General features: G+C 35.6%; 8 protein-coding genes and 1 non-coding gene across 10 annotated transcripts in view; 6 read left to right on the top strand and 3 right to left on the bottom strand.

The window, feature by feature from the left end:
* Positions 1 to 17448: 17448 nt before the first annotated feature.
* cacna1fb (calcium channel, voltage-dependent, L type, alpha 1F subunit) lies at positions 17449 to 80129 on the top strand. Its single transcript, XM_056463689.1, is given in 47 exon segments — positions 17449 to 17645; positions 21026 to 21131; positions 34216 to 34355; positions 36801 to 36946; positions 39251 to 39403; positions 39492 to 39688; positions 40009 to 40112; positions 41900 to 42051; positions 44405 to 44479; positions 44753 to 44834; positions 45183 to 45209; positions 47447 to 47607; positions 47808 to 48033; positions 49820 to 50027; positions 51123 to 51243; positions 52043 to 52118; positions 53618 to 53672; positions 53750 to 53807; positions 54050 to 54152; positions 55623 to 55752; positions 56260 to 56319; positions 56596 to 56702; positions 57542 to 57629; positions 58346 to 58453; positions 58536 to 58588; positions 58755 to 58901; positions 58994 to 59195; positions 61152 to 61310; positions 62287 to 62397; positions 62515 to 62598; positions 63182 to 63391; positions 63475 to 63540; positions 64447 to 64538; positions 64671 to 64830; positions 65419 to 65546; positions 65623 to 65719; positions 65805 to 65907; positions 66174 to 66275; positions 66732 to 66862; positions 69374 to 69493; positions 70560 to 70816; positions 70905 to 70928; positions 71019 to 71141; positions 72918 to 73075; positions 73160 to 73272; positions 76558 to 76905; positions 79626 to 80129. Coding segments are annotated over 47 exon segments (6120 nt in total). The 5' UTR covers positions 17449 to 17463; the 3' UTR covers positions 79893 to 80129.
* trnaw-cca (transfer RNA tryptophan (anticodon CCA)) lies at positions 70254 to 70326 on the bottom strand. The gene has a single exon. It is a non-coding gene; the product is annotated as a tRNA-Trp (tRNA).
* Positions 80130 to 83494: 3365 nt separating the features above from the next.
* sypa (synaptophysin a) lies at positions 83495 to 106820 on the top strand. Its single transcript, XM_056463686.1, has 7 exons — positions 83495 to 83604; positions 85723 to 85788; positions 97609 to 97733; positions 99621 to 99819; positions 101674 to 101865; positions 101955 to 102273; positions 106714 to 106820. Exons 1-6 carry the CDS (start codon positions 83587 to 83589, stop codon positions 102237 to 102239), a joined length of 885 nt encoding a protein of 294 aa, XP_056319661.1. The 5' UTR covers positions 83495 to 83586; the 3' UTR covers positions 102240 to 102273; positions 106714 to 106820.
* A 5749-nt stretch (positions 106821 to 112569) lies between these two features.
* Positions 112570 to 115806, top strand: plp2a (proteolipid protein 2a). Its single transcript, XM_056464518.1, has 6 exons — positions 112570 to 112632; positions 112935 to 113020; positions 114679 to 114825; positions 114966 to 115070; positions 115209 to 115293; positions 115579 to 115806. The coding sequence occupies exons 2-6, from the start codon at positions 112952 to 112954 to the stop codon at positions 115593 to 115595; spliced, it is 423 nt and encodes a 140-aa protein (XP_056320493.1). The 5' UTR covers positions 112570 to 112632; positions 112935 to 112951; the 3' UTR covers positions 115596 to 115806.
* A 1198-nt stretch (positions 115807 to 117004) lies between these two features.
* Positions 117005 to 121102, bottom strand: emilin3a (elastin microfibril interfacer 3a). The gene is made up of 4 exons (XM_056464388.1): positions 120833 to 121102; positions 120146 to 120259; positions 119255 to 120063; positions 117005 to 119128 (listed from the first exon to the last, which is right to left on the bottom strand). The coding sequence occupies exons 1-4, from the start codon at positions 120979 to 120981 to the stop codon at positions 117189 to 117191; spliced, it is 3012 nt and encodes a 1003-aa protein (XP_056320363.1). The 5' UTR covers positions 120982 to 121102; the 3' UTR covers positions 117005 to 117188.
* Positions 121103 to 131485: 10383 nt separating this feature from the next.
* On the top strand, positions 131486 to 166169 carry samd10a (sterile alpha motif domain containing 10a). The gene is made up of 5 exons (XM_056463685.1): positions 131486 to 131673; positions 142128 to 142309; positions 153986 to 154154; positions 158499 to 158639; positions 162854 to 166169. Exons 1-5 carry the CDS (start codon positions 131661 to 131663, stop codon positions 162874 to 162876), a joined length of 528 nt encoding a protein of 175 aa, XP_056319660.1. The 5' UTR covers positions 131486 to 131660; the 3' UTR covers positions 162877 to 166169.
* Positions 166170 to 169586: 3417 nt separating this feature from the next.
* Positions 169587 to 183435, top strand: uckl1a (uridine-cytidine kinase 1-like 1a). Its single transcript, XM_056464345.1, has 15 exons — positions 169587 to 169687; positions 172391 to 172575; positions 172907 to 173013; positions 173487 to 173657; positions 173811 to 173882; positions 176034 to 176223; positions 176316 to 176377; positions 176655 to 176671; positions 178190 to 178288; positions 178492 to 178585; positions 180413 to 180475; positions 180582 to 180704; positions 181388 to 181495; positions 181827 to 181983; positions 183145 to 183435. The coding sequence occupies exons 1-15, from the start codon at positions 169587 to 169589 to the stop codon at positions 183237 to 183239; spliced, it is 1644 nt and encodes a 547-aa protein (XP_056320320.1). The 3' UTR covers positions 183240 to 183435.
* Positions 183436 to 186627: 3192 nt separating this feature from the next.
* nkain5 (sodium/potassium transporting ATPase interacting 5) overlaps positions 186628 to 228824 on the top strand; it is a 61339-nt gene continuing 19142 nt past the window's right edge. The window contains exons 1-2 of the mRNA XM_056463683.1: positions 186628 to 186700; positions 190135 to 190189. Coding sequence (XP_056319658.1) covers positions 186639 to 186700; positions 190135 to 190189 — 117 coding nt within the window. The 5' untranslated portion in view covers positions 186628 to 186638. The remainder of the gene's footprint in view (positions 186701 to 190134; positions 190190 to 228824) is intronic.
* The window catches only part of si:dkey-70p6.1 (uncharacterized protein LOC570575 homolog), a 41722-nt gene continuing 6967 nt past the window's right edge, over positions 194070 to 228824 (bottom strand). Inside the window, exons 2-7 of one of the 2 annotated variants that reach the window (XM_056463681.1) lie at positions 212133 to 212372; positions 204496 to 204553; positions 200445 to 200532; positions 199574 to 200154; positions 197254 to 197388; positions 194070 to 196963 (exon numbers count right to left, since the gene is read on the bottom strand). In XM_056463681.1, coding sequence (XP_056319656.1) covers positions 196409 to 196963; positions 197254 to 197388; positions 199574 to 200154; positions 200445 to 200532; positions 204496 to 204553; positions 212133 to 212266 — 1551 coding nt within the window. In that variant the 5' untranslated portion in view covers positions 212267 to 212372 and the 3' untranslated portion in view covers positions 194070 to 196408. The remainder of the gene's footprint in view (positions 196964 to 197253; positions 197389 to 199573; positions 200155 to 200444; positions 200533 to 204495; positions 204554 to 212132; positions 212373 to 228824) is intronic. The other variant, XM_056463682.1, reaches the window with a different exon arrangement.

Below are 228824 nucleotides of genomic sequence, written 5' to 3'. Positions count from 1 at the left end.
GTCAACAAGTGCACATGAGATGAATGGTCTTCATTCTTACTAATAGTGCATTTTGTCATTCTTAAAATACATGGATTGCTTGAGTTTATTCCTTTTTCACTGACAAATGTGGCAAGTTTAAAACATACATTTATCAAGGTTTATATATAACCCTTACTATTGTATGATTTTAAGTGACACCTTAAATGAATGCTATAAGCATAAAATAAAGATAATACAACAAAATATAACTGATACTAACAGGGGAATGAAGAACTATTTTTTTAATAATCCAAACAATTTAATAGTTCCCAGAGAAAATGCACGTTATCTTTGCCATATATATATTTTCTTTTGTATGTATGTATGTATGTATGTATGTATGTATGTATGTATGTATGTATGTTTGTTTGTTTGTTTGTTTTAATTATTTATTAATGTATGTTTTATTTAAATCATTTATTTTCATTTTTGCACAGTGTTTATTTTATTAATTGGAATTTATAATGTAGGCCCACCTGATTGATAAGGTTTCTTGTTTTATAGTTTTGTAAAAAAGGGAGTTTTTTTAACATATCTTTGAAGCTTTGGGTTAACAGAAGGGCATTCTTTGGTTAATAACAAATAAACTTTTTACATTATCAACATATTTAAAACTTTTTTGCAGTCTACATAATTATTTTTAACAGTGTAGTGTTCAGTTTACATTCTTCATAAAAAATTACTGGTGAAAGACCGATGTAACACTATATATCGATTAATAGGCTAAACAAATTAATATAATTTTATCTCAGGCCCGTAGCCAGCCTTGGGAAAAGGGTGGTTCTTTTTTCTCAAAAAGTGTACCTTTTTGCAATTATTCGCCTTATTTCCTGTTTAATTATAAGGTTTAAATGCTGCATTTTAGTGACATTTTAAGCACTTTTTTTAGCTGGATTAGCTTGTCAAATGGTCATCATAACCACACTTTTTGAGGTGATATATTACATCAGATATCATTAGAAAAAAATCTGAATCAGAATCAGAATCAGAAAGAGCTTTATTGCCAGGTATGTTCACACATACGAGGAATTTGTTTTCGTGACAGAGCTTCTACAGTGCAACAGGATTACAGAGACAGGACAAAAAAGAGTTAAAGTTAAAGTTTTGAATGGAGAAAACAAACTGTAGCCGATTGTCGTTTATTGGGCAAATAACAAACTGGCCTGCACATTCATCTTTCCTCAGTCAGAATTTGGCCATCTGAATAATAAAAATGAAATTAAAACATAATAATATTAATAATGTAGAGCTTGACGATTTTTCTAGTCTCTTTTGTAAAAAAAAAAAAAAAAAAGTATTTTTTGAAAGTTCATGTATAACAATAATAATAGCTTAGTTTGTATTAAAATTTACTTTAACATGGGCCGGTTTTGAAGCTTCAAACCTTTTAGTTGGAATTTTTTGTTCTGTCAAGAATAGGGTCCAAGATTTAGAGTAAAAGTTAGGCTATTTGTAGTGAAAGATGACTTCACTTTTGTATGTTTTCTTGCACAGCTGCATGTTGAAAATAATTTTTTGCTTTCATTGGAAGCCTTCTTTAATGGGTTATTTTCACAATTTATGATGGCATAGCAGTCAAACTAAGACAAATGAGCTCATGTAGGGCCCCCACCCTGGGGCTTCACACCAAATCAGCACTATTTCATTCTGGACTAACACAGTTATTTTCCTTAATATGCAAATATACTGTATTAAATATCCATAATATTATTATAAGTTATGTATTGCTAACTAAATTTGTCTGATTTTTTTCTCCCACAATACAGTCTCTGGTCTTAAAGGAGGGTGACGCTCTCGGTGGTCTGCGTGCTGCAGCAGCGTCTCCTTCATCTAATGGTCTGTTTCAGCTGACATCAGCGAAATGCGTCCACTGTTTACGGCTCGCGATGACGTCGACCCGAACTCTTTAAAGACAATCGCAACTCCAGATCCATGTGTGATGACGTGTGTTTTAACATACCGCAATACACAGTTGCCCGATGCAATCCTCAAAGCTTCGTCCGCCATTACCATACTAGTGTTTTAGACGGAAAAAACCAAGAAGTGTCGTATAAGCGTCATTAACTAATGCGCACACTTTATCCATGTGCTCCCTCCGGTTGCCAGGGAAACTGCGTGGGTATCTTAGATACAGTGCCAGCAGCAGCGCATGCAACCCGCGAGCATCAGTCACCCAAAGCAAGACATCATCCCTGGCCAGATTATTTTTCGATACAACTGCCTCATGAAATACGTTATGAGAAATTAAGCAGAGTTAACAGGCACAAGTGCATCGAGCTGCTCTCCAAAGAACAACAAGAGAATTTCTTCAATAATGCATACAGCCCCATGGCATCATAAATAACGCTGGGCAATTAACGAGACTTTCTCTTCATTACAGAGCAGATGATGGAATGCCTGTTGCAGTGCCACAGTTGTGTGCAAGTGTGGATGTGTTTGGCTGCGGGTTAAAGTCGATTAGGTACCTGAGAAAGTGCTGACTATGACTCAGTTTTAGTACAGAAGTGCCTGCTTACTGCAATCCCAGAGCAGCCCTGAGTTAAGACTGTACATGGGAACAAGCAAACACACACAGCATAGGCATAATGTATTTTAAATAGTAAAAAAACACGTATTATATCTACAGTACCCCAACTCTACCTCTAAACCTTCAAAGGTAAGTGGCAAAATTTCAACGTCAAAAGATCCCTTAAGTATGTGATTTTTATGCATTTTGATTTATGAGGATATGGTTTGCACTCAAAATATAATCTTTGCTGTTTGTTCGAACTACTCATTTAAAATGAGCTGAAACAACACAATTTTTCAGTTTTTGTGGGACAACTTGATTGTTTTATGTTCAATCCACTTACATTAGTAAAAACAAATCGATTAACTTAATTCCTTCATGCTTTCCCAACACCAAAGGCGTAGATTCACTCTTGACATTGGTGAAGGCATACATCTCTAGAGCGCATGCATTGTGCAAATTTTTTTGTGCTTTTAAAAACATTGAATAAAACACTTAATAATATGAAATAAACACTTAATTACACAGATAACAATCACGTCCCATGATGCAAAAGTCAATTTACACGATTTTACTGCAATCGGGCTTGGAGGAGGTATGACTGTAGAGAAATTTAGAGAAGTGTGTGACGGAATTCAATTGTTTTGTCCCAATTTTTCATAATCATGAAGGTCAAAATCGAAACTGAATTTCGATTTACTGAATTAATTGCACTGCCTTGGTTAATAGTATTACAGTGAACTCATAGTGAACTTGACTTTGTGCACGTGTAGGTTACTAAGGGTTGACAGAGCATTATTTTCTTTTGAAATTGATTAAATTATTGGTAGAGACATTTTAGTAATTGGTGGATATTAGTGGAGACATGTCCCATCCGTCCATACTAATTCTACACCCTTGCCCATCACAAATCAATTGTGTGGAACCCAGCACTTTTTTACAGTGCACACAATTTATTCATGTTGTCCCAACACAAATTGATTAAGTTAATGTAACAATTTTAAGTGGATTAAACATAAAACAGTTGTCCCCCCCCCCAAAAAATGTGTTGTTTCAGCTCATTTTAATTAAGTAATTTAATCCATTTTTTTACATCTGTCATTATACAACCTACACAGAGATCACTGCAGATTTAGACAAGTTTGTTCATGTTGCATTGATCCTTGAATTCAGGGTGTTATACTGCAGTGAAAGTACAGCTACTGAGGGAAACTTTTACACAAGATAAAATATCATAGCAAAAACTTACTTTACCAACTTTCAAGTTGGTTTATAAAGCAGATGCAGAAGTAACACTGCAAGAGAACGAAAAACAAGGAGATAAGTTGATTATTGCAAAACATACATATGAATTAATTTTAATGTTTGTAAGATGGGGAAAAAAGAGCACCTCTCAATTTTAAATAAAATTGTGAGTAAAAGTACAAATATAGTCAGGTTAAATTGTATGTGAGTAAAAATAATACTTAGGAAGAGCATTCAAGTAGAATTGCATTCAAAGCAAAAATTAGAAATAAAAAACAATTGGTAAGCACAGAAAAGAAAAAGTGTGTGTAAAAAATGACTTTAAGGCATTTTACCATGATTTGCAAAAGACACTCACTGAAATGTAATTCACCGTAACAATAGTTTATATTCAAATAAGGCATATTTACAACTAAATACTTTTAAGACTAATTAGGGATCACAGAGTAACCCCAAAACAACAATTAATTGTCATTTCACCACTTTTTTCTTTGTCACTATTCTTCAAACTCATTGGCGTTACCCATTTATGGACAATTAGTTTTGGTTATTAGTAACAATTCCCACTATTAACTACTGGCTTATTACCTGCCTATTATAAGATATCTGCCTGTTTATTAGTACTTATAATCTTATTCTACATCGCCATTAATAAACACAATTACTAAGTATCAATTTAGTAGTTTATTGATCTCCTGTTTGTAGTTAATAGTTTGTTAATAGTGAGGATTGTACCTCCGAAGATTATAATTATTTAAAATATAATCACATTGACCATGATAACTTATTCTTTATATAACAGACCAAAATAATGTTAACGCTTATGATGCATGGTGACACAACATTACTTTGATGTTTTATTTTCACAGTAATTAAATGAAACATTTTTTTTAATATGTGCGTGTAATTATATCTGTGTAAAATCTAATTTAATTAGATGCAGACTCTAAAATGGGACGTCTGGTTATTGACCCAAATGTAAATGTACACACTCTCAGAGGATTTTATTTCAGGTCTATGCAGCTGCCTTTAACAATGAAATATGTCTACCAAAGTGAAAATAAAAATACAAAAAATAAATATCCATACAAAAAAGACACTTATCAGGCATGTTCATTAGAAAAGCTGACAAAATGTAAAAAAAAAGATCTATAGATCCTTTTCAAGTATAGCCATGATCCCAAAAATCAAAGCAGAAATATAGTGCTTTTGAGGCTGCAATTCTCAAAACTATATCTGTGGATGTATCAAAACTGCAGCCAATATCATAGGATTTGGAATGAAAGAACATGTTAAAAATAGCAGATGAAATCACTGCTATTAAGAAGCAAAACCGTACTCTCTTGGTTTTGTAGCAGTGTAACACATTCATCTCAACTGAGCTCTAATCTAACAAAGCACACTGTGGCACTCACTGAAGAGAGAGAGAGAGAGAGAGAGAGAGAGAGAGAGAGAGAGAGAGAGAGAGAGAGAGAGAGAGAACTCAAAGTAATTCATCTTTTCAGAACAAGATAACAGGTACATTGACTAGAACACGTGAAAGAGGCCTTCAAATGAGCAAAATAAAGACAATTTTTTTCTCAAGTGTTCTTATGACACACTTGATATCTATGGAGTAATCTAGGGCCATATATACTTGCAAAATAAAATATCCAGTCAATTACAGTGCTCATTTTGATTTGCTTTTTAGTCAAATGTGAGTTTGAGATGCTGTTTTCACGTTACACTTCACATTTCTGCACGTTTCACTTTGTGGCCCTGTTTTCACAAAGGGGTGGAGTCAAGGGAACTGGACCTATTGGGCTCTAAGGCCACCTTAGTGATACTGTGTCTCCAGGTGATGACGTCGCTTAAATGGAGGCAGGTCTGGGCCATTGACGGGTTTTGTTAAGGCAATGCTATAAAATGTTTTGCAAATATATATAGTTTTTTTTTTTTAATTGCAAATATTTTACTTTTTCTTTTGCACTGCTGAATTTTTTTTTTTTTTTGCAGTTCTTATTTTATTTGATTTGTTAGATTTGCATTTATTTATTTATTTATTTATTTATTTATTTATTTATTTATTTATTTATTTATTTATTTATTTATTTATTTATTTATTTATTTTTTGCTCAATACTTTATTTTTTGCTCAATACTTTGTTTTTTGTTAGCAAACCTTTCTTTTATTTTGCAAGTATATATGGCCCTAGAATAGATTGACTCCATATTAAAATAAAATTTATTCAAAATATTACAAAACACAGAGATGTTTTGTTTTGATTTGTTTTGTTTTTTATTAACAAGAACCAGCATGTGAAGTTTCATTATACCTGTACAACAAAATTACTTCACCTTCCTTAACAAGAAGGATTAAATGAGAAAAGAAGAACAAACAAACAAAAAGAGCACACAAGGTGATTTGAGAGATTAACTGAATACATGATTATAATTATAAGAATCTTTAAGATCAGACAGTCCAAGACAGATGTTTTTTTAATTATAAAATCCCTCTTGACAAAATTGTAATTTTGCATTTTGTGGCATAAAACAAAATGCCACGTGCATTTTGTTTTATTAACATTTATTATGACGTAATTTTGTTGTGAGCTGAGAATGTAACCACTAGAGGGCAATAAGTCTCCGTTTTTACGTGTCCAATTTAACAAGCGTTTGTTTAATGGATTTGCTACAGCAGTCAATAGTAAACCAGTTATACCTCTGGGCGGGATAGTATATATAACTATAGTATAATTATAGTATAATAATGAGACATCTCATTTTGATGTAATGTCAAATTAATAAATCAGCTAAAGTAATTTTTTACACATAGAAAGCAAAATAATTCCAAGTGGGAGGAGTAACTCATTATTATTTATGATTTATGTAAAAATTAAAACAAGTATTATTTTATAAAATGCATCTACTACAAATACTGTATTTTGAAAAATGTCATAACCACACATAGTTTTTATATATTTTACAATGTTTTTGTTTGTTTGTTTTATTGTTGGCTGAACAGCTCAATGTATATACAGTATGGTCTTATTATACTATTATTTGTTTTTATTATTATTGTTAGTCCAAAATGTAACATCCATTAGTCCATGGTGTCCACATCAAATTAAATTGACAAAAGTAATTTTTTTATAGAAAACATATTAAACACAACTAAAGCAACTGCTTTAGTGTTTTACATATCATCCTTCACTGTAAAAGATATATTTATGTAAAAATGAAAGAACATATTCAATCTGACTTGCTTAAAAATATTTTAGTTGAATTCTATAAATGTATTTTTCACTTATTACGTTTTGAAACACGTGGAAACCCCTCTTCATCTCTGAGATATAAATAAATAAAAAGTTTAGATTATTCCTAAAATGCAATCCAATGGGAGAAACACATGATCAGATATAACGAAATATTCATACTTTTTTAACTCTTGGATGATTCGAAAATATATTGTTAATATTATTAAAGTGTGAACCTTGAGTTGAATACACATAACACTTGTGAAATAAAATAATTTGCACTAGGACTTTAATAGAAGTAAAGCCAAAAGGGCATCATGGGCGTTTTCAAATGGGAGCATTGGCTTTGAGCAGGGCACTTAACCCACTGTTTCTCCAGGGAGAGACATGTCTCTGCAATTACTCTAGTGTACATCAGAGGTTAACACTGGTTAATAATGGATAGCACTGTCTGAAAATAATACCATCCTAAAATGTGATGAAATATAATAAAAATACATTCCCTTTGTTAATCATTTAGATCATTTAGGACATACAAATAACTATCCATCTCAATGGGAAAATATATAATGGTGGTGAAAGATGCAGCTCTATATTTCAACATGTAGGGATTTATCCAAAATTACTGTTTATGTCTGAAGTTATAAGCAGCTCCAGCGGTTTTGAGTTTATTTTGAATGTATATGATTTTAAAGGTGCTTGAGCATCAAACCAAACACGATCAAATTGGTACATGAATGCATGCAGGGATTACAGCGACTTACTGCTTAGGTTTATAGTATATGCCATTGGAATGTTGGGAGGAATTTGTTTACAGACAAAACCTTCAAGCAGATTTTAATTTAAGTCAAGTGCAGGCAACATCTTCCCTGGAACACTTGATAAGGGCTTGATAAGCTGACCTTCAAAATAGTGCATTCATTCCCATTCTTATATTTACATTTATATTTACTTTGTTTTATTAGGCATTTTGTGCTATTTAATACATTTTCATTGCAAAATAATGGATTAGCTTGGATAGGTTGCTGTAATATTGTCATTTATTGACATGTTTCACAGACAAAAATGGGTTTATCTTCAGGCATAAATATATATATTTCATGATTAATATTAATTTTTAATCTTTATGTTTGACAAACTACTAGGTTTTATCAATTTGTCAGCAAGTAAATTCTAAAATCCTAATCCTAAATCCTAAAAATTCTAATTTTGTGTGATTACTCTTTTTTTGGTATGGGTCAGATTAATATATTGTTATATTGTTTCATTTTACATAAATGGATCTGTTACATAAAATGATGATGGAAACATTTTTCACCCATATATTTAGATATTTTTTTCCACACAAAGGTTATTTAAAACATTACGCACTTTACTTTTATTCAATGTAAGTTTTTTGTTTTGTTTTTCTAAAAAGAAAGTCTTGTCTTTGATACAGACTTACATTGAACTGTGAATATGTGCAAATCAAATGCTATCCATTACACTTGTTTCATCACTGTATTTTTGTCAAATGTAAATATTCTTTCAATGTATTTCAGTCTTATTGATTGCAGCTGAAAGTTGGATGTTTTTCCTTTGCTGTTGATCCCTTTTGCTCGTTCGTGCTCTTCGTAAATTGTTACATTGACATAAAGATGAAATGTTGAACAACTGATGCTCACACATTCTACCAGAGCACGAGGACGCGCGTAGTGGCAGCGCGAGTGCGCTCGCGCGCGCCCGTGTTTGTTCATGTGTAGACTGATCCACTGCGTTGGAAAATGAGCAAAGACTCGTCCGCATTTTCTGTCGACGCTCCATAAAATCGTTTGCCCAACATCCTTGCCTTTAATAAGTTTCTAGGCTGCCTGTCCCTTTAAACGAGTCGTTTTTCTTTAATCCTGAATTGATGGCTTAAATGCGGAGATAGAGAATAGAGAGTGAGCAATATTTATCAGCGGTTTTATATCGTTATTTTTTGTACCAAAAGCCCTGAAAGTTTATTTCCTTTGAAGACCGGAACTAAATGACGCTTTTCATTTTTTAAGTTACCTGAATGCAACTCCACTGATTCAGAATGACAAGCTTTTAGGAGGAGACAGACAGCATCTTTGGATTTTATTCCAGGATCGTACAACTTCCAAAAAAACAACAACACATTTTGGAAATATGGGTCATAAATTTGAGTGAAGAAACTGTCGTGAGGATCATGTGTTTGGCTCCAATGAGGTCAAAGTGACAATCTCCGTCATGTATGAGGAGAACCGAAAAAGTAAGTTTTATTTTGTCATGTTTTTCGTAGTATATTTAGTCTGGTTTTATGTATATTTCGTTGTTTAAGCTGTCAAACGACAACTTATTGTTATAAGTTGCCTTATTAACTTGTGTCAGTGATATATGAATTATGCATTAATTTGAATAAGTTTTGTTTACATACTGACTAACTATACTCGTCAACTGTATTTGGTGTAGGCAGCTATATAGGTCAGTTTTTCCCCACAAAAATATTTACCATGACATGACAGAAAGAAAAAACTAATTCTGTAAACGTGAACAACAGAAAGAAATGTAAAACAACCAAAGAGCAATTTAAAAAAACCAAACAAGTGTGATGGTTTATGCAGGGATTTTTGGTCATTTTGCTTTTGGTTGGGTTTCTTAAAAATAATTTTTTAGCAATAATGTAATGTTAATGTGTGATTTACATTGTTAAATATATTTTCCTAAAGACTTTTATTTTTATTGAGCATGATAAAGTAACTCACATTTAACATATTAACAGGTTTTTACTCTAGCGTGTTTGCTTTCATGTTTAAATGACTGGAAATGGCTAACCACGCCTCATTTGTCAGGATAATTGACAGTTATTCTAATTAAAAAAACACAAAATATATTACATGTTAATTATAATGCAAGATGAAGGTTTTCAGCCTTGAGCTCTGTTACGATCAAGTTATGAATTTATTTTTCCAATTTATTTTTCCTGTTCAAGGCACCAGATGTTTCACTGCCACAGGGTCATTTTCAGAGCATAACCTGCACATGCGCTTTATGATGACTTTCTGATTACAGGCAACCTGCAATTACAGATATCATTTGACTTCCATCATAGCCAAGTAACCCCAGCTCTGCAGGTTAATGCACACAGCAGAGCATAATACAGGGCCTCTGGAGACAGCAAATGAATATTCTGCTGGTAGTACGTTTAATTAAATGGGCCTCTAATCTTTGATCCCTAACTAGCTCAAGAACCAAATCCTACTTCTTTAGAAACAAGCCCGCACATGAGAGATGTTGTACATGTCTCTTTGCACAGGCTTTTAGACCGCTTTAGGACACTGTTGTGGTAAACTAAAGGCAGGTGTTTTTGCCTTCAACTAAAAAAATACTGACATATTTCAAAAACTACTAAATTAATTTATTATTTACATGGTGTTTATATTTAGTAGTTTGAAAATGTGCCCTTTTGAGTGCATTGTGATTAACTTATAGGTCATAGAGTACAGCTACTGGCTTCTGCAAGTAAAAACGAATATTTCTGTTGTAATATTAATCGCAGATTGGTTTGGTTCATGGCTTGCAATTTTTTATTTCTACTAGAAGAATGAAAAATACTAGCAAAACCAGCACTGCTCAAACAGTTGATGGGCACTAATGCTATTTATTGAATTCACATCACATGTTTAACTTAATGCCTATGACCGGCAACACTTCAAAACACACTGTAAATAGAATCTTTGGGATGCACTATTCATGCAAATACACACAAGGGAATGCTGAAATGCAGTGGGGAGCAAATTAACCAGGTACTCGTCCTGACTGGAACTGCTGAAAGGCTGGTACCACTTTTTTATTATTATTGAGCAATTCCATCGTTATGGATGTGTCATTTGCAGTAAAAATTCATAACATAAACTAACAGAGAAAGTATATGTTAACATTATATTGAAACATCTGTTTATATTTTCCAGATCTACGTGTTATGTGTACGAGTTATGGGATCATAAAAATATCAATCTGTGAACATATTTAAGCTTTTATATAAGGGAAATAAACATGCGTTATGGATGTGACCATAAAAAGTCTGTGAGTTTACTTACTTTATAGAAATTCTGTGAATAAAACTGCACAACCCAAAAGAAACAATGCTAATCAAAAGGATAAGAGTTGACTCACTATCGAACAAACATGACTGATTTTATTTTTTGACATTTTCGCATTTATGAGAAAAAAACTTCGTTATGGACATGACAGATGTGAAATTGCCACTTGTGTAACTTTGGTAAATCAAATATAATAGTTTGAAAGCATTAACACAATTTTTTTTGAGTATTTTAAAAGTATTGTAAAATACTTGCTTACACAAAAAACGTAAAAACAGTTTCGCTACTTTGTTGAAAGCTTAATTTTTTTTTCATGACAAGGTTGACATTTGCATGGAATTGCTCTATTATTATTTAAAGGGCACCTATGGTGAAAAATCTACTTTTCAAACTGTCTGGACAGACATATGTGCAGGTATGGTGTATAGACCGTCATATTGGGTGATACATCACACCCAGTCCTTTTTTTTCAATTTAACAACATAAAAACGGTGGACCAATTGGAGCGGTTTTCAGACCGACCGCAACTTTACGAAGGAGTGCGGTCCCCCCGCCCACCGAATTGATTGACAGCTGCGCGTGTTAACATGTCTCGGTAGTCACGTGTATAATCATATAAACAAGAGAGGACGAGCGCAAAGCAACCGGGAATAAAAGATCTGTTCAGTTTGCTAGGATCATCAATCATCATCAAATGTGATCAAGAGTGAGTTTTACAAGTTTAAAATGTTTTAAAACAGAGCATGTGTGTAATGAATTACAGCGATTTACTTCAGTATTACTTGATCTGCACAGCTGCGTGTCAGAACAGTTATAAAGGAAGACGCTTCAATCCCGGATTGTGGATGTTAAATCAGGTTTATTTTGTTCTTTGACATAACAGATATCCATACAGCAGTGGATATTAACCTGTATCCTGTCACATTTGCGGACAAAAAGATTGCAAAGCTAAACAGGCGCTCTGTCTGTCTGTGTGTGTGTCTGTGTGTGTCTGCTGCGGTGTGTTTGTGCGCGCGTGAACTTTGTGTGACTCATCGTTGCAACTGCACAACAAATATTCATTGGTAAAGTTCTTACTGTAGTATTTCTCACAAACGCTACGTGAGATCTGCTTTCTTTAAGTCTGTCTGTTGTCTGACGCAGCCGAGGGAGGAGATTATGGCACGCAGAAAGGCACGTAGAAATGGTGGGCGGGGAGGACTAGCCTTAAAGGCGCAGTACGACAAAACAGCCCCCCAGTGCAAAAATGTATAAAATAGAATCTTGCAAAAGGTATAATGAAAAATCTGATAGGTGTTTTGAGCTAAAACTTAACAGACACATTCTGGAGACGCAAAACACTTATATTAAATCTGAAAAAAGGGCTAACCTAGGTGCCCTTTAAGTACAGACTTGGTATCATAGTACTGATACTTTTAAAACTTGCTAAACATACTGCAGCTACAGTCCCAATTAATAGTAATGATATTTTTGTTTTAATCCTAAAAATGTATTTAAAATTTGCATACTATTTTCATATTCTGTGTCCATTCACAGCACAAGAACCATACGTTTGTAAAACACTCATAACTTAATGAATTAATGAATGAATCAGTAAAATTAAAGCTTTGAATGTTACCATGTTTTAATCATCATGTTATTGCATTTAGCCCTATTATTAATAAAAACATTTAGATTATAAAGATTAAATTAAAATTTAGATTAGAATTGTTCAAATCACCTGTATACCTCAAATAAAATTGAGATGAGAAAGTTTATTCAAATCATCTGATTATTAACTGCAATGTTAATAAACGTATGATCTATTTATTGTTATCAAAATAACATTGAAACAACATTAATATTACTTTTAAAGGGCACCTATTTTACCCCTTTCAAGATTCAAGGTATGTATTTTGTGTGTTCATAATGTGTCTGTAAAGTTTAAACTCAAAACACCCATAAGATTATTCAGAATAATTTCCGAATCTGAATAATTGAAGCTGTTAAGACGTTGTAGCTGTTTTTGTTGTCTGTGCCTTTAATGCAATTAAGTTGGTTCTCCCCACCCACCGTTCCCACGTGCATGTCAGAGCAATAGAGATTGCTCTGATGGTTGTAACCTTCACCTTCTGCATCTCACGTAAGCATCATAGTGTCAGACAAGAATGAAGCAGATCTCTCTTACTACAGTAAGAACTTTCCCAATGGTTATGTAATGCATTTGTTGTGGAGTTACGATTTTCTTTATTACAAACATGCACTGATTTAAAATAGTTGTAAACTTATAAACCTCATACTTGAGATGCAGATGATCACAGAGAGCTAAACAAATCTTTTAATCCCGGTTGCTTTGCGCACGTCTTGTATTGTTGATATGATTATACACGTTACTATAGAGTCATGTTAATATGTGGCTAGCCTCAGAATGGCAGCGATTTGGATCCTATTTTAATGTCAGGAAATTTAAAAAAGATTCTATCACTCCAATATGACTGTGGACACACTATATCTACACAGTTCTGTCCAAACAGCTGACAAAAGATGATTTTCATTATAGGTGCCCTTTAAAAGTTTTCAAACTAAAGAAATGTATATCAGTTTTTTACTTCAGTTTCAGTTGAACAATGTTTAATGCCTCAGTGGTTTGCCAGTACATACAAATGTTTAGCATCAAAATTCTTTACATGTAAATTTGTATTTAATTTTACACAAAAAGAGTGTCTGATGACTTATTGTACTCTATACATTCCCACATTTGGTTATGTCTATGAAAAAACAGATTTGTTTTTGTTTTGTGTTGTTCCTTTACTAAAATCTTAGCATTTTTGTCTATCTTGGAGTTCAAAATAGACTAAAAGTGTAAGTTTAATATTTGTCTGTGAGTGAGAATCCTTCAGCAACCCATGAGTTTTCAGATCACGCCAGTATTTTGGTGGTTACTCATTATATTCAGAAACAAGCAATGGAAATGAAATAACTTTAAATTTTAATTTCCCTTATTTGAAATTAAAGACAGGCCCAAAAACCATGATACCATGAATGAAACCAATTTGTCTTCAAATGGAAAACTGAGTTTGTTGCGTTGTGTTTGCCATGACAATGAGCGCCACACAGAGCTAACGCAGCCTAAACAAAAACTCATCTTCCATAATACCTTATTTTAATGACATGCTAAATTGGTCCCTCGATTTCCATTTGGAGCGTGTCTTTATCAGCACAGCGCAGCAGTCATGATAGCTCACTTTACAAACGTCACACAGGAGTTTATTTCTCCCTCCCGCCTGCCCGTTTTAAATGTTCAATGAAAGTACTGATTGTCCTTATCTCCGCCTGATAGGATTCCCTTTCGGTCTCACTGAGGTCTTAAAAAGTTATAATTTGCTATCAGCACAGCGTCCTCTCAATCTCCCCCCACTCTCTCTCTCTCTCTCCTCCACCTACCCATGAGTCTCTCTGTTAGCTGTCGGCTAGCCGTGTGCTAGCGGCTGACATCATGAATCCACAGGTACTCACATATGAAACCGCTGGCCCAGAATCCCGCTCTGCACCCCCTCTCGCAGTGGGAAGTAGGTCACAGCTGTTACTGTGTGGTTCTCCTCACCTAAAGCAGAGCCTTCTTTTCATCACACACTATATTGAGGCAGATTAGAAAGATTTGCCTTTATCTCACTCACCCTCTTTGGTTTGACTAAAGATTTTCGTAGTATTTCGTTACTTCGGTCTTTAGGGCTCCAACTTCCTGCTGTCCAGATGATGAGGATAAAACATAGCAAAATAGGCTGAACTATTATTATACTCTGTACCAGGTTATATCAAGCTGATGTGACGTAAATCAATGGCTCAACAATAAGAATGAGCCTCTGGCGTCAAGTGTGAGTGCATTTAGGGACAGTTGACAGAACTGTTAGTTGATCTATTAGACCAGTTCTGTACTTATGTTAATGTGTTAATACATTTAATGACAAAACTTCACATTTCTGACTTTATTCTTTCACGTACACTGACAAAAATGGTTCATTGGATTTACTTTTTTTTAAGGTAAATGGTTACAAACAATTTATGTGAGCTGAATTTCAACAAACAAATTAAGTTCATTCATTCATTTTCCTTCGACTTAGTCCCTTCATTCATCAGGGGTCGCCACAGCGGAAAGAACTGCCCAAATTAAGTTGAACATTACTAAATTTAACTAAAAAATATTTTAAATAAAGTGATTAAATCCAATAAATCATTTTTTTTAGTGTTCGAGTGTTTGCAGCCTCTGGAACATAATTCTTGACTTTTGGTGTCATTCACTTATATTGACTTTTAACTGTAAAAACAGCTTGTTATTCTGATAAATGTTGCAAACTGGTATTTTTAAATATTATTTTATTTTTATGTGTAGTCATAAATAGGCATGGGCCGGTATAAGATTCTGAAGGTATGATAACCTTGATAAAAATATCACAGTTTCATGGTATTGTGATTACTGCTCTAATATATGCTCTTTTTAAATGTCTGGGTAAAAAAACAAAAAAAATTCCCATTCGGACACAATATATTTTATTTTAAGAAACATTTCAAATATTTTGGAGCAGTAAACATGTCAGGCTCATTCAAATCAATCATTGACTTCTGCTGTCTTCATTAGTTTCAAAAACACAGATTTCTTTACAATTTAAAACGGCATATTTGGATATTTTTTCTGCTTGAGATACTGTTGTCCTAAATAACAAACTAAAAAAAGGTAAATAAAAAATGTTACACATACCTTAGGAACGGTATAGCAGAACATTTTGGTGGTTTTAAAACCTTGACTTGTCCAAACCGCGGTATACCTTGAAAATGGTTATCGTCCCAAGTCATAAACACACTGATTAGTAGAGCAAGTACTGTCGTTTGACCATTAACTGCTGTTTGTTACTACGAGTCATTTTTTCCCATATAGGCAAATCAATTGGAAGTCTTGAAGCAATCTCAGAAAAGGACTGCATTGTAAAATATGGTCATTATACATGAGTAATGGAATTAGCAGGATAATTAGCAGTATGATGCAATATAATGTCATGGAATTTGACAAATTTAAGGCCTGTACACCCAATCAAATTGCAATGTTTACTAGTGGCAGTCCAAATAAATAGATATGAAGATAAACCTGGAAAATGTCAGCAGGTGGGAGAGAAGGTAACTATAAAAAATGAAAGGGTGCTTAAATTAATGTAACAGAAAAGCTTCATTTGATGCAGTTTTGGAAAAAGCAGAAAAAGGTGAATTGGGTAAGCCTGAATTGTCTGTAGTGTATGTTTGTGAATGAGTGTGTATGGATGTTTTCCAGTGATAGGCATCCGCTGCGTAAAACGTATGCTGGATAAGTTGCCGGTTCACTCTGCTGTGGCGACCCCAGATTAATAAAGGGACTAAGCTGAACAGAAAATGAATGATTGATGAATGTTATAATATTGTGGGCAGCACGGTGGCACAGTGGGTAGCGCTCTCGCCTCACAGCAAAGAAAGTCGCTGGTTCGAGCCTCGGCTGGGCCTGTTGGCATTTCTGTGTGGAGTTTGCATGTTCTTCCTGTGTTTGCGTGGGTTTTCTTCAGATGCTCCTGTTTCCACCACAAGTCCAAAGACATGCAGTATAGGTAAACTGGGTAGGCTTAATTGTCCGTAGTGTATGTGTGTGAATGGAAGTTTATGGGTGTTTCCCAGTGATGGGTTGCAGGGGTAAAGGCATCTGTTGCATAAAACATATGCTGAATAAGTTGGTGGTTCATACCGCTGAGGCAGCCCCAAATTAATAAGGGGGACTAAGCCGAAAAGAAAATGAATGAATGAATGTTATAATATTTGTTAAAATAGAACTAAAATGTAATTAATTCCTGTCCTGGCGAAGCTGAATTTTCAGCATCATTACTCCAGTCAAGTTCTTTCAGACTTCAATATAATCTTTATATTAATGATCAATGATCAATGATTATTTTCAGGTTTCTGTGATGAATAGATTATAAAAAAATAATTCATTTAAAATGCTAAAATATTTTAAACAATGATTAAAATGTCTAGCATGCTTTCTGAATTAACACGTTTTCTTTTTTTAAAAATAATAAACGAACGAAATGATTTAAAGCTGGTGTCACAACCTTTCAAGAAGAGTGGCTGTGTCACCCACTGAGCATGCATTTGTTAATTTTAGCTCTGTGGCTGGTTGTTTGCTGTGTCATCCACATATGACCCTTCATTAAGTGACTAAAGCTCTGTCTTTAGGGAATGGGTACTCCAACGAGGAAGAGGAGGGTGGTGGTGAAGCGGAAGAGGAGGAGGAGGAGGGTGGTGGAGGAGGAGGAGGAGGTGACGAGGGCGATGAGGAAGAGAAGGACGAATGGGACGAGGAGGATCGACCGAGGATGAACCGCACAGAAACGCTCATGTCCACCACCAGCTCCACTGCAACACAGAAGAAGAGGAGTCAGCATGTGAAGAAGCAGGTTCAGGGGTCCAACCAGGTCCAGCGCGCACCAAGAGCTCTTTACTGCCTTAAACTGAACAACCCCATCCGCAGGGCCGCCCTCCACCTGGTGGAATGGAAGTATCCATTTACAACTCTGTCAGTGCGCAAAAACAAAGCTTAAACTACTACTAATAGAGTGGTGCAGGAATGATAAACAGAACCAGGAAGATAAATTCACTCTGGGCTCCTTTGATATTTTGTTATTGGGTTTTGTAACAGATTCTATTGAAGGGATAACTCATGCAAAAATAGAAATTTCCTCATCATTTACTCACACTCAAGTGGTTCTAAACATCTTCTTTTGAACACAAAGAAGGCATTCTGAAGAATGTTGGAAAAATGCAGCCATTGAAAATCAGTGGTTGTTATTTAAATATATCTTTTTTGTGTGTTCAACAGAAAAAGAAAAGGCAAAGAAACTCAAACATGTTTGGAACAAATGAAGGACGAGTAAATGATGCCAGAAGTTTCATTTTGGGTTGAACTTTGCCTTTAATAAGAAAAATAAATCCTGTGCTAAACCAACACAACCTCACGGCAATTCGTAACTTTTTGATTTAGTGGCTAATTCTTACGAATTCGTACGATCTAATTTGTACAATTTAGTACAATTTGCTCACCCCCCAATGACGGTTGGGTTTAGGGGTGGGGTTAGGTGCCACGCCTCTTTTTTAAAATCGTACAATTTCGTACGACTGAACTCGTACAAATTCGTACGAATTAGCCACTAAACTGACAAAATGTAAAAAACTTATGTTTTCTCGTGAGATCAGGCTGGCTAAACACACCTTGAAAAGGATTTCACGACAACCACTCACACCCAAACATTCTTATCTAGTCATTTAATAGACATTTAGGTTTCATTTATGTTGCTGAGCAAAATGTTAAAGTACTGTCAAGTATCATCTTTTTCTCTTAGCAGCAAATAATGACAATTGGAAACTTGGATTTAAACAACTAACTGTTTACTGAAGTTGTTTGTTGTACACTGAAAACAGAAGCGAACTCTGATCACACACTTATTTAGTTACCATAGTTACACATACTGCTCTCAGTAGTGCTAAGCATCATAGGAATTTTGTTCTTAAAGCTGAACAGTATATTTAAATGTCAACCTAATTATTTTACATTGACTTTAAAAGCAAAAATGAAACATGAACTAATGATTCTTATTGTCATACATCAACTTTAAGGGGTGGTCCAGAGTGTATATTTAAGGCTTGGTTGTGTTTATAAGATATAATAATGCTTATAAGCAATGTGTGCTTATACTTCACTTGTAGAAAATCACGTTATTTTTTCAAATACCTTACTTTGATTATATACAGCTACTCAGCTAGCATGAAAACTTGACTTGACCAGTGTTGCCAACTATTTCCAATGAAAAGTTGCTAAAGCCTGCCCGAAAAGTAGCTAAATGTTGCCAGATGACATCATGCACTAATTTTGTAATATCTAACAAGCGTAAGCCCGTCATGTCTTTATTCTCTGAGGCGCCGTGTATTATATTATATTAAAACATTACATCCAGATGCACAATAAATAGGTTCTTATTAACATATTACTTTGGGTGATGACGTCAGCTCAAAACTACATCTTTATGTAGTATACAAAATAATACATGTTTTCTCAAAATGACTGGCCATCTCAGCAACAACATTATTTGAAATATGTCTATTTAGATTTGTATGATAAATATAGTTGACTATTTGTAAAATACAAACACTTTTTGATAAGAATGTTTAATTTTTATGTATATATAACACTGATAAAGAACAGTTACATTCTTTTAAACAATCACAGCTTGTGTGCTTACTCTTTTTAACTTGTGAAATTAACACATTTGTGAAAGTTACAACAATTATAGCACTATTGGAATTTATTGCTACCTAAATTACCAACAATTATACATGTTAACAAATATCAGTAAATTAACAGTAAAGAAAAACAATCTGAGCTTGCAATTTAACTTGAATGTGATTTGTTCTTTTGAGTCACTTTTGAAAATTGCTTAAAGTTGCCAAATTAATGTTAAAAATGGCTAAATTTGTTGCTAGGTGCTTTTTAGAAAAAAAAGGTTGCTAGGGTAGTATAAGAAGTTGCTATATCTAGCAACAAAATTGCTAAGTTGGCAACACTGGACTTGACTGTCCTATTTATTAGTTCCTCCAAAAGGACTGCCCTTAAGAGGCTCTGATTGGTCAGCTGACATAATGTGCTGTATTTTGTGGATCAGCTCCACATCACCATGTCACTCCCCTACAAGCAAGCACTTTTGCACTGTGTAGACAGAGAAGCTGTTAGCAGTGTTAGCTGCCCGAATCAGACAGAAAATTAAAAAGCACACAGCTGAACGTCACACCTGCTAAAATAATATCTGACAAGTGTCTTTCACATATATTTAGGTTATAAGCATGTGTAAGTAATATGAAACGTTCACATATCTTTTGTGAGTTTGTTATTTGAGATGTAAAATGCAGGGAAAGCGGCTGCATAGAGAGACACTGCACGCGCTGCTGAAGATTGTGGCTGTTTACAGCAGTTTGACTGATAAATATGAATGTGTAGCTAAATTGTTAGCAGTGCCAAACAGCATTTCTTACTGTTTACGTCCTCGCTACAACATATCGTTAATGCTATAAACTGTGCTTGTAGTGGATCAATTTTAACAAATAAAAATACTTACAGGTTGTGGCTCACAATCCACAGCTTTGTTGGTTGGAGGAGTATTAGCCGAATCCAGCGCCGGACTAAGAGAGATTCTAAAAGCTGTCCTTTGTCAAATGCTAGCTATATATTTTTTATAATTCTCTGGAACATAATTAAAATTAAACTGTAAGCACTTCTCTCTTTGTGCCGTGTATTTTGGAAGCCCAAATACAGAAACAGAAGAGGCTCTGTGGAAATAGCAGCGTTTGGACGGCATTTTAGCTTTCTCTGCTATAACAACCTCTGGCCACGCCCCTTCACTGCGCGGGGTGTGTAAGTGTGGTGAATGTGCTTAACCTAAAGTGTTTCTGATCTCACTTGCCCGGATGTATTTTTATGTAGTCCCCAAACTTTGTATGCTGTAGCTAACTTGCTAAGCTAACTCTGTTAATGCCAAGGTCTTCGTTTGCGTTGATCTTTGAGCGTAATACATTCAGAGATGTTGTTTAGGTTCACACAGCTACATTACACATCAACTAAAGTTTAAAATATGATATCATGGTGGACCACCCCTTTAAGTCACAAAAAGTGTTGTTTAGAGCAAATGTTACTTTTTCTAACATTAGAAAATCTCAAGGGAGCCCACAGAAATTTATTCTTACAAGTTCCGACGTTATTCCTGAACCACTATATTATGTAAATTGTAAAGCCTTTTAATTTGCCATTTTTTATTTTAAACTCAGTAAATGATGCCTGTTGAATGTAGTGCACACTAATAAGATCATGCTTCCCTTAACATGTGACCCCAGACCATTTGATATCTTTATTCTCCTGGCCATCTTCGCTAACTGTGTAGCTTTGGGTGTCTCCAAGCCTTTTCCAGAAGATGACTCCAATGCCACCAACCATGACCTCGTAAGTACTGAAAGAGAGAGTGGAATTGAATAGAATGCTTTGGTCGCAAACATTAATGGTCAGTTCCTGTAGGATGTCGGATGTCTTAAAGTTGTTCTTGTACATTGATTTAAAGTGGCTGTATTTGTGTATTTTCCAGTCTGATTCTTTTTTGTAAACAAGTTATTTTGGATAGTTTGTGTCATTGAAATGATTCAGTAGTTTATTCAGGTAATGCACATTAATAAGTTTATTGACAGAAAAGAGAAGTATTAATGTTTTTTAGATGCATTTGAAAAATACATATAGTACTGTATATAGGGCATATAGATATGGTATATAGGGTGTATTTTTATTTTTGTGTTGCTCAAGTAATAAAATGTTGCATCTTATTTTTACTCAACTGCTGCTAAATGATTGATTTTGACTGATGTTGATCTTCTGCAGTGTTGGTTTTTTTGTCACGCTGTGATGTCATATTTAAAACAAATGTGAAACAAGCTATTTTGGCATTGTGGTTTCAACAAAAGCTGATTTGGCAATACCAAGCTCTGAAAGTTGAATGTTTTTATAGTACATAGGCCTCTACAGTATTACCTGAAGACTGCACTACCTGATAAAAAAGCCTTGTCGTCGTTCCCAGTTGTAAGAGCAACAAATAATAACTTGACTTCTAGTTGATCATTTAGAAAAGTGACAGAAGGTAGATTTTTCTGATGAATCATCTGTTGAACTGCCTCCCAATCATCACAAATACTGCAGAAGACCCATTGGAACCCACATGGACCCAAGATTCTCACATAAATCAGTCAAGATTGGTAAAGGAAAAATCATGGTTTGGGGTTACATTCAGCATGGGGGCATGTGAGAGATCTGCAGAGTGGATGGCAACATCAACAGCCTGAGGTATCAAGACATTTGTGCCACAGAAGAAAATTCTTTAGCAGGATAGCGCTCCTTTTCATACTTCAGCTTCCACATCAAAGTTCCTGTAAGCAAAGAAGGTCAAGGTGCTGCAGGATTGGCCAGCCCAGTCTTCAGATATGAACATTATTGAGCATGTCTGGGGTAAGATGAAAATGGCAATGAATCCAAAGAATCTTGATGAATTCTGGGAGTCCTGCAAGAACACCTTCTTTTTCATTCCAGATGACTTTATTAATAAGTTATTTGAGTCATTGCAGAGATGAATGGATGACCCAAGCTCATGGGAGTCAGACCCAATGTTAATTCTTTTTCCACTGCAACATGACTTTATATTCTATACTGTACATTATTTCTGTTAAGTAACAAGACTTTTGTCTAAGCAAAGACAGACCTTACTGTCCTAATTACATAATTAAAAATCAAGGCATGATCATATTTTATTTTGGTAAAATAAGTATAATCTAGAGTTCTTTGGCTTTCATATAAGCCACTTCTGAGACCAAATAATCAACTAGAGGTCAAGATATTATTTGTTGCTCCTAAATAGGCGACAAGACTTTTGTCAGATAGTGTAAACAGTATCCCAAAAGATCAAGAGAAATTTGCTAAAACAATAACTATGAGAAACATTCTATTTCACCCTCTTATTCAAGTCAGCTGCTGGGTTAATGCATGCAATGTACAGTCGCCACCAGAGAGATCCAGAAGGTGTTTCCCTTCCCAGGTGTTGTTTCATAATCAGATGTATTGGGATGGTGCCCAGAACAGAGTGTTGACCGAATTCCTGCTGACCCATTTGGGTGGTTTGTTATGGATGGCAGGTGCAGTCAGTATGCACACCAAGCTAAAGTTAGTGGAATTCACCTGTCACCTTTGTTTGCATCTTTATGGTGTTTTTTTCTCAGCTTTGATTCATGATTTCTCAGCATTTCTTATTTTAGCTCTCGGTTTTGCTCTTTCAATCACATACCTTTTATATCTCAGTCTCAATCTATTTATAAAGCACAATTAAAAACAATTTACAGTTAAAAACGTTAAAAAAAAAAAATTAGACCATGCAAACAACACACAACAAATGACATACTTGTTTTTAACTGTGCATGTCTACATTCTTTCGCTGTTGTCACAAAATATGTTAATTTATTTTATAATAATCTCACTGACCCCCAACTTTTCAATGGTACAGTAGGATACAAAACGTCACCTCTCTGAATATACACAGAAATGCTCATTGGCGACATTGGCCTGAAGCAAGAGTATTATCATGTGACTCACTTCAGCGACACTATTTTGAATCCTACTTTTGTCCTGATGTCAGATATTCTGGAAGCTTTGTACTTTGAATATTACAATTTGTAAAATCAGGTGCCATTTTGAGGTGAAAATCCTTTTTGATGTTTGATAATGCGGTTTTACTCTGTAATCCCCCTCATCTCCTACAACCCTTCATGTTAGTAACCCATCAGAGAGCGTCACATCTGATCCACTCAACAGTCATTCTTAAAGGCAAAGTTCACCCAGAATGAATATTCGGACATTATTTCATGTCATTAGTATGTAAATTACTATAGTAATTTTTTAATGTAGGTAGCTTTACCGCTTCAACGGCAGGCAGATTTTTAAGTTCAGTAAAAAAACCACTCTTTTTCATAATATTGTATATGGATCATGTCCAACATATGTGGTTATTTTCTATTTTGCATCTCCTTTGATATATGATATAAATCGCAAAAATACAGACAATTCTCCTGGTTTTCCATTCAGTATTTTACTTCCTGCCTATAGACCTATTGAATCTATAGAAATCTTATAAATATATATATATATATATATATATATATATATATATATATATATATATATATATATATATATATATATATATATATATATATATATATGCAAGTTCATATTTGGATTGTCATATATGCAACAACATATATTTACGTATTTTTTTTCAACCATTGATATTACTAATTTACACACGTTACACATTTACAATATTGCACACACACACACACACACACACAGACACACACACACACACACACACACACACACACACACACACACACACACACACACACACACACACACACACTTAGGGAGAGGGGGGGGGGTGATGTGTGTTGCAGAAACTGAAGAATGGGGGGAGTGGTGTTGCGGCCAAAAATGAGGAGCGAGTGGGTGGTTTGGAGGATATGTTGGGGGTAATGGAAGTAAGAGCGTGGTGAGGGGGGGGTTGGGGGGTGAATTGTAGGCAAAAATGTAGTTGTTTAGATTGCAACTATGCAGTTTATTTATAGGGGTGGTGCTTATTTTCAGTATTTATAATTCCGGATATTGGTGACCATCAGCCTGTCATACTAAGCAGAGCAAAGACTGTTGAGCCACAAGATGGCGATAGAGACTGTATAATAATCCCTTAGAGGAGAAAAACTCAGCGTTTTTTGTATTTCAAGCTACAGCTGAACAATTCATTATAAACAAGTAAGTGGCAAGGGGCAAGTCGATCTCTCTATTTTGGATGTTGTAGTGCTGTATTTATACCATATAATCTGTTAGTGTTTAGTTTTTCAGGATTAATTGTTGTGATCTCTGAGTTTCAACAGAAAAATAATGGGAAATCTTAATAGACTGATAGTGTTTCATGCCGTTCAGCTTTATAACCTTAAAATGTGAGCAAAATCCCCCGTTTTGTCATCACTTTAGACAGTACGCTAGAGAATCATTGAAATACTAGCTCTAAAATGATGTGTTTTTATGCAACTGTTTCTGCTGTTTTGACCGTCAACAGAAGAAAGTAGTTCCTCGTACAAAAGAATTTTTGACACTCTCCGTGTTAGATCTTTTTTAATATATACAAGACTATGCAGTCGAACTGTCGAAATCGAAGCAGTGCGATATAGCTGACACACATGCCTCCCACCAGTGCCAATATACATACAGCCATATCACACTGCTACGAGTGAGATAGTGCTCATATATATATAATGTACATATATGTCATTCCAATGGTTGTAAAAAAATATACAGGTACAGTTGAAGTCAGAATTATTAGCCCCCCTCTGAATTTTTTTTTCTTTTTTAAATATTTCCCAAATGATGTTTAACAGAGCAGGGACATTTTCACAGTATGTTTGATAATATTTTTTCTTCTGGAAAAAGTCTTATTTGTTTTATTTCGGCTAGAATAAAAGCAGTTTTTAATTTTTTAAACACCATTTTTCAGTCAAAATTATTAGCCCCTTTAAACTATATATATATTTTTTGATAGTCTCCAGAACAAACCATCGTTATACAATAACTTGCCTAATTACCCTCTTCTGTCTATTTAACCTAATTAACCTAGTTAAGCCTTTAAATGTCAATTTAAGCTGTATAGAAGTGTCTTGGAAAAAATATCTAGTAAAATATTATTTACTGTCATCATGGCAAAGATAAAATAAATCAGTTATTAGAAATGAATTATTAAAACTATTATGTTTAGAAATGTCTTGAAATAAAAATCTTCTCTCCGTTAAGCAGAAATTGGGGAAAAAATAAGCAGGGGTGCTAAAAATTTTGCGGGGCTAATAATTCTGACTTTAACTGTATGTATGTAATCGTACGTAAAAATATACATAATGCAAAAATACATAAAAAATGTTAAATATTTTGACATTCATATTGCATATACAATCTGACATAAATTTTATATATGTAAAATCCAAACATAAACTTAAAATTTATTACAGAATATTGCCATATATCAAATTTCTATATGGGACAGGCAAAAAGTTTCTGTAAAATGCTGACATAATTACAAATTTTGAACCCTTACAATTTTTGAACCCTTATACTTTAAGCATTTCTTCTTATCACCTGTGTCTGAGACTACAGGGCTTTAATTTGCTTGCACATTAGTGACATTGAGGAAACAAACTGCCGTTTTTCTCCACTGCTGCAGTGAGGCATGCAGCAATGCGAGGTTTGCATGAGCTTGTGCGCACCACAGCTTCACCTCCGCATGCAAAGGTCACTCAGACGAGAGAGAAATTGTAAGCGAAAGACAAATGCCCCGAGCTATTGTTTCTCAGTAGGGGTCGGACCAAATGAAACACCTTTCGCTTAAGTCCAGAAATCCTTTAACTACACTAGCACTTTCACCGAATCATCCATGTGAGCCTCAGAGTTTGTCCCGCTGTCATCTCGAGTGTACAGGCGCGTGTGACTGCGCCCCATTCGTACTGAAATGCTTGACGTTTTGTGAAGTTCTGTGGTGGAGGGGATCTCCCCTAAGGCTTGTGTGAGAGGAACGGGAAGAGAAAGAGTGGAAATGAGGGAGAGGAGACGATCGCATCGAGTTGTACGCGATCAGGACCCTGGACATGACCCCCCTCAGGCATTGCCTCATGCCTGTCCCATCAGAGCATCATTTACTTCCCTTTAATAGGAGAGGAATATGCATTCACATGTAAGAGAAACGACACTGCAGAATGTGCAACCCAGAGATCACTGTAGCATGGGCTAATGAACAAATGACTACTGATTTTCTACTAGAGTCAGCTTATTTGTTGTTGTTGTTGTTGTTGTTATATTCGCTTGCTGAATTGCAGACTGAGATTTGCATTTACAGGGAAAACTATGCTTTTTAGGCAGCGAAATAAGTGTTGATGTTTAGTGTAAGCTTGTACTTTGTCATGACACTGAATTTGAGGCTCTCTTTGAAAGTTAAGCTACAAAAATTATCCTCAAAAACAAAACCTTAAATGTAGTCAAATAGCTTTAGGGATCTTTGAAGTTTACTCAGTTGTCAGGGCAAATTACTTAAAATAAATGTTGGCATGTGCTTTCAAGGGAAATTATATAATAATGTAAAAGGTATGTTTTTAAAGTTGTTTTTTATGCTTGCAAACCTTTTCTTTAGATCATTGGTTACTAAAATTGTTCCTTCCTGCAGATTTCAGTTGCAACGCTGACCAAACACACCTGTCTGTAATTATCAAGTGCTGTTTCAGGTTCTAATTAATTGGTTCAGTTGTGTTTGATCAGGGTTGGAGCTGAAGGAAGAGGGTTGGTGACCCCTGCTTTAGACTTTCTGGAAGTTTCTTTTAGTTTAAAAACAAGATATTAAGAAGTAAAAGTAACATTTTATCAAATGATATAGCGCTGGTCACCATAATGATGACTTATTGTTACAAAACATCATAAAAATGACAAAGAGAGCTAAAATTATTTTATTCTGAAGAGCCTGTCTTCATTAGTTCCCAAGCTTTAACCAAACAAACATAATGAAATTATTCAAGTGCAATGCCTTATGGGTATTCTGCCAGAGCAGTGTTTTTCATTGGGCACGATCAGTAGCAGTTCTTGTCATTGCATGCATATTTGTAGTTCCATTGTTGGAAATAATGACTTAAAAGGAAAGGGATTGGCCCCCACCTCTTTTTGCTTTGTAATGCACAACAGAAAACAAAATATTTTGAAGAATGTGTCCTAAGAAACTGTAGAGCCCACTGATTTCTACTGTACATACTAAAAACACATCTCTCAAAATATCTGTGTGCACAACTTGTAATCAAAAAAAAAAGTCTAATAGCTTGTTGACTGATGTGTATGTGAATGACAATGAAGAATAAAACAGACGCATTTTTAGAACCTTTCTTCCATTGTGCAATGAATGCTTATAATGTTCAGGATAATACCTATAAAGCTATTCTTCAATGTCTCATGCAAAAAAAAGTTAAATCAAAACTATATTCTCACACATAAGCAGATCTATATAGCCTGTAATTTTTATAGTTTATAATGTATAATGATAAAATTATCATAAGAGTTATGTCTGTCGACATAATGCCAGAGAAATGCAGAGCTGGTGCAAACATATCCTCATCTCTAATCAGATGCTTTCTTTACTGCCATTTTCTCACTTCTGGCATTTTCCTTCTGTTTTGTATTGCCTTGAGATAAAAGCTGGCCCTCAACTTACATATTTATTTCAGTGTGAACAGCAGCAGGATGATTGTTATCAATATATCCTCGGGCGTAGCGGACATTTTAAAATTGGTGGTGGGGGGGGGGGGGGGGGGTGGGCAGCTGTATGAGATCATACGTTCATATAATTATTAATCACCTGTTTCTAAATGATCTGTCTCTAAAAGTGAGGGGGACGTATCACCCCCCCAACATATACATATATATATCCAAACCTAGGTATTTTCATTTCTTTTAATTAAAAAAAAAAAAATTTATGTCAGATTATTATTTATTTTTATTATTTATTTTTTATTTTTATTATTTATTTAAGTTGGAGAAAGAGAAGGGATGGGATTGGCAAGAGTCTGCAAACCAGGACTTGAACTCGAGATACCCAATGAACAACCGCCCATAAGGGTATTGTTGCTCACAACTTATTTTTTAACTCTAATAAAGGACAAATAGAACTTAGCTGTGAGTATATTGAGTCACTGAATCATGTTCAGTCACGTGTGCTTGAGTGAAGCACATGCAATCAGTTTTAGTCTGCAATTCACTTAATGGCTAGCGCTATTGCTAATAGGTTGTTTTCAAGGGACGTTATTGATAACCCGCGAAATTCAGATGGAGGGCAGCAAGTGGTTCTTCTATCGAACTACTTGAATTGCTATCCAAACATCAAAATATTTCTGTTTTATGTTGTTTAGAATTGTTTAAATCAGCCAAAATATGAAATGCCGAACCGATTTTATAGAACTCCAAAAGTTTTTGCGTATAAAGGGAAGAAAGTTCAAGAAACTGACAGAAAAACAGAGGAAAAGGCGGCATGTAAGAAACATTTTTTTAATACATCCATGTGTACAAACTTTATAAAACGCAATAATTCGTTTGACAGCACCAATAAAGATTATATACAGGCCTAGCTATGTGTATAAATATGTTAATGTCTTAAATAAAAATCAGATACAAACACCACCACACTTATACAAAATACAGGAGAAAATAAATAACGTACCGTGCCATGAAATCACTGCAATGATCCATCCTGTTTTGCAATAATACAATTATATAGTAAATATACAGTACATACCACATCAATGGCAGGCAAATATATCAACCCTCTTCATGACATAAGGATCATGCCCAACATATGTGCTTATTTTTTTATTTATATCTCTTTTGAAATATGGTATAAATCGCAAAAATATGGACTTTCCTCTGTGTCTCCTGTTAAGTTTTTTACTTCCTGCCCTCCATCTGAATTTCGCGCATCACCAGAACCATGTGATCGAAAACAACCTATAACAAGGGTTTCAGAATGGACCTTTTTCAGATTTTCGGGCTTCTCAGTGGAAGTTGTCATAGTTGGGTAAACTTATAGAACAGTGAATGGTTTGAGTGCCACAAATACATTTTGTGCATTTCTATTTGCTCAAATAATAAATGAAAAATGATTTTTTACAACTTTCAAAAAAACTATTAAAAATAGTGAGACTGATAACGGCAGTTAGAAGAGAGAACATTGTCAAATTTACTGTCCTGTCTCTAGATGCTGTATTAGAAACAACTCGCATAAGCAATAAATGTGTTTTTTTGTTTTGTTTTTTTTGTAATTTGATGCAAAGATGCTATAGTATATAAAGTATAGCTTTATAAATTTACATTTTATAAATTTACATTTGCTTAAAAAAATCTAGGGCGTCACGGTGGCGTAGTGGGTAGCACGATGGCCTCACAGCAAGAAGGTCGCTGGTTCGAGCCCCAGCTGGGTCAGTTGGCATTTCTGAGTGGAGTTTGCATGTTCTCCCTGTGTTCTCCTCCAGGTGCTCCGGTTTCCCCCAAAAGTCCAAAGACATGCGGTATAAGTGAATTCAATGAGCTAAATTGACCATAGTCTGTGAATGTGAGACTGTATGGGTGTTTCCCAGTGATGGGTTACAGCTGAAAGGGCATTCGCTGCATAAAACATATGCTGGATAAGTTGGCAGTTTATTCCATTGTAGTGACCCCTGATTAATAAAGGGACTAAAAATAATAAAGGGAATAAAGCCGAAAAGAAAATCAATTGAATGAATAAAAAAAAAAATCTAGTCAGCGCCAGTGGTAGTAGTGGTTAGTGCATTGACACATGCACTCTGGTGCTCAGGGTGACTTAAAGTTAACTTACATTATCTAATCATTAAAACTTTAAAGGATTTAAGATACTGATTACTAGGGGTGTGACTAGATATTGCAGCATGAGATCTCATGAGATCTGACTGGACTTGTCAGATTTGACTGGCCTTGTGAGAATGTCATGATCAACACCAAGGCTGATTCAGAGCCAAAACCTAGTTACAAATCAGTTCTTGTGTTTTCAACACCCAAGTGAAGTAATAACTAAAAAGTAAAAAGTGAATCTGTGGATATTTTTACCATTTTTACCTTTACCATTCAAACCTTAATATATGAAATAAAAAATAATACCTTTTATTTAATGTTTACAATGCAAATTCAATTAGATCCACTTTATATGGTAAACAAAGCAAATCTCTAATATAATTTATCTACTAAAATATAGAAAATATTACTTTACAAACTGTATTGTAAATAAATCATATGAATATTTTCATATTAGTCAATAATATTATTGTAATTAATTAAAAAACTAAATAAATATAAATTTACACACATTTACACAAGTAAATAAACAGAATCGACGATGGGCTAAAAATCTGTGGAAATCTGCAGAAAAGATATGCGCCTTGCCACACCACTACTGATGATGCTCGATAAATGTGTCATCATCCTCTTGTGAAAAGGGTCTATTCTACATGTAGAGCTTGTAAAGAATGTTCACAGCAGCAAAAGGGCCTACTGAAAACAAACATACTTTGTGAGCTTTATAAAGAAATAATGTCAAGTTAAAAAATAAGCCAAACATGTTACATTTGTGCTCACAATGCAATTTCATTTAAGTCCACCTGCATTCAAGATTTTGGAGAATAGCAAGAGCGATGTGAAATAGAAAGCGAGTGTGAGAGTTCTGAAGTCAGCGAGAGTAGAGACAGTGGTGGTCAGGGGAGAGATTGTCGCTGCCTGTTCGTTTTACTGCTCTAAATGCTCTTGGTCCTGATAAGCAGCTTTACTCTTCCTCCCCTGTCTCTCATCACCCTTCCCCCATCATCCCATCCCATCCCTCTCTCTCTCTCTCTCTCTCTCTCTCTCTCTCTGGCTCACTCACTCTCTTTCTCTTTCTCTCTCTATCTTTGTTCTGATGCTTAAAACCACATCCTGGATTCCAGGTGCAAAGGATGGGGCATATATTTAATGAGTGTGTGTGTGTTTGCTGTCAGTCTGTCTTTTCTTTCCCTCTGCCATATTGTTTGTTTTATTTTACTGTCCATGATCTTGGTTTCAGTTGTCTTCAGTTCGTTCCTCAAAGGGACTGAAGGTCTAATTAGTCGGGCTGTCAATTGATTGCGATTTGTAATTGAAATAATTGCCTGAGTTGTAATTAATTAATTGATTTAACTGCACGCAATGTAAGCTGAGAAAAGCCCCCAAATGAGGATAATTTAAAGATGTACACTATTGTGGCAGATAAGGATGAAAGTATGAATCAATGGAAAGTGACTTTAAGAGTCAAAATATGTTTTGTTTCCATAACATTGACCTAAATCCATTTACTGGCCTACAGGCAACAATCCAAAAACAAAAAACATTATTATTATTATTATTATTATTATTATTATTATTATTATTATTATTATTATTATTATTATTATTATTATTATTATTATTATTATTATTATTATTATTGAGTTTATGTTATATATATATATAATGAAAATATATAACTATGTTATTTTATAGAATTAAAAAATTATTATTATTATTATTATTATTTATTATTATTATTATTATTATTATTATTATTATTATTATTATTATTATTATTATTATTATTATTATTATTATTATTATTATTGAGTTTATGTTCACTGACCCACAGCAATCCAAACATACACATAAACACATGTGTCTATATATAATTTATGTAAACATATGTATTTTTTATTTATAGAATTAAATATTATCAGTATTATTATTATTATTATTATTATTATTATTATTATTATTATTCATTTTCTTTTCAGCTTAGTCCCTTTATTAACATCCATACACACTCACTCACACTCATATACTATGGACAATTTAGCCTTCCCAATTCACCTGTACAGCATGTTTTTGGACAGTGGGGGAAACCAAGGCTCGAACCAGCGACCTTCTTGCTGTGAGGCGATAGCACTACTTACTGCGCCACTGCGTTGCCATTATTATTATTATTATTATTATTATTATTATTATTATTATTATTATTATTATTATTATTATTATTATTATTATTATTACCCTATAACAATCAAAAAGTATTTTGTACTCCATTCATTTTCTAAATTTCATATTTATTTAGCTAATAACCTTCCCAGCCCTACTAATTTAATTTTTGTAAAAATTTATAATTAAAGTTCAATGAATAATGTTTTTTTTTGCCATCATCTCTCTGCTTGTTCAAACAAGGGAATATTCAGCTGGAGAGCTTTAGATATAGTTCATGATGAACATTCTGTTCCTGTCAGTGTGTAAAAGCCTCCTGCACACTTCAGACAGAGACATACGGTCCCGCAAATGAAAGTTTATGCTGAATGCCACTTTGCATCAAATCAAGTACAGCAGTGTGTGCGAGTGCGTTTGCTATTGTCCATATGGTATTGTCCTTCTACCTCAGTCACGGTCTTACGCAGATGGTGTGTAGATGTTTTGTGGATAGTTGGCTGTTTCTCTCTGGTATGTTTGTTTATATGGAGGCTGTATGTGTGTGCACTGGCTGTTGTCATACGCCAGCAGCGGTTAAACAGCGGGAGGAGGGACCAAAAAAAGAGGACGACAGATTAGTAATCCTTTGAAATGCTTACAGATTCCCCATTTTGAAGTCCAGTTCCAGCTCAAGACTGACCTTCTTTGTTGTGAACGGGTCATGGGGTCATTCCAGTTCACACCCTTACATATGTACAACCAAATATAGAGCCTTAGTTGTTTTTTGCAAACAAATCATTTGCAGTTATATTGCGTCTGCTGTAGAATATGAATTTTATATGATTTTTTATTGTTAATGTTTCTTGGTTTGTGACTGTATTACTACAGTTCAGACTTTAGATTATTATTTAGTTCATTTAACATATTTGCAGATATTTAGGTTTGTTTATGATTTTGGCTTTGTTAATCTAAACAGCATAACATTTGCCAAAAAAGTTCTGTAAAACAAACCTGTTTCACGCTTGTAAAATAGTACAAATTTTGCTTGAACTCAGGACCTTTAGGACAATCAAATTCCCAAACTGAAACCTATTAAAATGGCAAAATTTAATCACAGATTAATTTAAAGGTGGCATGTTCTGCATTGGTTCAATAGGTCAAATTGTTTTTTGATATTTGCAAAGTAGGTATATGCTTAGGTAAGTTAAAAAACCCTCAGAATCGGTTTTATATGCTAATTTATTACTCCATGAAATACCCCTACAATCAGAAGTTCCATTTGTGAATATTGTTCCATAAATGAAGTGAATATTAATGAGCTCTGCTCTGATGTGCAGTTCTGACAGACACACACACACACACACACACACACACACATTTATAATTTGTAAATACTGCATTTTGTGTCCTGACGAGTTTGAATATGTCTTGTGCAATCTTGTTGCTCAGTGATGTATAGTAAACAGTCTGCGGCTCCCATTTTAAAATTAAAAGTCTCACTTTGTCTGACTAGGAAACGTTGTGGCTTATCAAATACAGCCTGAGGTGTGCATTTAATGATCCTAGAGCAACATTTCAGTCTGTGTTCTCCTGATGACGTTGCTGCTCGTCAGGTCCGGATGAATGACCTAAAGTACATGCAAATGATGAGGGCGTGTCATGTGAGTCACGCAACAGTCTGCTTTGTGTTCTGATTGGCCTTTTGTCTGAGTTTTACACTGATTGGATTTATATGTAAATGAGGAAACAACGATGTCTGGTGTCTAAGGCTGGCAGGTCAAATACTGCTGCTTTCCAGCTTTCTTCAAAATAAGGAAGCTGGTGATTAAACGATGACAGAATATTCTTTATAGTTTTGGGTGAACAATCCCTTTATCTTTTCATGTTTTTGACCATTTCTCGTTTTTGTTTATCTTTTCAGGAACAAGTTGAATATGTTTTCTTGATTATCTTCACTATTGAGACATTTCTGAAGATCTTGGCATACGGCCTCGTCATGCATCCCAGCTCATACATCCGCAACGGCTGGAATTTACTGGACTTCGTCATCGTCATTGTGGGGTAAGACACCATCATCATCATCCATCCCATGTTATTTGTCTACCATCATTTTAAACTGACTCATAATAACCCAAAATGACATCACAGTCTCATCACCTATGATTCACTTGCATTTAAATGTCCATAGTTCATTTTTATTCAGGTTGTTTAATAGCCAACATCATTGCTCTAGTCACAATTCTGCTGCTGTCCTGCTGTTCTCTATACCCGGTTCATTTTCCCCATTTCGCTCGTGGATTATCTGGTCAGATCTGGCTGTCAATCCTCTCTCCAGCTCGATCGCTTGCTCTGCGTGCCTTAATCTGACCTACAGAGACTAGCTGCTATCCTTAATTTCACACACCAGAATGTGTGCGTATGTGAGAAGTGTAAATACGTGTTTCATCCACTAAAAATGAGTCAATCTTTCATCAGTGTTGTGCCACGGTTTTAAACTCATTTTTTTCCACCAATGAGTGTATTTAAAGAGTGAATGTCCCCAGAGCTCTGTCTGTCCTGTTGAAATGGGACTAAACAGCTGTTCTGAGGTCACTAATGGCCAGTTGGTCAAAGTGATGGTTAATTATCTGAAGGAAGATGGCTGTTCTTGGCATTTAGCATCTTTTTTGAGTATTTTGAGAGCTATTTGAAGTATTGATTAGAGATTTCGTGAAGCTCACACACAGACATGCTGGATATGTTCCCAACAGACAGCATTACGCATCTTATTCCTGATGCTTCTAATACAGAGTCCATCCTATGAGTATTCGTGAGTGCATGTGTGTGCATGAAATCACAAATGATAACTGGGATGAGTGCCATTAATATTAGGGACTGTCAGTTTCCAAAACACTTCATGCTATTTGTTTGCCAATTGAAATATGCTAGTCACACTGGATAATTTGGAATCACTGTAAAGAACTGGTTTGTTAGAGTCATTTTGGATGGGAATCAGATCAATTAAGCCTCACAATAGAACATGCTCATAAATTATTTTTTCGAATCCCTAAAAAGAATCGGCTCATAAAAGTTATTTGCTTGCGAATTGGACTACACTTGTCTTAATCTATTTATTTGATTCACTAAAAAGAACCAGCTCATGAGAGGCAGTCATTCAAGAATCAAACTATATGTTTTAGCAAAGATTCAGCTCATAAATGTCATTTGCACAACACTACTACAGTACTGTTTTTTTTGTTGTTTTTTGTTTTGCTTTGCTTTGCTTTGCTTTGCTTTGTTTCATTTTATAATGAAATGGCTAAAAAGAGTCATTCCTTTGCGAATCAAACGTCATTGACCATGCTATAAGTTTTTGAGTCAAATTGGACTATGATCCATGCTGTGTTTATTGATTTGCACAAAGGTCCTGCTTGATTCATTTGGGAATCATCCAGCTGTCTGTTTTTGATTCACTTAAAAGAACAGGCTCACACGAGTAATTCCCTGAAGAATGATGAATGCTTTTGATTATCTTACAAGAACCAATTACTTGAGTGTCAATTATTCAGGAATCAAACTACTATGCAGTCGCTGTTTGCACATTGACAGATTCAGCACTAAAATAGACACAAAACAATTACAATATCAGCATCCCGTCAGCTTATGTGCATTTACAGACATGTAATTTGTGTTGAAAAAGATGGATGAAAATCCACATGTGATAGCTGACATTTTCTGCTCAAAAAATACTGTTAATTACTGTTTTTTTTGCCTTAGTGTAATAAATACGGTAAAATAATGTTAAATTTTATCTGCATCATTTCATCAACTGTAAAAAAAAAACAGCAACATACTGCTTTTGAATATAACAGAATTATACAGTAAAAAATTTGGTTGTAAATTGACAGCAATTTTTAAGTGTACGCTGCTAACGCTTGATGTTTTCGACTCCCTAAAAATAACAGGCTCCATAGAGTAATTTGTTCAGACTGCACAAGCCATGCTGATTGTATTTGAAAAACTACTTGTAAGATTAATTTGTTCATGAATCTGACTTCAGTCTTTTTGCTATTTGTGTTTGATTCACAAATAAAACTTGATTCTGACTTCATATGCTCCACTAAAGTGCAACTGTTAAAGAGTTATTTGTTCAGGAGTCAGACTACTACATCGGCTATGCTGTTTGTGTATGATTTCCCACAAAAAGTCAACTTGTAATAGTCCTTTGATCATGAATCTGACTTCACAGGTTATGCTTTTGTGGTTGATTCACTAAAAAATCTTCTAATAGTCATTTATTCATTCATCGAACTTCACCTGTTACGTTTATTGTGTTTGATTCACACCAAAATGAATCAGAATCATTAACCTAGACCAGACTGGTTATGGCAACTCTATATTATTCACAAAAAACTGGTAAGAGTCATTTGTTCATGAATCTGACTTCACAAGTTATGGTTTTTGGGTTTGAGTAACTAAAAATAAAAGTCAGCAGTCAGACTATACTAATTTGTTTGTGTTTTGCAGGTTGTTCAGTGTGGTATTAGAGACTGTTACTCACAAATCTGGTGAAACAACTTCCCACACACCAGGAAAACCTGGAGGTCTGGATGTCAAAGCCCTTCGAGCCTTCAGAGTTTTACGACCCCTCCGACTGGTTTCAGGAGTGCCCAGTAAGTTTGTGTTTCTAATTGAAAGAAAAGCAAACTAATTCAGAAATATGTCTGGTTTAATCTGGTTAAGACTGCAATTCAGCAATGCTGTTTCATCTTGTGAATATGTGATGAGAGAGAGAAAACAATAATGGGAATTTTGTATAAAATAATGAGATTGTGTGTAAACAGTGTTGAAATATAATGATATTTCAGAAGAGGTGGTATATTCTTAACGTCATTGAGCATCTATGGACACATTAGCAGTAGTTTTACATTGTTTTTTACATTAGAGTAACATGCCTTTGAATCACTGACTGGTTAACTAGATGGCATTGATTGCTTGTGGCTTTACAATAGTACTATGTTTCTAACTTCACATGGTGCTGTCCATGGTGCTGAACACACAATTCCATTAACTACTGTACAACAGAGCTCAGTACAAAAAACTGGGAAAAGCTGGTAAAGGTGTTGTGTATCTTGTAAATGATGTGTGTCTTGTAAAATAAGGTAACCATTGACTTTATCGCAGTACTTTTTGAAGCTTTGGCGAGGCTCTTTTCTGCCCGTCAGCTTGTATGATGGTATCTCACCCTCATGTGCTTGCCTGGACGTTAATCCTGCCTGTTTTCCCAGTGAGACGAGATGACATTGAACGAGGACACGTTACATTTACTGGAAAACACACACCAAAATTCCTCACTCTTTGCCAATGCTCTGTTCAGTCTGTTCAAATGATGTTGTATTTATTACAGTAAATAGATAATAGTGTTAGTTAAGCAATTAGTCAGTGTGTTACAGTATGTGAATGGGTACGCTGACAACAGAAGTGCGGATCTAAACGCAGGCTTATTAAACAGAGATGATCAGTCAAGCAACGGTCAACACAGGAGCAAACTGATGTATACAAGCAATCCAAAGTCGTGGTCAGTATACTGGCAGATGGTCAAAGGCAGGTTGCAGGCAACATAAACAAACAAACAAGGCGAGGGTCAAAAACACTGCAAAGCAAGGCAAGGACAATGTGTCGTAATGTTCACAAAACTGTTTAACAAGACTCAGCACTGATGTGTGTGTGTGTGCTGTGTAAATAGGGTTCTGGGATCAGTCCATGAGCAGCTTCAGCTGTGAGTGTTTTTAATCAGACAGTATTAGAAACAGGTGTGTGTGTGTGCAGTGCATGACTGGACCCTGTAGTCCATATCATAACACAGTAAGTCTCATTTACGTGAAATGCTCAAAAAATTGATGATACTTATTTGATCCCACTGACCTGGAAAAAGCTAAAATAAAATTGTTGTTATGTAATCATAAAATAGTTGTTAATTTAAATTGTTAGTTTAAATTTTGTCCTGGAAAGATGCAAATATCTATCGACACTACCTGGCAAAAGTCCTGTAATCATTCGCAGTTGTAAGAGCAATAAATAAAAACTTGACTTCTAGTTGATCATTTAGAAAAGTGGCAGAAGGTAGATTTTTCTGATGAATCATCTGTTAAACTGCACCCAAATCATCACAAATACTGCAGAAAACCTATCGGAACCAGCATGGACCCAAGATGCTCATAGATATGTGTCAAGTTTGGTGAAGGAAAAATCCTGGTTTGGGGTTACATTCAGTATGGGGCCATGCTAGAGATCTGCAGAGTTGCAGATCTGCAACATCAACAGCCTGAGGTATCAAGACATTTGTGCTGCCCATTACATTACAAACCACAGGAGAGGGCAAATTCTTCAGCAGGATAGCGCCCCTCATACTTCAGCATCCACATCAAAAGTCCTCCAAGCTCATGGGAGTCAAACACAATATTAATTCTTTTTCAACTGCACCATGACTTTATATTCTATACTGTACATAATTTCTGTTAAGTGACGAGACTTTTGTCTAAGCAAAGACAGACCTTACTGTCGTAATTAAATAATTAAAAATCAAGGCATGATCATATTTTATTTTGGTAAAATAAGTGTAATGTACAGGACTTTGTCTTTCATATAAGCCACTTCTGATACCAAATAGTCAACTAGAAGTCAAGTTATTATTTTTTGTTTCTAAAACTTGGATAGGCGACAAGACGTCTGTCAGGTAGGGTATGTTTAAAAGAAACAAATACATTTATTCCACAAGTATGCGATGAATTGACTAAAATATCTTTATATCATATAAAAAAGTTTCTTAATTTCCAAAAAATGTAGGTTTTGTGTTATTGATTGTGCTGCAATATAAATCCATGATTTCTCTGCTTTCTCTCTCTCTCTCTCTCTCTCTCTCTCTCTCTCTCTCTCTCTCTCTCTCTCTGTGTGTGTGTGTGTGTGTATGTTTGCAGGCCTGCAGATTGTGTTAAACTCCATCATGAAGGCGATGGTTCCCCTGTTGCACATCTCTCTGCTTGTCCTCTTCGTTATCATCATCTATGCCATCATTGGACTGGAGCTCTTCATAGGACGTATGCATCGCACCTGCTTTTTTAAAGGCACAGGTAACCGCACACGCTCACATAAAAGATAAATGTGTGACTTCTGTCAATCTCTGTCATCCTCCATCTGTGTCTCTCTTCTGTTTCTCAGATAATTATGCGGACGATGATCCTCTGCCCTGTGCGTTTGCGGGTCATGGTCGCCAGTGTTATGTCAATGGCTCTGAGTGCAGGGGAAAGTGGGACGGGCCGAACGGCGGCATCACGAACTTTGACAACTTCTTCTTTGCCATGTTAACAGTATTCCAGTGCATCACAATGGAGGGCTGGACAGACGTCTTGTACTGGGTAACCTACTTCATGCAGTAATTTCATAGAGTGCAACTGTGAAAACCCGGTCCTTGGTTAGTCATAAAATGCAAGTCAACAGTGATCAGCATTTTAGGAGTCAAAAACAAACATATACAGTCAATATAAAATGAATATGTGGGTGAATTGATGTTATATATACAGTATATGTTTTTTTTACTGTAAGTGTGCTTGTAGCCATTGACTAGAACCCTGATTTCAGCTTAAAATAGTTTTCTTCTACAAAACAGAATCTATAGTTGAGTGAATTGTGTATAACACTGATGCAGTTATGTTTGTATTTGTGTTCGTTTGTGCAGATGAATGATGCAATTGGCTTTGAGCTACCATGGGTTTACTTTGTCAGTCTGGTCATCTTTGGATCCTTCTTCGTTCTCAATCTTGTGTTGGGTGTGTTGAGCGGGTGAGTTCAAATGAGCATGTTTCATATGTAAGTTCGTATTAGGGCTGCACAGGGTTGTCACTATACTGAAATTCGATACCAATCGGTACTGAAATTTTAAAAAACGTCCATTTACTGTGAACATTTAAGCGCTGTGGAGCACATTCTTGAAGACTGCTGATTTGCCGTTGTGTTCACATGCTCAACAGAAAAGACTGTGATTGGCCGTGAAGGTCATCCGTTCACCGAACTCACCACTGTTTCCTGTGTGTAACCACAAATACAGGGACACTGGATCATTTTAAAGCCGTGATTCATCAGCAGATCGCTCGTATGTCAGCTTGTAGACATACCAGCTGTTCAACGTGACTTTGAAACTCTCCAGTGTAACTTTATCTGTGGTTACACTTAGTAAACAGCCTTTACCTTCACAACCAATAACAGTTTTTTCTGTTGAGCACGTGACCGGTAACCGGCAGATTTGTAATTCATGTGATCGTGAGTGTTTACCAGCGATCTCTGGTTGTTAGATCGCTGGTGATCGTGACACATATAATACACAATATCAGATTTTTCCAATATCGTACAGCTCTAATTTATATGCGAATGTTTGTGGGAGTTATTTATACCGTACAGTATATTATATTTCCATTAATGACTTGATGAATTGTTGAATGAATTGAACTGTCCCTACCACTATATGAAATATTTAAAACAGCTTTTATTATATTCAGCATATAAATTCATCATTTTTTGTAAAATCAAAGCCACATTTTTGGCGTTGGTGTTGCTACAGAACTGTCAAGCTCCACTGTTTAATCTAAAGGATTTTGCCAATATATTGTATTTTATGATATTAGGAGTAAAGTACAACCAGGATTCTCTTGTACTTAAAATAAAAATGTACAGTTGACATGGAGTAGCATTAAACAGCTGTGGTCAGTAAGTTTTGTGGTCTTTTATCAGAGGCTGGATTTATTTGAACCAAAATATAGTAAAATGTTTTCTGTTTAATATATTTAAAACTTTGTTACATTTTGTAGCTGCCATCTTGTCTTATCACATTCAGTCAGAGATTATCTAAAGCATTCCAAATTTTCAATTAAAAACTGAAATTTGAGAAAAAAATATAGTTTGTTTCACTGGATATTATCATGAATCATTTGACAATTTAATTATGAAACAATTGTCATTTATTATTTGTCTTTTCAATCTCTTTTCAAAGTTGTTTGGAGCTGAAATTTGAACCTTGCTTCTGTGAATCGCAAACCCCACCTACTTTATTTTGATTGGTCCTCTGAGTAAATTGGACATTGAAAAGATCAATTAAACATCTAAGGCAGAGCAGCCTAAAACTGTAACTTTTAATTCTTTTTGTGATCATAACAACAGAGTACAGTGTAATGGAGTATCATTAAAATATTGGGGCCAGACAATTTGGTCATTTTTAATTAGGGACGTATTATGCTGATTCTGATCCTATCCAAATTAATATTCTGAAGCTAACCCTTTGTTCTTTCATAACATCGTAACCTGTGCATGTCTGTGAGGTTTTTTAACAGAAGACTGCCAGACATGAGTAGATATTAGATAGTTTTTAATATTTTTATACTCGCCTGACTGGATGTTGAGAGCAGCAGGTTTACAGAGTCTGATTTCCTAGACTTGAAAAAAGCAGACAGAATTCCCAAAAGATTTCTCTTTGTGTTGCTTTAGGCCTCTGTTAAACAGAGTGTGAAAGTGCGGAGTGTGTGTTTGTGCGCACGTGCGTTTGCTTTGCTCGTCTGACAGGCCGTGCTTGTGTGTAGAGAATTCTCCAAGGAGAGAGAGAAGGCGAAGGCGCGTGGAGATTTCCAGAAGCTCAGAGAGAAGCAGCAGATGGAGGAGGATCTGTGTGGATACATGGACTGGATCACTCAGGCTGAGGATATCGATGAGTTTGATGAGGATGGAAACAGACGTGAGAGATTTCTCCTCTATTCAACTGACACTTTGATGCTAGTTGTTCATTGTGGAAACCTGTTTGACATACAAATTCAAAGTCAATGGAACATGCACGTTTTATTGTTTGATTGATTTATTTATTTTTTACTAAAGAAAGTTAAGTAATACCTTTTTTACACTTTTGAATTAATAAAAAAATGTATAAAAGTTTTAAACATCATATTACAAAAACTAAGGCCTAAAAATTAAGAATATTATTACATAATATTTAGTGGTTAAATACATTTTTAACCACTATAAATGTTATTTTTTTTCTAACTATTTAAAACTATGGTTTTCATGAAATATAATGTGAATAATCCCATGGTCTTTTGAGGCCATTATGAATATTGTAGTTAAAACTACAATTTAATTAAATTTGTTTAAGTAAATTGACATCCTAACTCTGATGAAAGGTATACATTTATTCCCACAGAATAAACCATGTGTTCTATAAAAAAGCTTAAATAAAGTAAACATGACTATTAAAATTCATAAGTCAACAAACAGAAATATGCTTAAATAAATGACAACATTTCTTAAAAATTAAATTGATTATAATTGCTGTTTATTAAAGGGGTGGTCCACAGTGTATAGGCTTAGTTGTGTTTATGGGGTGCAAAGCAATGTGTGTTCATGCTTCATTTGTAAAAAAAAAAAAATCACATTATTTTTATATATATTTTATATTATTTTTCATATATCTTACTTTGATTATATACCGCTACTCAGCTAACATGAAAACGACTGTCCTATTTCCTATTCCTCTGAAAGGCCCGCCCTCAAGAGGCTCTGATTGTCAGCTAACATAATGTACTATGATCACAATGTACTATGACGTTGTGTAAATACTGTCAGTGAGTTTAGCTGTTAGCCATATCAGTTAGATTTTGAATCAGTCAGAAAATGAAGAGGATTCAGCTGAACCTCACGCCTGCTCTCTAAAATAAAATCTGACAAGTGTCTTTCACATATATTTGGAATAACTAAACTGAACTACACTGTTCCAATTTACTATGACCTTTTATGTGAAGCTGCTTTAACACAATCTACTTTGTATAAGCGCTATACAAATAAAGGTGAATTGAATTGAATTGAATTGAATTGAATTGAATTGAATTGAATTGAATAAGCATGTGTAAGTAGTATGAAACATTCACATATCCTTTGCGAGTTTGTTATTTGAGATTTTGAATACAGGAAAAGCGGCCGCATAGAGAGACACTGAAAGCGTCCGCATAAAGAGACACTGCACACGCTGCTGAAGTTTGTGGCTGTTTACAGGGGTTTGACTTATAAACATGAATTTGTAGCTAAATTGTTAACAGTGCCAAACAACAATTGAACAAATAAACAAATACAAATACTTACAGGTTGTGGCTCACAATCCACAGCTTCTTCTATCACGGTTGGAGCAGCGCCTTTTTTGAGGAGTTTTTAACCGAATCCAGCACTGAACTGGGAGAGATTCTGGAAGCTGTCCTTCGTCAAATGCTAGCTATATGTTTTTTATAATTCTCTGGAACATAATTAAAATTAAACTGTAAGCACTTCTCTCTTTGTGTCATGTCCGTTGGAAGCTCAAATACAGAAACAGAACAAGCTCTGTGGAAATAACAGAGTTTGGACAGCATTTTAGCTTTCTCTTCTATAACATTACAGTGCCTCTGGCCCGCCCATTCACTGCACAGGGTGAATACGCGTAACCTGAAGGGTTTCTGATCTTATTAGCCCTGATGTATTTTTTGTAGTCCCCAAACTTCGTTCACTGTAAGCTTTGCTAAACTAACTCTGTAAAAGCCAATGTCTCCTTTTGCGTTAAACTTTGAGCGTAACACATTCAGAGATGTTGTTTATGTTCGCACAGCTACATTACACATCAACTACAGTTTTAACTATGATATCGTAGTGGACCACCCCGTTAAAGCTGAACGGTGTTGCATTGTGCAGGAATGATGCAAAACACATCACACAATATCAATATTATGTGAATGTATTAATATGTTTGTGATTTAAATTAAATGCTGAGTTTCAACTAGAACTAAAGAGCTCAAAGAAATAAATAAACATTTAATCTAAACACATTATTAATGTCAAATCCAGATAACCAATAATAACTGAAGTAGTCTCTTTTATTGTATATTATTCCACACATAGAGGAGCTAAATGTCCTCCTCTTTTAACATTTTTGTGTAAGATGATGAACTATAACATCTTCAATTCTCGTCCTCCAACTAACCTGCTTTTCCATTTCTTTGCTTCTCATTTCACAGCATTCAATGTCTCTGACTCTTTTTTTTCCTCCCTCTGGATCTTTGATCTCCCCTCAGGTGTGACCTTGCGTGACCTTGCTGATAAGAAGAGGGGGAAATTCGGCTGGTTCAGCCACTCGAACGAAACCCATGGTACGGCCAAACAGAACGAGCTGCATGACCCCTTCACCCCCTCCACTGCTCTATATATAGACCCCTCAACATCGTCTGGTCTAATTGTATAATTTACATCTGGGGCTAGAAATCACATCTCTCCATTGGACCCATATTAAGTGCTTTGACCCTATTTCAGAAAAATTGCTTTTCTCCAAAACTGTGTCAAACTGTGTGGCCGACATTATTCTTTCTCTCTTCTCTTCTGTCTCTGTGTATCTGTCGCTGTTTTTTTTTTTATTTTTGCTATAGCAAGCCTTCCAGCAAGTGAAACAGCTTCGGAAAACACTGAAAACATAGATGAAGAACACACAGATTGTTGTGCTGCGTGCTGGTAAATCACACACACACACAAACACACACGAACACCCAGCAACTATAATTAGAAACAACAAAATGCGCTACATTTGTCATTGTGTTGTCCTGCTGGCTTACTAATGGAAGTTGTTATCAGCCGTAATGGAGTGTCATCCCTTAATTTCTCATTATGTGCTCTTTTTCTTTATTTCTTTGTGCTCTCGCTAGTCAGTTCATTACTCTGGGCTTCTTGGGCTGGCTTTGTTTCAGTATCTGAACTGGATCTTTGTTCATGAGGCATCAGAGTGCACAGTTTAGTGTTGTGCTTGTCTTTGAGCTTATTGTCATGTTTTGTTTTGTTTTGTTCAATGTTCTTTGACCTCAGCGCTCGCATTATGAAGATCCCATGCTGGTGAGTCTTTGTGAGGAGAAACACGTTGATCATTGTGAATTTATTACATGAATATAAGTTACTTTTTTAAAATACACTTGAATATACATTTTTATTTCTTAAATCATGCACAAATCTAGCTCAATTAAATGATTTTATAATAAAGAAAATAAATACCTGTGCTTGAAAATTAGCTTTATCTCATGGAGTTTTGTCTGTAAAACATTCCTGTTGTTTTAAAGGGGACCAATTATGGAAAATTATTTTATAGGGGGTTTAAACAGAATTATATGGCAACAGTGTGTATATATAGCCAGCCTCAAATGGTAAAAATGGTTTGAAAAGAGGGCCGGAAGCACAATCACATATGAATTTTAAAAAGTGATAGTCACCAAAGCAACACAATTTGGATTGTCTAAAAGGGGCTGTCATGAAACTGGTGCATGAAACAGGCTTGAGAGGTGCAGCAAATGTTTATTGAAAATAAGGCAGGAACAAAACAAGGGGCAAAGAAACAAAAGAGCAGAAAACTAAAACTCACACAAGAGACATTCAATAACAGACAAACACTCCCTGACGACTATTTATACAGGTGGCAACAATTAGATTACAAGGGGAGGAGGCAATGGCTGTTACTCAATTCTAAGAACGCAGAGAACAGACTTGCCAAGTTACCTCGAAAGAACAAACTCAGGAGACCGCAAGAACAGCTACTGTGAGAAATGAGATGCTGCGTTCTTCCCTGGTTCTTCCTGATGGAAATGTTTGTAATGGAAAATTATTTAAACATTACAGCATTCATACAATGAATTATTGTGTTTCCTTTTTTCACAATATACAGTATATAATGCATAAAAACCTTACAAATATACTTTGCACATTACAAATAAAACTAATTTTAATAAGAATTTCAGCAAATAAACACCATATCTGTGTGTTTATGCCTTAAATAAGATTTTCATGGTAATGTTTACTTTCATCTTCTCATTTAGGGAAACTCCTGAGATAAATAAGTTAAATCTCCGAACTTAATTAATAAATCTATATGAAATGCTATGCTTCCCACCTCCTTTTTAGCCGCAATGACCTCTAGGATTTCTCGAGCAAGAATGCATGCGGGAACTTCCACGCGTTCTGTTCTTGCGGTCTTGAGTATTGGAACTGAACTTTGGCAGTTGATGATAACATTACACGAGAACAAAAGGATGCAAGAACGCTGAAGAACGCACATTGAGAAACAGCCAATGACTCATCAGGGCAACCAACAGGGTTAGCCCTTACAATTGACTAACAGGTGTGGCACAAGAGAACACAACAGCAAGGAATAATAGACACACATAACAAAACAAGGTCAGACACATACAAAGAAAGGGCTGTGACTGTAACGGGCAGTTTTAAAGAGTTATAAAACATAACTTTTTGGTATTTTAAGTTGAGATTTCACATACACTTTTTAGAGACATCAGATATGTATTTTACATTTTGTAAAAAGAGGCATAATAGGTCCCCTTTAAAGATTACAAGATTCAATAATGATAATTTTTACTTTTAAAACCCCTTCAAAAAAAAAAAACATAGTCACACATAAACACACACACAAAAAAAGATTATGTGAATATTTAAATGAAAATTTAAAGAAATCGCAATGAATAAAGAAAATACAAGTGTCTTTTTAAGTGAAACGATATATACATATTTGGTAAATTTAATTTGGTATAATTTGGTAAATAATTATATAAGTAATAAGTAATAATATTTTTTATGATACATAATATTTTTAATATCATAAAGTCTATATTATAATATAATATAGTATAATATAATATAATATAGTATAGTATAATATATAGTATAATAATAATATAGTATAGTATAATATATAGAATAATATATAATAATATAATATAATATAATATAATATAATATAATATAATATAATATAATATAATATAATATAATATAATATAATAAATAAAATATAATATAATATAATATAATATAATATAATATAATATAATATAATATAATATAATAATAATACAATATAAAATTACATTGTTGGAAAGAAATATGGATTTTATTTTTCATATGTCTGCATGCTTTGTGCATATTTTGCTTTCTTGCTTTTATTTGAATATAAAAGCCACTATAAATAATATAATAATGTAACAATATAAAATATAAATAATATAACAATGTTACATACAGTGATTTGTACATTATTGGATTGTTTCTCTGTGTGTCTGTGTTTTATTTAGTCGTGCCCTGCGTCGCTGGAACCGCTGCATCCGAAGAAACTGTCGTACGGCAGTGAAATCTGTGACATTTTATTGGCTGGTGCTGATCCTGGTCTTCCTCAACACAGCTCTCAGTGCCTCAGAGCATTACAACCAACCAGAGTGGCTCACAGACGTTCAGGGTATAAAGCTGTTACCAAACATCACTTTACTGACACAACATGTGTACTGGCCCACAGCGTCAGCCACACTTTTATTTATAGATATCTGTTAGCTGATGTGTTCTCAAGGTGTCCATCAAGAAGACAAAAACATTGATCACAGGGGATCAATGGGAAAAACAGGGATCACATCTATTTCTCTCTTTCTCTGTTTCTCACAGACATCGCCAATAAGGTTCTCCTCTCGTTGTTCACAGTGGAGATGCTGTTGAAAATGTACAGTCTGGGGTTGCAAGTGTATTTTGTGGCGTTTTTCAACCGCTTTGACTGTTTCGTCGTGTGTGGTGGGATTCTGGAAACGGTTCTAGTGGAGATGGAGATCATGCCGCCTCTCGGCATCTCAGTGTTACGCTGTGTTCGCCTGCTTCGAATCTTCAAAGTCACACGGTACTCGGTCCACTTTAAATGATTTAAATGAGGTTTCTATTGTTTACAACACTCACTCTATTTAGGAATTTTCTTTTGAAGAAAACTTTAAGCATCAAAAAGTAAATAAAGAATGTAATTTAAATGTAAAAACAATAAGAGAGATTGGACAGTTTGTACATTTAACGTAATATAGCTTTTTATTTTGAATTCATTTTAATATGCATATTGTGTAACACTTGTGCATCATTGCTATTGCCTTTACCTGGATGGTTGACCCCCAAAGTTTTATTTACTCATTATTTACTTTGCCTCAAATGCTTCCAAACCTTTATGAGTTCCTATCTTTTATAGAACACTGAAGAAGCTATTTTGAAAGAAGTAAAGAAAGCAGAATTCCTGAAAATCTTGATTTACAGTTGAAGTCAGAATTATTAACCCCCTGAATTATCAGCTCCCCTGTTTATTTTTTCCCCCACTGTCTGTTTAACGGAGAGAAGATTTTTTCAACACATTTCTAAACAGTTTTAATAACTCATTTCTAATAACTGATTTATTTTATCTTTGCTATGATGACAGTAAATAATATTACACTAGATATTTTTCTAGACACTTCTATACAGCTTAAAGTGACATTTAAAGGCTTAACTAGCTTTATTAGGGTAACTAGACAGGTTAGGTTAATTAAGCAAGTTATTGTTTAATGATGGTTTGTTTTGTAGACCATCGAAAAAAATGTAGCTTAAAGGGGCTAATCATTTTGAACCCAAAATGTTTTTTAAAAAATTAAAAGCTGCTTTTATTCTAGCCGAAATAAAACAAATAAGACTTTCTCTAGATGAACAAATATTATCAGACATACTGTGAAAATTTCCTTGCTCTGTTAAACATCAATTGGGAAATATTTAGAAAAGAAGAAAAAAATTAAAGAGGGGCTAATAATTATGACTTCAACTGTATATAGTAGGAAAAACAACTACTATGGAAATCAATGATTAGCAGTTTTCAGCATCTTTCAAAATATCTTCTGATGAAAGGAACTCATAAAGAACAAGTGAAGGGTGAGTCAATGATGACAGCATTTTTAGTTTTGGGTTAACAATCCCATTACGTAGATACACAGAATTTTTTTAGATTCACTCAGATTACAGAATATTAATTGATTTTTTTGATCCAAAATAGATATTGTCTGGATTTGTGTTTATTAGTTCAGTCAACATTAGCCAGTTTGAATGTTGATTAGGTTAGAAAATAACCCTTAATTTTGTATTTTATTATTATAAGTATATAAGTATTTTTGCGGTAACACTTTACAATGCAGTGACACTTTGTCTATTAAATAATGCTTTACTTATTCACAGATAATCATGAGTTAATATATAACTCACGAAGAACAGCCGTTTATCAACAATGATGGCATCAGCAACAAATAATGAACTGTTAATAGTTAAATGTGTAGTAATTCCTTATTAACTAATAGTGCAAATAAATATATAAAATAATTAATAGTGTAAATTTATGTTTCGATGGTCTTTTCAGTCACCATAATGCGTGAAGACTTGCATTCTTAACAATAACAGAATATAACAGAGGTCCTGTTTTAATATGAAACAATCTGGAATTAGCTATATTTTTCTTGCAAAAAAGTGTGTATGCCTTTTATAGTACATGCACTAATGGGCATAGAAAACACATTTCCTTTCTTTAAATAATTTGTACTATCTGGAAGTTCGGCTCTGTGTTTATTATGTTGTTTCTGTCATCACTTCTCCGCTCTGCTAATTCTTGCTCCACTATTCTTCTTCAGGCACTGGACAGCTCTGTCCAATCTGGTGGCCTCGTTGCTCAACTCAATGAAGTCTATTGCCTCCCTGCTGCTTCTGCTCTTCCTCTTCCTCATCATCTTCGCTCTGCTTGGCATGCAGCTGTTTGGAGGGAAGTTCAACTTTGACGAGACTCAGACCAAGAGGAGCACATTTGATTCCTTTCCTCAGGCCCTGCTCACCTGCTTTCAGGTAATAAAATACCCCGTAACAGCACAACAGTAACAGTAATGCACTGTCTAAAAGTCTCTCTCTGTATTCAGCTTCATGTCAATACTGTAATACATGTCAATACAATCTATGCAAACAGTATATGTCAAATCAACTGAATTTACCACAGGTGAACTCCAATTAAGCTGCTAAAATATCTTAAGAATGATCAGTGGAAACAGAATGTACCTGAGCTCAATTTAGAGCTTCATGGCAAAGGCTGTGAGTACTTCTGTACATGTGATTTTTTAGCTTTTTTATTTGTAATAAATTTGCAAATAATAAATCTTTTTACACGTTGTCGTTATGGGCTATTGTGTGTAGAATTTTGAGGAAATCAATTAATTTAATCCATTTTGGAATAAGGCTGTAAAATAAAAAAAATGTGGAAAAAGTGAAATGCCATGCATACTTTCTGGATGCACTGTACATACATGGGAGTTCAGGAGGTCTGGAAAATTAAAAAAAATATATTGAAGTATTAATAGTAAGTGTAAAACAATCAATAAAATTAACTATGACATTCTTAAATAAATCATCTTGTCAGGATAGAAGCTATATCAAAATCAATATATGCCAGGAAAATAAAACCACTTTGCCTTTCCAATAATATTTATTTTCATAGATAATCGTAATAAAGAAGGAGTTGTCCAACACTTATGTACCTTTTTTATGTGAACAATTGTGTACCTTCATTTCAATTGTACCATAAATGGTACAGAACAGTATCAATAGAGGTCTTTTCTGTACCATATAGGGTACAACTTTTACAAAGGTACAAAACGGCTCCTTAAGGAACACTATATGTACCACCGTGTACCTTTTTTCCGAGAGTGTAAGAACAAAACATACTATGGAGGTCAATGGCTGTTGCTTTCCAACATTCTTTAAAATGTGTTTTTTTTGTTTGTTTTGGGAACACAAAGAACATATTTTAAGGTTAGAACAAGTGGAAGATGAATAAATTAAAAACATAGGTGGAAGATTAGTGCAAAATATTTAGTTTGGAACTAGTGGAATGTGAATAATAATGAGAAAATGAAGGTTTTGCTCTAAAGTTTGCTTTTCCCTCTGCAGATCCTAACAGGTGAAGACTGGAATGTAGTGATGTATGATGGCATCATGGCATACGGTGGACCGGTTTTCCCTGGAATGATCGTCTGTCTTTACTTTGTGATTTTGTTCATCTGTGGTAACTGTATCCTTTGCCTTTGAAACCAGCTCGCTTACTAATTTGGTGACCATTAGTTATGTTTATGTTGTATCATCAATGAAGCATCAGCAGTTAAACAGTTGAAGTCAGAATTATTAGCCCCCTGAATTATTATCCCCCTGTTTATTTTTTTCCTCAATTTCTGTTTAACGGAGAGAAGATTTTTTTAGCACATTTCTAAACATAATAGTTTTAATAACTCATCTCTAATACCTGATTTATTTTATCTTTGCCATGATGATAGTAAATATTATTTGACTAGATATTTTTAAGACACTTCTATACAACTTAAAGTGACATTTAAAGGCTTAACTTGGTTAATTAGGTTAACCAGGCAGGTTAGTGTAATTAGGCAAGCTATTGTAAAATGATGGTTTGCTCTGTAGACTATCGGAAAAAATAAATAGCTTATAGGGGCTAATAATTTTGACCTTAAAATTGTTTTTAAAAAATTAAAAACTGCTTTTATTCTAGCTGAAATAAAACAAATAAGACTTTCTCCTTCAGAAGAACAAATATTATCAGACATACTGTGAAAATTTCCTTGCTCTGTTAACATAATTTGGGAAATATTTAGAAAAGAAGAAATAATCAAAGGGGGCTAATAATTCTGACTTCAACTGTATTTACTGTACATTTATGGATTTTGGTATGGATTCTTTTTAAGCATCAAAAAAGAAAGGTGTAATACAGCTTAAAATTTCTTTACATTTAAATTAACATGCTCAAATCCTTTTTGGGGAGAGGAGTTTTGTTTGTTGGTTCTTAACCTGTTTTTGATCAGATATTCTGCTGAACGTCTTCTTGGCCATTGCTGTTGACAACTTAGCAGGAGGAGATGGAGACAACAAGAAGAATGAGTGGGTTTTTAAATATGAAAATATCAAATAATATGCTAAATAAAACAAGCTTATATTATATTATATTATATTATATTATATTATATTATATTATATTATATTATATTATATTATATTATATTATATTATATTATATTATATTATATTATTTTTTATACAACAGTTCTGTCTGGTTCTTAAATCTGATTGGGTGATAGCCGTGCGATATTCTGTCAATAACAGCACTCGTCCAGCCTCTTAACCCTTCACCCTTGTGTATTACTCTGCCCACATACAGCAACAAGCAGAGGACACTACAGTTTGACAAATATTGCTGCTGTTGGGCTACGTAATGTACTTTTGGGGCTTTTTTAATCGAGAATGTAGTTGTTTAGATTGCAACTATGCAGTTTATTAATAAGGATAGTGTCTATTTTAGACAGCGTATCGGCGGCCGTTAGCCTGTCTTTGAGCAAAGACAGTTGATGATGTTGATCCACAAGATGGCGACAGAGACCGCATAATAACCCTAAGAGAAAAATAGTGTTATTTCAAACTACAGCTGATCAAATCATTATTACACAGGTAAATTACTTTCTAAGTCGATCTCTCTCTCTTTTGTATGTTGTTGTGCTGCATTCATACAATGGTAATATTGTGTTCTCCCAATTGCAACAAATCAATACTGGGAAATCTCTGTAGACTGGTATCATGCAGTTCAGCCTAATAATCTTAAAATGTGAGCAAAATCACATGTTTTGTCATCATGCTAGAGAATCATTCAAACTAGCTCTAAAGTGACGTTGGTGAATGAGCAACGGTTTCAGCTGTTCTGATGTCAGCTGCAGATGTGAAGTAATGGCAGAAGAAAGTAGTTCCTCTTACAAATGGGTTTTGAGACTCTCTGTGTTTGATTTTCTTTTTATATACATGATCAAACTGTTGTATACACGCAATATTACACGAGTAGCAGTGTGATGTGGCTGTATATCATAAGTGGTGGGATACTAAGGCAAAGGCACTCGGCCTGCTGCCTCATACCAACGCACGCCTTCCACCAGTGCCGATATACAGCCACATCGCACTGCTACTCGTGTGATATTGCTCATATATTATATTATATTATATTATATTATATTATATTATATTATATTATATTATATTATATTATATTATATTGTATTATATTATATTATATTATATTATATTATATTATATTATATTATATTATATTATATTATATTATATTATATGTGTTTATAGTAAGTGTCATGAAAGAGTTCAACATTTTAAAAGCATCTCAGCAAAGCAAAAACGATTCAAACTAAATTCAAAAACATTTTGGGTTTATTTTTTCAACATTTTGCTGAAATTCTTATTCTATTATTCCGCTGAAATTGGCTATTCTAATATTTTATGTTAAATTACAAAAACAAAAAAAAATGTTTATAATTGTGTACTTATGCTTACTTTATATCAACATACAAAGATTATGACCTGCGTTCTGTTGATCCTGACAGAGACAAAAAAGAGGGTGAAGCAGAACCAGCAGAAGGAGAGAATGGAGAGGTGAAGGTATGCAAATCAAACTCTTTTGTTGTCCCTGTTGTTGAATAATATATCAGTCACATTGAGATGGTGTGTTTCAACAGGTGGAAGTGGATGAAGAGTACGAGGAGGAAGAGGAGCCTGAGGAGGGAGATGATGAAGGTAAAGTCCGCAGAAGTTTGATGCCATATTATGAAGGCTGATTATTTATGGTGATTCAGCAGACATTTGCGACCATAATTAGTCATGTCATGGCACACATTCATTGCACTAACAGTCCCTCTGGAGTGTCCCGAGGTTTAGTGTTGTCAACTCAAGGGTACAGTGCTGATAGAGCTAGATTGTGATCTCATTAACTCTGTCTATCCCTCTGTATTTCTTTCTGTCTGTCTCTCCTCTGGAAGAAGGGAGAACTCAGCTCAATGTTGCTGACTTCGCGCCTCCTAAAGAGAAGATTCTTCCTATCCCAGAGGGCAGTGCGTTCTTCTGCCTCAGCAATACCAACCCGTGAGTGTGCACTTTAAAGCACACGCTATACACACACTTGTCCATTTGTAGAGAGAGTTTACCCTCAAAATTAAATTCAGTCATCATTTATTCATGTTATTCCAAACCTGAATGTCTTTCCTCTGTGGAGAAGACCATAAATTGAAAATTAATAGTCATCAAATTTGTTTGGTTAGGAGCGTCATGAAAACAGTCATTCCGGTTTGGAAGAACTTGGTTGACTGAATAATGAGAGGAATTGGCTTTTTTTATTAATTCTTTATTAATATGTACACTGTAAAAAGTGCTGGGCTCCACACAATTCCTTCATGTTGTCCCAACATAAATCGATTAAGTTAACTTAATTGTTTTTGCAAATTTAAGTGGATTGAACATAAACAATTGAGTTGTCCCCCAAAACAACTTAAGAATTGTTTTCAACTCATTTTAAATGAGTATCAACAAGCAGCAAAAGTCATTTTTGAGTGTATTACGATGTTATTGCACTGTTAAAATGTTAGGTAACTAGGTATGTAGGTAGGTAACTAAAAAGCTCCTGTTATGCATTAGAAAATCCCATCCCCCAAACGCCGCTCTTGTTTGAAGGGAAGGGTAGGTTCAATTTTTCTCGTTTACGGCGCCTCATATATGGCAATGACGACGTCAATATGAAATGACTAAAGATTTGGAACCAAGACAATTCATATAAACGACTCTGAGTCAACTTTTTTTGAGAATCAATAGTTTTGAACAGATTTAAACCTCAGCTTGATGTTTTCATTCATTTAGACCTACTCACTGCATGGAAGGTCATTTTCAAAAACCCGGAACAGGGGCTCTTCAACAGTTGTCATTAATTAAACTGTATTCAATTGTAACATTTTTTAGACTTTAAAAATATTTATTGCATAGGAAATAATCTAATTAGAAATAAATCCATGAAATTAGTGAAAAAGTATTGGAATTTCATGATTTACATGAATAACCCAGATAATATATTGTTCCAAACTATGAACTTCCAAAATGTCTGTAATAGTCAATAAGTTTTCAATTTCAATTTTTTTTGAGAAGAGATTAATTTTCCATTATTAAATTTCGAAAAAGTGTAAAAAAAAAAAAGTGTAATAAAAGAGGAGAATAAAGTCAAATTTACTCTCAGCTCCATAGACGCTGCATTAGAAACACCTTGCAAAAGCAGTAATTAATTTTTGTAATTTGACGCAAAGATGATATGATACATTCATAAATGCATATAAATGTTCAAACTATTTTTTAAAAATCAAAATATTAAAAACTTTCAAGGATTTAAGATGTTGATGACCATTAAACGCATCATAACAGACTTGTGGAAAGGGTCCATTACGACTGTAAAAGGCTCTCTTGCATATATATTTTCTCATACAACCGACTAATTAATGCATATATTAATAGAGTCGTTTGACATTTGATTACTACACAGCTAACCCCAGCGGTCTTTGTGTCTTTCTCCAGGATAAGAGTGGGCTGCCATACCCTGATCCATCACCACATCTTCACCAATCTCATCCTGGTCTTTATTATTCTCAGCAGCATTTCTCTGGCTGCAGAGGATCCCATCAGAGCTCACTCCTTTAGGAACAATGTGAGTCTCTCTCTCACACACACACAAACGCAGGGTTCCTAAAAGTAATTTACTGCAGCTTTCCTTATTGGCATGTTGGACGAGCTCTTCAGTGCCAGCTGGTAAAACGCCATCCTTCAATCAGCTGACCATCAAACATACACACACACACACACACACACACACACACACACACACACACACACATAAATACACACATACTGTGGCTTAACATGATTTACCCAAGCAGTACATATTTCTGGATCAGCGTTCATGTTAGACTTTAAACAACATTTGCTATCATCCAATCAGATCTAAGGTTTAGGGTCATGACTGGGGTCAAGGGCTTGAACTGCATGTTTATTTCCCTGAAGAGTTTATGGTGAGGGTTAAGACCATGATTGTTTGGTGGGAGTCTAAAACAAAGGATATTGATCCAGAAACATGTCCTATTTTTCTAAATCGCAGATAAATCTGTGACCATGCATCATATTTTATGACAGGAGAACCGATTTTCTGTTTCTACAGGTGTTGGGATATGCTGATTATGCTTTTACTTCCATATTCACCGTGGAGATCTTACTGAAGGTACTGATTTAATGAGATACAAAAATTAGCCATAGATTTATTATAGTAAAGGTGCAGTATCTATTTAATTTTTTTCTGGCACATTGATAACCATTAGTATAGTAACAGTTTTACTACAAATATCATGGTTAAAGTGTTGCAAAACCATGGTTAATATTTGGTTGCTAAGATTAACAATTTTTTGGTTTTGTTTTGTTTGATAAAAAATTTTAAGACCAGTCATAGGAGAGCTGAAACATTGAAACCACCCTCATGTTTCTCTTTTTCTCTCTGTAGATGACAGTTCATGGCGCGTTCCTCCACGAGGGTTCCTTCTGTAGAAACTGGTTTAATCTGTTGGATCTGTTGGTGGTCAGTGTGTCTCTGGTCTCCTTCTTCTTACAGTAAGTCCACGATGTTCATATTGACAGAATTTGTTTAGAAGCTGTGATACCAAATGCATGCTTCAATGTATGTACGTGCATGCATTCTGCCCTCTGCTGGATTAAGCAAGATAGTGCCATATCCTGTCTGATTGCAACAGAAATGTTGATCTTTTCAAGCTTAGAAATAATGCGACAGTGTTTAACCTCCTACACTTGATTGCATTTGCTATGAATTAGAATTAACTGCATAAATCAAATAGTGGCCACATACACACTGTTGTTAAACTCTGTCAAATGTAGTACCACCCTCAAATTTCCAAGCTTGGTTTTGTAGAAAACAGGGGAACACCAAAGACGCTTTAATACATAGTGCAATTTATGAGACTCCACAGAACAGCATTATAGCAGAACCCTAAAATGTATTTAGTATAATTGAATAATATTAAAAGCTCTGCTGCTTTTGTGACACGTTGTGCTTGTCTTTAGCCTTGAGGTTTTAGCCTCATTCAGCTTCATACTACCATGATAATAATTTTTAAATACTAAAGCTTATCCATGAACAGATGACAAGTCCCATGATTCAAAACTTACATCTTACAGCATCTTACGGCAGCGAAAAATTACATGTGATGCCTTTTAAATGAATAGTGGAATTTCAATATTGATATTGCTTACTTTTAGTGCTTAATGTATAAATACAGTGAAATATATGCATCATATGATAAGATATTCTCGTAAAAACATGAATCACAGTGTGAGTGTTGAAAAAAAGCAGTGAAGATCAGTTTGTGCTTTTCTGCAGATCGTTTTGAGTCCACATGTACAAAGTCAGACCTCTTTCTTTCCATCTCTCTCAGTTCGAGTGCCATCTCTGTAGTGAAGATCCTGAGGGTGCTCAGAGTGTTGAGGCCTCTTCGAGCCATCAACAGAGCTAAAGGACTCAAGGTACTGCTTTTTGTGTGTTTGTGTGTATTCTTTATTTGCATCTTCTTGTATCTGTATGTTGTTTTTTACAAAAGTCTATGTTTGCATGTAATTATGCCATATAACTTCGTTTAATTATTCCAAGTCCCTTCCTTTACTAGAATAAAATATTTTCTTCTTTAAGCACATTATATAGAGATAATTTTTTTTTAAAAATGTAAAAAAAATAAATAAATAAAAAAGAAAGAAATGTTTTATATGCCTACCATGGCTGCAGTTAATAAATTCAAAAATTACTTCACGATTACCTAAAAGTTTATCAAAAAAATTCTATTCTCTGGCAAAAAAAAAATAAATCAGAGAAAGATTTATTTATTTATTGGTATGGATGTATTTATTTAGTTTATTTATTTATGTAAAAATAAAAAAATATGGAATAGGATATAAAATAGTAAATGTAACTGTTTACAGAGTATTTGTTATATATTACAGTAATGCATTATTGCAAATTAAAAACATCTCTTTTCATTTTTATTACATTTGGAAATTGAATTTACTCCTGAATTGACAAAGCTGAATTGTCTGTCCGTACTCCACTTTTCAGCAGTAAATAATCTTTAGGAATCGTTATAATATACTTTATTACTATGTTTTTATCTAATTTTTATTCAGATTGTTTACACTTTCTCTGTCAGATGATGCTGACTTTTTGTTTGTGTGTGTTTTTGTGTGTGTAGCATGTGGTACAGTGTGTGTTTGTTGCTATAAGGACCATCGGGAACATCATGATTGTCACCACTCTACTTCAGTTCATGTTTGCCTGCATCGGTGTCCAGCTTTTCAAGGTAAAACATGACTTCAACATTAGCACACACTAATGCACACTCATGCACTCATTTAAAGCATCATTACTGTTGTGTTTTGCAGGGCAAATTTTATCGCTGCACAGATGAAGCTAAAAACACCCCGGAACAGTGCAAGTATGTCATCATGTAGCTTCTTCTAGCATCTGCCATTACAGTTTAATTTTCCTCTCATGTTAACCACATGTTTCTGCCTTTGGGGAACATGTGTACTTATGTGTCATGAGTGTTTTTGTGCTTTACGTGTACATTCAAACTGTGTGTCTATGTGTGTGGGTCACAGGGGCACATTTGTAGTGTATAAAGATGGAGATGTGAGTCACCCGATGGTGAGAGAGAGAATCTGGCTCAACAGCGACTTCAACTTTGATAATGTGCTGATGGGAATGATGGCTCTCTTCACCGTCTCTACTTTCGAAGGCTGGCCAGCGTGAGTCTGACATCTGACATCTTCCTCCATATGTCAGCGAAGGTCAGTTTGACCGCATTTATACAATATGTTGCTGTTTTTTTCTCACTCAGGCTGCTCTATAAAGCCATTGATGCCAACGGCGAGAATCACGGCCCCATTTATAACTATCGTGTAGAGATTTCGATATTCTTCATCGTCTATATCATCATCATTGCCTTTTTCATGATGAACATCTTCGTGGGTTTTGTCATCATCACCTTCCGTGAGCAAGGAGAGGCTGAGTTCAAGAACTGCGAGCTGGACAAAAATCAGGTTGGAGGAAAGCAGTTTTATATTTCACAAACACATTTACTTCCGCAGTTTGACATATGCTATTGTTAAAAGGTCTGGGGTAATAAAAAAAAAGTTTTTGTTTCATGAAGAATGCAAAAATTTGATCAAAAGTAACAGTAAAGACATTTATAAGATTCTTTGAATTAAATTCTGTTGTTGTAAATGTTATATTTACTAAAGAATTCTGGAAAACTATATACAGTGCTGCTCAATATTGTGCTTTAATTTGATTTTATCCATAATGCAAATGCCATTGACATGTGACTAATCAGCATTATATTACTAGCATTCATGTTGCTATTATAACAACTTAAAAGATCACAATTGACCTTGCTAGCTAGCTAAAATGTTGCAACATTGCACATTCCACTATTGCATTTGGCAACACATACATTTGTTCGATTTACAAAAAAACTAATTTGATATTAACTGTTTTTGAGTTATGAACATGTCATCATAACTTACTGGAGATTTTCTTGTGGATCTGACATGAACTGATCCTTTTTATTCATTGATATTTTAATTTGCTTTCAGCAACCACTCACAATAAATGCCAGAAATCTGTCAGAAATCGGGTCACAGAAAAACACTGCACTTCAAGTGACTTAACTAAAGCACATCATTGGCTAAACTAATGTCTTTTCTTTCCAACAAAAAAATTTAAACGTTGGTCTTAAAGAAACAGTGGCAGGGAAATAAACATAAATATCATGTTGCCATATGGCAACACCATGCGGTAGAGGGTTAAATGCAAATAAAAAAGTAAAAATCGAAAGAAACAAAAACGAAATATACAATTTTGTTGAAATTTTGTAGTTTATAATTTGTTTTGCTATAATTTGCATGAATTTAAATGTATTAACTTTTTTCTGAAGATATTCGGTGGCTAAAATATTATTTTAATAAATATATCTGTTTAATAAATCTGTTTCGTTCAAATGCACCAAAATAATTGACCTACTGTATATTCACTGAGAAATGGATAAAAATATTCCTTTTTAAAATGGGGTGTAATCCTTTATGCCGAGCACTGTGTATAAGTACAGTTTTTACAACCATTTATAAAGCACAACAGTTTACAACATTGATAATGTGACATTTAACAAATTAGCAGATTAACAGCAATTTAAAAGTTGAAAAGTCGATGTATTGTTAGCAAAACTGTACTGTGTTTTTAGTTAAAACAAAAATGTATTTGCTGAAAGGTTTAATGAATAGTCATTTTTCTATACTGTAGCAGCAAGTGAAGAGTTCAGATGCAAAAACCTCAAAATGCCGTCTAATCTAAGCATTTTTCTCAGGCTGTTGAGGGTAGGTTCGGTAAATTTTTCACTTTTTTGTTGATGAATAGGTTATTTTCATTGTCTGTAAAGTGGAATAATTTAACATATACATAGCAGGCTAAAAAAATGCTCGTTTTTGAAGGAAATTTCATATGGCATTTAGAGGGTTTTGCATTTGAACTCTTCAAGTGCCATTAGCAGAGTTACACTGCTATATGATTCTTTATTTGGTATGGCATGCACATATAGTATAAACCATTCATAATAACCACTTATGTATTAAAAGTATTTTTTAAGCTTCATGTTAACTTTTATTTATACAGGGTGGGCCGTTTATATGGATACACCTTAATAAAATGGGAATGGTTGGTGATATTAACGTCCTGTTTGTGGCACATTAGAATATGTGAGGGGGCTTGTAAATAACTCATGAAAGAATAAATTTAAGTTAAAACCAAGCACACCATTGTTTTTTCTTATGAAATTCCCAATAAGTTTATTAAGGTGTATCCATATACAGTAAATGGCCCACCCTATAGATTGAAAGAAAGAAAAAGAAAGAAAGATTAATTTTTGAGGTCAAGTTGTGCACTGCTACACTCCAGTATGTGTATTTTCTCCCAATACGTCTGCTTGTTTTTGTCACTTCTAGAGACAGTGTGTTGAATATGCCCTAAAGGCTCAGCCGCTGAAGCTGTACATCCCCAAAAACCCAGTGCAGTACAAGTTCTGGTCTATAATCAACTCCACAGGGTTCGAGTACGTCATGTTTGTGCTGATTCTCCTCAACACTGTTACTCTGGCTGTGCAGGTAAACAGCTGAGTCTGACAAAAGCTCACAAAACCTCTATAATCAGCATGTACAACCATAGACAAAGATGTTTAAGTCTATTTTTGGAATTGTGAATCTGAGTTTATATGACAATACTTAAAATTCAACATAAAACTGACACTGTGGTGAAATGGTACAATGTAAATAGCGATTAGTTACTTTATTTTTAACAAGTGAGTAAACCCGTTGCCTTAAAAGTAAACCCATTGTAACTTCATTCAATTCAATTTACCTTTATTTGTATAGCGCTTTTACAATGTAAATTGTGTCAAAGCAGCTTCACATAGAAGATCATAGTAAATTAAAACAGTGTCAGTTCAGGTTTCAGTGTTTAAGTTCAGTTCACTTCAGTGTGGTTTAATAATCACTACTGAGAGTCCAAACACTAAATTATGTTAATTAACAGTTAACCTAAAACTGTTCAGTTGACTTAACTTTCAATTATGCACATAATTCATTCAATTCATTTATTAATTTTAAGGAAATGGGTTTTCTCACTTTTTAAGTAAAGCCAACTAATTCGCTTCTGGCAGAAATACGGTCTCTTAATCTCATGTCTGAATCACCAGTTAACAACATAATAAATCAAAGAATTTTCTAAATCAGTGAACTGATTCAAGAAGCTCTGAATTTACCCATTACATGACAGTAATGACATTTGACATGATGACATCAGTCTAGTATTAAAGGGATTGATTTACATAGTACTTTTCTTGCTATGGTTGTCAGTGTCATATTTCGTAGTAAAAAGGCTCTGTGGTTAATGTAACTTTATAATGTTGAATGTAAAATGCACATACTCATATCTCTAGCATTTTATATATATTTTTAACTAAGTGTCATTGTCACATTTGAAGTTATCATTAGACTATTTACAAGTCTATGTAGCAAAAACAACAACAACTGAAGGCTGATTTTAAATGCTGAATCACACTGTTTCTGGATGTTTCCACAGCATTATGACCAGTCAAAGTTATTCAGTCAAGTGATGGACATCCTCAATATGGTTTTCACCGGCCTTTTCACTGTGGAGATGATCATTAAACTGATGGCTCTCAGACTTAGGGTCAGTCTTTTCACTTGTATATGATTATCAATATGTGTTTGCTTCATTTAAACATGCCTAAAATATGTGTTCTCTTCTCAAGATGTTGTTGATTTGTAATATTTCATTGTTTTGCAGCATTATTTTGTGGACGCATGGAACTCTTTTGATGCTCTGATTGTTGTTGGAAGTGTGGTGGACATTGTGGTCACAGAGTTCAGCGTGAGTTTAGTTTTTTTTTCATATGTAACCAACAGAATTAAAACTGAGATTTCAGCTAAACTAGCACAGACTTGCTCAGAAAAAAATTTGTCGTTTTTGACTAGTAAATTTGTTTACATTTTATTTTTCACAATGCTACTAGATAGTAAATTTTATTTTGTTTTAATTCAGACATCACAATATGATCATATATTTCTTACTGATTGTTTTAGTATTTTTGCATTCCTTTTTCTCATAGGGATTGTAAATATAAAAGTTTTTTTTAAACAATGCACCAAAATCGAAGGTCAATTACAATATTACAAACATTGAGTACTACAAAACTTCATTTAAAGTTGTTGGTTGCATCTATAGAGAACATGTTTTTTCAAGTAAAGTATGGATATATTGAAATATTTAAGTATTTTGAGAGGGAGATGATATCCATTACATAATAAGTGGTGCTTGATGGCAATGGGTGGAGATAAAAATCTATGTTGTAGCATGTTACTCACTGTATAGCTATAGCTAACTATTTTCTGTATAGCATCATGGGTAATGTAGTTTATCTGCAAAATTTCTATTATTAAACACAATTGTTTAGAAAATCAATCAAATGAATGTGAACATGAATAGCAATTGATTTGTTATTCCTAAAGATCTTTTCTCTGTTTTTCTCTGTTAGAGCTCAGAGGACAGTTCTCGTGTATCCATTACATTCTTCCGCCTGTTTCGAGTGATGCGATTGGTTAAGCTGCTCAGCAAGGGTGAAGGAATTCGTACACTGCTCTGGACCTTTGTGAAATCACTCCAGGTCAGGAAATAATGATTACAAAGGTCTTTTTCATATTGTTGAAAAGTGTATAAATTTGATGGACTGTTCCTTTTGTCCCTCAGGCACTGCCGTATGTCGCTCTTCTGATAGCGATGATTTTCTTCATATATGCTGTGATTGGAATGCAGGTAATGGAGGATGGGAAGATGTATATGTTCTTTTACATACAGTTGAAGTCAGAATTATTAGCCCCCCTTTGAATTTCTTTTTCTTTTTTAAATATTTACCAAATTATGTTTAACAGAGCAAGGAAATTTTCACAGTATGTCTGATAATATTTTTTTCTTCTGGAGAAAGTCTTATTTGTTTTATTTCGGCTAGAATAAAAGCAGCTTTTAATTTTTAAATCCATTTTAAGGTCAAAACTATTAGCCCCTTTAAGCTATATATTTTTTTCGATAGTCTACAGAACAAACCATCGTTATACAATAACTTGCCTAATTACCATAACCTGCCTAGTTAACCTAATTAACCTAGTTAAGCCTGTAAATGTCCCTTTAAGCTGTATAGAAGTGTCTTGAAAAATATCTAGTCAAATATTATTTACTGTCATCAGGGCAAAGATAAAAAAAATCTGTTATAAGAAATGAGCTATTAAAACTATTATGTTTAGAAATGTGTTAAAAAAATTGGGGAAAAAATAAACAGGGGGGCTAATAATTCTGACTTCAACTGTATATATACAATATCTATGGGGAAACAACCATTGAAACTATTTAAAAATTCTCAGCTTTGTTGGATTTTTTAGAATTATTATGTGCAGGTTTGAGTAAAATGTTAATATTGTTTTATTCTTTGAAGGTCTGATGATATTGATTCCCAATTTTAAGGGCTATTATAGACATTTAGACTAGAGAATTGTTTTCTATAAAATGACAACTTGTCAAAAAAAATCTTTCATTTATTATGATATATATATATATATATATATAAACTGATTTTACAGATAATTGAACACTGTTGAACAGATAAATTAAATCAATAACTAATTAGATCAAAAAATTAATGAACAACGTGATTTCTCTTTTTGTCAGACATTTGGGAAGATCGCCATGCAAGACCATACGCAAATCAACAGGAACAACAATTTTCAGACCTTCCCACAGGCTGTGCTGCTTCTTTTTAGGTGAGAATGTGTGTTTTCTGTTCAACACATTGTTTCCATGAAATGAATGGACTCATAACTTGAATGCAAGTGGTTTGGGATAAAGGTGTCTGCCAAATGTGTAAATCTAATATATGCACTCTTTATGTTCAGGTGCGCTACAGGTGAAGCGTGGCAGGAGATCATGTTAGCCAGTCTACCAGGAAAGCGATGTGACGCAGAGTCAGACCTCGAGCCTGGTGAAGAATTTTCCTGCGGCAGCAACATTGCCATTGTCTACTTCATCAGTTTCTTTATGCTCTGCGCCTTCCTGGTAATTGTTGTTGTTTAATTCAGTTTTCCTTGATAACTTTTGTTATACATTTACTTTCAAGCTGTAAAAGGTCCAATCTATCTTGCAAATATATGTATTTAAGCATAAATTTGAGCAAAAAAATTATTTTGGGTTAATTTTTGGATTTTTTCATCCACTTAAATGTGCAAATGTTAATACAAAATCTGTTTTTGTGAGTCCAATAACATTTATGAAAAAAAGTCAAAATATGAATGTCAAAATATGAATATATCATTCAGTCTAGCATATATTTATGTGAAAATGAAACACTGTACTTAATCTATCCAGTACTTTTTAAAATATGCTAAATAATAAGTGCTTATGCTTAATTGAGTTTAATGCTTAATGCTTAATTGAGTCATCAAATGAGTCTTGTTCTAAACATGCCTGACAGGATTTTTTGGCTGTCATTGCACTGAATGACAAATCACGGGGGAAATTTGACCTATTTCTTTCTGACAGATAAAAAAAAATGTCATAAAAAATCCTTTTAAACTATTACTATGCAGGCCATGAGTTCAGTATAATTTTCATAGTTACCTGCAAATGTTTGTTGTACCTTTTCAGATTATTAATCTGTTTGTCGCCGTCATTATGGATAATTTCGACTATCTGACTCGTGATTGGTCAATTCTTGGCCCACATCACCTGGATGAGTTCAAAAGGATCTGGTCAGAGTATGACCCAGAAGCCAAGTAAGACTATCAGTTTCTCTCCAACATTTTAATATATTTAAACTAGAAACCTCTTCAAATGTGTGTTGTTTTCCAGGGGTCGTATTAAGCACCTGGATGTAGTGGCTTTGCTCAGGAGGATCCAGCCACCGCTTGGATTTGGGAAGCTCTGTCCTCATCGCGTGGCCTGCAAGGTACAGACACGCATACACAGGTGTGTTTTCTCTATTTATTTTTTTCTCTCTTACTGTGACTCTCTCTTCTGTCTGCTGTCGGCAGAGGCTGGTGGCCATGAACATGCCCCTGAACGCTGACGGTACGGTGACCTTCAATGCCACCCTGTTCGCCCTGGTCAGAACTGCCCTGAAAATCAAAACCGATGGTTTGTATGAGCAAACACACTCACATGCTGCATATTCATGCACATCACCTCTGTTTTAGCTAGAGATGATTCATATGAAAATGTGCTTTGCATATAAATTATTCAAAACAAACTAAAATGTGACCATAGAATATTACTAGGTAGTGAAATCTTTTCTAATAGTGACAGGTTAATAACATAATTTGCATTTACACAGAACCAAGGTTGACATGGTCTAGCAGTAGGTACCTGTGATATCTGATGTGGCTGTAATGCCTTGTTCTTAGGGAACCCGGATCAAGAGAACGAAGAGTTGAGAATTATTATTAAGAAGATCTGGAAGAGAACAAAACCCAAAGTTCTGGATGAGGTTATTCCTCCCCCTGCTGGTGAGTTTTTTCTGGATTGCGTTTACTGTAAGTACTCACAGAAACCCTCTAAAATCTAATGTAAAACTAAATTTTCTCTAAAAAATAGAGAGAGTATTGAACATGAATCGTTGAGTGATGACATATTCAATGTAAAGATCACAGTGTAGCTTCAAAATACTAATTAATTGTCCTTTTTGTAACCTTTAAATGTTGCCATTTTCTTCAAACCACTGCAGGATATTTTTCTTCATTTCAAATATAATACAATTTTGCATAATGGGTGTCTTGTTTATAAATGAAAGACATTTTGTTATCTTGTGAACATATATTTATTTGGAATTAATATATATTTAAAAAAAATAAGTGTAGTATTAATTTAGTAAAATATTAATTCCATTTAAAACATCTTCAGTTGGGTTCATTCTCAGAGAAAAACCCTTCATTGGTTTTTTTATTTGCATCATTCTGTTACAGAGGAGGAAGTGACTGTGGGTAAATTCTACGCTACGTTCCTGATCCAGGACTATTTCAGGAAGTTCCGGAAAAGGAAGGAGAAAGTGGGTCTTGGAGAAGAAGAAGGGAATGGAAACCCTACTGCTCTACAGGTAGATTTCTTTCCCAGTTTCTGCATTTAATTCCTGTAGGGTCATTTCAATTACATATGGACACAGTTATACCACTGCACACATTAAAGTCCAACACTTGAACTGATTAAACACAAAGTCAACTGAATTCTTCATCACGTAATGGGCTCATGCGTATCCCACGCTGAGAGATGATCCGCTGGAGCAGACAAACGTTTCCACTGTAGAGCTGTGATCTTGGCAGTCTTAATGCCCACTATCACCTTACACTCTCTCTGATTATTATTCTCTGTGGGTGAGCTGTCACTGATAGGTTGAGGTTACATGTGTGGGTTTGTGTCCATGCTGCATTCATTTCATCATTCTTACAGTCAGACCCGGCACAACTTTATTTTGTCCACAAACGTGTAATCAGTCATTTGAAGTAAAATCCATGGAAACAGCAATATTACTATTTCTCTTGTTGCTCTGCATGCTTTTACAGTAAATGATCAATTCTTAGGGTTACAACCTCAGCTTATTTACAGAATGAAGGACTCACATCAGTTTAATGTTGAGGTTATACTGTATGTGTAGACTTTGTTCATGCTGCATGTGTTTTGTCATTCTCACAGACCAGCTCATCTGTGATAAGGTGCCAGTTTTTCGGAAGTCTACCAGTTTTTAGTTCACTGCACGAGAGTGTATGGATGTTTACCAGTACTAGGTTGAGGTCATCCGCTGCGTAAAACATATGTTGAAATAGTTGGCAGTTCATACCGCTGTGGCGCCCTCTGAAATAGAGACTAAGCCGAAGGAAATTAAATGAATGAATAAAGTTCACAGCACCGAAAAGTTTTGTCCAAAATTTTGTCATGTTAAAAAATAAATATAACTGTACATTGTCAATCACATTTAAACACTGCCTGTGAAACTTTCGTCCATCATTAAAGATGGTTTGATTTGTACAGTTTTTCGTATTCATACCGAGCATTATAATGGGTGTTTTAACAATTAAAGCCACCATGCAAGTGAAAGCCAGCATCTAGAATGTCGTCTGATAAATTAATTTAGCTCAGAATATGATATGACAAACAAAGTGTAGAATATAAAGATTGTGGTGGATTGTTAAGAACCACTGCTGTATCCTAATTTATGCTGGTTTAAAATTGCCTATAGCTTTGACATACAGTACTTCTTGTCTCTGATCAGCATGAATTTATTTCAGTGGACACAATATATCCTCTTTCCTTTTTGAAGAGAGAGGAGTACAAGTATCACTTAATGAAGATTCCATTTTGTATTGTTTTGTGTGCTTTTTTTCCACAATAGATTATGTATTACATAATAGATAATAATAATAATAGATTTAGTACACACCAGACAAATATTTTTAGTATTGCGAATAGGAAAACTGCATAGGAATTCATTTTACTCAGTGTACAAAGACAAGTTGAGTAAAAGCAGCATATATTTCATCCTGAAAAAAGCACTATTGCTCACAATCCAGGTGGGGAATGAACTAACAATTTTCTGGTCTAAGCTACACTGCAAAAAATGCTTTTCTTACTTTTTTTGTCTTGTTTCTAGTCCAAATAGCTAACAATTCTTAAATCAAGAAGCATTTTCTAGACAAGCAAAAAATATTGTCTTGTTTTAAGAAATAATATGCCAAAATGAAGTGAGTTTTTCCTTAAAATAACCTGAATAATTTGCCAAGAGGGTAAGCAAAATAATCTTGTTTTTCATTTTTTGCTTACCCCATTGGTAGGTTATATTGCTTGTTTTTAGAAAAAACTCATTTTGTTTTGGCATATTAAAATATATTTTGCTTGTCAAATGCTTCTTGATTTTTTTGATATTTGGACTAGAAACAAGACAAGTGAGAAAAGCATGTTTTTGCAGCGTTTCAATTGCTTTTCTACAACTTTAGTTTTCCATGACAACACACATGTTAAATTTGTAACCCAGATTGGATTCAAACCCACAATTTCCAGCTCTGAAAGCTGATGTTAAGTCAAACAACTTACACAGTGCTGTTTTAAAGTCTATTTTAAGTGAAGTTTATTTACAGACTAATTTCGAGAGGAGCACGTGCTTATGATTGACTGCGGCTGGTCATAAGTAAATTGACCAAAACCAAATCGACATCATAGATGAGCTCTTAATCAGCTGTATATCTCTTCATAGCAATTCCTATTTGTCATTCGCCATTAACAAGCAGGGAAGTTCGCGAGACCTACCTGAGCTCAAACTCCCCTCTCACACTGCAAACGGGAGAAAGCCCCGGGCTCGAGGATCTAATGAGCTCAGAGCTCTCTCGGGACAGCATGCCAAACACACTTTATAATCCATCATCAGCTAAGTGTGAATTTATTTGAAACCAAATAAGACTTCATCCATTTAACTGCTAGGCCACCATTTATAATTTTTTTCTCTTATAAAATTTCTTCTGGAAACCAGAACCTAATTGTATGTATTTTGTAATTCGGCTGTATGGTGAGCTGCATATATACTGTGATTCCTCTTTTTTTCCGCGTGCATCTGTGTCAGGCAGGGCTGCGAACTCTGCAGGAACTGGGGCCAGAAATGAGACTGGCCATGAACGAAGATCTGGAGGAGGAAGAGGAGGGTCTGGAGGAGGAGCAAGAGGAGGATGATGCTCAATATAAGGTGCCCATCACATCAAGATTTTTTGTAAAGCACAAGAATTAATTACTGTTTGTTTTTAAAAGAATTTTCTTTTATGAAAATAGCTTTGCTAAATGAAATGTATTTCATTACAACCAAATAATCAGAGACAGAAGAATTAGGCCATCATTCAGATTAATGAGAAACTTCTTAGTCTATAGAGACTGATGGTAATTTTAGTACCAGATTTACTCTCACAGTGCCATATCAGGTAATGAATAGGGCTTCTGGGTGAGGATTTTTAGTGTTTGTGATGTGGCTTAGTTACGTTAAGTAATTTGTGAGACAAAGCACAATTTTTGTGACTGCTGTCAGTTTGTATTCATAAGGACCATAGACAAAAATGTAAAAGAACTGAAAATGTGTTTTTGGCAATTCAATTACATGACAAGTGTTTTAAAGTTCACTTTAAAACTTTTGCCGATTTTTGAAAATGGTTCCAATCTCAAATACTTGGCATACATTTGTATATCATGTGTTCATTATATAGGCTAACTGCATGCAAGTATGCTTGAGATTTTGCATGAAATTTGCATGATGCTTTTGCCTCTTTGTAGATGAATGCCGACATTGCCAACATCTGAACTGGTATAAAAGTACAAAGTTTTAGTTGTAGTTTTGCAGATCATCATGAAAACATAATTATGTGTATGTACAACTTTTCAAATACACAGAGGAAACACTTTCATGTTTTTAACTTATCCTTGCCATATAATTGTTCTTGTAGCCACACAAAAGTCTACGACCCAGGTGGGACTTGAACCCACAATCCCCAGCTCTGGAGGCTGATGCCTCATCCATTAGGCCACTGGGCCTATTTTATTGACAAAACCCTGTTTCAGTTTAACTTAATCAAATATCATTTAATAAGCACATTGGATGCTCAGTAAAACAGTATATGGCTTAGTACAAAATAATAAGTAATACTATCCCTAAACAGTAATGTAAATCTAAATTTGGAATATTTAGTTGTTGTATTATGTCCACAAATTTATTGTAATAAGATATTGATGGCACTTTTTTCTCTCTCACTTTGCTGTTCTCTTAGAATGAAAATGGCTACGCACACACTGAGCCCTTAAGCAGAAGCCGGCGCTCCTCTTTGGCCACTACTCCAAGTGGCGGCCCTGTCCCTGTCCCAGGAGATGGCATTTTGAATGGGGGACTGGGACGTAGGAGCTCGCTTGCAAAAACACCAAACGGGAACGGAGCTCTGGAGAATGAGAACTTCAGGAGAAGAGACAGCGTGCGCTCCTCCATTCATTACCAACACAAGAATGGTGTGATTGACCAACTGCCCAAGAGGTAAACATATCTTTTTTCTACATTTTCTCTTTATTTTAAATATTAGTAATGTATTTTAAATATGTTTGTTTGTTTGTTTGTTCAACAGACCATCATACTACAAATACCCAAGGTAAGCATTCAGCACAGCACAGCATCACCCAGTATATCTCTCTGTGTTCCTGTCTCCTGCTGACTGCTGCTTTCCTCTTTTCCCCCTCAGGAGAGACTCCAGGGACAGATTCTCCTCTCCTCTTTCTCGGAGAGAGGAAGGTGGTGAGTACCCTGGAGAGCAGCGCTTCTATGGAAAAGACGAGGACAGCGAGAGTGTCATCTCGAGAGAAAGGTACCCAAAAAACCTCACTTGTGCATGAATTAATGAACTCATATTTCGATGATTCATTTAAAGGGGTCCTACTATACTTTTTACTCTTAAAACCAAATAAAACCCAAATAAAAAATGTTTAAATTGACAAGACTTTAAAAGGCATGTCAAGCAGATTTTTTGTTTGTTGCCCTCTTTTGGAAAAGAAATTGGATTTTATATACCCTGTGCATAGTATATGCATAGTAGGACCCCTTCAACTCTTGAATACATGAAATGCACCCAATGTGATGATTTTACCTTGACTGTGCCCTTCTTTAATACATTTAGCCTCTGGCTTAAGTTCACTAAAACTATTTGTATCAACATATTCAAAATTAATGTTTTAACACAGCTTCACTAGATTCTCCAACCGCTAACAGTGACACTTACAATATATGTTACTCTGGACCACAAATCCAGGCTTAAGTTGCTCAGATATATTTTTGCCAATATCCAAAACCAAACATTGTATCAGTAAATATTATCAGTTTTCCTTTTATGTCAAGAATCATTAGAACATTAAGTAAATATCATGTTCCATGAAGATGTTTTGTAAATATCTTACCTTTAAATATTTTAAAACATAACTTTTGGTTGGTGATGTGCATTGCTAAGAACTTAATTTGGACAACTTTAAAAGGTGATTTTTTTCAATATTTACATTTTGTTTAACCATAAGACTTTTCAAATAGTTGTGTCATGCCCAGATATTGTCATATCCTGTCAAACAAACCATGTGTCATTACAAATCTTATTTATTCAGCTTTTAGATGATGTATAAATATCAAAAAATCGTGTTTGTGGTCCAAGGTCACATATTTTGTTTAACACTAATAATTAATGCCTATGGTAATTATGCCATAAATGTCACATCATGATTGTGCATCAGACACTAGCTATGTTTCCAGCCACTTATATTTATGCGCATTTTGGATATGCACATAAAAAAAACGGTTGATGGAAACGGCATGATGCGTATACATTTTGAAAATGCGCATAAAAAACTTATGCGCATAAATGAGTAGGATAAACTTTTTATTTGATAAGAAAAGATGTGCATAAACTACGATGGAAACACTTTTACCGCACAAATTTCAGTATGTGCATTAAAAAAGGTCATGTGATTTTGTTATAAGAGATCATGTAATGATGAAAATGTGTTTGAATGGACAAACCAGCAGGCTGAGCACATTATAAACCATCTGAACTGTTGTTTTGGTCATTCTAAAACACCTTACCGTTTAAGTATTTGTGTTATTACATTATTAATGACCTCCAGAATCAAGAGCGTCTGTGCTCTGCGTCTGACACCTTCAAACGCCACCTTCTGAGGTGCAAGTCATTTATTAGATGAAGAAAAGATTGACGCAGCTTCTCCTACCACAGTTAATTCAGTTTTTACTGTTGATATTTGGCGCCAGTTAATCAGGAAGTGACGATTTTGTTCGATTTGACTCGTTGGATGGAAACGCTGCTTTATTCGCACGTCTTTAATGCGATAATCCAGTTTTGCGCATAAAGTTCATTCACATTTTTAGATGGAAACATAGCTACTGTCACTTTGATGAATGAAGGTGCACTGCACTTTCTGAGATATTAGAAATGTAATTATTGTTGTGAATGAATAATACACTCCAATTACCCTGTGCATATTTTTTATGTATGTTTTAATAGTTTAAAGGATTTTCTGTATGTTAAAGTGTTCAAAGCATACAATGAAAATAGAATATCCATTTTAAAAATGTTTTCCATCAGGCATGGTTATCCAGAGGACAGCACAATTTTCCCAGGACATAGAGACATGTATGATGGACACTCTATGAGACACCCTGTCTATGGAAATCATTATGGAAACAGTTATGGAGACGGCAGAAGAACAGCACGGAGACGCCTGCTGCCAGCAACACCTACAGGTAAAATCAATTATTGATAATATTGCTTCAAGGTATAACAAAATTGATCTTTCTCTTTCACTCCATATTTTCTTTATGTTTTAGGGAGAAAGGCTTCGTTTAACATACAGTGTTTAAGAAGGCAAGGCAGCAGCGATGATCTGCCCATTCCAGGAACATATCATCAGAACTCGCCGCCCTGCAGAGCACGCTCACAGGTAACATCACCAAATTATATAAAACAGTCCATGGTACACTACTTAAGAAAATAGTGTTTTTGTTCTTACAGCTGTACTAAAATTTCATCTGTTTCACAAAATGCACATATGACAATGAGAGTTTATTTATATGGCACAATTAAAAACAACCCAAGTTGACCAATGTGCTTCACAATAACTAAAAAAGCAAGAACAACAAGAATAAGTCAAAGACAAGTTTAAAAAATGAAATACAAAGAATAAGAATGATATTCAGTGTGTGACTATAGCCAGTCTTTATTAGTAAAAATTAATAAACTATAGTTTATATAATCAGACTTGATAAAAACAGTCTGCAGAAAAACTTTGATTGACAATCTCCCTTAGTACGTGTCATCAGAGTTAAAAGCCCTGCCTATTATTGACAAACTCCCACTCATTAGCATAAACAGCCCTGAGTGAGAAGCAGCCGTCCGCCATTATAGTTCTCACCCGATGAGCATAATGTCAGTAACTAGGAGATTATAAATGTATAGTTTCAGGATGCACATATGACAGTGACATGGACACCAGTAATCAAATTATTTGCCTTAATCTAATTAAGGCAATAATAAGATTAAGGCGTTTATATGAGTTGCTTTTTGAATTTTAATTTCATGATCCAGTTTTACATGTTATAGCACATAATTCGATTAACGTCATTGCGTCACTGCGCTATCTGCATTTCCTGAACTGTGTTTCATTCTTAATTTGTCGACTTTAACTGCAGTTTGGCACTTTCACTTTCAATCTGGAACATTTCATGCATGCCCATGTCTTAATTTGATTTTTCTTTAGTTCAATTATGACCTTAATTAAATATAACTAATCAAAAATCGCTGGTAGAAAAATCTGATTATTGGTGTCCATGTAAACATAGTCAGTGACAGTTTATTTATATAGCACAATTAAAAAACAACCCAAGTTGACCTACAGTATGTGCTTCACGATAACTAAAAAAACTGAGAACTGTTTTGCTTGTTGGTACCAAATCAACACTCTCCAAAATTGACAGCTTTTCTCTTTCTATTGACGACTGTTCCATTTATCCCTCTAAACAGGTCAAGAGTCTGGGTGTCATCCTTGATAGCACCCTATCTTTTGATTCTCACATCAATAAAATCACCCGATTTTCGAAAAGAGCACAATCTTATTTGAAACAAAACAGCACAATTTGGATCGAAGCCTAAAAGGGGCAACTTCAAAGAGTTATGAATAGGGGTGTAATGGATCACGGAACACACGTGACCCGCAGATTAATAACTTTTTGAATTTGTAGGTTAATCCTGTAACGGTGAGTCTGAGACAGTATTAGAATCCATATGCAGAAGTTTACTAATGGGATTAGACAGAGACATCAACGGGTAAACAAGCAACATGTAAGCAGTCCAAACCAAACAATAAACACAGGGGCAATTCCAGGAGACGTAGAAGTAATTCAGGCAGAGGATCAGTGCAACAATTATCCGTCCAAAACAGATCAAGATACACAGGGGCAAATCCAGAAGGCGTGGTGAGAAGGCAGGCAAAAGTTCAAGGCAACAATAAGCAGTCCAAAACAGAGCAAAAGGGCAAAGACAGATAACGTATTTGATCAAGGCAGGCAGGGTCATACACAGAAAAGCAGTCATGAAAGTCTCTTGGAAAAACGCTTGGTAAGGCAGGTAGACTTGCAATACTTCGCAAAGAAGCATGGCCTGAGCTCTTGCTGAAATACAGCACAAACAGGAAGTGACTGGAGAGGGAGCGGAGCTGAGTCAGTAGTCGGGTGAGGGTTCCCTCTGCTGGCATGGCGTTACAAATCCAACATTTATAACAATTGCAGAGAGATTATCTGCCGTGTCATTCAAATCATGTGTATGAAAGCATTTTGGCTTCCCTGTAAAATATAATGATGACGGATAAAGTTGTGGCGGGACCTAAATGCTTTTTTAGGTTATTAATTAAAGGTGTTTTCTGTCACTGTTTGTTTAGCCTACATTATTGCATTCAGTGTAAAGCTGCACAATTAAACATTAAAAGATTGTGATCTCGGCACAATAGCCTATTGGTTAGCGCGCTGACATATGGTACAGTAGCACTTCAGGGCGTCCCGAGTTTAATTCCCGGCTCGAGGACATTTCCTGTCCCTACCCCTGTCTCTCTCTCTCACTTCGCATCCTGTTTGAAATACTGTCCTATCCATTTAATAAAGGCCAAAAATAAATCTTAAAAAAAAAAAAGATTGTTATCTCAGTTCAAACCCTCACAACATGAATAATAAATGATAATGATTTGTATATGTTTATTAATCCCTTGAAGTACTGCATTCAAATCTGCGTTTGATCGAGAGAGAATCAGTTTTTACACTTTTAATAACACTATTTATCATTTTAATAACAATTTTTACAATTAAATAACAAAGAAGTACTGGGAGAACAGTTTAAAGTTCAGATATAAACACTGATGTTTATGGTAAAGATTAAAATCACAGTTTAATGGAACTTGATGCTGCTGAATGTTGTAGCAATTACATTGTGTAACCAATAGGAAACCATTATGATAGGACAAACAACTATCAAAAAAATGTCACTGAATAGGTTTTTAAAAATGATGCACCCATAATGAAACATGAAGTTTCATGTGTGAATTGTTGAATCATAAATTGAAAACAAATATGATCTGTTGTACAAGATGTTAGATTTCTATATTTAGTATTATCAGCAACAATAGCACAGATCATTTTTCGTATTGAATATTTTCCTTTTTTTTTATCTGCTTCTTTCTTGATTTTTATTTTTATTCAGATTACAGGTTTTAAGTTCTGTTCGTTAAAGCCACTGGTTTTTGCAGTAATATTTTTGTGTAAATGGAAAGCAAATGACATTTGCCTTTCTTTATTGCTGATCTGAAAAATGGTCTGATCCATGAATTAAAAACCGTAGTGTGATCCAAACCATGAGATTTATGATCCGTTACACCACTAGTTGTAAAGAACTATTTGTGGAGTATTTTGAGCTGAAACTTCACATACACACTTCACTACAGACATCAGAGACTTATTTTACATTTTGTGAAAAGGAGTAGAACAGGTCTCCTTTAATATCTGCGTCTAATGAAGCAAAATGATAAATAAGTGCTGGAAGGAGAACATGATTTACAACACTTTTACCTTTAATCCAGTGCCTCAGCTTACAGTTCTGAGAACATCTGAGTTCTCATACATCTTGTCTTTGAACAATCTATTTGATCTGTGCTTTCTGAACTCTTCTGTTCTGTCTCTCTCAGGGATACAGCAGTTACGATTCCCGTCGCAGCAGTGCTCGATCATCCACCGGTTCGACAGCGTCCTGGGCAAACACAGGTCCTCGACGGGGTCGCCTCCTCTACGCTCCTCTTATCCTGGTAGAGGAGGAGGGAGCAGCAGGAGCTGGGGGTGTTGGCATCTGGGACAAAAAGCCAAGTGGCGTCGGACTGCCTGCATCAGTTCAGCATCCCGGCTCAGGATGGTACTCGGGACCCTCTGCTGGTGGAGGGGGGCAGCCGTACAGAGCCTACACCACCCTCAGAGTCCCGACACAACTCAGTCCTCACTACAGCGAGAAGAGAGGCAGCGCCGACAGCCTGGTGGAAGCGGTATGAGCGGAGAGCATCAAAATTACAGGAGCATAATAGCGTATTACAAGTGAAACATTAGAGCAGCATCAAGAGAACATTACAGTAGTAGCACAGCAACTTTACAAGCGCACACTGAATATCTTCTGATTAATAAAGCAGCTCTTGGTGGATATTATATTATATTATATTATGTTATATTATATTATATTATATTATATTATATTATATTATATTATATTATATTATATTATATTATATTATATTATATTATATTATATTATATTAATCTATTTAGATATATAGACATTAAATTATTATATATATTATTTATTTAAAAAACAACTTGTTGGTCTTGTTATGACCTGCTTCAGAACTGTTCTTTTGCCTCTAACATGCGGACTGTATGCAGGAATTAGCATAACATCTGAGTAGCCGAGGTGGGGATGGTGCTCCACATGGTTTGTGCCAGGAATAATAAAAATAATAATACACTTTATTTTATGTAGCACATTTAAAAGTAGCATCTCAAAGCACTTTACAAATATATGTATATTTTATATACAAAAAATATGTAAAAAGTACAGAAGTAAAAGATACATGCAAGGATACAGGCATGAATGACTAGACAAGATATTTAGTGTGTAAACCAGATCCAGCATGTTTGTCCCTCTTGTAAGAAAGTCCAAATTCTGATGGAATTCAGGGAGTAATGTTTTGAGACTCACATGGCTGAAATCTCCCACGACAATAAAAAGTTTATCAGGGTGAGTGTTTTAAAGCCCACTATTGTCCTATATGAGTGCCTTGTTATCTTTAGCGCTTGCGCTTGGAGAAATGTACACCCTGATTACAAATACAGTGGTGAACTCCTGTGGGTATTAAAAGGTCTGCGTTTAACAGTCATAAACTCCACCAGCGATGGGCAGTAACTAGAGACCAGTAGAGAAATCGTGCAATATATTTTGCAAAAACTCAGGCACTTTACCATACATCTACACAGAATCTAGAGCCTGTCTATATGGCACTATCCAAAATTATGTTATTCAGTCATGTCTATGTAAAAAAATGATACGGTGCTCAGCATATATGAGCACACCCCCCACAAATCTCTCATTTAAATGAATATTCTCTATAGGATGCTTTACAATACTATATTTCTGCATATACTGTACATTAGATTATTCAGTACTGAAGCCAAATCTGGAGCTTATCTAACAAATTAACTTACAATAAGAGTCCAGAAACTAGTACACCAAATTTATGTTAGGAGAAAATATTAAATAAAATGTTCAAAAGTAGCGAAAATCAAGAGAAACAAAAAATATATACAATTTTGTTGAAATGTTGTAATTGTAATTTTTGCAATATTTTGCATGAATTTAATTGTATTATCTTTGCATTTCTAAAGATGTTCTGTGACTTAAATTTTAATGTAGTAAATATATCTGTTTAATAAATTTGTTTTGTTTAAAAATACATGCACCAAATGCACCAAAATACATTGCCTATATTCACTGAGAAATGGATACAAATATAAATTTTCAAAATGGGGTGTACTCAATCATGCTGAGCACTATGTATGTATATGTATATATATATATATATAATCCATTTTAATAGATCTTAGTATAGAAAAGTAAGAAGACATAGATAATAACTAATGTGTGAAAACAGGGCATTTTGGCAGGGTTTAAACTCCCTAATTAATGGTTGATCGCTCCTGAAGGATGTCAAAAACTACTTTATGTGTGGGGGAGTCTGGAAAAAAATTTGCACCGATATGAATCTGAAATAATAATAATATTATTAAATTAATAAAAAGTTGACCCCCTTATATGGGTTCATACCATTGCCAATGCAAGATCGTGACCAGCAGGGATTCTGAAACAGGATGGTCTGAAACAGATCTAGCCCACTGATCAAACAAGCCTTTTTTAGGATTTTAATAGGATTTTATTTTAATAGACAACCATGCTCACGCAAGAAAGTTTTACAGTAAACAGTAAGTCCAATCTTTTATGATCATCCATTTATTAATGCAGGCATGAAAACTTGTCCCCATTCAGCAAAATTCTTAATTTAATATATACATTTTAATCAAAAATATTGTGTTCAATGAAACAAAATTTGTTGTTTTTTACCCAGACATTTAAAAACAGCATATTCTAGAGCAGTAATCAGAATATTTTGATACCAGGGTATTTTTATCCAGTTTTCATACCATTAGAATATTATACCGGCCCATACCTAATGCCAGAATCCAATAATTATCCATTAAAACTAAAACAAATAGTTAATTGGATTCAAATATATTAATTTTGTTTCACTAAGGCACGAAAATTACACAAATCGCTGAAAAAAAAAACAGCATAATTCCCACCTTGCTGATAACCCGTTTTCTAATGGTCCATTTCCACTGAGTGGTACGGTACGGTTCGGAACTATTTTTTGGCCGTTTTCACTGTCAAAAGGTATCTAAAAGCGAACTATACCGTACACTCGTACAGCTTTACTTTGACATTTCCTCGAGCGAGAATGACGTTGACTGAAACTTTCTGTCGTACACCACGACATTGGTACCCTTTTGGAAGAGGAAACACAAGCCTGATAAAGGTGACCTGTACTGTACCGTACTGTATCACTCAGGCCATAACAGTTAGTTGCTTATACTAGTTCTTAAGGCTCCTAGTTCTCTGTTAATACAACTGGACCCATCTTTCTCTTTTCTTCTTCCTCAGGTCTTGATCTCGGAGGGCTTAGGTTTGTATGCCAAGGACCCAAAATTTGTAGCCTTTGCCAAGCGTGAGATTGCAGATGCCTGTCACATGACCATAGATGAAATGGAGAGCGCCGCGAGTGACCTCCTGCACCGAGGAGGCTCTGAGAAAAGCCAAAAGTTCCTGAACCACACAGACACAGGGCTCGTATACAGCGACGAGGAGCCCATCAGGAGCCACGAGGAAGAGGAGCTGGCGGACGAAATGACCTGCGTTACATCTTTCTGAAAAACTGAATAAAGACAGGACAGCAGTGGGCGAAGTTACAAAACTCCCGACTGACCAATCACATATTAATGCTGTGAAAGAAAGCAGCTCTGGCTTACCTTTCATCTTTAACTGCAGATCGCTGAAAGGACTCTTTTTATAAACTGCTGAAAATGTCAATTGTTTTTGATATGTTTAAATGTGTTTCTATTCTCTTCTTGTTTTTGTCTGTATGGTTTGTTTTTAAGCATCATTTACTGAGGGAAATGCACAAACACAGTATTTTTAATTATTCAGTTGCATAATTTTAATAACGAAGAACCAAAATAATCTGAATCAATATTTTTGTCCTGCATTTTGTGTATCTCTGTGTATTTTTTCCATTTTCCACAAGGCTCCAGTTTGCTTAATCGTCTTTGAATCTTGAAATGGGTTGAATCTACTCCATTTTCAACTTAAAATAGAAACATCATCTTGGAACAAAAAGCAGACTGTTTAGGAGCAAAAAGATCCTGCATTGTGTTGCGTTTACAGAGCCTGGCTGGAATTTCAAGTATTTTGGAATTTTTTTTTGGACAGTGAAACATAATTTGTTGTATATTTGTTGTTGTTAATTCTTTTTATATTGGTTGTTTTCATTTTTTTATTTCATTACCTGCGGTTTCATACAGTGATTGATACATTACTGATATGCCAAGCCACTTTATTTTTTCAGTTTACTTTGACTGATCATGATACCCAAGATTCAGTGATCTGTTCAGGAAGAGGACAGCGTGTGTCATTCATTCTGTGCATTCAATTAAAATTACTGAAAATCTGCTAAAAATAAATGACCACATTATACAGATGGGATCATGTCAGTTCTATCACTTATGTAATCCCCAGAACTTGCTCCCTCCTTCAGCAATTAGTGTAAATATTAATAAAACCACCTAACATGTCATATTATATCTAAAGATTTATATGTGAGATTGAATGAAAGTTTATTTATTAAAAATATGAATGATGTTTGTAAACAAATATAAAGATGAGAGGTTTTTTTGTGCGTGTGTGTGTGTGTGTGCGTGCGTGCGTGCATGCGTGCGTGTGTGTGTGTGTGTAAAATGTGTGTAAAATTCCTTTGTCATCTAATTGTATTTACACTACCTGACAAAAGTCTTGTCATTAATCATTAATGTCATTAATGTCATTAGTTGTAAAGGCAAGAAATTATAACGACTTCTAGTTGGAAAAGTGGCAGAAGGTAGATTTTTCAGATCAATTATCTGTTGAACGGCATTCCAATCAGAAATACTGCAGGAGACCTTTTGAAACCCACATGGAGCCAAGATTCTGATAGAAATCAGTCAAGTTTGGTGAAGGAAAAATCATGGTTTGGGGTTACAATCAGTATGGGGGCGTGAGAGAGATCTGCAGAGTGGATGGCAACATCAACAGCCTGAGGTATCAAGACGTGTGGTGCCCAATACATTACAAACCACAGGAGAGGGAAAATTCTTCTGCAGGATAGCACTCCTTACTTCAGCCTCCACATCAAAGTTCCTGAAAGCAAAGAAGGTCAAGTTGCTCCAGGATTGGCCAGCCCAGTCATCAGACATAAACATTTTTGAGCATGTTTGGGGTAAGATGAAGGAGGAGGCATTGAAGATGATTCCAAAGAATCTTGATGAACTCTGAGAGTCCTGCAGGAACGCTTTATTTGCCATTCCAGATGACTTTATTAATAAGTTATTTGAGTCATGGCAGAGATGTATGGGTGCAGTCGTTCAAGCTCATGAGAGTCATACACAATATTAATTCTTTTTCCACTGCACTATGACTTTATATTCTGTACTGTACATTATTTCTGTTACGTGACCAGACTTTTGTCTAAGCAAACAAGTCTAAGTCAGACCTTACTGTCCTAATTAAATAGCTAAAAATAAAAACATGATCATGTTTTATTTTGGTAAAATAAGCATAATCTAGAGGCCTTTGCCATTCATATCAGCCACTTCTGATACCAAATGAGCAACTAGACGTCAAGTTATTATTTGTTGTTCCTAAAACTTGGATAGGCGACACGACTTCTGTCAGGTACTGTAGCAGCTATGATTTTTAAGGTGCCAAATGTAGCAATTTGGTAATCTGTTTAAATTCTAAAAACATGGAAATGCTTTGGAAACAAATGTCAGGAGATAGATATAAAGGCACACATTTAGTTTTGTATGAACACATCCTGGGTTTTTAATGTACATTTTTGTGTGAGTTACAGTATAAGCTGAACTAATGCATTATATTTTATTACTGGAAAGCTTCCACATTGAGACCAGGCCGCTTTGCAAAACGATGGCTTCAATTATAGTGGTGCATTGTGGGGGTGGACACTTTCTTTAGCCTTACTGGCCATTAAACACAACTGCTGCACCTCTTTATATTTATTTGAGTCTATGAAAAGAGTTCTACATCAGTACTTCTTTATGAAAGAAGCATTTCTGAGCTTCGTTTACAATAGTGAGGGATGCTGAAGCGCATGAGCTTTGCCACTGAGACGCTCTCATAACATGTACAGAAAACCTCTAATTAGTGTTTTCATTAGCAGCGAAGAACAAGAACAAGACAGCTGCAGCGCTTTGGGCTTCAATAACAGGAAGAAGAAAGTGTGGTGGAAAAAAATGTACGTTTCATTTTAACCTATATTATGATTATGTTTTTTGTGCTTATAGGCTCCTAAGACTCCACAAGACATTTCTTATATCAAAAAACATATGTTCTATAGATCCAATATGATATAGATAGAGAATCTCTACAGTATATGTCTTCAGATAATAAAAGAGATGTTTAATAGAGCAAAAGCATTTTCACAATTTTCATATTTCCTCTATAAAATAATAATAATTAATTTATTTGTAGAAAATTTCCTTTAGTTTGGCTTTGGCTGGTAAAAATGTAAAGTCAATTGAAATGTTTAATAAATCTCTTAATTTCCAAAATATCTTCATCTTAGCATGTCTCTTTATTAAACGAGTATTTATTTCCCCCCCTCTAAATATAGTGTATGAGTCATCTTTGTCAGCCCATCTCTGTATAGTTAGATTCCACCAGAACATTTTATTCAAGCGTTCCTCGGTCTATGAAAGATCTTAATAAATCTAATGTAGGGTAATTATGACGTGTTAACTATATATATGGCTTTTTGAAATCCTGAGCTTCTGTGGCTCCAGAATGTAGGCTTCCTTGTCCTATCATTCTAATACAGATATCATAACTGTTTTGTTTATGTTGTTGTTGTTGAAGTCTTTAATTATTATTTCCCAAAAGGTATCTCCGCCAAATGAAACGATCTAATTCAATCTCAGCCATCAGTGCTTTGGTGTTGTGTGATCAATCATATTCATAATTTACGGCCTCTGCAGCACGAGCAGCAGCCTCGTCATTGAAAACAACAACTCATTGGACGGTAATCATCATATTCGAAGGCATCCTTATAGTCAGAGATAAAACAATTGTATAAAGTGTATAGCCAGGTTACTGATCTCGCTGCGCGACTGTGTGATCCGCGTCGGTCGGTCGATCCATCCGCTCTTTGCGCACCAAAAAACGCCTTCTTGAAGCGCGTGACGCAACTGGAGCTGTTCCGCCGACCCTCCATTACCCCCCCGCGGGCTGTTCCGCTGCCATCACTCGCCTCCCCCCGATTATAGCTATTTCTCCTATCTACGAGCAGGCGACTAACATGGATATTGCAAATCAGGTATGGCATTTTGAGATCCGAATTATGTTGGTGTATTATTGCGGTGTTTATTACGCACGTGTTTGTCGTTTGACTTTCAGTGAGGGATTCTTTGTAAACGCTTAGAAATTACACTGGAAATTTCTTATAGGGAGAGGTGCCCCTGGTGATGCTCTCCGTCGGTTTACTGATGATGAATTTCTCTTGTGAATTTTTATATGTTCAGTTTTAACGTATGATTTGCGTTATGATTTTTGTGTGATATTTCAAACGGATACGATGAGATTTGCTCGATGTATAAACAGAGGGTGGTGATACAAGCAGTTACACAGTCGCTAAATACACAATTTTGTCTTTGATATCAAAATATGGTTTGTAATGTTACGTTTTGTTTTGTGCGAACGCGTAATATCAAATCAAAGCGACTTCTCGGGGCCCTTTATCACATGCAGATGCGCTCGTGGAGCTGCTCTTTAAAATGGCAGCTGACTTTCATCCTAACGCTGTGGCTGTGTGACTTTCAGCTCCGAGCACAGGCCCTTCTATCTTTTTACTACATTAATATTAGGCTGAATAGACAAAGTTATGCACACAATCAATTGGTTAGTAGGGTTTAAATCCACAGAACACCATTAAGGTTAAATACACAATTTTGCAGAGCGATGCAAGCTGCATTCACGTGTAAGCGAATATTATATGTTGCAATGAATAATTAAATTGCGTAAAGAGGACTCCTAAATCGATGTATTGATTTTTTCTACTCGTGTGGTGTTTGAAGGAGGACCATCCACACGAGCAAACAATGGTGTCGTGTGAAACCGCACCTTCCTACGTCACTATAGCCTATATGTCCGAATAAAATTGGTATCACGTTTGAGCAAATATTTCCAAATATCTTAACATACCCTCCATGCATGAAGCAGCAGGTACTGCCACATCTAATATATTTGCACTTAACGAAGAGCTTTGCATTTTCCCCATACTGCTAGAGATGAGAGCCATCGTTTTTCTTAGATTTTGCTGTGCAAAATGGTTTCAGAAATCTAGCTGGTTTGCTCTTCGGCGTCTCCGTGGCTCGGAGATGGCGGTGATGCGCGCGCAGGGATGCTGAGGTTCAAGGTCCTCCGGTCTCTTTGCTTTGCCTCGAGCGTCAAATATACAACGATACGTGGGAACCGCTTCAAAATATACATTGGCTCTTATAAGCATAGAGGCCTGTTTGTGAAATGACTCATCTTGGTGAAAACAGCATCTGTTATAGGCCTATACCTAGTATCTAGCTATCTAGATACTATCTAGTGGCGGCTGGGACTGTAAGCTACTGAAATGTTTGTGGTGCAAAAACAAAAATCCACTAATCCATGAATGATGTTACAAACAGTAAAGAATTCACACACCACAGTTATCACTTATCATGTTAATAAAGAAGAGAAATTAAAATAGCCTGAAAAAAACACACAGCATTTAACAAGGAGTACATTAGATGGTGTAACCGATGACCTTCTGGTTAAAATCTGTCACCTCAGTCACCATTTACAGTACTTACAGTATGGTCAACACTTTCAGTCAGTTCAGTGGATGAGATTAAAGAGATGAAAATTCTGTGATCGTTTGCTTACTCTCCACTTGTCAAAAACATGATTGAGTTGTCTTCTGCTAAACACAAAAGAATGAATTTTGAAGAATGTTGGAAACCCATAGTCATTACTTTCCATATTTACTCACTGTAAATACTCATTTTTGGGTGAACTGTCTCTTGAAGCTCTTTCTTTAGCTTAGCTCTATTGAGCATTGGAGCAACCTTCAAATTGTTGCTCAAATGATCTTCAGGAAAAGCCGTCATGTTGTATTCAAACCTTTTTTTGCAGCAGCAGCAGACTGTCACTCACAAGTTGGCTAAATATTGGAGAGAATGATTGTATTATGAATTACAAATATCACCTACGGCCTTTATTATTATCAGTTATATTACTGGCAATATTTTAACTGATTGTTCAACCCAAAATGACAATTATGTCACTACTTACCCAATGCAAATGAGTAAATCAGAGAAAGTAGAAGAAAAATCTATCTTTTTATGTGTCTGTCTACTATGTGTCTCTCCATCTAATGTTTTTTCACATGTTCTTCTTTTGACAGTTGGTTGCCCAGGGGCAGTTCAGGGTGCTGAAAGTCCCACTGGGCTTCATCAAAATTTTAGAATGGGTAAGTAAAATATTGTGTCGTGTTAGTGCTTAAATTAATCTCATCCATTCATTTTGTTTGCTAAAAAGTGGAACTCTAGATTTGAACTCAACACATATGTTCCTGAAATGTATTCATATTTAATTTTTCAAATGACAGTCACCTCATCATATCCACAACAACTACCACTTGTTTATCAAAACTGCATACACTCACTAGCAATGAGATTAACAATACATGTCATAGTCTGATAAAGCTGGAATGATTTGCTTTTGGGGGGTTAGAATATTGCTTATTTCTGAATAATGTTTTTGTAAGTTTGCTTTGGGAGATCAGTTCTTAACAGCTGTTATGAGTAACTATTTTGGCGTTAGCTTACTTCTGATAAATTGTATATAAATTATATAAATATACACATCCACAGTTGAAGTCAGAATTATTAGCCCCCGTGAATTATTAGCCCCCCTGTTTAATTTTTACCCCAATTTCTGTTTAACAGAAAGAAGATTTTTTTCCAACACATTTCTAAACATAATAGTTTAAATAACTCATTTCCAGTAAGTATTGTATAACAATGGTTTGTTCTGTAGACTATCGACAACATATCTCAAAGGGGCTAATAATTTTGACCTTAAAATGGTTTTTAAAAAATGTAAAACTGCTTTTATTCTAGCCAAAATAAAACAAATAAGACTTTCTCCAGAAGAAAAAATATTATCAGACATACTGTGAAAATTTCCTTGCTCTGTTAAACATCATTTGGGACTTTTAAAAAAGAAAAAAAAAATCTCTCTCTATATATGTATGTGTGTGTGTGTGTGTGTATTACTGGCAATGTGTGAAAACCAGCATTCTATAGAATACCTAAGAAATGTATAGAATGCCTAAAATCGAACACCAGGGTTTGAAATGATTGCTACTTTATACATTACCAAGATATTCTATAGAATACTGAGTCGCCGTGCAGCGATGTATGTAACTGGCCTACCCCCTCCATTTTTTCTGCCACTGATGTTGGTGGTGATGCTTGGGTCATTGTTTGATGATGTGGATAGATGCATGTGAGTGTTGAAGATTATTGTAAGACAAGCGTATTGCCGGTATGAAGTTCCACTTACCACATCACAGACAATATGGTAACAAGTAATTCGATCTTAGTTCTGCTGTTATTGTTTTCCAGTAAGAACATCAAATGCTTTATTTCATATTCCTTCTACTTTAAAATACGTAGTGATCAATAAAGGCTTTTGTTGTGCTCTTCTGACACTTTGCCTAAATGATACTTAATATTCTATATAATGGCTAGAAATTGTATAGAATGACTAGAAAAAGTATGCAAAATCTTCACAAAACAACTGATATTTTATACTTTTCCTTAAACAATCTGGCATTCTATACATTTTCTAGGCATTCGATACAATACCAGCATTTAACACATTGCCAGTAACATATTGTTTGTATATTCTAAATGAATAATTTTAATATATCTATAATACATCTTTATTAAAAGCACATTGATTTCTATGATGCATTGCAGTAATAACATTTAAGCACAACTCATATGCAAATTAATTTTAAATCATACATTCATTTATTAACTTTTAATGGCAGTTAACACTTTTTATTTCTGGCTTTTAAACTATTTGCAGTTTTCAATTGTGTTTTGTAGCAGCCTGGGGAAATAAAGAACATGTTACCTCACATAATCTGTAACATTAAATTTAAACATTTTTTAAACATTAACAATTTATACATACACCCAAAGCTGGGTTTACAGTATATGGAAAGTTTAATCAATTTATTTCTCAGTATATGCTTTTTAAAATGTTTACACTGTAGATCATATGCTGTTCTGCCTTCAAAAAGACATGCAAGTCTCTAAAGTGTGAAAACTCGAGGATAAACATGTCGAGTAAAAGCATTAGTGTTAGCAAACAAAGCCAGGACATGTTCAGTGGAACAGTGCAGATAAAATACAGCACAGCAGCTGTATAATATCTCACACAAGAAGAATGGATAGAAACCAAATCAAAATTAACCAGAGAATCATATAAGTTGTTGTAAGCTTGATTCTGATGATGAATGTAATGTATATCCAAGACAATCTACAAAGCACTAGATATTCATTACAGGAAGGCTGCAAATATCAAAATACTTGCTTACTCAGGCCACAGGATGGAGCCATTAGAGCCATTAAAAAATCACCTGTGCACACAAAGGCTATAGAAGGAATATATTGGAAATCATACATGAATTGTACTAGCTATATTTAGCCTGTCAAAAATCATGCATAAAAAAGACGTTTGAAAACCTGTTTGATTGATAGATAGTTTACCTGGAGAGCATCACGAACAAATTGAAGGCAGAGGATGAACTACAAAGAATGAAGCATATGGGCATCATCGCAAAGCAAATTGAGTGGGTCAACAGCACAGTCATAACTGTGGTTACAGCAAAGATAATTCATAAATGCATGGAACACAAAGATCAATACTAAGTAATAAAACGGGAGCACTGTCCATAGCTCTGAGAGGAGGAAGTGGTTTCAAGGATCACAAACACAAAGCAAAGTCGCTTTCAAAGGAATTGCGTTCATTGGATGGCCATAGCTGCTACGCCTCCATACAGCTATTTCAGGCACACATGGCCAAGTCCTGCCCAATTGAATGGAGAAATAGTGAAATCTCCAAAACTCAAGGACATTTTTTTGAAAAATGCTATAAAATCTGACATAAATGTTGTTAAAGAATGCATGTTTCAGGTTTGTTCAGCCAATATGTAGTCCTAATTACAAGTCTTATGCTTTCAGTTACAGTACGTGACAGTGAATTTACCAAATGGTGACAGACTGTTTTATTTAGTGTATTCAGCCATATTGTAGACTGCAGTTTTTCCTATTTATAGTAATACTGTGAACTGTCATTATATATAGTATAGTATACTATATATAGTATTCAGCCCAAATCGTTGAAAAAAAGAAGTGCCTACATTTTTGTGAAGTGTAAATTTACATTGCTTTGTGTATCTCGGTATACAGTATTACCGTGCATAATATAAAAATTATGATGTAAGGCTTAGACAGCATCGCCAAATTGTTGGCTTGTGCCTAAACCATTCAGAAACTGAATACCGTATATGCGACCTTAGGTTCGCGGTCACCTGTTTGTCTTGTTCGTATTAGAGATCTGCGCGGGACAAAATTTGGGGGGGTAGGGGGTATGATGTATTCACGAACAGAAGAGCAAAACCAAAAACCACCCAGCTAGATGATACAGAGTCCAGACAGCCTATAACAAGCTGCCTGTATAAACACACACACATAGACACACAGCACCACGCTCTCTCTCATTCACACACATACACACATACATAGACAGCACCAAACAAGCGACGCACAGCATTACGCTCTCTCTCAATCACACGCATACACAAACCCACACACAAACACAAACAGCATCCACGCAGATGCACGTGTCCTCGCTCGCTCGGGAGCAGTATTGTTAGACTGCCTGCTCTCATTCAAATTACACCAGTTACCGACCGCTCCCGCGATTTATTCAGAAATTATTCCAGCAGGAATGCAGACCTCTAGTTCGTATTTTCGTCTCCCTTCTCGTTCGGTCGAAACCTGAAATACTGCTAAACTGCAGAGGTTGTGTTCTTTTTCGAGATCTGGTAACTTGGTGAGCGACTCGCCATCTTACCCCACCTCTCCACATTTTCCCGTGATGACAATCACGCATATGCATTTTTAGGCATTAAATAAATAATACTTAATATTTAATACTTGTCTCTAATATTAAGTGCATTGTTTTTATGACGGTATAATGGTATTAAAACTGATAGCTTTGCTATTTTTAGATCCTGCGGTATAGCATGTTACCGTATTACCGCCCAAGCCTATACACATCTACAAGAAGGTGGGGCTTGTTGGTCAGATTACTTAGCAAACCACTGACATAAATCCTATCCTAAACCCAACCAATAGTGTTTTCAAAAGCACATGTTAAAAGAAAAGTGCACTTGTGACCACATAGGCTGCGTTAGAAATTGTCCACTGCACTGTAAGTACTGCTTTTGAGTTTAAACATATGAATATTAGAAGTATGACTGAAACTCAGACATACTACATCCACCATTTTGTCATCATGGATGTACATGATGACATTCGTCCATTCTGATGCTCTCTGCAGAATCTCGTCGAAAGTAGTAGGTCATCCGGGTACTTCTCACATACTGTTTTTTAAATTCTATGAATTCGGATATACTACTTGACTCGCATAGTGTTTTTGGCACATTATGTAGTATAGCAGTATGTGATTTCGGACACAGCTATAGTTTTACCTTGATTTTACATTAAATTTTATCTGTTATGTGAAACTGTGCTTCACCGGACATAAAACAAGTGCAAAGTGAGTTAACTAGCAAATTGAGCATATGGACATAAGTAAAACAAATATATGTTTTTGTGGTATTTATTTGGTATTGTGCAAAGAACTGCATAAAAATAATCTCCTTTCCATTGGTAACATGTCCCTGTAAATATCATTAATGTGAAAAGGAACAAAAGTCATTGGTATTATCCTGTATTAGTGTTCATTTAACCTAGATACTGCAGTTCAGTATGTTTATGCAGTTTCACAAAAAATGTAGGCTTAAGCATGCTTTTCCAATGAGCCTGTGTTGATAGTATAGGTTTAGATGTTAACCAAAGTTTCTGGCAAGTATGGTTCAGTGTATCTCGACCATGTTCCTGGAGAACCACCAGCTCTGCACATGTACATGTCTCCTTAAACAAACAACTGATTCAGATCATCAGCTCATTACCACAGACTAAAAGACTTGTAATGGGTTTGGCAGACAAGGGAGACATCCAAAACATGAAATTGGACAATATTACTTCTTACACTTGGAATCTCATCAGCAACAAAAGTATTTCAGAGCTCCATAGCACTAATGACAAGGTCTGAAAGGTACAGGTGTTAAAAAGAACTGTTCAGAATCAGAATAAAATAAATCCAATACGTAGTACATACAGTATATTCAGTGCTCAGAGATGAAAATGGAGTTGCAAAGACTTCATGGGATTCAACAATAGCTGGCAAAATTTACTCCCAGTCCATCTGCCCTGCGCAGTTTAGCTCCAACTCTAATTAAAGACACCTGAACAAGCTATTCAAGCTCTTCACATTCACTAGAAGGCAACTGTGTTTAAGATGGTTGGAGAAAGGCTCTGCCGGAAAATGGCCTTCGAGGAGCAGGATTGTACACCCCTGTACTGGGAAGATGCTCAAAATAGAAGTTGAACAGACCAGCATTGAGATTCAGTGACGTCAGCAAGCCAGTGACTCTATCTGTGGATACAAGCTCAGAAGGTATTGGTGCAGTAATTCTTCTGGAACAAAAGCCAGCGGCGTGTGACTTAAAGGGACAGTTCACCCAAAAATAAAAATTCACCATTCAGTCATTATTTACTCAACTTTCACTTGTTTTAAACCTGTTTGAGTTTATTTATTCCATTGAACAGAAAAGAAGATATTTAGAAGTATGTTGGAAACCTGTAACCATTGACTTTCATAGTAGGAAAAACAAATACTATGAAGGCTTTCTTCAAAATATCTTCTTTTGTGTTTAACAGAAGAGAGAAACTCTAAAAGGTTAATAATCACTTGAGAGTGAGTAAATGATGAGGTGAATTATGCCTTTAAGGGTGCATATTGATATGGCTGCTCGCCATAGTGTATGGCTATAAGAACTTTCATCAGTATGTACATGGAAAGTGACCACAAACCATAAGACAGCAATTTCAGAAAGCCATTACATCAAATTCCAATGAGGCTAAGAAGGCCACTACGGTAGACTTATGCTGAGATCAGACTTTATAATATTAGCCAGTTTGAAGATGATACAGTATGACAATGGGCGTTGGGACACAAAAATCAATCATTTTATAATGTGTAGTGTGTCACTGCAGACAACATGTTTTGGAGAGCAGTACATTGCTGATGCTTTGTTTGTATGTTTCTCCAAGAACAGAATAGAAGTCTGTCAGAAGAAGACCTAGAGATAAATTTGCTTGTATTATTGATACTTATATCATATTATTGATACTTCTATAAGAAATTGGAAGCTTTAAAACAAGCCATGGCAAATGATGCAAAGATGCATGCAGGCTATGAAGAATACAGTGGAAAATCCCTACTCAAAACAATACAACCATACTGAAACATTCAGAGACAAAATTGTCTGTCAATGGTCAGTTGTTCAAAGCTGATAAACTCAAAGTTCCTCAGCAGCTCAGACAAGAAACGTTCAGCAAAAGACATGAGTCGCATTTGAAAATGGCGAAGCTCAGAACAAAAGACAAGACATTCTGTACAGGCCAGATATGTTTGGACACATTGGACAGACAGTAACTGGCATCTTTACCAAGGTTTATCGTCTGAACATGTAACATTCAGTCCAGATCATGCACAGACTAATTGCAAAATAAAGTGAACTGTGTAATCAAAGAAGAATCTGCTGATGAAATGAAAACATGTCAACGTTGATCCTTACAGTACATCCCTTTTCTTGAGTACTAAAACACACAGATTGAAGGCATTCTTTTGTCTCACGCATAACTCTTAATTTAACGAAACTAACAACAACATCTCCACAGTTTAACTCTGTAAAAGCTACACTCACTGGCCACTTTATTAGCGACACCTTACTAGTAACGGGTTGGACCCCCTTTTGCCTTCAGATCTGCCTTAATCCTCCGTGGCATAGATTCAACAAGGTACTGGAAATATTCCTCAGAGATTTTGGTCCATATAGACATGATAGCATCACACAGTTGCTGCAGATTTGTCAGATGCACACCCATCACACCACATTCCAAAGGTGCTCTATTGGATTGAGATCTGGTGATTGTGGAAGCCAATTGAGTACAGTGAACTCATTGTCAAGTTCATGAAACCAGTCTGGGATGATTCGTGCTTTATGAAATGGTGCATTATCTTGCTGTAAGTAGCTATCAGAAGATGGATACACTGTGGTCATAAATGGATGGACATGGTCAGCAACAATACTCAGGTAGGCTGTGGCGTTGACAGAATGCTCAATTAGTACTAATGGGCCCAATGTGTGCCAAGAAAATATCCCCTAGACCATTACACCACCACCAGCAGACTGAACCGTTGATACAAGGCAGGATGGATCCATGCTTTCCTGTTGTTGACTCCAGATTCTGACCCAACCATCTGAATGTAGCAGCAGACATCGAGACTCATCAGACCAGGCAACGTTTTTCCAATCTTCTATTGTCCAATTTTGGTGAGCCTGTGTGAATTGTAGCCTCAGTTTCCTGTTCTTAGCTGACAAGAGTGGCACCCGGTGTGGTCTTCTGCTGCTGTAGCCCATCTGCCTCAAGTTTCGACATGTGTGTTCAGAGATGCTCTTCTGCATAACTTGGTTGTACGGAGTGGTTATTTGAGTTACTGTTGCCTTTCTATCAGCTTGAACCAGTCTGGCCATTCTCCTCTGACCTCTGGCATCAACAAGGCATTTGCACCCACAGAACTGAAGCTCACTGGATATTTTCTCTTTTTCAGACCATACTCTGTAAACCCTAGAGATGGTTGTGCATGAAAATCCAAGTAGATCAGCAGTTTATGAAATACTCAGACCAGCCCATCTGGCACCAACAACCATGTCACGTTCATAGTCACTTTAATCACCTTTCTTCCCCATTCTTATGCTCGGTTTGAACTGCAGCAGATCGTCTTGACCATCTCTACATGCCTAAATGCATTGAGTTGCTGCCATGTGATTGACTGATTAGAAATTTGCATTAATGAGCAGTTGGACCTAATAAAGTGGCCGGTGAGTGTATATTGTAATATAACTTTTACCTGAACGTCAGTCTTAAATAAGAAAGATAGATGATATTTCTAGGTTCTCTCATATAATACATCCATTAAAAGACATAAAATATTACCTTACACAATGTATTGTACATAAATTATCTAAACATTGGCATATTATTCAATGATTAATATAAAAATGTAATAGTTATATATTTACATACATTTGAACAAGTGAATAAATAGATTGAATGGTAGGCTCAAATCTGTTTCTGATATCTATAAGTCACCATCTGAGCATGTTGCTTGGCTCGCTTAGAAGTGAACAGAAAACCCTTGCTCTGTCAGAGTGAAGGCACTTTTTAGCACACAATTAATGCATCATTGACTTAACAAAAGGTCCACGTTGGAGGACATTCACAATTTAAAGGATTTGATGCCATCTAGTGGTCACACTGTTTTTTTCCCGCTTCATGCAGGGTGGAAAATGGCATCAGATAAGACAACAGGCTAAAGATGTCATTTGAATCCTGTCTAGACTTTTGCTAGCAGACCCTTAGCCAGCCTGGTGAAAGGAGTGGTTCTTTTTTTTTCAAAAAGTGGACATTTTTGCAGCTATTCACCTCATTTACTATTTAATTATGAGATTTAAAATACTGCATTTTAATGACATTTTAGGCACTATTTTAGCTGAATTAGCATATCTCATGGTTATTATAACCACACTTTTTGATGTGCCAAAAACATTTCTAAAGATTTAGAATAATGAGAACAATACTTATTTTTAAAATACCATTTTTAACATCATATATCATTAGAAAAAAATAGGAATCTGTTAAAGTTTTAGATTAAAATTTTTTTTTGACTTTTGTCATTTACTAGGGAAATAACAAACTGGTCAGCACATTCAACTTTCCTCAGTCAGAATTTGAGATGTTGAGTTTGGCGTGCTGTGACTTAAGTACAGGAAGTCATGCCTTTCCATATTCGGTATCCCAAATTCTGTACCGACAGCCAATACAGGATTCCGCTTGGTCTTAAAGCCATTTTCGATGGGTTATTTACACAATTTATTATGAATTATCAGTCAAAATAGGACAAATGAGCTCATGCATGTGACAAATTTTGGATCTTTGTCAGTGAACCCCTCCCTGACTACAGGCCTGGCTAGTGTGTTTATATATGTGATCTACCATGATCTTGGAAGAAGAAATATTATCTGAAACATGATCATGAGGTTGTACATAAAAATATAATGAGCAGTCTGGAGACACACCGGAAGATCTTTGGTTTCATCAACTTTCCATTTATGTATAACAAGCTTTTGGTTTAATACAGTTGCTATTGATGAACTCAGTTCAGTTCATTTGTGTTGGTTTCAGTCTAACATCAGTCTTTTCTGGGCTTGGTAATGTGAGCTCATTTGATTGTGTTTGGTTTGATTTGACCTGATTTGTTTGCCTTTGTTTTGTGTGGACTGTTTTAGCCTGTGTAACCAGACCTTTTTTTTTCTAGGTTATACAGTACCTTAATTGCTATGGTGGTTGCGTGTTAAATCCGTCTTGTTTAACTTAGCTTATCAAGGTTTTAATGTTTTTATGTTTCCTCCCTGTTGTCCTCCATTGCCCTATTTGATTTGCCTTTGTTTAGCACGGTTTACTGTGGTTTGATGTGTGTGTGTGTGTGTGTGTGTGTGTGTGTGTGTGTGTATTGTTTTCATGTAAGTTGGTGTTGTAGTTTGAAACGCAGAACAGCGCAGCTCAGCGATATGACAGATGGCCGACTATCTCTCTGAAATGTAATAAATTCATTCTCATTCAGTCCCTCCACCGCCCAGAGTCCATAAGTAATCTCCATGACTCAATCTCCCAGATTTAAATCCTAACAGGAAAAATAATGTGCTCATGTCCATTTCAGGATGCTGGTATCACATGGTGATGCAGAAATTTGATGGGATGAGATCCAGACAATCAGAATCTTCAAGTTTTAACAATCATACAAATAATAACAGCAATATAATGTAACACTTCAAATAAAGAACCAATAAATTAGTCTGAGAAATTTTAAGTAATCTATAATAACCAAATTGTTTCCCAGTAATGGGTTGCAGCTGGAAGGGCATTCGCTGCATAAAACATATGTCGGAATAGCTGGTGGTTCATTCAGCTGTGGCGACCCCTGATAAAAAGGGACTAAGCTGAAGGAAAATCAATGAATGAATAACCCAAAATAATCTAAGTTTTTTTAAGATATTAGCAATCTTGAGATGTAGGTATCTGAGATCTCAGTTTATAAGCTTAATAAAATAAAAGCAAGGCTTTGGAAGCGTGTACTGAAAATCAGGAGAGCGGCAGAGCTATATAGCATAGACAGGAGAACCTTCATCTTCCAATGTCAGCACCAGATGCTTATGCTGATCAGTAAAGGTTAAATAAATGTATTTATTATGTCATTAATCAAAATTTCTATAAGATCCTATGAAGCATTTTTTTGTGTTTTAAAAAAGTTAAATAGATGTTTAATAGACATCTTAACATAGACAGCTTAGGTGGAGTCAGGAGGAAACGAGGCTAAATCTGGGCTGTCACTGAAAATCTAATAGATGTCTAAGAATAGCCCAAAACTAGACTAGTCATCAAATACACAGAAATGAATGACTGCACATGTGAAGTCTGTCTAATCTGTCTATTTGATGACTAGTTTTTAGTTTTAGGCTACTCCTAGATGTCTATTAGATAATCCTTATTTAGCTTTGCTTTAGCCAAGACATCTACTGTATGTTTAGATGTCTATTAGACGTCTATTAAACACAAAAGTGCTTGGTGGGATTTTTCTTCTTGATGAAATCAGATAGATATAAATATATATATATATATGTGTATATATGTGTGTATATATGTATATATATTTAAATAATGCCATGTGTATATATAAGTAGCATAAGCTAGTAAAATGAATATGATGCAAGTACATACATTAGTATTCATAATAATTATTATTAATTATGAATCAGTTAATAAAGAAAATATAACTACATTAGAAATGTCTATACACCACACGGTGATGTATTCTTTCATTTGGGCTATTTAGTCAGTATGTTAATTGTTTTCACACACCTCCTACATGAAATGTTAATATTTATAATATGCCATTATCACATTTGCACATTCAGTCTTGACAGATTTCATCATTGTGTGATGTCTAAATGGGAGACTTTTGATGAAAAGCTTTCTAAAGCATTCTCTAAAGCTTTCTAAAGCACATCACACCTGTCCTTAGGTCTTTGCACTGGCTCCCAGTTACATTTAGAAGAGAATATAAAGTATTACTACTTGTTTATAAATCACTAAATGGCCTAGGACATCAATACATTACAGATATGTTCACTGAATACAAACCTTACAGATCACTCGTCATTAGGATCAAGTAAATTTGAAACTCAAGACTTGAGTTAAAGCAGGGTGAATCGGCCTTCAGCTACTATGCCCCCCGCTGATGAAATCAGCTTCCAGAAATGCATCAGATGTGCTCCAACATTAGGCACGTTCAAATCAAGACTGGAAACGCATCTGTTGAGCTGTGCCTTTACTGAATGAGCACTGTGCTACGTCCGACAGGTCGCATGAATATGTCTTTCTTTTCTTTTTCATTCTTTTATAACCTGTTGTAACACATTTGAATCTGTTTTACCTGTTTTAATCATTTTTAATTCTCCTAATCATTTTTATTTTCTTGTTTCTTTTACTCCTGTTTATGTAAAGCACTTTGAATAATCATTGTGTATGAAATGTGCGATATAAATAAATTTGCCTTGCCTCTTTTTCTCAATTCCAAACTATTTCAAATTCCAAATGACATCAAGGTTATGAGCTTATTTCTGAGGGAATGCATGAACTGATAAAATGTACGCCTTGAATGCAATGCAAGTTGCTTAAGATAAAATCGTCTTGTAAATGCAGAAATGTAAACCTCTCTCTCTCTCTTTTTTTCCCAGGTGTTTGCCATCTTTGCATTCTCCACCTGTGGGAGTTACTCCGGCTCCTTCAGGATGAGCGTGGAGTGCAAGAACAGATCCGACAGTGACCTGAAAATAGACGTGGACTTTGAGTATCCCTTCAGGTATTTTTCTTTCCCGGATTATATTTATGTTCTTTGGATATCTTTTTTTTTGTTTATATGAAAGTGTGTTTGGAACCCCAGCTTTATTTATTCTGATTTTATAGTATTCATAAAACCTGATTTTAATATTCATGAAGCCATAGGTGAAATTTACTATTCCCGGATCACTTGCTACTTCTGGTGAGATTCTGAAATGTGTATGAAATGTATATTTTGACTACAGCTAAAATCACATTTTTTTTAAATAAGTATTTTTAAAACAACTAATTATTTTGTCACTGCTAAAAATCTGCATTCTGTATGAATGTAATATGTATGTAATACATTAACATTATTGTCATTAGCATGTGACCTATACTAGCACCAGTTGTGTTGATTCGCTCAATATCACTTATAAATCATCTTTCATGGCATCATGGGACAGCAGAGAGAATTTTACATGCACATTCATAATCTTACCACTAATACTTACTGTAATCACCCAGGTATTTTAACAAACTCTATAATGAATATGGTGAATTCAGGTATTCTTCTTTTGTCACATACTGTTTTTACAGGCAGCATGAATGAAACGATTTTTGGATGTAGCCTTTAGTGTTTCATTAAATCAAATGTACTGTATACAGTACATTCTACACAGTATGTGTAATTTCAGAAGCATCATTAGAGTTTGTGTGTGCTGTCATTTCAAATATGATAGATTGTCATCCCACTGTCTACGTAATTCCCCATTTTCTCATGGTTCAAACAACCAGACTAAGCGTAACTAAATCTAATAACCTCACCATAGAAATCTGATATATGGTAATATATGCATATGGCACTCAAGTTCATATTTTAATTTTACACATATAAAATATTTTTATATAAGCAACATGTATATATCAAAATAATGCCAAAAATTGTCACTTTAACCATTTGCATTACATATGTTCAAATATATATTAATCATAATTATTTATGTGTTCATATATGAATGTTTTATATATGAACACACATAAAATTATAGCTAATATACAGTCAGGTCCATAAATATTGAGATATCGACACAATTGTAACATTTTGGCTCTATACACCAACACAATGGATTTGAAATGAAACAGACAAAATGTGATTTAACTGCAGACTGTCAGCTTTAATTTGAAGGTATTTACATCCAAATCAGGTAAACAGTTTGCATATGTGCCTCTCACTTGTGCCTCTCACTTGTTAAGGGACCAAAAGTAATGGGACAGAATAATAATCATATATCAAGCTTTCACTTTTTAATACTTGGTTGCAAATCCTGTGCAATCCTGTCAATTACAACCTGAAGTCTGGAACGCGTAGACATCACCAGATGCTGGGATTCATTTCTGGTGGTGCTCTACCAGGCCTCTACAGCAACTGTCTTCGGTCCCTGCATGTTTTTGGGGCATTTTCCCTTCTGTTTTAACATCAGCAAGTCAAATGCATGCTCAATCGGATTCAGGTTAGGGGATTGACTTGGCCATTGCATAATATTTAACTTCTTTCCATTGAAAAACTCTTTGGTTGGTTTTGCAGTATGCTTTGGGTTATTGTCTATCTGCTCTGTGAAGCGCCGTCCAATGAGTTCTGTTAGAATTGTGTCGTTGTGCCAATATTTATGGGCCGGACTGTAAATGTTAAAATATGGTTGGAAAAAATGGTTGGAAAGAAATGTATGAAAATGACAATTTTTCCTATGTTTGGGAAAATTAATGTTGCATATATGACATATATTTCTATATGTGAAATCCAAATATAAATTGTATGTCATATATGTAAATTTCAAACATTCCTATGTATCAGATTTCTATATGGGACAATGTAGTCACTTCAGATTAGCTTAAATATCTTAACACTGTTCCTCTGCACCTCTACCAGGCTCCATCAAGTGTATTTCAACGCTCCTACCTGCAAGAATGGCCAGTCTGATCGCTTCTTCCTGGTTGGTGATTACTCCTCTTCAGCAGAGTTCTTCGTCACCATCGCCGTATTTGCATTCCTGTACTCCATGGCAGCTCTCAGCATCTACATATTTGCCTTTGAGAAGTACAGAGAGAACAATAAAGGACCACTGATCGTGAGTTTTCCTCCATGAGGCATAAGCATTAAGTTAAATGTACAGTGCTCAGCATAAATGAGATCTCTCTTTTAAATGAATACTTTCTATAGGAAGCTATACAATAATATATGTGTATATACATTAGTTATGTCAGTACCAAAGCCAAAATGAACGAATCTAACAAAAAGCTTATGATCATAGTCAAAACATTTGTACACCCAAATGAATATGTTGGTAAATCTTAAAAAAAATAATAATAATAATATATATATATATATATATATAGTTTAGTGGAAATTTTGTTGTTTGTAAATGTTTTGTAATAACATATTTGTATTTAAATGTATTATCTTTCTTTTCATATAGATGTTAGTTGACCAAACTCATATTTTAATGGATGTTTATTAAAACTGTTTTGTTTAAATAATATTGGTTATATTTAGTGAGGAATTGATTAAAATATTCATTTTCAAAATGGAGTGTACTTATTTATGCTGAGCACTGTATAACTTGTACTGTGTGTATAAACCTCAGCTTCAGGAATATAAGTTGCATTCTTTATCTGGAACATGCTGTGTCTTCTGTTACTATAAAGGGACTTCTATAATAATGTGTATTTCTATAATCCATTGCACACACACACACACACACGCACGCACGCACGCACGCACGCACGCACGCACACACACACACACACACACACACACACACACACCAAGTTTCAGTTGTGCTTGAAATAATTTGTTTAGGCCTAACATTCCTTATATTTTTATAGAACATGGTACTCAAATTTCAGTTTTATACTTTTATTTTCCATTCTTTTTTCTGTTCCAGTCTTTGTTGTAAAAAATAGTGGCTCAGTTACATTAAGTTGAATCAAATCAACCTTTATGTTAAACCATACATTAAACTGGATCAAGATGAATCTCGTAAAACCTAAAAAAGCAAGTTGAAAAACTTCTTTTAGTAAGTTAAACTGACCTAAAAACATGTGGTCAGGACTTATTTATCATTTATTTTTAATAGAATGAGGGGAACTAGTGTATGGGTGATTCCCAGTGCTAGGCATCTGCCACATAAAACTTGCTAGACCCCTGATAAATTAGAGACTAAGTCTAAGGATAATGAGTAAGTGAGGAGAACTGAAATGAGTATCTATAATATTTATAAACCATTTCTTTTTACTTGTGCTGCTGTTAGGAAAAAACATCTGAAAAGAAGTCCTAAAATGGGACTTAACAATGTTTTGTTTTGTTTTCTACTTTAATCTGATGTCACTTTTAGTCAAGTGCAACTTATGTTCTGGAAAATTGTTTTGAAAAGTCATTTAAACATTTCAGAACACTTTATATGGACTACTTTTAGCAATTTTTGGGGTTGTTTTTCACTTTTATTCTATGAGCTTAGGAAAAAAATGAATAACATGAAGTTTGTAAGTAATGTAACTTCGGCCAAACTATGTAGCAGCTTGGGGTGACACAGTGGCTCAGTGGTTAGTACTGTCCCCTCACAGCAAGACTGTCTCTGGTTCAAGTCCCAGCTGGGCCAATTTGGTTTCCTCCATGTCCAAAGACATGCTGTGTAAGTGAATAGGATGAACGAAATTGGCCCTAGTAAATGGGTATGTGTGTGAATGAGAGTGTGTATGAGTGTTTCCCTGCACTGGGTTACGGCTGAAAGGGCATCCGCTGTGTAAAACATTTGCCGGAATAGTTGGCAGTTCATTCCGCTGTGGTGGCCCTTGATAAATAAGAGACTAAGCCGAAGGAAAATGAATGAATAAATATAGCAGCTAAGCATATATATTTATCTTATATCTATTGTATATCTATATAATATATCTACTGTATAAGCCTCTTTTAATGATTGCAGGATTTCGGTGTGACATGCGTATTCACCTTCATGTGGCTGGTGAGCTCGGCAGCCTGGGCTAAGGGCTTGTCGGATGTCAAGACGGCTACAGACCCAGAGAAGGTCCTGGATCTGATCCCCGCCTGTGAAAACAGTGGCAACCGATGCCGTGAAGTTTACGACCCTATCATGTCTGGTCTTAATACTTCTGTCGTAAGTCACTTCTGCTTAATAAAAATACATTTTTTTGCAGTTCTTTTAATGTCTTTCATATGATTCACGCCTATTTTTGTTCTCTCCAGGTCTTTGGCTTCCTCAACCTGATCTTGTGGACAGGTAACCTGTGGTTTGTGTTTAAGGAGACTGGGATTGTGGCACCATTTATGCGCCAGCAGCCTGCCCAGGAGAAGCAGCCCGCCCCTGACTCCTATGGACAGGCAGGTTACGGGCAGCAGGACCCGTATGCCGGTTCCCAGGGAGGCTACCAGCCCGACTACAGCCAGCAAGGCTACAATCAGGGTGGAGACTATGGCCAGGGTGGATATGAACAGCAGGGGGCACCCACCTCCTTTTCCAACCAGATGTGAGCGAAGAAAAGTCTGAGGAAGCAGGAGTTGGCTGGTGAGTTTTGTATTGATGAAGTGGGATGCTTTGTTATTAATGGTGGAAAGCCTTGATGTTGTTTGATTGGGGGTAAAAAAAACTCAACTATAGTCCCAATGAGCAAATTTTCATTAAAAAAAAAGTATGACTTATTCGAATTGGACAACTAAGCTACACCTTTAAAAAACAATGCAGGAAAGTAATTAAAAAAACATTTAATGTTTTCTTAAGGTAATAAACTAGCAAATATTTAGGAAGATAACGTACATCAACTAAACTTGAAAACTTAATTTATCAGCTTTTGACTACATTTTCATTACATACGTCTATTTCAAAATATATTCATATTGAACTAAATGGAAAGAAATACTTTGAATAAGGGAGTGTGGGTCTCATTCATAAAGATTTATCGACATCACCTGGTGTTAACAGAAATGTGTGTGTGAATATACATATATTATATTATATATATATGCAGGGCTTGACATTAACACCCGCTAACCTGCCAAATGCGGGTAGATGTTAGCTGTGGTGGGTAAGCCAGCCTCTCCCACTAGGCTGGTTGAAAATAATTTTTAAATTGTAGTTTTTTTTAAAAGCAGGGTTCGACAGTAGAGATGGCCCAATATGCGTGCAAATGTAATCTTAGAATCGAGAAGCAGCACGAGTGACCAAAATAGCGTTTGCGCGAGCAAAAGAAAGCAGGTGAATACCGAATGGGAAGATATCACTCGCGAGCACAGGTGATGTGCGTGAATGTTTAAAAAGCATGCACGCTCCCATTTCCTTGCCGTGAAGCAACTGTGCCTGGAAACGCAACTGCTGCGATTGGTTGTTTTTGAAATAGACTGGACAAGAAGTGATGCTCGTGCACCCATAGTCTTGCTGCTTTCAAGAGCTCCAAATGTTTTTTAAAAATGTCAGCAGCGGTTGTCCCTTTTTTTGCCACTTTTTTCTTTAACCGTTATTTGAACAGATTATGGGCCTAACGTTAACCGTGTACGTGTGATCCATTCTTTCATTATCACACACGGTATGGTTTTCATCTGCTTTCTTTTGCTTAGTTGTTTTTGTTGATATGGTTTAATTATCATTTTTACAATAACATTGCTTTAATAGGAGATTAACTCCCCATTTATGTGTAGTTAACTGGTGATCTGGGACCTTCAGCCAGGACAGATTACTATGCATAGTTTTAGATGCATGGCAATAATCCTTTTTAAATGTGAATTGTTTTTTTATAGAGAGGTTTTTTTAATAAAAATAGCATGTATGCAGCTATATTTTGACATATTATTTAAAATTTGTGGCTAAGAAATAATATTTATTTATTTGGTGTGGTCAGAGATAAATTTGATAAATCTTTATTGTTGAGACCTGAAAAGTCATGTGAAATAAAAACTAATTGCAATGCGACACTAAGAAATCATAATCCATTTGCTCATGCTTATTGAGTTCATACACAACAAAAAAAAGTGAAATGAATGAGGAGGCATGTGGACATAACACAGTCTAAATCAACTAATTTTAGCGTGTCAGTCTAATTTATGCATATAAAATATATTTTCCCAATAGCAAAATTGTGGCTAGTGAAAATGGCGAGTGGCTAGTAATGTTGGAAATCTAGCCACAGTGGCTGGTGATCAAAAAAGTTAATGTCAAGCCCTGTATATATGTAAATATTATTTAATATAAACTGGAGGGTTTTTTAGTCAAATCCATATTTGGACAGGGTTAGTTCTACAAGAGTAGATGGACATAGTATTAGCCAGATTAAACGGGATGGGAAATCTCAAAAAATAACACATGGCCAATGTATTGAAATATAGCATTAAATTAAATAACTAATAGATTGACCACGTGTACGTGTGATCCTGGACCACAAAACCAGTCATAAGTGTTGAAACCAGAGGTGTGGACTCGAGTCAGAATCGAGTCATGAATTTGATGACTTTAGACTCGACTTGACAAAATATAAAAAGCACAACTTGCAACTCGACTTGGAATTTTACATAAATGACTTGGACTTTCACTTGGACTTGAGCCTATTGACTTGTAAAGACTACTTCCCATAAAAAGCCCAAAGATAAAAAGTATGTTGACATGGACCGCTCTCTCTGTTTATGCGTCTGTGTGTATGTGAAAGAGAGTATGCGCGCATTCGGCACGACATCCTATCAAAGCACCGTAGATTGTTTTGGTTCGACAGCGTCCAACGTGACTACTATGAGGCGCCGGAGTGGACAAAAGTCAAGCGAACAAAAATTTGCGCGCGAGCATGCGTATATTTGAGAACTTTTGAGTTATTTGAGTTTTGTCCACAAACAGAGGAAATCTGTGCATGAGCATCACACAAGGTAGAGAGCAAAGTTCTTCAACGTTATGTGAAGAAAACAACGTTATTGTTTATATAAAGTAGCCTACTTCAGTGAGAATATGTGCTACCATTTTACGTTGCTGCTAGACGGATTTGCATCTCAATCTCTTCAGCACACACGAGATTCAATTGACAAAATACCAGTTTCACTCAATTTTACTTTGCAGCATACAGGAGTTGTTGGTCTACTGCTGCCTCATTGAGGTCGTTTATGTAATTTTAGTTAATCACAAGTTGATCACTGAAGACATAACATAGCACAACTAAACTTAATGAATTAGACAACAGTAGAGCTGCGATTTCTGTGTGATGTGCGGCAAAATAGAATCTATTGTGGTGGAGCTTGTTCTTGTGCAATGTGGAGACGAGACACAGCACTGTTCAGCGCTTTTTCAGAAAATTACATTTGTATTTTTATGTATCTGAGCAATGTTTTTTCATAAAAAGGGTTTGTTTAATAAATACAGATCTTACAACCATACATAATCTGTATACATTTTATTTTTCTGTTAAACAGACTCGAAAAGACTTAAGTCAAACTGTAGGACTTTGGAATTGACTTGAGACTTGTTGCCTTTGACTTGGGACTTGACTCGGGACTTGCCTGTCTTGACTCGGGACTTGCCTGTCTTGACTCGGGACTTGCCTGTCTTGACTCGGGACTTGCCTGTCTTGACTCGGGACTTGCCTGTCTTTACTCGGGACTTGCCTGTCTTGACTCGGGACTTGCCTGTCTTTACTCAGGACTTGACTGTCTTGACTCAGGACTTGACTCGGGACTTGCCTGTCTTGACTCAGGACTTGACTCGGGACTTGAGGGCAATGAATTGAGACTTACTTGTGACTTGCCAAACAATGACTTTGTCCCACCTCTGGTTGAAACTGAAATTTATACATCGATGGAATTCTGAATAAACAAGTTTTCCATTTTCATTCCTTTTTTATTTTGGAATCTTTCAAAATATATAGAAAAAAGTAGTCTCAACAAAGTGCTTAGCAATGCCTATTACTAATCAAAGTTTTTATACATTTACATTAGGAACTTTACAAAACAAATTCATAGAACATGTTTTTAAGAAAAAAAACGTGTGTGTGTGTGTCTGTGTGTGTGTGTGTGTGTGTATATGTATATATATATATGTGTATATATATATTGGACTGTTTTGGTAACAGATACTTACCTACAGCTTACAATATTTTTGGAATGGTATGTGTCTTTGTATGGGAAAAGACTTGTTCAGCTACCTAAATCCTAAAAATTATTAAAGGGTCCTGTGAAATTAAAATAAAGTGTTTTAGATGTTAGTATTAGTATGTTCATTTTAAGGATATCTATAAGCTACTGTAGTGTGCTCCAAAAAAAAGTGTCAAAATTTGCATTTAGAATGCAAAACCGATATAAACATTCAAAGATTTGTCACTTCAACCTTAATGAATACTTCAGTTTCTGATCAAATGCTCTCTAATGTCTGACATCCCTCACCCCGTTCAAGACACTTTTGATTTGATACTCTTGATCTCAACCTCTCTTACTGGCAGAGCTGTGATAAAACAAAACACTATTGGCACTACTCATTTTTCAGTTGAGATTACGCAGAGGTCAAATAAAAAAATGCACATTTCAAACCACTTCATGTGACCTTTAAGGTGTTTATTAGCTAGAGTCAACTTTTCCAGAAAGTGTGCTTAAACAAACCATTTTAAACTCCTGAAAGGAACCTTGTTAAGGTCTGATTTTCTTTGAAATGATGTCACTCCAGTTTGTTCTTCAGTTTCACTTTAAATATATCAGGGCTTTTAGTTTCAGCCAACATTGGACTATTTAATTGTAGAACACGATCTTTGCTTTTTTGCCTGTTTAGACTATTTGTGGGATGATCACGCTCACTTACAAAAAAAAAAGTTTGTTACGCATTCAAATTTCTATTTTAAACCTTAATGCTGCAATGCCTAAATTCACTTACAGTAGCTCCTTTCAGATCAAGTGCACTAGATTCCAGATTAAAACCATGATATTTAGATTTTTACTGTTAGCAACCAAAATCTTAAGTAGTGCTGTCTTTCTCATTTTCTCTCCACAGGAAGAAGGTGATCGTTTGACTCTAGCAGTGTGGTGCCTGAACCTTACCCACAATCCCACACCTCTTCCTGTTTGTGCGTCTGTGCTTACGTCTGTGAAAGGAAAGGGGGCGGGTGGGAGGGGAGTGGATGGGGTCAAATCTAAAATCACATATATAGAGGGGTGCGGGATAGAGCGGAGGGACTTTAATGTGCTGTTTAATATTGTGATGTATACAACTAAAAAAAGCTCGATCAAATTTCAAAACACTTGAGTACTGTACCAAAATATGAAAACATATATGAAGCCTATTACTAATTTTGGAATTGATGATGTTGACAATAGTAATGCTAAACTTGAGAGAATGTATTTGTCTGTGCTGTAAAGATATAATGATAAACGATATATATATATATATATATATATATATATATATATATATATATATATATATATATATATATATATATCCTAAAGATATGTATAGGATTACTTCACTGTAGTCTAGATCACTTTAGAGGCCCTAAATTAATATAATAATAATAATAATAATATGAAAATGGGAAACCATTCACAAAGCCCCACAGAGTCTGTTCCTTGACATATTTACTTCTGGTGGGTTGTGGTTTGGTACAATTTGTTCCATTTCTATGTTGAATTCTTTTCTCTGGTTTGGTATTTGGTTGTTGTTGGTTATTTTTTCATGGGTGGGATGGAGCACTGATATGACTGAGACTGAGGCGATGGGGGGCGTCCAGGGCTGCTGTGGCCACAATCATTCCTAAACTAATGGATGGACCACATTAATTCAACCAGCAAGCAAAACGGTCAAGGGTATCATAAAGCATTTTTCATTTCCTGATGAAATGTTGACGTTGTTTACTTTGACACTCTCTCTCTCTCTCTCTCTCAAATCGTTGTCTTATGAATAGCACATGCATTCTTAGTGAAGAATTAGCATGGTTGTTCATGACACAATGCCTCTGAGTGCTGTGTTGATGTAGTGCTGTTTAAATTAGAGGATGCTAAAAAAATAGACCTATACTTCTATCTATCTATATATATATATATATATATATATATATGGATTGGGAATTTGTTTGTGTTGTGCGAGCACTGGACCGAGAGAATCAATTCTGTGTGTTGAGATGTCAGTCATGTAGATATACATGCCAGTTTCAATTTCATCAATATTTTCTTTTTATTTCTCCCTCTCTCGAAAAAGCAAATACAATATTACAGGCTTGAAGCCAGTGATATTGAGGTATATTTTCAGATGTACATATAAAATATATATATGAAGCACCTGCACATTCTTTATCATAAACTGCTGTAATGTGAAATTTCCATGCCTTGCATCAAAGTATCACCTGAATGCCAGTTTAAATTATGTTTTCTGTTTGATCGGTTGCTCAAAATGCAGATGATCGTAAATTTTTGGTATATATATAATAGCTTTATCTTCTGGCTGAGGAAGGCATCAAGGTGGTTATTTTAAATTAGCTATAAAATGCATATTTATCATTTGAACCACTTTTGTGGCAGGTTAACTGGTGCAATAAAGTCTTTGTTTTGTATAGTATTGAAACTATATATATATATATATATATATATAAGTCTAGCACTTTCAGATATGAGGATGCTGAGTAAACATCTTATTTATCTAGTAAGTGCACCAGATTTGTGTTTTGCCCTGAGTTGATCATCATTTTATTTAGGGCTGATGCAGCAGACGTTGTTATGATGAAATTCTTTATATTATTGCATGATCAGATGCTCATAATGCAAGCTTACCCAGACTTATAACTAATTATCTAATATTTTTCAAACTCTTTAATTTGCCTGCGACTTTGAGGAAAACCAGGTTTCGCTTTTGGATAGAAGGCCCATGGCCTGCTAAATGTATTAGCGTGTCTCTCCCTCCCTCATTTTCTCTCTCTCTCTCTCTCTTTCTCTTTTTTCTCTCTCTTCCATTCTCTGCTCTGGCCCACTCTTCTTCTCCTCCAAATGAATATGCTACTCAACTTCTCTGTTGTTAGTGGTGTTTGATATGTCTTGTGAAACTCTCGATGCCTTTGGGTTGTGCTGTATTTAATGTGTATGATATATTCTTAGCGTTTATGAAGATATTGATGAAAATGGTTATGACCATGCTGAAAACTCAATCACCAAAATGATCCAGAAATTCTGTTGTATTGTTCTATGGAATCCATGAAGGAAAATTCAATAAAGAATAAGTTATCCTGTTGAAAAAAAAAGAGATTCCATTGCTTTTGTGATTAGAAAATTATCATTATACCTCATATCTCGGAGGGGTTCTGGTGAAATGAAGCCAGAAAAGGATACTGCACCAAGTTTTTTAAAAGTAATCCAGTGGGATTTTGGATCACGGATTGGATCAAATCTTGGAAATGGGTTTTTCAAAAGTAACAGAGGGATTTTGAATTAAGATCATACAATGTAATCTAATATTACATTTGATTTAGATCAAACCTGCCCTTTGGGTTATTCAAAACTTTGAACTCAGATTGGGATCTTTTTGATACAAAAAAAAAGACCAGGATTATCCTTATCCCATCAGAAGCGTGGATTCAGTTGTGATTATTATTTTTTTTTTAACCAAATAAACCAAATAAAATAAAAAAGTGATATTTTTTTTAAGTGAATGATCACAAACTTAATGGTTACTGATGATATAAATTCCTTTATATTTGAGGTAAACAGGATTTGGTAATCCTGAAATTTGGTATTTGGATCACAGTGATCGAACCCAACTGTTCCTTTAAAAACTGTCTCAAAAGTAAGATAGATCGCATATTCCAGGATAGCAAAATATGGGATTTCCAAATTGATCCAAATATTTTTTTTAAAAAAGCTGAGCCCTGGAAAACACAGAAAGTTTCTGCTAACATACCCATATTTTTTCCAGTTGGTTATTTTTAGGGAACTGAATAAGAACTAGGAATGTTCTAGATTATTTTTAGGTAGTCAAAAAACACCTTTCCAGAATGTTGCTGGTATTGAAATTGAATTGAATATGAATTCTTCTATAAACAAATATAGAATACCCAAAATATGTCACTCATAATTTTTTGAATGGTGAAAAAAATATAAGTTCAATATGGCCATTCTAGTAAAGGAAGAGAAGAAATTGCATCTTGATTTCAAATAAGCTGGTTTGAGAGAAACAGAGCTTAATCTTAATGAATACTTACCTCACTGAAATTGTTCATCTACATAAAGCTTGAACTCTCTATTTACCCTTAAATGAGCCAAATCTAGTTAAACACAAAATTTGTTTTTTACCGTCTTTATAGTCTGATCTCATTCTCTTCAAAGAGTTCCCGCCTCCACCCACAAACTTGTAAGCAAGGAGGTCGATGTCATTTTGGAAGAATATTAGCCATCATGAATAGGGGAGAGAGGGGACGAATATAACAATTTTCTCAAAACATTTTCTCAAAGCCCTGACAACATTTGATTTACAAGCTATAACAGCACATTCAGCATGCAACCCTTGATGGAGCTGCCAAATTTCATGTGATTTTGGGACCGTGTCCAGCAGTTAGCTCCAAATTTTTGTTTATATTTACAAAACGTAAATCATTGTAGTGGTTCTTTTTTCCTTATTACAGCTGTAATACAACAGTCACTGGAAATGACATCAAATGGTTAGTCCTTAAAGGGCACCTATGGTGAAAAATCTGCCTTTCAAGCTGTTTTGGACAGACATATGTGTAGGTATAGTGCATAGACCATCATATTGGGGTGATATAAACACACCCAGTCCTTTTTTTTTTTTTCAATTTAACAACATAAAAACGGTGGACCAATTGGAACGGTTTTCAGATCGACCGCAACAAGACGTAGGTCCCCCTGCCCATCAAATTGATTGACAGCTGCTTATTAACATGTCTCCATAGTAACGCGTATAATCATATCAACAAGATGCGCAAAGAAGTGCGCAAAACAACCTAGAATAAAAGGTCTGTTCAGTTTGCTAGGATCATCAATTATCATCAAATGTGATCAAGAAGATTGAGTTTTACAAGTATAAAATTTATTAAAACTGCATGTGTGTAATGAATTACAGCGATTTACTTCAGATTTACTTCATCTGCACAGCCAAATGTCAGAACAATTATAAAAGAAGATGCTTCAATCCCGGTTTGTGGACATTAAATCAGGTTTATTTTGTTCATTAACATAACAGATATCTATACAGCGGTGGAGATAAACCTGTATCCTGTCACATTTGAGTGCAAAAAGAATACAAAGCTAAACGTGTGCGCTGTCTGTGTGTGTGCCTGTCCGCGATGTATGTGTGTATGTGTGTGTGTACGTGATCTTCCTAACGACATTGTGTTTGACTCATCGTTGCAACACAACAACTGCATCAAATACTCATTGGTAAAGTTCTTACTGTAGTATTTCTCTCAAATGTTGTCTGAGGCAGCCGAGGGAGGAGGTTGAGGCACGCTGAAAGGCACGTACTGTAGAATCGGTGGGCGGGGAGGACTAGGCTTAAACATAAGGTTTAGTGCTTCAGAGTCTCATATTGTGTCCATTCCTTATGTTTTATGCCAAAACCTTATGTTTTGTCTTATGTTGCACAAGTGTTACTGCCCATTGCCATATATGTGTCAAAATTATTCAGTAAAGATCGTCTTCCATGAAGATATTTTGTATATTTCCTTCCATAAATACATAAAAACATAATTTTTCATGAGTTATGTGCATTGGTATTGTGCACTTTATTCGGACAACTTTAAGTGAAGTTTATTTATAAACTAATTTCGAGAGGAGCACGTGCTTATGATTGATCACAGCTGGTGCTGCATTAACTAATGCATGATTCACTAATCGGATGATTCCTAACTTACTATAAAAAACCAGAATCCTCCTTCCACCCCTACTCCTCCACCTTTCCCTTTATATGGCAGCACAGTGGCCCAGTGGTTAGCACTGTTGCCTCACAGCAAGAACGTCACTGGTTCAAATCCTTAACAAGCCAGTTGTCATTTCTGTGTGGAGTTTACATGTTCTCCACATGGGTTTCCCCCGGGAGTCCCAAAACATGCGTCATAAGTGAATTATATATATATAGTCGAGCTCTTAACCAGCAGTCTATCTCTACATAGCAACTTAAAATCTGTCATCGCCTCTAAATAAGGGGGGAGTTCTCGAGACCTACCTGAGCTCAAACTCCCCTCTCGTCCTGCAAATGGAAGGGAGTCCCGAGCTCGAGGATCTTATGAGCTCAGGGCTCTCTCCCAGGACAGCATGCCAAACTCACATTATAATCAATCATCAGCTAAGTGTGAACTCTTGAAAAGAGATTTTCTTAATATTTTAAATCCTCAGATTCCAGATCTCTGCCAAATATTGTCCTATCCTATCAAACCAAACATAAGTAAAAAGATTATTTATTCTGCTTTTAGGTGATGTATAAATCCCAGGTTCAAAAATGGACATTGATGACCTCTTTTTAAAAAAAAAAAATAAAATAAAAAAAGAGAAGACAACAAAATCATATTCATTGCTTGAAGAGTTTTTGCAACAGGTTTATTTATGCACAATTTTTAGAATAATGAATATGAAAAATGTATAAACATTTCAGATTCAGCGTGCAATGACCTTCACACCAACCAAGACTGTTAAGATAATTATTTTGCAATGTTAGACAGAATAAAAAAAGCCAAACACACCCACCTTGAAAATGCATCTTATAGCCTAATAAAAGGTGTAGCATGGGGGTTTTGAGACCGCAGCCCAGAGCCACAAAGTATTCAATGAGCAGAAACTATGCAGAAATTTCCAGAGAAGGCAGGAAATGATCAATATCTGCTGAATGTGAGTTTTCTCTCTGTCACACTTTCATTTTTTTTGTATCACTGCATTGCCCCCGAAAGATTTAGGCTCCGCACCAGAATCTTTTCAGGTATGTATTTATAAAACTTCTACTTCTAAATATTATAGTAAGCTATATGGTAAAGTACAGCATTTTTGTGTTTTTTTTTTTCGTTCTCTGTTTTTTTAAGCTGTCAAATGTTAGTTGTGATAAGTTTGTAAGTTTTTCAGTATTCAAATTGAGTGCATCCTGTTTGTAAAACATAAATTGTATTAGTACATTATAGGCCTAATGAAATATTCATGTAAATATTAAGTATAGATCCACTGATATATAAAATGTTGATCTTTTACTGCTGCACACATTAGCTGTTATTAATTGTTTTTTTCAAGTTACATTCAAGATTAAGATGGCAGACACACTTGAAGACACAAGTTTCATCTTCTCAAGAAAGGGGATCGTTTTAACTCTTGAAATGGTAAGTTCAAATGTAAGTAATAAATAAATACTTTGATATTGTTATGAGGCTTTAATTCAGTGTTGGGGTAAAGCATTACAAGTAATGCAAAGTAACACAATACGTTAACAAAAATAAGTTTCTAAATTAAATTGTAATGTTGGCAGGAGAATTGGCATGTAGTGCTCTAGGGTCAGGAAGTTCTCAGAAAATAACATTATCCCACATTCATTTTTCATGTGTTTTTTAAAAGTAAATAAAGGTTATACAGTGTGTTGTTAATTACAGAGCTCCTCTATTTAAAAAGAAAAAAAAACCCTGATAGTTTTGAAAGAGATCAAACCTCAGCCAGGTCAGAAAAAAAAATGTACACAGAAGTAACTCAAAAGTATTGCATTACTTACCATAAAAAGTAACACAACTAGTTACTTTTTTGGGAGCAACACAATATTGTAATGCAATACTTTCTAAAGTAACTTTCCCCAACACTGCTTTCTTTTGATGCTACATGTGTCACGGTTCGTAGAGGGAAAAAAGGGGCGAGGACCCAAGTGCAGGGTAAAGTAATATTTATTATAATAATACAAAAATAAAAAGGCAAAAACAACAAAACAAAACTACCCCGAGGGGGAAAACATGAATAATAAGGCAAAAACAAACTTGACTGGGTTGGCTGGACAAGGCAGGGCTGGCCACAACAGGACAGGGAAATATCAACGACGAACTGGCACAGGACAGCAGACATGAAGAGAATATAAGCAGGAGTAAAACACACAAACAGATGAACATAATTAACTAATAATGGGTTAACAAGGAGGGTGGGACTAGACAATAGAGCACCTGACACAAAGAGACAACACAAGCCAGGTGCTCACATTAAACAGGACAAGAACACGCAGCCAATGAGAGAACTCATTAACTGAGTGTTCTTATGACTGGACAGGACAGGACAGGACAGGACAAGACAAGACAGAGCTAGTGTCCGGATTCTGCCACAAAACAAGAATTAACAAGACCAGAGTGGCAGAACCCTGACAACATGTATATGTTTTACATTCAAACAAGTAATTACAGTTTTTGCTACATTTTCAACAAATTGCATTTATAACACACATTTTTTAAAACATTCAAGGCTTGAATAAAAAGTTTTTCTGTAATGCTCTCTGTTATTAGTGTTATTTAGGTCAGTGTGTTATGAATGAAATGTATTGAGAATTGCTTTCAGTGGTTTAGTGAAACAAGCTTATCTTGAGACCTGCTGTATACAGTATGAACTGTTGTATTGGTTTGAGTAAGTTTGGTTTGCTCAAGTCATATTGCTTATGCTTACTGTGTGAACAGTATGGAACAGTTGCTTTAGTATTGCTCAATGCTTGTTAGCAGTTGAAAAAACTTTAATATTCTTGTGATTTTTGGCATAAAAGAAAAAAATCTATAATTTTGACACATACAGGTACAATGTATTTTTGGCTACTGCCAAATAAATATATATGCAGCATGAATTTTGTGCTCCAGGGTTACATATCGGGTTCGTTTAGATTCTTACTAGATTGTGCAAAGAGGAAGGAAAGATCTACCTCCCCATTAAAGAGTCTTATCAAGTAATCTTGAGAAATGTGTTTTAAAAAAGTGTTAGAGTCTAAAAGAACTTTATCTTTCTTCTTTCTCTTTTATTTTAGGCCCTGTGTCTCATTGCAACCATTTGTAAAGCAGTGTCTCTTGGATGCTACTTGTGGGGCTCCATTGTTGAGCTGGTCTGGGCCATTATCATATTCATCATTTATGCAATGAAACTGGACGTACTGCTGAGGTTTTTGCCATGGACGGTAAAAACATACACAATAGATTTGACTATACTGACCAAAATTACCTGCCTAATTGTTATAGCTCTCAAAAGTTTATATTCTAGAAATATTCCTTGAATTTTGGACTGAAATAACAAAATGCCATGTTCTTATTCATCTAGGACTTCTTCAGAGCGATCACAGGCACACTTCTGCTTTTCATATGTTCTCTTGTCTGCCTTAAGTTTGCAGTGGAACAGGGATTTTCTTTGGAAATTGCTGGCTCGGTAAGTAAATCAGCAATGAGTACAGTATGTATATGGCTGAAAGGATAATATACCCTATTTAGTGATTTTTAAGATGTTTTAAGTATACTGTTGATTTTGCACTGTTGTTTTTAACACTGTTTACGCGTGGTCTTAAAGGTTTTTGGTTTGCTGGCAGCAACAGTGTTTGGATTTGACACCTTATGCATAATAGCACAAATCAAGGAACGGAATGAGGAATCTAGTAAGTAAAATCACCAACAGACCTAATTAATTACCTTTAAAATTACATGTGGGGTCTTTTAAGTGGGGTTTACACTTTTAACCCCTTAACTGTCACCCCACATTTTAGCATAACACTTGAACATGACATGTAAATACAATAGATGGTGACAGTTATGAAAAAAGGCAAATTCTGTTTATTACTGTCTCCTGTTAAACTGATTAAATAATCGTATATATTGGTATAAAAAATTAATAAAGAAGCAAACAAAGTGTAATTGCATTATATTTTCTGTTTCATTCCTAGATATCATTCTGATCTGAACAACAGACAAATTGGATACAGGATGGGAACTTGTGTACAGTTAACCAATTACAATGAGAATTTTCCAGTAATTTCATGTCTAAGTGGATTTTAGAACTATTTTATTGCAAGGTTGTAAAATTATTTTTTTTCTTGGTTTGCGTCACTTTTACAAGCATGCCACAATTTGTTCAAGCAATGCACATCAAGAATAAAACAGTTCTCTTTTAACTAGTCATCAGTCCGTTTACTTGTGGCTTTATCAGTAGGTGTCATGACGCATCTGAACAGTAGTGCTGCATCCTCTCAAACTAACACATTATTGATTTTCAATATTTAATTGCATTTTTTCCAGATAATATACAATCTTATAAATGTATATGAAAAATAGATGACATCAAATATATAACAACAAAAACAAGAAAACTGTACAACCCTTAAATCAAACTTAAACTTTTCTAACCCCTTCTAAGCACCATCCCTCCCATCTCCCACCCTTTCCTATTTCCTGAGGCCTTCAATAAGTATACAAAGATGAATTAGGACACAGATAAATAAATAATAAACCAATTGAATAAATAAATAAATGTGTAAACATTGAAAACTAACACATTATATATACTTAAATATATACACCAACATTCATATATAAAATGTTAGTATAATTTTGTATAATTGTTATAATTTTATAAATCACATAAATAAATCATTTATTATACATCTTGAGTGGAATTCAAGACATTGTTGGGACCATATTCTGCAATGCTTGGAGAAGACCAATTAAACAACATTTAAAAAAGAAGATGATTTGATTTAAGCATGATTACTGTGTTTTATATGCCTAAATTTACTCAATAAGGGAGAAAACAAAAAAAATCTAATCCAAATACTTTTTCACATTATAAAAATGGAGCACCACTAATATTTCAGCAAATTTAAAGCTATTTCTGTCATGTCATTTTTAATTAAGTTGGTTCTATTCCTTGCATTTACTGTAAAACCAAGCTTACTGGCCATTGTTCGACTCTCGTGTTCAAATATAATAGTCAAATATAAATATAAAAGTCAAATATAATTTGCATTATGCCTTTAAAGAGTGAATTGTTGGGTTTTGAATATTTTCTGTTGGTGATTTAGTATGTAATCAATAACATCTCAACCTCATAAAAATGTTTGATTTCAACATTTTATTAAGTACTAGCTTTCACAAACAGTTTATTGAAGTACAAACACAAAAGTGTTAACGAGGTAAAAAATAAAAAATACAAAGATTGACTGGCCTGTTTAAAAAAAAAAAAATGAGCTCAACAGTCTCTAATTAAAAACAAAACCTACATACAGACACCAAATTTATATAAAAATATTCACAAAAACACATCAAAACATTGTATATACCCATTAACACTACAAATGGTATATAATAGCTCATTAAAGGTGAGTGATTAAAAATAAAACAGTACAAAACAGTAGCACCACAGACAAGAAATTTCAAGTTGTGTTTCAGCATTGGTCATACAAAAGAAGTTGTTGAGAGAAGAGTCTCCTGAGAAAGATACTATATAATAGTATAAGTTTTGATTATAGACTGCACATTATAAAGTGCACTTGATTTACTAGTCACCATTGTGCTGTGTGGGGACTGCAAACTGATCTCCTCTGGGATGGGTTGGTTCTGTTGTGTGTTCTGCTGTTTGTTGTGTAGTCGCCACAATTTTAGTAGGCCCAGATGGGCCAGTGCAGTTTTGGATGTTATCTCTGAGTTCGGACAGTTGGTGAGAATGGTTAACAAGGGTGCTATTTATGTGAGACAGATACCCATCGGACTGCTTCTCCAGCTCTCCTCGGATTCTCTCTAGGTCATTGGACAGGTGTGCTAGACCTCCACACTGTCCCTCCACACGGGCAACACGACCTCCGACTTCAGTCACTTCCTTCTGGACACCGAGGGCGGTGGAGCGGCAACCCTGAAGCTCTCCAGCAACTTTACGTCGCAGATCGTGGAGTTCCCCCTTCAGACGGGTCAGCTTTCGCTCCCCAGTACCCAACATGGAAGCTTGTCGTCCCACCAGCTGAACCACTCCTTTTACCTGCTGGGCAAGCCTTTCTTCTCTTTCTTGCCAGGTAAGGTTGGTGTGGCCGACCTCTTTGATGACAGAGCCAAGAGAGTCTTGCAAGCCACAGATAGATCTGTTAACAGAGTTCACAGTAACCTTAAGCAGGGTCACCTCACCTTGAAGATCCACCTCCTCCTGTTTCTTTGCTAACTGTACAAGAAGATTATATAGAGTGGCATTGAGGTTGTTTAATTTCTGCACTTGTAAATCAAGTTTTCCATTCATTTCCTTGAGGTTGTCTTCGTGTTTGTCCTCACCAGTCAATGGAGCTACGTATCCTGTTAGAACAGGCTGTGGAACACAAGCTGAAGTACAAAGAACCTCCATGGATTTAAGCTGTTTCTGTAGATGGTCCAAATCATCCTCAACTCTTCTTCTTAGTGATTCTACCTCTGTTTCCAGTGAAGGAACAGCTTGACCTTCAAGTAAAGTTGGTGCTGTGACATTACCGAGCTCTTCTACTGCAACCAAGAGACGGGTTTCAAGAGCTTTAATCTTTCCTTCCAATTGCACCTCAAAGTTGTCAGGCTCTCTTTTGTTAATGTTTGTTTCCTCTTGATTGAATGCAATATTCAATTTGGATTCCACATAAGCCAGTCGGCCTTCCAACATGCCATCTATATGGTCCTTGTGTCCACCAAGTTCAGCACGTAGGTGTGTTTGGGATTCATTCAAACCTTCCACTGACTGCTCCATATGAATTACCCTTTCAGTTAAACCTGATATGGCAGTGCAGCAACCCTCTTCAGGCTCCAGGTCTTGAAGCTGAGCCTGCAGCTTTTGTAGTTCTGTCTTCAATTGTTCAGCCCTTATGTCTAGGACTTGCTCAGTCTGATCTTGTCCATCTAAACATTCCTCTTTGCACTGGAGTCGCACTTCTGCCATGCGACTCTCGCATCGCTCCTCTGCACTTTCCACTCGTTTTTCAAAGCCATCTAATATGGTGACCCGAGCTTCACTCATTTTGGACTCCACCATTGTTTCCAGGGCCTTTTGGATTTCAGTTTGATTAAGGTTCACTGACCCATCTGATAGTCTTTGAAGGGTGTTGTTTTGACTCACAACTGCTCCTCTCAACTCTTCCAGCTCAGATGCCTTTGCCACAAGTTCTGCTCGCAGCTCTGTAAACTTTTCAGTTAAATCGACCAAGTTTGGAAAGTGCCCCACCACATCTGATCCCTCAATATCTGGTGCACCTCCAGGTAGATCTCCAAAGCCCACAGTAGAGTCTCTAGACAGGGAAGGAGCAGCGATGGGGCTGGGTGCTGCAGAAATGAGGGCAGTCAACATCCGATTGGCATCTTCACGAAGGGAAGCACGCAAGCTGTCCTCCAAACCTGTCACTGTACCTCGGAGTGTCTCAAGACCAAGAGAAAGTCGCTGCACATCCTCTTCTATCCTGTCCAACCGCTCATCTTCGATATTGTTGGCATTATGATCTATAAATGAATTACATTTTTCAATTACTTATGGCACATTCAAAGCTTTAGTTTGTACAAACAAATACAGATTCTACAACAGCTGTTTAAATTAGAAAGTGTAACTATAATATATGGTTAATTTACCTTGGTTTGTTTCACTCCCACCAGAGGGCACTTGTGCTTTGCGAATAGGCTCTGTCTCACTCTCTACCGGTGTAGAAGTTTGATGATCTGGCTGAGGATCTTGGTAGTCGGTAATTGGTTCATTCTCTTCTGGGATTAATTCATGACCAAGGTCTTGAGGTTCAGGCACGGGTTCAGGATAATCTACTTCCGGTTCCTGGTGCTCTGGGTAAGATTCAATTGGAGGATCTTGGGAGGAGGGCCCAGTATTAGGACCTGGATATCCATTCATGCCATTAGTAGGAGCTTGAGGCTGAATCCAGGGGTTTCCATTGACACTGGGATGGGGATATTGTCCTTTATATGAACGTATGTGTCCCTTCCGAGATGGATTTGGACGTTTAAAAGAGGGCACTGGACCTTTCTGCATTGGCATGGGTCCTTTAAATGAAGGCATAGGACCTTTCTGCATAGGCATAGGACCTTTAAATGAAGGCATAGGACCTTTCTGCAGTGGCATGGGTCCTTTAAAAGGAGACATAGGACCTTTCTGCATTGGCATAGGTCCTTTAAAAGGAGGTGAGGGACCTTTTTGCATATGCATGGGCCCTTTAAAAGGTGGCATAGGGCCCTTTTGCATTGGCATTTGTCCTTTAAAAGGAGGCATAGGACCCTTTTGTCCTGGTATTGGTCCATTGAAAAGGGGTCTTGCTTTCATTCCATATCCCTCAGTACAACCGACACCTGTATATCCAGGACAGCACTTCCATTCCAGCTCAGTCACAGTTTTATATGCAACTTTATACATTGGTTTGTAATACATGCGATACCTGCAAGAACAGACAAGCTAAATGTCACAAATATGCATTTTTACACAAACATTAATTGTATGTATGCAATTATCCATCCTACTTTGTAGTTGGGCATTTCTGACCCCAAGCACACTTCATTGCCTTCATGAAGGGAGCTGCTCCATCCTGAACAGTGAATGAGACAGTCTTCTCCACAACATATGCACAGTGGTTCCTAAGGAGTAACAAGTTAGATGCAGTGAGAATTAAAGATGTAACAAGGACACCATAAAATGAAGTGTTACGGATGAGTACAGTATGTTTTTTACAGTGAATATGCACATCTGAACATTGGCCAACAATAGCTAAATTTAACAACACTTTTACAGCAACTAATTATATTTAGTTAATAGTAAGTTAATAGTTAATATTAAATAATGAATATTTACATTTTTACACAGACATTAACATTGGTTTATGGTTCTACTTGTAACAATAAACAATTTATACAATATTACTGTGAAAAAATACATATATAAATGTATAAAACATTTTATTTTAAAAGGATTCACCAAAATTTAGAAAAATTACAATCGTAATCACCACCTATGTAAAATGAATGAATGAATATTCACAATCTCTGTAACACATAGGTAAAAAGTTCAATCAGCAGTTCAATCAGCAGTTCAAAGTTGCATCAGCACTATATTGGCGTCCAGGTGTCTCCAAAAGTATTTATTAACATTCAAAAGCTGTTTTGCCTCCTGACTCATCAATTAAGAGAATAATTTTACTCATGGATACTTACTTGTGCCTGGCCGTTGGTTTCTCCGAGTTGTACTGTGGTTGAGGTTCAGAGTAGAGACTGTATAGATTTGCAGCTGTGTGAAATGCTGTCACAGTCAAAATAGAACTCCAAATGAGAAGAAAACAACTCAAGATCTTCTCCAGTAGCATGATATTTGTAAATATTCTAAATTCTGGGGAATAATAAATAAATGACAGAAGAAATCACTCCAAACATCTACTCAAAAAATTGAGTACAGACCTAAAAATTAATGTATGTTAGATAAATAAAAGTTTGTCTTTCCATGTCGGGTCTTAGTAAATGTAGCAAAATCAAAATGTCTAAAAAAGACACTGTGCTCCAGCTGTGGTAGTGATGCTGAGATTCCTGCAGACTGCTGGGACTGAGAGTCCTGGTCACCTCATAAAACACCGGACCACCTCATTTACATGGATCCACCCTCTATACCACCTAACACAATTTACACAAAGGCGCTATTTTTAAGACTTGAGCCAAACAGTACAACACTGATGCTTGGAAGTTTTGGACAAAAAATTACAACTTTTTAGTCTGCTCACACCAAGAACAATGACTAAGTATAATGACTATCCACTTCAGTGGAGAATAATGTTCTGTTTATTATAAGCTTGTACAGTAGTTCTGTTGTCTAGCGCTTTAAAGGGAAAGTTTACCTAAAATTTATATTGTCATCATTTACATCCTCCACTTACATGGTGATATTTTCAAGTAAGTTGTAAACTGTTTTTCTTGCTGTGGATGTTGATGGCTACAAGTTTAAAACATTCTTTAAAATATATATTTTTTATGTTGAAAATGAATGGAAACATTTAATGGAAAAAAGAAACTCAAAGAGGTTTTGAAGCACTTGAGAGTCTCTTTATTTTTTTCTTTGTTTTTCTTATTATTCAATAGCTGTTTTTAAAGATGTTGTGGACTTCCCAAATAATAATGTATTATTATATTATAAATAATATATATATATATATATATATATATATATATATATATATATATATATATATATATATATATATATATATATATATATATATATATATATATATATTTATATATGCTAACATATTCAAAAATATATGTACATATTTGTTGAAACATACACTACCGGGTTGGTAGGGGTTTGGGGTGGGTAAATGTTTTAAAATAAGCTTCTCCTGCTCACCAAGGCTGCATTTATTTCATTAAAAATACAGTACACATTGTGAAATTGTAAAATGTTATTGCACTACAAAATAACTGTTCAAAAGGAGTTTATAATTTCATTTAATAATTTATCCCAGTGATTTTAATGATGAATTTTCAGCTTCATTACTCCAGTCTTCAGCGTTACATGATCCTTCAGAAATCAATCTAATTTTAATAATATTTATTATCATTATCATTATTGTTATTATTATTATATCATTATTATTATTGTTGTTGTTGTTGTTGTTATTTATATTATAATTACAGTTTTTCTCAATTACATTTTTCAAAAAAAATTATCTTAATTGTGAGTGCAAATCTCAAAAATTCATGCTTAAAAACCTAGTTATCATGTCAGTAATTTGGCCAAAGCCACCAAAACATAAACTGTATTTGTATTTGCACACATGCGCCAAAGCATTTGCTATTTGCTTAAATCAATAAGAAATGCCATTCTGAACTGTACAATAAGCTAATTGTTCAGAGATCTAAACTCTTTCATGTTTTGAAAAAAAAATTTTTATCAAGAATTGAGAAAAACTGTAATAATAATAAAATCAATCATAACTGGAGTAATAATTTTATTTGAAACTATATTCAATAAGTAATAAATGAATATTTAATAAATAAGTATTTAACAATTTAACATATTTAATAAATGCTGCCTTGATGAACAGAATAATGTTCTTTAAAAAGAAAAAACATGAAAAAAACTGCCCCCAAACTTTTGATCGGTGTGTGTGTGTGTATATATATATATATATATATATATTTACATATACATGACCATATATATGACCATTTTTGACGTACTTTGCATCTTATATTTTATTTATGTGATATCCAGATATGAACTATTTTTCAAGCTCTTCAGGTATTATGACCTATTTGATAAGCTCTTGCTTTCTAAAATAATCAGACATATCCTCAGACTAATAATGTTTCATTTGGCTGAACTGATGTGGTTATAAAAATGCATTTTAAAACCCTCGGTTTGATGTGATGTCTAATTTTTGGCCATTTTTGAACACTAAATGAGATAGAAGCATATGGCAGATAAACATATGGACTAACAAGCTGTAGGCAACAGTCACTTGTTCACACACAAACACGGCCACACAGCCATATGGAACAAATACAGTTTCACTCAGATAAACACTGAGAGTTGGACTGTAAATACTAAAAATTACATGTCAATACCAAAACAGTTCTAATGAAAAATATATTTAGAGAGTGTTTCCTGCTCTCCATGTTTGTCCCGTGTAGGATTAAGAGCAAAGCTGAACAAACAAACAGTCATTGAAGTTAGCGCTTCTCTCTCTTTTTATTGCCAGTACATCCGTTCACAGCACTTGTACCCATGGTAGTGGTCAAGACTGTGGTTGTGTTGCAATCCTTTAACTACAGGTCTGTGGATGAAGTGAGAACTCCAAACACACTTTACTACTCATAGACCTTAATTGTGCATGGGCTAAAAAAGCCACCCATTCACACACCACCAGCAAACACACACACCACCGTAAGACTCTCTTCAAAAAAACACCACAAGGGCGAAACACACCATGCCTTTGTTTAGCTGCAGTGGCTAATTAGCTGACAGTGTTTACACTGTTTCCAGGAGCTGTGCTGCCCTAATGTAGAGGGTCAGGAATCTGTATAAGCAGGCTAATATTTGCACTTTTCCAAATTTGCTGCTGATATGGTCATATAAATTTGGAATAAAGAAATCAGTCTATATTGTTTGTGTAAGTTACTCTTAGGAAGATCTGACAGCTGAACTGTAAAAAAAAACACAGAATGACTGATTAAATATTAGATTTTTTTTAAACTATGGGCATATATTTAGAGCAGAGATGCCCAAACTAGGGTCTGTGGGCCAAAGTTCAACCATGGTAACCTTTGATTTTGCCCGCCTTCCCATCTGAGAAAAAAGGGAGAATGATGAATTTGCTTTAGAGATTTTTAAAATTAAATTGTAAACTTTGATTTGTTTGTTTTATTAAGCTAAGTTTTATTAAGCCCCTGAAAAAAACCAAAACGAACTGAAATAAATGTTTCAATTAAAATGCTATAATTTAGATTAAAATATACATACTGTCACCTGGCAGAGAGAGGACTATGCAGAGGCTTTGGAAAACAAATCAAGGCAAAGGCAGATTCTGCTTGACTAGTGTATTCAACATTGAACTCAACTTAGTTATAAATGGGATTGTTTTTATTGAAATAAGTAAGAATTAAAGTTATTTTAAATATAATAAAATTAATTTGTAATTTACACATGGCAACTTTAATGTAAAATTGTTTGGTATGTTCATCTTTGGCAAACGGCTCTCAATGATATTTGGTTTTTGGCCTGGCAAATGAAAAAGTTTGGGCACCCCTGATTTAGAGTGTCACCTTTAATGCTTCAAATGCCTTCTGTTACAAATAATTAAATGAGTGAATTCATCTATTGTCTTTTAGCAAAACATATATGTATCTAAAAATGAAATAACTTACTTATTCTGATCTGTACTTAATGAAATAGATAAAAGAAGAATTAGGTGAAAAAGATACTTATTCTGACCTGTACTTACTCAAAGTTATTACTAAACTTGTTTTAAAAGTTCAAAGGTGATATTTTCATTGATTTATCTGTTATTTGGTATTTCTTATTTACATATTGAATTCTCCATATTTGAAAAAAAAAAAAAATAATTGTTCTTGGTCATTTCAATAAAATGATCCAATACAACTTGATCCAATAATGTAACAAACTCTAATTCTTTTCATTGTGTACAATTCATTCATTTATTTTCCTTCGGCTTAGTCCCTTTATTCATCAGAAGTTGCTACAGCGGAGTGAACCACCAACTTATCCAGCATATGTTTTACATAGCAGATGCCCTTCCAGCTGCAACCCAGTACTGGAAAACATCCATACACACTCATTCACACTCACACTATGGCCAATTTTAGTTTATTCAATTCACCTATAGCGCATGTCTTTGGACTGTGGGGGAAACCGGAGCACCCGGAGGAAACCCCACACAGAAATCCCAACTAACCCAGCCGAGACTCGAACAAGCAACCTTCTTGCTGTGAGGCGACAATTCTAACCACTGAGCCACCGTGTCACTCCATTGTGTACAATCTTAGATTAACTATGTATCATTAGAAATCAGATTATTCAATTTAAGTTCCCCAAAAATTCTCGTTCCAGCCCGTAGTGTCACATCCTTGCTCGTTCCTGCTCCACCCAATCATTGCTCTTCCTCACAAACCACTTCCATCCAATCCCGTGAATTCTAATTACCTGCACCTGTTCCCCCTCATCAAAGTACACTGTAAAAGCTCACCTTATCTTTTCAGTCATCGGCCGGTATTGAAGTCAGATAGTTGTCCTCATCTTCGCTCCTTTGTCTTCTCCTCTTCTTCCATGGATGTTCCTTATGAGTCTTCGAATCCTTAACACTGATCAAGGGAAGTGCTTACACTTATATAGTGTTTACTAGAATATCTGCCATTAGCTTGATGAACTGTGTGTCTGTATACTCACTTGCTGATGTTTTTACGAACGAACTGTATGTGAGATCGCTCACATCAGATGTTTACATTACCATGCTGTAAAAGAAGATCGCTAACAGCATTAACACCACTCCCTTGCTTCCTCACTTTGATTAAGTGACTTTGTTTTGAATAAAACTGATAAACGATAACCTTCCTTACCACCGTGACATGTAGCAAGGTGGGGATAGGGTGGTTTAAAAGACCTGCCCCCTCATCCCCCAGCAACAAAGTCCAGAATTAGGCCCCTATATGAGCTCATTTGTCTAATTTCTGACAGTATGCCATCATAAATAGTGAAAATAACCAATAGATGAAGGCTTTAAAACAAATTTATTTTTTAACTATTCAAATTTACAAATTCTGACTGAAAAAATGAGCTGGCCAGTTTGTTTCCAGCAGGCACACAACATCATAAGACGTTAATATTATGTTCGATTTAGGTCATGACGTCAGATGGCTAAAAATTAATGTCTAGTCAGCGTCTAAGGACAATGTTATTTTGACGTCCAATAACGACATCAAATTACGTTAATATAGGGTTGATTTTAGGTCGTGTTGGAAAGTGACCAAAACTCAACATCTGATAGATGTCATAGTGGTAACGTCCACGCAACGTCAAGGTGAAGCATGATTAGATGTTGATATTTGGTTGATTTTAGGTTGATTTTTAGATTGGACATTAGACATTGATGTCGGCCATGACGTTGGGGTACAACGTCGATATGACATCATGTTGACATCCTGTGCCTGCAAGGTTATTTACCTACCGGTTAATTTTTTTAAAATGTTTTTTAGTTGGTTTTTAAAAAGTTTTAACAGATTCCGAGCAGTTTTTTTATGATGTATGATAATACATTTGTATTTTAAAAATAAGTATTTTTTTCATACTTTCAAAACTACTCAAAATTCTCAATTTGAAATTCTAATCTCATACCATTATTTATAAAACTTTAATAACTTTTAAATGCACATGAAAACAGTTTAATTGCACATATAAAATAGTATGGTAAGCACTTTGACAAAGTTGTAGGAAATATTTTTATTGCATCAAAAAGTGTGCTTATGATTGCCATACGACAAGCTAATGCAGCAAAGATTAATGCTTAAAATGTCAATAAAATGCAGTATATGAACCTCAAAATGTATTTAAAATTAAGGAGAATAACTGCGAAACTTCACTTTTTGAGAAAAAGAACCACCCCATTCAATAGGCTGGCTACAGGCCAGCATTGACATTAACAACGGTTCCTAACATGCTTTGTTTGAAACTGGATGTGAAGCTAAAATTACACTTAATTTAAACATTCATTCATTCATTTATGTAAACTACAACTATAAAGTATACTGTTTGATTTTGTTGTTGTTGTTGTTGTTGTTGTTGGTAAGATTGAAAGTTTGGGCTTGGAACACTGGTAAAATGCTAAAATATATTTATAAGAACAGCTATGAAATTAAAAATGATTTAAATTAAAATACATATCAAAAAAGTTTTCATATGATAAAAACAAATAAATATGCTAGCTTTCAAAAAAACCAACCCAAAGTAGAAGAAACACAAGATATGTTCTTAATTTAGTTTGCTATCCTATTTTCATATTGCTTACATCCTTTCTATAGCTTAAATGTACTTCATCTCCAAGACCCTGAGGATGATACACTTCACAATTTTTGATAATGGCCCTCTGGCAGCACATTATCCTTTTAAAATGTTGTGAATGAGGTCTTTTTAAAGCACCAAATGTCACAGCTCTGGCTTGTTTCAAATGATTTTCTAAAGAAATGTTAATGTGGGTCACCGCCCTCATATTATTCACCAAATGTTTGACAACCTGCACAGTATGTTGTTGGCACTGGCTTTTCCACTACCACACCGGGCACACATGCACTATTCTTCACAACCACCTCCACCCAGGAAGTGCAAAGGATATGACATCACAATGAACCAGCTGTTCAGTCCTCAAACCCTCATAATGCACTTCTGTACTCAGCAGTGTGCCGAACCAGCGTTCATCAGGTGTAATGATGTGTTACACTTCAAGTAGGGTGGAGCCCTTTTTCATTTCAATCACAGTTTGCATCTTGTAGACGCTGAAACTAGTGAATGGTTTAAAAAGCGCAAAACAGATTACAGGGTGTGCACATGGTCAAATGTTCCCAAAACCATTAACAAAACATTTAACATGGCCTTTTTAACATAGATAAAGTTCTCTCTTGCGATCTACATTTTTCCCCCATCTTGTCTTTTTCAGAAAATTAGCACCAAGCATCCACATTCAACTCTTAATGGTGAAATTAGTTGAGTCAACTTTGTTTGTCTGAGTTTGTTTGGTGTGAAGTGTGACTGAAGACTGGCACTTTTCCACTATGCATACACTTACGGAAACAAGACAGTGAGTGTTTGCTCTCTGTCCAGGACCAAGAGTGAGCATTATTTTCTTTTCCTTTTTGGAAAATGCAAGAAAATGTATAAAAGTTAATACAGCTTGGTGTTAAAACATTTTTTGGCACATTACTCTGGTATTTGGCCCACAGTTGCATTACATTCTGTAACATGTCCCCTTTTGTATCTACTTCTCCAGCATGGTAGTGATATTTCATCCAAAGTGAATGGAAATTTGCTGTTAATTCACTCGCACAGGCCATCCAAGATTTGGAAAACTACATCAACATCTAAAAGAATTAAGTTTTATATTTTAAATTAAAAGTGTAATCAATTAAGTAAGAAAGAAAACTTATTCATTTAGGGTTTAATTTTAGGTAGTTGGGTTTAAGTGCTTTTTCTGAGAAACATTTGAGGTTTTTAGCTGAAAATGTGGTCTATGGTGATTCATAAAATGTAAATGAATGCTTACGTCTATACAGACGAAACTAGATTGATACCCATGATGACTCCTGACAATTCAATGAAAGGAAATGACGGGTCTGGGGAAGAAACGGAACATTATTTACATTACAGATTACTTCTCAATGCACTTTACATAAGACACAACAAAGAAACAATAAACTGAAATGCAAAAACGTTACAAGCGAAATTGCAGCATAAAACAAATAATCAAGTAAAAGCAAACATGAAATAAAGTACTATAGGATGAGAGTCTTTATCACCCCTGAAATGAAGCTGTGTCTTAGGATAACTGAAAAAAAAAAACACTTGAAGAGGATTGCTAGTTTTGACGTTGTGTGCAAGGTGTTAGGGGTTCAGCCAGATACTGAGAAGCCTTATGTTAACATTAGAAATTTATAATCTGACAGTCAGTCAGTACAAAGCACCAAGAACTGAATCTTGTGTTAAACCAGAACAATCTCAATTCTGCAACCATCCATTAAAAACCATAAATTGACTCTGATTTATAAAATAGCACCTGAAGCAGTCAAGAACAATCGCCGATGAATAGTTTTAAGGTGATTAAGTAATGTATAAGTTTGATACACAACACAACACATGCATTGTCCTTCTCCTTTACAAACAAATAGCATCTCACATATCAGTTTGTTCTTGTGCATGTGCCATTTTATGAGACAGGAAGCACATGCTTCAGTCAGGAACAATTCTAAAAAAATGTATCTCTTTGTAAAAGAAATGCATCGTCAACATCATATGGTAAAAATGTCTTCAATTTATAAATATGGCCAGTTTGAAGGAGGAACTAAAAAACAAACTAAAAAAATAGGTCTATAGCTATAAACACTCAATGGTCATTAGTTTTCAGGCAAGAACACTAAACAGAGAGAAGGAGCTATATTTTTTATTTATCCTTTTAGTTTTAAAGAAGCCTTAGTAAAGTACAGTATATGATCAAAATAGTTCAATAATGTGCTGTGAGTTTAGGCTATGGAACGGTTTATAAACATGGAACAAAATTTCATTCTGTGTAGCTACTATAATTGATATACAGTAAGAGGGAAGACATGGGTTACATGCTTTTTTTATTTTGGCCATTAAAAATTGAGCTGCTACAGTTGGAAAAAAAACTGCAGATAAAAAGCACATTGAAACAAAATCAACATACTGAATTAGGCATCAGAGGTGCTGCTGATCAGAGGAAAAGGGAGACAAAGTTCATAGGTCAGACAGGGGCTTGTAGGGACCCACAGTGAAGTTTTAAAAGCCTGGAAGATGATTTCTCCTGAAGGGGCCCACACAGTGAAGTTTTAAGAGCCTTAAAAAAAGAACTAAGTGATGTAAACAGCTATACACACACACACGCACACACACACATACACACACACAACTTTCTTAGAATGTTGGATAGAAAAAAACTTTTTTAAACAGACCTATAATTATTAAAAATAGTAGGGTCAGTGTAAGTACTTTCAGGAGACAGACAGAACCACAGCATTTTTGAAACAGGAATTGAATATAGCCAATAGTCACCATAATCATTTTAACAGTTATGATAGAAATTAAACACATTTGTTAGATTTTTACAAAGCTTTTTTTTTTCAGTCTCCTATGACCCAAAAAACAGGCTATACTGTATTCCCCAGCCCACAAACACAAAATTCAAGCAAACTACCCAGAATTGTTGTTTTAGTCAACAACATCTTTAACACACTTTAGATATGTCTGCTTTGGTTATTCATTTAGTGGACCTTTTTTTAAAGTTATACCGACATACTGAAGCCAAATACAAATCTTTTTTTAAACGTAAAATCCGCTTTTGATATAGATTAGATCATTTGACCACAAGGGTAATTTACTTTGGGTTGTGTTATAGAGAATAAAGAAACTTAAACAGGTGAAGTGTAAGAGTAAGAGTAAAAGGTGACAGAATTTTCAGTTTTGGGTGAACTATCTTTTTAACATGCTGTACTCTACAAAAAGTCCTTAAAAACAGGACATGATTTTTCACTATTGTTTTATTTTATTTTTTTTTTACGTGTATTCATAATTAGGAATTAACTAGCAGATCAAAAATCTAGTACAAACATATAATAAGGTGTATCTTAAATGAATAGTTATTAAAGAAAAAATGCAACTTGCTCCTCTCATTGGCTAGCTCATCAGTAGTTTCCTCTTCTTGTGAAATATTGGTAAAATACGTACCTTGTTTTAAAAACCTTTTGACTCAAAAAGTTTTCATAAGTTGCCAAGTGATGTTTAAATAGTTACAGTTGTTGCTAGTTGTTTCATAAAAAAAGGTTCCTAGGAGTAGTCTGAAAAGTTGTTACATTTAGTTACATTTGTTGCTAGTTGCTTTTTGGAGAGAAAAATAGGTTCAAAGGGGTTAATAAGGTCGTCTGAAAAGTTGCTAAATCTAGCAACAAAATTGCTAAATTGGCAAAACTGGACCTGCTTGAGAATTTAGGTGAAATAACTCCCTCTAGTGTTTACAGTGTTCGGAGAAAATATACTCCATTTGTTTAGAGGCGGTCTCATTTATAAATCGTTTCATTAAGATGCCATATTATTGAATGGCTGTATACAGGGATTTCAGACTATTTCCGAACTTTGGTAAATGAAGGGTCACAAAAACACATCCCAATAATATGCATGTTTCTGTTCACAGACTAATTACAGGCTTTGCTGGCTGCCACCGAGACGTGAGAGAGAATCAGGCGACCATTTCTCACGAAACACCACTTGGTGACAAATATAAAGATTATAAATAACCAAACACTCGAAGCTTAGGGGTTTCCAAATGAATAACTCATTTTAATGACTTTTTAAAATGCGATGAAAGTGGCAAATATTTTCACAGACACGCTGCGTGCATTAAATAAGTATATTATTAATGTTATTTATTAATGATATTTTATTTTAAATTTAAATTTAGTTTTTAATGTAAGAGATCATATGTTTTAAACATCACATAAATTATGCAATAAAGAGGCGTAGGCTATTTTTCAAAAAATATGAAAATCTCCATGCTGTGGGGAGGCGTCAGCAGTGCGAGCAAGAGCAGCGCGCGACTCATATTTCACACTGAAGCGCGAGAGTCGACCGCCACACACTGGATGTACCTGCTGAAGAAACACCTTTCAAGAGACACAGGGTGGAAAATGGGGCACTTCAGTTCTCAACTTGCAATCTAACAGGGGAATTGTTGCTTGTTGCAGAGTCTGGATCTCTGATATGGCAGTGGACGGTAAGTAATTTATGTTTACTTCATTCATTTCAAAAGAAGAGTCAGTAGTTATGGTTGACTGCAAGCTGAAGATATTACTCGAGCTATCTGCTGTTATTAAATATTATCGAATATTTATTTAGCTTTTATATGAATGTATTTTTAGTATTATAATATTCCAGCATACATTGGCCATTGGTTTTACTCCAAATGTATTTTTTTACCATGATAATAAGACAAATATGCTCTCAAGATAGCATACACAGTGACATTACACTGTATTCACAGTATCGGAATTATTATTGTGTGTGTATGAGGACATGTGTGTGTATCAGGGTAAATACATTTGGGACTTCTTTGTGCACAGTGTAACAGCCTTTTACTATAATCCAGTTCAGATGATTGTAAATTTAATTGTTTGATGATTCTACATTCATAAGTCATTGCTTAAACTTAATCTGTAATAAGCAATACATTTTTGATTTCTTTGTCTCTCCAAGATGAGTGAAAATCAAAACAAGTATGAAGTTTCAGGTCAAGACAATCTGTTTTTGGGAACATTTTGTGTGTGTGTAAATTGAAAGTTGTTGATTTGTTGTCCCAGCTTCATACTGAGGAACTCATATACAAAATTCTACATCCTAACCCAAATCTTTATTTTTTCCCTTCCACCTTGCCATTAAAAATCCATAACACGAAGACACAACTTTAATCCCTTTACTTTTTTTTAGGTGAACCAGTTACCTGCTGTGTGGTTTGTGTCACTACACCACTTTAATGAAGCCTTGCATATTCATTTTGGCATTCATCTGCATGGATAATGAGGCCAAACAGATCTGAAGCGGCAATAGCTCCGCGCTTCTCTCTCCCAGTCTATCTGTAGCTCATTACTCCACACAGATGTTGTGTTTCTCTGCCTTCCCGAAGTTCAAACCCCTCATGCTGTTCTGAGATCTCTGGCACACATGCTTGGCTCTCACATGAGACTGCATCGTTAGTTCAGTCCAGTGGGTGCAGCAGGTGAGAGAAACACCTTGGCCTGGATTTAATTATGTGCTTGTGCTTTAGGGGATGAAGAGCTGTCATGGATGATGGATCTCTGGATATATTATGGATGTAGGGATTTATCTGTGGTTGATTACATCTATCATAGAGTGAAATATTACTTGTATCTAGTATTACTGACATTTTGTAGGATTACATAGACAAACGACCGGACTTGTTTATTTTATTTTTTGATTGATGGATATGGTGAATTGGGCCATAAAATTGAGGTTTTAATGATATGTTTGATACTATCGATGTGAATGGTAATCACTTAAAGGCACTGGGTTGTTTCACAGAAGATTTTTGTGAAAAATGGACCAACACAATTACTGAGCTAAAGTTGGGTGGTTGCAACACAAGCTCAATGTAAAAACGTACCCCCGTATACATTTCTGGAGAGCGTGAATTATGTAGCCAGAGATACGTACTGTATGGCTGCATTTTGTCTTTAAAATGAATGCTACCGACAGTATGATGCTATTGACGGCTTCTGTTTCTTCTCGCGCTACCAGCTGACCACTTACCTCCATGTGGACAGCTTTTTTGCTGTTACCAAATTAAGTTTGCCCAATAACTTGCTGTGCATGTTGGTGGACTTGAGATGCAGACAGGTGTTGACTGCGACGTCGGGGTTCAAGTCCGGTGAAAAACGCTTCCAGAAAGCAGGTAAATAAAAGGCAAAAAATAAAATAAATAAGTAAATAACAGGGTGAGAATGTGGTAAGATCTGAAAATATGGTAATAATCAGGCGGATTGCTTTTGAAAACACTGTCAGTTGGGTTTAAGGAAGATGGTGGGTGGGTTGATCGGTGTGTTTGAAAACACTGTTGGTTGGGTTTTGGGAAGGGGGTTGGTGGGGCTATCGGTCAGTCAGTCAGTCAGTCAGTCAGTCAGTCGACAGCAGCCTCTAGTGGATTTATGTGAGAACAGCAGGCGTGAATGTCACTCGTGTGAGAAATTTGAGATCTGAAATGTGTACACAGCGGCATCTGATGGATTCGCAAAAACAAAAACTGTAAAAAAAATAATAAAAACGTACCTTCTGGAATCTCCAGAAATGTAAATAGGGATACGTATCAATAATAAACCAGGGTTGGTTATAATGTAATCTTAAATTTTAAAAAGCATTTGGGTTTGATTACGTTCAAATTGTAATCTGTGACTGATCATTAATTATGTTTAAAATATCAAGTACAACTAAATATAATAAACAAACCTACAACCATGTTTTAACACTAATATAAATTAGGGTTGGGCAATTAATCAGTTCAGTTTTGATTTTGATTTTGGCTTCCAACGATTATGAAAAAACTTTAATGGAGTTAAAACGATTATTGTGTTATATCCTGCCCCTTTCCAAGAGGGGTCTGGATGCAGATCTGGTGCAGTGCAATCTGAGCTGCATCCAATGCTTTTTAATGGGCTCACCTAACCCCACCCCTAACCCTACCCCTCACAGTGACGTCACTCGCTCCATTTGAGTGCATTGTGTCTGACATTGCATCGCTGAGTGATGCAATTACAGCTTGCATCATAAAGGCTGAATCCAGATACTATTTCCAGCAATTTGTTCCTCTGCAAAGCTCAGTTTCATATGGAAATGAGTAAAGGCATGTACTGTAATGTGACTTTTACCCCTTCGAAGATACTTCGAACTGAGATTTTTCAGGACCACACAAGAAAATTTCCCAGAATACACCAGCCTCAACGGCAGTATAGCTGCACTTGGACGTAAGCAGATCCAGAAATTAGTATTTTTTTGTCATTATTATGAATTTTTACAACAAACAAGCATATGTTTTAATATATTCATAACCACGCTCGTTGTTTTACCGTCGTGCTTTAAAAAAATGCTATAATACTAAATTTCGCTATCTATAATCCATAATAGTAACTCCTGTATAGTAGTCTCACAACATTCTGACACTCGATGACACAGGAGTACCCTGTCAGAAAAGTCTAGTGGCTGGGAATGACCTTTTTGCAGCGTCTGCTATAATGTTAATGTTGTTTTCATGTGTTTACATAGATGAATATGGCCACTGTGTAAATGCGCTGTATAGTTACGATCTTATTGCCACATTATATCGATATGATAACATGATATATGCCTTCAGTGATTTCCTGAAGATAAATACCAAAAAATAACACAACTGGATTAACTACAGCAGTCGCGATCGTCTGATCTCTTATGAAGTAAGAGATCGCGATGACATATGATGACGTGTGCAGGTGCTGTAGTGGTGTCCCATTTTCTATGGGTAAATTTTGAAGCCCTTCCCCTTCACACTTGGTTTTAAGGGCCATAGGGAAGAGGAAGGGGTAGGGGTACAGAATTAGATTGGGCCAAAGAGTGGCTCTTAAAGCTATAGTATACTATATTCCTGTTGCCGACTGTTTTCAATCATTATTAATCAAACAACAAAAGACAAGGACAACATCACTCACTGCTCTTGACTTTTGTAGCTTTAATATGAAACAAATTGAGTTATTTTCTTACAGTGAAGATGCTTAAAGCACAGTTTCTTTCATATTTTTATTCTACTTTATTTTCCTCTTTCCATAATCGTGAGAACTTTTTATTAGTATTGTTTTACTTTGTCCTATTTTGCTTCAGTATTAAGAATCATGTAATGTTGAAGGCGCAATAGCAACCTTACTTGCAGGAAGGAAAAACTATATATCGTTTTAAATATTACCATAATTGAGCAGCCCTAATATAAGTATTCATCCATTAATTATTATCTAAATTGGTTACTACCCTGAACATATAGAGATGCTTTTTGATACAAAAATAATATACTTTTTTATTTATGTCAAGTTTTTTTAATAGTAGTTTTGTTTTTTAAACAGGGTGTCCGCGGGGTCTTAAATATTATTAAGTCTTAATAACATTTTAAAATTTTGTTCAAGCGTTGCCCAAAGTGTTTGACTCCAAAAATGCATAAATATATTTATTTTCCTCCTAATATTAACAACGGCATGCTCGATCTACATGATTGGTTTGGGCCGCATCCAGCCAATCTTCTCTGTCCATGTGATGTCACGTAATTTGCGACAAACACGGGAAGGTGATGTGACGATCTCCACATGTAGCGAAACCATAGAGCGAAACAGACGGCAAAATGGGAAAATGTAAATTTGCGTATTCTAGTTGGAGAAAGTTTAAACAGTGAAAGTTTAAACGAATTTAAACAGTGTCTGAAACCTGTCGCTGAAAAAAAGTAATTTCTTTTTTCAAACTTTGTTTCTTCCAAGCTTATCTGAGTTCTGTTGCATGGTTGTGCTCCATTGATTTAACTACAAATGTTTATTAACAACTGTTTATTAACAATTGTTTATTAAGTTAAATTTTTGATACTGATTAGAACTTGAAGTGGTGATGAGGTCTCAAAATAGTCTGAGAAGGTCTTTAAAAAGTCTTAAAAATGTATTGAAATTACCTTTAGGATTCATGCATATACCCTGTTTAAAGAAATGAATACTTCTATTCAGCAAGGGCACATTAAGTGACAGTAAAGAAAGACATTTATAATGTAATAAAAATGTATTTCAAATAGACGCTGTTCATGCTGAAATAAATGTATCACAGTTTCTGCAAAAATATTATAACATTAGTAATATGAAGAATGTTACTAAATCAGTATTTTAGAATGATTTCTAAAGGATTGTGATACTAATGGTGTAATGCGTGGGCATTGCTAGACCTATTTTAAGGGGGCTGTAGCTACTCAGCCCCCCTAAAACTTTTGGGATTAGCTCATAAACTGTACACTTAATTATCACCTCAGTCCCCTTTAAATTTGAAAACGGCGGCAGAATTCGGCTCCTCTCCGTCTTTTGTTTTTCATTTGATCAGCAAACCACAGTTGTGGACAGCGAGAGAACGAGGTGTGTGTTTATAGATAAATTGTTATAGTATCTGCTTATTTGCAGTTCTTTGATATAGATAACATTGTATCACCTGAATCCCAATGTCACGGAGGAGCACCTCATCAGCACAGCTGTTTCCTGTAACTCTTAACGAACATTTCACTATTTTTATTTCAAAATGAACTACCAATATTAAACACTTTACAGTTCATGTGGCATTAACTATACCATACAGTCTTACACAGAAAGGATTAAACACAGTGACAGAACCACTTACAGAATGTACTCGTTTAAACTGTCACTGAGTCACTGACTGAGTGTTGTCTAGTATTTAAAAAAAAAAAAAACTTCTTATTTATTATTATCAATCAGATCGTGAAATATGTGAATTAGCCTGTAAGTTTAATTGTATATTTATATGTGTGCCATTTAATTAGAAAAGTGGCAGTTTATTTATTTAATACATGGAAACAAAAAATGCACTTGATTATATAAAGTGGTTTTTACTACAGTAAACAGGTTTGTGGAGCCTATTTGGCTTACTCAGAACTCAAATGGCTGTGCCTGTCTATGTAATACAGTGCAATGCAATACTAGTATACAACCCTACAATATTAAACAAACATTTTTTAAGTGTATTACTATTGAATTTTTATTTATAAATGTAATATTAGGCTTATATATATATATATATATATATATATATATATATATATATATATATATATATATATATATATATATATATATATATATATATATATATATATATAATTTATTTATTTTATTTACTTTTTTTTTTTTTACCTTATAAGGAGCTGAGCCTCCTAAAATGAAAATCCTACAGTCGCCTCTGGTGTAATGGCTGCTAAAACTTACTTTTTCCATCAAAGCAATCAGTTAGATTTTTAAATACACTTAAACATAAAACAGTTACTTTAAATTGCATTCAATATAGCTGTTATTACTGCACTTTTCATTAAATCAATGCAGCCTTAGTGAGAATAAGAAGCTTAAAGTAAAACCATTAAAAGCGTACCAACCTGAATCATTTAAACGGTAGGGGAAATGTAATAATCTCAGCAGCCTATAGACTTTTCTTTTCCGCTTTGAGGGTCAAGCTTGAGGTTTTAGGAGGAGAAACTCTTTTTTGATTAAGGGGCACATCTTTTTGTGCTCGAATATAGAAAATAAGAGCAAACATCTGTCCAGTACTAACAGGCCATGACGTGTTTTCACCCTCCAGCCACAGCAGCGCGACATCTCTCTAATGTCTGCTTCAGAGGCTCCGTGATGAAAGCCTGTGTTCATCTGTGACTCCATCCCAAATGCGTTCATACAGGCAGGCATCCCCCATGCACTCTTGATGAGGACGGCCTTTGTAGCCGCCTGTGAGGCTGCAGGGAATGAGAGCAAAAGACGTCCCTTTTATCTCATCCAGGCCTCCACCTTCCAACACACATACAAACTTAGAGCCTTTCCCACTCATAAACACTTGCACACGCACACACACACACACACACACATACACAGATACCAGCACACATGCACAGAGATGACTGATTGTACTCGTTTGTGCCAAGGCTAAGGTAGTGATTAGAAGCGTGAGGTTTTAATGAGCACATACACACACTGTATCTGTCTCTGTCTGTTAATGCACTGGCCTCTCGCAGCTTGTGGGAGAAAATCTGCTTAGGCTGCCCACCGCCTCATTTACAGTCATCAACCAAGCGAAACTGTGCCTTGATGGTCTGCTCTATTGCTTTTAGAAATATGCACATTTTATTTCCACATTCTGACACCTGATTATATATGTATTCACTCTTTTGTTATTTAGTGTTAAAGGGGTGCCCTGTAAAAAAATATATATATATATCTGTAAATTAGCAGTTTTCCGTATTTTGTGATTATTAGTTTTTTCCTGGTTTATTTGTTCTTTTAAATTGAATTATGGGACCTTGATCTGTCTTCCAACAACTTGTAACCTTGACAAGCTCAAAAACTGACTTTTATTAACATTTCTAACAGTGATTTAAAGTGATATATTGTCTGGGTTGGTGTATATTACACTACAAATACCTTGTAATAAGCTGCCAGTACATTTTAGGTTATTTTGCATACTTATTTCTCTGTATATTATTTATTATACACTGTATTGTGGTTTTAAACTACTAAAATGTCAAGAAAAGTCACTTTGACCTTAAACTGTAGAGTTGAATTTTCAACATCAAAAGTCGACAGAGCAAAAATCAAGGTCCAATATAATGCAATTCACAAGTATATGTCTATAATATATATGTACATGTATATAAACCCAAAACACTTGTGAATACAGAAACTGTTAATTAAAAAATATTTTTTCTATTTACACTACCTGACAAAAGTCTTGACGCCTATCCAAGTTTTCGGAACAACAAATAATAACTTGACTTCTAGTTGAATATTTGGTATCAGAAGTGGCTTATATGAAAGGTGAAGGCCTCTAGATTACGTTTATTTTACCGAAATAAAATATGATCATGCCTTGATTTTTAATCATTTAATTAAGACAGTAAGGTCTGACTTTGCTTAGACAAAGTCTTGTCACGTAACAGAAATAAAGTACAGTATAGAATATAAAGTCATGGTGCAGTGGAAAAAGAATTTAATATTGTGTATGACTCATGAGCTTGAATGACGTCTATTCATCTCTGCAATGACTCAAATAACTTATTAATAAAGTCATCTGGAATGGAAAAGAAAGCATTCTTGCAGGACTCCCAGAATTCATCAAGATTCTTTGCATTCATCTTCAATGCCTCCTTCTTCATCTTACCCGAGACATGCTCAATAATGTTCATGTCTGAAGACTGGGCTGGCCAATCCTGAAGCACCTTGATCTTCTTTGCTTTCAGGAACTTTGATGTGGAGGCTGAATTATGTGAAGGAGCGCTTTGCCCTCTCCTGTGGTTTGTAATGTAATGGGCAGCACAAATGTCTTGATACCTCAGGCTGTTGATGTTGCCATCCCCTCTGCAGATCTCTCACACGCCCCCATACTGAATGTAACCCCAAACCATGATTTTTCCTTTATCAAACTTGACTGATTTATGTGAGAATCTTGGGTCCATGCGGGTTCCAATAGGTTTTCTGCAGCATTTGTGATGATTGGAAGTTCAACAGATGATCCATCAGAAAAATCTACCTTCTGCCACTTTTCCAAATGATCAACTAGAAGTCAAGTTATTATTTGCTGCTCTTACAACTGTGATCGATGACAAGACTTTTGTCAGGTATTGTAGTTTACTAAAAGTGAAAATGCTTGCGCTGTTCCAAACTTGGAGCACTTTTATTCTTTTGTTCAGCTTTTGAATTTTAATTTTAAATATGACCGATAAGATGTTAGAATAGTTCCCCTGTTGCAAGACAGTTCATTGTGCTCTTTCATCAGCCTAACAATTTGAGCTCTGTGTAGCTTGATTGGTTGAACACTGCATTATATTAGTGCAACAATGAAGGGTATTGTCACGTCTGGCTTGTAGCAGGTTGAGTGATGAGTAGCAGAATCTAAATGCAGCCAAACAATTAGCTTATTCAAACACTTCAAACCCAAAGAAACCAACAAAGGCAGACATCTCAGGGGTGACTTAAAACAACTGACACCAAGGGCTAACACAAGAGGGTATATATATGAATCAGACAAATGGATAATGAGTAAATTAGATAACAAGGGGGTGGAGACAATAAACAACCGAGGGAACTAACTAAGGAAAGTGGGGAAAGCTAAAGCGACGGGGAGTGAAAGCACAAATAAACACAACGGAAAAACAGAAATAAATAATAGATCAAGACAGGGGCTGTAATAGGTATGATTTTAAGGAATACAAGCACTGCTGAAATGTCCATCTTGAATAAACTTTAAATTGTGTTCCAAAGCCTCTGCCAAATGCATAAAAGTACGTTACGTGTACTAGTAAAAGATAAAATTGTGAGTAAGGGGCCATCTAAGAAAGTACACAGTACTAAGAACTACACATTCCACTAAAACTAACCTGCAATTTGATTGGTACCACCACTCATATGTAATTTTATGATGACAAATGCCACACTAGAGGGTTCATCACTTTGAAATGTAACTATAGGTCATAATAAGCAACACACACAACCGAGTGTTTTTTTAGATGAGGAAATCTTAATACATGATGACAGATGTTTAATTTCTAGATTTAATATTGATATTCACCTTTTAGGAAATATTTTTGGGGACAATTTTGGAACAAACAACAGTGAGGCCCGAAAACAACACTAAAGTATTTTTTTTTTAAATACTAAAAATACAAAAAAAAGTGTTCAACAAAATGACATGAGTGAGTATTTAATATGTACTGGATTTTCTGTAATACAGGTTTTTTTTATTTTCATTTGTTTCCATGGTTACTGATTATGTTGCACACCTGTGGCTGATTTACTTGTTGATAATATCTTATTTTTAGTGCCTTTGTTTCTAATCAGTTTGTCCGTTTTCAACTGTGCTCTGCTTGTTTTTTTCTTGTGGACTTCAGTGTGCTTTGTTTTTGAGTTCTTGTAAATAAATGGGACTGCTGCAAATAGATCTTGGATCTACTCTCACTTTCTGCAACCAGCTGTGACTGTTTGTTGTATACTTACATTTTCCATTCCCTTTTCTACTATGAATAATAAAATTTATCGGATTTATTTGGCATAAGAAGACCTAAATAAAGACATCTTCACAATGTTTGTAAAAATGTTAGGATCCTGCCAACCTATTTTACTTTATTTCTGAATGAAACTGTGAAATGTGACACGCATACCAATCCAACTTATCTGTTTTCCATTCAACATTGCAATTTTGACACTGTGCGGCTTATAGTCAAGACTTATTTTCTGGACAATATGGCAAATGATGACCCAATTTAAATGATATGTAATGCATATTTTATAGCAGGAATATCTAAATATCTCAGGAATAAGTCTTTATTAACGACATTTTCAGTTAACTGTATCATGAATTGCAAATCCGAGTTTTGTCTAGCTCAGCAGGAACTGATGTTTCCAAGGCATTTAGTATTTAGCAGCACTTAAAGTTTTCCTTCCTGGAAATCTGGAGACTCATATGCTTTTCATTAGATTATCCCACGGGCTACCAATGCTGTGCTGTTTTATCGTCTTCTGACACGCTAATGCATAATTTTTCCATTAACTTTGCTGACTAGTATCTTTAGGTATTATTTTGGGAAGAATCCAGGCCACCCAGTCAGCCTCAGGAGATATGGGTCATTCAAACATTTCTGTTTGCTAAGGCTTAACTTGTACTTAAGCCTAAACCTTAAACTCTTCTAGTAACCACCAAAACCTTAATGAAAAATTCAGTCCTTCAACTGACCCGTAACCACAGCATTTTTGATGGTCACAAACACTGGATCTCCCACAGTGCACTGATACAAGCCTGCTGACCGACAAAAAAGATTGCTGTACTTGTAAAAACATAAGAAGGATTGAATGTGTGTGTCTGAATCAGTGAATAAAGGCCAAATCTCTTTTTTTTCTACTGCAGCGGCCTCTAGTTTTACTTTTTGTCGCCCTGCGGTGGAGTACAGGGCTCTTCCTGAGGACTTCAAGTACCAGTTAAGTCGTTGTGCAGGTGGAAACCTTACCTGGCATGAAGGGCACAACCGCAAAACTGCAGGCGGTCGAACAGTCAAACTACTGCAGCAGCCTGGAACAGAAGGACTTCAGGTGAGACCGCGAAGGAAATCTTTAATAATCTTAAAGAAACAACTTAGCCCACATTTACTTATCATCAGAGCTAGAGGTCATTTCTAGCATGATAAAGACTTGCAGTCCTCTAACTGTGATTAAATAATAAGAACAATATTAAAACTGCTAGCAGCAATGAAAGGGACCTTGCACCCGGGCTCACCGCTGCCCGGTAAGAACAATATAACCACGTGGTTTATTATGAATTCCTCCTTGCATAAGCTTCAGATGATCACCTTTTTATATCATCTCATTAATATGACTTAAAGGGATAGTTCACCCAAAATTAATAATTCTTTTCATCATCTACTAATGTCATTCCAAACCCTTAAGACCTAAAGTTTAGGATCCACTTCAGTACCAATCAAAATGCAGAATCATTGAAACACAACGTTACCCAATACTTTTTTGTATTCCCAATTCACAAAATATACATTAAAGTGTTTGGTAGAGGTTTAGGAACATGATTTTCAAGGCATATATTTAACCAATACATGCTCCCAGAGATCAACCCATGATGACTGGATTACGCTACTGAAACGCCACAATTCTTGAGTTTTATGTTCAATTTACCTACATTTCCTAACTTAAAGGGCACCTATTTGAACTATTTTGCAAGATGTAAGATAAGCCTTTGCTGTCTCCAGAATGTGTCTGTAAAGTTTCAGCTCAAAATACCCATCAGATCATTTATTATAGCCTCCAGAATCTGACTATTTTGGTGTCTGAATACATTGTTGCTGTTTTTGTAGCCTGTGGCTTTAAATCCAAATGAGCTGTTTCTCCCCACCCACCGTTCCCACGTGTGTGTCTGCTTCTCATTGTGTCAGATAAACAGCACAGTGACAAACTTGGATAAAGCTGAAATACAGCTCACTAGTCAAAAATACCAAGTAAATTTATTTCATGTATTTGTGGTGGAGTTTATTCAAGCCTTTCTGAAATGATGAGTCTCACACAAATACCATTTGCAGTACACACACATACACATAGATATTAGCGTTTACTGACACCATGGAGTCGTGGTGATTGTAGCGGTTAAGAATTAGATAACGATTTTACTGTCTTTATAACAACACGCTCTGTTTTAAAAATGTTTTAAAACATAAAAATCATAGAGAGTTGTAACAAATGTTTTAATCCCAGTGTATTTGCAAAAAAATGTTCTGTGGACATGCGTATGCATGTTTTTATAGAAACATGGCCTCTGTGAATCAATTCGGTGAGCAGGGAAAACCGCACTCCTATGTCACATTGCGATGAGCCTCAAAATCACTGGGATCTGGGTTCTATTTTAACATCAGGATATTTTAAAAAAGAGACTTGTTGGGTTTCTGTGACTCCGATATGACTGTGGACACACTTTAAATACAGATAGTTTTGTCCAAACAGCTTACAAAAGTTGATTAAGGTGCCCTTTAATTGATTTGTGTTGGAACAGCATGAATTAATTGTGTGGAACACTGCATTTTTTGCAGTGTAGGCCAGGGTTAATCTGGCCTACATTAATCTTGGTAATTGAAATGTAAACAAAACAAATGATTTTAAGCAAAATATTGTTATTGTAGAATTTCAAGCTTTTATATCAGAAAGATTAAATTACATTTACATTAAATTGACGTTTTGTAGTCTTGCCTGAAAAAATTAATGTAAATTAATTAATTAATGTAGAATTATTTTTAAATGATTTAATGCAGAAATTACATTTGTATTTTTAGCAATTACATAATCATGGAATAATTTTTTATCATGATAACCATTTTAGTACCAAAACTACACTGTAAAAAACATCCATAAATTATTATTTTTTTTTTTTATTCTTTGAATCGCATTATGAGACCTTAATCTTTTTCTGACAACTTTTAACCTTAAAAAAGTTGTAAAAAGTGACATTTATGTTAAGGTAACTCAAACCATTTGAGGAAACCGATTGCAACAAACTATTTAGGTAAAAAAAAAACTAACCCTAATGAGTACTGTGAGTTTAATCCAATTGAGTAAACAAAGCAATTTGAGCACAGTAAAATCCAATAAATTAAGAGAACTCAAACCAACTGAGTACTGTAAAACCCAATAAGTTAAGGCAACTCAAACCGTTAGAGGAAACTGATTGCAACAAACCATTTGAGTTAAAAAAATGAATCTATATGAGTACTGTGAACTTACTCCATTTAGGTTGAAGTAATGCAGGATTTAATTAACTCATTACCTTCAACACGGAGTTCAAAACTCTTTTCAAATGAATAGAATTAACTTTCTGTAAATTTTGAGTTAACTACACTCAGTTCATTTGATGAAGTTGACTGTTGGGTTTTACAGTGTAGTTTAAAGTGATATATTGTCTGGGATGGTGTGGTTTTGTTTTTTATGCTGCAAAAACCATGTAATAAAAAAAAGTTGACAGAGCAGAGATCAACAGCCCATAATGCAATTCTATACAGAAACTGTAAATTAACAGATATTGTTACAGTGTAGATAGATAGACTAGAAAACAGACAGTGCTGGGAAAAAAACTGATTACCATATTCATGTATCATATGAATAGATAAGTAACTTTACTACTTGCAGTGCAAATTTATTTGACAGCTATGAAAAATGGCGATGTAGGCTATAAAAACTTTAGTTATTATATACAGCAGAACTAATGCTACCGAAGATTTCAGATTTTCCATAGTGCAGTCATTAAAAGGTGTCATTAGAGAGTTTGTTTGCAGATATAATGTATATGGCCGTCTGTCGTTGCATTATTAATGGCGGGAAAACATCTCTCGCCTTTCAGAAACAGACTTATATGAAAACCTGTGCATTAAAAGAGATGGAAGAAGGGAGATCTGGCAATGAAGCACTCTCTTTCTCTTTTCAGCCGTCTGTCTAAAAGCGTGTTTAGTTTGTGGAGAATGAGTAAGACGCTGTTAGGCCGGCGGGTAGAGAAGAGAGAAACCACTCTCCTCAGAATGGCTTTTAAAGTCTTATGGGCCTCAGGTCACATGAGCGCTGCTGATTTGAGCACTGCCACAGAGAGTAAAGATATGGGTCGTAATGTGTGTTTTTAACTTCATTTGATCTCCTGCATTAGCATATTAACGAAGCGAGTGCCTCTAGTCGGGTCTGCAGAGCTTTGTGGGTCAAAGTCAGTCTCGCCCGCGCAATTAGACTCCTCTTAGATTTTTTACGACAGGTTTTGTACATACTAATTAGACCCAAACTTGATTTGGTTAAACTGAGATAGATAATATTATCTTAATGAGTTTGTGTTCTGCCTTTAATTAATAGCATTCAAAAGTAATTACTTAAAGCAGGTCCAGTGTTCTGTGGTCATTTCCATTTCTCGCTTTCCAGTGCTAAATTAGTTTTTTTTATCTCCACTGTGCTGTTCAATTGGAAATTTTATGTCTAGTGGATTAAATATGAGGATTTAAACTAATTTTCTAAATTAAAGTGGTGCTAGCGCATTTGATAGGAGACGCTTTTCTTTGAAAATAATGCTTTAGTTATTGGGGCGCCATGATTTAACAAATGGCTTTGAAAAAAGTTTATTAAAGCTTCACTTATTTGATCCAAAATACAGTAGAAACAGTAATTTTGTGTTGTGTAAATTCTTTCATAATTTTAGATTAATAGATTAGTGTTTTTGGTAACACTTTAGTTTAGGTACCAATTCTCACTAAGTGGTTGATTACCTGCCTATTATTAAGATTTGGGCTGTTTATTTGTACTTATAAAGTACATATTCTGCATGATCTCAAATATTAGCTTAATATTATTAATAAGCAGCAAACTAGGAGCTAAAAGTAATAGAAAATGGATTGTTAATAGGAAGAATTAGTCAAATAAATTGTGGCCCTGTTTATTAAATGTATTTATAGTATGTTGAGGCAGCCAAGCTGAATTACCTCAGTCATCAGGGTGACACAGAAATCACTATAATATGCTGATTTAGTGTTCAGGATTCTTGAAATGAATAGAAACCTACTGAACCACTGACTACTGAACACAAGTGACCTAATAAACATAGGCTCATTCTGAAAATGTAGCCCAATGTACATTTCTGTAGATCGTGAATTACGTAGACAGAGCTACAAATGGCTGCATTTCATCTTTAAAACGAACTATACAGGCGGTATGATGCCGTTCCTTTTCTCGCTTACCAGCTTAGGGCTCACAAAATCTGGTAGCCTTAAGCCCCGGGGCTATTGTTTTTATAGTCAGGCTACCAAAATCTATCTATACCGTGCCCAGCGGGGTATCTAGATAGCCTGCCAGATACGCCGTTGATAAAATTTGGTAGCCTGACTGAAAAAACAATAACCTTGGGATTTCAGCCTACCAGATTTTGCGAGCCTCTGCTTTTCCGCTGTTACCAGTTTGTCTGGTAGCTTGACACGTACGTTGTTGGATTTGAGACTCAGAGTGGAGTCGACCACAATGGCGGGATTCAAGTCCAGTGAAGAACGATTCCAAAAAGCAGGTAAGACAAAAACAGAAGTCAAAAAATAAAACAAAGAAGTAAATAAAAGGGTGAATAGGTGAGTAAATCTGAAAATGTGGTTAAAATCAGGGGGCTTATCTTTTTCTGAATAGCTTTTCAAAACACTTCGGTTGGGTTTTGGGAAGTGGATGGGCTCTGGTCAATTAGTGCTTTTGGAAATACTTTTGGTTATGTTTAGGGAAGGGGGAGAGTGGGTCAGTCGATTGGTTAGTCATTCAGTCAGTAGACAGTCAGTCGACAGCGGCCTCTGATGGATTTACGTGAGAACAGCAGGTGCGAATGGCACTCGCGAGAGAAATCTGAGATCTGAAAAAGTGCACAAAGTGGCCTCTGGTGGATTCGCATAAACAAAAACTGCAAAAAACGTAGCTCCTGGGACATACTTTGCTCTCTCCAGAAATACGTAATCAGAATGAGCCTGGGTTGGCCCTAATACATAAATACATAGGAAAAACAGATAATGACCAAGCATAAAATGATCAGTATATTCTTTGCAAATACATGAATTTGGAATAATGAATTGTATTGTTTTACTAACCACATATATTTCCTGATTAATTGATTAATGTTTATCCGTTCATTCATTTTAAGTCTGAAATGCCAATGCAATCTCTAAATGATTCACAAGTCTTGCGTTTTTGCTGGTGTAATTGGTAGAGGAACAGCAGACATAAGGTCAGTCTTTTGAACTTGGGTTTAAATTTGTTGGATTTTGCTGAACCGGATCACAGTGCAAAGGTTCAGGCTGTTTGCCTTTGATTTCCAAAAAGTGAATCCATGATCAAAAGCTTGGCATGATCAGACGTCCATGTTAATTCATTCCTCCGGAAAACCCCAAACAGGAGCTGATGAGATTCTAACTAACCCCTGTACTTTTTTTAGCCCTAATTTAAACCACTGTTAATGAATGGTAAACCTTCTTAGCCTCTTCTTACTTTTGTCAGGACAGCGAAACAGCTCTGTTTTATCTCTTTCCCCTAATGGCTTCATACACAAATGCTTTGTTCAAACCCGCTTCACTTATTAGTGTTTTTCTTAACAATGCAGGTTTGTGTGTCTTGCTACATAAAAGACTTACTGACATCTCACCACACAGTGTGCTCATCCCAGACATAAAGAAGAAAAGAAAATAGAAAGCATGTCACTTTTATCTCAAATCTTTCCCCACTTTCATCAGCACTGTTATTATCATCTATAAACTTTGCCAAGACTCGCCGTTTCTCACAGCCGTGACATCTCGGAATGATCAAAGATGAAATAAAAAAAAACTCCAGTCCTTATTGACTATTTGTAGTCAAAAAATGTGACTATTATGTATGCGTTTGTGTACTGGGGACCATTTCTGATAGTAAGAGTTTGTATTTTGCCTTTATTGTGCACGCACTGATCCTCCGGGGGTCTGTGTGAATGGAACCCGGGCTGTAAATAATTAATAGCACACGTTCAAGTGGTGTGACTTCCTCTCACACTGACAGATTCTGTCTGTAATGTATAGACTCTCTCTGAACCATTGCCTATAGGGACTTTGTGGAGTAAGAAGGATTGCATCAGCTTGCCCTATTATATGAGACAGTATCTTCTGCCAGAGAGTGCAATTCAATGATGATGGTCATTAAAATTGGGGAAGTTTAACAGTTACTGGTCACATTCATTTGCAATGTTCACTTTCATTAATCTACAAACTATATGGTAAGCTGTTTTAAGATGTAGTGCATATTTTTATATCCTAAAATACTAGTACATTTTTTCAGACGTATTATTACATTGTAAAACACAAAAAGTTAAGCTTACTCAAACCATTTAAGGAAACTGATTGCAACAAACCATTAAAGTTAAAAAACTAATCCTTATGAGTACTGTCAACTTAATCCAGTAAAAGAAGCAATTTGAGTACAGTAAAACCGGATAAATGAAGAGGACTTAAACCAACTAAGGCAACTCAAAACGTTTGAGGAAACCGATAGCTAGAAACTATTCGAGTTAAAAAAAAACTAATCTATATGAGTACTGTGAACATTTAAGTTAAAGTAATGAGCTATTTAATTAACTCATTACCTTCAACACTGAGTTCAAAACTCTTTTCAAATGAGTAGAATGAACTTTTAGTCAATTTTAATTTAACTACACTCATTTCATTTGATAAAGTTGACTGCTGGGTTTTACAGTGTACATACTAGGACTTAAAGGCATAGTTCACCCAAAACTGAAAATTCTGTCATCACTTAATACTTGTTCCAAACCGGTTTGACTTTCTTTCTTTTGTTAAACACAAAATAAGACATTTTGAAAAAGCTGGAAACCTGTAACCGTTATATCCTACTATGGAAGTAATGATTAAAGGTTTTCAGCTTTCTTCAATATATCTTCTTCAGTATTCAACAGAATAAAGAAACGTATAAAGGAACCACTTGAGCGTGAGTGCATAGTGAGTACATTTTCAATTTAAACTATCGCTTTAATCATTAAATATCAGTTGTTCAAAAGATTGTTTAAAGAACCCCTTTTATGCATTTTAAAAGGGTCATATTTTGGTTTTGGGGTCTCCAACAACAGTCTGATATGCATGCAAGGTCAAAAAAACACTTTCGTTGTCTAATAATATGCATTTATTTTGACCTAATTATCCCGACGACTCCCATATGATTCGTTCAGCGATTCATTTGTTCCCAAACCCCTCCTTAGCGCAATGCTAATCTGCACTGATTGGTCCGATGACCCAGTCTGTTGTGATTGGTCAACTACGTTAAGCGCGAGACAGAGAGAAATGCCCACTACAGCCCATAGTTTTAAGTGTTTAATGAGTGAGTTCTAGTATAAATAAATATAATGAAAAAACGCTTTACTGTATTCTAAATATAATACAAATACTAGTATGTAATGATTAAGTATGTACTGTAATAATAGGCACTAATATCAAAAATGTGGTACTGTAGTATCTAATGATTAACTACTGGTATACAAATATGTACTGTTCACAACTGGAATACATAGTCAAAACTGAATAGTTGACATCTTAATGATAGATCTCACAAGTCAATACAATATGAGAAATATATTATTAGTAACTTGTCACTACTGAACACAATAGAATAGTCTAAAGAGTGTGTAATAGTAACTGCAGTTTGAAGTGCATGTTATAAGTTAACAACACATGTTGTGAATATGGAGAAGCAATGTGTCTTTGTTTAGGATAAATCATAATGTGTCATTGATTATTATTGTTGTCATTTGTCTCATCACAATCTGTGACATTGTCAAAATGTACATATTTAATCTGAAAGACAAATTTAGTGCAAATACATTTAAAACAAACCATTTTATCCTAAAAAAATGTGCAAGTACAATCAGCACGGTGGCTCAGTGGTTAGCACTGTTGCCTCACAGCAAGAAGGTCACTGGTTTGAGTCCCGACTGGGCCAGTTGGCATTTCTGTGTGGAGTTTGCAAAATCTCCCAGTGTTTGCGTGGGTGTTTTCTGGGTGCTCCAGTTTCCCCAGCAGTCCAAAGATGCACTATGGGTGAATTGAATAAATTGAATTGGCCGTAGTGTATGAGTGTGTGAATGAGAGTGTATGTAATGTGTATTTATATAGTAAATACATATACATATAAAGTGCTTCACGATCATGAGGGGGTCTCACGACACCACCATTAGTATGCAGCATCCACTTAGATGATGCGACGGCAGCCACAGGACAACGGCGCCAATGTGCTCACCATACACCAGCTACTGTACGTATACCCCCCTACTTAATGATTACAGAGAGTCAGGACCTTGGTTTAATGTCGGCGCCTACTGACAGTATGGTGTCCCCTTCACTTTACGCTGTTTTCAGCTCTACTTAGCTTCAGTGAGTAACCGGTCTTGGGCTGCAGGGTGGTATGGGTGTTTCCCAATACTGGGTTAGGGCTGAAAAGGGCATCCACTGCATAAAACATATGCTGGAATAGTTGGCGGTTCATTCCACTGTAGACAACCTCTGAAACTGTGACTAAGCCGAAGGAAAATGAATGAAAATTGTCCAACAAAAACTCCTTTATTAAAATGTCAGTAGATGTAGTTTAGTGTTTTGTGGTCCTTTTAAGATTAAGACTGTAATATTTTGTTTAAAAAAAACAGCAAATGTTCATTTTTAACTTAATGGTGACACTAACAGAAGTCATATACTGTAAAGTGGGAGATGTGCTCAGTGTGCTTACATACTGTATGCTCTACAGAGAGCATCAGAGACAGCTATTAGAGAGCTGTGCATCACACCCAAAACCAATGAATGGAACACTCACTTATTCAGCCAATATGTGTGCATGCATGCATGAATACATGAATACATGTATGTGCATGTGCAAAAATGTATGTGTGCGATTTCTTGCTGTTGCAGAAAGAAAGAATTCCCCGCTGCCCTCAAGGGCAAACACAGCAAAGGCAGAAAGTAGAAAAATGCCTGAGGGAGAAAGAGAGAGAATGAGAGTGAGGGAGTTGGGGCAAAAACTGTGAAGGAGAAAGAAAATTGAAGATGAACTTGAGGGATGGGGTACAGATGGCGGCAAATGGCTTAGAAAAACAAAACAAATAGAGGGAGAAGGGAGAAAATGGAGAACTGTGATTTTGCGAGGATAAATGACTGTTAATGAAATGGAACACTGGGGAAAGGAAGGAAATATGCAAAGCGCGGGGACTGAAAATTAGTTCTTTTGTGAAACCAGTTTTGCATCAGGACACCAAATTCACGGCGACCCAACACATTAAGAAATAGAAAATATAATGTATAATATAGATGCTAATATTGCACATATTGCTCATGGTTTTATGGTCATGGTTTCAGTATGGTTCGGTATACACTCACCGGCCACTTCATTAGGTACACCTGACTAGTAACGGGTTGGACCCCCTTTTGCCTTCAGAACTGCCTTAATCGTTTGTGGCACAGATTCAACAGGAAATATTCCTCAGAGATTTTGATCCATATTGACATGATAGCATCACGCAGTTGCTGCAGATTTGTCAGCTGCACATCCATGATGTGAATCTCGCGTTCCACCACATCCCAAAGGTGCTCTATTGGTTTGAGATCTGGTGATTGTTGTGACCATTTGAGTATAGTGAACTCATTGTCATGTTCAAGAAACCAGTCTGAGATGATTCACGCTTTAAAACATGGCGTGCTATCCTGCTAGACGATAGACATGGTCAGCACTCAGGTAGACTGTGGCGTTGACATGATGCTCAATTGGTATTAATGGGCTCAAAGTGTGCCCAAAAAAATCCCCCACACCATTACACCCTCACCACCAGCCTGAATTGTTGATACCATGCAGGATGGATTCATGCTTTCATGTTGTTGACGCCAAATTCTGACCCCACCATCCGAATGTTGCATCAGAAATCGAGACTCATCAGACCAGGCAACGTTTTTCCAATCTTCTATTATAAAATTTTGCTGAGCCTGTGCGAATTATAGCCTCAGTTTCCTATTCTTAGCTGACAAGAGTGTCAGACGGTGTGGTCTTCTGCTGCTGTAGCCCATCCGCCTCAAGGTTTGACATGTTGTGCATTCAGAGATGTTCTTCTGCATACCTTGGTTGTAACAAGTGGTTATTTGAGTTACTGTTGCCTTTCTATCAGCTGTAACCAGTCTGGCCATTCTCCTCTGACCTCTGGCATCAACAAGTCATTTGCCCCTCACAGAACTGCCACTCACTGAATATTTTCTCCTTTTCTGACAATTCTCTGTAAACCCTAGAGATGGTTGTGCGTGAAAATCCCAGTATATCAGCAGTTTCTGAAATACTCAGCCCGTCTGCCACCAATAATCAAGCCACGTCCGAAGTCACTTAAATCCCCTTTCTTCCCCATTCTGATGCTCGGTTTGAACTGCATAAGATTGTCTTGATCATGTCTACATGCCTAAATACATAAAGTTGCTGCCATGTGATTGACTGATTAGAAATTCGTTAATAAGCAGTTGGACAGGTGTACCTAATAAAGAGACCGGTGAGTGTATATATTATGCTCATTAAAGAAAATAGTACAATATAGCAAAGATACAAATAAAATGAACATTGCTTTTCAGGTTTTTCAAGTATCTAACAGTTTTCAGGTATAGAAACTGATTAATATAATCAATGATGTACTTTATGCTTACCAAAGCAGCATTTAAAAAAAACAGTAATCCTGTATTAATTTATTAATATGACTCTTTTCAACTTACTTAAATTTTGAAATGTAATTTATTCATGTGAATCAAAATGAATCAAAGAATACATTTTTAGCAGTCATTACTCTAGAAGTCATTCAGAATTTTTTTTTAATATGCTGATTTGGTGCTTATTGTTATGTTGAAAACACTTACTATGGAAAGCTTAATGTTTATTTTCCAGTATTTCTTAAAGAACACAGTGAAAAGAACAGCTTCTATTCAAAATATAAATAATCTGGAACATTATAAACACTTTTTGATGAATTTATTGTAGTCTTGCTAAAAGTATCTATATTTTAATGCATATTTCACACCAAAAACCACGGACTGAATGGTGTGTAAATATTTGTAATGCTTCTTTTGGTGTCACAGTAAACAGCATCATTTTTGTAGGTCACAGATGCACTAAACTCAGTCTCATTAGCCCTCATGAACTCTCACTGGCTCTAAATATAAATGATTTGCGGGAATTATCTTTGCTGGATGATTTCATATAAGCATAATTATTTATGCAATCATATGGAAGGCTGGGCTGAAGGTCAAGCGAGTGTTATTGTGGCTCGCGTCACTAGAGCAGCCATTGTAACGAATGCTAATCGTTCTAGAACAGCCTTCATTTATGTGTAGAATCTGTTTTGCGGCCAATCAGATGAAAACATCCATCTTAATCAGTGCCGATGCATGAGATGGAAAATAGTTATTATTATTCTGCTTTTAAAGTTTATTTCCCAGAGGTTGTGGGAAGGAGGAGAGCTGTTTATCTGTTTCTTTTTTATTACAGAGATTGGTTTTGAATCAGTTGTGCTATAAAAAGTCCTGCATTCACGCACAGTAGGACTCCGGAAGGACGGATATAATTCTGTCACATTCAGAGATTTTGTTTTTCTATCCTACTTCTCGCTGAAATGCATATTTAAATTAGCCTCCCTGTCTTTCTCTTTGTACCATGCTCTATTTCTTTCTCTTTCAGTTACGTTCAGGTGAATCTTACTCCGTTTACCACACCAGCCCCACCTTGCCGTGTCTCTCCAGGCCAGTGGTTTTGTGGTCTCAGCAGGACGTGTGCAGATGGCTGAAGAAACACTGTCCGCACAACTACTTGACCTATGTGGAAGCCTTCTCCCACCACGCCATTACAGGTGTGCAATTCAATGCAAAACACACAATAAAACAAAAAATATATACTTAATAGCATTTTTCATTTAAGCCATTATTCATAGGAAACTGCATATTCATATAATAACATTATATCAACAGCACTTTAAACTCAGGGATGGTTCGCCCAAAAAAATGTAAAATTTTAATTAAAATGTTATTTAACAAATGTATCAATGTTAATTTATGGTCCCTTATGATTTATAAAAAAGCAAGTCAATGGCTTTGGGCACTTTGAGAGTAAAACAAACATAAACAGACAAAATTGCTTAATACCCATGGTTCCTGATGGTGCATTGTGGTCTCATGAAGAAAAATGATCTGTCTGTGGAAGAAACTTGACATTATTTACAACACTATCCATAGATTTGGCAAAAAAAATTGTATTGTAAAACATACTGGTTTGATTAGTATATTAATTTTATTTTGCCTGTATACTGTATAACTGAGAGACCAGTTTCCGCCAAAACAAGTTTTATCTTTTTTAATGCTGTACTAAGTAATAAAAAGTCATCTTCATGTCTTTACATCTTTTTGGGTGGACTACAGCTGATAATTCAAAACACATTATTATTCAACACAATCTCACGGCAATTCGTAACTTTTTGATTTAGTAGCTAATTCTTATGAATTCGTACAATCTAATTCATACAATTTAGTACGATTCCCTCATCCCCCAATGACGGTTGGGTTTAGGGGTGGGGTTAGGTGCCACGCCTCCTTTTTAAAATCGTACAATTTCATATGACTGAACTCGTACAAATTCGTATGAATTAGCCACTAAACTGACAAAACATAAAATACTTTTGTTTTCTCGTGAGATCAGGCTAGATATTTAGGATATTATGATATTGTCTTGCTTTTTGCAAAATGTATCAAAATTACAAGTTTTAATAACTTTAAAAACAACATCAACCTCTCCAGAAACTACAGGTAGAAAGTAACATTTAGCATTGGACTTTGATTGAAAAAGGTCTAAATGTATTGTTCTTGTACAAAAAAAATGTCTAAAACTTTAAAAGTCTAATTAAAGTCACTATAAAGGGTTGTTCACCCAAAAATGATCACCCAATTATTTTATTTTATTTCATTTCATTTTATTTTGTATTTTTTATTTTGTTTTATTTTATTTATTCACAATTCATTTTCATTTCAGTTCATTTTCTCTGTTGAACACAAAAAAAGATATTTTGAGAGATTTGGAAACCTTTGAAAAGTCATTAATTTCCATAATCATGTAGTTGAAAAAAAGTCTTGCTATTTTGCTTCTCAAGCAAATGCATCTTGATTTAATTATGTTTGGTTATTTATACTCAAAAACAAATCAAAAGCACTATGGAACAAACTCATTTTTTCACAGTGGTCACTGTGAAGTTTTAGAATAAGTATGTCACTTGCATAAAAAAGTTTAAAGGTACTGCATGATCAGCAGTTCAGCCAATCCCTGGACACCAACACATCCACTGAATGTCATGTGGTCTGACAGAGGCATTATCCTTTCAGCCGAAGGTCAGCCAACTTGTGCTCATCTACTCTCCAGAAAATGCCTATATTGTCAAAGAACTGGTACTTTTTCATTTTACAGTTCACAATCATTTACTCTTTGATTCATTTTTATATTTTACAATAATCTACATGTCCTTGCCTTTGTGGAAGACCCATGAAAAAAATGAGTTTAGAAATCTGCCATCTCTACAGTGTACAGGATATACAAGTCCACCCCTCACAAATCTATCTTTTAAATTAATATTTTTAATAGGAAGCTATACAATATTATATTTGTGTAGATACATTAGATTAGTCAGTACTAAATCCAAATCTGGAGCTTATCCAAAGATCCAAAAATTAGTACACCCAAATTTATATGTTATAGAAAAATAGAAGATGCAAATTTTAAAAAGAGGAAAAATCAAGAGAAGCAAAAAATTAGAAAAATTTTATGAAATTTTTTAGGTTGTAATTTTTTTTTTTGAATTTTTTTTTGCTTGAATTTAATTGTATTATCTTTCAATTTCTAAATGTGTTTGGTGGCTAAAATATTATTTTAGTAAATATATCTGTTTAATAAATCTATTTTGTTTAAATGCAACAAAATACATTGTCTTTATTCACTGAGAAATTGATAAAAATATTTTTTAAAACATTTTTAAAATTAGTGTATACTCAATAATGCTGAGCACTGTATGAATTATCAGTTTGTTTTTGAGCCATACATCTGAATCACATAATGTATGTCATTTAGGTTTTTTTCTGCTTTTGCAGACTTCTAAAAATGAATTTGTGCACTGGTAATATAGTATCTGTTGCCATATATATATATATATATATATATATATATATATATATATATATATATATATATATATATATATATATATATATACGTGACATTATATACTATACATAGTGTAAGAATATTAAAGCTGTGTATAGTACCATTTTAACATAGTAAACGATTCTTTACATTGTGATAAAAATGTTACAAGTAAGGCTGTTCTTTTCTGGAAGTTCTATTCATCAAATAATAATTGTCGTTATTTAAATGGTAGTTATTTATTCAAGCACAGAAACGCTATTGAAAATACTGGGGTAAAATAAATGGTCATTTTTTTAAAGACGTGGCAGTGGAAAATGCGATTTAATGCAGTGCTTCTTGTCCGATCCGAGCCCCACTTTATATTGTATATCTATCAGGCATTGAATATCGCTGGTTTTCAAAGAAATAAAACCTTAAAACCTTAAATGGCAATTTTATAATGGAAAGACAGTTCACCGGAAGCGCTGAGGCTGCCTGGCTGAAATTAAAAGTCTGTGTGCCTACAGCCCAAATGATTAAATGTATAAATTCCACAAAAAAATATTAAACAGCTGAACTGTTTTCAGCTTTGATCATAATAATACAAAGATACTTATTTTATAAAAATATTGTCAACTTCTCATGGATTATATGTCACTAAATATATATTATTATATATTATATGGATCATGGATTATATGTCACAAAAATATCACAGGAATAAATGGCATTTCAAAATTAATAAAAGTTGTAATGATATCTCAGATCCAATGTGACCCATTGCTTTTTCTCATGCTGTACGAGTTATCACTCTCCTTATCCATCAACCAAAGAAGGATTCTGTCAGTTACTCTGACTGCTGCAAAAAAGCAATCCTGAAAATATGGCTGGATCCATCTGCTCCAGCTGATCTATCATGGAGGCTCTATCTACTGGACATACACCACAGCCAAAATAAATGGTGCCAGTAAAAAAACTGTACAATTTTGGTTAAATATGAGAGAGAATGTATAAAATATGTTTCAATCCTGATTTTGTACATGTTATTACAGTATTATTGTTTTTATTTTATTTGAATTTTTTCATGGGGGGGCGTGGGGGGATCTCAGGCTTTTTTCAAAATCAAAGTGTTCAATAATTAAAAAAAAAAAGAATCCAAAAAAGTTATAATAATATGTCAAAATAATTCTGCTTTTCTGTATTTTGGCTAAAAACTGACTGACCACAGAGTTTGTATGTAGAGTTTTTTTCCTTGGCCATCAGTGGGGGGAAATTTGCTGCCAAACATAATAGTTTCACAATCTACTAGAAACAGCAAAGGTGTCCTTGCAAACCAACCAAACCTTGACCCCTCGACCACAACAAGGTCACTTCTCTTTTCCTACATCAATAAAAAACTATTTTTCCTAAAGTTAGGACTTGCTGGCCATACTAACGTCCTTCATCATTATTTCACCATGTTTTCCTTGAGTTTGAAGAGTTGCATTCTGAATATATGGCTCATATCTGAGCGTGTCAAAGTGCTCCACTCACTGGCATTCTGTCCGCTTTCTCTCCCACTCACTCCTTCAAAACCTTTTCCCTCACAAGGGATCCGTGCGACTCCTCGGCCCCCACAATCCTTATCTACTGGACACAAACGTCCAGATCACTGACACGCTGGGTGAGATCCAGAGAAAAGGAGAAAAACATGAGGACAAAAGGCCGGCGCAGAGGTTTTTTCTGCAAGGCTGTGGACTAAATTGTTTAGAGTCGCAGCATGTGAGGCTCAGTTGTATACAAAGCGGGAAATGAACCCGGGGTGTCCCAAGCCCTCAGGCAGGCATTTCCACACCGCATGTTTCCATATAGCCTCACATGCAAAGATCACTGAGAGCATGGAGATAATAACCCAGGGCGGATTTGCGAATGCTGTAACATGTTTGTTGCTGCCAACAAAACAGTGCATACATAATGCAGAGGATCCGGAGCTTTTTGTGTTTCCGATGAGCTACTGCCGACTAAAATTGTCTCTCTTCTATCACTTTGTTAGGCCGCGCTCTCTTGAGATTGAATGGTGAGAAGTTGGAGCGGATGGGTTTGGTTCAGGAGACTCTGAGACAAGAGCTTCTCCAGCAGGTTCTGCAACTGCAAGTACAAGAGGAAGGGCGCAACTTACAGCTGCTAAGCAGAGGTGTGTGTGTGCTTTTTATTTCTTAAACTTTGTAGATCTAACAATACCAATCAATTTTGACCTTGTGGGGACATAGCGTACTTCCTTGTGGAGGAAGTATTAAAGTATTTTAAAATTGTAAATGTGCAGAATGTTTCCTGTTAGGGTTGGGTTTAGTTTACAGTATAATAATCCTTGTCTATGGGAAGTCTCCTTAAAGATTTTTCTGCAAGTGTTTGTGTGTGAATAAAGAGCAAAAATGAGGAAGAAAGACTGAAGCAGGTGGCATAACCTGAAGCGATAATGCTAGCATAGTGAAAATTAAATGTGGTGTGATTTGGTGCCTGGTTATCTCTTCCAATATCAGTGCTATTTTATACTGTAATGCAGATGATTTGGATTTTTGATGTCTGGGTCCATCAAATAACTTACTCTTGCAACAACGTAATGGCAGTTACATATGCCCATGTGTGTATGTGTGTATATATATATATATATATATATATATATATATATATATATATATATATATATATATATATATATATATATATATATATATATATATATTAGCTGTTGTGCTGTGTGTGATAAGTGAAAAGTATTTATAAACTAATTTTGAGAGGAGCACGTGCTTATGATTGATCACAGCTGGTGCTACATCAACTAATGCATGATTCACCAATCGGATGACTCCTAACTCACTACAAATAACCAGAGTTTCTTACTTCAGTTATTTTTGCCTTGAAGAATCACCCCTTTCACCCCTACACCTCCACGTTTCCCTTTATAGGGTGGCACAGTGGCCCAGTGGTTAGCACTGTTGCCTCACAGCAAGAACTACACTGGTTCAAATCCTTAACAGGCCATTTGTCATCTCTGTGTGGAGTTTACATGTTCTCCCTGTGCTTGCATGAGTTTTTCCCTGGTTCTCCAGTTTCCTCCCAGAGTCCAAAAACATGCGTCATAAGTGAATTGATCTCTTTATAATCAATCATTAGCTAAGTGTGAACTCTTGAAATCATTAGAAGTGATTAAAATAATATTTAGCTTTTTAGCTTTATTTTTTTTAAATGAAGCTAACATTAGGCTTTTTCACACTTTCCAGAATTATTAATTCGTTTGTGTCAAGGATAAAACAAAAGATTAAGTTTGTCCTGCCAAAATTATCCTTCTAAAATGTCACCCCTTTAGAACCTGTGCAAAAGATGTGCAAAAAAGCAGCACATGCACACATAGAAAAATTCACAGACACACAAAACATGGAGTACATTTTGTGAGTGAACTTATCAAGAATTCCTAAACAATGCTCTGTGCTGGGCTTAACACTCTCGGTGTTTTCGTGTACGTTATTATTTAAGAACTTGCAAAGAGCTTATAAAATGTGTATTGAGGTCAAAACAGCAGCAGGATTATCTCTGTCATACACACAAATGAGGATCTGCTGCAAGGAGAACTGTATTAAAAAGTAATGAGCAACATTGTGAATAAGAAAAAAAGCTGATATAATTGCATTTTCTGTTCTGTTTATGCATATTGTCCTGTTTAGTTTTTTTGTTGTTGTTCAGATGTGTGTTGTACATATATGTGTAGGGGGTCGTATGTCAGCCGAACAGCTCCGGATAACATATACTCAGGAGATGTGTGGCTTTAGACCTCTTACTTTTCTGTATTGCTCAAGGACTAATTTCATATATTTGTTTAGGAAATAATAAATGTTTAGAGTGGTGGAATTATTTTACATTACTTAAGCATCTATAACTTTTTTCATTTTGAGCATTATAAACTCTAGATGATGGCTAATAAAGCCCAAACTGTTTTGTTCTAAAGATACATGAACTGTGAATGTGGACCGAATTATTCAGCAACTGTTACTGTTTTGGTTTGGGATGGTTATTTTTGAGAAAATGCCTGACGGTGAGGGAAAGAAGGACACCGATAGAGCCTTGGAAAACTTTTTACAGAAATCTCATTTTGCATGCTGTCTTAAGCAAATTTGAAATATAAATCATGAAACACTTGGCTTTCAAGGAGAGCTGTGCAATTAATCAAAAATTCTGTTTCGATTTCGATTTTGGCTTCTAACTGTTATGAAATAACATTAATGAACGATTATTGCATCATATACCGCCCCCTTTCCAGTTGTACACATTTGTTGCTCGGCAAAGCTCAGTTTCACGTAAAAATTACTAAAAGCTTGTACGATAATGTAACTTTTTGCAGCATGGGATACGCATCGTTCATTGATGTACATTTGAATCATTCATGTTTTTAAAGCGCGAATGAGACCGCATGCTGTTGTGTGTGCGCGTGCTCAGTCTCAGAGACGAGCAAAGCACACACATCTAAAGTCATCTTAATGCAAGCTCTTTAATGGTCAAACAGGTGTCAAAACGTGGTGTTTAGTGATAGTTATTTGTGTAATAAACAAATGAGTTGAGAATCAAAAGACATGAGAAAGAGAAACCATTAACAGAACCGCACTGCTCTTAAAGTGACAGTGCACAGTATTCCTGCTTTTTTCATTATTAATCAAACAACAAAAGGACAAAATCACTCACTGCTCTTGACTGAAGGACTTTTGTAGCTATAATTAAAGTTTTTGTCTTACAGTAAATATGCTTAAAGCACAGTTTGTTTCATATTTTATTTTATTGTATTTATTTCCCTTATTTACAGGGAGGGAAATAACTGTGTATATATACAGTTGAAGTCAGAATTATTAGCCCTCCTGAATTATTAGCGACCCTTTTCCCCCAATATATGTTTAATGGAAAGATTTTTTTCAACCCATTTCTAAACATAATAGATTTAATAACTCATTTCTAATAACTAATTTCTTTTAACTTTGCTTTGATGACAGCACTTAATATTTTACTAGATATTTTTCAAAATACAAGCATTCAGATTAAAGTGTGATACAAAGGCTTAATTAGGGTAATTTGGCAAGTGATTGTATAACACTAGTTTCTTCTGCAGACAATCAAAAATATATATTGCTTAAGGCAGCTATTAATATTGATCTTAAAATAGGTTCCATAATATTTAAACCTGATTTTATTCTATCCAAAATAAAACAAATAAGCTCCAGAAGAAAAAAATATTATAGGAAATACTGTGAAAAATTCCTTTCTCTTAAACATCATTTGAGTCCAGTGTTTGGACTCTTAGTAGTGATTTTTAAACCACATTGAACTGAGCTAAACTGAACCGAACTTAAACACTACAAACTGAACTACACTGCTCCAATTTATTATGATCTTCTATGTGAAGCTGCTTTGACACAATCTACATCGTAAAAGCGCTATACAAATAAAGGTGAATTGAATTGAATTGAATTTGGAAAATATTTATTTTAAAAAAATATATATATTTGACTTAAACTGTAATCATTTTGAATAATCGTGATTATAATTATGACCAAAATAATCATGATTATGATTTTCCCATGATCGAGCAGCCCTACTTTCAAGGTATATTTTTTTCTAGGACATTACATTAATGATTTCCTGTGTTTGTATAAGGAAAAACAAATATTGAACACAATACAATTTTTTTTTCATGACTGCATAATGTATAACTTTTTATATTTTTGAGCATGAACCTTTACCACAGTAAATCCCAAAGTGTCTTCTTTCCAATGATACCTAATATGCGTTTGTAGCTTACTGGGGTCAAGAACTGTTGATGTTTAAAGTTAGGTAGGTGTACTGTAAATCCCCAAAAGTGAGTACTTGCTAACATCAAAACAAAACCTGCCTAGTATGAACGCTCTAGATCAGGGGTGGGCAAACTCGGTCCTGGAGGGCCGGTGTCCTGCACAGTTTAGCTCCAACACTAATCAAACACACCTGAACAAGCTAATCAGTGTCTTCAAGATCACTAGAAATTCATAAGCAGGTGTGTTTGATTAGAGTTGGAGCTAAACTGTGCAGGACACCGGCCCTCCAGGACCGAGTTTGCCCACCCCTGCTCTAGATGTATAAACCTGAAAGAATATATAAAACTTGAGCAGTAAAATATTCAAACTCAATGAATAAATGAAAATAAATTAATCCTGACTTAATCGAACTAATTTAAAATCATCATTTGAGCCATTAATAAATAAATAAATTAATAAATAAAAACTTTAGGAAGGTTTTTATAAGCAGAGTTTTAAAAACGAGCCCCTGATATGTGTCCCTGATATTTTCTTTCCATCCCTCACTCTATTTCACTTTCACTCTCTTCTCTAGGGCTCTCTGGAAACCTGTCATAGCTTCACCCATGCGTGTGGTTCTTCTTCCAGACCGCCTGCACTCTGAAGGGACATCAATATGTCTGGTCAGGTTGAGGCCAGAGACATTTGACTGGAGCTGTCAGGGACTGGGATACACAGGGACCGGTTTCACTTACACCGCTCAACCCCCAAATCCTTATCATGCTTATGGAAACCTTAAAAAAAAAAGGAGCTTTCTCTAACACCCATTGATTTATCTACCCCAGATCTGCTTCAAAATGCAAACACAAGATGCAGAGGAATGCTGAATCTATATCTGATGAAGGTGGACGCAGCTGTCTGTGCCAAAGCTCCCTGGATTTCACAAAATCTCTGATCCAGTTGAAAGAGGCTCAGTGGTAACCTGGATGTCTGGTAATGCTATCAGTATGTGCAAGAACTACAAAAACATTTTGCCTGTAGAAAACTGGATTGTTGACTATTTTCTGCTGGAATGTGAACATGTCCATCAAGACTATTGCATAATCAATTGTATTAGTATTATATTTCCTGTAGTATCTCTTTTTTTCATCAGAGATGCACCTAAACCTCCATTTTCTGACATCTGGCTATAGGATGTATGGGTTGATTGTTTCTTTTTAGTTTCTTCTGTTAAGAGATTCTGTTTCTGAGAATGAAGAGATAAAATGCGTCCAAACTAGTTTGACCGTATGATAATGACAACAGCATTTACACTGAAATGATAAGCATCTTTGGACACAGAGGCTGTATTTATGTTATGTAAATTACAAAGCTCTTTAAGCCTGGGAGAATCGCAGATGACAGATGTGAAGTTAAGGCAAACACATGACATTCTCCATTGTTCCCTTAAAAAGAGACTCGGGTTAGGACTTGCCTGAGAGACTGTTTAAAAAAACATCAAAAGATCAAGATTATAAAGTGAGAAAACTTGAAGGTGGTTGTAGACAATGAAACTGTACCCCAGCATTATTGAGTGGTGTGTCATTTTAAGTAATGATAGGAGCTTGGTATTTTAACATGGAGTGGTAAGTGTTGTGACACCATGACTCAGTTTGATTGGGAAATGCATTGATGTGTAAGATTTTTATTTTAAAGCACAGAAATTAGGAAAATGTTTTTAAGCCACGTTCAAATAACACGATGTGCTTTTACCCAAGGGCAGAACTGTTTGTGTTTTAAATCTGGATTGTACTGTACATTCCTTGAATGCTTTTTTTTTTCACATTTGCTGATGACGTATTAAAATCAAATTTGCATTTTGCAATTTACAGTTATGGGATTTATAATTCATAGTTGCAATATGTGTTTGAGTAACACATAAGTTGGTTTTATTTAGTAAACAAATGTGGATAATCTTTATCATTTAAAATAAAAATATTGTTATTTTTTGTCTAAAATAAAAAAAGTCAAAAAATGTGCCATGTTTTAGGCATGTCACCTACATTTTTAGACAATACACCAGTGCTTTTACTTCAGAAAATACACTCACAGGCCACTTTATTAGGTACACCTGTCCGTTAATGCAACTGCTTGTAAGCGCTAATTTCTAATCAGCCAAACAGATGGCAGCAACTCAATGCATTTAGGCATGTAGAGATGGTTAAGATGATCTGCTGCAGTTTAAACTGAGCATCAGAATGGCGAAGAAGGGGGATTTAAGTGACTTTGAACTTGGCATGGTTTTTGGTGCCAGATGGACTGGTCTGAGTATTTCAGAAACTGCTGATCTACTCGGATTTTCACGCACAACCATCTCTAGGGTTTGCAGAGAATGGTCCGAAAAAGAAAATATCCAGTGAGTGGCAGTTCTGTGGGCACAAATGCCTTGTTGATGCCAGAGGTCAGAGGAGAATGGCCTGACTGGTTAGAGCTGACAGAAAGGCAACAGTAACTCAAATAACCACTCCTTACAAAGAACAACACGTCGAACCTTGAGGCAGATGGGCTACAGCAGCAGAAGACCACACCGGGTGCCAAACGAGGTATGCAGAAGAGCATATTTGAAAGCATAACACGTCAAACCTTGAGGCAGATGGGCAACAGCAGCAGAAGATGGGCTACTTTTTTCTACTTGAAAGAACATGGCCAACAGCAGCAGCACCAGGTGCCACTCCTGTAAGCTAAGAACAAGAGACTGAGGCTACAATTCGCACAGGCTCACCAAATTGGACAATAGAAGATTGGAGAAATGTTGCCTGTTCTGATGAGTTCTGATTGCCTGTCTTCGATTTCTGCTGTGACATTCAAATGGTGGGGTCAGAATTTGGCATAAACAACATGAAAGCATGCATCCATCCTGCCTTCTATCAACGATTCAGGCTGATGGTGGTGGTGTAATGGTGTAGGGGCATTTTTCTTGGCACACTTTGGGCCCATTAGTACCAATTGAGCATTGTGTCAACGCCACAGCCTACCTGAGTATTGTCGCTGACCATGTCCATCCCGTAATGGCCACCGTGTACCCATCTTGTGATGGTTGATGGCTTCTAACAAATCTGCAGCAACTGCGTGATGCTATCATGTCAATATAGACCAAATTCTCTGAGGAATATTTCCAGTACCTTGTTGAATCTATGCCACAAAGGATTAAGGCAGTTCTGAAGGCAAAAGGGGGTCCAACCCGGTACTAGTAAGGTGTACCTAATAAAGTGGTCAGTGAGTGTATACTATCAACATTTTATAGAGTAACTTTGATTTTTAGTCATAACAAATGAACACATTTGTTTTTTTACCAATTCTGCAAAGAATGCTGAATGACAATAGTTTTATTTAAAATGATTTGTGACCTTCAAAGAATTAGATAAATAAGATTTTACTCAAACCCATAACTAATAAATGTATTTCTAAATTTGCTAAAGCAGTCCTATAATTTGTTTCATACATATCATTGGTTTCCAGACCTACAGGAGCAGTAGACTGTTCTAATGGATTGCAAACATTCTTAATTTGATTATTGATCTTGCCATTTTAAATTATTAAGTGTATATTTGTATTTACCATCACATCCAAATGATTTTGCTTCCTACATTTTACATTTAAATTATTTCTATTCTAACACAGAATGCTTGTGATCTTTATACAAATGTTTTTTTTTCTGTTCCTTTTTTTACTTTGTTTGTATGTGTGTGTGTGTGTGTGTGTGTGTGTGTGTGTGTGTGTGTGCGTGTGCGTGTGTGTGTGCGTGTGTGTGTGAGAGAGAGAGAGACGGGGGAATTAGTTCAGAGACAAACAATACCACAAACAAGCTGCAGCTTTTGCTGTTTTGTGCTTTTTATTTAAAATAAAGTATGCCTGCACAACTTTAATCAGAATTTTGAAAGAGAAGGGGTTTTCTTTTTCTGTAATCATTTGTTTTATATAGGTCATTCTTACAAGATAATGGCTTTTGAGCTTTGAAACTTCAAGAATCCCAGTTTTTTAAAGTGCTCTTTTATCATAAGAAGTGCTAAAGTTTTCCAGTCTTACAGCTCAGGTTCAATCACTTCAATTCTATTATTTATAGACTATTAAACTTCTATACCACTGAACCATTGTGAAGAAGTTGCTTTGCCTATTTGAAAATGTTGGTCAGCTATTGTAAATTTGCTGTTAGTGTTGGCCAACTATTTTCAGGTACAGTTTTAGGCCATAATATTTAGGCTAATGCTGAATTCTGGACAGCTCAGAATGCTGGGTTATGTGAAACTGTTATGAATTTTGCAGCACAAAAATTAATGTGCAATATACAATAAATAAACAATACCAAGATTTAATGCATCAACGAATGGCAACTTTTCAGCTATTTTAAGTTAATCTTCATAAGGGTGGAACTGCATAAAATTATATTTAGCAACACTAGTTTTGGGATTGCCTGAATGTTTTAATCCATGAGTAATGATCATATTTCATACTTCACAGAAATCATTCTGTTAAATCGTGAATCCATCTTGACGGAAACCATCACATGTAGCCTAAAGATTTTTCCACGTTGGTCTATATTCTATGGTTACGTCACCTTAAGATTGTGTAGATGTTGTATTTTAAGATATTTGCCAGGTTTTCTTTCTCAAACTCTTCCTGCCTGTAGGACTTACCATCCATTTCCATAGTTTGATTCGTTTTTTGAATGCACTGGTGTTAATTTTAGATTTAGAATCATTAAACATTTAGAATCATTAAACATCATTTATTCTTTTCAACCAGCCCATTAAACCATACTTGTTCGCATCAGTTAGAAAATAAATAGATGTATTGTGAATTGAAAGGCGTCGAATTGTAAGCCACAAAAACATTATCACAAACAAACTACATTTCCCATAATGCGTTTCGGGAAGTATTAACAGCTGACGGATGAGTGCAGCTTCATGGCGAGTCTGGTCTGAATGGATAATATTGTGTTTGAGATGGAGTACAGAAGAAAACACTCAAGCCGATCGAACAGGTATCACAACACAGCTGTCTGCCACCCATATTTTACTCTAGAAACAACAATAACAGTAAGACAAAGCGTCAGTGCGTGAACCTCTCTCTGACGTTGCTAGACGCGTTGTTATTGACCCACATCCAGATAATTACATTTTTTGCCATTTGAAAAAGTTATTCACTATACGGTGAATTGCGATATTTCACCGCTCTAATAACGAAATAAAGTCAGTCATCATAAGAGCATAAATCAGCATTGCATTAGTTAAACCCCTTGTCTCCCTCCTCCTGTCCCAGTTTCAGAGCTGCTGCTGCGCGCTAATGACGCGTTATTATTATAATGAACTACAGACTGAGGTTTCCCTTCTGACACTACATGTGTTCCCATTACTGCGCTGTGGAGAGATCACATTCTAACTGATCACCAGCCGAGATCTGACCTTTCAGTTGCTGATTCAATACACTTCTGCATTATAACATATGTTGTGATAACGCGGCAACACCCTTTGATTGTCTCATTTAGATTATTAGAAATTTAATTGTGCAAATAAACTAGAAGGCGTTAGAGCAGTATTAGTAGACTTTTTGCTCAATATCTGAAATTTTTTTGTACCTCGTTTTGAACACTCTTGCGTGTTCAAATCATTCTACAAACCCTAACTGAACAGTCTTATTTAAATAGAGTTAGATGTGTATTTGCAAATTTAGTTGTAGTATATAATAATACAATTTTTTTTATCTTTTATATCTTTTATCTATTCTACAAACCCTAACTGAACAGTCTTATTTCAATAGAGTTAGATGTGTATTTGCAAAGTTAGTTGTAATATATAATAATACTATTTTTTTATCTTTGAAAAAAAATGTTTAGCAAGATTTTTCTCCCTTCACTAATATCTCACCGCAAAGAAATCAGATCTTTCTTTAAAACCGCCTCATTTTCACTGACCCAAATAAGAATGAAGAGCAAATTAAGACCACTTAAATGTGTGTGTGTGTGTGTGTTTGCTTTTTTACATTATAATAATTTCTGCGAAGAATTTAGAGTTTTATTCTATACTGTTGGTAATAGCAGCATTGTATTCTGAGATCATTTTTGGACAGCAATTCTTATATAGTAAAAAAAAAAAAAAAATTGATATAAATGACAAGGGGGGGGGGGGGGGTTGTTCTCTGCTGATCCCAATTTGACAAAATGGAAACATTTCCATTTCCGAAATCCAACAGTAGCCCTAAAAAGCCACCAAAACATTTTTTTGATTGTTTGGTTGAGTTTTTAAATGTAAAAATAAAGAGTTCAGATGCAAAAACCTCTAAATGCCATCTGAAATGTTCTCCTAATATGAACATTTTTCTCAGCCTCCGATGTTTATGTTCAGTTATTTCACTTTAAAGGCAATGGAAAGAACTTATCTGTCACTATAAAAGTAAAATTACTGAGCCTACACACAGAAGTTGGAGAAAAATGGTAATTTTTAAAGAAAATATCAAATGGCTTTTAGAGGTTTTTGCATGTAAACTCTTTAAATGTATTTTTTTATTTATTTACATTTTATTATTATCTGGTGTCACCACAGCAGAATGAACCGCCAACTTATCCAGCATATGTTTTACGCAGTTGATGTCCTTTCAGCTGCAACCCATCACTGGGAAACACCCATACACTCCCATTCTCACACACACACACACACACACACACACTACAGACAATTTAGCTTATTCAATTCACCTATAGCGCATGTCTTTGTAATTGTGGGGGAAACCGGAGCACCCGGAGGAAACCTACGCGAACACGGGAAGAACATCAAACTCCACACAGAAATGCCAACTGACCCAGCTGGGGTTCGAACCAGCGACCTTCTTGCTGTGAAGCGATTGTGCTACCCACTGCGCCACACGTCATTTAAATTATCAAAATTATTTTACTTTTATTCTTTTATTTACTACTAACATAAAGTGAACTGAACTTTGAGCAATGAAGCCTTCCTTTGGCCTCTGTCTGTCTCCTGCTTCTATTAATACTTTCATCCGTGTCACCTCTGAAGAACTGATCCTCTTACTCCATCAAGCCCACACACTGAGCAAGCCACGCATAGAAAACTCTCACTGTTCATTAAAAGCTTTCTTCATTAGACATTAGCGGTCAGGTAGCGTTCAAACTTCAAGGGTATTACAGATAAAACAGAGACGCAGATCAGTTTATTTTATGAACAACTCTGAGCAGCCGTGTGTTATGATGTCCGCCCTTATCATGACCCAGGCTTTGTGATTATTAGCTGGTTTGTCTGCGTTTGAGCGTGGATGGGAATGTGACCTTTAATACTCATATGGAAGACAGGCGTCAGGCGTTCACAGCTGATATGAGCACACTGCCCGGATACACCGGGGCCAGAATATCAGGCTGCTGGGCTCTCCGTACCGATGGAGGGTAAGTTATTAAATGCGCTGTTTAGTATTTAAAAGGTTAATCAAATGCTGTTTTGAGTCTAATCTGAAAAGAGCGACACATGCAATTATAGACTTCCTCATTTAAAACTGTTCAGAGTGCTGAAGCTGCAGTTTGCGTTAACCTTTACACTGAAAACAGTTTATCAGCTTTATAGTCTACATTTTTTAGAGGTGGTATCTTGTTTGGCTAATGTTATTTCAGTTTTTTTTTTTTTTTTTTAAAGCTGTTTTGAATGTGACTGCTGGCCTGTTTTAGTCACTCACTCATGTTCATACAAAGAGCGAGTGAGACAGGTTTCGTGTGACGCCGACGTGATGATGGAAAGATTGCTGTTCTATTAATTCAGTTAGGTTTTTTATGACTGAAAGCTTGTTTGTTTCAGTTTTAGGTTGAGTCAGTTGATCATTAATCTTGTGACATCTTGTAGAACACGATTAGCCACACATTATTTATGTAGTATTAGTGTTTGTAAATATTTTAATACACTGTAAAACCCAACAGTCAACTTTATCAAGTGAAATGAGTGTAGTTAACACAAAATTGACTGAAAGTTAATTCTACTCATTTGAAATGAGTTTTGAACTCAGTGTTGAAGGTACTGAGTTAATTAAATACCTCATTACTTTAACTTAAATGGAGTAAGTTCACAGTACTCATATGGATTTTTTTTTAACTCAAATGGTTTGTAGCAATTGGTTTCCTCAAACAGTTTAAGTTGCCTTAACTTATTGGGTTTTATAGTACTCGGTTGGTTTGAGTTCTCCTTATTTATCGGGTTTTGCTGCGCTCAAATTGCTTCATTTATTCAAATGGATTAAGTTCACAGTACTCATTAGATTCGTTTTTGAACTTAAATGGTTTGTTGCAGTCGGTTTCCTCAAATGGCTTTAGTTACCTTAACTTTTTGGGTTTTACAGTGTAGGGATGCACCGATATAGAACATTGGCCAATATTAATAAGCAAATACTCTTTGCCTTTGAAAGCCAACAACTAGGGCCAGACAAAATCTGCAGACATTTGCTATTTTTGTGCACAATTTAGAAAATAAAAAAGCAGATTTATGCGGAATGATTATGAGAGTATAGTAAGTGAAAACATAACAAAATAAAAAAGTGATCACTTTTATTTAGAGTTTGCAATGCAAATCCTATTAGAACCAATTGTTTGCAAAACTAAGTAACTCTGTCATAAAGTATATCAACTAAAAGACAAAAATGTTACTTTACAAACTGTATTGTTCATACGTCATATAAACATTTGCATATTACTCTATAACATTACTGAAATTAATATAAAACCTGAATTAATATTTAATAATAATTTTTTAGGGGTTTTTCAACTTTATTATGATAGGACAGTAGAGATTTCAGACAGGAAAGCAGTGGGAGCAGAGAGAAGGGAAGGGCAAAGGACCTCGAGTCGGGAATCGTACTCGGGTCGCCGTGAGCATGTTGGTGCTACATGTCGGTTCACAGTATCACTATGCTATTGGCACTGAAAAAACGGAATTATTATTTAATTACACATTTATATGCACAAGGAAACAAATAGACTCACTCATAGGCTAAATGAGGATGCAGATTCAGTGTGGGTGTACCTAAAACCAATATATAGACAAATAAATAATATTGATACTCAAAATATTGATAAATCAAAATGCAAACAAATCTAGAACTTAGTTTAAAGTCTTAACTACAGAAAACTAGTAACCCACTAAGCAGTTTAGTTTTAATAGATCTCTAAAAATGGCTAAAGACATTATGGCTAAAGCTGGTCTAAAGTCAATCAGTCAGTGAAAATCTGAAAGACGTCTAACAGTAGTCCAAAAAGACTAGTCATTAAATTGACCAATTAGACAGATTCAAGTTCATGCCTGTCTATTTGATTACTATTATCTACTTTTTGACTGACAGCCCAAATTTAGCCTTGCTTTAGACAAGATGTCTAGATGCATATTAGATGTCATTTAAATACACAATAAAATGGTTGATGGATAAACTTCAAGGAAACCTCTTAACCTATTAATATTCAAAGCAAAGCCATTCATCTATAAGCCAACAATAGTTATAATAAAGGTTTTTTGAAGAAATCAACTTAGAAAGCTCTTCCTATATACAGTAGTTTTTTCTATGTATTTCTGTTGTTGTTGGAAACATATTTTTAATATATTCAGCTGATCTCTGGCTCTGATGGAGCACTTTTAGCTCAGCTCAGCATAAATCATTGAATTGTATGAGACCATAAGTATCTTACTCAAAAGTCACCAATGTGTACTAAGACAGACAGAAAATGAAAAGTTGCTGTTGTACTCTTATTCTGAACTGTACCCTTATTCTGGCATAATCATCATGGAACTTTGCTGCCAGGCACAGCATATCACGCAGCGCCTAAAAATAGTCCCCAGGTAGCTAACTTCCAACCTGTGTGCCCAGCATGTGCTGACCCCACAGAGTAATACTGCACCTTATGTGCATCCTGCTCTAAATCTATCCAAAGCAACTTACAAAAGGAGCCACTCATCTATAGGCCAACAATACTTTTTTTTTTTGAAGAAGAAATCAACTCAGAAAGCTCTTCCTATAGTTTTTTTTTGCGTGTGTATTTCTGTTGTTGGCAGAGCACTAACTCTCTGCAGTCCATAATGTGTTTTATGATATAATAATTGCCTTTTATTTACTCCAGTGGGAGTGGTGAAGACTCCCTGGACAGACTCCTTCCTCCGGTCAGCACCTCTCGCAGGAAGAGCAGCAATCTGGGTAAAACTGAACCTCCACTGCTCCGCACCGGCACACGCACCATCTACACAGCCGGCCGACCGCCCTGGTATAATGAACACGGAGCCCAGTTCAAAGAGGCCTTTGTGATTGGTACGAGTAGATGGAAACAAAACTGATCAGAAACCTACCAATGATTTCCTGGTGATCACTCCAGTAGTGCTTCAGTTTAAGCATATTTTGTTTCTTCAAAGGTTTCTTTTAGATTTGAACTTAATTCTCATTCTCTCCTCAGTGACCCAGTGCATAACACATCTGGATAAAAACCTTTATAAATATTAAAATGATACAGCATAATAAAATTAAACTGATATATAATATTTTTGGACCCAAACGAATCATAGCAACACTTATGTGAGGCATTTTAGACATCAAAATGTGAGACGAGGATGTATTAAGTAATGTAGTAATAATGTTTTTACAGGTTTGTGTGGTGGCAGTGCCTCTGGAAAAACCACTGTAGCCAATAAAATAATTGAAGCTTTGGACGTTCCCTGGGTTGTTCTTCTGTCCATGGATTCCTTCTATAAGGTGAGATGTTTGTGGTTGTTTAGTGTGTGTTTGTCTCAGCGTGAGCTCTGAATGGGTGATCGGTCCACCACGTGAAGTTAATCTGATAAGTCAAGTGCTTCAGAAAGCCTCTGTAATCTCCCTCCTTCCCTTTTTATCTCTGTTTGAATCAGTTTATTGCAGCACAAACAAACACACTGAAATCTAATGACTGACAATCTGAGCAGTTCAGCCATGATCTGCAAAATTGACATCAAATTTACTGCTGTGATGATACTGTATGTTTGTTCACTGTTAAGCAAGTATCCTATGTGAGTTCTCGTTTAATTATTTAAAATTATAGTCATTTTGACTTCAACTGTATGTGAATAATGTATTCAGAATAGCATCTGTTGCATTGCTGTTAAAGCACATATGGCGATAGGGCAGGATGGTGATCTCTTCAGTGTCTGTGTCAGTGATCAAACATCCAACCTTTATGTTCCCATCTGCAGGTTCTGTCTGCAGAAGAACAAGCTCTGGCGGCCAGCAACGACTATAACTTTGACCATCCGGGAGCTTTCGACTTTGAGCTGCTTGTGACCACGCTTAGAAAACTTAAACAGGGCAAAAGTGTAAAAATCCCAGTGTATGACTTCACCACACATGGACGCCAGAAAGAGTGGGTGAGTGAGTGTGTGTGAGGGAGATGTTTCACATATTTTCCAGAGTTATATTAAAAACATACCACAGATAGAGTCATAATTTATAGTAATAGCATGGAGAAGATTTCATTTTGTTTGATGTTTTTTTAATGTGTTCACTCCCTGCTCTTCCAGAAAAATCTGTACGGTGCCAGCGTCATTATCTTCGAAGGCATCTTATCCTTTGCAGACAAAGAGCTCTTGCAGGTATGATAAAATGTTGCTGTTCTGGATGTTTTGTAAATGTTGATAAACATTCAAAAGAAAGTAAATGATTTATTTTTTTTAATGCTGAGGGTCAATTCATAACAAATCCATCATAAAGAGATAGTTCATCCAAAACTGAATATATACTCTCCACATGTTCCAAGCAGGGCAGCACGGTGGCTCAGTGGTTAGTGCTGTCGCCTCACAGCAAGAAGGTCACTGCTTCCAGTCCTGGCTGGGCCAGTTTGCATTACTGTTTGGAGTTTGCATGTTCTCCCCGTCTTGGCGTGGGATTCCTCTTGGTGCTCAGGTTTCCCCCACAGTCCAAAGACATGCGCCATAGGTGAATTGAATAAACTAAATTGGCCGTAGTGTATGAGTGTGAATGTGAGTGTGTATGGGTGTTTCCCAGTACTGGGTTAAGGCTGGAAGGGCATCCGCTGTTTAAAACATATGCTGGATAAGTCGGCAGTTCATTCCGCTGTGGCAACCTTTGATTAGTAAAGGGACTAAGCTGAAAAGAAAATTAATGAATGAATGTTTTTTTTTTTTTCCATGTTGAAGGCAAAAGAAGATATTTTGATGATTTTTTTAACCAGTAGTTATACTGACATCCATAGTAGGAAAAAAAATCCTGAACGGTTTGGAAAATTGTAGAATGTTTTTATATAAACTCAACGGCCACTTTATTAGGTTATGTTCATTTTATTTGGATCTTTGCTATATTGTATTACTGTGTTTAATGAACATAACGCATACACTCACCGGCCAATTTATTAGGTATACCCGTCCAACTGCTCGTTAACGCAAATTTCTAATCAGCCAATTAAATGCCAGCAACTTAATGTATTTAGGCATGTAGACATGGTCAAGACGATCTGCTGCAGTTCAAACTGAGTATCAGAATGGGGAAGAAAGGTGATTTAAGTGACTTGTGATGTGGTTATTAGTCCCAGATGGGCTGGTCTGAGTATTTCCTAAACCCATCTCTAGGATTTACAGAGAAAGAAAAAGAGAAAATATCCTGTGAGCGGCAGTTCTGTGGGCACAAATGCTTTGTTAATGCCAGAGGTCAGAAGAGAATGACCAGACTGGTTCGAGCTGATAAAAAGGCAACAGTAACTCCACAACCATGGTATGCGGAAGAGCATCTCTGAACGCACAACACATCAAACCTTAAGGCAGATGGGCTACAGCAGCAGAAGACCACACCGGGTTACAATCCTGTCAGCTCAGAATAGGAAACTGAGGCTTCAATTCGCACAGGCTTACCAAAGTTGGACAATAGAAAATCGTTGCCCGGTCTGATGATTCTCGATTTCTGCTACGATATTAGGATGGTAGGGTCAGAATTTGGTGTCAACAACATGAAAGCATGGATACATCCTGCCTTATATCAACGGTTCAGGGTGGTCATGGTGGTGTAATGGTGTGGGGGATATTTTCTTGGCACACTTTTGGCCCATTAGTACCAATTGAGCATTGTGTCAAAGCCACAGCCTACCTGAGTGCTGACCATGTCCATCCCTTCATGACCACAGTGTACCCATCTTCTGATGGCTACTTTCAGCAGGATAAAGCACAATGTCATAAAGTGTGAATCATCTCACACTGGTTTCTTGAACATGACAATGAGTTCACTGTACTCAAATGGCCTCCACAGTCACCAGAACTCAATCCAATAGAGCACATTTGGGATGTGATGGAATGGGAAATTCACATCATGGATGTGCATCTGACAAATCTGCAGCAACTGCGTGATGCTGTCATGTCTATATGGACCAAAATCTCTGAGGAATATTTCCAGTACCTTGTTGAATCAATGCCACGAGGGATTAAGACAGTTCTAAGGGCAAAAGGGGGTCCAACCCGGTACTAGTAAGGTGTACCTAATAAAGTGGCCAGTAAGTGTATTTACCTTAGTGTTCAACAGTAGAAAAATTCTTCTGGGGATAAACTATAGCTTTAAAGCAATGTAATTTAATAAAAACATTAGTCTATTATTCAATTTTTAATAGATTTTATATCTTCTATATGCTAATATACTTCAGTCGTTTTGCGATATATCAATGAATTAATCAAAATTCATGCTGAATAAGAAAGCTCATCTTAAAACATCATTTTTAAAGGTGTTCTTTTGTTTTTTTGCAGCTGATGGACATGAAAATCTTTGTAGATACAGATTCAGATATTCGTCTGGTACGGCGGCTGAGGAGAGACATCACAGAGAGAGGACGGGACATTGAGGGTGTCATTAAACAATATAATAAATTTGTAAAACCAGCCTTTGAGCAGTATATCGAGCCCACCATGAGACTCTCTGACATTGTTGTTCCACGTGGTGAGTTTAACGTATATGCTCTTCTGCTGTAAATCAGTGAAAGCTTATTAATACAGATGTAAGCACTATTAACTTTTCTCATTCACACACAGGTGGGGGAAACATGGTGGCCATGGACCTGATCGTTCAGCATGTTCACAGCCAGCTGGAAGAAGTGAGTGACAGAGATAAAATGTTTGAAATTTCAACAACATTTAGTCAAGAATCTTAGGGGGATGCAGCTTGTTGAATAGACTTGAAGTTTCTTCTTCAGCATCCTTTCACATTTCAACACACAGAAACAGTGCCCTCTGCCTGTGAATAAAAGTTCTGCAACTTCTGTTTTTTATGTTTCCCTTTTAAACCTCTCAGCATGCTCACTTTTTCTCTTTCACTGTTTCTGTTTTTGCTGATTTTTCATTTCTGTTCTGTTGCATGCATTCTCTTGACAGCGTGAGATTAGTGTCAGGTAGAGAAGCTTTTTGTTTTTTCTCTCAAACACTCGCACATATAACAGGCCCGTAGCCAAGGGGGGTTCGGGTGGTCTAAAAGACCCACCCCTCAATGACAAAGGTCCAGAATCTGTCCCATATATGAGCTCATTTGTCCTATTTTGACTGCTATGCCAACATAAATTGTGAAAATAACTCATCAAAGAATGATTTAAGACTGAGAAGAATCTGATGAAGTCACATCATCTTTCTATACTGACCAACTGTATTGTTGTTACATAGCAAAATCATTTGACAAGTAACTTTTATTCTAAATCTTGGACCTTATTCTTGAAAGAAAAAAATGACCAATAAAAAGGTGTGAAGCACCAATTTTGGTTTTAATTTAATTTCATTACATTTCATTTCATTTCATTTAAATTCATTTAATTTCATTTCATTTAATTCTTAATTTAATTTAATTCAAAGAATTTAATTTTGACACTTATAAAAGTTCATTTTAATATACTAATTAGGCTATTGTTGTTATCCATGAATTTTCAAATGTAATTTTTACTAGAGTGGCTACAAAAATCAGTAAGCTCTACATTATTATTATTATTATTATTATTATTATTATTATTATTATTATTATTATTATTATTATTATTATTATTATTATTATGTTAAAAAAAAATTTAGTATTCAAGCAGCCAAATTCTGACAGGAAAGTTGAGTGTGCTGGCTAGTTTGTTATTTGCCTAAAAAATGACAATTTACTTTGCCTTTTTAATTTTTAATTAAAAGCCTTAACAGATTCCTTTTTTCCCTAATGATATGTGATGTGATGAATTTGTATTTATTTCTTTATTCTAAATCTTTAGGAAATGTTTTTTGTACATCAAAAAGTGTGGTTATGATCACTATCCAACAAGCTAAAACAGCTAAAAATAGTGCTATATACATATACATATGATAAAAAAAAATGTCACTAACATGCAGTGTTTAAACCTCATAGTTAAAAAGAAAATGAAGCGAATTACTGCAAAAAGGTCCACCTTTTGAGAAAAAGAACCACCCCTTTCACCAGGCTGGCTACGGGCCTATATTAACGCAAGCAATATGTATGTGTGCATTTAGTGTATACTGTAGGTGTACAGAAATTGACTTTCAAATATGAAAATATCTACACAGACATATTCACTTATGTAAATAGTGTGTATATAGCTTGGAAAAAAGCTCATAAATCATTTAGGATTGATTATTTAGAAAATGTAAAGATACAAAAGGATATTTACATCCATAAAACATGAAAACCTAATCTCTGTGTGTGTGCATGCGTGCGTGTGTACGTGTGTATGCGTACATGCATGGATGGTTTCAAATGAAGGCAAAAAGCCCAGCTCCTTTAGTGTTGCATTCAGTGAATGGTTATAAATGTCAAGGCTGGGTGTAAAGGTGGCCTTCATTTGTATTTGACTCTACTTTTTGTCTTTTATTTAATGGTGCTGCATGTTTCGTTTTTTTAAATGCACGCACACACTTGCAAAAAACAGGGCACTTCTGGCCACGGCTCATCAATCCCAGCCTCTCCCTCAAACTCTCAGTGTTTTGGAAAGCACGCCGCAGGTTCGAGGTCTTCACACCATCATCAGGTGAGAGTCACATGAATCAAAAGAAAGCCTGCTTTTAGATGATCACGCTTGTTGTTTCAGCATCCATTCATCTGTTGCTGCCATTCAGAATTCCTCACATCTTTTCTCTTACTGTGGGAATCAAGCTAATGAGTCACTAGCCGCTTTAGCCTTTCCTCTGCATCTCTTCTGCACTCCTCCTCAATATTTCTGTTTGTTTTTAGGAACAAAGACACCAGCCGTGACGAGTTCATCTTCTACTCAAAGAGACTGATGCGCTTGCTTATTGAACACGCGCTGTCTTTCTTGCCCGCCAAGGTGTGTGGGTGTTTTTTTAATTTCTATGCTGGTCAGAGGCTTTTATTTTTTGGCAAAGTTAAATATCATTGCATGATCAAAGATAAATCTCTGGTGATTCGAGTTATAACTAGAGGGAAATTCATTTTATGGGCTCTTAGTTAATTAATCAAATGACTTGCTAGTAGTCACATGCGTATATGAATACTGTTTTTGAATTTAAATGGATAATATGCAAACCACTGAATTATTCAAATACATTTATAATATTCACATTAAAATCAATAAATGTTTTAATTGAATTAATTGTTGGTAGGGAGATTAATTAATTAAGTTTACATGTGTGATTACAAATATAATCGCAATAAATTAAAGAGGGTTACTCTTTGATCTGCATTCTGGTCAAAATGCAATACTAATTGAGTCATACTAAAAATGATTCATTATGCTAAATAAAAAAACATTATTTACATTGATTATTTTGATTTTTTTCAACACATTTCTAAACACAATAGTTTTAATAACTCATTTCTAATAACTGATTTATTTTATCTTTGCCATGATGACATTAAATAATATTTTACTAGATATTTTTCAAGACACTTCTATACAGCTTAAAGTGACATTTAAAGGCTTAACTAGGTTAATTAGGTTAACTAGGCAAGTTAGAGTAATTAGGCACGTTATTGTATAATGATGGTTTGTTCAGTAGACTATTAAAAAAAATAGCTTAAAGGGCTAATAATTTTGACCTTAAAATGGATTTAAAAAAAATAAAAACTGCTTTTATTGTAGCCGAAATAAAACAAATAAGACTTTCTCCAGAAGAAAAAATATTATCAGACATACTGTGAAAATTTTCTTGCTTAGGAATATATATATATATATATATGTATATATGTATGTATATGTATACACACACATAAATACATACATATACATATGATAAAATATTTCCCAAATGATGTCTAACAGAGCAAGGAAATTTTCACAGTATGTCTGATAATATTTTTTCGTCTTATTTGTTTTATTTCGGCTACAATAAAAGCAGTTTTTAATTTTTTAAAATCCATTTTAAGGTCAAAATTATTAGCCCTTTAAGCTAATTTATATATATATAAAGGGGTATATATACACACACTCTTTCTTTTTCTTCTGTAATTCTAGACTAAGAAATTTTTCTGTCACTTTAGACAATGGCATACATATGTATGTGTAGTAATGTACTACTACCTGTCAAAAGTTTGGGGTCAGTAGAATTTTTTCATGTTTTAAAATAAGCTTATCCTGCTCACCAAGGCTACATTTATTTCATCAAAAATACAGAACAAATTGTAAAATTGTGAAATATTATTGCTCTGTAAAATAACTGTTCAAAAGTAGTTTATTATTTATTCTAGTGATTTTAAAGATGTGATTTTTCATTACTCCAGTCTTCAGAGTCAAATGATCCTTCAGAAATCTCTCTAATATGAATTTTGTTATTATTAATATTATTGTTGTTATTATTATTTATGGTAATAGTAATTAAAGCAATAATGAGTGGAGTAATAATTATATTTGAAACTACATATGATAAGAAAGCAGTTATTTAACATTTTAATAAATATTTTACTTATTTTCTTTAAAAAAAACATGAAAAAAAAAAAAAACTTTTGACCGATAGTGTATAGGTCTATATTTACATACTCATATTCAATAATCATAAAAGGAAATATTCTGTTTTATTTTGTATGCATAAGTAAAAAAATCTTTTATTGTGTATATTCCTCAATAAAAAAAACATTATCAGTTAGCAAATTAGCAAAAAAGTCTTTTCAGCTGTTTTTATTTTTTACATGTTTACAGCCCTGTACTATCCAGACACCACAAGGTCAAGAGTACAAGGGGTGCAGATTTGGTGGCAAAGGGGTAAATTTGTGTGCCTGATAGGTTATCTCTACAATTTTCATACAATGTTTGTAATTTGATTGATGTCTTATTGGTTTGAATGAGCACCAGTCTTTCTGTCTCCTAGATCACAGGTGTGTCTATTCTTCGGGCAGGTGAGACCATGGAGCTGGCTTTGAGAGCCGTGTGCAAAGACGTCCGCATTGGCAAGATTCTGATCCAGACTAATCTGGATTCAGGAGAACCAGAGGTGACACAGGCCTCAAATAACTCAACACATTTATTCATTCATCCATATTCCTTCAGCTTAGTCACTTTATTCATCAGGGGTCACCACAGCAGAATGAACCCCTAACATATCCAGCATTTACACAGCCCTTCCAGCTGCAACCCAGTACTGGGAAACACCCATACACCCTCAGATACACTTATACACTATGGCCAATTTAGTTTATTCAATTCACCTATAGCACATGTCTTTGGACTTGTGGGGGAAACCGGAGCCATCAAAGAAAACCCACTCCAACACTGGGAGAACATGCAAACTCCACATAGAAATGCCAACTGGCCGAGCCGGGACTTGAACCAGCAACCTTCTTGCTGTGAGGCGACAGTGCTCACCACTGAGCCACCGTGTAGCCCCCATAACTGAACACAATAAAATAAAACAGTACCCATTAATGTGTGTACATATTAACTTCCGATGGGCTTGAATAAATAACATCATTCTAGCCAGTTTCTAAAAATAAAAGCAAAAATCTGGGCACAAATTGAATGTGCCTGGCATTAGACTGGGATGTTTTTGTTTACATCTGTGGTAATTTTCATGGCCGTTGGTCTCTGTTTTGGTGGTAATAGAGATGTCCTGACTCAATTCTGATTCCTCAATTCTGGTTTGGTTTGTATGGTAACACAGACTCCTCTTCCCTTCAGCTGCATTACCTGCGGCTGCCCAGAGACATCAGTGAAGACCATGTGATTCTGATGGACAGCACCGTTTCCACCGGCGCGGCAGCCATGATGGCAGTGAGGGTGCTGCTGGTACGTGGCTGTTCACTTTATTTCCATTTAAACTGTACAAAACCACGATGGCTATTTGCTCCACACACTTTTATTTATTTACTTTAAAACTGTTTTAATGGATTTAAAGGAATATAGTTCTCCCAAAAAATGAAAATGACTTTATTTTGTCTGCTGAACACCAAAGAAGATATTTTGAAGAATGCTGTACACATTTGAGAAAGTAAATACTATGGAAATCATTTGCTGTCATCAAATGCATAAGCATCATTCTGTAGAATATTTTCCTGCTAGTTTGTTTCACCATTACAAAACTGAATGGATGATGATGATATTTATTGTGTGTGTTCAGGATCACGATGTCAAGGAAGAGCAGATTGTGTTGGTGTCTCTGCTGATGGCAGAGTTGGGAGTTCATTCAATAGCATATGCCTTTCCTCGTGTCAAAATCATCACCACTGCAGTGGACAAGAGTCTAGATGACCTCCTTCATGTCATTCCAGGGATAGGTGAGACAAAAGTTTTTAATAAAAATGAATTTTTAAATAAATAATTAAAATGTTTTTGTATCAAAAGCTGCTATATTGAGCTTTATATATATATATATATATATATATATATATATATATATATATATATATATATATATATATAGAAAAGAAAGTCTGGAGAAAGTCTTATTTGTTTTATTTTGGCTAGAATAAAAGCAGTTTTTAATTTTTTTATGAATCATTTTAAGGTCAAATTGATTAGCCCCTTTAAGCTATTTATTTTTTCGATAGTCTACAGAACAAACCATCGTTATTCAATAACTTTCCTAATTACCCTAACCTGCCTAGTTAACCTAATTAACCTAGTTACGCCTTTAAAGGTCACTTTAAGCTGTAGAGAAGTGTCTTGAAAAATATCTAGTCAAATAATATTTACTGTCATCATGGCAAAGAAAAAATAAATCAGTTATTAGAAATGAGTTATTAAAACTATTATGTTTAGAAATGTGTTGAAAAAAATCTTCTCTCTGTTAAGCAGAAATTGGAAAAAATAAATAAACAGGGGGCTAATAATTCTGACTTTAACTGTGTGTGTGTGTGTGTGTGTGTGTGTGTGTGTGTATATATATATATATATATATATATATATAGAGAGAGAGAGAGAGAGAGAGAGAGAGAGAGAGAGAAAGAGAGAGAGAGAGAGAGTGTGTGTGTGTCAAAATGAGAGAGTCATTTTGACTTTCAGTCGAAATGATTTTTAAAGTAGTCTCTTCTGCTTAGCAAGCCTGCATTTATTAGGTCCAAAGTACAGCCAATAGAGTACAATTCTAAGAATAATTTTACTATTATTGTTATATGTAAAGTATATTAATATATCATCAAGACTTGATTACATTGCCGTTGTTGACATATAGCACTATAATGCTCACAATGACCGAGTATGATTCCTGCCTTAAGGTCATCTGCCAGTCCTGTTTCCCTCTCTCTCTCTCTCTCTCTCTCTCTGTCCCAAGCATTCCTGTCTGTTCTGTTCTGTCCGCTCTAAATAAAAAGGTGTAAATATTCCCCAAAAACTTTCTTGTTGACATATTAGAGTGTTTTTAAAGATTACAGTTTAACCCCATAATGCTAATCAATTGTAATTTTTATCTTGTGTGTGTGTATTTGCTGTCATTGAAGGGGACTTTGGTGACCGCTACTTTGGGACAGATGGGTCTTCATCCTGGAGTGAAGAAAATCAGCAAGAACCCCACAGCTGCTTATCTGAGGTCTGACAGAGGATTCTTCAAGCAGTTTTGAGTAGTGAGAATCAACACTTGCTGTGCTGTAATAATGATTGTCCAGTATTTCTAACACACTCTTGAGCACAGTGTTTGGTACCACTTCATTTTCTAACTTTTTCTGATGTGATCCAAAACAACGAAATATGTTTTATCTGTAAACACACTGTAAATCTGATAGATTTGATATATGGTTCTAGTAGACCATTTTCTTCCTAAAGACAGTCACAAAATAATTTGTACATTTTATATATTAGTTTATAATATCTGTGTAAATGTACAAATGTAAGAATGGCTGGACCCATTTGACCATTTTTTGGTGTTATCCATTCAACATAAAATGAAAGTTTCAAACACTTGACAATGCCTTGATCATTTAAAGATGCACTGCAATTCTAAGATTTTTAAAGCACATTCTATATGTATCACAAATTGAGTTTCTGAGATCTGTTTTTATTTATGTTAGGATTTTTCTGTATGTTTGCATGTGTGCTGCCACATCTTTAACACCAGAGGGCAGTACATCTCTCCGTCTCTATAATATTGTGTTTTTGTGTGTTCAATAAGAAAATCCACAACCCACCTATATGGAAATAAAATGCTTATGAAGAAAATAGACTGTTTAAGAATTTAGAGACAATAAAACCAAAAGGTTTTCACAATTTTAACAGAAGGCCTTGACTTAGCCCTTACATTCTAGCTTATCAAAGAAGCTCACAGTGATTTTTGTGGAACTAGAAGTCCTGAGAGTAAATGACTGCACAGTTACTGAGCTCAAGAACTGCTCTGGGTGAAGGTGGAGGGATTTTCTATTAAGAATAACTGAAAAAAGCTCTATTGAGATGAAATAATCAAAAGCCATTACAGGAGGACATAAGAAAGAACTTGAAGATAATGTTGTTTGAAGGACAACGCCATACAAGGTTATAAAAGATAAATGTGACATCCATTTTCACAAAATGGAGGGAACTTGGCATAAACAAGTCTCTTCTGAGATCAAACTGTTTTACCAAATTAGGCAGCTGGAAACAAAGGACGGCTGCCAGAGAATTAACCTCATAACCAGCACATATCTTTTGCAGAAATGAACCAGACATTCTCAATCTCTTTAGCGCTTCACAGATATGACCTATTTGGCTCAACTGGAGCTACATTTTTCACAAATGTCCAGAATCTGACCAGTTGCATCTAGGGCAAAAAAAGAGCAACTTTATTTTCCAGTAAACGCATTGTTGTGAAGTAGTCTTAGGTCTGTTGACCATATTAAAGTTCCATATCAATTCACCAAATTATTAAAAATATTTCTAAAGTCTTTACAGTAGTGCTCTGTGAGCTATATTTCGATTTAGTCTTGTTTTCTAGCTTTTAGTCATATCAAGATAAATGTATTTGTGCATGTTAAAATCTGAACTGCATTCTGAATATCTTGTAATCCCCTCACGTGTTCACGCTATAAAACATGGTTAACTGTCATTGTCGTAGCATGCCATTGGTGCTTGTTCTGTCTCCTCCATGTCTGTTTAGACCGTTCACAAGTTCACAATGCCCCCGTTTACCATTCACAATGTTGAGTCTAGTCCTAAATAAACACTATAAATACACTAGATATTGCATATGGACCCTGAGCATGCATCAATATCACCGCCATATTTGTACAGGACTCCCAGGACAAAAGTAATTCAACCGCACTTAGTCCAGACTAAAGCCAATCTGAAGATGCTGGACTTTTGTGCTGTGTATGGGTGTAGTAACAAGCAAACAAAGAAAACAAAGCATAAAGGCAGAACATTTCACAGGTAAATTTCCCTTTTTTAAAATATTTTGTATGTTATGAGCTTTTGCGCTCAATAAGTCACGTTATTGGTTATAAAACAGTCGCTTACTGCGTTGACCAAAGTAGCAACTTGCACTATAATTCTAGGCTTACAACAAGACGCTGTGGTGACAGAAACTTGTATTGTTGTCGGCTAAGTGAAGTAATGGCTAGTTTTAGGTTATTATTAGGTTATTTCGTTTTTTTAGATTATTATAGTTTTAGGTTTATAACTTATTAGGGTGCCTGATAACATAACAGTGCCTGCGCCTCAATGTGCATACTGTCCACCCTAAATTATTGAAGATTATAAAAGTTATATAGCATTTAGATCAGAAATGTGGATATGCACATTGAGAGGCAGTGATATCGATGGTTCACAAAAGTCATTCATAATGGAGATTCATTCATAAATGAATCCATCCCCTGATCTGTTAGAATTAGAAGTGAAAGCGGGAGAGAAGGTGTGTTTCAGGGCATGGGTTAGATCAAACTTAACATGCAGAGTGAATAATTCTATCCGTCGATGTAGAAAAGTGATGTAAAATTATAATTTTTGTCATTTAAAAAAATATTTGCATACTGACATCTGGAAATCTCTCAATCATAGATGTATGTGTATATCAATGACTCTAGATGGCTAGTCCTCCACTGCACCTTGGTCCCACATTCATTTCATGAATGAAATAAATGTGGGAGCGCTACCCTGTACCAAAATGGATGCTCTATTGATGCATTCCTTCCAATAGACAACAATAGCACAGGCAACATCTAATATCTATAAATCAACACAAAGTTTCAGTTCTGATTTGTATGCACTGTTACAAAAGTCATACTGATAATGAATTTTGTGCCCTGAATTGTGTCCTTTGGGTGTACATAAAAACTGAAGTATACTTTGGGAAAAATTTACATATTTGTCTTTCTCTTTCACTCTTTTAACTGAATATCAATGGCACAAGTCAAAGCATGTTGGTAATTATTGCTTTTTTTATAGGTTATAACTAAAACAAATTTTTGTTTGACATAAATGAACAACAGTACTTGAGCCTCATATGCAACAAATGCGAGTATTTTATTAACTGACCATCACTTCAAGTAAGGAATAGTTCACCAAAACTAAAAATATTCTATATACTGAGCCTCATAAATCTGTGCTTCTTTCTTCTGTTGAACACACAGAAGCTATTTTTAAAAATGTTTGGAAAACTGTAAGTATTGACTGATAGTATTTATTTCATACAGAAGAAAATAAATCTATGTACAGGTATGGAACCACTTAAGTGTGAGTAAATATTGAGTAAATAAATTTTTGGGGGTGAATATCATTAAGGTGCTGTTTTAGGATGACAATCCAGGTTTTTGGTGTTTTGTACTCGTCTGAAGCTGTTCCCAGACCTGTCCTAATTTTCAGCACGTTAAAAATAGCCCCAAATAGCCTACACTCAAAAAGCTAACATAGCTGGAGATCACCTTAGCAATCGTCTAGTAGTGATTATGTTCACCAACAGAGGGCGCTGTGAGGTACAAGGATTTCATTGGTGCGCGACGCCGCTGCTTCAGCCACGAAGAACTGAATCATGACAAGAGCAAAGCAATGTTTTCATCGGTTGTCAACACAGACAACTTTACCTCTGTCAAGGTAATCATCACACACTGCCTATACCTGTTAAATTAAATCAATACTGATTAGTGCTGGTTTACTATTGCTAAGTTAAAATGCTTTCACAGAATGCCTTCACAACCTAAAATGAGCATAGCAAATGCCCATATGCAGATTTTAAAATGTTTTTTTTATCGTTTATCCTTCAGTTTCAGATATTATACTCAAATAAAACTTGAGTTTTAAAGGACTGGTTGTTTACATCATGATTTTGTCAGTTAGCCATATGCATGGCCATTGTGGAAATATGTGGATATCCGCCCCATGGATTCCATGGTGCTCTAAGTTACTACTAAAAACAGTGTTCTGCTTATTTATGCTGTGTAAACTATGGGGTGGGGGGGGGGGTATTCATATACAATCATAGCTGAAAAGTTATAAGTTGTTGACTAACATTTTTGTAGACTCTATTTAGCTTGATTTGTTACAACTTATAAAAATTCTCTAGTATTCTAAATATTTTCCTGGTCCAACTAATTAGTACAGGCCAAACATGACAACAATTGATCATTTTAAGCAGAAGTAATTAGCAAAATATGCAAGTTCGGTTCATTAGCTATGAACTAGCTAGTTAGATTCAGCATTAGCTGTTTCTATCTAAAGATGTACATAAAACTGTAATATCACTAAAAACATTTGTGAAGAAAGCACTGTTTAGATCCAATGAGCCAGAAAGAACAAAAACATCACTTCCTGAATCCTGATAAACTGGCACCAAATATTAAAAAGTAAAACGAAATTTGCTGCATTAGCTGAAGCATCTGTGAGCCTTTTTTTAAAAGAATAAATGTATTGCGCCTTAGAAATACAAAAATAAAACACAATGACTGCTCTGTGGTTTTTGAAGGCACAAGACTCCTCTTTGGGACCACAGCGCAGTTCTGGGAAATATCAGACAGACTTTGGCTAAGGGATTTTAGAATGACCAAAACAACATTTCATTCATTGTCCACTGGTTTGTCCAATGTCCATTAATATCGTTTCATCATGCTTATTTTTGCCATCCCATGATCTGTTAAAACAAAATCACATAACTGTTTTGATGCATACTAGAATTTATTCTGTAAATGAGTTTTTATCCTGGCACATCTTTGCATTTTATGAAACATTTTTATGCAAATTCTAAAATGTGCATGGAAATAGGTGGATGAAAACATAGCTACAGCTTATATTATGCTCTCTAATATGGCTCCAATTGTAAAAACACTTTATTAAATATCCTTTAATTTAATCCCTCACACTAATTTTGTAACGTCTAAAGACATATTATGATTTGTAAGGAAATCTATAAGGGTTTTAACTCAATATTGACAATATTGCAGGTTCATAGGAAGCAGATACATCATTGAAGGCGTTCATGTAACTCCAGAGGTTTAACCTTAGTATTATATCTTGACACAAAGGGTTTTTGTGTCCAAAACCACCCCCCACCCCCCAACTCCCACAAAAAAATGCCTTTATTCAACAGTTTGTCTCTTTGCATGAATTTCTGATGTGCATTTAAAAGAGCACCACATTGAACACTTGTTATGTTGATATAAGTGCAGATATTCACACAATACAACTCGCCTCAGAAACCTTCACCGTTAACAAACATTCGCTTGATGTGATGAAGTGGTAAACTAACATCCTGATGAACAGCCAGCAGCCATAGCCGTAGTCACTCAGAATCATTTACTGGGAATGTGTGAAAAAATGCAATGCAGGAACTGCACCATTCAACAAAATTAAAGAAAAACAAGACATAAAGCGCCATCGGTGTAGAAATTAGTTAACAAAGCTTGCTCACTGCATTCCTCTTTCTCTATCTGTAAACAGTGCTGCACTTCTGCTATGGCTTATGTTACATCATGTAAATCATCTGCATGCATGTCAACACAACACACATGTATTGGGTTGCTTTTGTAAATGCGCATTAAAGATTGGTGAAGTAATGCAATTGTTCAATCAGTTATATATTATTTTATTTATCGCACAAAAGCATTCCTGTCAAAGTGAAATCAAATGTACAATTTGAACTAGGGCTGCACCATATTGGAAAAATCTGATATTGTAATATTTTATTTTTCTGCAATAAATATTGCGATATGAATACAGTTTCACAAGATAGTTTCAATTGGTTTTCTGAGAAGTCTAATAGTATTCATGTACAGAAATGGAATAATCACAATGCAAAAACTGCTTTGCTTACTTTGCTTTGTCTGGTTTCCAGTCCATATATATAAAAATTCTTAAATCAAGTAAAAATATTGTTTTTATTTTCAACTTCAGAAGCAGTTTTTCCTTAAAACAGGCAAAATTCTCTGTCAGTGGGGAAGCAAAATATTCTTGTTTTTGCTTTGAAATTTTTATATTTTACCTAAAAACAAGAAAAAAAGACATTTTTTTGCATAAATCGTATAAATACAGTAATTAAACACAATTCTGTAGCTCCTTCTCATTTATAATTCAGACTTAACATTGCAAATCTTGCTTACGATTGCTTACAATTGAATTTCATATTAGGAATCACCAATAAAATTAAACAACAACTGTCCCTTTAGATTCATTTCTAAACGTATAAATCACTTAAAATCTGCAGAAACTCATGTCTGCTCCAAGCCCCTCCCCCAGAGTATCTTCAGTCTACAGCGATCGATAATTGGCTCCTGTACTAGAAGGCGGGCTTCTTTCACCATACAGCGATCGATGATTGGCTCCTGTGCTAGTAGGCGGGGCTTTATCACCATATTGACAGTTACACTTTTCCCCATTCAAAAAGATACGAGTGACATGTCTTGTGTATTCTATAGTCTTTGACTTAACTAAAGTCTTGTGAATTTAGAATGATAAATGTAAATAAATGACTTTTAAATTATTAAATGAACTCCCCCTTTAAAAGTACACAGACATCACATCAGTCCACAGTGCTGTTAACACTTTTTTTGGCAAGCAGATGTCTTTTTGTTCTTTATTCCCAGTTGTGCTGTTAGTCATAAATTGATAGAGCTCTGAAAATACGTAAAACACTTCATCAAAAACATCACTTTTTTCCTATTTTGCAATGCCAGTACGCTACATGTTATGTTGTGCTACTTAATTTGATATTCAGAATGGGTGAATGCTTTTTAAAGGCATTGGACAATGCTGATATTAGACTATGGAGACTGTGGCAGTCTCTCTGAAGTATTTCATTGGCTCCTGAGCAAGGCCCCTTTCTCCAGTGTAGCTGAAAAACATGGGTGACATCTTGACTTAGCAGAGCTGCTCATACATGCTGGATTCGCACAGACAACAAACTGGTCTGCGACTGCAGCCTCAAGGTTAACCTGTTACTATGGAAACAAGTCAGCCAATCAAAAAACAGCAGACGGTTGCTATGTTGACTGCACCCTTTTTGTTTTAAGGATGACCTATTTTTTTTTTTTTTTCAGAGCAAGTCGGATGCAAGCGTGTGACGCTGTCGCACATAAACACACAGCACGAGAGGTAGGAAAACAGGTTGCACTTTTACACACAAGTTCATATGTTCAAGTAGAGGATTTGAATGAAATATAATAATATATAAAAATCCCTGTGACCTCCTCCATCTGTCTGTAATGTAATTGTACTGTGAAATGCGATGAGATTTTGTCTCAATGGAGGGGAATTCTTAAATACCATACCATGACAGTGAGGCAGTTGTCATAGGAACAGCATGTACCACAGTGAACGGCTGATGTGACTGCAGCTTCAATGGCTAATTAGGGTAAACAAAGAAATCTAATGCAAACCGTCATCTACCTGAGTGTGTAAAGTAATCAAAGCTGGTTTAATCAGAGCCTGATCACATCCAGATTTAGAATGAGAAATATCCTCTGGAATATTTGCCCACTTTTTTTTGCATTGATGCCTACAGACATTGCAGAATGCAAATCTAACCCAGGCGCACAGTCTGGGTTAGATTTTGTGAGTCAGGGGAGCAAGAGTTTTGAGTATGTGGGCTTTTACATCTGTAAACGCCTTTGTTAAACCTGCTGACCCTAAAGATGATGAATGTAGTTCCTCTTTTTCCATGTATTTGTTTTAACACACAGAAATATTTAGTGTTTATGAATAGATATTTTTGCTAAATGGAATAAAATAGATTTTTTTATTCAAAACACAAAATCTGATTAAAGTAGGATTTTTTTTTCATCTCATTGAGTAAAATTTGAAAAAAAAGAATGAATGGCATGTTTCTCACATTTCTGAGTCCAAAATCCTTCACATAAAAATCTGTCAACTGAGCTTTTAAAGACAAGGAAGCTAGCGAAAGTCTTGTTTTTTCCAACATGGGCTCATTCTAAAAACGTAGCCCTATATACGTTTCTGGAGATTATGAATTATGTAGCCAGAAGTACATATGGCTTCATTTTGTCTTTATAACAAACACTACGGGGCGGTATGATGCCGTTCCTTTTCGCACTCACCAGCTGACAGCTTACCTTCGTGTGGACAGCTTTCCTGCTGCTACCAATTTGTCAAGTAGCTTGCCATGTGTTTGCGGACTTAAGACGCAGAGAGGAGTTGACCATGATGATGGGGTTTGAGTCTGGCGAAGAACGATTCCGGAAAGCAGGTAAAACAATAGCAGCAATGAAATAAACAAGTAAATAACAGGGTGAGAATGTGGTAAAATCTGAAAATGTGGTAAAAATTAAACGAGGCTTTTCTTTTTCTGGATTGCTTTTTAAAACTCGGTTGGGTTTAGGGAAGTGGGTGGGCGGGTCAATCGGTGATTTTGAAAACACTATTGGTTGGGTTTAGGGAAGAAGGTGGGTGGGTTGATTGGTCAGTCAGTCAGTCAGTCGACTGCAGAACAGCAGGTGCGAATGGCACTAACGAGAGAAATTTGAGATCTGAAAAAGCGTACACAGCGGCTTCTGGTGGATTTGCAAAAACAAAAACTGCAAAAAAAACATACCTCCTGTGACGTGTTTGGCGCTCTCCAGAAATGTATAAAGGGGTACATTTTCAGAATGAGCCTGTTTTTTTTCCCCTTTTTTAAAGGTTTATTTATTCACACAATAAAAAAAGAAATGAATACATGTAATCTCATATTCAGTGGAGATCAAAATTAGATTTACAAACATCACATTTTTCCAGATGTATTGTAAAGTTTGCAATTTCAGTTGTGACTATACCATGGCATTTTAATGTTTTTTAACTTCAAAATCTGCTTTACCTGTTGTACCGTGTGATGAGGCTCAGCGTACTGCCTGAAAACTGCAAGAAGAAGCATCTGATAAACATTTGAATGTAGCTTGACAAGAGTCTAAGTGGTGTCCGCTGGGTCTTAAAAAGCCTTAAAATGTCCTAAATTCCAAAAACTAAATTTTAGACCTTAAAAAGTCTTCAATTCATTGAAATATTGTCTTGTAGGTCTTAAATCATTTTAAATGGCTCTTAATTTGCCTTTGTTTATGCAAAGCTACCCGGTTGATTCAACACACATCCAATCATGGTCAACTCTATTTCTAACTAATATTATGACAGCCTGTTGTGCATACATTTATTTTATTACGTGATGTTGAAAAAAAAATAAAGGTCTGCTTGTTTTGACAAAAATCAGACCTTTATAATAATAAGTAATCATTTTATTTTTTATTCTTTTTTAAAGTAATTAAAATATTTTGCTAAGAAATAACCGATTTGAATTAGTTTTTTTTTTTGATGGGGCAAGTAATTATTTTTTTTTTTACTGCTGGGCTTTTACAAAAAAAGCCTTAGCGTTAAGCCCTATATAAGTCTGAAGTTTTATTCTTGATGGTCTTAAAAGGTCTTAAAAAGTCTTAAATTTGACTTGTTGAAACCTGCAGAAACCTAGAACTCCTGCTGCAAAAAACCTCCCTTAAACCATGACACTTCTTTACACACTTTGGTTTTAGTTTTTCCCAAACTGACAACAAACAAAATGTTTCCCTGTCAGATACCAAATAAATTCAACTTAAGTAAAGTTTTGACAAGTCCTCTGTCCACAACATGGTCCTTAACAAAGCTTAGTCTGGTCTTTTGATTCTTTCAGCTGATGAGACTGAGTTGCTGACAGTTTGCTAACTGCAAGGAATTATCTTAAACATTGAGTACGTTCACATGAACACCAATAATCTGTTTTTAATACGATTAAGACAATACTCTGATTAAGAGTCAACCATGCAAACAGCAATTTTTGATTACCTTAATCCGACTAATGTCATAATTGAACTAAACAGAAATGGAATTAAGACATGTGGTGTATGCCGATTTTAGTTGCATTATTGAAGTGGAGTACTGACATGTAAACACCTTAATAAAACTATAACCATCATGTAGGATTTTTGCCGCATTTTGTGACAGGATAGCCCATACACACACAGCTTTTTTAAGATTTAATATAAGCCTTTTGTGTCTTATAAGCCTTATAAGTTTCAGCTCAAAATACCCATCAGATTATTTGTTATACCTTTTTAAATCAGGGAAATGTGAATGAACTAGTTCAAATTAGCTAGTTCTCCCCACCCACTGTTCCCAAGTGTGTGTTAGAGAAGTTTATTCAAGCCTTTCTGCAACAACGAGTCACACACAATGTCGTTATAAAATTTTTGCACGCACACACATGCACACACATGCACACACACGCGCACACACACACACACACACACACACACACACACACACACACACAATGAATTGCATAGGGATTTTCTGGATTTATTACAAACATGCACTGATTTAAAAACGTTTTTTAACTTGTAAAACTCATTCTTGAGGTGCAGATTATCACAGAGAGCTGAGATATTTTAATCTCTTTGCGCACATCTGTTAATATGCAGTACTACATAGACATGTTAAACCGTACTCCTACGTCACATTGCAATGAGCTTCAAAATGGGGGGGATTTATATCCTATTTTAATGTCAGGAAATTTCAAAAGTTTGAATGAAAGTTTCTTTCATTCCAATATCACAGTGGACACACTATACCTACACACAGTTCTGTCCAAACAGCTTATAAAAGATGATTTTCATCAAAGGTGCCCTTTCAGGACTTTACAGTCCAATCCAATTCCAATTCTGGAAATCAGGACCTGATATACGCTTCCAACTTTATATTTGAGGCAGAATTTGAGTTTCTATGCTTTTGTTTATGATTGGAATATATGTATGACAGTACTGCCATCCTAAAATAATAATTTTTTAAAAAAGTTATATTTCTTTTATAAGATATTTATGATATCTTCAGTTTAGGAAATTTTAGGTTTTTTAATTTTGATCTCCACTCCACCTTTAAAATATTATATTAATTAGCGCAGCAAATGTTCAGAAAAAATAAACTTTTTTTGCTGTATGAATCGGAGCACTTTTTCTCTTTTTCAGGAATGATTAGAAGGCTTATTGTGAGAAAACACTATGTAAATGCTATATGCTTGGTGTTTTTTTCGAAGTGCTACTTTATTTAAAAAAGTATAAACTTGACCCGACATTTTTATGAAGTCATTTTGATATAAAAACATTACAATCTTTTGCACATTAGTACTTAATTACACAGCTTTAATACACACCACCCTGTTGTTTGATAAGCAAACGCACAACATTAGCTGCCACACTAAACTCAACTGGTCTTTGAGATACACAGTATAGCTAAAATGATGTGGAACTTAAAAATAAAATAAAAATCCCAAAGCACATAATCAAAACTCACAGAGATACTGCTGAGATAATTTTTCACCAGAGAAAAATCATTCCAAAAGGACAACCGGAAAGAAACAAACACTTTCAGGAACACCAAGATCAAATTCCCTCCCCCTTTTCTTCATTTCTTCTGTTTGTAACATATTTACAACATCGCACCAACATTTGATGGCAACAAGGGCTTAGATGAGCGCTTTGATTATATTTGGTTGACCTGAGCCCCTTTCTGTGTGCTCCAGCCATTTGGGATAATTTAATTCAGATTACATTAGCATCAGATTCAAAGACACCAAAAGAGCGGAGACAGTCCACAGATCATAGATAGTACTTTGACATTAGTCCATTGGTGAAGCTTGTCACTGTCTGGCAATAAAACCTCAAACCCCCCCTCCCATAGATCTACAGGGTGACATATACTAATTTTAAATCACTTAGTTGTTTGTTTGTTTGTTTGTTTTTTTATCTCCCCTTTTTCCATATAACATACAGGAGATTTTTTTTTTTTTTTGCAACAATCAAATGTATGCAATTCCATTCAATCTGATCTGGACATACGTGGACTGCTTTTGAAATGATGGGGGGAAAGGGATTGTCTGTGATACATTTCAACTGACGAATTATGTTATATTCCTAACTGTCCAGTTGTTTTGTTTAGAGAGTCCTCCTTGAATCCTCATTGGTCTCCCCAGTCCTGAAGCGATTCGCTTTGTGCTCTTTCTCAGATGAAGAAAAAGGCATATAAATCAAACAATCCACCTACAACAGCAAGAAATAAACCATTCTCTGATACCACAGGACAGTGCTAGTTTCACTTTTCTTTCTTTTCTTTTTTTATCCCTTTACAAGGTTTTTTTTAAGCATGCATCTTTTTAGTCAGGCAAAGTGCATAAACAGTATTGACAAAGAAAAACATTTACTTTACCGCATCGAAGTGCTGTGGTGACCCATGTGACAGTTTGAACTGATGTATGACCAAAACAAAAATAACATGAAAGACATTGGGGGTCTCCTGTGAGATATGTCATAACTTTTTGTGTGCAATTATTATTTTTTTCACTGTCCCTGAGCTTCTTCTAATTATCTCCATGACAATTGCTATTTACCATCTATTCATTTTTAACATTTTTAATGTACTCTTGAATTTCATAAGGGGGCTGTCTATGACAGACAACATGCTTAGCATGAGATCATTTGTGCTTAATAGAAAATACTTCCTTCATGTATAGGATCTGTTTAATCAGTCGAATTAGAATCTGTATTTTATCTCTAAAATTAAGATTTTTTTTTAAAGAAATAGAGGCTTTGACTTTACAAAAATAGGACATTGTGTTTCCCACAGCTTTTACATAATAGATATATTTAATCCATTTTAAAATAAGATCAACTCTTCTATTAATTAAATAGACTTTTTTTGTCAATATATGGTATTTTGCTTGGCAACAGCTTTTGATTGGCCCCCGATAACTTTTAAACCGGGAACGTTATTTTGCTAAGAGTGTCCAATACTTATACAAGATACTTTTTATTTTTCTTAGATGGCCTTGGGAACACAAATATATTGTGCTTTTAAACACGTTGCTTTTATAATAGACTTGTGCTCATTTTTTCTCCTTTGGGATTTTCTAGGCATCAAATACAAGTCTGACCCGCAATTCCGATGGTCACTTTGTCTAAAACTACAGCATGTAATGAAAAAAAACAAGAATTGCTACTGTGTGATATGTTGTGTCTGTTGTGATATGTCGTGGCTGGTGACTTTTTTTTTTTTTCTTTGTGATGGAGTCGTGCGACTAATCAAAATCATTTAGTCTGGATTTTCACGTAAGCGTTCTGTCATTTTGTGCTGCGAGATTACTGACCTTTAACTAGACTTACAAAACTCAATGCTCAACTAACACTTGGAACCCATGTAAAATATATAGCAGTGACACATATTCCATTGGGTTTCGACACACACACGTGTCCCTATTAAAGATTCAAGCCCCAGAGAGGAAAAGTCCCTTCCCCAGAGCGCCCCCTACAGCCCAGTGACATACATCTCCATGCCGTCATTGAAAGTAAAGATGGTGGTTGTGCTGGAGGTGGCCGAGCTCTGCTTCAGGTCAGGGATGCTCTCGTACAGGCTCTCCCCAGGAATAAGCATTGCTTTAGCTGGGAGATGCTGCAGTTTGGGGGTCTGCTGGGGGGGTGGAGGTGGTGGGGGCGGTTGTTGCAAAGGCTGCTGGGGCCGTTTCCGCTTAGGTCGTAAGGTGGCACTGGCATTTGGTGGAGGCCTGTCACGCCTCCAGCCTCCCCCACCCTCCATGGTCTCGTAAGCCAGGTCTGTTTCCTCAGTGCTGATGGCTTCATAGCAGTGGTCCTCCATGCAGCCTGGTGGCGCTCTTGAGCTTTTTCCCTCCTGCGGGGCCCACGTTTGGGGTTTGACTACCACACTGAAACCCCCGTCACGCTCACCACGGTCACCCCGAGCCAAGGTCCTATAGCCGCTGATGTCCCTTGTGGCGGTGGGCGATCCGGGCACGCCTCGCTTCTTTTTGCCCGGTTTGCAGACTTTCGAGTACATCTCTGTGATCTGCATAAAAATACAAAGACAAACCATCTGAAATGCATTTGTGAGAGGGCAATCTGTGCATTTATATTTTTACTCCAATTCCCTGTGCCTGATATGCAATAAAAACAATCCAGCATTTTAGGAATACATCTGTGGGTTACCAGCTGCTTCAGGTTAACAGTGGAAGTGCGCTGGAATCAGTCACAGACCCGTTTCTAGATTGTTTAATACTTTCAAGACGTTTTGACTGCATAGATTGAGAAGAAGAGGATGTATTTTGGGACAGTCTGGAAAACTAAATGCACGCTCACCCCTGCTGCAGATGCTGCCATAGTCTCTCCCGCGTGAGAGCCCAGAATACCCATCTGCTTGTGCTGGAAGATGACATCATCATCTTCTGGAGGTTTCCATATGTACTGCTCTCCATTTCCCATAAACACTGCCTCCTGGAAGTATTAAAAACAATTGACCAGAATAAATATTATATTACAGTTTCAGGGGCCCATCTTAAATAATAGACACTGGAGAGTAGAGCTGGGTAGAGTGTTAAAAGGCTACATCAACAATACTCTCAAAGCACAGTTCAGTTTAAATTGGTGCTTTTAAAGGTTTGGTTCACACAGAAATGAAATCCGTCATCACTTAGTCACCCTCATGCATTTTCAACTGAGTATGACTTAATTTCTTCTGAAGAATGCTAATGGAGCTTTTAAAATTGGTGCTTTAAAAGGTACAAAAGCAGCCTGATATAGTCAGCTGGGACACAGAATTGTGTCATAAAGTTAAAATCTTTGTACTCGTGAGTCGAATTTCTGAACACAACATTAGTTTGTGAACCAGGTCAGTTTTTCCACTAAATTATTGACAATAGTGTTGCCAGCTACTATTCAAAAACATTTGTGTTGCATATTTCCCATACACTGTAATTTTACTTTTGCTTTGTTTTTTTGTGACATTGCACCAATGGGAGTCTCCTGTATATCACACCCCTCTCCTGCCACCCTCACATTTTGTTATTTCTTCAGCAAAACTCCCATAATTAAACCTTTTTGGTACCGTCTCCAACAACAGTCTCCTGGTCGTCAACTTTTATATAGTATCCAACAGGGGTGCCGCTAGGGGGTGGGGGGTTTAGACGATTCAAAGAGCCCACACCATTTTGGGGCCCCCAAAGATACTATTAGGGGCCCACCAGAACACCCCCACGCCCCGCTTTTACTTTGGTCTGTGTTCCAATCCCCACGCCCCCATTCTTCTCTTTCATCCGCGACAGTACATGCCCCCCCACCCTGCTCTTAACTTTCATCCAAGACACCTTCACCCATCATATCCCTCAACTCCTCCAACCCCTTCCACCCCCCCATGGCTTACCAATTTTGTTTGCGACACATGTTGTCATAGGGCCTGTACCGGCCAGTAGCACCCCGGTATCTGATCAGCGCTGTCGCCCAAAACCTGGTCCATGATACAGTTACTAACACCACAAACACGCCCCCCAACCCCCCCAAGCTCCTGTTCTCAACTTCATTACTCTGGCCAACCACCCCCCTCCACCACCTAGTCTCTCGGAATTATGGAGGCAAATGTTGGCAGGTATGCTGTCATGCATCAAGCAAGTCGATGCGAGAAATCCACAAAGACTTAACAAAGGTCAGTTGAGGAGTGGTTTCAAAATTCCTCTCCCTGAAAATAAGCCTATGTAGCATAATCAGGCTACAATCCTCCCTCTTAATGCCTGGCCTCATGTCTAACCATCTTCTGCATCTAATGATATTGAGCTTAATGTGTTTCCTGTACTTGGGCTGTAAGGGAACAGGCTGGTGCTTGCTGTGCACTTTCTCCTCATTGCTATGCAGGAGAAACGAAAGGTGTGCAATGGGGTGTGTCACAGAGCCATTTTTAAGGCAGAGATTAGCATGTAGTTGCCGCCTTTTTTCGTTCCCCATAGCAATCCACTTTGTCTCCCATTAGGACTGGCCCGTTTTTCTAGGTCTGGCTGTGTTTGCCATGGTTTCAATGATTGAGAGGTTTCACTACGTGTTTCCGCTTGTTGCATCATCCTCATCGTAAAGAGCCTGTGAGGATGCAACACCCCCAGTGCTGTGAACGGATCACTAAATACTCACAAGAACCATTGATTGGGACCGTTTTCTCACAGAGGAAATAATGAAGTACACTTGCAGTATACTTTATTGAGAGCCCACTTTAGTTGCAAGTCTACACAAGTGCTGAGGCACACAAAATAAGTGAAGCCATTCCCAGCATGCTTCCATTTATAATATATTCCATTTTAAGACACTATTTAAAACACAATCGGAAATTACAGCAAGTCAAAGCTTTTAGTAGTCATGAAACAGCAAATAGTTTCCATTAGCAACAATGCTCTCATGTATTGCAGTACTGCGTTTGCAATTGTGACCTCAGCAAAATCCTGTGACTGCTGTGTTATAGGACTTCCTGAATTTATGTGTGGAAGTGATCAAATGTATTCACTCAATTATCTTATATCATTTTGGTGTCTGTCATCTTTTAATATCAGTTAGTCATGTTTTATTGATTGAGACATATCGATTTACTTCTTTTGATTTGTAGACACTTGATAGATTGGTAGGTAGACTGGCAGATTCCTACCTTCGGGAATGATGGAAGGTTGAAGGTCTCCATGTTTTTCCTTGGAATCTTCTGACTGTGAGGGTGTGTTGGAGGTGGGGCTTGGTGAGTGGGTGGGGCGTGCCTAATGTCCCCACTACTGTGTCTTTGTTGTTGTTGTCCTAGTCCCTCCTCAGTCTCTGTCCCATTGTCCCTCTTCTGGGCTGCTTTGTCCACTTTCCGGACCTTTCTGATGCAGGCGTACTCCACTGTCTCTTGTGGTTGAGGGGGTGTGTTAACCACTTGGGTGAGGGTTTCTGACTCTGGAATCCCACCCTCCAAGCAGTCCCCATCAGGATCAGGGGGAGCTGGAGTATTAGCAGGGACTGCCGGTGGGGCAGGTGTGTCCGTCTCTCCAGCTCGCCCAGCGACACCATAGCGTGCATCTTCAGAACCACGAGTGGGAGAGGCGCGCCGGCCCACCTCGGCATATGTGTGTTCCCCGTCCTCACCAGAAGGGATCTGAGGCAGCTGGCGGCCTTGAGAACGCAGGTCAGAGTTTGAGCGACGGCTAGAGAGTAGAAGCAGATCCATGCTGGCAGGACGGTTCTTCTTAGAAGATTCTACAGAAATAAAGACGATGTTACACAAAGTCACACATTTTTAAACCATTGGTTTTTGTTTTGTTTTTTAAAGAGACAATGAAGAGATTTGCTCGAAACTGCAGAGGCAAAGGGCAGCAGACACATGCCAATCACTATAAAGTAAAAAATGCTACATCTACTAAAATAACTGCTATGGAAAATCCCGGGTTGTAGTTGGAACCATGCTCAGGCCTTCCCACCGGACTGCTGGTGTGTGTGAAGAACTAGAGACTATCAAGCTTTAAAAGATGTGATTGTACAGTACATACTCTTGCCATTGCAGTTGAGTCTGTTCATCTCATGAAGCTTGGTGTCTGACTTACTGATGGAGCGCAGCTTGGACTGCCGCAGTATACTCTGAAAAAAAGATACACAGAAAAACAACATAAAAATTTGTATAAGATTTTTGTGTTTGGCTTATTAGGAGATTTCACAATGCAGCAACGTTTACATAGTTCCTATAACCATTGGTGGAACTGCCAGCTTTTTGGCAAGTTTGCACCACAGGAACTGGAAATGATTTTAGTTATAGAAATGCCTATAACTTAGGGGGAAAATAGTAGTTCTCACTACTAGATCAGAGTCTAAGCCAGCCACAATAGAAACTACCAGTAACATCAGTGTACGACGAAAGGCTGAATTCATGCCAAACAAAATGCTGACAAGTGAAGGGTTAGTAAATGATGACAGAATTTTCCATTTTTAGGTTATCTATCTCTTTAAGTTTTTGATTGTTTCTACTTTGCTGAAGTTTCCAACTCCTGTGGTGTAGGAGCATACCAAGAACATATACTTCCACCAGTAGTTCTATTAAAACGTTCCTCCGGTGTGAAAGCTACTTTACATTAGACACCAGTTGCTTACTTACAGTATATATAATATACTATTATGTACTATGCTGGTTGATCACCATATCTTAATGGTCAATGTAAAATTAGGACAAAACAGTACAGCAACACTGTTACAGTGGAAAATACGTAAGTCTACTTTAGCGTGACTTACTAGTGTGTGGGGTGTTGAATTAATCAAATGCCCTGAATTCTTTTGTTTCAGTTTTAAACTTAACAAAACCATTCAAAGTTTAGGTCAGATCCATTTCCACTGAGCTGATTAAGAAGATCAATTCAATTCAGGAGGAGCCTTCAATTTGTTACTTGGAAAAACTAGTGTGAGGGAAGAATTTAAATCCTGAAACAAAACCATGAACTGCTTGAACCGGCATGGAACTGAGCCCAGATCTGAGTTCCTTAGAAAACACATCAAAAAGAGAGATATAATTGAGAGGAAGGAGAATGGGTTTTCATTCACTTGCCATGCACACACGGGTAGTAATGCATTAAAAAACGGTCTGTTATTCTGTCTTAATAACAAGGACACATTGAAATGACCAAAAGTGACGATATTGAAAAGATTTCTATTTGAAATAAATGCAGTTTTTGGAAACCTTCTATTAAAAAAATGTAATAATTATAAGCATCACAATTTATAAGCATTATTTCATAATTTATAGTAATAAGTAATGCTTCATAAGCACCAACTGTATACACTCACCAGCCACTTTATTAGGTACACCTTACTAGTACGGGTTGGATCCCTTTTGCCTTCAGAACTGCCTAATCTTTCGTGGCATAGATTCAACAGGGTACTGGAAATATCCCCCCCAAAAAACTCAAAGGTGCTCTATTGGATTGAGATCTGATGACTGTGGAGGCCATTTAAGTACAGTGAACTCATTGTCATGTTCAAGAAACCAGTCTGAGATGATTCACGCTTTATGACATGGAGCGTTATCCTGCTGGAAGTAGCCATCAGAAGATGGGTACACTGTGGTCATAAAGGGATGGACATGGTCAGCAACAATACTCAGGTATTATGTGGCGTTGATGGTGCTCGATTTGTACTAATGGGCCCAAAGTGTTCCAAGATATCCCTACACCATTACACCACCAGCACCAGCCTGAACCGTTGATAGAAGGGAGGATGGATTCATGCTTTCATGTTGTTGACACCAAATTCTGACCCAAACATCCGGATGTCGCAACAGAAATCGAGACTCCAGGCAACGTTTTTCCAATCTTTTGGTGAACCTGTATGAACTGCATTTATGAATTTCCTGTTCTTACTGGACAGGAGTGGCACCCGGTGTGGTCTTCTGCTGCTGTAGCCCATTCGCCTCAAGGTTGGACATGTTCTGCATTCAGAGATGCTCTTTTGCATACCTCCATTGTAACAAGTGGTTATTTGAGTTACTTATGCCTTTCTGTCAGCTCGAACTAGTCTGGCCATTCTCCTCTGATCTCTGGCATCAACAAGGGATTTGCGCCCACAGAACTGCCGCTCATTGGATATTTTCTCTTTTTTGGACCATTCTCTGTAAACCCTAGACATGGTTGTGTGTGAAAATCCGAGTAGATTAGCAGTTTCTGAAATACTCAGACCAGCTATGTTCAAAGTCACTTAAATCACCTTTCCTCCCCATTCTGATGCTTGGTTTGAACTGCAGCAGATCATCTTCAGTTGCTGCCATGTGATTGCCACTGATTAGAAATTTGCGTTAACGAGCCGTTGGACATGTGTACCTAATAAAGTGGCAAGTGAGAGTGTGTGTGTGTAGAGAGTGTGTAGAGAGAGAGAGAGAGAGAGCTGGGCGATATGGCAAAAAAAAAATATCACGGTAATTTTTTTCATATCACTCGATATTGATAATTATCACGGTAAATGTAAAATCTTTATATCTATCAATTTTATAGAATTTTTAGCATGCATGTTTTAGCTGTCTGACAATATATATAAAACAATAAGCAAAAAAACAATCTTAATTTAGCATTTACTGTTCAAGTTTTCAACAACCAAAGACATTATCTACAAGTTATTGGATATTATTGTTCAACATCAGAAGAAAAATAAATAAACAAAACAAGTTTGGAATGAGTAAAATGTGAGTTAATGGTGACAGCATTTTCAGTTTTGGATGAACTGTCCTTTTAATGGTGGGTATGGTGAATTTAAGGTCAAATATCCTTTAATATATTTTATTTAGGGATGCTAACTATAACTTGATAATCTATTGATTGTCAATAACGCTTTAATCGATGACTGATCAAGCATGGACATTTAAAGGTTTAGTTATGCTTTGCGCTGTGAGACGCGTCCATGCATTACATAATCAAGTGTGTGCAGTTTACCTTATTATGGAGTCACCCTCTTGACATTGCATATTGCGGAACGCATAAAACCCTGTTATGCGCAGATTTCCGTTATATCTGTGGGTGTTTTAACCAAAATTGTCTGACAGACACTCCATTCATACAGCAAGCTTCTGAGCTCGTATCCTTTAGACTGAGTTTATTCTTCTGAGATAATCTAACAACACCATAAGTGCTGTCAATAGCATGTTAAAGACTGTCCAGCTCATGCTGCTCAAACCGCGCTTTGTTAATGAATTAAAATGAAACCGTGAAAATAGCTTAATGGATTGTTTTGGCGCTAAAGCATATGCTACAGTGGACTTGTTTTAAAGCGCTTCACCTCAGCTGTTATTCAATCATCTTGTTTATGCTGTAGATAACTGACCAACAAAATAGGCTATTCATCAAAATTAAATGACACATTATACCAAATGAAATTTGTTGCAAAAAGATACATTTTCAAAGAAATATATATATTTTTAGTTCGTGCTTGTAGTTTGTGAAGTTTGCAGTGCACGTTGCTCTGTTTTGTGTCGGATTGCAAAAATGAAGTAGCTCCAGACTGAAGTCTAGTGACGTTTCTTGTCAACAATGTCTGTAACTGACCTCTTTTACCTTATTTATTTCTTACTCCTCCAAGTGCAACTAAAACTGTATGGCTGTAAACTTGTACTGCGTGCGGCATCCGGAAGGGCAGGCTGCAAAATGCCTGTGAAGCGTTACACATAGTGCGTAAATATTATCGAGTAATTATCGAACTGTCATTATCGTTTTATCAAAAAATTATATATCGTGATAATTATCGATATCGAATTATCGCCCAGCCCTATATATATATATATATATATATATATATATATATATATATATATATATATATATATATATATATATATATATATATACAGACAATATTTTTTTAAGCATTAACTGTATTTGTTAAAATAATTACTGCCTTGATGAGCATAAAAGACACTTTTTAAAATATTATTCCAAACTTTTCATTTGTAGTGTTTATTAAAACTAATGGATAACAACAGATTTAACAAATAGGTGTTGGTGCATTTATTAGGGATCGAAACCGAAAAATAAAGACAGCAGGACAGAAGACACTTATAGAGTAAATGCTCACCATGTCCATGAGCCTGTGCTTCCTCTCCTCTCCAGGGCCATTGTGTGTCTTCCCCTTCCTGCAGGACAGAGTCAGAGAGATGTAAATCAAACAGTTCACAAATTCAACCATTCAAATGCTCCGTTTATCTGCAGATTTATGGAGACGAAACACGCTGACTCATTTGAGCCCTTGATTCAATTTACTTTAGTAGCTCCAAGTGTTTATCTTGCGCAGGAACAAAACGCACATTTCAATTCAATTAGGCTACTCAAACGATTCAAGGCAGTTGTTTTTTATAAACTGTTTGAGTGAAGTCATTTGATCAGAAGATGCACTGTCCTCAAAATGAGTCCAGATTGGCATTTGAAACAACAGAAGGCTTTCGCTGGATGATTAACAGGCTTCTGAGTAACTGCAGAGCGGCAGTGTTTAAGCCACAAAGACGATCAGTCAAACTAAAACACATTTCAAACATCACTAAAATAGCTAAATAGATGATGAGTATAATTTTCTTCACAAACAGACAAGACGTATACAGTTTCTCCACAGTCTAAACTTTTCTCAGACACATATACTGTACTCAGGGATCCAATCCAGAGCATTTGCCCGGAATGTTCTGTCAAATTTGACCAGACATCTGTTTATTCTTGGAAAAAGCATGTCAGTCGTTCCCTTCTGATTGCTTGTATTGCTTTGATGAGATTACAGAAAGCGTGTAGGTATCAGGAATCCAACCGCAGAAGATGAACAGCAGGAGAAATGGATATAAAATGGATTTTGTAGTGTACTAAACCAATTTTTGAGATTACCATGAATCACTGATATTTGTTTTTAGGACTAACAGAATAAGAAAAAAAAAGCAACACAACTTTTTAAACCAATTTGTGGATGTTTTTGTGAAGAAGCATCTTGTAGACGTTGGTAAAGAAGAATGATGACAGAATCGGGTCCCAAGTAGATTGTGCTAAATTAGTTAGATTAGGAACTTGTCTACCTTTTAAAGGTGCTGTTTGTAAGTTTTTGACTCTTTTAAAGCATAAAAATACCATGATATATTTGCAGATATTTAAGAAACATGCTAAGTGAACATTCCTGTTTATCTGAAAAACAAAATGTCTGTCAGTGATCGAAATGCGACCTCCCGTGGACAGTAGCAGACTCTGAAATGAGACGCAGATTCAGAGTTCCACGTGAGGTTATTAATTGGCAAATAATATGAATATTATGAACGTAAACATATAGGTGAGCAGGTTACATTGTAACCTCATGTCCTAACAACACACTACGTGATGAGATTTGCAGTGATAAGAAATTCAGCTGTTTGCACCAGACAAAACACAACAGAAATTTAAATACAGCCATTCAGAAGCACAGAATATGCACTCACTCGCGAAATGGTGAGGTTTATAATCTAATTGATACATATTAAATCTCTTTAACATTATTAAATGTAGATGCTAAATCACTGATATGTGTTGGTTTGCATTATTTCAATTTCAATCGGTTTATTTTATTTTCAAGATCTGAGGTACTGCTGCTGCTTTCAATAGTATGACAATAAATGTCATGTAAAATGGCATTTAAACTCACATTATTAGCATTTAACACTGAATAAAGCACATGAGGTGTACCTGATGTAAGCTTTGTAAGCTTTCTGTTGTTCAGCTGCAAGAAATAGAAGCCATTTGTAAAACATATGTATTTCAGATATTGGTTAGGACAAAAACCTTCTATTCCTTCTATCACATACTGTTGCTTTTATTTAGAACATGATTTAAATCAGCCTTAAATCTTTAGGCTAGTTAGGCACATTTCTGTTGATGTTGTCAATGTGGCAATCTGCGCTTGCATGTGTCTTGAACCAGGGGTTCGATAACTAGTTCAACCATTGGGTGTCAAACTTACATACTGCACCATTAACTACTTCAAGGTGTATTTGAAAACACATTCAAATAGATTGCTTTCATAGTGTCAATGCTCATATGGCCAAAGTGTCTTTGAACCATAGACTATAAATGCACGTTCATGCATCGTGTCATATCTATCAGCTCTTCCTGTGATTTCTCTTAAGTGAAAAGATGTGAATACACTTTATTAAACTCATCTGTTTATGCAGAAATTGATATTAACTCTTTCCTAGTCTTATTTGTTTAATTTCGGCTAGAATAAAAGCAGTTTTTAAATTAAAAAAAAACTTTTTAAGGTCACAATTATTAGCCCATTTAAGCTATATTTTAGTTTCGATAGTCTACAGAACAAAGCATCGTTATACAATAACTTGTCTAATTACCCTAACCTGCCTAGTTAAACTAATTAACCTTGTTAAGACTTTAAGGGTCACTATAAGCTGTATAGAAGTGTCTTGAAAAATGTCTAGTAAAATATTATTTACTGTCATCATGACAAAGATAAAATAAATCAGTTATTAGAAATGAGTTATTAAAACTATTATGTTTAGAAATGTGTTGAAAAAATCTTCTCTCCATTAAACAGAAATTGGAGAAAAAAATAAACAGGGGGGCTAATAATTCAGGGGGCTAATAATTCTGACTTCAACTGTATGTCACTAGTGTAACTCCTGGCTAAAATGAACCTCTCCACCACTTAAGTTCTAAATATTTAACAAGGAATCTACTCCAGTATGATTAGATTGCATTTGTGTATTTCAGAGTGCATCACGCTGTGTGTGAGAAAGAAAGACGAGGTAATATTTAGGACCGTCCCAAATATGGTCAAACCCAATATTCAGATTCTAGTGGTGATTCCTCTATTTATAAAAGAGCATATAAAACCATTTCTGGAGAATTGTTGAACTTACCTAAGCCACAAACCTACTATGTAGATATCGGAGAACAATTTTACATTTTGAATCAATGCACTCTGTGGCAGCTTTAAAAGTGAAGCATTATACTAACCTGGACTTGATAGACAATTAACGAGAGTGTCCTGCTCAAAATGGCCAGGTCCAACAAAAATACAAGATAAGATATATAATGCAGGCAAATTAGATTTTATCTACACTGTAAAAAACTATCTGTTAATTAACAAGTGTTTTCCATTTAACGGAAAATGTTGTCAATTTTTTAAGATCTGTCAATTTTTGATGGTGAAAATTCAACTTCACAGTTTAACAAAGTGATTTTAATTGACATTTTAGTAGTTTGAAATAATATAACGTATAATAAATAATACATAGAAATAAGTCTGTAAAATAACAGAAAATGTACTGGGAGTTTATTACAAAGTGTTTGTAACATAATATGGAACACCAACCCAGACAATATATCACTTCAAGCTATTAAAAGTGAAAGTCACTTTTTTGAATTCTCAAGGTTAAAAGTTGTTGGAAGAAAGATCAAGGTCCCATTATGCAATTCAAAAGCATAAATAAATGAAGGCAAAATAAAAACATGAATCACAAAATACAATTTACGAATATTTTTTACAGTATATTTCTTTATGTTTATCATACTGAATAGTTACCAAAGGGCAAATACCATTGTATTACCGGAAGTTGCAAAGATCTCCTGCCTCCACATACAGCACATCTACTTTAGTTTTCTCATTTACTTTTTTCCCACAGGAAACTCTTGTTTTGCTCATCTGTAATTCAGCTGACCCTTGTCCTTGTCTCTCTCACTTCTTTCTCTCCATCTCTCATTCCCCTAATGCTTTTCCTTTGTCTTTCCACAACCAGAACCAAGATGTAGTTTGACAAAATGAAACATTAGCATTCATGCAGTGTGCTCTGTGCTTTTACAAGAGAAACACGGGGAAAAAAACAGACGCTTCCTGTTTAAACATTATTGCCATGTTAAAATGACATCTTCACCATTTTTGAATAAGCTCTATTAAAGGATTTAATGGCAGTGAATGGTGAAGACAGGTGATCTCTGGCTTTCATCCTGGAACAAACACACTGTAGTGATGGGATATGTGGCTTCATATTAAAGGAGATTTTACTAATATATTAATATAAAGATTAACAGTGATATTTTCGATTTACAGTACAGACTATTTTACAGATAACAGTTATTAGCAACAATGAGAAAATTAGCTTAATGTGAACATGAACAGGCTGAATATGGCTGTCAGATTTCCAGGACTAAAAATCACACTTTGAATATTCCTTCATATATTCCTGTTTCCAAAGACTAGGGGAATCCTGCTTAAAACATACATTCATTTTTAATTGATTTATAGCTTGTATATATGCTTGTTTTGTCATATTTAGTATTATCTGGCGTCATCTTAAGACACTGGATTCTGAACCACTGTTTAGTCACGGAAATGCCAAGGTAATTTGATTTAAAGATTAAAAAGGTAATACGATTTAAAATGAAGCTGTGAGGGAGAGAATACAACACAACTGATTGTTCAACTAATGAAACATCCTTCCGAATTAATATCAGTACACAATAAAATGGATTTAAGCACATTCCAGTACATTTAAACAACTTTGTTTTGAAGTGTTTTATATTTAGTATGATGTCTTATTTGACGTCATAGGCCTTTATTAGGACTGGGGTCCTGTCCTTGGTTATGCTGAGATCAGACATGGTTTTAGCCCTGATTTTGATTCGCCAACAGGTTTTGGGAAATCGCAGACTAATGCCTGAAATCACAGGTAAATCGGTGCTCATTCATGTGAGGAACAATCACACAGTGTGAACAATCAAAGATGCGATCTGAGGGTTAGGAGTTAAAGGGGAGGGGAGGAGTTAAAGGTGCTTATTATTAGTCTATTTGGACTCAAGAAATGGAGAGCGCCGTGTTTGTTTGACTTGACATCTGAGCAATGTTACAACTGGGTCGAAAAAGAAAAAAGTTGAGGAGAAATTGCTAATTCCTTTTAAAACCCAGGTGAACAAAATAAGTAAATTTTCTACCCCACTAAAGGCTTCTTTCTCATTATGTAGTTAATAACAAAAGATAAACTACGTGACCTCGCATTGTTTCAATGTCACTTCTCAAGTATGTTTGTTTGTGGACTAAGACGAAAGTTGTCGGGGATTCTTCCTATTCTAAAGTCATGCAGTGTGAAAACCCCTGTCGCCGATCCAATGACGAAATGCTACCCCAGATAGCCATGCTGTATGAAAACATCTGTGACATGACTACTTTGAAAATCCTGCAGTCTGAACTCTGCATAAGTCTATAGATTTATTAATTGTTTTTTGTACACCAGGCAAAAAATTAAAAATTTAAATCTACTACTTCTCAATGGAATGGATTTGATTTATTATATCCGCAGCACAAAAGCGTGACGAGTTATGTACTATACTTGGTTTAGAGCAGAGGTGCCCAAACCTTTTCCTTATGAAGGGCCAGAAACCAAGCTTGATTGAGGCTAGTGGGCCGAAGGTAAATATAGTTGCCAAGGATAATTAATTTTAGAACATATAAAAATAACTAGAAAACACTGCTTTATATTAACTAATACAGCATTTTATAATGAACTTATTACAGTAAAAACAAAAACAATCTCATTTATGACAGAATGGAGTTTACTTTACTTTCTTTATTGTCCTTTAATGTACTTTACTTTCTTTACTTGTTCTCTATTGTTTCTTGTAAGTGGAAGTTTATCTTTGGCTTCACCACACAACCACATCAGCGTTCACATTACACACATCACAGAAAAAACAGGCACAAATACATTCAATGTCATATATCACATTAAACACTCGATTTAAAACCCTATACATACTCAGAACCCAGTATTTAAAATTCTAATGGCAGTCACACTAGTTACACTAGTTTCACTTTGATTTGCTCACCAATGACTTCTGCATAGTCCGCTATCCGTCGAGGAACATTATTTACATTTTAAAAAATCAGATTCAAGGTACAGCATGATGGCTCAGTGGTTAGCACTATCCCCTCACAGCAAGAAGTTTGCAGGTTTGAGTCCTGGCTGGGACAGTTGGCATTTCTGTGTGGAGTTTGCTTGTAGACTGTGGTTTCACAGTCCAAAGACATACGCTATGGGTGAATTGGGTAACCAAATTGGCCATAGTGTATGAGTGAGTGTGTGTGAATGAGGAGTGTGTATTCATTTAATTTCAGTTTTTTTTTTTTTTAAGTTGTAGCTTAGCAATGAAACAAATAAAATGTTACGTCGAATTATAATTGACCATCTCGTTTAAAGGCAATCGCCACAACCCTCTTCATCCTTCTTACTCTCTTCTTGGGTCTTACACTTTCAGGTCTTGATGCCCAATTCGGATTTGTTGCCTATATCAGATTTTTTAAATTGTGTTCATTTTTTAATTGTGACCCATATCCGATTCATGTGTTTACACTTGCCATACAATTTACGTTGCGTATGCGTAAAGGCGGGTTCTGGCATCTGCGCCACACTAGCCACGATGGAAGAAATTGTCTTGCTTTTAGCTCTGCGAAATATGTGAAGTTCGCCCAACTTTAAAATGATTTTGAGGCGGAGGAGGAGAGAAAGGGCTGTCTTCACAGCTTGCACCTATGGTTTATATATTAAGAGTTCAGATGCAAAGCCGCTAAATGCCACTTCCACCAAAAATGAGATAATAACATTGAGTGAATGCTTTGGGCACATAGTACACCATCAACAAATAGATTTGCTTCAAATCATCTAAATCGCACGGAGTTTGATGAACTGGATGAGCCTGTCCGACTGTCAGTGGATGTCAAATCAAAACGTGCCTCACCTCAAAACTCTGTGCATTATAAGAAAAACATTATAAGTGTAGCATGCATTCATAACGTTTGTTTGCGCAGCGACGCTACTTTGAATAAGTCCAATTTACTATACATTAAACAGCAACACCGTTTCACAAAAGACAGAGTTAAGATGCCTTTCTTTTATCCCACATGGATGCTATGAGGATAAACAAGAGACAAAAAAGAATTGCCTAAAGTGACATTTTTGAAAATAAGGTATTTTATTTACTAGATAATAACCTTTTTATTACATGTAAACTGAAACTTCTGAGCCTAATTATAGGAGCCTGATAGAAAATGCTCATTTACAAGAAAAGAGGTCTGACGGATTTAGAGGGTTTTGCATCTGAACTCTTCATATGGTGTCCTCCACCATTCAGAGAAATTTGTGGGTACGAGAGAAATCTCAGGTCTGGTGGGAGCAAATTGTGGCGACTGACCACTTTCCTCCTCCATGTTTCCTCTGTTTTTGCTGTTTACCGCGTCGCCGTCTACACACAAGCTCTTCCTTCTACATCATTAAACCGCAGAGAAGTACCACATTGACGCAAGTTTAATGACGTACAAAACGGAATGTCTCAATAAATCCGATCTGCCTGTTTATATGATAGTCGCATTGTCACATATCTGATTTATATCTGATTTATTTCCACATATGAAGGAGGCCTGAAACTGATCTCTGAATATCCGAATGCATACATTGTTTCGTGTTTACACTGTCATAGAACAGAATCGATCTGTGTCACATATGAGCAAAAATCAGAATTGGGTCACATTTAATTGACAGTGTAAACAGGGCCTTAGATGGGATGGTGCACCAAATCAAAGGTTACAATGGGCCAACTTTGGCCTGCGGGCCCTACTTTGGACATCTCTTGTTTAGAGGTTTCAACAAGTGCCTCTGAATATGAATATAAACAAACCACACGTGTGTATTTGTGCGTGCAACTCACCTCTGGCAACCTACACATAGCACAACAATGAGGATGGTGACCACGAATGCTGAGGCGGCGGCGATGGCCCCCAGCAGCAGTACTTTGCCGTAGGGATGAGCAGAGAAGTTCACCCCGTCCTGCATGGAGGCCATGTGGAAGTGCTCACACACACACTTTCACTCTCGCCCTCACGCGCGCACACACATATATGCACACACACACGCACACACACACACTCTCAAACACAAGCCACGAGATCTGAAAGAGAAAAATGGAGGTCTACAATCAGTTTCTTTGCTTTGTAAAACAAGCCCTTTTCACCCATCTGAAGCATCACAGAAATAAAATCACAGTCTTTCATTTCTCCCCACAGCCGAGAGTGAATGAATGACAGAGAGTGATTCTCCCACACTCTTTCTCTTGTTCTTTTTCTCTGTCCCGCTCTTGCACTTTTATTTTGTCGCTCGGGACTCTCTCTCTCTCTCTCTCTCTCTCTCTCTCTCTCTTCTCTCCCACAGAGTGTCATTTTCTGCCCACTGACTGTCACTTTTCGTTTATGTGCAATCATTTGCCTCAGACTGGGGGGCATTTTTCATTCTTTTCTGCTTGTGAAGATTCAGGAGCATCAGGTAACTCACCTGTCTGATTCTGTGAACAAGCAAGTGAACACAGTGGTTGATTTCTATACAGAAGAAGTGTTGTGGCTAGGGCTGCACAATATATAGTTTAAGCACCGATATCGCAGTGTGTAAATCCGCAGTAGTCACATCACAAAATATGCAATGTGAGTTGGGATTACCCAATCCAGAAACCCCAGAAACCACAGGGTCAAACACACCAGATTTGTGGAGAGACTGCAGAATTGAACTATAGTAGAGTGAAATGTTTGGCCTGTGACTATGTGAGCATTTTAAAGCATTTTAGTAGTGCATAAAGATGTTTATTAAAGATGTGTATTTGTATTGAATTACTCGTATGATGGAGTATGTAGTGTTATTTTACATTTGATTATTCAATTTCTGTACCTGAATACTGTTAGACTCTCTCCAGTAGAACCATAAAGCGCAGTTTATTTCACTTTAATATATGCTCCAATGTGTTTAATTATGACTGTAGTTTGTTTATTATATGTATATAATAAATTACATAAAAATATATTTGTATTTCACTACAAAATCATCCTAATCAATCTAAAGTATTTTCAAAAAGAGCAATTAAAGTCATCTGTTGAAGTTGTATTCATATCGCAATATATATGATGGAGGAAAAATATATCGCAATGTAAAATTTGGTAACATTTTGTGACTTTTTTTCCCTCCAGTATGACTATATTTTGTTAAGGGTGGCCCTGGGATTACTATAACTTTTCCAAATTGATGAACAATGTCTATCTGTAGTGTGTGAGACGCATCACTGAATGCACCAAAAGTGCATGCACAACTAAAAAGTGCTACTTGTTTGAAGTACACACTGCATTGACCATTTATTGGCTCGGTTCAAAATAAAAGACTGAACACTGGAGCGAATGCATTTAGCTGGACATGTACCAAAACAGGAAACACTTAATACATGTACTGGCAAGTAGATGAACTCAAAATATGAATGCAGCATGCTAAATTAAAGCACACTAAATTGCATATCAGGCATTTTCCTCTCATAAAAAATCGTTATAAAGAAAAAACATAATGGTGCTCGATGCATTAAAAAGTGATTTATAAAGACCAAATTTGCTAATGAGGCTTTTTTAATCAATGATTTACTATGGAAGAAAACACAAAATGTGATATCTAGCATATTGGATTTATACCGTATCTTTTTGTTAATAAGTCATATTAGTGGTGAATTTGTATTAAATGCCTTTAGTTTTTGTTGTCCATAACAAATGTCATAGAAAGCATAAAGCTATGATAATGGTATACAAGTTATTACTATGGTATACTTGGAGTTAGCATGATTATAGGCCTTTAGAATTTTTTTAATTTCTGTTTTTCATTTAACATCTGAACTTGAGCACCTGCTAATCTCAAGTAGGACTGCACGATATTGAAAAAAACTGACATTGAAATGTTTAGCTTTTCTGCGATTATATATTGCGATATGAATATAATTTCACAAGATGACTTTATTTGAAAAGAATTCATAACTTACATTGATTGGGATGATTTTTGTAGGGGAGTGCATCTGCATAAAATAAACAATTATCAAAAAAAATTCAAGTTAATGAAAACAATAGAACAAAGATAATGAAATTAACAGAACTTAATGATTTTCTGGAGTATTGAAGTACAGAAAACCAATAATCAAAAGTCAAATAACACTAGTCCTCATTGTATCAATAATGAAACAATTCATCTTTGTTAAAGTGACAAACTTGATCATTTCTTGTACCTAAATGGTTCAATTTCACTTGAAATTGTACAGTGACAGGCTTTAAAACCTCATTCAAACAAAAATCTTTCACACTATTAGAGTTAAATATTATGACACCACAAATCACACCTTATGAACGTTTTCATGATTTATTTGTAGCCCCAACCTGACTTTGCAGATCTTGTGATATGACTATTGCAAATTGGCACATTTTAATATCAATGCTGAAATGATATATTGTGCAGCCCTAATCTCAAGACAAGCTACCCAACAAGAAAACACTTGTAATGTTATTAAAATTACATGTGCAGCCCTACCAAAGCAGGTGCTGGTGCCACCATCTGTGTTATTCTGTTAGCCCTGAAATGGACTATATTTTGCTGTGTGATGAATATGAGACCCTTGCTCTGCCACCTGTTTAACAATATTTTTAAAAACACTTGATTCGGTAGACTAGTGTCAGGCGACTGCAATAGCAGTGGTGTAAGCTCACACTGTAAGTGTCACAGGGGCCCCAGGGTTCAAGTGCTCATCTATTTCTAAATGTGCAATGGGTCCCAGGGGCCAAAGTGGTCAGCTTGCACTTTATTTGCCAGGAGCCCCAGTGTTAAACTTCATTTGACAGTGTCAGGACACACGGCTTCAGGCTTTGAAGGCCTCTGGCTGTCCTAGAGAACTGCACAGAAATTAATGGCAGCAATGTCCAACCTGACCTGATGCCAAGGTTGAATCTGCGCAGAACCACAGACGTAAATAAGATCACACACACTGATGCACTGCAGTGCACTATCATACCTCATATGATCTCTATATATGTGAAAGAACTATATGTGGTAAAACTAAATAGGTCATATTACGCATCTTTCAGGAGACTGAATGATATACAAGATACTAGAGGTTACAATAACTCTAGATCCAGCTGTGTGTTTGTTGAGACTATTATTCTAAAATGCACAATGAAGACCAGTGACTAAGGTGGGCTATAGAGATTAGGAAGACAAACTTATGTCTACATTAGTTATCTTTAGTATGTTAATTTCCTTATTTTTTCTCCCACTCTTGTAAGGGTTTTGAATGTTGGGGATGAGGATATTAAAAAGCAAGATTAGATGTTTTTGAAAAATCTAGAAAAACATAATTATGAAATCTATAATGTTTTATAGGAATATTATGAAAAGCTGATGTGGAAACAAAATGATCACTCCAATTATTGCAATTATTTCTGCTTTTACTATTAGGTTTGATTTAAATCTAATTAAAGCATTTTTAAGGGTGCCTATTTTACTAATTTTTCAAGATTTAAGATAAGTCTTTTGTGTCTCCAGAATGTGTCTGTAAAGTTTCAGCTCAAAACACCCATCAGATTATTTATACCTTTCTGAATATTGGAATTTCTGCTCTGAACACAATGTAGCTGTTTTTGTTGCCTGTGCCTTTAATGGTAGTTCTCCCCACCCACCATTTCACATGCCTGTCAGAGTGTGCCTCAATCTCCAGCTGCGTCAGATAAACAGCACAGTGACAGACATGAAGGAATGTCCACAAACCAGGATTGAAGCGTCTTCTTTTAGAATTGCACTGACATGCGGCTGTGATGATAAAGATGGTAAAATCACTGTAATTCATTACAAACATGCACTGTTTTAAAACGTTTTATACTTTTAAAACTCATTCTTGATCACATTTGAGGATGATGATGATGTGATGATGATCACAGAGAGCTGAACAGATCTTTTAGTCCCAGTGGCTTTGCGCATGTCCTGCCTTGTTGATATGATTATACGCGTTACTACGGAGACATATTAATATGCGCCTGTCCATCAATTCAGTGGGCGGGGAAACCGCACTCCACATCATGTTGCGGTGGGCCTCAAAATGAGAGGGATTTGGATCCTATTTTAAGGAAATTTAAAAAAGAGACTTATTGTGTTTATATCACTTAAATATGACTGTGGACACACTATACCTACACACAGTTCTATCCAAACAGCTTCCAAAAGATGATTTTCATCATAGGTGCTCTTTAATTTGATTCTATAAATGTTTGTTTTTATGAATTTTTTGTAATTTTTCACCATTAATGACAGGACAGTGGAGGTTTACAGACAGGAAAGTGTGGGGAGCAGAGAGAGGAGAAGGATCGGCAAAGGACCTCGAGCCGAGAATCGAACTCAGGTCGCCGCAAGCACCTGGGTGCTATTTGTCAACGCACTAACCACTAGACTATTGGCATCAACTTTTTATGAATTATTTTATATCATAAATCAATATATTGTCTTCTACAGCATTTATTTGTAGAAAAAGACAACTGGTCTTAAAACTTGATCTCAAATAATGCTAAATAAGTTTGTATAAAAAAAAAACCAAGCTATTACCTTCAGAACGCTCTGCTCGTTGAGACTGTATTTATCTGATCCGATATACTACAACAGTATTTTTTTGATTTATTGGTACAATTTATTTAAAATAAATAAGAAAAAGGCTATTTATTCCTGTGCAGACAAAGCTGAATTTTCACATGAACATATGCATGTATGTGTATTTGTGTGAGTGCTCTGCGCATGCATAAAGTACACTCACATATCTCTCTGACTGTGCTGTTCGTATCTATAGGGGACATCGCAGATAACTGCAGGAGAACAGATGCACTCAACTGAACCAGTGTGAGACAAATGTACAGTACATTCACACACTCGACTGCATTGTCATATACACTTCTCCAATTGTTCAGTGTTCTCCATTACATCTGAACTCCTCCGAATAGGCCATCGTCTTTAAATGGACAGTGAGTTCTGAATCATTCAGTCACCTTTTGTTTGCACACACAATAATGTCTTTATTTTCCATTGCGGAGTCTTGTACTGCTGGTGGCGATACAAGTGATTCTATGGCAGATTCCGATTTGCACCTTACAGGCATCGAGCTGAAGCGCGTACATTTCATCAGATAAAGAAATAGCCTAGTTTTACTTATTTTGGCTCTTGGTTTAGTACTATCAAAGGAATGTGAGTCATGAAATGAGCTAAAAATACTTCAAACAAGAGCGTGTTGAAACAACAAAGGAGACAATAGGAAGAAATTGTCTCTTGTATAGTGTCTTGTCCATTGTTAGCCTGAAAATGGCTTTTTACTATAATGCTGTTGTGTAGCAAGCATGCATTTGCCCTGAGTTGCACCTGAAGTGACCTCTTTTATACTGTACACGGTTTGCATCAATTAATTAATATGCCTAAAGATGAACGAGTGGATACATCATACACAGACTCATGTTTATAAACGGAAAACAGCATGTGCTTGTCAAAGGCTGCAGACAACAGTAAAGGAAACTGCTGTGCAATAATAGGTCGTGGCTCTCAGATATTTATGAATATTATATTAAGATCAAGGGCGTCACGTTGGCGCAGTGGGGAGCATGATCGCCTCACAACAAGAAGGTTGCTGGTTTGAGCCCCGGCTGGATCAGATGGCATTTCTGTGTGGAGTTTGCATGTTCTCCCCGTGTTCGCGTGGCTTTCCCCCGGGTGCTCCGGTTTACCTTACAGTCCAAAGACATGTGTAGGTAAATTAGCCATTTCACGAGTTCACACTTACAATAGTTTCAGAATAAAGCGTATTTGGCGTGCTGTCCGGGGAGAGGGCTCTGAGCTCGGGGAAGACACCCAAACTCGAGTTATTCCTCTTATCAGGAAACAGAGAGGAATAGGGATTCGAGCGAAGTATCTAGCCCGGCCCCAGAACGCTCCCCCCGGGATTGTAATGCTTAAGAGGTGAGGTGACGGGGTGGTGGAGGGATGCTAAAGTCGTAAGATGCTGCAGGTAAGACAGCTTTGGTATATATAGGGGTTTGGTCAAGAACTGATTGGATAATAGAATAATTGTCAATGACGTATTTGATACTGAAACTTCTGCGCGTGCTCCTCCCGAAATTTGTTTATAAAACATCACATAGTGTATAGTGTGTGTGAATGCAAGAGTGTATGGCTGTTTCCCAGTGTTGGTTTGCAGCTGGAAGGGCATCCACTGCATAAAACATTTGCTGAATAAGTTGGCGGTTCATTCCGCTGTGGTGACCCCTGATTAATAAAGGGACTAACCGAATAGAAAATGAATGGATGAATAAATAATATGATCACGGCAGGAGATCTGACTGCCCAACAACACCAAAACAACTAATTATTCACTATGTCCAAGCAAAACAGTCATGATCTGCACTTACTCATAGGCCTGTCACAATATCTATTTTTGTTGTATGATATATTGTACCAAATAAACGATATTATTGTTATTTTAAGACCATTTTGTGCCACTGATTATATAATGCCAGAATGACAATATAATATCATCAAATATGCAAATAGGCTCTTCTAAAGAACACATAATATTTTATTCTTAATAATATTTAATTTATAGTCATTTTAACAATTTTATAATTAGGCATTGGAATCAGAATGTGAAATGCATATAATAAATAAATAATAATAAATGTAAAAAGTAGGTAAAAAGTAACAGAGGCTGCGATATCTGCTATCAGATCTATTATCAGTTGTCAGACACACACATTGTTGTGACAGGCCTACTTACTCACAAAGAAATCTGACATATAGCAATATATGTAAATTACATATATGACATACAAGATCATATTTGGATTTTACATTTATAAAACATATCATATTCCAATGGTGGGAAAAAAATATATATGAAAGTGGCATTTTTTGCAATATGTTGCATTTATAACATATTTTATGTGTAAAGTCCAAATATAAACTTGTATGTCATATATTCCAACCTGTATGTCACATACCCAGCAAACAATTTTGTGTTTAATAGACATCAAAACGTAGACAGCTTGGCTAAAGCCAAAACTAGACTAGTCGTCAAATAGACAGATTAGACAGACTTCATATGTGTAGTCATTTATTTCTGTTTATTTGAGGACTAGTCTAGCCAAGTCTAGGACTAGCCCAAATTTAGCCTTGTTTTAGCCAAAACAACTATGTTTAGACGTCTATTAGACATCTATTAGACATCTTTTAAAAACAAAAAATGCTTACTGGGTATGTTCTATGTCACATATTTTCTAAATAGGTAACGAGGTTTGGAAAAAAGCAGCAGGTAAAATCTGCACCCACAGATCTCAATTTGATCATTTCATATGAGCATCTCATGATGCCAGTGTTTTCGATTTAGTTTGCAGTAAGTGATCCATATGATTTCCAACATATTACCAAGTTTAAAATGAAAATAGTTTATAAACAAAGTCCCTTTCAAGGAAAGTCTGTTGTGTTCACTCTGTGGCCATATTTGCACACATCCGGGCAGCTCACTTAAGACCAAGTCTTATCTAAATGAATGGGGAATCCTAAAATCTCAAAAAAATGCTCGCAATTATATAACATATTTTAAATCAGCAACACAATCTAAAATGACTAATCCAATTACTTTAAAACATGTTATTTCCAGTTTAATCCAGCGCAACGCATACAGAAAGATTGCCAAATATTTCATGACACCAAATTCATTTATACCTTCATTTTCATAAGTAGACACGGTTACAAAAACTGGAAGAACAGAGACAAAACCAGAGAACGATACTCGAAACACCCGATATGTGATGGAACGGGATGTGATGTGATGTGATCTCATTTCTTCGACCAAAAGCAGCATACACGCACAGTAGTCACCGAAAAGACAGGGATTGCCATAATAAACAAGTAAATCTGTACAGGCCCCTCCCCCAAAGTGCCATAGGGCTATATAGACTGATGATTGCCTAATCTGACTGGAAGGCGGAATTTCCTGCTCTGTTTTGGCCATACTGAGTGTTGCACTTTCCCCCATTCATAGTATATCTTTGTATAGCCTTTGTTATAAATTAGTTAACAAAAGAATTTCAAAAGAAGCATTCACCCTAGTATTCCACGCAAGTAAAAGCACTATGGTTTAAAATTTAAATTTCTTTATTGATTTAGTTTTTATTATCAGATAAAATAATAATAATTATTGTTATTATTATTATTATTATTGTTATTATTATTGTTATTATTATTATTATTATTATTATGCAATTTGTGGTGTGCCCCAATTTATTTATTTATTTATTTATTTATTTATTAATGAAATAAGTAGTTTCTCTAGTTTGTTTTTACAGTTTCATGCACTGTAAAGAAGTATGGACAGTACATTTTCTACCTTTGCAGGTTTTACTAAATGCTCCAATTATACCTTGACACTCCATGTTGGATTCAGTTCTCCATCATCATCAGTCTGAGGCCAGATGGAGTTTGATTTGACTGTGTTTCACCCTAATGAATGAATGATCCAATCGCATGCTGTCTTACTGATTCACAGGGTCATTCGCTATAATGATGTGTTTCATGCACAGACCTAGACAAGTAAGAGCCGACTGAATAAAACAGTCCACTTCTCTGCTCATCTGACTAGACTTTACATTAAGCAGCAAAACCCAATCAAAGATATTATAGATTCAGAAATTTATGATGACATCTCCTGCATCTACAGCTCATTATGTTGTGATTTATGGCTCGCCACGCTGAGTATTTCCTTTAATAACAGTCATAAATTATGAAACAGTTATTGTTTTCCAGTCTGAACCTAGACGGCACTATTTTTGTGGTTTAATCGATATGTGTTGGTCTGTCCTGTCTAAGTGGGCGGTTTTTGGCTAGAATAAGCTGCAATGTGGATCAAACCTTATGGTGTTTATTAAACTAGCGCTATTTTATTCCACACATACACACACACACACACACACACACACACACACACACACATATATATATATATATATATATATATATATATATATATATATAAATATATATATATATTGTGCTATCCACTAATATTGACATTATTATTGGCAGCCTTCGAAATATGAGCAAAGAAGCCTCTACTTTCATCCAAAAACAAATTCAAGAGTAGGGCCATGCAATATAGATAAAATAAAAAGTTTATTGTCTCATTATGCTCGTTTGTTTGTTTGTTTGTTTGTTTGTTTGTTTGTTTGTTTGTTTGTTTGTTTGTTTTTTGCGGTGTTACAACCCAGCTGACGTACAACATCATAAGAGGTTAATATTAAGTTAGATTTAAGTCACCAGCGTCTATGGACAATGTTATTTTGTCGTCCAATAACGACGTGAAATGACAATGATATATTGTTGATTTTATGTTGTGTTGGAAAGTGACTAAAATCCAACATCAAGCCAGCATCTTAAACTAATGTCATACTGATGTCAAATACTGACATTTATTCGTCAGGTATGGCAACCAAAATCCAACATCTGATATACGTCATATCAGGTAACGTCCTCACAACGTCAAGCTGTAACATCATTAAATGTTGATATTTTGTTGTCTTTAGGTTGTGTTGGAAAGTAACAAAAATGCAAAGTCTGTCCTACGTTGGACACTGATGTCGGCCTGATGTTGCATTCTGACGTCAACCCGATTTTCATTTCCAATCAAAATGCAACATCCCACGATGTTGGGGTACAACATCAATCTGACGTCATGTTGACGTCCTGTGACTGCTAGGAAAATATATTGTTTATGGTCATACTTTTTAATAATTTATTTGAGCTCAGTATTACAAGCCATTAAGGGGATGCAGACGTCAACAAAAATAACAGCATCCTGAGAAATTTGCAATCTTTAAAGTACAATGTTTAAATTTAGCTTTTTCTTTAATGATATTTGTTTATTTTATGCTCGACCTGTAGTCATTCATTTTTGAAAAGTGTTTTATATTTAATTATATTTATTTTATGTTTCTAGGTTCCAAATAAAGTAAGAAATGTGATCACATATAAATATAAACGAGTACATTTCGGAGTACATACATAATAAAATGTAAAAAAAAAAATTGTCCTTTACATGTGCTCACAAAATATATACAGTTGAAGTCAGTATTATTAGTCCCCCTTTGATTTTAGATTTTTTTAAATTTTTTTATTTCCCAAATGATGTTTAACAGAACAAGGAAATTTTCACAGTATGTCTGATAATATTTTTTTCTACTGGAGAAAGTCTTATTTGTTTTATTTCCGCTAGAATAAAAGCGTTTTTTATTTTTTTTAAAACCATTTTAAGGACATAATTATTAGCCCCTTTAAGCTATATATTTTTTCGATAGTCTACAGAACAAACTATCGTTATACAATAACTTTCTTAATTTATCATCCATCCCCTACCCCAACCCTAAACCCAAACATAGTAACATAAAAACAGATCTGGATCTGGAGTCTATAGCTGATTAACCATGTGGATGGATGATATCAGCCTTCTGAGCCTACCAGTAGGTGCAGAAGGCCCCTACTGGCCCATATCTATCAGCTGATAACCACTGACAATACTCATTCAATCAAGTGTTAAAATTCGAAGAGAGTGATTAGTATCATGTATCATGGTATATATTGTTATTAGGGTATGAGATGACTTATATTGCGAGATATATATATTTTTTAAAATTTTTTGATAATATTTTGAGCAAAAGACCAAAAGGTTTAATAACAAAGACCTTATTTTCACATTTTCTTTGCTTCTTTGTGCCAACATTAGTGGAAGGCACTGTATGCAAACACATATGTTCTCTCTCAAGTTCAAATGCAGCCAAAATAGACTACGACTCAACTTGCCATCACACTTTCTGGACTGAATCAAACTTGGCAAGTGTGAGGCGTTTGTGGCTAAATCTACATCTTGCCTTCACTGGGCTAATTAAACGGTAAAGAGCTTGTTTCCTGTGTAATTACATGGGTACTGTTTGGGAAGAAGCGGAGGCCTGTCTCCGATACACAGTCCCTGTCTTTATTCTCAGACTGATTAATTTGCCGTTCTGAAAACCAACTCATTAGAGCAAGACAAAATCCTGTTTAATTGGTAAAATCAGCTAATGCTTTGCAGTTATTTAGGATAGCCAGGACAATCGCTTTAAAATTATTACTACTTCATATTTGATTAATGTGGCCAAGCAAAACGAAAACATCCTGTTTGCTCTTAATTGGAGACTTTCAGTGCTGCACGCAATTTAAATTGAAACACAAATGAACCAAACCCCTCCAGTCTTTGAGAGCTCTAATGCAAGTTATGATCTATTACTGCAATAAATGATGACGTACAACTTCCTGACTACAGTATGAATTTATTTAGCCTGTGTGTAATATGTTGTTTAAAGGTAATGGAGACTTCAGATTAAGATTCTGGAATCGATCAGATAACTGGGCAAGAAGTTTAAATCGAAGTGTAAAATTTAGTAAAACTGTTATACTTTTTGTTTTAAATTATAATAATAATAATGACAGAAGCGGGCGACATAGTGGCGGAGTAGGTAGTGCTGTCGCCTCACAGCAAGAAGGTCGCTGGTTCGAGCCTCGGCTGGATCAGTTGGCGTTTCTGTGTGGAGTTTGCATGTCCTCCCTGCGTTCATGTGGGTTTCCTCCAGGTGCTCTGGTTTCCCCCACAGTCCAAAGACATGCAGTACAGGTGAATTGGGTAGGCTAAATTTTCCATAGTGTATGTGTGTGAATGAGTGTGTATGGATGTTTCCCAGAGATGGGTTGCAGCTGGAAGGGCATCCGCTGCGTAAAACATATGCTGGATAAGTTGGCGGTTTATTCCGCTGTGGCGACCCTGGATTAATAAAGGGACTAAGCCAAAAAGAAAATGAATGAATGAATTATGACAAAAGCACATCCATGATGCGAATCTCTCGTTCCACCACATCTCAAAGGTGCTCTATTGGATTGAGATCTGGTGACTGTGGAAGCCATTTGAGTACAGTGAACTCATTGCCATTTTCAAGAAACTAGTCTGAGATGATTCACGCTATATAACATGGCGCGTTATCCTGCTGGAAATAGCCTTCAGAAGATGGGTACTCTGTGGTCATAAAGGGATGGACATGGTCAGCAACAATACTCAGGTAGGCTGTGGCGTTTACATGATACTCGGTTGGTACTAATGATACAAGGCAGGATGGATCCATGCTTTCATGTTGTTGACACCAAATTCTGACCCCACCATCTGAATGTCGCAGCAGAAATAGAGACTCATCAGACCAGGCAACATTTTTTCAGTCTTCTATTGTCTAATTTTGGTGAGCCTGTGCGTTTCCTGTTCTTACCGGACAGGAGTGGCACCCGGTGTGGTCTTCTGCTGCTGTAGCCCATCCACCTCAAGGTTGGACATGTTCTGCATTCAGAGATGCTCTTCTGCATACCTCGATTGTAACGAGTGATTATTTGAGTTACTGTTGCCTTTCTATCAGCTCGAACCAGTCTGGCCATTCTCCTCTGACCTCTGGCATCAACAAGACATTTGTGCCCAGAGAACTGCTGCTCATTGAATATTTTCTCTTTTTCAGACCATTCTCTGTAAACCCTAGAGAAGGTTGTGCGTGAAAATAGTAGATCAGCAGTTTCTGAAATACTCAGACTGGAATAATCTGGCACCAACAACCATGCCACATTCAAAATCACCTAAATCCCTTTTCTTCTCCATTCTGATGCTCTGTTTCGACTGCAGCAGATGGTCTTGACCATGTCTACATGCCTAAATGCATTGAGTTGCTGCCATGTGATTGGCTGATTAGAAATTTGCAGTAACGAACAGTTAGACAGGTGTACCTAATAAAGTGGCCAGGGAGTGTATATCTACATATTCAGCTATACAAACTACTGCTCCCTAGTGGTTATAGTCTGCATTATCTCATATTTTAAATAACAGAAGCATACAGGTCTCTAAAGTCCTCTGTGAACTTCAGGACACAAGCACACTAGTAATATGTTATATTTAGGTTCCCCGTCTTTCATTTCTTCTCAAAATGAGTTCTGTTTCTTTAACATAGATCCAATCAAAATCAAGAAACAATGGCAGGTCTCCATCTCTTAGTCAGACAGCAGATTCTATCTTCCAGTCAATTGCTTCCCCAGAGAAATAAAGAGAAAGACTGTATCTGTTTGTGGGGAGCTCAGGAGCAGGCAAGAAGAAAGAGAAACAGAGAGAGATTGGGGAATGGCATGTTTTAATTACTGTGAAGCCCTAGATTTCAGTCAGAGAGAAACTGGCACGTCCCCCCAAACCCCGGAGACATGACTCTCTCTCGCCTCCTCCCCCTCTCAATTTTACCCCTTTCACTCTCTTCCTTCTCTTTCTGCCCGTTCAACATCAGCAAAAAGAAAGAGGACAAGATGTATGAGAGGAAAATAAATGACAAAAATAATCACAATATGAGAAAAGCACATTTTATTAACCATTCATACATGACTGCTGTAATTCGCTCTTCCATTGGCCACAACGCACAGGATCAGAAATCACAACTCTCATAGAAAATGAATGACTTCCTGCTTTGGTGCCGTAAATCTGTTTGAACAGCTCTTAAGTCTCCTTAGCATGAGGGATGTTAAATGATTTATCCCAGAGCAAGCGGTAAGACACGATGTCCTCTGTCCTCTTGCATTGGGTTTAAAACAAAAGCATCCCTCATTCAAAACTCCTCAGCGCTACCTTTACATAAATGTTCTGAGGTTGTAACTTGTTCCAGGACTGACTGGTGGAAGAGTTGGTTACAGCTGCACTGCTGCTACTATATTTCCATCATACAGTGCTAGCAGTTAATATCATAAAAGATATTCTTCTGACACAGATTGAAGGAGACAAAAACAATGATCAGACCTGAAGACCAGAAAAGACACCCAAGTAACTACCCAAAACAGAAATCCATTTTAAAAAAACTACTAGATTGCATTAGCAACACACTACACAGACCCCTTTTTGTTGTAGAAGAGCCTTTTAGTGATCAGTTCCATTTATTTCTTACTGTGAAGAACATCAGAATCATCTCAAACCTTTTTCACTTTAAATGCCATCTATCAAAGACTTTAGAATACACAAGACATGTCACTCGTATACTTTTGAATGGGGAAAAGAGTAACGGTCGATATGGTGACTAAAGCCCGCCTTTTAGTACAGGAACCAATCATCGATCGCTATATTGCAAATAAAGCCCGCCTTTAGTACAGGAGCAATTCATCGATTGCTATAGACTGACGATAATCCGGGTGATCCAGGATGACCAGACGTGAGTTTCTGCAGATTTTGTGTGATTCGGACGTTTAGAAATGAAACTAAAGAAACAGTTGTTGTTTAATTTTATTGGTGATTCCTGATATGAAATTCAATCATGAGCTTGGCAAACAGTTTTGGAGAATTTGATGTTTCCCCATTCAAACAGAATGCCCGAACATACTGCCCGAGAGGCACTTCAAAGATGGCCACCAAATGTAATGGCTTGCCTTAAAGGGACTTTGCTACTATAGAATAAAAGAGAATAGAAAATGCAACATAAATTAGTCACTGTTCATAAATGCAAACAAAACACATTTGCCATAGCTTATAATTATCATGTTTACAAGCTTTAGGCACTATATACTATTTTACATTATACTTTATTTTTTGCACTATATACTATTTTACATTATACTGTATTTTTTGTACTATATACTATTTTACATTATACTTTATTTTTTGTACTATATACTATTTTACATTATACTGTATTTTTTGCACTATATACTGTTTTACATTATATTGAATTTTTTGCACTACATACTGTTTTACATTATACTGTATTTTTGCACCATATACTGTTTTACATTATATTGAATTTTTTGCACTACATACTGTTTTACATTATACTGTATTTTTGCACTATATACTGTTTTACATTATACTGTATTTTGCACTATATACTATTTTACATTATACTGTATTTTTGCACTATATACTGTTTTACATTATACTGTATTTGCACTATATACTATTTTACATTATACTGTATTTTTTTGCACTATATACCGTTTTACATTATACAGTATTTTTGCTCTATATACTATTTTACACTATATTGTATTTTTTGCACTGTATACGGTTTTACATTATACTGTATTTTTGCACTATATACGGTTTTACATTATACTGTATTTTTGCACTATATACTGTTTTACATTATACTGTATTTTTTGCACTATATACTGTTTTACATTATACTGTATTTTTTGCACTATATACTGTTTTACATTATACTGTATTTTTGCACTATATACGGTTTTACATTATACTGTATTTTTTGCACTATATACTGTTTTACATTATACTGTATTTTGCACTATATACTATTTTACATTATACTGTATTTTTTGCACTATATACTGTTTTGCACTATGCTGTATTTTTTGCACTATATACTGTTTTACATTATACTGTATTTTTGCACTATATACTATTTTACACTATATTGTATTTTTTGCACTATATACGGTTTTACATTATACTGTATTTTTGCACTATATACTGTTTTACATTATATTGTACTTTTCATTTGGTTTGAACCCAGAAAAAAACACCTTTCACATGAGTTTTACACAAAAATGTTTAAAGTACAAATGAAATCAAAGCTAACCATATGATTTTGTTAGCTTACATTGCTAGTTTTGTGATGCACAAGTCATCCGAGCATGTCATTAAGAAAAAAAATTGTTTGCCCTTGTAATCTTTAATTGAAATCTGAAAATGTACTCCCTGGTTTTTTTGTTTTTTTTGTTTGTTTGGTTTTTTTTTCCAGTTAAATAGTCAGATTACGTCTATCTGAGGTATTGGGCTTGATTAACTTACTTAACCACGTCCCTCAAACTGTGAGCTTTGACAACTAACAGAATTGATGGAAATGAGAAGGAAATGTCTGTTAGGTTGTAATAACTCTTCTAAACCCCATTTCCCAATCTTTCTGAATTAAATGCCTACTTTACTACATCCATTCAGCTTGCAGTAGAAAAAAAACAAGCCATGCCCCCTGTTTCCTCATTTAATATTACATTTCTCTAGGAACTGCATCACAATATGGATAAAACATAGTCGCAGCTTCTGGTTTATGTGGACTTTAAGTTATAACACTTTATCTCCAATTGTTTCTGTTATAAACAGTCAGACAAGACATAAAAATACATGTATCATATCTAGGCATGGGGTCATAATATTGGGTTTGGAAAAGTCAAGGTTGTCAAACTGCTTACATTTTTTATTATACCATTTCTATAAATAAGTTTTTTTAATGTGTTTTTCCTGTTTTGTAAAGAAATCTGTGTTATTAAAACTAATGAAGACAGCAGAAGTCAATTCTTTATTTTAATTCTTTAGCCTGACATGTTTACTGTTCTAAAATATTATAAATGTTTCCTAAAATAAAATATATTGTGTTCAATGGGGAAATATTTTTTTTTGTTTTTTACCCAGACGTTTAAAATGAACTTATTTTATAGTAAT

Source organism: Danio aesculapii, chromosome 8 (genome assembly GCF_903798145.1).
Source record: "Danio aesculapii chromosome 8, fDanAes4.1, whole genome shotgun sequence".
Classification (NCBI taxonomy): Eukaryota; Metazoa; Chordata; class Actinopteri; order Cypriniformes; family Danionidae; genus Danio; species Danio aesculapii.
Note: the sequence above shows the minus strand (reverse complement) of the source record. Positions and strands in the feature narration are given on the sequence as shown.

Bases quoted from the DNA above. Each gene is read 5' to 3' on its own strand.
- sypa (XM_056463686.1), top strand. The intron at 85,789-97,608 runs GTAAGTAAAATA...TTTTTTTCCCAG, and splicing joins TCATCAAAATTTTAGAATGG to GTGTTTGCCATCTTTGCATT. The intron at 97,734-99,620 runs GTATTTTTCTTT...CACCTCTACCAG, and splicing joins GACTTTGAGTATCCCTTCAG to GCTCCATCAAGTGTATTTCA.
- plp2a (XM_056464518.1), top strand. From the start codon at position 112,952: ATGGCAGACACACTTGAAGACACAAGTTTCATCTTCTCAAGAAAGGGG. The intron at 113,021-114,678 runs GTAAGTTCAAAT...CTTTTATTTTAG, and splicing joins TCGTTTTAACTCTTGAAATG to GCCCTGTGTCTCATTGCAAC. The intron at 114,826-114,965 runs GTAAAAACATAC...TTATTCATCTAG, and splicing joins TGAGGTTTTTGCCATGGACG to GACTTCTTCAGAGCGATCAC.
- emilin3a (XM_056464388.1), bottom strand. From the start codon at position 120,981: ATGCTACTGGAGAAGATCTTGAGTTGTTTTCTTCTCATTTGGAGTTCT. The intron at 120,260-120,832 runs GTAAGTATCCAT...GTTACTCCTTAG, and splicing joins AAACCAACGGCCAGGCACAA to GAACCACTGTGCATATGTTG. The intron at 119,129-119,254 runs GTAAATTAACCA...ATTCATTTATAG, and splicing joins TGGGAGTGAAACAAACCAAG to ATCATAATGCCAACAATATC.
- samd10a (XM_056463685.1), top strand. The intron at 154,155-158,498 runs GTGTGCAATTCA...TCACTTTGTTAG, and splicing joins CTCCCACCACGCCATTACAG to GCCGCGCTCTCTTGAGATTG. The intron at 158,640-162,853 runs GTGTGTGTGTGC...TCTCTTCTCTAG, and splicing joins CTTACAGCTGCTAAGCAGAG to GGCTCTCTGGAAACCTGTCA.
- uckl1a (XM_056464345.1), top strand. From the start codon at position 169,587: ATGGAAGACAGGCGTCAGGCGTTCACAGCTGATATGAGCACACTGCCC. The intron at 173,014-173,486 runs GTGAGATGTTTG...TCCCATCTGCAG, and splicing joins CCATGGATTCCTTCTATAAG to GTTCTGTCTGCAGAAGAACA. The intron at 181,496-181,826 runs GTACGTGGCTGT...GTGTGTGTTCAG, and splicing joins TGGCAGTGAGGGTGCTGCTG to GATCACGATGTCAAGGAAGA.